The 288358-nt window shown below is 42.6% G+C and overlaps 3 protein-coding genes across 3 annotated transcripts in view; 2 read left to right on the top strand and 1 right to left on the bottom strand.

Moving 5' to 3' along the window:
• LOC146620904 (voltage-dependent N-type calcium channel subunit alpha-1B-like) overlaps positions 1-33113 on the top strand; it is a 149221-nt gene extending 116108 nt beyond the window's left edge. Inside the window, 11 exon segments of the mRNA XM_085367722.1 lie at positions 1053-1165; positions 1331-1443; positions 1523-1654; positions 4538-4610; positions 4693-4810; positions 4974-5041; positions 9768-9874; positions 13505-13570; positions 31367-31848; positions 31985-32107; positions 33031-33113. Of these exon segments, the coding sequence (XP_085223848.1) occupies positions 1053-1165; positions 1331-1443; positions 1523-1654; positions 4538-4610; positions 4693-4810; positions 4974-5041; positions 9768-9874; positions 13505-13570; positions 31367-31848; positions 31985-32107; positions 33031-33113 (1478 nt within the window).
• Positions 33114-37273: 4160 nt separating this feature from the next.
• On the bottom strand, positions 37274-39179 carry LOC146620903 (E3 SUMO-protein ligase ZBED1-like). The gene is made up of 2 exons (XM_085367127.1): positions 38113-39179; positions 37274-37949 (listed from the first exon to the last, which is right to left on the bottom strand). Exons 1-2 carry the CDS (start codon positions 39177-39179, stop codon positions 37274-37276), a joined length of 1743 nt encoding a protein of 580 aa, XP_085223253.1.
• Positions 39180-75099: 35920 nt separating this feature from the next.
• LOC146620902 (voltage-dependent N-type calcium channel subunit alpha-1B-like) lies at positions 75100-212667 on the top strand. The gene is made up of 23 exons (XM_085367122.1): positions 75100-75206; positions 75319-75456; positions 88349-88550; positions 99798-99962; positions 111327-111437; positions 111530-111613; positions 112179-112184; positions 114138-114254; positions 114430-114495; positions 114586-114677; positions 146498-146648; positions 147989-148116; positions 148378-148474; positions 155874-155979; positions 156221-156328; positions 157512-157621; positions 158391-158572; positions 160053-160188; positions 161244-161363; positions 188307-188345; positions 202577-202793; positions 208700-208917; positions 212119-212667. Exons 1-23 carry the CDS (start codon positions 75115-75117, stop codon positions 212665-212667), a joined length of 3234 nt encoding a protein of 1077 aa, XP_085223248.1. The 5' UTR covers positions 75100-75114.
• The last annotated feature ends 75691 nt before the right edge of the window (positions 212668-288358 follow it).

The raw sequence follows: 288358 nt of genomic DNA, 5'->3' as shown, positions 1-288358 counted from the left end.
TGGCAGGCTTTTGAGTGTCCTTGCAAAGAAAGGTGGCTATATTGGTCGCTGATTTGTTTTTGTTTTGTTTTTGAATGTCAGAAATGTATATTTGTGAATGTGGAGATGTTATATTGGTTTCACTGGTAAAAATAAATAATTGAAATGGGTATATATTTGTTTTTTGTTAAGTTGCCTAATAATTATGCACAGTAATAGTCACCTGCACACACAGATATCCCCCTAAAATAGCTAAAACTAAAAACAAACTAAAAACTACTTCCAAAAACATTCAGCTTTGATATTGAGTTTTTTGGGTTCATTGAGAACATGGTTGTTGTTCAGTAATAAAATTATTCCTCAAAAATACAACTTGCCTAATAATTCTGCACTCCCTGTATAGAGGGCAAAAAGCATGAGCAAATTTGAAGATTGCTGCATAACTAACAACACTAGGTCACTCTGCTGTTTCTTCTCAAAATGTGCCATTCTGTTACATTATGTTTTAGGCTATGTCATCTTGTTTTATGTAAAAGGAAAAGGGATGAAAATAATTTAATTCACCCTAACATTAAGCACTCCAAATGAAGTGCATAAAAAAATGAAGAAATATTTATTAAATTTTCAAATGTACAACTATATTTTGACTTTTTTCTTACATTTGTGTAGTTGACTTATAATGTTAATGTCCAAAAATAACATATTACAGCCAGCTGCAACTAAGATTGTTGGTGCCATATTTGGATGCTGGTGGAGGTTTGAGGCTTTAAAGATCATGTTGCTCATCATCCTTCCATTCACTTGAAGCATTCCATTAGAATTATAGTACCAGCTTTATTATGATCCTGGTGAGATCATCTTTCTTGCATACAAAATTGCCGTTGCCTGTATCTGCTTTTTTTTTTTTTTTTTTTTACTAGTACTCTAATTCCTGTAGTTCTGTGCTGCAGCAACACGTGTAAACACACATGACTCAAACAGCGTTTTGTAATACACAAATAGTCTCTTTCTGTGTCTTATTCACTGTTGGCATAGCTGCTATAGAATCAGCTATATCTATTTCTTCTGGACAGACCTTGCGGAGTTTGTATTTTTGGGCCTGTTCCTGGTGGAGATGTCCATGAAAATGTATGGTCTTGGACCCCAGAACTACTTTCACTCCTCTTTCAACTGTTTTGACTTCGGGGTGAGTTGCCCACTTCAGTTGACTGTTTCGTCAATTTGTTGTGCATTTTGAGAACATTTATAGGGAAACTAGCATGATTCAGAACTAGTTCTATAGAAAAGAAATGTAGCAAATTATTGAAGAAAGAAATTCAGACGGTTTTGATTTATCAAACTGTGTTCACAGGTGATCATTGGCAGTATTTTTGAGGTGGTCTGGGCAGCCATGAAGCCCGGGGCTTCATTTGGAATCAGTGTCCTGCGAGCACTGAGGCTGCTCCGGATCTTCAAAGTCACCAAGTGAGTAAATGGAAATGTTTGTCTGTGTTCTGTAAAACCGGATTACACAATGGATTCATACTGGTGTGTCTTTGTGTAGGTACTGGAACTCATTAAGGAACCTTGTGGTATCCCTACTCAACTCCATGAAGTCCATTATTAGCCTGCTGTTTCTGCTCTTCCTCTTCATCGTGGTCTTTGCTCTGCTGGGTATGCAGCTCTTTGGTGGCCAGTGAGTAGATTTTTTCTGCTGATTTATTATTTATTTATTGTGATGCAGCTAATGACAAGACTCTTGGCAGGATTTACTAAGCAGGAAAAATTAGCTGGAGCAGCATTTCGGTAAGGCAATGATGGAGCACATTACTGTACTAAATCCAGTAATTAGACCAGTGGTTCCCAAACTTTTTTTGCTAGGCAGGGGGGCCTAGCAAAAAAAGTTTGCGAACATTTTTCCTGTAAAACAAAGGGGGTTGTTTTACAAGAATAATGTTCGCGACCCCCCCCCCCCCCCTTGTTGCACGTACATGCACACATGCACAAACACATCCTCCAACCACACACACACCCATATTTTGCTCCATTGCGGTTTCTTTCACACCTCAAACATTTAGTAAACAATTCAACAAATACAAGTAATCTGCAACAAATGACAGGTAGTAATAAAATAAACTACTAACTCTTTTAGGATACTTCCACACCAACACGGATATTTTTGAAAACGCAGCTGTTTCGTCCACACGTAAACGGCGTTTCCTATCACCAAAAACTGAGATTTTTTTAAAACTCATTTTTTTCCGTTTACGTGTGGGTGAGGAATACAGAGTTCATCACGCAACGTCAAAGGTATGTGCCTTTTTTCACGTCACGCTGTGCGCCACGTTTACATGAGATGAATTGCAGAATGGGAGATAGAGACAAAATACTGTTACTGTTAATCTTACTGTCTTCAGGTTTTACACGCTTACATATACACACGCAGTTACTGTCCCTCCATTTAGAAAGTAGTGATGGGATTTCCAGCTCTTTTTAGAGAACCGGCTCTTTCGGCTCGGCTCACTAAAAAGAGCCAGCTCTTTCGGCTCCCAACCGCCTCTTCAGGTTGTTTTGTTGCTTTAATTAATTAATTATCAACAACAATATAAAATTATGCACAAAAGGAATTAGTAATGTAAAAAAACGTGGTTTTCTTTATGTATGCTTATATATAAATATTTATGGGGGTCCCTAGAGACGAAACACGTACAAACTTCAAAGCACTTAGAAATTCCAAAGCACGTACAAACTCCAAAACACATTTCTAGCGTTAACTGAACTTCCAAAACAGAGCTACCTAGATCACTTAAATTACACAATCGAATTCATACGTCTATTGTTTTTGTATTAATACACAAACACTCATATATATATATATATATATATATTCAAATTATTTAAAAAAAACTTCATTTACCTGTTACTACCACACACCCAATCCGATTGTTGGTACTTCCTGGCTTGTGTAGCCACTAGGTAACAAAATCTCAACACGGCCCCTAGCATCCTGGAGCATTTCCGTTGTGTTTTGGAGTTTGTACGTGTTTTGTCTCTGTAAATATACTTTTATTTATTCACGCCACATAAAATGTAATAAATAAATTATAAAATACAGAAACCAGCTATTTACATTTCATACATTTCAACTTTTAACTACTTAAATTTTCAGCTTTTTCCTTTTAAACAAATTCAAAGTGAAACAACACAAAACACTGCAAACCACAAAACAATAAAATATAAATTAAAATATGGGGAAAAAAAGAACGCCCAGATCTTTAATTAAGGGAAAGGTTGGCATTTAGAAATATTAATATCACACTCAACTGACTGCGTTTTATCTTCCCATTGCACTGATGGGTGGACAGTTCTTAGGTGCCTGTGCATGTTGTTTGTGGAGCTGGCTCTATATGATATCCTTTTCTTGTAGACTTTACACTCTGCCTTTTTTTTGTCAATAAGATTGACGTCTGGTTCCAGACTTTGCTTCTTTTCTTTGTGTCACTCATTTTCTTTACTGTACTTTTCCAATGTGACGGTGTTGTCTCTTGTTGCTCCCGGCTCTCTTTCTTTCCCTCTCCCTCCTGCTCTTGTTGTGTGCTACTGCTGTTGCGAGTGTAACTACCGCCCAGCCCCCTCAGCTCAGTGCTGTGCAGAGGGGGGAGGGGCGCAAACGCAAGGCTCTGTTTGCCGTCTCTGCTCAGCGCAAACACAAGGGTGACTTGCAGTGTGAAGCAAAGAAAAGTGAAAGAGAGGGCAGGAGAAAGAAAAAAACAAACAAACAAAAAAATCCACGGCTCCCAATAAGGAGCCGGTTCACATCGTTCACTTCAAAGATCCGGCTCTAAGAGCCATTTCGTTCGCGACCGACCCATCAATATTAGAAAGGCAGAGGCATATTTTCTAGTCTTTGGCTCAGAATGAAGTTGGTTTGGAAACATATTCAGCTATGCTTCATCTCCTGCTTTGCGTTTCTGTGAGCGCGACGTGCTATCAGTGTCCAAGCGTCTTGTTCCACCCCCCTTTTCATACCGCTACCACTACAATCAACTGATTTAGGTTGGTGTGCAGGTGGAGGACAATGGTGAAGCAATACAGAGATACAAGGATTGAGAAATGGAGATGTGAATATTACATATATTTTGGTTGCACAAAAGGATAACTGACAGCAAAGTGGAAACAATGATTAATTAAAAAAAACAAAACACGTTATACTGCTAACAGAACTTTGGCTCTTTGCAAGCCTCTGAACAAACAGCATGCTAACGCAATGCTAGCCAAGAACCCTGCATGATTATCTTTTGCCTACATTGGGTTTGAAGTAATTAAGTCCCAGTTGACAGACACCACTACAAGCCTCTTAAATTTGAGAAGGAAAAATAGTCAGTGATCAACCACGAGGTCCCACAGCCTCAGATGACTCAAATTTAATGATAAACATATATATTTGGAATAATTTACAGGAGTGTAATTGAGAGGACAATAAGTTGCTCAATACAGCAGGAGGTGGAGGATGAGTGAGAGGTATAGTGCTGAGGCTTTGTAGACTAATCACAGTCAGAGACTATTCATCTCCCTGCAGGTTTAATTTTGAAGACGAAACACCGACAACCAATTTTGACACATTCCCAGCAGCCATTCTCACCGTCTTCCAGGTAAAGATCAATTAAGTCATGTTATATTTTTTCATACTACCACTGAACTGGACCCCTAAAGCAGTCTCTGTCTCCCCTGCAGATCCTAACTGGAGAGGACTGGAACGCAGTCATGTACCATGGGATTGAATCCCAGGGGGGTGTGCATGGGGGAATGTTCTCTTCCATTTATTTCATCGTACTTACTCTCTTTGGAAATTGTATCCTGCCTCATATATCAAGATAGATTCTCTTTGTTGACACCAGGCAGCTTTATAGCCCTGCCAAAGTTTTTATTATTGATTTGAAGATTAGCTGGACCTGTAAATACTGATTCTGTGTTTATCAATCCTTTGGTGTTTTCCTGAGAACATAAATAACCAGACACCCTCCTCAATGTGTTCTTGGCCATTGCTGTTGATAATCTTGCAAATGCCCAGGAGCTCACTAAGGTACGATATATTGTTATATATTTCATTTAATTTTTCACCCTTAGTAAAATCTTCCATGGCCTTTTACTTCATTTTTTCTTAATCCTCTGAATCATCCTCAGTCTTAACTTTAACTAAAGGTAGTCAGATTTTTGATCTATTTTTATGCCTGTTTTCTCTAAATAAAGGGCCATGGTGTGATGACAGAGGGTTAAGACACAGCACTGACAAGATTATGATGTAATCATTATGATGTCATAATCTTGGATGAGTAGGTTGATGGACATCCTTAGATTAAGGATCGAGTTCTTTAGATAACTGGAAGGTGTAGAAGAACTCTTGCAATCTTCTTTACTTAGCCCTCAGGGACATTCCATGTCAACTGGCCAAATGCTTATAACGCTGACTATCTGGGATTTCTCAGAAAAAGTCCCCTGCTAATGCTATAACACCTGGTGTAATACAAAAGCCAATTTTTGTGTTATGCCATTATTAGTTCATAATAATGAACTATGTTCATTATTATGAACATAATAACAGGGGCTATGTTGTCTGGTAGGGTCTCCCATGGCAAATTGGCCCTGGGTGAGGGACCAGACAAAGAGCGATTCATAAGACCCTTATGAAAAGGACATCGAGGGAACAGTTTACCCTGCCCGGGATAGGGTTACCGGGGCCCCGCCCTGGAGCCAGGCCCGGGGAGGGTGCCCGAGGGCGAGCGTCTGGTGGCCGGGCCTTAGTCCATGGGGCCCGGCCGGGCAGAGCCCGAAGAGGAGACATGGGCCCATCGTCCCGCAGGCCCACCACCCGCACGAGGCGCCATAGGGGTCGGGTGCATTGTGTGCCGGGTGGCGGTCAGGAGCGGAGGCCCTGGTGGACTGACCCCCGGCTGCCAAGACTGGCAATTGGGACATGGAATGTCACCTCTCTGGTGGGGAAGGAGCCTGAGTTAGTGCGTGAGGTTGAGAGGTACCGGCTAGATATAGTCGGGCTCACCTCTACGCATGGCTTGGGCTCTGGAACCAGTCTCCTGGAGAGGGGCTGGACTCTGTCTCAGTCTGGAGTTGCCCCTGGTGAGAGGCGGCGGGCTGGGGTGGGTATCCTAATATCCCCTCGGCTTGCTGCCGGTACGTTGGGGTTCTTCCCGGTGGATGAGAGGGTTTATCCCTGCGCCTTAGGGTCGGGGAACGAGTCCTGACTGTCATCTGCACTTATGCGCCAAGTGGCAGTTCAGAGTACCCAGCCTTCTTAGAGTCCCTGGGGGGGGGGGGGGTGCTGGAGGGTGCTCCACCTGGAGACTCTGTTGTCCTACTGGGAGACTTCAATGCTCACGTGGGTAACGACAGCAAGACTTGGAGGGGCGTGACTGGGAGGAACGGCCTCCCTGATCTGAACCTGAGCAGTGTTTTGTTATTGGACTTCTGTGCAAATCACAGTTTGGCCATAACGAACACCTTGTTCGAACATAAGAGTGTCCATAAGTGCACGTGGCACCAGGACGCTCTAGGTCGCAGGTCGATGATCGATTTTGTAATTGTATCACCAGACCTGCGACCAGAAGTTCTGGACACTCAGACAAAGAGAAGGGCTGAGCTGTCAACTGATCACCACCTGGTGGTGAATTGGATCAGGTGGCGGGGTAGGACACCTGACAGACCCGGTGCACCTAAACGCGTAGTGAGGGTGTGCAGGGAATGCCAATTTCCGGGGGGCGAGGTCACTGAGGCAGTTAAACAACTCCTTGGTGGCAGAGCCCCTGGTGTGGATGAGGTCCGCCCCGGGTTCCTGAAGGCTCTGGACGTTGTAGGGCTGTCCTGGTTGACACGCCTCTACAATGTTGCGTGGAGATCAGTGGAAGTATCCCTGGACTGGCAGACCGGGGTGGTGGTCCCCAGCTTTAAGAAGGGGGACCGGAGGGTGTGTTCCAACTACAGGGGGATCACACTCCTCAGCCTCCCTGGGAAAGTCTATGCCAGGGTGCTGGAAAGGAGAGTTCGTCCGTTAGTCGAACCTCGGATACAGGAGGAACAATGTGGTTTTTGTCCTGGTCGCGGAACACTGGACCAGCTCTTTATCCTCTCCAGGATACTTGAGGGTGCATGGGAGTTTGCCCAACCAGTCTACATGTGTTTTGTGGACTTGGAGAAGGCATTCGACCGTGTCCCTCGGGGTGTCCTGTGGGGGGTGTTGCGGGAATATGGGGTGTCTGGCCCATTGCTACGGGCCATTCGATCCCTATACAACCGTTGCAAGAGCTTGGTTCGCATTGCCGGCAATAAGTCGGACTCGTTCCCGGTGGGTGATGGGCTCCGCCAGGGCTGCCCTTTGTCTCCGGTTCTGTTCATAATTTTTATGGACAGGATTTCTAGGCGCAGCCAAGTGGCGGAGGGCTTTCGCTTTGGTGGCCTCAGAATCTCATCTCTGATTTTTGCAGATGATGTGTTTCTGTTGGCTTCATCGGGTAAGGGCCTCCAGCTCGCACTGGAGCGGTTCGCAGCCGAGTGTGAAGCAGCGGGAATGAGGATCAGCACCTCCAAATCTGAGGCCATGGTTCTCAGCCGGAAAAGGGTGGAGTGCCCACTCCGGGTCGGGGATGAGTTCCTGCCCCAAGTGGAGGAGTTCAAGTATCTCGGGGTCTTGTTCGCGAGTGATGGGAGAAGGGAGCCGGAGATCGACAGACGGATTGGGGCTGCAGCTGCAGTAATGCGGACGCTGCACCGGTCCGTCGTGGTGAAGAGGGAGCTGAGTGTAAAAGCGAAGCTCTCAATTTACCGGTCGATCTACGTCCCTACCCTCACCTATGGCCACGAGCTGTGGGTAGTGACCGAAAGAACGAGATCGCGGATACAAGCGGCAGAAATTAGCTTCCTCCGAAGGGTGGCTGGCCTCTCCCTTAGAGATAGGGTGAGAAGTTCGGCCATCCGGGAGGGGCTCAGAGTAGAGCAGCTGCTGCTCCACATCGAAAGGAGCCAGCTGAGGTGGTTCGGGCATCTGACAAGGATGCCCCCTGGGCGCCTCCTGGGTGAGGTGTTCCAGGCATGTCCCACCGGGAGGAGGCCCCGGGGCAGACCCAGGACACGCTGGAGAGATTATATCTCTCGGCTGGCCTGGGAACGCCTTGGTATTCCCCCGGATAAGCTGGAGGAGGTGGCTGGGGAGAGGGAGGTCTGGGCCTCTTTGCTTAGGCTGCTGCCCCCGCGACCCGGCCCCGGACAAAGCGGATGAAAATGGATGGATGGATGGATAGTTCATAAAATATTTTTTATGAAGTTCTAGGCATTTTCAAGCCTTTTCTGAAGGAAAAGTGTATCACAAAAACAAAAGAATAAGAAATATTGCTAGATAGTGTAATCAGAGTAGAACCAAATTTGGCTGTTTCTGGATGGTACTCTAATTAATTAATTTAGTTAATGTGCATATTTTTTATTTTCATTTCAAATGATCATTTTTTGATAATCTTCACAGTTATCATTTTCTGTTAAACCATATTCACTATAATGTTATGATTCTAAGTTATCCTGTTAGATATATAATATACTAATGATACTTCTGAAAACTTAGCTTCATATATCAAATACTTTTCAACATATGTATTTAAACAAAGGTCGGTTGACCCACTTTCATTTTTTCATACATAATGTGAAATAGTTAATGTTATTGTTTTCTAGTTATAACTGAGAAAATAATTTTGTTAAATATATGCATATCTTGCTTCTAAATTTTAACCAGAGTTTTCAGAATCTTCCGGGGCTGCGCTTGTCAAAATGGTAGCCATTTAAAGCAGGTCTTGAAAATGAAACACATGCATATATTTAGCTAACTTGAGTAGTAATTGAGTAGAAATTTAGAATTTAGTTCTATTTGGGTTGCAATATTTACTTTTAGTTTTGTTTTGTGGTATAGCTTGTGATATTTTCTCATGAAATAAAGATTTTTTTTATGAAATATTAATTTTTTTGTCACAAAAATGAAAAAAAATTCTTTATTATTCTATATTATAAAATTATTCTGTTTTTATCATCATTCCTAAAGCTTTTGATGTAAAACAAACAAACAAACACAATTCTGATTTTAACTAAGGTCTAAACCTATGCTATATTTAGAAGAAAGGCAAGATAGATTTTTTTAATAATTAAAAGGGAAAGGTTTCAGTTTGAATTATCTATTTGTCCCTGATTGCCAGAACTTCACTATTTAATATGACAAAAAATGATATATTCTTATTGTTGGGGGTTAGAGTTAGAATTAGGGTGAAGGCTGGTGTCATCAATAGGTGGCTTAGACCTCAGAGGTTTAATTAAGGGTGTTTTCACACTGTTGGTGTTTAGTCCGTTTAGATCAAACTTGTCCTTTTATCTCTTTGTGCCATGTGTTCGATTTTTGTCTGTGTGAAAGAAAACCAGATTACATGTAAAAGGTGAGGAAAAGTGATTTGGAACAGACTAAAGATGCTATTGATGTCAAAATGCCCTAAGATGGCAAGCCCAGGTTTTGGCAAAAGAAAAAAGAACCTCGTAATCTTCAGTGATTTTACCCTTATAATATATCCATATTCTGAATGCTCCTGCTAGACTTAAATTTGCCTTGTTCTTTAATAGTGGACCTTCTATCAACAATGGTCACAGTAAAATAAATATATTATAAAGGACTTCTCAGTGTATTGAGTGACAACTTGTTATTTATTATAGTCCTGAAATAAACACAAGTTAAAATATGTGTCCATGTATGTTTTTTTCTATACCTATAGGATGAAGAGGAGCAAGAGGAGGCTATTAATAAGAAACTTGCCCTCCAGAAGGCCAAGGAGGTAAAGGAAGTCAGCCCCATGTCAGCTGCTAACATTTCCATCACAGCGTAAGTCTACTTCCTTTAATGTTTGTCCTGACTTGATAAACTGCATCGTAGTGACTCCCAAGAATTGTGGGTGGTTTTCCTTTAGCTACATTAAGGACCACTTTACAAGTATGCAGTCTAAATCCTTCCATCCTGTGTCAATATTCAACACACAGAATACATTTTTGCATTTTTGATGTTCATATTAAATCTTTGTCCACAAAATATCATTACAAATATAGAAAAAAAGCAGAAATATGTAACAGCTTAGCACAAAACAACTCAGCTAGAATGGTTCTCTGAGATTGCAGACCAAAGCCAATGCTCAACTCTTCTGTGATATAACAAACACCATCTTAACAAATATCAGAATAGTATTTCCAAAGCTATTAGATCTGTGCAGGTTGGATACTAGCATTCCCTAGTGTTCAGCTGTTGCGAAATCACTTTGATTGGCTGTGACACATGTTCAGAAAACATCATTTTGTGAGGCTTGATGAGACAATCATCCCTGCCTACTGATAAATACTGGGAAATACATTTGTGACTAAAAAAAAGTTAATGTTTGTCAAAACAAAAACGTCAAATCCAGTGTGGCAGAAAAATTTAAACTTTAAACTTTGCTTGATCCAACAAATCAAATCATGCATATGGTTCAGAATGTGTTAATTGTTTATTCATATTTATATGTAAACAGTTCATTACATGGTCATTATCTGGAACACAAAACATCCTTGACTACTGTTTGTTAATTCAAATTAGACTTTCTCAATATCTTTGTTATCTATGCTAGCGCTTACATCTTGTGGAGATTTACCCACTTGAGGAATGGTCATCTGAAATATATGTACGTGGATGTTTTATATCTAAAACTTTTAATCCGAAAATATTTTTCTTTGAGACATCGTTTTAGAAAGTATTAGTGTGGATTGCACGGGCAGCACGGTGGCACGGTGGTTAGCACTGTTGCCGCACAGCAAGAAGGTCCTGAGTTCAATTCCACCATCAGGCCGGGGTCTTTCTGTGTGGAGTTTGCATGTTCTCCCCGTGTTTGCGTGGGTTCTCTCCGGGTACTCCGGCTTCCTCCCACTGTCCAAAGACATGCAGCTTGTGGGGATAGGTTAATTGGATAATCCAAATTGCCACTAGGTGTGAATGTGCGAGTGAATGAGAGTGCGAATGGTTGTCTGTCCCTATGTGTTAGCCCTGCGACAGACTGGCGACCTGTCCAGGGTGTACCCTGCCTTTCGCCCCATGACAGCTGGGATAGGCTCCAGCGCCCCCCGCGACCCTGAAAAGGATAAGCGGAAGCGAATGAATGGATGGATGGATGGATAGTGTGGATTGACCATTGTCAAGGCTAATAGGATGGTAGACTTTAGCACAGCGCTCGGGAGATCACAGTTCAGTAAGACAAGAAAAGGGAAATAGTCCAGGAACAAAGCGAATCAACACATCCAAAATTTACAGTTCACACTCCCTTTCAACTGAGGATTAAGCGCACCACACCAGGGAAGGAAATCCAGGGGCCTGTGCACAGGAAACAGACAGTCAAAATCCGAGCAAAAACAGAGTAGCAGGAGCCAGGGTTTCAGCTAACCGATTAGCCCAATTACCAAACAAAGAGTTATCCTCATCCACTACCTTAAGTAGTGGATTCTTGATAAACATGTGGGTGATTAGAGCAGGTGTGCCTGGCCAGAGTTGGGAACCCGTAAAAAGAGGAGAGAGGGGAAACACAAGGGAGAGCTAGACAAAAAACAAAACCTTGATGTGCAAGCCAAGGAAGACTCACTGTGTAGAATATGAAAGTTGCCCTTCTTCCAGTCCCACGTAGTACAGGACAGTAGACCGGCACTGGGATTCTATTGCGATTGGTAAGACGTTTATTTTGCTCCATGGTCCTTAGCAGGATAGCATAGGTAGCCTTCCAGTGGCAGTGCCAACTGCATAGATTATGCCATACGACAAGCTCACCTTCTATGGCATGTCATGACATCATGGGCATACTCCACCAAGCAAATTTACTTACAGGTATAAATAAAGTAACCTTGAATCCTTGGTCATCCCTGGTTACGTAATCATTATGATTACGTAACCAGGGATGACCAAGGACCAGAGGAGTAAGAAGGGCTTCAAACACATAGAAGCTCACATCTTCAGTGTGGTTGCCAGAGAGAGTGAGTGAGACAGTCTGAGTCTTGTGTGATATCAGGGAGGTCCTTTTCCATCCAGGGCCATGACTTAAAATACTTTACAGAGGGACATTATTGGGACATTGTTAGTGCGGGGGAGAATAAGAGCCAGGAGCATTCTGGGAAAGTTAAATTTTCACCTGTGTTTGCGGACATGGTCATCAATTTTTACACATTGCAAATTTACTTGATGAGCAGCCAACATCAGGGTTAGACTCAAAAACATTCCGAAATTTAGGAATGAAATCTTCAAAAGAAAGAATGGGGCTTGCTTTTAGCACAGCCTGTGCCCATTTTAGCACCTGGTCTTAAAATATCTCCACAAAAAAAGCAATCTTGGAACAATCTGACTCATATGCCCTTTTTTGTTTGAATACTAGCAAACTCTATGTGTAAGAAATCCAGCACATTTGCTAAACTCACCCTTGAACACCTCGGGAGTGGAGAGACAGTCAGTTCTCTGATCTGAGGAGGTGAGGGGATAGAGGCTGAAAATGGTGGATTAACCATACCTTTTTACTACCTTTTACCTCTGCGATTTCTTCAGCGATCATGGTTCGCCAATAATGTGGCGGAGCATTTGCTCATGCCAGTCCACTTCCTTTGAAGTGAAAGCACAGCTCACAAGAGTCAGCTCAGTCCATTTTTGTGGTTGTATTGTTCTGTCAGAGATGATTGGCAGGTCCAATAAAAACAGAGCCTTAGCCTCAGCAAGATGTGATGAATCTCGCCAACAAATATAAACATAAAAAACAAGCACAGAGAAACAAGAAGGAGAAACATTAAATACTAAGAGAAAAACAGACAAAGAACAAAACCTGGAGTAGACAGCCAAGCAGGATGGAGGCACCATGGCAGTCACAGTCAGAATGTTCTTTAATTAGATATATTAACATAACATATATTAAATAACCAACAATTGCACCAGTTTCTTAAACTGTCATGTAAATAACAACCAGGATAAGGGATTGTAGAACCTTAATTAAAACCTAATTGATTCCCCTTCCTTGTTTGCACATTATCCTATATGTAGTTAGGAAATGTCAAGATGATCAAGAAAACCACCCATCTGAATAAAGTATAATTTTGCCAAACCTCCTCTAAGGGTTAGACTCTGTTAGTGTCAGTGGACCTCTGGCTTGAGAATTTGAATCTCAAGGTTGTCTCCAAAAGTTGATTCTGTTCATGTGGACGTAGCGTTTTCAGTGGGAGAAACATTTCGTCACTCATCGAAGTGACTTCTTCAGTCTCAGCTGACTGCAGGTTTCCCTAATCTTATAAACAGTACATTTGCATAATGACTGAAACCAGCCCAGTCCTCATTTCATTCTCATTTGATAGGATACTAATAGACAGAGTAGACAGATAATAATTGAATGTTGTCTGGCTGTTTCTCTGACTTCATGCTATATGTTTTCCCCACGTTCCCCTTTTTTTTTTTTTTGTGCATGTGCAGTTTTCTAACATGCAGTTGAAGTAACGTGCACTCTAGCAGCTCGTCCATCTGCAGCATTAGCTCACTGTGAGTTATTTTTACAACTTTGAAGTTCTGTCATTAACGTCCCCACATCCCTCTCCTGTTGACGTTAAACACTGTACTCTTATCAGGTAAACCTTTTTGTCATTCTGCCTTTGTGCCTAAAATGACATGGGGGCTCTTATCACTCATACCTTGTGACAGAGTTGTATGTGTCAGTAAAATTACGTGTGTATTTTTTACTGATTTTACTTGTAATCGACAAGTGTCGTGAGTGACTGTCAGCTCTTAACTCTTTATTATCATCACCTTTTGCTGATTTCTTTTCAGTGTCTGCCCTACCTCTTCTGTACAGTTTAGATTTCCTGCTTAAACCATGTATGTGGATGTATAACTGCAGGTTTGACTCATTTTCCAAGCTGGCTATTTTATTGTTCAGTGTATGTTGGGGCATAGTGTAAAATGTAAAGGTACAGTGGTTTAGAAATAATTTAAACCTGATATTTAGTTATTGAATTTAAATAGTAGAAAGATAATAACTGACACTTATGAACAATGATAGCTTTTAATCACAACTTAAAATATCAAATTATAATGTAGTGGTTTTTTGTTGTTTTTGTTATGAATATAATTCTGCAAGATTTAAGTGGGTGATTGCAGTCGAGATATTTAAGCACCTGAATTATTGTAATACAAAATTATTTGTGTTTTGTCTTGCTAAATGAAGGGAGTTCTTCACAAAAAGACATTGTATAGATTAGAGATGGACCGATCCGATATTACGTATCGGTATCGGTCCGATACTGACCTAAATTACTGGATCGGATATCGGAGAAAAATAAAAAATGTAATCCGATCCATTAAATATCACGAAAGCACCTCACAAAACTTGCAACACGCCGTAACTCACCTCAGAACGTTAGCACGTCGGAGCAGTATGCATCACGTGATAGAGCGGCTGTGGCATGCGGGACCTGTCGGTGGTCTGGATAGCATTTGGAGCTTCGCTAGCAACCCGGCATTTCATCTCCGACAAAGTTATCCCCGAGAGAAGTAAAGCAAGTGTGTAAGTCCATCTCTGAATGTTTGTAAAGCATTCCTGCATTAAGCTTAACGAGCGACTGCCTCTCGCTCTCCGGCTGCTACTTCAATCATGAAACTGCTTAATGATCAGCTGATCGGCTTTTCTGTCGCGAGTCCGTGTCTCTTGTTTGCTTTTGGCCCACTTTGCACCAGAAAGAGGAAACCAGCGGCTGAACAACAGCAGCACGTTTAAGCTTGATCAGCTGTTGTTAGAATGTATTTAATATTACTTTCTACTCCAGGATCTTTTTCTACGTAGCTGACGCTGGTAACTGTGCAGGGGCGGATCTAGCAAAGTTTAGCCAGGGGGGCCGATAGGGCATTAACAGGGAAAAGGGGACACAAAGACATACTTTTCTTTCTTATTCTCATTTAAAATGTCTCGCTTTTAATTATTTAATATTTATCTGAATCTTACACCCAAAGTTTTAATCTGATGTAAAATGTATAGAAGTCCATTACTGCATATAGTAACTATTAAGTCTAATATATATACCCTAGTAAGCTATAGTACTTTTTCCTTTGGGAAGGTACCATCTGTGCAGTCTGCAATTTTGTTGAAGAAAGATGTTGAATCTATTTAATATTTCTTGAAAAAGAATTGATTTCTGTGCATTTTTTTTCACACTCCATCAAATTAAGGTTGATTACGTCGATTAAGCATCATGAGGTGGAGCGTGAGGGGTGGTTCCCTATTTTTTATTTATTTATTTTTGTTGTTGCTGGGAGTTGGAACCCTATTAGTTAGGTTGCTTAATATTTATGCTAAGTACTCTTTAAAATACCAGAATAGGGAGGATGGTGTAGGTTTAAGTTTATTAGATTGATCAGTATTGCTGAACTATGAAATTTTTTTTTTTGCATACAGGTATAACAGAATAGCTTTAGTGTAGTTGTTGTTTTAAACTTGAGTATGAACTTATACAAAATGCAGCAAGATATTTAAAAAACAGTTTTGTTGATTAAAAAACACTATATCGGATTCATATCGGTATCGGCAGATATCTAAATTTATGATATCGGTATCGGTATCGGACATAAAAAAGTGGTATCGTGCCATCTCTAGTATAGATGGTTGCTTGTGTTACTCCAGCACCTGAATATGTTATTAATAGTACCTCTACAGATGTGCAAGTTACCCATGTCAGGTACACTGATGATGGGTACGCAAAGTTCAGACTTTTAAACAAAGTTGTAACAAGTTTATTTCAGTAATGACCAGCATTCTACCAAGAGCAGTGCAAATTAGAAATTCAAAACTGATCATAGTGGATAAAGGAGAAGAGTGACCAAAATAATGCAGTGTTAGTACAGGCTTCACACATTTGTTTTCTGGATTGGATTGGTTTTAATGCAGGCACAATAATCCACAATGAGTCAGAGTCATTATGATGCTTGCAAAGCAAATAGTTTCTTTATTTTATATGTAACCCCTTCATAAATCCAGTCGACTACAGCCCGTTCACCAATATAAGCAAACATATTAGACATACAAAAACACATAAAAACAACAACAACAAAAAAATCACTTTTCAACTGTTTTTCATGCAGATCTTCATAAGTTGTGGTTGCATTTCTTCGGCATTTAGGTAGAGAGTACAAAGGGAATAACATTTTTAGGTGGTGGGTAATTTAAATTAAAACATTTTGAAGATACAGCTGCTGTATTTCCCAGGGAGGGTGCAAGATATTGCCACTCAAAGATGGAGAAAGTTGTAAGAACGACAGGGCAGGAGAGGAAGGTCAGGACAGTAGGTCATATTTAAAATTAAGGACTGCTCAGTGCTATTCAGTGAAGTGGAAATTTAAAGCACATGTAATGTCCTTACTTGTTAAATCAGATATTTGATCTATATATGATGTGAAGGTTGTTACCTTTTTTTATTTTTTCGTATTGAAATGTTCTGCAAAACAAACTTAAGAATCAGAATCAGAATACTTTATTGATCCCTGGGGGAAATTATTTTTTGTTACAGTGCTCCATTATAAACCAACATTAAGACAAGACAGACAATACACTAACTAAGAATAGTACAATATATACATATATATACATACATACATACATACATACATAAGTCACTCATAAATAAATAGCTGAAAAAGAAACATGTGTAGTTATAGCAGCAAACAGTGTGTTAAGTGGATGCGTTGTACAGGGAGATGGCCACAGGCAGGAAAGATTTCCTGTGTCATTCAGTGGTGCTTTTCGGTCATCTCAGTCTCTCACTGAACGTGCTCCTGTGACTGACCAGCATGTCATGGAGTGGGTAGGAGGTGTTATCCAACATTGTCTTTATCTTGGACAGCATCCGCCTCTCCGACACCACCTTGAGGGAGTCCAGCTCCATCCCCACAACATTGCTGGCCTTACGGATTAGTTTATTGAGTCTGTTGGCATCTGCGACCCTCAGCCTGCTCCCCCAGCATGCAACAGCATAGAGGATCGCACTGGCCACAACAGACTCATAGAAAATCCTCAGCATTTTCCGGCATATGTTGAAGGACCTCAGTCGCCTCAAAAAATAGAGACGACTCTGGCCCTTCCTGTAAAGTGCTGTGGTGTTTTTAGCCCAGTCCAGTTTATTGTCAATGTGTACTCCAAGGTATTTATAGTCCTCCACAATGTCAACACTGACCCCCTGGATTGAAACAGAGGTCAAGTGTTTCCTGGTCTTCCTGAAGTCCACGATCAGTTCCTTGGTCTTTGCCACGTTGAGCTGCAGATGATTCTGCTCACACCACGTGACAAAGGAGTCGACCACAGCCCGGTACTCTGTCTCATCATCCCTGCTGATGCATCCAACCACCGCAGAGTCATCAGAAAACTTCTGAAGATGGCAGGTCTCTGTGCAGTGGCTGAAGTCTGTGGTGTAGAGGGTGAAGAGGAAGGGGGAGAGGACAGTCCCCTGTGGTGCCCCTGTGTTGCTGATCACCTTGTCAGACACACACTGTGGGAGACGTACATATTGTGGTCTTCCTGTCAGGTAATCAACAATCCAGGACACCAGAGAAGCATCCACCTGCATCGCTGCTAACTTATCACCCAGGAGGGTCGGCCTGATGGTGTTGAAAGCACTGGAAAAGTCAAAAAACATGACTCTCACAGTGCTCGCCGGCTGGTCCAGATGGGTGTAGACACGATTGAGCAGGTAGATGATGGCGTCCTCAGTTCCGAGACGAGGCTGATAAGCAAACTGAAGGGGATCCAGATGTGGTCTTACTATGGGTCGCAGCTGGTCCAGGATGAGCCTTTCCAGGGTCTTCATGATGTGAGAGGTCAGTGCCACGGGCCTGTAATCCTGGGGGCCACTGGGACGTGGCGTCTTTGGTACAGGGACGAGGCATGATGTCTTCCACATCACTGGGACCCTCTGCAGACTCAGACTCAGCATAAACAGTTTATGAAAGACTCCACACAGCTGAGGGGCACAGGTCTTGAGGACAAGGGGACTCACTCCGTCTGGTCCAGCAGACTTGCCTGAGTGAAGTCTCCTCATTTGCATCTCAACCTGGTATTGAGTGAAGGTGATGGGTGGGGGAGGGGTGTCAGGAATCTCACAGGAGGCAACAGCGCCATGTGAAGAGAGAGGCTGGCACAGTGGTGTGGCTCTGGATTCCAGGCTGACTACAGGTGAGGTTGTGGGGGTGGGAGCAGACACTGTGGTGTCAAATCTATTGAAAAACAGATTCAACTCGTTGGCTCTATTCTCACCTCCCTCAGCTCCCCTGCTGTTGGTTGGCCTGAATCCAGTGATGGTCTTCATGCCCCTCCACACCTCTCTCATGCTGTTCTGCTGGAGTTTCCACTCCAGCTTCCTCCTGTAATTGTCCTTAGCCTCTCTGATCTTGTCCTTTAGTAACACCTGGATCTTCCTCACCTCCTCTTTGTTGCCCCCTCTGAAAGCCCTCTTCTTGTTGTTGAGGAGGGCTTTGATGTCCTTAGTCACCCACGGCTTGTTATTTGGGTAACAATGAACAGTCTGAGCTGGAACAATGGAGTCGGTGCAGAAAGTTATGTAGTCTGTGATACACTAAGTAAGCCCATTGATGTCCTCGGCGTGAGGCTCACAGAGTGTTTCCCAGTCGGTCACCTCGAAACAGCCCTGTAGTTCCGCTATTGCCTCCTCTGACCACCTCCTAACAGTCCTGGTGGTCACAGGTTCCCTCCTCACAATTGGCACATAGCGGGGGGTGAGGTGAATCAGGTTATGATCTGACCTACCAAGTGGGGGGAGGGAGGAGGAGCTGTATGCATCCTTGACGTTAGCATACAGTAAGTCTAAAATTTCCTCTCCCCTGGTGGGACAGTCCACATATTGTTTGAATGTTGGTAGTGTATTGTCCAGTGATACATGGTTGAAGTCACCCGAGATCACAATAAAGGCATTCGGGTGCTGAGTCTGTAACCGAGCTATTGCAGAGTGGATAGTGTCACATGCAGCTGTGGGGTTAGCAGAGCGAGGAACATAAACAGCCACCAAGATGACGTGAGAGAATTCCCTGGGTAAATAATACGGCCTGAGTCCAACAGCACACAGTTCAGTGTCCGGGCAACAAATCCTTTCCTTGATTGTTATGTTGGCAGGGTTACACCACCGGTTGTTAACTAAAACAGCAAGCCCACCTCCTTTCCGCTTACCGCTAGCGATGCTGTCCCTGTCCACCCGAACAGTGTGGAAGCCTTCCACGGAAGCATTCTCGTCGGGAATGTCCTGGTGCAGCCATGATTCGGTGAAACACATCAGGCTACACTCTCGGTATTCCCTCTGACTCCGTACCAGTGCTGAGAGCTCGTCGATTTTAATTGCCAACGATCGCACATTTCCCATCACGATAGACGGCAGACACGGTTTATACCTCCTCCTCGCTTCGAGCCTCCGCTGTCTCACCGTCACCTTTTTTCTTCTTTTCTGTCCTTGACCTCTGCATCCCCGATGTGTTTTCCTCCAAATTTCAGCTGGTACTTCTGCGGGCCTGGCCAGCGAGCCGGCCGGCATCAGGGCGATCAGCTGATCTCTGGAGTAAACAGTCCGTGAGTGTAGGAGATGTGCCGCGGTTCCGTTCCTTGATAAAAGTAACAGTTCCACGGCCACCAGAAGAACAAAAACTCTCTCAATCCACATGATTGAGTAAGAGATAGAAAACGGATGAAAATACAAGTCAGAAAAAAAAAGAATACGTAAGAAAAAAGAGCTAAACTAAGAGAAAAGCAGGAGCGACTGTAACAGGCTGCACGCTGGTTGGCGCATGCGCACTATTAAAGTTAGTATACTAACTTTGTCATTCAAAAGTTGCATGAAAATCCCCCGCAGTTTAGTGTAGGTAAACAGGTTAGGTTGCCCTGCTGTGGTGAATTTATAGTAAAGTACTTGGATGGACTGGTGCCCAGTGGCTGTGGTGTTCATGGACTGATCTTAGGGTTCCCCACCTCCTTTAACCATTGAATATAGTATTATTTTTTTCTGTTTAGTTGTGGAGGCAAAGCCAAAAAAAGTTTGTGTCTCCATGATTGATCATGCTGTATAAGTTAACTTTGCAAAAGAACAGCTGGTATTGTCCTTCAAACTGCTACTTTTTACTTTCTGTCTTTGAGTGCATTTTTGTACTTTTTGTACCTCTACTATCAACGTTTTGTCAGCAATCAAGAGGACCTGTTATCCTGGCCTTATATTAACTTAGACAGAACTTAGAATGAAGATACTGTAAGTCTGAACAGCTGAAAGACACAAGTGTGTTCATTACCCATTCCCAGACTATGAAACCATGGCCATTATGGCAGAAATTGAAAGCAGATACTTGTGGCTGATAGTGATTTTTATCAGTAGTCAATAATTAGTTCTGACTAAACAGATATTCTGTTATTCCACACAGTTTGCTCAGCTGTGATTTGCACTCTGCTGCAATTACATTAAACTGTTTTGAGAATAGAAGCATGAATCAGAGCTGCTGTTTTATCTTCTAAATTATCTTAAGCATCTTTTCTGCATTGTTTTCATATTTGTTGCATAGTGGATAACATATAGTATGCCAGTGTTGCTCTGCTTAGCCAATATTGACTTACTGACACATTCTTGTTGAAAATAACAGTTTGGCCAATAATTGATATCTATACCCTTTTTTGTTTGTTTTGTTTTTCTCAATGGCCACTAACATCAATGGATATCATTTCCTTATTGGCAAGTGGCAGTAAACAAGGAAAATGTTGGCCGATGTCTGCCCAGTGAGCGGGCGCCTCCCTGCTTATAAGAGTGAAACAAGTTAGGTTTCTTTACAGTTACACTTTACAATTAGGTAAACGATTTATGATTAGTTACCAAGGAACAAATGAAAAATGAATGAGAAACTAACTGTTACAGTTATTGAGAAGACGTTAAAGAGAGAAGACGTTAAAGATATTTAACCAGCTTAAAAAACTAAAGGCAGATGTTGTTTTAGTACAAGCCAGCACGTGGATGAGGGAGATCGGAGGCAGGACGAGGAGAGACCCGAGGTGGCCGCCGGTCCGAGCGTCAGGTGAACTGAACTTCAGGTAAGAAGTTATGACCTGCAGTCTGTCTGGGTCAGATATAAACCAAGTTTAGGTGAAGTTTATTTTCATTGTGCTGACTTTTTACAGTCAGTTGCAATAACTCGTACTGCGTACTAGCTAGCATGACGGAGTTTCTATACAGCTGGGTGGGTGCTATGATGTTACTGATGTTGAACTTTATTTAATTCATAAGGTTAGTTAGTAGAGCTGCCAACCGTCCCGTAAAAAGACTGAATCGTCCCGCATTCAGAGAAATTATTACGCGTTTCGTGTTGAGCTGAGAGGGGACGCAGTTTGTCCCGGACTTCAGCTAGAATGAAAAAAGACACAAAGGTGGAGTTATTCTTTGTCTTTGCTGCACAGCTGCCTCTTCTTCTCTCATTCCCCCCCCCCCCCTGTTGCTAGTCAATCATGAAACTGATCAATGATCAGCTGATCGGCTTTTCTCTCTTGTTTGTTTATCGCCCACTTTGCGCCGAAAAGAGAAAACCGCCGGATGTCGCACTAAATAACAGCAGCATGTTTAAGCTTGATCAGCTGTTGTTAGAATTTATTTAATATTCATTTCTAGTATCAGCTGAGGTTTGCTGGAGCCACAGCTGGTCATGATATCGGTTTGGTTATCTGGTGAGAGGGAAACAAGAAGATGAAACCAGGAGATGTCCTTACTGAATCATCAGAGCTGAACAGGTGATGGAGAAACAGGTTTACCTTTTAGGTGACATGAATGAGTTGAAGGGAAGTTATGAACTGTTTCTGAGAGACAAAAAACACCAATGTCATTTTCTAAATAGCTGACAGCTGGTAACTGTGCAGGGGCGGGTCTAGCAAAGTTTTGCCAGGGGGCCAGGTGGGGCATTAACAGGGAAAGGGGGGCACAAAGAAATACTTTCTTATTTTCATTTAAAATGTCTGGCTGTTATTAAATAATTATCTGAATCTTACAACCAAAGTTTTTAGCTGGTGTAAAATGTATAGAAATCATACATATACCAACAAGACTGTACATCACTGTCACAATCGCGTTTGTTTTCACTCAAAGGCTTTATGGCTTTAATACCTGGTGGGCCGGTCTGTAGTCAAAATGCCCGGGCTGTTTTTTTGTCCCAGTTCAGCCCTGGGCACGACACGCAGTGAATTAATCTGAGAAGGTGCATCAAAAAATAAATGGCCGCGCCAGCGGTGCACATCGCAAATCAGCTCGCATAGACACATTAGTTGTGCCTCTTCTTAATGACGGTATCTTAACTAACAACCCCAAGTACCAGATTCAACTTGTAATTGGCTAAAAATAACTTAGCCTACTGGTAAGAGGGGCGTTGTTAGCTTTCCACATTCCGATACTTCAAAAGCTTCAGGAGCTGTCCGCTCAGCGCAGCATCAGCACCATGGAAATACACGGATACATCCGTAGACTCGAGACACAATGCATTTTTGGGACTTTCAGGTGTATGGACCAATGTTTTATTTTCTGATCAAACCAGAAATCTTTAATGAGCAGCTAGATTTGTCTCGCATTAACTGGCTGAGTTAACGCCAGTTAATGCAACATTGAAGCAGCTGGAATCCACAGCTGTGCGTGTTCATGGAGCTTGCATTTTCACCTGCTGGACATCACTACCTGAAGTTTAACTGTCTTCAGAACATTGCAGAGGCCTTGACAGTATTTGACTCTACATATCTGTGTGAGCAGATTTTCTCTCACATGAGTGTCCTCAGGTAGCCGTCTGAATGCTGGACACTTGGAGACCTGTGTCTCTGAGTGGGAGACCAGAGATCATATTAACATGTGTGTCTCTGTACTAACAGACATGCCATATTGGCTTAGTTTATTTCTCTTATCATTCTTGTGAGGAGACCATAAATAGCATTTGCGTTTTCTGTTGCACAGTCCTTTTGCTGTTATGGAGTTACATAACAGCAAATGGACAAGAACGCTCAGGCTACGTCCACACGTACACGGGTATTTTTGAAAGCGGAGATTTTCCATTTTCGTTTTAAAAAATAATCCCGTCCACAGGGAAAGGCAGAAATGAAGGAAAATGCTGCTAGGAACATACCAAAGCAACAGGTGGCGATATATTCCTAACCGTGCAGAAATGTTGGTCAATCAGAAGTCTAGAAGCCTCGGTGGGAAAAAGTAAACAAAGCTGGACATAGAAGCAGAACCGAGTCGTATGTGTGGAGGGACAGTAACTGTGTGTGTGTATATGTAAGCATTTAAACACTGCAGAGAGTACAAGTAACAGTATTGTAGAAATTTATTTCACCGAAACAATAACGTGGCGCACAGTGTTACGTCAAAAAATGCGCACACCTTTGACGCTGCGTTTTCTCCGTTTTCTCCGTTTTTCTCGTCCACACGTAAATGCAAAAATGGAGTTTTCAAAAATATCCACTCTGGACGGAGTTTTTAAAAATCTCAGTTTTCAGTGACCAAAAACGCTGTTTACGTGTGGACGAAAGGTGCAAACGCATAGAAAAATCTGCGTTTTCAAAAATACCCAGGTACGTGTGGACGTAACCTCAGGCTCTCTGTGAGCAATTTCTTAATCATTTTAGTGGAAAAGTTTTATTACTGAAGGCTTCACACTCTCACTCTCTTGTGCTTTAGGATGCATGTCCACCTTTTCTCACTTTGAGCTGTTATCACTCCTCACTCTTAAGGGAATAATTGAACAACTGAGAAACTCAAATTCTGTGCACGATATCCTTCCATCCCGAATTATCAAGGAAGGTTTTGAGGAAATTGGGCCTTGCATCTTATTCTTAATGAATTTATCATTGTTTGTGGGCTGTGTCCCGAGTGCCTTTAAACATGTGGCAGTGCACCCCATTCTTAAAAAAAGTAATTTCGATCAGAAAGACCCTGACAATTATAGGCCAATCTCGAAGCTTCCGTTTTTATCAAAAAATTTTAGAGAAAGCCTTCTTTCTCCAAATACAGGCTTACTTAGTTGCAAATAATATCACTGACAAATACCAGTCTGGCTTTAAGCCACACCATAGCACTGAAACGGCACTGCTAAGAGTCTATAATGATCTTCTTGTATTTGCTGACTCTGGTCACCTTGCCGTTTAAGTTTCATTGGATCTGTCTTCAGCCTTTGGCATGGTTGATCATAATATACTCTTGAGGAGGCTAGAGCATGTTGTAGGCATCAAGTGTTCTGCCCTTAACTGGTTTAATTCTTACCTCACAGATAGATCCTTCTCTGTTGTGATGGGAGGATACTCTTCCTCTGTTGCCCCTCTCTGCTGTGGTGTGCCCCAGGGGGTCTGTATTGGGCCCTTTATTATTCTCTTTGTATATGCTACCCTTGGGCTCCATATGTGAAAAATACAATATTTCTTATCACTGTTACGCTGATGACATTCAAATCTATTGTCAACTGGCTGATGATTTATCAGCATCACTGAACTCCTGTACGATTGCCTGAGAGAGGTTAAAGATTGGCTGTCAGAAAATTCTCTCATTTTAAATGAGAGAAAAACTGAAGTTATGGTGTTCGACCACCATATTCCTCGAGACCAGCTTGTTGCCCTGCTGGGGCCCCTAGCTAACTCTCTCTCTCTCTGATTCTATGCGTAACCTGGGTGTCTATTTGGATAGCTCCTTTAAGCTCGATAAGCAAGTATCATCTGGAGTTAAATCTGTTTTTTTTTCAACTGCGCCAGATTTCTAAAGCTAAGCATTATATACCACACAGGGACCTGGAAAAACTTATCCACGCTTTTGTGACCTCCGGGTGAGATTATTGTAATTCTACTGTGGTCTCCAAGCCTTCTCTCTTCGATGGCTGCAACTTGTTCAGAATGCTGCGGCTCGCCTTCTTACTGGAACTAGAAAATTTGACCCTATTACTCTGGCTCTTGTTGATCTACACTGGTTACCAATCAAATATTGCATTGAGTTTAAAATCTTGCTACTCACTTTTAAAATCCTGAATAACATTGCGCCCAGCTATCTCACTGACCTCCTCAATTTGTACACTCCTTGTCGTGCATTAAGATCATCAGGTCAATTACTCCTGGCCCAACCTAAGTTCAGACTGAAGACCAGAGGCGATCGTGCCTTTGCTTCAGCTGCACCCAACCTTTGGAATAGCCTCCCTGCTTCTATTCGAGCCTTGGACTCTATCCAATCCTTTAAATCAAGATTAAAAGCATATTTATTTGACTTTGCTTTCCTGACCAGTTAATACCCTTTTAAATCCTTTAAATTTTAAACTTTTAAATCTTTTATTAAATTTATTATTTTTTATTAATTTTACTGCTGTTTTTGTCTTCTTAGCAGATTTTGTATTTATCTAACTCTCCTGGTCTGTTAGTGCCTCTATCCTGTCTGTGCTAGTGCCCAATTTGTACCCTTTTATTGACTTATGTTGACTCTACATATTACTGTGAAGCACTTTGGTGTGCCTTCGGGTTTTTAAATGTGCTATATAAATAAAATTGTATTGTATAGTATTGTTATGGATAAAAAGTGTTGTTTTTTTTTGTTTCAAAATAGCTGATAACTATTTGCTGATAGCTGCAAACATCTGCGAACAAATATAATTCTATAAAGTGGTTCTATATAGTGTGTAACTGTTAATATAGAGTGTTATTAAATTTATTGCTAATGCAATCATATCACTCTCTGAACACCTAAATTGCTCACTTGTTCGCTTGCTCACTTTCAGGAAAACATTCTCCTTGTACAATTTAGTGTCTTTGATCTACATGTTCCTCCTCCTATGAGTTTCCCTAAAGCTAATTTGCCTTCTCTGTGCTTTTGCCTTTTCTGTCCATTTGAAATTCCTTCTCTCCCTCTGTGTATTTCAATGTTGCTCCCTTTATGTGTTTGTAGGAGTTATGTCTGCACCCCAGTCCATCACTACCTGAGGTAAAAACCCAGTTGTCTGTGAACAAGGTGGATGACAGTGCCAGTTACATGCATACATGATCATAGTGTCATCATTGACATTCTGAAAGCAAGAATGCTTAAGTAAAACAGCTGCCCTGCATTCTCATCATACATACTATGTTGCAGGCTTTCTGTTCATCCAACAAGTCCAGTTCCATGTTTTCCATCCACCTCTTAACATGAGTGTAGTGCAATGTGTTGAGCACAAGGAATACACTTGCAGGATGATGGCATTTTAAAAACCTGGGATAAAGTTTGTCCTTAACTGTGTTGTGATCAGATTGGCTTCCTGACATTAATGACACTGAAATATATAATTTCCCATTATTAAAATCTAAATGGTTCAGTGTAGGTCATACACTTTGAACAGTGTATGCTTCCAGCCATTTCAAAGCCGCGTATTAAACACAAATTGACAAAAAAATCATAGGATGTCAAAGCATGGTAATGTAGCCATGCTTGGCCAGTTGAGGCATATTCATGAATGAGCTGTCTCCACAGTATACTGTGATAAATTTAGCTTGTTGTTGAAAGCTCCATTGCACCTTCGTCATACAGTAAATTATTTTGCATGTAGGTACTCTGTCTGCCATGATGTAAACTAGAGTCAGTGTTGGGGAGTAACGGAATACATGTACCGGCATTACGTATTTAAAATACAAAATATGAGTAACTGTATGCCGTTACAGTTACTGTTTTAAATGGTGATATTCAGAATATAGTTACTATTCTGCCCTCACTAGGGTGTGAAGCTGGTTTCTAGCTTGGCAGAAGCTTGGCAGATAGCTAACAGGTCCACAATAAACATCCAGGAGTCAGCGGATAGGTTTTAGATGTTTACTGTAGAAGCACTGTAAAACTGGTACGGAAACAAAAATAAAATATTACATTTCTGCTGTAATTGCATTTTCTTTACAACATCAAACATCAAGCCATGAATTACAATGTATATAACACATAAACACGAGCATATCTAGACTTCACTGTTTATTAGGCCCACGCATTTAGCTATTAGCTTAATGCTAACATTACACAGGAAATCCCATAGACGGGCTAGCGTGTTAGCATCACGGCCGTTTTTCCTCACAAAAGAAAGTTTCTCACACAAAACTCTAAACTGCTACACAAAACTAACGCTGGAAAGCTTACAAAATAGATAGCAACTACTTACAGGCATGTGCTCTCTCAGGCTCAGCAAGAAAAAGCAAACGAACAGTGGAACAGACAACAGTTTGGCTAAAGGACTGTTTTTCCCTGGCAAGTCGGCTGGTACAAAAAACACACACCCAAATTATCATGCCTGCCTTAAAGGGGCAGCACACTCCCTGCCTGGTATAGAGTACTATACCACTATGTCCCTCTTAGTAACAACACAACTTCAGTGGTGGGTCTCGAATACACCCTGGGGGTGCTTCCTTGAACAACTCTACCCTCCACTTTCCAGACCCTGCTGTCTTGACCCGGAAAGGTATTTACCGCAAGTCCTGTGGGCCATTGATTTCGTTTAACCTCTTTCCTTTAGGAGCACAACATCTCCAACTTGCAGGCTGGCTTGTTCTGCTTGCCATTTCCTTCTCGGCTGGAGTGTCATCAGGTACTCTTGACGCCATCTTTTCCAGAAGGAATCCACAAGGCTTTGAACTTGCTTCCACTGACTTTGGTAGAGATCCTTGAGGTCAATGTCTTCCAAAGGAGCAGACACAGAGTCCACCTTTTGTGTTAAAAGCATAGCAGGGGTGAGTATGGTTGGGATGTCTGGATTGGAAGACACAGGGACTATTGGCCGGGCATTCATGATAGCTGCGACCTCTGCCATCAGCGTGGTGAGCACTTTGTGTGAAAGACTAGGGGAATGTATCTTGAGCAACATACTATCCAAAATGCGGCAAGTCATCCCTATCATTTTTTCTCAAACCAACTTGGGTGAAAGGAGGAGATTGGGTCAACCAATCAGTAGGTAAGTTGGACATTTTTTGTTTTCCCAGACTTCCTCTTGCTCGAGTGCCTTCAGTGAGTCTCTCCAAGACATCCACTGTGCCACTTTTTCAGCAGGTATTGGGGTGTCCCAATCACAATGCTCAGTGCATAGCTCTCTGACTATAGCCTCGCCCTGGACTATAATAGGAGCTGCAAACCCCAACGGGTCGAATATGTTGTTAACTGTGGAAGAAATACCTCTACGGGTAAACGGCTTCTCCTCCTGGGAGACAAGAAAGATAAAGCTGTCGGTTTGAAGGTGCCAGTTGAGACCTAAGCTTCTCTGCATAGGCAACGGATCCACACCTAGCTCTAGGTCTTTCAGCTCTTTAGCACGTTCCTCAGGTGGAAACGCCTCCACTACTACGTCGTGGTTGGAGGCTATCTTATATAGCCGTATGTTGGAATCAGCCAACATCTCCTTGGTTTCCTTCAGGTCTCGGATGGCGTTGTCATTGGTGGGGAAGGAAGCAAGACCACTGTCCACGTAGAAGTTATTTAGAACAAACTGTTTTGCCTCTGCACTGTGGTCTTCCTGTCCTTGCAGAGCTGCTCTTCTCAAGCTGTATATGCCAACAGCGGGAGAGGGGCTGTTGCCGAATACGTGCACGGTCATCCTATACTCCGTGATGCGCTTGGTGGGGTCATTGTCCTCGAACCAGAGGAAATGTAAGAAGTCTCTGTGATCATGGCAGACTTTGAAGCAATAGAACATCTGTTCTATGTCTGCTGCCACTGCTACAGGTTCCTTGCGGAAGCGGATGAGGACTCCTAAAAGTGAATTATTCAAGTCAGGGCCACTCAGCAGGATGTCATTCAGTGAGACACCATCATGCTTAGTGCTGGAGTCGAGCACTACCCGTACTTGACCTGGTTTGCACGGATGATAAACTCCGAAGATTGGCAAATACCAGCACTCTTGTTCACCAGTGGGTGGTGGTACTGGTTCAGCATGACCTGCCTCAAAGATCTTCTTTCATGTCTGGCTTCTTCTCCAGCATGTGCCGTAATGTCAAAAGACTCTTGACTGCTTGGGCTCGGTTGTTAGGGAGTTTGCGCCTTGGTTACCTGAAGGGTAGTGGTGCCACCCAACTATTCGAGTCGTCCATGAAGACCTCGTTGTCCATTATTTCCAGAAAGACTTTGTCTTCCACAGACATAGCAGGCTTGTTGTCGTGTGGCGTTTGCTGGAAGACCCCTTTACCAAGGCTGTCTTTCCCATCAAATAGGATTTCGGATGCGTTAGCTCCTGGAAACTGACGATGCTGCTCTGGAGTGTCAAGCTTCTCTTTGATAAGTAGACTGTTAGTGCAAGGGTCGAACAGAGATGTACGACCGTTACTCAGCACGTTGCACCGATAGACGTTTACAAACTCTTGTTTGTGGGCTTTTCCGAGACAAACCTCTCCCACAATCACCTATTCCAAGTCGAGATGCTGGGCGTAGGGGGCATCGTGGGGTCCATTGTATCACTCTTGTGTGCCTGTGGTACATCTCGACCGAGCAAGATCAGGATGCTTGCTGATGGATCTATAGCCGGGATTTTATCCACAACCCGCTTGAAATGTGGATAATGTCTGACGATCTCAGGTGTGGGGATTTCAGACTTATCATCAGGGAGCCTGTCACATTCGATTAAGGTGGGGAGTAGTCTTACCATCTAATGACTCCATGATGAAATTGTTGGCTCGGCGCCCTGTTGTTTCAATAACTCCTGAGCAGGTCTTCAAGGTGTATGCTGCCGTGCCCTCTGTAACTCCAAAGAGCTCAAAAAACTCTGTTCTTGCCAAGGACTTATTGCTCTGCTCGTCGAGAACAATGTACGCCTTAACAGCTTTCTCCCTCTGGCCAGCTGGATAAACTCTGACAAGACAGATTTTGGAGCACGACTTTGCTCTGACGGTAGTCCCACAAATGTCTGTGCATTTTGCTGTGACAGCTTGAGGTGCTTCTTCTCCTTGCTCCCCGCCTTGCTCTCTTGTGGTTACAGGAGTCTCTGATATCCAGGGGGCAGGCCCTGGGTGTAGCGCAGTAAGGTGGTTCTCACTCTTGCACTCTCTGCACTGAACATTTTTGTGGCAGTCTTTCGCTGGATGAGTGAATGAAGCGCAGCACTTAAAGCAAATATTGTTCTCTTTAAGATAAGCTTTCCTTTCATCCAAAGATTTACTCCTAAACCCACGACAGTTACTTTGTTGAAATAAATAGATTACAGGGCGTTTTTTTCCTGTTTCATATTTTAGGCCTCTCTATTTTTGGACCCAAGCAAAACACTCATTAAGAGACTGTGTGTCTCAATCATGTCACCTCTACTTGTGGCCCGCATAAATGACGTGAAGAAATATTTGTAAAAATTATTATTCAAAAAATTATTCAATACGAAGGCGATAGGCAGAGTGTTTGAGGCATAGCCCTAAAGAATGTGTAGCGTCATGGGCAGTGTAGTCCGTGCTGCAGGGAGAATGGACTGTCATACCCGTTATGTGTCTGTGAGCGAGGGAGGGAGAAAAAGGAGAGTCGAAAGTACAAGTTGTCACCGAACAGAAACGGGAGATGGAAGCATGTAAATATAATAAAAACTGCTGCAGCCAAAAAAGAGTGCCTGACAAGCCCAGTTTTAAGTAAGCAATTAAGACTCAACTGTACACTGTGTTCGTATTTTCTTCCAAAACAATAAGTTCCAGCTTTTCAGCGCCTCTCTCTATCTCTCGCTAGCAAAGTTGACCCAGACAACAAAGTAAAGCTAGTTTTCGGCTACGAGCCCGACATGAACCTGACGTATTAGCCAGAGGTCCCTTTACTACGGTTCAGAACCGCGGACCTGTTTTATATACGCGCAGAATAGTTTTATATTAACATTTAAAAATCTAGTTAGTATTGGTATGGCAAGTAACCTTCAGTAATAGTAAAAAATCACACAGCAATAGTACATTCATGTAGTTGTAAAAAAGCATGACAATATATTAAGCAATCCAAAGTATTCAGAATACTTTACTCTCATTGAGTAATGTAACGGAATACGTTATAAAATACATTTTGGTGCATGTATTCTGTAATCTGTAGTGTAATACATTTTAAAAGTAACCTTCCCAACACTGAATAGCGTATATAGCTAATTTTATGTGCTATGAATTATAAAATGCATACATACTGAATTTGTCACAATGGATACTCTACCTGTCCATTGGAATTGGTTTTGTCATTTGCTGAACTTACAGATTATTGTGACTATTGCATTGGTTTAAAAGTTGATGTTGATGATTCAGAATATATACACTATTTTAGGTTGTAAAATTAATGTTACAGTGGTTATAATTTGTCTTCTTTTTCCATTCTCTAGTAAGGAGCAGCAGAGGTCAGTGAAGACGATGTCGGTGTGGGAACAAAGGGCCAGCCAACTGAGAAAACAGAACCACGCAAGCTGTGAGGCGCTGTACAGTGAGCTAACTTCAGAAGAGCGACTGCACATAGCGTCAGCCCTACACATGCGGCCAGACATGAAGACTCACCTTGACCGGCCGTTGGTTGTTGAGCCCCACAGTGGCAGCAGCCAGCACCACCACAAGAAGACTTGCTTGTCAGAGGAGGCTGACACTGCCTCGGACCCACCTCCCCCTGTGCCTCACCAGCCCCGCCATCAGCACTACCACCGAGACAGAGAACGAAAACAGGAAACTAATGAAAACGGGAGACATCACATCCATCACAGCCGCTCCAAAAACCATGACAGCAGCCGGGACAAACGGGGGAAGAGTGAGAGGTCCCACAGCCGGGAGGGAGGCAGGAAGCACCGCCATCAGTGTTCAGTGGATGACAGTGGAGGTTGGGGGAACGTAGGCGAGAGAGATCACCACCATCATCATTCACACCGGCAGTCCCGAGGTGGCAACGGGACAGTGAGTAGTGGAGGGAGGGGAGAGCGAAGATCTCGCCACAAAGATGGACATTTGTCTAACAGGAATGGAGATAGGAATTCCAGAGGAGGCAGTGGTGCCAGTGGAGAGAGAAGAAGGCATCGCATTCACGGATCCAGGGGACACTCCACAGAATCTAATGACAGAGAGAAGACCCATAGTCAGAGGTAAAAACTATGGTTACATATGGTAATACTGTTGTTCTGTTCACTATTTGATTTCAACTACACAGTGACACTGACAGTGACACTATAAAAAGGCTGGAGCTTGGAATTTGAGCCCAAGGAGGTTACCTATAAGTGTTCAACGATAAATTTATAATATTTCATATCTACAATGAAAATGAGGGTAATTAACTCTGCTCCAAAAATTGGCTACCCTCTGCTACCCCTGGAGGCCATCACCGGATCTTCTTGTATCAAAAAAAAAAAAAAACAGGACCATTTGTTTAACCCGCTGCCCTCTGGTCGGCACAGGTCCCACACCTCCAGACTCACAACCTGCTTCTTCCCTGGGCAATTCGGCCTGATAACAAACACTATCCGCTCACACTCTGCCCCTGACCACTCATCTCACTCTGCCCCTGACAACTCACCTCACCAATATGAGCCATGGTTTGAGTAACCCTCATCACTCGAGCCACCCACACACAGACTCTAGTTAGACCAAGTTCTTTGCACTACTTCCAAGCACTTTGTTTTCCAATGTACGTCTCTCTTGTTTGAAATATATTCTACTAGTTTGTATATATTCCCTTTAATTTTATATATTTCTCCTGTTTATTATTAATTCCTGCTGTCTTACTATTTATATTTTATTGGCACAGTTGGCATGGAGCACACATAATTTAAAATAATTCAATAAAGAGGTGTTCTATTCTATTGTGGGAAAAAATAATAAAAAGGCGACACCCCCTTTTCTCAGTAATAAAGGTGAATTACATGGACACATTATGCCTAGTTATAGGCATAATGTGTGAACCAGAGTTTCCTTGAGTCTCAACCAGAACAAGGAACAATTCCTGCAGAAGTCACAACATTACACAGTACACAGTAGAGGAACTAAGATTATATCTCTTCTTTTGGCACAGGTTTGGCGATTCAGAGGGTGAGTCCTTGGCTATCACCCCCCAGCAAGGCTCTGGGGGCACTAGCTGGCCTCCTGACCATATAGAAGACTCAGATAACCAGAGGAATGTCAGACGAACTAGGCAAACCTCCATCCAGATTCCTCCTGTGACTATCACCTCCCCACCTGGAGAGACCACCCTAATACAAAGTCAGTACCTAACCTATTAACATATACAGTGGCTTGCAAAACTATTCGGCCCCCTTAAACTTTTCTATATTTTGTCACATTACAGCCACAAACATGAATCAGTTTTATTGGAATTCCACGTGAAAGACCAATACAAAGTGGTGTACACGTGAGAAGTGGAACGAAAATCATACATGATTCCAAACATTTTTTACAAATAAATAACTGAAAAGTGAGGTGTGCGTAATTATTCAGCCCCCTGAGTCTTTACTTTGTGGAACCACCTTTTGCTGCAATTACAGCTAGGGATGGGTATCGTTTAGGTTTTATCCGATACCGGTGCCAAATCGGTACTTTTGAAACGGTGCCGGTGCTCAAACGGTGCTCAAACCGGTGCTTAAAGAATGGAGAACACAAAATTGGTCCAAAAACCTCTCATGTTCAGCTGTTTTTTGTAAAAATATAACAATGTTAGCCTTTTCTGCAGCTATGGGGCATATATGGTATCACTCTTGGCTGGAAGCAGTGCTTAAACAATGGAAAAAACACAAACTTTGTCCTAAACCTCTCATGTTTAACTGTTTTCCACTTTTTCTTTGGTCATTTTAGCCTTTTTAGCCAGGGTGAAGGGAGTATCTGCCATCAAACAAGAAGACAGCCGCATGTAGCTATGATGATGTTTGCTAGTTCACCTTACATGCATTAATGTAATAACGTGGTTAGCCTACTCAACGTAAATGAGCTACTCACGCAGAGAAGAACGGCTGCTGCCACCATCATCCGTCATCATTTCTGCTACACTGGCAGGGCTAGGGGCCAGGACTCTCCTCTTCGTGTTTTTGGGGGATGTTGCATAACAGGCAACCCGCCCGCAGTAGATGCGCTCGGTGCGAGGTCTCGCAGCAAGCTATCAAATACGGCGCATTTCTGGGCTTTTAAAAAAAACGCTATGCGTTGCCAGGTGTTTCATCGGATTTGAGGTGTTACCTCCTTTGACAGTATCACAGTATCAGCTTAAAGCACTTGTTGCAGGCTGCTGAGTTTGCATATTTTGCTATGAAGTACAGCCAGACTTTTGACCGCTTCGCCTTGGACATTTTTAATCTGTAGCTCTGCTCTAACAGAACGTACGTACCTGGCCCCGCCTACTATCCTCGGAAACGTAAAATGATTGGCTAGAATCTAAAGTGTATCACAGCTCAGGAAAAAAAAGCACCGAAATAAAGCACCGAAATGTGCGCTGCTTTTCGGTCTGGTTACTACCGTTTATGTCAGAACCGGTGCCATCATGGCACCGGACACCTCCGCCCCAGTCTCAAGTCTGTTGCAGACTCCAAGAGGTTTTCTTCCAAGATTGCCCTGTATTTGGCTCCATCCATCTTCCCATCAACTCTGACCAGCTTCCCTGTCCCTGCTGAAGAGACGCACCCCCAGAGCATGATGCTGCCACCACCATATTTGACAGTGGGGATGGTGTGTTCAGAGTGATGTGCAATGTTAGTTTTCCACCACACATAACGTTTTGCATTGTGGCCAAAACGTTCCATTTTGGTCTCATCTGACCAGAGCATCTTCTTCCACATGTTTGCTGTGTCCCCCACATGACTTGTGGCAAACTGCAAACAGGACTTCTTATGGTTTTCTGTTAACAACGGCTTTCTTCTTGCCCCTCTTCCATAAAGGCCAACTTTGTGCAGTGCATGACTAATAGTTGTCCTATGGACAGATTCCCCCATCTGAGCTGTAGATCTCTGCAGCTCGTCCAGAGTCACCATGGGCCTCTTAGCTGCATTTTTGATCAGTGCTCTCCTTGTTCGTCCTGTGAGTTTAGGTGGACGGCCTTGTCTTGGTAGGCTTACAGTTGTGCCATACTCCTTCCATTTCTGAATGATCGCTTGAAAAGTGCTCCATGGGATGTTCAAGGCTTAGGAAATCTTTTTGTAGCCTAAGCCTGCTTTCAATTTCTCAATAATTTTATCCCTGACCTGTCTGGTGTGTTCTTTGGACTTCATGGTGTTGTTGCTCCCAATATTCTCTTAGACAACCTCTGAGGCTGTCACAGAGCAGCTGTCTATGGGCAACTGACTGCACTCAGACCAAAGGGGGCTGAATAATTACAAACACCTCACTTTTCAGTTATTTATTTGTAAAAAATGTTTGGAATCATGTATGATTTTCGTTCCACTTCTCATGTGTACACAGCTTTGTGTTGGTCTTTCACGTGGAATTCCAATAAAATTGATTCATGTTTGTGGCTGTAATGTGACAAAATGTGGAAAAGTTCAAGGGGGCCGAATACTTTTGCAAGCCACTGTATATGATTAAGTTTAGTTCAGTTGTTACCAATGCTAATTTTGTATGGTTCTTTGTGGGCTTTTAAATCTGATTTTAAAAATACCACAACATCCCCAGGAAACTAAACAAAAGTCCCTGTCAGATGTAGCTCTTCCAGGGGTTGTGTCTTTGAAATTAATATTAGCTCTGGCTCTTTATGGCTTGAAGCTCTCTTGGAAGTAGTTTTGTTGCACAGGAGGAGCCCACAATGAAATGGTTTAGTTTTCACAGTTGAAGGATATTAGCTACATATTCTTTCTTAACTCTTGTCACTGATTTTGAGTGTTAAAGAGACAAGAAATAAGCCAGAAAATGAAATGAAAAGAAATCTGAAATGTGAACAAATAAATTAACGTGGGTATTTAGCTGATTTCTTTTTGTTTTAGTGAAGAACTCTAAAATAGTGTGATACGCAGTACACTTGGTATCATACACGAGAAAAAGAAACTCAACTTTAAATTCAGTTTGCTTTTATTTATATAGAGCCAAATCACAACAAGTGTTACCTCAAGGAGTTTTATATTGTAGGGGGATAGATCCTACAATAACATACAGAAGCTGAGGGACATCTCAAGCCCTCCAAGGTATAGAGGCCTATCTTCCCCCACCACTCCCCCTGCCAGTGACAGACGCCCTCAGACATCGGTGCATTGGTGGTTCTTTGTGTCCGGGGATGGACGTCCAGGCACGCACCGGCTCACTCCTGGTGGCTGCTTGTTGGGGCCTGGAGCCTGGGGCTCGCTCAGGCCCCTTCGGGGGTGGGGTACCCTCAGCCTCTAGGCCTGGGGTTCGGCCACGCTGGCACAGCTGGCTGCCGGCGGAGCTCACGAGCCCGTCACTGCAACCCCCCCTGGCTTCTGCTCCGTGGCTGCTGAGTGACTCCTCATCTGGGGCTCTCCTCAGCTCTTTCCAGGAGAGTGGCATGGTTGCCCCTACATTGATCTTCCTCGGTCTCTTGTGCTCTGAGGGCCTCTGGATGTCTGGAGCCTGGATCTCCTCCATACCTGCTTCATGCCCTGGAGGATGGGGCTATGGCCCCCCACACCCTCTAGCAGATCATTACATGAAGGAACCTTTTAAATACAAGCGCGCTCATGCTCACAGGTGTACACACGGGTGCTCACAGACACAAACTACACCCTTTTTGGCCTCTACCTCAAAGCACACTGTGCGCTGTCAATCCTATGTGCTGCAATAATATTCAATATTTAGTATTTACTGTTATATTCACATAGATCATCGCGATGATGTTGTTTATTATATTGCTCTCTTTTTTTGCTTGTTTTCTCTTTTCTTTCTCAACAGGTGATCCAGGTGATGTATTTTTTAGTGCTGTCAATAGATTTAAAAAAATTAACTAACTAATCTCACAATTTTCTGTCATTAATTGCGATTAATCACAATTACTTGATTAATAGCCAGGCTCCAATTACATTTTTTTATTCTTTATATTTTAAGATTGTAACAGACATTTATGCAACACAATGAAGTAAATGCTGAATAAACACAAAGAATGTATGCTGAAATTCAAAGAGAATTTTAATAGTTTTCATCAATCTTTAACACAGTGAAAACTTACAAAAAACCTTTAAGGCCATCAACAGTGACCGAACCCAGGCCTACAGGTTAAAGTGAATATTATAACAATAAAGGGTCCACAAAACTCAGTATTTAAAACACAAAAAGACACGGCTGAAAACCCAGAATGTTGAACATTTTTCACTTCAAAGGAGCGATCTGGCTTAGTCCTTCTTTGCACTCAGCCAGTTACTGAGGCAGACTATTCTGTTTACATTGTCTGATGACAAAGAAGCACGCTTCTTTTGAATGATGTGACCTGAGAGTGAGAATAATCTCTCACAAGGCACTGTAGTTGCAGGGGTTGACAGGTACTTGCGTGCAATAGGTGCCAGCCTGGCATGTGCTCCTTCTCTCTTTAACCACCACTGTAGTGGACACTCTCCTATGTCAATTTTGGGCTCTGCTTTGTACAGATTCAGACAGCAGTCTATAGCATCATCCTCTTCCTCTGTATCTGAATTAGGAGAACCCAGCAAGCAGATGGACATCTTGCTCTTCTTTGGTGAGAGTTCCTCTGTTGTCTGAGCAGATGGTTGGTGTGCATCCGTCTCTGACATCAGAAGGTCATGTACTGATGCCCACACCTCTCTTCTTTCATCTTTGGAAAGGCATTTAAGGTCTTTAAACCTGGGATCAAGGGCAGTAGCGATCTTCAGCCATGTGAGATTGCTGCTGTCCCTCCGCTGAGCTAGGTCTGTGGTAAAAACCTTCTTAAACCTCAAAACGTAGACTGGGTCATCATCTGAGGGCTCCATAATCCTGAACAAATGACACAAGGCTGGCAACACCATGGAACAGGAGACATACCACTCTCCCCCCAGCAGTTCGGTAACACATCTGCAATAGAAAGATCAAGTCTGTATTTTTCTATTAATCACACAGAGACAAACATAAAAACCACATATGAAAATACACAGAGAGGTGGAGGTGGAGAACATACTTGAAAACAAAGCTAGAATGCAAAGATAGACACACAATCATGAGAAACAAAATGATTTACCTGCAAGGTTCCAGTAGTTCCTCCAGCTTTTGCAGTCTGTCAAGCTCCTGGTCAGTCAACATGGTCACCTTGCTGTTTTGTTGAGTCAGGATGGTGGTCAGCCCAGATTTGTTTCTCTGGATCCGCTTGATCATCTCTAGGGTGGAGTTCCATCTTGTTGGAACGTCCTGAACAAGCGGTTCTGTTTGATGTCCATGTGCAGCTTGCTGTGCCTTTAATTCCTGAGCATTTGCTGGACTATGCTTAAAATGTCCAACAATCTTGCAACATTTGGCCCGAGCCCTTTCAAATGCGCTGTCATTAAGAGAAACTGTGACCGTTCTTTGCAGAATGTGGGCCATGCAGGGCATGTGTTCAAATGGAAGTAGTCTGGTGGCTGCAACCATGTTACGAGCACTGTCGGTGCCAAGCGTGGTTACCTTGTCCTTGATTTTCCATTCGTTTGCAACATTCAGAAAATGGTCAGCACACGCCTCAGCATAGTGTCTCGCTTCAGTTTTACTCACTGTTAGTGCAAACGATTGCATAGTCCAGTCGTTATCAATAAAATGCGCCATGACCCCCAAGTAATTATCATTGTTCACCGAAGTCCAGTGGTCTCCGGTGAGAGCGACGTTCCTTACTTGCACAAGCTTGCTGCACTGCTGAGCCCTCTGGTCCCCATACAAAGTGTGCAGTCTCGACACAATGGTTCCTCTCGAGGGCAGATTGTAACACTCATCTCCTGATGCAGCGCGAATGACTTCTGTCAGTCCATCATCTTCTAATATGCTAACTGGTCGGCAGTTTTTAGCTATCCAAACAACCAAGGAATTGGTTAATTTTTCTCTCACATTTTTTGTTATTCGTCCACGAGCACCATACTCCTGAAGCGTAGACTGACGAGGTCCCGTAGAGGTGGATTCAGTTGGGTGTTTTGCTCTCAGGTGATACGCCAGTGATGAACTGCTTCTGTGGTACCTGAATTCAGCTTTGCAAATTGTGCATCTTACTCTCGTCTTGTCCAACAAGCCATCAGGCAACTTCTTAAAGAGAAACTTTCCACCCAAAAGTCCACCCCCGTCCATGCTTGCGTGTGTTAGCTAGTGTTAGCTAGATAGTAGCATGGTGTCACTTCTTCTTCTTCTTCTAATCATTTCTGTCAGGCCAAACGCCAGCATAGCACACTGTTGCCCCCTCCTCCAGAGGTGCTCATGAGTTTAAAGGTCTTAGGACTTCTCCTGACTCTTGGTGGCGCTGTCACTTGGTGTTTTCGCTCGCTCTGCGGTAGAGTATCACTTCCTGTTCCTGCTCAAACACAGTGGTGTTTCTGAGTAGCTTATTTGCTTAGCAATTTAATTAACAACTTTTAAATACATTCTTTTTCATAGTATAATCTTCACGTGCTTCATCCGAAGCACACTTTCTGTGTACTCACCACCTAATTTATAGCCAAAGTATTCACTCACTGTCTCTGTACTGTTTCGCTAGCTTAGCTTAGCTCGTAGCCGACTCGTTAGCACCATGGCTACTTCACCTGTCCCTCCTGCACTTTCTTGCTCATTGTGTCAGATGTTTAGTTACTCCTCGGCCTCCTTTAGCAATAATGATATCTGTAACAAATGTAGCATATTTGCAGCTCTGGAGGCCAGGATTACTGAATTGGAGACTCTGCTTCGCACCCTTCATTCACCCATAGCTAGCCAGGCCCCTGTAGCTGGTGCAGCCGAAGATAGCGTAGGCCCCGCTAGCTGTTCGCCGGCAGACCCCAAGCAGCTGGGGAAAGACGGCGGCTGGGTGACGGTGAGGAGGAAGCATAGTCCTAAACAGAAGCCCCAGGTACACCACCAACCCGTTCATGTGTCTAACCGTTTTTCCCCACTCGGCGACACACCCGCCGGGGGTCAAACTCTGGTAATTGGTGATTCTGTTCTCAGACATGTGAAGCTAGAGACACCGGCAACCATAGTCAATTGTCTTCCAGGGGCCAGAGCAGGCGACATTGAAGGAAATTTAAAACTGCTGGCTAAGGGTAAACGTAAATTCAGTAAGATCATAATTCACGTCGGCAGTAATGACACCCGGTTATGCCAATCGGAGGTCACTAAAATCAATATTGAATCGGTGTGCAACTTTGCCAAAACAATGTCGGACTCTGTAGTTTTCTCTGGTCCCCTCCCCAATCAGACCAGGAGTGACATGTTTAGCCGCATGTTCTCCTTAAATTGCTGGCTGTCTGAGTGGTGTCCCAGAAACGATGTGGGCTTCATAGATAATTGGCAAACCTTCTGGAGGAAACCTGGTTTTGTTAGGAGAGACGGCATCCATCCCACTTTGGATGGAGCAGCTCTCATTTCTAGAAATATGGACAAATTTATTAAACCCCCCAAAATATGACTATCCAGAGTTGGGACCAGGAAGCAGAGTTGCTGTCTTACACGCCTCTCTGCAGCTTCTCTCCTCCTGCTACCCCCCCAAAAACCCATCTCCATAGAGACTGTGTCAGCTTCCAAAAAGACAAAAAACAAACTAAAAACCAGCAACAAACAACTTAAACATAAACAATTACAAAGAAAGAACAATACAGTATCCACATCTGAACCAAAGAGTAAAACAGTGAAATGTGGATTATTAAATATTAGGTCTCTCTCCTCCAAGTCTCTGTTAGTACATGACTTAATAATTGATCAACAAATTGATTTACTCTGCCTTACAGAAACCTGGTTGCAGCAGGATGATTATGTTAGTTTAAATGAATCAACACCCCCGAGTCATTCTAACTACCAGAAATCTCGAAGCACAGGCCGAGGGGGCGGTGTGGCAGCAATTTTTCACACCAGCCTATTAATTAATGAAAGACCAAGACAGACTTTTAATTCATTTGAAAGCCTGATGCTTAACATTGTCCACCCCAGCTGTGAAACTCAGAAACCAGTCTTACTTGTTATCATCTATCGTCCACCTGGGCCTTACACAGAGTTTCTGTCTAATTTCTCAGACTTTATATCTAATTTAGTTCTGAGCTCAGATAAAATAATTATTGTGGGTGATTTTAACATCCATGTAGATGCTAAAAATGACAGCCTCAACATGGCATTTAATCTGTTATTAGACTCAATTGGTTTCTCTCAAAATGTAAAAGAACCCACCCACCACTTTAATCACACTCTAGATCTTGTTTTAACATATGGCATAGAAACTGAACATTTAACAGTGTTTTCTGAAAACCCTCTCCTGTCTGATCATTTCCTGATAACATTTACATTTACAATAATTGATTACACAGCGGTGGAGAGTAAACTTTATCAAAGTAGATGTCTTTCTGAAAGTGCTGTAACTAAGTTTAAGAATATAATCCACCCACTGCTATCATCTTCAATGCCCTGTACCAACACAGAGCAGAGCAGCTATCTGAACGCTACTCCAACAGAGGTCGATCATCTTGTTAATAATTTCACCTCCTCACTGCGTACGACTCTGGATACTGTAGCTCCAGTGAAAACTAAGGTCTCTAATCAGAAGTACCTGACTCCGTGGTATAATTCTCAAACACGTACCCTAAAGCAGATGACTGGAGAGGAAATGGCGTGTCACAAATTTAGAGGATCATCATTTAGCCTGGAGAAATAGTTTGCTGCTTTATAAGAAAGCCCTCCGCAAAGCCAGAACATCTTACTATTCGTCACTGATTGAAGAAAATAAGAACAACCCCAGGTTTCTCTTCAGCACTGTAGCCAGGCTGACAAAAAGTCAGAGCTCTTTTGAGCCAACAATCCCTTTAACGTTAACTAGTAATGACTTCATGAACTTCTTCACAAATAAAATTTTTATCATTAGAGAAAAAATTACCAACAATCATCCCGCAGATGTAATATTATCTACAGCTACTCTTAGTACCATTGATGTTAAGTTAGACTGTTTTTCTCTAATTGATCTTTCTGAGTTAACTTCAATAATTACTTCCTCCAAGCCATCAACGTGTCTTTTAGACCCCATTCCTACAAAACTGCTCAAAGAAGTCCTGCCATTAATTAATTCTTCGATCTTAAATATGATCAACCTATCTCTAATGATCGGCTATGTACCACAGGCCTTCAAGCTGGCTGTAGTTAAACCTTTACTCAAAAAGCCATCTCTAGACCCAGCAGTCTTAGCTAATTATAGGCCAATCTCCAACCTTCCTTTCATATCAAAAATCCTTGAAAGAGTAGTTGTCAAACAGCTAACAGATCATCTGCAGAGGAATGGTTTATTTGAAGAGTTTCAGTCAGGTTTCAGAGCTCATCACAGCACAGAAACAGCTTTAGTGAAGGTTACAAATGATCTTCTTATGGCCTCTGACAGTGGACTCGTCTCTGTGCTTGTCCTGCTAGACCTTAGTGCAGCATTCGATACTGTCGACCATAATATCCTATTAGAGCGATTAGAACATGCTGTAGGTATTACAGTAGTACACTGCAGTAGTTTGTATCATATCTATCTAATAGACTCCAATTTGTACATGTAAATGGAGAGTCCTCTTCACACACTGAAGTCAATTATGGAGTTCCACAGGGACCTAGGACCAATTCTGTTTACATTATACATGCTTCCCCTAGGCAGCATCATTAGAAGACATAGCATACATTTTCACTGCTATGCAGATGACACCCAGCTCTATCTGTCCATGAAGCCAGGTAACACACACCAATTAGTTAAACTGCAGGAATGTCTTAAAGACATAAAGACCTGGATGGCCGCTAACTTTCTGCTTCTTAATTCAGATAAAACTGAGGTTATTGTACTCGGCCCTGAAAATCTTAGAAATATGGTATCTAACCAGATTCTTACTCTGGATGGCATTACCTTGGCCTCCAGTAACGCTGTGAGGAACCTTGGAGTCATTTTTGACCAGGACATGTCCTTCAACGCACATATTAAACAAACATGTAAGACTGCGTTCTTCCATTTGCGCAACATCTCTAAAATTAGAAATGTCCTGTCTCAGAGTGACGCTGAAAAACTAGTTCATGCATTTATTACTTCCAGGCTGGACTACTGTAATTCATTATTATCAGGATGTCCAAAAAACTCACTGAAAAGCCTTCAGCTAATCCAAAATGCTGCAGCAAGAGTCCTGACAGGGACTAGAAAGAGAGAGCATATTTCTCCTGTTTTGGCTTCCCTTCATTGGCTTTCTGTTAAATCCAGAATTGAATTCAAAATCCTGCTCCTCACATACAAGGTCTTAAATAATCAGGCCCCATCTTATCTTAATGACCTTGTAGTACCATATCACCCTATTAGAGCACTTCGCTCTTGCTCTGCAGGCCTACTTGTTGTTCCTAGAGTATTTAAAAGTAGAATGGGAGGGAGAGCCTTCAGTTTTCAGGCCCCTCTTCTGGGGAACCAGCTTCCAGTTTGGATTTGGGAGACAGACACTATCTCTACTTTTAAGATTAGGCTTAAAACTTTCCTTTTTGCTAAAGCATATAGTTAGGGCTGGACCAGGTGACCCTGAATCCTCCCTTAGTTATGCTGCAATAGACATAGGCTGCCGGGGGATTCCCATGATGCATTGAGTTTTTCCTTTCCAGTCACCTTTCTCACTCACTATGTATTAACAGACCTCTCTGCATTGAATCATATCTGTTATTAACCTCTGTCTCTCTTCCACAGCATGTCTTTTATCCTGTCTTCCTTCTCTCACCCCAACCGGTCGCAGCAGATGGCCGCCCCTCCCTGAGCCTGGTTCTGCCGGAGGTTTCTTCCTGTTAAAAGGGAGTTTTTCCTTCCCACTGTTGCCAAAGTGGTTGCTCATAGGGGGTCATATGATTGTTGGGTTTTTCTCTGTATCTATGAAGCGCCTTGAGGCGACTTATGTTGTGATTTGGTGCTATATAAATAAAATAAAATTGAATTGAATTAGATTACAGGAAATTAATAAAAAAAATCAGCGTTACATTTTTTAACGGGTTAAACATTTCGCGTTGATCTTAACAATTAACGCGTTAATTTTGACAGCACTAATTTTTTTGTCTGTTTGTTTTGTTGGTTTTTGTTTTTTGCCCTTTATCACCGTTGCTCTTCCCCGCTGATTTTTTCCCCTCTTTCTTTCTCCCTTCTCTTTCCACCAGTCATGTCTGTCCCATGTGTAGCAAGTGAAAATAAAATAAAATAAACAATAAAAGCAAAGGTGAATCAAATAGACCAATACGGCAAGGCTGGGATGGTCCATTTGTTAAAGTAAATCCGTTGGGCATCTTTCACTAACCTTACAAAAAAACAGAACATACAGAAGCTCCAACATTCAATTGACCCCTATGAGCAAACACTTGGCAACAGAAAGAAAAACCTTTGCATAGGAAAAAAAACTCCAATAGAACTAGGCTCAGATAGGGACAGCCATCTGCCACAAATGGATGGGGAAGTGAGGGGAGGGAGACAGACAAAAGACACACAGTGGAGGGGAGCCAGAGAATAGTATAAACTAATGATTAAATGCAAAGTTGTGTATAAAAACAGTTCAAATGAAAAGAGGTAAATTAAGAAGAAATGCTCAGTGCATCGTGGAAAGTCCCCAGCAGTTTAGGCCTATTGTAGTACAGAGAGTGCAGAATTATTAGGCAAGTTGTATTTTTGAGGAATAATTTTATTATTGAACAACCATGTTCTCAATGAACCCAAAAAACTCATTAACATTAAAGCTGAATGTTTTTGGAAGTAGTTTTTAGTTTGTTTTTAGTTTTAGCTATTTTAGGGGGATATCTGTGTGTGCAGGTGACTATTACTGTGCATAATTATTAGGCAACTTAACAAAAAACAAATATATACCCATTTCAATTATTTATTTTTACCATCCATCCATCCATCCATCCATTTTCATCCGCTTTGTCCGGGGCCGGGTCGCGGGGGCAGCAGCCTAAGCAAAGAGGCCCAGACCTCCCTCTCCCCAGCCACCTCCTCCAGCTTATCCGGGGGAGTACCAAGGCGTTCCCAGGCCAGCCGAGAGATATAATCTCTCCAGCGTGTCCTGGGTCTGCCATTATTACCAGTGAAACCAATATAACATCTCCACATTCACAAATATACATTTCAAGGTCAAGGTCAAGGTTCTTTATTTGTCACATGCATAGTTATACAAGTATAACACACAGTGAAATGTAGCCTGACACGCTCCTCGACATGTGCAAAAAAATTGGGGGGGGGGGGGGGGGGGGGGGTGTAGAGGAAAAACATTATATATATATATATATATATATATATATATGTAGTATATACATTTCTGACATTCAAAAACAAAACAAAAACAAATCAGCGACCAATATAGCCACTTTTCTTTGTAAGGACACTCAAAAGCCTGCCATCCATGGATTCTGTCAGTGTTTTGATCTGTTCACCATCAACATTGCGTGCAGCAGCAACCACAGCCTCCCAGACACTGTTCAGAGAGGTGTACTATTTTCCCTCCTTGTAAATCTCACATTTGATGATGGACCACAGGTTCTCAATGGGGTTCAGATCAGGTGAACAAGGAGGCCATGTCATTAGTTTTTCTTCTTTTATACCCTTTCTTGCCAGCCACGCTGTGGAGTACTTGGACGCGTGTGATGGAGCATTGTCCTGCATGAAAATCATGTTTTTCTTGAAGGATGCAGACTTCTTCCTGTACCACTGCTTGAAGAAGGTGTCTTCCAGAAACTGGCAGTAGAACTGGGAGTTGAGCTTGACTCCATCCTCAAGCCGAAAAGGCCCCACAAGCTCATCTTTGATGATACCAGCCCAAACCAGTACTCCACCTCCACCTTGCTGGCGTCTGAGTCGGACTGGAGCTCTCTGCCCTTTACCAATCCAGCCACGGGCCCATCCATCTGGCCCATCAAGACTCACTCTCATTTCATCAGTCCATAAAACCTTAGAAAAATCAGTCTTGAGATATTTCTTGGCCCAGTCTTGACGTTTCAGCTTGTGTGTCTTGTTCAGTGGTGGTCGTCTTTCAGCCTTTCTTAACTTGGCCATGTCTCTGAGTATTGCACACCTTGTGCTTTTGGGCACTCCAGTGATGTTGCAGCTCTGAAATATGGCCAAACTGGTGGCAAGTGGCATCTTGGCAGCTGCACGCTTGACTTTTCTCAGTTCATGGGCAGTTATTTTGCGCCTTGGTTTTTCCACACGCTTCTTGCGAACCTGTTGACTATTTTGAATGAAACGCTTGATTGTTCGATGATCACGCTTCAGAAACTTTGCAATTTTGAGACTGCTGCATCCCTCTGCAAGATATCTCACTATTTTTTACTTTTCTGAGCCTGTCAAGTCCTTCTTTTGACCCATTTTGCCAAAGGAAAGGACGTTGCCTAATAATTATGCACACCTGATATAGGGTGTTGATGTCATTAGACCACACCCCTTCTCATTACAGAGATGCACATCACCTAATATGCTTTATTGGTAGTAGGCTTTCGAGCCTATACACCTTGGAGTAAGACAACATGCATGAAGAGGATGATGTGGACAAAATACTCATTTGCCTAATAATTCTGCACTCCCTGTATAACTAAGGGAGGGTTTAGGGTAATCTAATAACTACAAGCTTTTTCAAAAAGTAAAGTTTTAAGCCTAATCATCAAAGTAGAAAGAGTTTCTGTCACCCGAAGCCAAACTAGGAGCTGGTTCCAGAGAAGAGGGGCCTAAAAACTGAAGGCTTTGCCTTCCATTCTATCTTTAAATAACCTAAAAACCACATATAAGGCAGCAGGCCAAGAGTGGAGTGCTCTACGATTGATTTGACGCTATACAGGGCTCTAGAATGCGACCAATTTGGTCGGAAATACAACCTAATTTCTCAATGGTTCGACAAAAAAAAATCCTACGTTGTTGGAGCATTACGGCTACTGTAGTCAGGAGCGTCGCAGATTAATACGTACTGTGCTTCAACATAATATTACTATATTCTGTTTATTGTGCACCCCAAAAATGGCACCTGTTAAGAGACATGCTTACAAAGCGGATTTCAAACTCTTATCAGTCACTAAGTAGAACATGAGAATAAAGCAGCTGCGAGAGAATTCAACATTCATGAATCAATGGTATAGAAGTGGAGGAAGCAAGAAGAATGAGTTGACTAAAGTTCATAATCCGGTGTGTCTTATGGTCCAAAAAATACGGTAATTTATCTTCGTTGTAGAAATGTGCTCCAAATAAAGAACGTTGTGTTGACAAGACTGTTAGTTAATCATTTACAAATTAATATTGTCAGTATGGACAGCAATTTTAAAAAAAAATGAACATCTAAAGTTGCGTTGTTAAGTGATGTGGTTGAAAAATTTAGGTGCACCTAATTTTTGCGCTGGTGCACCTAAGACAGAAAGATAAAATTGCACAGCAGCAGTGTGTGTATATGCTTTCTAATGATACTCCCTAAGGGAAGCATGCATAATGTAAACCATATTGGTCCTGGCATGGAACCCTGAGTAACTCCAGAAATAAACTTAATGGTTGAAGAGGACTATATATTTAAATGAAAAATTCTGAGCCTGTTACATGTGACTGACACCACCGCAGCCTTTAATTTCTATGGTATGCTCTAATTTCTGTAACAAAATATTGTGGTCAACAGTATCGAATTCTGCACTGAGCAGTGGGACAAGCACAGAGACGTGCCACTGCCAGAGGCCATGAGAAGATCATTTATAACCCCTACTAATGCTTTTTTGTACTGTGATGAATTCTGAAACCTGAGTGAAACTCTTCAAATAAACAATTTCTCTAAAGATGATCAGTTAGCCGTTTTACAACTACTTAAAGATTTTTTGAGATTAAAAGGAAGGTTGGAAATTGGCCCCTAGCTGGATAAAGTGATGGCCTTTTAAGTAATGGTTGAGTTACTCCCAGCTTAAAGGCCTTTGGTACGTAGCCCATTAATAGATATAGGTTGATCATATTTAAAATTAAGATATATGTCGCAATGGCATGACATCTTTGAGTTGTAGGAAGCAATTACTGAAGATCAGCTGGAGAAAGACAGATAGAAATCAGATAGAATCAGATATGAACTCTGAGTGTGGACCAGGCGGACAATAGATAGACAACAACTAAAAACAGATTTTCGAGTTTTCCAGTCAGGATGCACGAGGCTAAGTGTCAGGCTTTAAAAATTAATTAAAACTCTGATGTATGGTTAAGGTGGAGTAGTGGAGATTGCTGTCACTCCCTCACCCCAGCCTGTGCTATCAGTTAGTATTAGTCAGGCATGTTAATTCATTTAAACTAACATAATCATCCTGCTGTAACCCAGTTTATGTAAAGCAGAGTAAATCAATATGTTGATGAATTATTAATTAATTTACTAACATGGACTTAGAAGAGAGATATCTGATGTTAATCCACAACAGTTTTTTTTTTCATTGCAGTTTTGAATAGTATATTGTTACTTTTTTGTGATTTTTTTTTTAATGTTTAAATCATTTATTTTTTGCTGATGTTTGGTTTGTTTTTGGTGGCCTGTGAGCAGATAGTGTCTATGGGGATGGAGTTGATAACATGGTTTGTTAAATGTGGTAACAAGAGGAGAGAAGCTGCAGAGAGGTGTGTGTAACTCTGCAACTCTGCTTCCGGGTCCCAACTCTGTACAGTCTTTTTTTTTTTTTGTTATGTGATATTTGTTATTTTTTGTTTTTTTGTTTTGTTGTTGTTGGTTTTTTTGGGGGGAGGGCAGGCTGCTACATCCAAAGTGAAATGGATGTAATCGTTCCTAAGACCAGTTTTTCCAGAGAAACTTTTCCAGTCATCAATAAAGCTCAAATTGGTTTTAGACAGTCAGCAATTTTGGGAGAACATGCCAAATATCTCACACATGGTCCAGTTTGGGTGGGGACCAGAAAAAACTGCAGAGTCCGGTAGGGCTGGGCCATACCGTTCACGGTAATACCGGGCAACAATGTCATAATGTCGGGCAACAATAAGAAAATGAAATATCGTGATAGAATATGGGTAAAACCCGCATGCGCAGTGCCTTTGTTTTCATACGCAAATGGCAGAAAAAGCGTGCCGGCAACAGAGAATGAGAAGGGCGAAAGCGGATCGGTGAATGAAACGGATGAAACAGAATTGGTTCTATGTTGCAACTTCAGTGGTGTCGCACTGGTTTAGCTTTCGTCCGTCAGATACACAACAAAGCACTATTTTTGGTAGCGCATGCTAGCGGGCCGTCGTTATTACCATGTTTTTTGGAAAATATGGCACACTTAAAATCAATCCTTTGAGTTTTCTGAAAATCGACAGTGCCCCTTATAATCCCATGTGCCTTATGTATGAATTCTGGTTGTGTTTACTGAATTCGAAACGATTATTTGTGGTACACGGTGCTGGAAAATGTTTTAATACGACTTTGCTAAGCTACGAACGGAGTGATACGCACTGTGCTTCAACATAATATTACCGTATTGTGTGTGTATAACCTCTTTTTAAATATATATATGGTTATGCTGAGGATATGTCGGCCAATTTCCACTGGAAATGCCTTTTGGTTAAACTGTCAGCAAGGATTTTGCATTTGCACTGTTAAATTTTTATATAACTTTAATGCACATAAAAAACAGCTGCTTTTTTAATTGATTTTTTTTTTTTTGCACGCATAAAGTTGTGGAGTTGTAAAGTATTTTGCCTAGTGTCAGTTATATCGTCACTTATATCGTTAATTATATTGTTATCGCAAATTTTCAAATGTATATCGTGATAAATATTTTTGGTAATATCGCCCTGCTCTAGAGTCCGGCATTGTTGTAGCAAAGTTGCACACTGATTCAATGTTAATTTTACTTGCCTGCAATTAACATTCTTGCCAACATGAATTATATATTTTTGCAGAATTTACATTTGTCGTTAGCCAGCATTTTCAGGGTTCCTTCAGTGCCGTGGAAGATAATTCCCTCGCTCGTGTTGGTGCTGAAAGACATTGTATTCATTTTTCAATGCTGCTCTGAGAAACACATTATATGACAGAAATAGTGATCTTGATGATGATGATATTCAGTGCCACTAATGAGCATTATCACGGTCTGATGATCTTTCTTTGCAGTGAACAGTATTGATTGTGAAACAGTGCCCATAAATGAGAAGACCCTGGAGGATCTAGGCCCAAGTGGGCCTAAACCCATCCTGCCTTACAGTTCAATGTTCATCTTTGGACAGACCAATCCGTGAGTTCTGAGCTCTGCTTCCTCCCTCCATATGGTTATAAGGTGCTACCACACTGAGCCATCACAACATCCTGTGAATGTTAGCCAGTGTAGCTCTTGGGTGGTATTTTATTTCATATCTGTAAAAAAGAACATATTGCATGTCTTACTAAAAGCCAATCTCATGGTACAGATGAGTGCTGACAGGCACCAGTTGTATATAGCATTTTAACACTGCTGGAGTGTGGGAAGGGACAAGAACAGTGAAGCAACAGCAAGTACTTACTTCTTTTTTCTTGGCCTCTTTTTCCTCAGGGTGAGGCGGTTGTGTCACTATATTGTGACTCTGCGTTATTTTGAGATGTCCATCCTGGTTGTCATTGCGATGAGCAGTATTGCTCTGGCAGCAGAGGACCCTGTCTGGACTAATGCACCCCGCAACAATGTGAGACACAGAGTACACAGTAATAAAACTACATACAATACCCACTGTACTCATACAGAACTGAGAGAAGTATATTTTCTTATCTTTTCTTCTGCCTGAGTCAGGTTTTTTATATACATTTATATATATTTTTTGTCTGTGTGTGGCGCCTAAAAATGGGGCCATACATCTATGATAGATTATTATATACTGGATTATTACGCAAGTAGAACTATTTCAGAATAGTATCTACAGTTTCTTTTCTACTTTGTTGTCTTTGTCAGTATTAATCGAGTCTTTTTACAGGTGCTCAAATATCTGGACTATGCCTTTACTGGTGTTTTCACTTTTGAAATGGTGATCAAGGTAAACACTAATACCATTTGAAATTCACTATTGTTCACTGTATTTAGTATGTGTTTTCATTATATTTTATCAGAAGCAAACTGGTGAGTCATTTCAGTTTTTACTTGCAGAAACCAAATAAGTAATACTATAATACGATACTGAGGCAGGAATGTACCTCACTGTGACCAGTGCAGTTCACTCAGTATATCTGCTGTGTTATGGTTCTTATATGTATAATCCACAGTATTTAAATCTGACAGTGTTCTGTCAGTGACAAATTTAACACCATATTTAATCGCATTTCAATATTCATTTAAATCTGCAGTTCATGACTTTTGTCTTACTCTTCTGCCAGCGAGAGTGATTACACTGCTGTCTCTAACATTTTTTTGTTATTTTTTTATTTTTTGTCATACACTATTACCATTGTAATAGTGGATACTCATTATCAGCAAAAGTATAAACAGAAGAAAGTCCTTATAACAGTTGATTTTAATAGGTAATTTTAAGTTAAACAAAATAAGCAAAAGAACATAAATTACCTGTTCTTGGTTTAGATGGTAGACCTGGGGCTATTGCTTCATCCTGGATCCTACTTCAGAGACCTGTGGAACATCCTGGACTTCATAGTGGTCAGTGGGGCACTGGTGGCATTTGCTTTTTCGTAAGTTCCACAGCTTCTGTCTTTCTGTGATAAAATGAGACATTTACAGATATTGTTAATCCTGAATCTGGTGTGTTATGTGCAATATACATCAAATACCACACTACACTGAGAGATGACATATAATTTAAATGATAGTGCGTACCTTTGGTTAGCCAAATATACAGTCATAGCTACAGTCAAGTTTTGATAGTGGCAAAAACTGTGTTTTATATACTGTACTGGTTCAGTTTTCATTTAATTATTTTTACATGTTTCTAAGTGAAGAACAATCATTTACATTTCATGTTTCGCTTGTTTACCTGTTTTTTTAAAGATTCTCTTAGGTATGGATCCAAAATGTTAGTTTGATGCTCTCTCAGCCACTTAGTTATCACTAAGTACAGATTCACATAATTTCAGCAAATTGTTTCTTATTCACTGGAAGTGGCTGGACAATCGAAAAGCTCACAAACTGATCAACTCTGAGCACTGATAAGGCAGGATTGAGTCACCTTTATTCAGGTTTTGGTCCAGAAGCTGATATTGAGCATGCCACAGCAAACTGGAGAAATTATAAAGAAGAGGTGTCATAACTATAAGTACTGTCTCTTTGCATGAATTTGATTGTTTGTTTGTTTTTTGCCAAGGAACTCTTTGAAGCTTATGAAATGATTGCGATTATTTTTCACTATATCATTGAAACAAATGGCAAAATGTATGAAACACAAAATTTGTTCCTGTGCCAAAACGTTTGCCTTGACCACAAACACTATACACATACACTAACCTTACAAAAGCAGATGACCTCTTTATGTATGTGTGAGAGGTGTGTATGAGAGTGTGTGTGTGTGTGTGTTATGATATTGTACAATGTGCTAATTTACATAATCCTCTCCCTGTTTCTGTCCTGTTATCGTTTTGAAGGAGCTTCATGGGGTAATGCCTCCTCTACCTCTCTCATCTTGCCTGTTTGTGTCATTATCAGTGTGTATGTATGTGAGAAAGAAAACATACATGGCTTACACTGCAAAAACAAGTAATTTCCTCACATACTCGGTCTTACTTCTTGACATCTAGGTCACAAAGTATAAAGAAATTAAAGTTAAAATTAAAGTCAAATAATCTAAATTTGTCTTTTTTAATACACCAACAACAATCTACCCTGTTTACTATATGGAAATGTATTTGGCCACAATTCTATGAGGGAAACCGGACAAACACAATTTTCAAACTGTATAGAAATTTAAGCCAATACATTTTTCAGCATCCTTTTGTGAGTAAGATTAAATTAACTGCTAACAAAAATATTTTTCTGTTAAAATTGCCCACTTGTTTTGAATCATGCCAGAAGCTAGGGCAAATCCATTTTACACAGAACACAGTTATATTAAAAAGATTGTAAAATAGTGATTGTTGAAGGAAACAATCAGCAATGTCAGAATGACAAATTACCACCCTTATCTGTTTTGTTTTATTTTCTTTTGTTTGTTTGTTTTTGTTTAAGCAGTAAGCAGTATATGTAGTGAAATTGCTTGTGAGAATGTATCTTTTTGGCAGTGTGTAATGTTTTGTTTGGGACACACGCATCTGGTCCACCAGCTATTCATGCGTCATGCAGATTGAGAACCTGGTTCCAGCAGTGTATCGTGTTGCTTGGCATCAGGTCCTTGCTCTATAGCCATTTGTGCTATTTGGGGACATGGCACGATAGTGCTCATATCTCGTATCTTCCCTGAGCCTTTGAGAGGTGTTTTTATCAGCACTGTGTTTTGCCACAGCTTTGGTTAGACTGGAATGATCACATTAATTTCATATTAATTGTTCAGCAGAGACTTGTTAACATTACAAGAAAACTGGTGCCAGTGGGCACGAGTAGTCGTCAGAGAATATTGAGCTCGTAGCATGCGGATTAGAGTGTGCATGCTAGTACCATGTGACTGTATGCGTGCTCGTAAATAGAGGTGTTAAATGACATTCCTGTGACTGTAGTGTCACATGATTTCCATCTACACCGAAATGATAGGCAGTACTTTGCAAAGGTCTTGAGCCTGCCTTATTTCTTCATATTTTAAACGTAGATAAAAATTGGTGCAATGTCTTATATTAAATCATGTGGACATATACATTGAAATACAGTATATAAGTACACAGTGGGATGCAAAGGTTTGGGCAACCTTGTTAATAGTCATTATTTCCCTGTATAAATCGTTGGTTGTTACAATAAAAAATGTCAGTTAAATATATCATATAGGAGACACACAGTGATATTTGAGGAGTGAGATAAAGTTTATTAGATTTACAGAAAGTGTGCGATAATTGTTTAAACAAAATCAGGCAGGTGCATAAATTTGGGCACTGTTGTCATTTTATTGATTCCAAAACCTTTAGAACTATTTATTGGAACTCAAATTGGCTTGGTAAGCTCAGTGACCCCTGACCTACATACACAGGTGAATCCAATAATGAGAAAGAGTATTTAAGGGGGTCAATTGTAAGTTTCCCTCCTCTTTTAATGTTCTCTGAAGAGTACACGCACACACACGCACACATCCTCCAACCACACACACCCATATTTTGCTCCATTGCGGTTTCTTTCACACCTCAAACATTTAGTAAACAATTAAGCAAATACAAGTAATCTGCGATAAATTGCAGGTAGTAAGAAAATAAACTAACTCTTTTACGCTACATCCGCACCTACACGAGTATTTTTGAAAACGCAGCTGTTTCGTCCACACGTAAACGACGTTGGGAATCACCGAAAACGGAGATTGAAGATGAATTGCAGAATGGCAGATAGAGACAAAATACTGTTAATCTTACTGTCTGCAGGTTTTACACGCTTACATACACACGCAGTTACTGTCCCTCCATTTACAAAGGCAGAGGCGTCACGGTGTGATTATTTTACGTGTAGTTGTTTTTTTTTCTCCTGTGTAATAATATTCAACATTGCTATCAATGCATTTTTCAAAAAATGCCTCTCTGTGCAAAATAGGTTTAAAAACATAAACAGCTGTGGGATACTGTTTGTCCGTGATTTGAACCGAGGGAACAAATCGTGGCAGGATCTGCCTGATATTATTTGTATCCCACTGTAACTTTACTGTATAAAGTATAGTATAGTATGTATATCTCCAAAATGTCAGGAGTAGTTAGTCAATACAAGAAGTGTTTGTGAACTAAAAATCAAGAATGTGAGATACTGTTTGACCGTGATTTAAACAGCCCAGCGCTGCTCCCGACGAAGGGAAAACCAATTCTGCAGGGGAGACCTACCTCGGCACTTGTGCAGGTGAAACCAAAGGGAAGATATGCTTCACCATATTTTCTAGTCTTTGGCTTAGAATGAAGTTGGTTTGGAAACATATTCAGCTATGCTTCATCTCCTGCTTTGCGTTTCTGTAGGCACCCCGTGCTCGCAGTGTCCAAGCGTTTTGTTTTTTTCCCCCCCTTGTCATCCCGCGCCCTCCCCCTGCCATGGCTCTGCGCGCCCCCTAGGGGGCGGGCGCCACACTTTGGGAAGGTCTGGTTTAGGGGAAGGATACAGAAAGCTTTCTCAGAGCTTTAAACTGTCTGTTTCCACAGTTAGGAACATATTGAGAAAATGGAAGACCAAAGGCTCAGTTCAAGTTAAGGCTCGAAGTGGCAGACCAAGAAAAATCTCAGATAGACAGAAGCGACGAATGGTGAGAACAGTCAGAGTTAACCCACAGATCAGCACCAAAGGCCTACAACATCATCTTGCAGGAGATGGGGTCACTGTGCATTGTTCAACCATTCGGCGCACTTTACACAAGGAGTTGCTGTATGCGAGAGTGGTGCAGAGGAAGCCTTTTCTCCACCCACAGCACAAACAGAGCCGCTTGAGGTATGCTAAACCAGCTTCATTCTGGCATAAGGTGCTGTGGACTGATGAAACTAAAATTGAGTTATTTGGGCATAACAAGGGGCGTTATGCATGGAGGAAAAAGAACACAGCATTCCAAAATAAAAACCACCTGCTACCTACAGTAAAATATGGTGGTGTGGCCAGTGCAGGGACTGGGAATCTTGTCAAAGTTGAGGGACACATGGATTCCACTCAGTATCAGCAGATTCTGGAGATCAATGTCCAGAAATCGGTGACAAAGCTGAAGCTGTGCCAGGGCTGGATCTTTCAATAAGACAACAACCTGAAACACTGCTCAAAATCCACTAAGGCATTCATGCAGAGGAACAAGTACAACGTTCTGGAATGGCCATCTCAGTCCCCAGACCTGAATATTTTTGAAAATCTGTGGTGTGAGTTAAAGAGAGCTGTCCATGCTCAGAAGCCATCAAACCTGAATGAACTAGAGATGTTTTGTAAAGAGGAATGGTCCAAAACACCTTCAACCACAATCCAGACTCTCATTGGAACCTACAGGAAGCGTTTAAAGGCTGTAATTTCTGCAAAAGGCAGATCTACTAAATATTGATTTTATTTTATTTATTTTTTTTGTGGTGCCCAAATTTATGCACCTGCCTGATTTTGTTTAAACAATTATTGCACACTTTCTGTAAATCCAATAAACTTCATTTTACTTCTCAAATAACACTGTGTGTGTCTCCTATATGATATATTTAACTGACATTTTTTATTGTAACAACCAAAGATTTATACCGGCAAGTAATGACTATTAACAAACTTTTGCATCCCACTTATCAGTATACTTATAAATATATAAATACGGTGTATAAGGCAAAAATGATGTTTGTACAAAAAGCCAATATTTTTGTATTAACATCTTTATTTATTGTCAAGTAGTGTAGTTTTCAGGAATAGTTCTACAGGCTTCCTAAAGGACATTTTAAAAAAAACCCTCCTCTTTGGATTTTGACTGCCTTTTGTTCCATTCTCTGTTCAGATGATCCCATGTTGCTTAAATAATGTTCAGATCAAGGCTAAGCTGTAGCTGATAATCCATTTAGTGTTTTTCTGTCAGGTATACTTTTACTGCGCTGGCAGTGTGGTTTGGATCATTATCATAATGAAAACTCTGGCTGAAATGCAGACTCAACTCACAACAGAGCCTCCAACATGTTTTACAGTTGGCTATAGACATGTGAATTCATCATTCCATAGGACATTCAGTCTAGTTCTTGTGTAATTTAGCATTTCCTTCCTTAGGAGTATTTGGTGAACTGTAAATGGATGAACTGAATGGCCAGCTGTATCTCTCAGGTCCTGTGTCCAGGTTGTTGCCAATGCTCTTTGGGAATCACCCTGTTGGTGAAAATATATAATAATATTTAGATAATATAATATTTATTTTTGCCTAACTGTGTCATTGTTGGTGTTTTTTTTCTGAAAATTGGAGAAAATGCAGCTAACTTTCCAAGAAAACAAAAAACTTAAAAAAAGACCTTCAGAAAATCTGGAAAACTATTGCTGAAGACCATTTTAAAAACATTACAAGAAAATCTGGATCCATGGAAGCAAAACATAAAGAAGTGAGGTGTGGTTCAAGACTTTTGCACAACAGTGTACATTATGTTCCTTGACAGACATCTGTCTAAATCATCATCATTGTGGATGATTTGTTCCAGACCTGTGCTCAGAAAGTAATACTAGTTAAATTAATGTTTAATGTTTTCAGTGACTAATGAGCATCACTGGCTTCAGTAGAAAATAAATTAAACTTTATGAAACTAGCTGTGGAAACAGCTACTTATTCTATTCTTTTCTGGGGGGGGGTTGTTTTTTTTTAAATATGAAGTAAAAATAATAGAAACAGTGAAATAGACGGGATAGGAGGACAGATAAGAAAAAACTTACACAAACTTGAGAAGAGAAGAGACCTCTCCCAGAATAGGTAATAGACAACCAAGATGGAGAGGACATATAAACTTTACCTTCTATCACAGTGAATTTAATTACTTTCGATAGCTCATAAACTGAAAGATAATTGAAAATCTGTTTTTTAATTAATTTTTACTATTTTTTACTTTTATAACTGGCTCATGTACTGCGTAGATGTGGATGCTACTACTAAGTTTATACTATATTAGATATATTTACTGGATTTGTGGAGAAAGAGAACTGAGATAATACCAGCTGATATCAACAAAAAATGCTAAATGTAGGTTTTTTAGATGAATATCAGCCAGTCCAAATTCAAAAGCTCTTTATTATGTAATGTGAAAGGATTCAGTAATTATAAAGTAAGCTCAGCATACAAATAAAATCACGTATAACCTAATCTGACTAGTTTCTCACACATGAGACTTACCTATACCTAGTTACCTATAGCTCTACACTGCAATACAAGAGCAATATTGTTTCCAATTTTGCAGATCACTACGACAGCTTTAAAAGAAATATTGTATCACGTTTGTTTACAAGCCTTTTGAATGATTTAAAGAAAAACACACTGCATAATTTTATGCTTGAAATACTTTAAAGTCAAATTGAGTCTATTTTATCAACATAAAGGAGCTAATGTGTGTTAATTTAATTAGTTTAATTAGATAATTACCAACAAGTAAAAAGCTCTCCATTTGATCAAATGCTGTTAATGCAGAAAGCCACCGTTTTAAGACAAGCAGGATGAATTTTAATTCCAGTTTTCTTATTTTATGGTCATATTTTCTTTTTTTTCTTGCATTTTATTTCATGTTTGATCCATTTACAGAATATCAAATACTTGATATCTCTGTAGATGTGATTCTAAATTGTCTTTATGAATTGAGTTCCTTTTGTTTCTGCAGCAGGTTTAGTCAAATCAAAACAAGTAATTTGCGGATGGTTTTTGCTCAGTCTTTGCCGTATTGTCGCTATCTTATACCAAGCCTTGTTTGACTGTCAGCTGTCATTCTCTCATCATGCATGAATCTTGAACTGCCTACCATTCATTTGATCAAGTGCTTGTCGCATGGACAACAAACCTGAATCCAAGGCCAAATCTTTGAATCTGTGACTTGACCTTCTTGAACTACTCAGACTGCATCATTAAACATGATGAAGCAAACTGCAATACTGGTTTGTAATGTTGGATTCAGATGCAAGTGATAACCCAGTTTTTAGGACTCATGTAACATTTCTTTAATTAGTTTTATTCTAAATGCCGTTATTATTATATAGACAATTTCCTAAAAGGCCATTGTTTTTCTTATTTGATCTCTTCATTTGATATTTTGGTTGAGACTCAGTAGTTGTTGTGTGTATATTACAGACAAGGACATAGCAGCTGCCTGTTTTAATACGACAGTTACTATTTGTGTATTACTTCAGTGAAAGGCTACCTCTAGAAATAGCACTTAGAACGCAATCATACCTACGATTTCACTCTTGTTTTCACTATGTGCTGTCAATGAAATAGTTTATCAACTGCTACCAAACAAAAAAATCTATTGTTACATTTTTTTTTCTTTCTTTCTTTCTGAAACTATGCTGTTGTCAGTTGATGCAAACATATGCCTTATTTTGTTTATGTATGTGAAGCATCCATAAATGTTTTGTACCCTGTTTTACCACTGTTCTCCCCCAAGTAGATTGCAACAAGGTGTGACCAGGTGGGGAACCCCCCATGCAACCCCAATCCACTTGCATCCTACTCCACCCCATTTTACCTTATACCTCATCCTAATACACCCTTTTAACCACCATTCTTTTTATGCTTAGATCAGCTTCATGTATAAATTATTAAACTCATGCTTCAGTGAAACAAATGTCTTTTTAAACATAACAGTAATGTGTCTGAGTGCCATCAACTAAAACCTGCCTGTACTTACCAAAACCCTTAACTACATTTCAATTAGCTGTACAGACATTTTTCATTGTTGTATTTTCTTGTATTTCAATCCCATAACATCAATTAAGTCCCAAATAACCCAACTAAGGTGCCTATAGATTGGAAATAATTTGTTTATCGCACATTGCTTTGAAGCTGATGGCTTGTTGTTTGCATACATTCCAGGCTCCAGGTGCTTAGTTATCCTGTGGAAGATATTACTACCTGGTCATATGTCAAACATTTATTTTTCACTCTTACTGGTTGACTCACCTGGAAGTTGAGAAACATTTATCTTGGGTCCCACACACTTCGCATTGCCAGCAGTTATTTCATCCATAGTCACTTGAAGTTGTAGATTTTCCTTTACTTTCCTGGTTGCCACGTCACTGTGAATCACTTCCAGTGTGTATGCAGTTGTAGGGATAACGTAATTTTATTTTAAAAAAAATCATGAATATAGAAAACATAGTTTAAGGCTCACGTGTTGATTTTTTTTCCCCATTTCAACCTGGGAACAAAATAGAAAACCTGTGAATGGTTTAGTTGTAAATGAATTGATAATGTTCTCACATTTGAATTTCATTTGGATAAAACTGTCAGTAGTGGATTCAAAGAAGCTAATTCAAAATGGACTTCTGCGCAGAGAAGGAATAGAAACAGTATGAAAATTTCAATTAAATTTTATTTACATAGCATGAAATCACAACTACAATTGCCTAAAGGCACTTTATATTGTAAGGCAAAGACCCTACAATGATAAAAAGAACATAGAGAAAATCCCAACAATCATATGACCCGGTATGAGCAAGTGCTTTGGCAACAGTAGAAAGGAAAACCTCCCTTTTAACATGAAGACACCTCCGGCAAGGCCAGGCTTAGGGAGGGACAGCCATCTGCCATGACCAATTGGGGGTGAGGGGAGGAAAACAGGACAAAGACACGCTGTGGTACAGAGCCAGAGATTAATAATAACTAATAATTAAATTGAGAACAGAGAATTGTATAAACACATAGTATAAGTGAAAAGGGTGACATTCAATGCATCATGGGAAAACACAAATAAGCCCACAGTCTGACAGCGAAGTTCTCTAATGAGGTGATATGGCACTAGAAGGTCACTTATAAGACCTGATTATTTAAGACTTTGTATGTGAAGAGCAGGATTTTAAATTCAGTTGCTGGATTTAACAGGGAGCCAATGAAGAAGCCAGTATGGGAGAAATACTCTTTCTCTTTCTAGTCCCTGTCAGTACTAGTCCCTGTCAGCCCAAAGCTGATAAACGCATAGACTGTTTTTTCAGCATCAGATGAGTATTTTGCTAAATGACCGTGACATATCTCCATGAAATGAAAGAATGCTACACATGTGTTTTGCCTTAGTGTCACCTCAAGTTGAATGCTTGCATAGATGCAGTTATCCCTTAGTTGATTCTTTGCCAGCTCCACTGCTAATACAGTAACTGCTAACATGAGTTAGCACGAGCTAACTCCTACATGCTCATATATATGTATATGGGAAAGCAGGTGGTAGAGAGCAGAAATAAGCACAGAGTGGGGATAAGTGACAAAACATGACTGATGATATTCAGTGAGTTACGCAAGTGTAGCAATTGTAGGGGGTACTGGGAATTCTGTAACAGCAACTGTATGCAGGCTACAGCAGCTCAAATGCCCAGTTTGAGATTTGACAATGAGATATGTAGAAGAAAATCAGTTAATTAATGAGCTGGGTAGTAGCAGTTTTAAACAGTGTGATCAGCTGATGTGCTGTGGTTAATTGACTGCTTTAATGTGCTTCACATTGGTCAGCTGACTTGGGTTAATGCATGCCTGGCAGACATTAACACAATGTTGTGTACACTGTTGGCTCTTTTAATAAGTCTATTTATTTTATTTTAGTTTATCGTAAGCCCGTGCATGCAGACCAGTACCTTTGACTCCCACCACACTCTGGAACACAAACATAGAGGAAATGTTTTCTGATGGTGTTGCAGAATCTTGATTACTCAAAGCCAGAAAGGAAAGAAAAGGAACACACATATGTAAAGAAAGCTCTTAAAAAATGCGGTTATCCCAACTGGGCTATCATCAGATCAATAACGATGCACAGTAACAATGGTCAGACATCAACATTGTCATCCTTTATGTCGCAGGTTTATCAGAGAAACTCAGGGAGAATCTTCTCCAAGCACGACATCCCAGTGCATGTCAAACCCAGCCACTACAAAAACTGGTTCATCCCAAGGACACAACTCCCAAACACAAACTAAACAACATAATAATAATAATAATAATAATAATACATTTTATTTAAATAGCGCCTTTCAAAGCACCCAAGGACACTGTACAACAGATAAAAACTGGAAATATACACAATGATAAGAATAGAAGATAAAAGTTAAAACATACAGAAATTTAAGAATAGGCAATTTTAAACAAATGAGTTTTAAGGGTGGACTTAAAAAGAGAGAATGAGCTAATATTTCTGAGGTCCGGGGGTAGGGAATTCCAAAGTCGAGGGGCAGAGCAACTAAAGGCCCTCCCTCCCATTGTGATCAGACGAGCAGAGGGAACAGAGAGAGAAAGAGAAGATGAAGATCTGAGGCAGCGGGATGGGAGCTTCATCTGTAATAAGTCAGAGAGGTACGGTGGAGAGAGAGAGTGAATAGCCTTGAACGTATACAGAATTATTTTAAAATGGATGCGAAATTTGACCGGGAGCCAGTGAAGTTGCTTCAGGATTGGGGAGATGTGGTGGGTAGAAGAAGTCCTAGTAATAATACGGGCAGCAGAGTTCTGGACACGTTGGAGCTTGTTGATAGATTTTTGTGTGAGGCCAAATAATAATGAGTTGCAGTAGTCAATTCTAGAGATAACAAGATTATGGATGAGAATGGCAGTGGCGTAAGGTGTGAGGAAGGGGCGGAGGCGATTAATGTTACGGAGTTGGAAATATGCTGCACGTGTAATATTATTGATATGCGAGTTAAAGGATAATGTGCTATCGAGAATGACACCCAAGCTTTTCACAGAAGGAGAGATAGGGACCAGTGAGTTATTGATGGTGAGAGAGAAATTGTTAATTCTGGATAGCAGTCGTTTGGTGCCAACCAGAAGAAGTTCCGATTTATTGCTGTTGAGTTTAAGAAAGTTGGAGGAGAACCAAGAATTGAGTTCAGCTAGACAGAGGATAAGGGAGGGTGGAGGAAGAGTAGAGTCAGGTTTGGTAGAGAGATAGAGCTGGGTGTCATCGGCGTAGCAGTGGAACTGAATATTATATTTACGAAAAATATATCCGAGTGGAAGAAGGTAGATGATGGAATTAAACCTCACAGGTGTGCCATAGTGCATGCTGTGCAGTGCAGCAGTGGCGGAGCGGGGGGGGTTGGCTTAAGCCCGGGTTGTTTTTTCAGAAGCCCGGGGTCTTTTGGAGTGTAATTTTTTCATAGTTAGATGCCTGGCTGACAACTGTATAAAACAAAAAACTACACACAATATTCGAAGCACATAGTGCACACTGTGGGAATTTACAACTGTGCGTAAATCCCCCCTAATATTGGTATGATCCGAGCTCAGGCACTAAGCGGGGCGGGGCAGCTGCAGCCTGCGAGTGCGCTGTTGGAGAAACAGAGCCAGACAGACAGAGGAGAAGTGAAGTTCGACCAGGTACCAAAGCAAATCATTCGTACTGTACAAATAATGTAAATATGACGGTGTATCATGAAAGATTGATATCAAACTGATCACTTGACCCATATTACATTACTTGCTCTTCAATTGAATTAACAAATAGCGAAATGAAAAGCCGAACAACAACAATGCTGTTTCTTTAGAGAGTCTTAGCTTACATGTGTGTCTATTTCATATTTTCAGTTGTTACCCTCCACGGCTAAATAAATCGGTTTCAGTAATGTACTGATACACAAGAATGGACGTAAGGGGCTTCTTTCAATGAGAAAAGAAAAAACAGAAGAACATTTTTTTACTGTACAACATCAATTTAGAGTAAACTTGTTTTGTTTTGGATAAATAAATATTGAAATATCTTTTGAATTAGTTAAATGTCAGAATAAAGAGAGACAGAGCTTTCTATTTTTTATCACTTTCATCAAATTTAGGAGTACATGTAAACTAAGTTTATTGTTAATTAATAAGAAAACTCCAGACGATTCCATTCTGAGCTGAAGAAGCTTCTGAGAGGTTAGTAGAGTCCATGTGAGTAAATTGGCGGCACACCTGTGGATGCATATAAGGCAAAACACAGAGCCTGTTTCTTTGAAATGGGAAAATCAAGAAATGTCAACCAAAACACCAGGAAACGAATTGTGGAGCACCATAAGTGTGGCTCAATTTTGAATACAATTTGGTGCCATTTGCAATTAAGAAATGCAGATAGTTTCTCTCTTTACTCTTAAAGTTAACAAATATGTTTTTTATATTTATTAATCTAAAAAAAAATAAACATTTAGTCTGATTTGATGTTACAATTAAAAAAGTGTTTGTGTTTTCATCTGAAGAGTACGTAAATATCTGGTTTCAACTGTATATTTGATGATTGTCAGCACAAAGAGGGAGAGAGAGGAACAGAGAGGGATAGAGAGGAGAATGAGGACAGAACAGAGATGGAACAAGAGCAGGTGAGACACACGTTAGTCAAATGGTTGTTTACAAAAGAATCACCGTATCATAGGTACTCTTTTATCCCGTACCTAGTGTTTCTTTTTAGGTTTGTTATTTTTCAAGTTATATATTTATTAAGTTATGCAGGCTTGTTTGCACAACAAGGCTAAATAATTATATGAACTTTTCTGAATCTGTACTTTGGTAGAAATAAAAAAAATAAGTGTAGTGCAGGTCTATGATGATTTTTAGTGCTACTATCATCTAGTTTTGATTCTGGTTCTGTCTTGGTTAAGTCCTAAGCAGTCCTGATTTTGAACTGTTGCAGTCCTGTTTTAATTCCGAATCAGTTCTGGGTCTGGTTGAATTGGGGTTTAGTCCTTGTGTCTTGATACAGCCCTGATTATGTTCTGCCTTGCTGCTTAATTAAAAGCACCCCCCCCCCCCCCCCCCCAAAAAAAAAAAAAAAAAAAAAATCCCACATGCATACTACCCTTTAGGGCTAAGCCCCGGGTGTTTCAAATGTCTGGCTCTGATTTGAGGAGTGTATAGTGGGCTTCCCTCTGTACTTATCCTACTAGAGCTTAGTAGAGCATTTGATACTGTTGAACATAATATTTTATTACAGCGATTGGAGTATGATGTAGGTATAATTTCTTATGGTCTTCTTCTGACAGTGGACTGAATTTATCTTTATCTATACATGAAGCTAGATAACACACCAATTACTGCAGGAAGCTCTTAAAGACAAAAAAAAACCTGGATGACTTATAATTTCCTGCTTCTAAATTCAGATAAAACAGGGGGTACTGTACTCAGCCCTAAAAATCTTAGAAACATGGTATCTAACCAGGTGCTTACTCTGTCTTGGCCAGTAACACTTTGAGGAATCTTGAAGTCATTTTGACATTGGTCTTTCAGTGAACAAATTAAACAAATGTGCTGGGCTGCTTTCTTGCATTTGTTCAATAGTTCTAAAATTAGGAACACCCTGTCTCAGAATGATACTGAAAAACTAGTTTATGCATTTATTACTTTTAGGATGGACTATTCTAATTTACAATCAGGTTGTTCGAAAATCATCCTGAAAGTTAATCCACTTAATCCAAAATCCTACAACAGAAGTACTGACAGGTACTAGAAAGAGAGAGTATATTTATTCCATATTAGCTGCTCTTCATTGGCTCTCTGTTAAACCTCTGAGTAGTTTATTTTACGTAATTTTATATATTTATACACACACACATGCACACACACACACACACACACACATATATATATATATATATATATACACTCAACAAAAATATAAACGCAACACTTTTGTTTTTGCTCCCATTCCCCATGGGATGGACTTAGAGACCTAAAATTCATTCCAGATACACAATATAACCATCCCTCCCAAACAGTGGTCACAAATCAGTCCAAATGTGTGGTAGTGGGCACATCTGCTATATTGAGATAATCCATCCCACCTCACAGGTGTGCCACATCAGGATGCTGATCTGACACCATGAGTAGTCCACAGGTGTCCCTCAGACTGCCCACAACAAAAGGCCACCCTGGAAGTTTACAGTTTTTTGTTCTATTGGGGGTCTGGGGACCCAGAACCGGTCAGTATCTGGTGTGACCACCATTTGCCTCATGCAGTGCAACACATCGTCGCATGGAGTCTATCAGATTGTCAATTGTGGCCTGTGGAATGTTGGTCCACTCCACTTCAATGGCTGTGCGAGGTTGTTGGATATTCGTGGGAACTGGTACACGCTGTCGTATACGCCGGTCAAGCACATCCCGAACATGTTCAATGGGTGACATGTCCGGTGAGTATGCTGGGCATGCAAGAACTGGGACATTCTCAGCTGCCATCTGCCCTGAACAATGTGAACCATGATTCATCCGTGAAGCGCACACCTCTCCAACGTGCCAGACGCCATCGAATGTGAGCATTTGCCCACACAAGTCTGTTACGGCGACGAGCTGGAGTCAGGTCAAGACCCCGATGAGGACGACGGGCATGCAGTTGAGCGTCCCTGAGACGGTTTCTGACAGTTTGTGCAGAAATTGTTTGGTTGTGCAAACCAATTGTTCCAGCAGCTGTCTGGGTGGCTGGTCTCAGACGATCTTGGAGGTGAACCTGCTGGATGTGGAGGTCCTGGGCTGGTGTGGTTACACGAGGTCTGCGGTTGTGAGGCCGGTTGGATGTGCTGCCATATTCTCTGAAACGCCTGTGGGAGACGGCTTATGGTTGAGAAATGAACATTCAATGCACGGGCGACAGATCTGGTTGACATTCCTGCTGTCAGCATGCCAATTGCACGCTCCCTCATTGCTTGTGGCATCTGTGGCATTTTGCTGTGAGACAAAACTGCACATTCCAGGGTGGCCTTTTGTTGTGGGCAGTCTGAGGTACACCTGTGGACTACTCATGGTGTCAGATCAGCATCCTGATGTGGCACACCTGTGAGGTGGGATGGATTATCTCAATATAGCAGATGTGCCCACTACCACACATTTGGACTGATTTGTGACCACTGTTTGGGAGGGATGGTTATATTGTGTATCTGGAATGAATTTTAGGTCTCTAAGTCCATCCCATGGGGAATGGGAGCAGTAACAAAAGTGTTGCGTTTATATTTTTGTTGAGTGTATATAAAAAAACACCCAGCACGCCCCTGCGGGCGGTTTATCCTTCAAGCTCGGGTCCTCTACCAGAGGCCTGGGAGCTTGAGGGTCCTGCGCAGTATCTTAGCTGTTCCCAGGACTGCGCTCTTCTGGACAGAGATCTCCGATGTTATTCCCGGGATCTGCTGGAGCCACTCGCCTAGCTTGGGAGTCACCGCACCTAGTGCTCCGATTACCACGGGGACTACCGTTACCTTCACCCTCCACATCCTCTCGAGCTCTTCTCTGAGCCCTTGGTATTTCTCCAGCTTCTCGTGTTCCTTCTTCCTGATATTGCTGTCATTCGGAACCGCTACATCGATCACTACGGCCGTCTTCTTCTGTTTGTCTACCACCACTATGTCCGGTTGGTTAGCCACGACCATTTTGTCCGTCTGTATCTGGAAGTCCCACAGGATCTTAGCTCGGTCATTCTCCACCACCCTTGGGGGCATCTCCCATTTTGACCTCGGGACTTCCAGGTTATACTCAGCACAGATGTTCCTGTACACTATGCCGGCCACTTGGTTATGGCGTTCCATGTATGCCTTGCCTGCTAGCATCTTGCACCCTGCTGTTATGTGCTGGATTGTCTCTGGGGCATCTTTACACAGCCTGCACCTGGGGTCTTGCCTGGTGTGATAGACGCCAGCCTCTATGGATCTTGTACTCAGAGCTTGTTCTTGTGCTGCCATGATTAGTGCCTCTGTGCTGTCTTTCAGTCCAGCTTTGTCCAGCCACTGGTAGGATTTCTGGATATCAGCCACCTCCTCTATCTGCCGGTGGTACATACCGTGCAGGGGCCTGTCCTTCCATGATGGTTCCTTGTCTCCCTCCTCTTTCTTGGGTTTCTGCTGCCTGAGGTATTCACTGAGCACTCGGTCAGTTGGGGCCATCTTCCCAATGTATTCTTGGATGTTCGTTGTCTCATCCTGGACTGTGGTGCTGACACTCACCAGTCCCCGGCCCCCTTCCTTCCGCTTAGCGTACAGCCTCAGGGTGCTGGACTTGGGGTGAAACCCTCCATGCATGGTAAGGAGCTTTCTTGTCTTTATGTCAGTGGCTTCTATCTCCTCCTTTGGCCAGCCTATTACCCCAGCAGGGTACCTGATCACGGGCAGGGCGTACGTGTTGATGGCCCGGATCTTGTTCTTACCATTCAGCTGACTCCTCAGGACTTGCCTGACCCTCTGCAGGTACTTGGTGGTTGCAGCCTTTCTAGCGGCCTCTTCATGGTTCCCATTTGCCTGCGGGATCCCCAGGTACTTGTAACTGTCCTCTATGTCTGCAATGTTGCCTTCTGGTAGTTCAATCCCCTCAGTTCTGACTACCTTCCCTCTCTTTGTTACCATCCGACTACACTTCTCCAGTCCGAACGACATTCCAATGTCATTGCTGTATAGCCTGGTAGTGTGGATCAGTGAATTGATGTCTCGTTCACTCTTGGCATACAGCTTGATGTCATCCATGTACAGGAGGTGGCTGACAACTGCTCCGTTCCGTAGTCGGTATCCGTAGCCAGTCTTGTTAATGATCTCACTGAGGGGGTTCAGGCCTATGCAGAACAGCAGTGGGGACAGAGCATCTCCTTGGTAGATCCCGCACTTGATGGTGACTTGTGCTATGGGCTTGGAGTTGGCCTCTAGTGTTGTACGCCACATCCCCATTGAGTTCCTGATGAAGGCTCTTAGGGTCCTGTTGATCTTGTACAATTCTAGGCATTCCAGTATCCAGCTGTGGGGCATTGAGTCATAGGCCTTCTTGTAATCAATCCAGGCAGTGCACAGGTTGGTCAGTCTGGTCTTGCAGTCTCGGCTGACTGTTCTGTCTACCAGTAGCTGGTGTTTTGCGCCTCTGGTATTCATGGGGGTATTCATATATATATATATATATATATATGTGTATATGTGTATATGTGTATATATGTATATGTGTATATATATATATATATATATATGTATGTATATATGTATATGTATATATATATGTATATGTATATGTATATGTATATGTATATATATATAAATATATATAAATATGTATATATATATAAATATGTATATATACATATTTGACATACTTATTCAGTAATGCGCATACATTCTTATATTTGTACATATATTTATTCTTATAATTCTCAGATTCCTATTCTTATATTTTGCTTTGTTCTTATGCTATTGTGTTTTGCACACCTCTGTTGCTTGTGAAGCTTGCACACAAGAATTATACTCGCATGTGCTGTACCAGTGTACGAGCACATGTGATGTGACAATAAAAGTGATTTGAATAAATTTAAAATTCTTCTTGTCATATGCAACGTCTTGAAAAATTCAATTCAATTTCATATCAGTTTTATTTATATAGTTCTAAATCACAACAACATTTGCCTCAAGGCCCCATCTCATCTTTAAGACGTCATAGTACCATATCATGAAATTTTGATTTTAATTGTGGTTTCTAAGGTGTTTAAAAATAGAATAGTAGGCAGTCTTCAGCTTTCAGGCCCCTCTTCTGTAGAGTAAATGGTAAATATTTGTATAGCGCTTTACTTGGTCCTAAGGACCCCAAAGCGCTTTACACTATACACAATCATCCACCCTTTCATACACTGGTGATGGCAAGTTACAGTGTAGCCACAGCCGCCCTGGGGCGCTCTGGACACTGGCGCCACCCTCTGGTAAATGGACTGGTTCTTATATAACGCTTTTCTACTCATCTGAGCACTCAAAGCGCTTTACACAACGTGTGCATTCACCCATTCACAAGCACATTTTTCTAATAGCTAACATTCACACACATTCATACTCCGATGGATGCATCGGAGAGCAATTTGGGGTTAGTATCTTGCCCAAGGATATTTGGCATGCAGACTAATCGAACCACCAACCTTCCGATCAGTAGATGACCTGCTCTACCACCTGAGCTACAGCCACCCCATCACCAGTAGGCAACGGGTGAAGTGTCTTGCCCAAGGACACAACAACCGAGACTGCCGGAGCCGGGCTCGAACCGACAACCTTCCGATTTCAAGACGAACACCTAACTCTTGAGCCACGATTGCCCCACTAGAGCTAGTCCCCAGTTTTGATTTGGGAGACAGACGATCTCTCTATCTTTAAGATTAAGCTTATGATGATGATGTACTGGCTGCATCTTTTTCACCTGTTTTTACTCTGTGTGTTTTCACACTTTGCATCAAATTTTGCATACACTTTTTGTCCTGTCTCTCTTGGCTGACCTTCCCTGAGCCTAGTTCTGCTGGAGGTTTCTTCCAGTTAATAGGGAGATTTTGCTTTCCAAGTGCTTGGTCATAGTGGGTTGTCTGATTGTTTGAGTATTCTCTCTATTTTTGTAGGGGTCTTTACCTTAAAATATAAAGAGCTGTTATGATTTAGTGCTATATAAATGACATTGAAGTAGCTAGTATTCAGCAGTCATTTTGCCTGTAGTCACTTAAAGTTGTCAAATGGCATTCACTTTTTATGGTCTCTGGTGACCACGTGACTTCCAGTGTGGTTGAAGCTTTTAAGATATGTCATGTTACTTTGCCAGGACAGTGGCTCTTTGTTTCTTCGATTAGACGCTCACCAACTTTCTTGGAATGTGTCCTGACTGCAGCACTGCATTTACAAGCATGGCACTGATATTCATCTTGTCATCAAGCACTGAATGTTCTCTGACTCTTGCAGTGAAAAAAAAATTATCCAGTGGTCTGTTAGAAGTCATACCTTCATGTATAAGCCCATGTCTCAGTATATAAGAATCAAAACTGTTCAGTTTCTTTTTTTATATATTAAAGGGTTAATATTGATTATTAAATTATGGAGTTTAAAGTTTTTTAAAAACTGTATAATCATAATAAGTTTGAGGGTAATATGCAGGGGGCTAGTTGCCAGATTTCCCTGGTTGTTAAGTTTCATCTCCTCCTGCTCCACAATCCCCTTCAGGCACTCTGATTTGCAGACAACTCTGAGTCTAATGTATGAGCATTCACCCTGTTATCACAGATGCCCACCCAGTACAACACCGCCACATAGTTTATGGTCTACGCTGATCTGTACTTCTTGACCATCATGCATCGAGCTTAATAAACTTTCATAAAAATATTTCAATGTTTTCTTCATATCCAGAAAGGCTATTGTTGCATCTCTCTGTCACCCAGCTGATCTAAACACACCTCATTCACATCCTACCACAATCAAACCCTGTTACAACATACGGTCTAATTTCAGATATGGCTTTTGTTAGTAATATTGACAAAGATTACATTAACTGCATATTGTTTGTGGATACATTTTTGTGTGGTCTAAACATATTTGCTGTTCATAGGGGAACCAAAGGCAAGGACATCAGCACTATCAAGTCATTGAGGGTTCTTCGAGTTCTCAGGCCTCTGAAGACCATCAAGCGCCTGCCAAAACTCAAGGTTTCACTTCATCACTTAAATCACTTTAAGCATATTTGCACTGCACAAGACACTAAATAATGTGGATTGCACAACACTGGTCACTATATTCTTCATTTCCAGTTAATACTTGTACAGCTGCTGTTATTGTATATATATATTTATATTTCTTCATACATTCTTATATAGTTCTATACTGTGTATTGTGTATTTTGTTGTACAGTTATTTTATTTTCAACTTTAATTTATATATTTTATCTTATTTTTTCCCAGTTAAATTTACCCTTCATTCTAATTTGTGTTGTACCGTTATTTCATTTTTAACCTTAATTTTTTATATTTTATTTTATTCCTTCCTAGTTAAATTTACCCTTTTTAATTTTTCATATTTATTTCCTATCTTATTCATAGCCTTTTCTTTTTTTTTTCTTTAGGTCACGAGCAGTTGTCTAAGCATTTCACTGCATATCGTACTGTGTATGACTGTGTACGTGACAAATAAAATTTGAATTTGAGGTTCAATTCTAGGACTTGAGTACACCCCCTTTAAAAAGTACAAATTTAATCAGTAGCTCAATGAACAAAAAAACACTTTCCCAAATTTTCACAAAGCTGAGTTTTAGTCAACACTCCATAACATGAAAATAAGGTTAATAATATAACTTAGATCACAAAATCTTCAGTTTTACTCAAATTGGTTGAAGCAAAAATGAATACACCCTGCAACAAAAACTACTACATCTGGTATTTTGTATTGCCACTGTGATTTTCAGGGACAGCACAAGTCTTCTAGGCATGGTATGAACAAGTTGGCAACATATTGCAACATCTATCTTTTTCCATTCTTCGAGAATAACCTCTTTTAGAGCCTGGATGCTGCACGGAGAGTGATGCTCAACTTGTCGCTTCAGAATACCCCACAGGTGTTCGATTGGGTTCAGATTAGGAGACATACTTGACCAGTCTATCACCTTCACCCTGTTCTTCTTCAGAAATGCAACAGTAGCTTTAGATGTGTGTTTTGGATCATTGTCGTGTTGGAAAGGTGCACAACAACCAAGTGCACGCAGTGATGGCAGCATCTTCTCCTTCATTATAAAGCAGTACACAACATTAAGTTCATGATACCATCAATGAAATGCAGCTCCCCAACACCAGTAGCACTCATGCAGCCCCACATAAGGACACTGCCACCTGTCGGTCACGAACGAAATGGCTCTTAGAGCCGGATCTTTGATGTGAACGAGCCGGATCTTTGATGTGAACAACGCGAGCCGGCTCCTTATCGTGAACTGTGGGGGGTTTTTTCTTTCTCTTTTTTCCGCTTCACTCCGCATGCGAGCCTTGTGCTTTACGCTGGGATGAGGGGGGAGGGGCGGTAGTTACACTCAGTAGCACAGGAACAGACCGGGAGGGAGAGAAAGAGAAAGAGCCAGGGACAACAACGTCACATTAGAAAGGTATAGTAATCATCCACAACTATTTTCAGTTGCAGATGATAAAGGATTCAGAAAGTTTATTCATGCAGGTCCATATGACAGAGAATATGCATGTTCTTTTTGTTTTCATATTTTAATTTATATTTAATTGTGTTGTGGTTTGCAGTGTTTTGTGTTGTTTCACTTTAAATTTGTAAAAGGAAAAAGCTGAAAATTTAAATTGTTAAAAGTTGAAATGTGAATAGTTGATTTTTGTATTATATGATTTATTTATTACATTTTCTGTGGAGTGAATAAATAAAAGTATATTTACGGTGGCCCCTACAGGCAAAGCATGTACAAACTTCAAAACAGGTATGAACTCTAAAGCACATACAAAAGACAACAGAAGTGCTCCAGGATGCTAGGTGCAATGTTGAGCTTTTGTTACCTAGTGGCTACACAAGCCAGGAAGTACCAACGACCGGATTTGGTGTGTGGTAATAACAGGTAAATGAACATTTTTTAAAATTATTTGAATATATATGAGTGCTTGTGTATAAATACACAAACAATACACACATGCTTTCAATTGTGTAATTTAAGTGATCTAGGTAGCTCTGTTTTGGAAGTTCAGTTCATGCTAGAAATGTGTTTTGGAGTTTGTACATGTTTCATCTCTAGGGGCCACCGCATATATTTATATATAAAAATATATAAATAAAACCACTTTTTTATTTTACATTAGTAATTCCTTTTGTGCATAATTTTATATTATTGTTAATAATTAATTAATTAAAGCAACAAAACAACCTGAAGAGCCGGTTCGGAGCCGAAAGAGCCAGCTCTTTTTAGTGAGCCGAACCGAAAGAGCCGGTTCTCTAAAAAGAGCCGGAAATCCCATCACTACTGCCACCACCATGTTTCACTATAGGCACCATGCATTTCTTTTTGAAATCCTCACCTTTACCACGCCATACAGTTTTGAAACCATTAGTTCCAAAAACAGTGATCTTTGTCTCATCACTCCAGATTATAGAGTCCTAGTAGTCTTCATCTTTTTCAGCATGGGCCATAGCAAATTCTAGGCGTGCTTTTTTGTGCATGGACTTTAGGAGAGGCTTTCTTCATGGACGATACCCATGCATGCCATTCCTCTGAAGTGTGCGCATCAGAAGACGCTCCTGTCAAGATGTTAACTTACGTGGAGAGCCTGGACGTCTCTGTACAATGGTTGCAATTCCATCTTTTTTAAATTTTTGGATCACTTTTGCTACAGTGCTTTGACTGATATGTAAAGCTTTTCTGATCTTATTGTAGCCCTCACCTTTTTTGTGTAAAGAAATTATTTCCTTTCTCAGATTTTGTGACATTTCTCTTCCATGTGGAGCCATTGCTGACAGCATGAAATGGGAAGTGTCACGGTCCTGGGTCTCCTGACCCAGCGTTTTTAGTTCTTTGTGATTTTTGTATTATTGTACTTGTGTGTGATTTATTCTATGGCTTCTAGTTTTGATCCCTTGCCCTTCATGTCTCTCTGTGTCCCCTCTGTTCTGTGTAATTGTGTGTCTTTGCATGTTTGAGTTTTCTTGTTTTCTGTCACTCTGCATTATGTTCTCATGGTTGGTCTTCTTAGACCTCTGCCTTATGGTTTGTCTCTGTGTTTCTTAGTTGCTGTCTCCACTGTGTCACGTTCGCGTCTCTGTGTGATACTTCCTGTTTTACTTTGATGGTCCGTGTCTTATGTGAATGCATCCTGCTTTGCTTGTCTCGTCAGTCCTGATTTCTCCCAACTGTGCCCTCCTTCTGTGTCTCATTCCCCTCGTTACTTCCCAGTGTATTTAAACCCTGTGTTTCTCTGAGTCAGTGTCGAGTTGTCCCTCATGACTGTGTGTTTCTACTTGTAGCTCCCTGTGTGTTTTGATAGAGTCTTCTCAGTTTAGATTTTGTAGAGTTTTTGTGTTCAGCAATACAAGCTGCCATTTTGAGTTCAGTCCTGTCTCCAGTGAGTTTGCGTTTGGGTCCAATTCCTGCCAGGAAGGGCTTTTCTTTGTTAATTAATGTCCTTTTATAGTCACCTGTCTGCTGGACATCTCTTAAATGAATCATTAGACTCACCTGTGCTTGAATGCCTGTTAATTCGAATTTTGAAGTCTTAAGCGTGGCTTTTCTCCTAATTGGGGTGTACTCATTTTTGCGACATGGGCTTGAATGAATTTGTTAGGAAAATCACTTTTTTGTGTGCACAAATAAACAAATCTTGTTTGCAATCAATGGCCCACATTTGTGGGAATATTTTGTAGTAGTATCTCATAGAAAGGAAACTAAAGGTTTTCTGACAAACGTAGTGGGGTGTACTCATTTATGCTGAGCACTGTAGCAGTTAATTAGTAGTCATTTTGTAGACAGCTCTAGTTAAGAAAGCAGCATAGTAACAAAACGACCAGCATTAAATCATATTTACAAATTTTGTGTAATCTTCTTCATTTAAAATTTAAAATCTGTTTGTGTCCTCAGGCGGTGTTTGACTGTGTGGTTAACTCTCTGAAGAATGTGCTGAACATCCTCATTGTTTACATCCTCTTCATGTTTATCTTTGCCGTCATCGCAGTTCAGCTCTTCAAGGGGAAATTCTTTTATTGCACTGATGAGTCCAAAGGCCTGGAGAAAGACTGCAAGTTGGTCTAAAAAAAATCCCCACAGCCTCACTTCATATTTCAGAGCTTAAGTAACTAAACTTTCAAATGCTACTTATTGTGTGCCTGTCTCCACTTGCTTTATTTCTTACAGAGGACAATTCCTAGATTATGACAAAGACGAGGTGGCCGCCATGCCCAGAGAGTGGAAAAAGTATGAGTTCCATTATGACAATGTGCTGTGGGCTTTTTTGACCCTCTTCACTGTCTCGACCGGGGAGGGCTGGCCAACGTAAGTACAGCTAGTCTGATTATTAAAATGTATTCAATGAAAAACAGGGCTTGTCCAGGAATGTAGTTCCTTGTTCATAAATGTAGCCTTACATGATTCCAATGAGAAAACTAACTATTTAAAAATGCAAATAAAACTGAAAATAAAAACTTACCAAGACAGAAGTTCATCCAAATATTCAGAAGGCTCTGGTATGATGTTCAAGCCAACAAGCAGAAAACCCAATACATTAATCAGAAAAGATCATAGCATCATAAAGTTCAATTTTATTTATACAGGACCAAATGACACTAACAAACCCTTCAAGGTTTATATTGTAAGGTAAAGATTATGGAAGCTCTTTTCCACCACACAAAAAAAGTATCCATAACTTGAAATTTTGAGTTATTTACTCGAAATTTCGACTTATTAACTCAAAATTTTGAGAAAAGTAATTAAAAAATTTGAGTTGGCTCTGCCAATTAGCAATCTACATGAACGACATTTTGTTGTTACCTGGAAGGATATGGCACAGAGGAATGCCTACTCAAAACCGGATCGCAACAAATTGGCACTTTCTAGAGTATGTTTGCCGATAGTAATGCCATGGGATTCGGCTAATAACACAAGGATTTCATTGTTACGTCCCAGGGGGTCCTTTTGTCCCTCTGTGGGGGGGATACTCCCACTAGGTTTATATCTGGGACTCTTCACCATTTGACCTTAGAACTGAAGAAGCTTCTCGGATGAGAGGTGAAACGTCTTCAAGCAACTTAAAGAAGTCCAGACGCTTTTCTTTGCAAGCTCCTTTGACTACGATGACCTGGATGACTGAGAACCTTCACAGACACATTGTTACGTCCCAGTCTAGGGGTACAGGAACGTAACATAAGAGTTAAAAAAGGAAGTGAACCAGCCCTGGGCCCCAAAACCATACACAGAAAACACAATTTCTTAGTGAACGGTGCTTTATTTTTCTACACTGAAAATGAAGCTCCGGGGTGAACAAAGGCCAAAATAACAAACAAAACAAGCTAAGTCAGGTGAGGAGGTGCTATCTAAAACCCTATGTGAAACAAAAACCAAACAAAAGACAAACGCTACACCTAACTCCCTAACTGAAATAAACAGGAGAAAATAGTACAAGGAAAATAATAAGGCAGCTCACCCCTTCTGTTTCAGTGCTATTTACAATGTGCTATTTACAAGTGAAAACTATTGTACATACTATGTACAAAGCTCAGTAAGTCACGAGAGTCACAAATATCACAAAGTTTGGAGGCCAGGGTCAGGTCTATGCTGCTGTCAGTTGCTGCCCCGAACAACTGCTGGTGAGGGATTTTTAAAGCAACCATGATCAGGGGACCAATCAGCAGCCGTCAGCTTATCCAATCAGGGACCTGCAGGGACTTAAAGACACAGACAGAACAAGAAACAGCCACCAAGAGACATTATGACCAGGGCCGTAATTCAAATTTTTGAGAAAAGTAGTTAAAAAATTCGAGTTAGCTCTGCCAATTAGCAATCTACATGAACGATGTCATTTTGTTGTTACCTGGAAGGATATGGCACAGAGGAATGCCCACTCAAAACCGGATCGCAACAAATTGGTGCTTTCGAGAGTATGTTTGCCGATAGTAATGCCATGTGATTCGGCTAATAACACAAGGATTTCAGCATTTCTGAAGCCACACTGAAAATACTCAGCAATTTGTGCATTAGTATTACAGTACTAAGCTACTGTAATACTAATACAGTAGCTTAGTATTACAGTAGCTAAGCTACTGTAATACTGGTAGCTTAGCCATGTCATTTGTAGCTGAGGGCTTCAGCTTCCGGGTAACAAGGAAATGACATCATTCACGTAGATTACCACGTAGATTACCGATTGGCAGCACTAACTCAAAATTCCGTGTTACTTATCTCAAAATTTCGAGAAAATAACTTGAAATTTCAGAACTAACTGGCACTAAATGGAAGGAGCATATAACCCCAGCCTCTTTACACTGGGTCACTGTTCCTTACAGGATCCAATTTAAACTCTTACTTTTTTGTTTTTAAGGCACTTACCAGCCAAGCCCCTTCTTACCTGTCTGAGCTCCTAATTATTTTTGCTCTAGAGAAAACCATGAGGTCCAGTTCAAAACTCATGTTGTCAATTCCACGGACTACTTCATTCTTGTGGCGACAGAGCCTTCTCTGTGGCAGGTCACAGACTTGTGTTGTGCATGGTGAACCAATACAGGAATTGAGCCATATATTCGGTGTGGGGGAGATTACCCTCTTTATGACCAAGGATGTTGTTAAAAACAGTTGTGAGCAGGAGGTCACACAAACGCACCCCCATGACACACACACACACACACATAGTGCCTTGTCTTTTGTAACCAAGGGGGGTAACCAATGCAACACAAGCACCTCGCACCTTTACGGTGGGAGGTGGTTATTTGTTTTTGTTTTTTTGTTTTTTGCCTGTCCCATTTGGTTCTTTAGCCGTCAGAATTGTTGTCTGAAGACCAACAAGGATACCCAATGGATTTATTTTTCCAAATGGATGATCAGGGCATTGCCGTATTGGTCCATTTGATCGACCTTTGTTTTTATTATTTATTTTATTTTATTTTCAATTGTTACAGAAGGGACAGACATGAGTGAGGGATAGGAAAGGGAGAAAGAAAGAGGAAGGAAAAGAAAAACAGAAGGGGAGAGGGACAGTGAGAAAGGGGAAAAAAATAAAAATAAAAATCTCCTGGATCACCTGTTGAGAGAAAAAGAATAGAAAACAAGCAAAAAAAACAAAACAAAGCAACATACTAAACACAACACCATTGCATTAATCTAGCTAAGTGTAAACAGCAGTAAATACTAAATATTGAATATTGTTGTGCAGTACGCAGGACAGACAGCGCACAATGTGCTTTGAAGTAGCAGCCAAGAAAGGTGTGATTTAAGTCTACGAACAGTGAGCATCCATGTGCACACCAGTGTGGATCAGCGCGCTTGTATTCAAATGGTTTCCCCATGTAATGGTCCACAAGAGGGTGTAGGGAGCCATAGCCCCATCCCCCAGGGCATGAAGCAGGCACGGAGGAGATCCAGGCCCCAGACATCCAGAGGCCCCAGAGTGCGAGAGCTCAAGGAGGACCACTGGAGGGGCATCCGTGCCACCCTCATGGGAAGGGCTGAGGATCCCCAGACGAGGGGTCACCCAGTAGCCACCGAGCAGAAGCTAGAGGGGCCTGCACCGGCCTGCCAGAGTGGACCGAGCCGCAGGCCCAGAGGCCGGAGGCCCGAGGGCCCCCCGCGCCACGGAAGAGGCCTGACCGAGCAACAGGCGCCAGGCCCCGCCAAGTAGCCACCGGGAGTGAGCTGGTACATACCTGAGCGCCCAGCCCCGGACACCAAGAACCACCAATGCACCGACCCCTGTGTTGTGTATTGTAAGAGGACCATCCTGTCCTGTAAAAAAAACTGTGGTGTAGAAGTGAACTTATAGTGAACCTTGCCAAAATGTGAGTGTGCTTAGGCCACAGTGACTTGAGTGAGATGGTTGGACAGGGGCAGATACGACTGGTAAAAGCCAGAGTAGAAATTATTGATCAGTTCCCTCCTCCTACTCCTGCTACTCATCAAATTATATGTCACCACTGATATACTGACCTGTTTTCACCTCTTGTAAATAAAATAGTTTATGCATACCATGAATGGGCTTCCTCTTTTGTTTCAAGCTACTTGTAAAATAATATAGAGAATATAAGAAGCTGCAAAATGGTGCCTAACTCAAAATGAGATGAACCAAACAAAAAACAGCTAAATTTAAAATATCTGACGTTTAAATAATAAATAAATAAAAAATATATCTTATTTGTATAGCACCTTTCTAGACAGAATCACAAAGTGCTGCACTTAAGATAACAAATAATCAAAGGGTAAACCAGACAATATAAAACAGGCAGAAATTTAACCAAAAACAGTTTTAAAAAGGTGAGTTTTGAGTTGTTTTTTAAAAACAACTACCGAGTCCATGGTTCTTAATGTATGAAGGAGAGTTCCACAGTCTCGGGGCCACAGTGGCAAAAGCTCTGTCACCCTTTGTTCTCATCTTAGTCTGTTTTATAGCAAGTAAGCCCTGATCAGATGACCTCAGGGACCTGCTAGGGACATAGGGCTGTAGCAGATCGGCGATGTAGGGTGGTGCCAGTCTAAGGCTCTAAATGTCAAGACTAGGATCTTAAAATGTACTCTAAAGTCAACAGGAAGCCAGTGTAGCTGAAATAGCAATGGTGTCACATGTGAATACTTGGAGGTTTTGTCAACAGCCTAGCTGCAGTGTTTTGCACAACCTGCAGACGATCCAGAAAACCTTTGCTTAGACACATAAACAAAGAGTTACAATAGAGATTGACAGACCACGTGACTTTCGCGCATTGCATTGTGAGTACGAGTGGCAGCAAAATCAAAACACTGCATCAAGCGCTAGCATTTCCAGCACCAGTAATCATTAATTCTGCGGTTTTAATCCCTACTTGCATTTTATTTGCCCCAAAAACAGTTATGTACAAAATGACGGAGAACACGGCAGGTCCGTACAAAGACAGACTTGACGAAAATGCAAAAAAAAAAAGTACGAGGAAAAATCAAAGGAGTGAAAGGGTTAAACCCATACGTGCATACAGAGTGGAGTAAGGACGTTAGCGTGCTGCCCAACTTTTATCACGCACATATTCATTATTAGATGGTCCTAAGTGTGAATGCATACACTCACAAAATGTTTAGCAACTTCAGATCCCTGCAACAAGCCCAGGTCCAGTTTACTTTGGTGATTTGGACTATTCCATTTCACAGCTGTTGTTAATTTTCTTTCCTTTATCTCATGTACAGGCCAACGCAATCTATTTGTCTTTTTAGGTTGTAGTATTACACAACATTTTCAGATCTAATAGAAATAAAATAAGTGTTTCGTAATTCATTCAATTTATTGTCTTTATTTATAACTGGCGATATTGTTTCATTCTATTATAGAATCTTACAAGAAAGAGGCAAAATTGTATTCCATTATGCTTTATTAGCAAATCAATAATGCAAAAAACACCAAAAAACATTGCAAAATAACATACTGGAAAACAGTTATTCATCACTTGATTGCTTCAATACAACCCTTGGACACATACTGTATATACGGGACTTTTTGTGGCTGTTTTGATATCGCTCTCTCTCTCTTAACCAATCAAATCTCGCTGTGGTAGCAGCTTTAAACTTAGTATGACCCAGGTTGATAGAGGGTTCCCAGTCTGGATCGCATTCCAGCATTTAGGCTGGTTTTCCTACAAAACACTACAAATATTAGCACGCAAAGCCACAGTGAACAAAGCAGCATAGCGAAACCAATTCAATTCAAATCAATATAAGGCTTAATTGTAACCTACATCAACAATTATGTTATGATAAATTACGTAATAACTACAACAGAAGACTCTGTGGAAATGCTTGGAGCAGACTTAAATGTGAGCTGGAGTGTTCTGGAATGTTATATTTGGTCTTCGAATAGCTGCAATCCAGGCCATCTGTCTGCTCTTTGTTACATTGGAAACATGGCTTGAACAGTTTCTCTTTCATGACGTAATCTGATAAAAAATCTCTTTACCCGTCAGCTTCCCGTGGCTGTCTTGCGACTGGCTATTGCAGTTAATAATACAACAGCTTCTTGCCATTCTTTGTGTTTCTTTTTATTGCTGTGTGACTGTTTTCATGTGAAAGCCTGCATGCGCTAGTACCGCTTGCCACTCGTACCTACAATCCTTTGCGGTTTTACCCCGGAAATGACGTCACATTTTCAATCTCTATAGTGAGGAAATAAATGCATGTATAGCTATCTCCAGTTTCGAGTGAGATAAAATAGGGCTTAACACATTTCTTAAATGATAAAAACAAGACCAAACCAGAGATTTCACATGCCCATCCAATGTGAGAGTCGAGTCAAAAGTGACACCTAAATTCCTGATAGAGGATTTAACATACCGTATTTTCACGACCATAAGGCGCACTGTGCTAAAAGGCGCAGTCTCAGTTATGTGTGCCCTTACTGTATTTAACACACACATAAGGCGCACTGGACCATAGGGCGCATACAAGTACCGTATGCGTATTTAAAAATAAAGCGGGAGCAAACCTGAATTCGGTACCTTACTCACATTTCTATTGCCGGTAATCGTCATCATCAACAACACACAAGCATACAAGTGTGCATATTTAAAAATAAAGCAGGAGCAAAACTGAGTTTGGTACTCACATTTTTATTACCAATAATCGTCATCATCAACAACACACAAGCATACAAGTGTGCGTATTTAAAAATAAAGCAGGAGCAAAACAAAGTTTGGTACTCACATTTTTATCATCAATCAAACCCATCGAAGTCCTCATCCTCTGTGTCTGAATTGAACAGCTGCGCTAAATCTCCATCAAACATGCCAGGTTCACTGTCTTCACTGTCAGAGTCACTTTCTGTGCCGTGCGGCTCCTCGGAAACGATGCCGGCTTTTGCGAAAGCTCGAACAACAGTGCCAGCAGACATGTTAGCCCAAGCATCTACAATCCATTGGCAAATTGTGGCGTAACTCGCCCGGCGCTGCCTTCCACTCTTAGTGAAACTGCGTGGAAAAAACCACCTGGTCTCCTTTCATACACCTCCCTCAGCCAGTCTTTCATCATTTCCTCATCCATCCACCCCTTTTCATTTGCCTTAATGATGATTTCTGCTGGAAACTTCTCTTTAGGCAAAGTCTTTCGCTTAAAAATCACCATAGGCGGCAGTTTCTGTCCATTAGCATGGCAGCCAAGCACAACAGTAAAAGAAGACTTTTCATACCCCGTTGTGCATATCGCTACCGTGCTGGTCCCCTTCTTCTCCACAGTGTGACTCACCGGGATGTCAAAAGTGAGCGGGACCTCGTCCATGTTTGTGATGTGGCTGGGCTGGATGTTTTTGTCGCCGATGTGTTTGCTGCAGTAGGAGCGGAAGATGGCCAGCTTTTCCTTATAATCCGCTGGAAGTTGCTGCGCTACCGTAGTCCTGGTCCGGATGGAAAAATGGCACCGTTTCATAAAACGAAAGCACCAAGACGGACCTCCTTGGAAATGTTCAATGTTCATCTCTTCAGCTAGTGAAACTGCTTTTAGCCGAATGGTGACTGTCGAAACGCTTCTCCCGCTCGCTCTTTGCTCGATGATCCACCGCTCGAGTCTTTCCTCCAACTCGGGCCACCTCGCCTTATGTCCGCGGAAACTCAGCTGCGTTTTCTTGACCTGCCGGAGCTTGTTTTCCAGCTTCCTCCATTTGCGAACCATCGATTCGTTAATCTTAAATTCTCTCGCCGCTGCTCGATTTCCATGTTCCTCCGCGTAGCTGATGGCCTTCAGTTTAAACTGTGCTTCGTAAGCGTGTCTCTTTGCCATTTTCAGGGTTGTTAAAACAACGATGTCCTGCATAATGCACATACCTGTTCTTTTATACAGGTATGTGCGATTGTCCCGGTATATACGATCAACGCCCACACTTCACCCTTTAACGTTCTCATGGTGTTCTCTACTACGTCCTCCTTACAACACATAGGGCGCACCGCGCTATAGGGCGCGCCGCACTTTTTGAAGAAAATCTAAGACTTTTAAGTGCGCCTTATGGTCGTGAAAATACGGTACACAGAAAGAGGACCAAGGGCTTTCATTATCTGGGATACAAATCTGTCCAGAGCACATATTAGTTTTCCCCTCGTTGAGTTGGAGGAAATTTACAGCCATCCAACGTTTGATGGAATCTAAGCAGTGATTTAAAAGCTGAAGGTTAGATAAATCCTGGGGCTTAAAAGAGATGTACAACTGAATATCATCAGCATAACAGTGATAAGAAATGTCCTCAAAAGAGCCCATTATATGCTGGAGCGGGAGAAGATATATTAAGAACAATAAAGGCCCCAAAACCGAACCCTGAGGGACACCATAAGTAAGGGAGGCAGAGGATAACCTAAAATCAGAGACCACCACAGAAAAAGATCGGTTATGTAGATATGAGGAGAACCACTCCAAGGCAGTATCCGATACACCAACCCAATATTTAAGCCTTTCGAGGAGGATGTGGTGGTCAACAGTGTCAAAAGCCGATATGAGTTCCAACATAAGTGGGACCGAGCATTTTCCTGCATCATTATTCATCAAAATGTCACTTGAGACCCTAAGAAGGGCTGTTTCTGTGGAGTGAGCTCTGCGAAAGCCGGATTGAAACTTATCGCAAATGCTATGTTTGTCCAGAGTTGGTATAAGTTGCTTAGCCACAACCTTTTCTAGAAGCTTAGCAATTAAGGGTAATTTAGAGATAGGTCTGTAGCTGCTCCAAAGAGATGGGTCTAGCTGAGGTTTTGTTTTTTTTAAGTGGGAGAATAGCAGCACTTTTAAAATAAACCGGAACTATACCAGACGCCAGTGAAGAGTTGATTAGCGTGAGCACAGATGGACCAATAATTAGTGACCTGACACTTAAGGGGAATGCTTACATAAGTAATATGCTAAAATAATATAGCAAGTCAATAAGACTTTACAAACCAGGATTAACTTTTGTAAATATTTTCCTAGAAATAATTTTTTTATACATTTCCCAGTGTTATAACACTGTTACATCACAGTCTTTCAACACCAACTGTCTGCCAGTTTTGAGAACCCTTCCCAGGTGCCTTAATGCCCACTCACATCTTCTATCAGGTGATCTCAATAGGTCACATGATAGGGTGAGGCAACGTCTCACAATGGTTTACCTGAAATCTCTGCTAATAATGACCCACACCCTTTTTCACACCTTGGCTCATGTGATGAGCCGTCTGATCAATAGTGGGTCAACAACCCTCTTTAAGGGATAACTCTCACTAGTGTTTAAATACCTGGAACTCTCTACCCTTTTTTAATGAATGGTGGAAATGAAAGTTTCAGAAGTTTCACAGATGAGAGATGAAATGTCTTCAACAAATTTAAAGAACTCCAGTGCTTTTTATTTCATAGATAGTTCTGTGAGTAATTTTCTGTAAAACGATATATAACGCTTGGCCAGGACTTCTTCTCAAAGTCCATTACAGTGGGTAAAATAAGTATTGAACATGCCACTAATTTTATATTATATATATTTCGAAATGTGCTATTGACATGAAATTCTCAAAAGATGTCAGTAACAATCAGAGGTGGAAAGTAGCGAATTACATTTACTTGCGTTACTGTAATTGAGTAGTTTTTTTGTGTATTTGTACTTTTTAAAGTCATTTTTCAAGGCTGTAATTTTACTTTTACTTAAGCGTATTTTTTTTAAAGTATTGTAGTTCGCTACGTTTTCAATCACACCCGTTACTGAGTAAATTAAAAAAACAAAGCAAAAAAACATTGCGCTTCGGAAATACTGCAGGGAATGATGGGTAGTAGAACAACTTGGCACTAAGGTCACATTAAAGATGGAGTCTGACGTCGGTGTCACGGATCTAGTGAAAAAAGAAGCCCCGTCGAATTCTGCTGACCCTGAACTCGAAGAAACGGATGTGAACCCCTGGCCGTATTTAAGGGACCATTTCGGCTTCAAGTGCAAGAAAGGCAACAGCTTTATTATGCAGTGTAAGCTGTGTTTGCCCAGAGAGACCGAGTTAGCAGCTTTTAAAAATTCCACATCAAACCTGCGCAAGCATGTAGAGGTAAGTTAAATACAACTCGTACCATTATGGTAGCAAAAAGGCTGTGTTCAAATTAATCACATTAAGTTAAGACATCTGTGAAGAACACAGATAACGTTGGTTGGTACAGCAACTTGCTGTAATCGGGCACGTTGTTGTCCACGCAACTTACATTTTTTTTACTGGGTTGGTAAATTGCCAAAAGAAAATGTGTTTACCTACGTTTTTCCTGTTTGTTAATAATAATTATTTATTTTAAAAAATAGTTAAATTAAAGACAGAAGCGGCTACTTTCTTACTTAACCCACATATGTTCACACTGCAGGCAAAAGAATAACAGAGTGCTCACTTACCTTAGATTAGTCAAAGACAGCTGACTTCTGTTACTTGTAAATTAGCACTTGCAACCTCCCGTTAACTAGCCTGTTACTGTCCAATAAAAAAAAAAACACGAGGTATATTGGTATATTTTACCAGCGGTAGCTATGTAATGCATTGATGTCTTATTAGGGACGTCAAAAAACTTTCTCTCAAACTTAACACTGGCCTGCCTGCCTCAGCTGCCTTCGAGCATCTCTTTAGCTGTGCTGGACTACTGTTCACTGCAAAGTGAGCAAGGATGAACTCTACTAACTTTGAAAATCAACTGCTCCTCAAAATTAACAGGAAGTTCAGAGAGTAACACTCTAGGATGGATACAAAGGAACTTTAATCTAGAGGTACAGTAGGGCAGGTGCCAAGTTTAAAAAATTAAAAAAACATTTTTAAAGCAGCTGCCGTTCAGTTCAGTACTTGTTCTCTTATTTGACAGTTTAGAACACATTCTCATGTGAAAGAATGATATGGTTTTGTATTGAAAACACTGTGATACCTGACAGTTTGGTTGATTGGTTTGGTGACCATTATCCATTTTCATGTATAGACTTGCAGTTTAACTGCCACGGCACTTTAATTTGTAAAGTTTTTCTTTTCACTAAAAAAAGAACTACTTTGAGATTTATATCCCACTGTCTTTTTTTGCACTACTCAGAAGCGGTTGTCCTCCTGCTGACAGAAAAGTAACTATGTAACTTTTACTCTGAGTACATTTTAAATGAGCTACTTTTTACTTTTACTTGAGTACATTTTTAGACAGGTAATTTTACTTGTACTTGAGTAAAATTTCAGCAAAGTAATGGTACTTTTACTTGAGTAAAATATTTTAGTACTCTTTCTACCTCTGCACGCGTATATAAAACAGGTCCGCGGCTCCGAACCGTAGTAAAGGGACCTCTGGCTAATATGTCGGGTTCCGCGTCGGTCTCATAGCCGAAAACTAGCTTTACTTTATGTCTCGGTCAACTTTGCTAGCGAGAGACAGAGAGAGGCGTTGAAAGGCTGCTCCAATGGAACTTATTTTTTTCGGAGGAAAACACGAAAAAAGTGTACAGCCGAGTCTTAATAGCTTACTTATAACTGGGCTCGTCAGGCACTCTTTTTGGCTGCAGTGGTTATTATTATATTTGCATGCTTCCAGCTCCCGTTTCTGCTCGGTGACAGCTCCCTCCCTCGCTCACAGACACATAACTGGTACGGCAGTCCATTCTCCCTGCAGAAGGGACTACACTGTCCATGAAGCTACATTCTTTATGGCTGTGCCTGTAACACTCTGCCTATTGCCTTCATATTAAATCATTTTTGTGAATAATTTTTAAAAATATTTCTTCACGTCATTATGTGGGCCGCAAGTAGAGGTGACATGGGCTGCGAGATTGAGACACAGGCCTCTTAATGCGTGTTTTGTTTGGGGTGTGGAAACCAAAAATAGAGAGGGCATAGCCGAACATATGAAACAGAAAAATACCGCCGTGTAATCACTTTATTTCAGTAACTGTATTCTAAGTACCACCTTTTTAAACGGTAACTAACGGAATACAGTTACTCATATTTTGTATTTTAAATACGTAACGGCAGTACATTAATTCCGTTACTCCCCAACACTGGCCACAACCAGGTGTTCCCTGCAAGATTTCAAAAAGAGGAGTGAAAAAAAAATATCAGAAAAGTTGTCCAAGAACCATGGACCACTAGTGGAGAGCTAAAGAATGACCTGAAATCAGCAAGTATAATTGTTTTAAAAGAAAAAAAATGCCCTCAACTGCCAAGGCCTGTATGCATGCTCACCAAGCATCACTACATTGCTAAAGAAAACGCATGTTGAAACACAATTAAACTTAGTTGAGCAACATTTAGAAAAGCCTGTGAAAAACTGGGAGCATATATTCTGGTCAGATAAGAACAAAATTGAACTCTTTTGATGCCATAATACACACCATATTTTGAGGTTAAAAGGGAAAGCTTATCACCTCAAACATACAACCCCAAGAGTGAAGTTTAGAAGAAGGAACATCATGGTGTGAGGCCTGTTTTTCATCATAATGCACTGGCACCACTTATTTTAATTGAAGGAAGGATCAATGGAAAAATGTATCAGTGTATCAAGACATTGTTAATAAAAAATCTGCTGCCATCTAACAGGATGACGGGGATGAAATGAGGGTGGATGTTTCAGGAAGGCAATGATCCCAAACACACACTCAAAGAAACTCTCAACTGGTTTCAGAGAAAGAAAATAAAACTGATAGAATCCTGCAGTCAATTACCTAACCTGAATCCAATCTCATCTATGGAAAAGAAAAAGAACCTTAAGGATTTGAAGCCAATGCGTACAACTTGTGCAAAAAGTAGCGGCTTATAGCCCGACAATTACGGTAACTTAATTTAGGGATATCAGTGCCTGATTTCTTTGCATGTGTGAACTGGATAGGTTGTTACCAACTTCTGGTAGTAATTCATGTCAACATCTCATGTCAACAGCAACTTTAGAAATATATATACAGAAGACTGGTGACGTGTTCAGTATTTGTTTTACCCACTGTATATACAGCTTATTTCTCGTAACCTTTTGTTTTCTTTTTGTTTGTTTTTTAGTTTTTTGCAATTTGCCTTTATTGGATAGTGAAAGTGAGGAGAGGGGGAAGACACACAACAATCCCCACTATCCTGCAGTCTGCTCTAGCTAATAGCAAATTTTACTTTGCTTTAACTAAAGAATTGTTTCACTTTGTTCTCTTGGGAAACACACACAGCAACGTTTCCTAGCCTGAGTTATATAGTTTATAATGCTTAGCTTAAAGTGATTGCATGGATATGTTCCTGTACCTTCCTTGCTGCAGTGTTCTGAAGCACTCCGTGGATGCCACCTTTGAAGACCAGGGTCCCAGTCCAGGCTATCGGATAGAAATGTCAATCTTCTACGTGGTCTACTTTGTCGTTTTCCCCTTCTTCTTTGTCAACATCTTTGTTGCTCTAATCATCATCACCTTCCAGGAACAAGGAGACAAGGCCTTGTCTGAGTGCAGCCTAGAAAAAAATGAGGTAAAGAGCTCAGAAGTATTTAGTATTACAATATGTTTATTCATTCATTTATTTGTTCATTTCAGGCACAACAAAATAAATATATAGAACATAAAGTGCACAAAACAAAAAACAAAAATTACCTGAAAAGGAGTGGGACGAAGAAAACTTATTAAATCCCACCCCTATACTCACTCATCAACAAAAAACAATAAGCTTCCCACAGCTACGCCCATCGTTACAACCAAACAAACCATCAACAGCCCCGGGCACATGCAAGCATCTCAACGGCAGCTCGCAAACAACAATCAGAACCATCATAACTAAATACAGAATATATAATAATTATAAATTGCGTTACCACAGGTAACAGGCAATAATAATTACATAGTGACAAATATACATACATACATACATTTATTAAATCTACACACACATGTACATATATGTACATACATACACACACTTTTTTTTTTTTTTTTTGGAATCATACCAGCAATGGTAAGAGAACAGACATTACAGAGCACACTAAAACCATCATTGAGTATACTGTGACCAGACCAACTGTTTGTAGAGGAATTTAAATCTATGAATATTTTTGCATTGTTTCAGTAGTAAACTCAGACTGTTCCAGATATTCACACCACATAGAGACACACAAAAACCTTTACGGGTTGTTCAATTTCTGGGTAGTTTGAATTCCCTGAAGCCTCTCACATTATAAACCCTTTCTCGAATTTCAAATATAATTTGTAAATTTGTAGGTAGAAGTTTATTAAAGGCTTTGTATAAGATTATAGATGTATTGTAATTAACCAGATCCTGGAATTTAAGTAACTTTGCCTGAAGAAAGAGTTTGTGAGTATGATCTAGATAACCAGCCTTGTGAATAATACGCAGTGCTCGTTTCTGTACTGTGACTAATGGATTAGTTGTATTTTTATGTGTTTCCCCACACTTCCACACAATATGTAAGATATGGAAGAACCAGGGTACAGTACAGAGTACGAAGTGCATCTTTATCAAGGTATGGTTTCACTTTGTTCAAAACTGCGAGGCTTCTGGAAATTTTGGGTTTTATGTGTCTGACGTGTGGTTTCCATGAAATTTTGTTATCAATTATGACTCCCATAAATTTGTTTTCACTCACATTATCAATGGGTACACCTTCAATGATAATTGGTAATTCAATATTATATTTTAAATTACCGAAATCATTGCTTTAGCTTTATTTATATTTAATGATAATTTATTTATATCCATCCATTTTTTAAATTAATTTTAGCTCCCTGTTTACGGTCATTATAAGATCAGTGTAATCATCGCTACTGAAAAATATGTTGGTGTCATCTGCGAACAGTATGAGTTTAAGTACTTGAGAAACATCAAAAATATCATTTATGTATACATTGAAAAGTTTTGGTCCCAACACTGACCCTTGGGGAACACCACATGTAATACCAAGTTTCTCTGAGTGGTAATGCTATAATTCAGAAGATATTTTTGTTATTTAAGTGATTTTTTTGTTTTGAAGACTTGGGTCTTGCCATCTGAAATCAGCACAAAAACCAAACTAACCAAAGTTTGGGTATGTATTGATCATTTTAGCCTCAATTTTTTATGCATTTTTTTTTTAAAAAGGATTCCACCCACTTTCATGCTTTTTTTGTTGTTGTTGCTGTTTTTTAAACAAAAGACAATGTTAGAACATGATCATCTCAAAAACTATTAAAAAGGTTGAAATTTTCACTGATCTTTATTTCCATCAAAATGAATCAGTATTTGTGATAGAGGCATCAAAAACTGTCTGAACATTTAAAATATAAAAAAAAAATCAAGCAATCCCGTAAAATCCCCATGTGTGATAACACATAAATAATAAAACTACACGTTGTGAAGGAGAACTAATGATAACTTCTGGATGTTATCTAATATCATTTAAAAATAAATTTAAAAAATGTGTCAAGTTTATTTCTATAACATATTTAAAAACAACAGCTGGGCCCTGTTTCAGGAAGCCGGTTTGGAAAACTCAGAGTGAAAAACGACACTCACGGTTGAGTAACCCCGAACTGTCCAACTCGGAATATTCCGTTTCAGAAAGGCTGATAACAATTAGTTCAGTCAACGCGGAGTTGCTTTAACCCCAAGTGAAGCGCGCGGACGAGGATACATAAAGCCCTGATAAGCGGAGCACAGATTAAGCGAGTCACCATGGAGACGGAGGGAAAGAAGGTATGTATTTCACAGCGCTTGAGGCCGAAATTCTGATGGCAGCATATGCCGATAACATGCAAATTCCGCGGAAAAAAGTAACACAGCCACAGCTGCAAAAGCATGCATGGCAAAACATAGCCGACAGAGTCAATGCGTGAGTGTTAATTTAAACATTGATCGAGGGATTTCCACCCATTTAACACGTTATTTTATCATATGTTATTTTATTTGTTATTTTATACATTTTATTTTGTGACGTGATGTGATGTGAGCGCAGGTGCAACCCAACAGGCCCCAAACGTGCCTGGCAGCAAGTAAAAATGAAATATAAAAATATAGTCCAAACAGGTAAGGTGTAATTGTATTATGAGCCATAGTGCTTGGTCTGTTTGTCCCATGTAAATCAATTGCAGTTAGAGGCTACATTAATTTTCTTTCTGTAAGCACTTATTGAAATTATCTGAGCACATTACAAGTACATATTTGCTTACTCTGTATGCTCAAATGTGGCCCGTTATAGCCAACAGAAAAAAGCGGAGGCCCGAAAAACAGGTGGGGGTCCTCCACCACCACCACTCACAGAGGCTGAGCAGTTGGCCCTCAGCCAAAACAGTGGGCGCCCTGTGGCTGAAGGCATCTCTGCGGGGACATCCTCTGAGTCAATAACCCCGCAAGACACAAGTGCCTACATAAGGGGTAAATTCAAAATAATACATGATGTGCATACATCCTTTCTTCACAGTCACCTTTGCAGTGCTACTCATTCATTTGATAAACTCTTTACCATAATGGATTATTTTGTAGTGAAGTTATTTTCCGACTGATTTTGCCTTCCCTCAGCCTTGGTTGTCTTTGAGAGCATAATGACAATGAAGTGTAAGGTGCTTGGTATGTTTGTTAATTGCCATTTGGTCCCTTGTAAGTTATAAGTGACCTGTATAAACCTCATATTCTATCAGTTGATGGTGGTGGTGTACTGCATCTGGTGCAGCCTCCTGTTGAGCCAGACCAACATGCAGTTGTGAGTAATACTCCACAGATTATATGAGTTTACAGTAGAACAGCAATGTTGTCTATTTCTTTACTACAGGAAAATAATGAAGAAACATTGACAGCTGTTACAGAGGAGGAAGCAACAGAGACACTTTATGAGGTTTACATCTTTTAATACTTTGTGTACAGGAAATACAGGCGACCAATAAAGCCAGTTGAACAAAAAATCTGTTTATTCTTCTTTCAACATGTTGAGGTGATGGGTCAAAAGAAATGATTGTGACATATGGTGTCTCTGACTGCTCTTCCATCTTGTATGTCCGTGGGAGGGTCAGGATGTTCATGGTTTGGATCACTGCTGATGTTTGGTTCAGAAGGACAGTGTTCTCCTCTAATTGTGGCAATGTTGTGAAGAATCACACATGCCACAATAATGTCACATGCCCTTTCTGGGGTGACCCTGAGTCTTTGCAGGCACTGGAACCGGGCCTTAAGCATTCCGATAGTCATTTCAATTCTGGCTCTTGTCCTGCAATTAGCCAGATTATATCGCTGCTGTGGGCCCGGTTCAGGGTCAGGGTAAGGGGTAAGCAAATAGGGTAAACATGGATACCCCCTATCACCAAGCAAGTAGCCAGTGAACTCTCCTAAGACAGAAGGATACACTTCAGTTCAAATGTCCCTGAAGCAATTGGTCTTTATATATTTTAAAGTATTCTCAACTCACCATGTCCAAATTTTGTGCTCAGTGTACATTCACGGAATATTTGTGAGTCATGGACAGAGCCTGGCCACTTGGCTTCCACATTTGTGATAATGTTGGCAGCATCACATATGATCTTCACAGTGCAGAGAACACAAATTAGCATCCATTACTATAATGAAATAATTTGTTAGTTTGACATGCTACAGGGAACTATGTACCTGTACATTAATGCTGTGGAAAGACTTCCTGTTCACATAGTCTCCTTCATTTACTGAAGGAGCAATGATTGGAATGTGAGTGCCATCTGTACAGCCAATCACGCCTGGGAACCCTGAAAATAAATGTGCAATTTAAGTAGTAGTCCAAGTATCACCACATCATACATTAAGTTTTGGTCATCCTGATACCTGCAATTTTGTGGCATCCCTCTTTGATAAATCTTGTGGGTCTGTGACCGGGGAACACCACAGACGAGTACAGGAGACGTTTCAGTGCAACTGTAACATTCCTGACTGCCCGACAGACGGTAGCCTTGGAAACGTGCTCAGCGTCACCAATATTATACAGAAAGCTCCCGTTTGCAAGAAACCGAAGTGCAATACAAATAATATGCAATGAACTGAGAGCATGTCCGCGATGTGTCACATGCGTACTATATGGCCTGAGGATGTTATCCAAATAAATTATAGATTGTGCTGAGAAACGGTAACGTTCGCACAGAAAATCATCAGGAAATGATAAAATGTCCAAACGCGCTCTGATCACTCTCTCCCGGCGGAGAGCTCTGCGGAGAATTTGGGCTTCACGATCTACTGGCTCTTCAAGGAAGTGGCACGCCATGTCCGACTGGGCCCTGTTTCAGGAAGCCGGTTTAGTGGAAAAACTGACTAAGTATACCCTGAGTTAACAAAAACTCTGGGTTTTCGGTTTCACAAAGCGAGTTCAGATGAAGCCTCAGTGAGTCACTATGACGACACACTCCGTGAAGCTAACCTGCCCCCTAGCAGGTTTACTACAACTAACCCTGACTGTCTCCGCCCCTTTGTCGGAAACCTGACAGTAGGAAGTGTCGGACATGGCGTGCCACTTCCTTGAAGAGCCAGTAGATCGTGAAGCCCAAATTCTCCGCAGAGCTCACCGCCGGGAGAGAGTGATCAGAGCGCGTTTGGACATTTTGTCATTTCCTGATGATTTTCTGTGCGAACGTTACCGTTTCTCAGCACAATCTCTAAGTTATTTGGATAACATCCTCAGGCCATATATTACGCATGTGACACATCGCGGACATGCTCTCAGTTCATTACATATTATTTGTATTGCACTTCGGTTTTTTGCAAACGGGAGCTTTCTGTATAATATTGGTGACGCTGAGCACGTTTCCAAGGCTACCGTCAGGAATGTTACAGTTGCACTGAAACGTCTCCTGTACTCGTCTGTGGTGTTCCCCGGTCATAGACCCACAAGATTTATCAAAGAGGGATGCCACAAAATTGCAGGTATCAGGATGACCAAAACTTAATTCATGATGTGGTGATACTTGGACTACTACTTAAATTGTACATTTATTTTCACGGTTCCCAGGCGTGATTGGCTGTACAGATGGCACTCACATTCCAATCATTGCTCCTTCAGTAAATGAAGGAGACTATGTGAACAGGAAGTCTTTCCACAGCATTAATGTACAGGTACATAGTTCCCTGTAGCATGTCAAACTAACAAATTATTTCATTATAGTAATGGATGCTAATTTGTGTTCTCTGCACTGTGAAGATCATATATGATGCTGCCAACATTATCACAAATGTGGAAGCCAAGTGGCCAGGCTCTGTCCATGACTCACAAATATTCCGTGAATGTACACTGAGCACAAAATTTGGACATGGTGAGTTGAGAATACTTTAAAATATATAAAGACCAATTGCTTCAGGGACATTTGAACTGAAGTGTATCCTTCTGTCTTAGGAGAGTTCACTGGCTACTTGCTTGGTGATAGGGGGTATCCATGTTTACCCTATTTGCTTACCCCTTACCCTGACCCTGAACCGGGCCCACAGCAGCGATATAATCTGGCTAATTGCAGGACAAGAGCCAGAATTGAAATGACTATCGGAATGCTTAAGGCCCGGTTCCAGTGCCTGCAAAGACTCAGGGTCACCCCAGAAAGGGCATGTGACATTATTGTGGCATGTGTGATTCTTCACAACATTGCCACAATTAGAGGAGAACACTGTCCTTCTGAACCAAACATCAGCAGTGATCCAAACCATGAACATCCTGACCCTCCCACGGACATACAAGATGGAAGCGCAGTCAGAGACACCATATGTCACAATCATTTCTTTTGACCCATCACCTCAACATGTTGAAAGAAGAATAAACAGATTTTTTGTTCAACTGGCTTTATTGGTCGCCTGTATTTCCTGTACACAAAGTATTAAAAGATGTAAACCTCATAAAGTGTCTCTGTTGCTTCCTCCTCTGTAACAGCTGTCAATGTTTCTTCATTATTTTCCTGTAGTAAAGAAATAAACAACATTGCTGTTCTACTGTAAACTCATATAATCTGTGGAGTATTACTCACAACTGCATGTTGGTCTGGCTCAACAGGAGGCTGCACCAGATGCAGTACACCACCACCATCAACTGATAGAATATGAGGTTTATACAGGTCACTTATAACTTACAAGGGACCAAATGGCAATTAACAAACATACCAAGCACCTTACACTTCATTGTCATTATGCTCTCAAAGACAACCAAGACTGAGGGAAGGCAAAATCAGTCGGAAAATAACTTCACTACAAAATAATTCATTATGGTAAAGAGTTTATCAAATGAATGAGTAGCACTGCAAAGGTGACTGTGAAGACAGGATGTATGCACATCATGTATTATTTTGAATTTACCCCTTATGTAGGCACTTGTGTCTTGCGAGGTTATTGACTCAGAGGATGTCCCCGCAGAGATGCCTTCGGCCACAGGGCGCCCACTGTTTTGGCTGAGGGCCAACTGCTCAGCCTCTGTGAGTGGTGGTGGTGGAGGACCCCCACCTGTTTTTCGGGCCTCCGCTTTTTTTCTGTTGGCTATAACGGGCCACATTTGAGCATACAGAGTAAGCAAATATGTACTTGTAATGTGCTCAGATAATTTCAATAAGTGCTTACAGAAAGAAAATTAATGTAGCCTCTAACTGCAATTGATTTACATGGGACAAACAGACCAAGCACTATGGCTCATAATACAATTACACCTTACCTGTTTGGACTATATTTTTATATTTCATTTTTACTTGCTGCCAGGCACGTTTGGGGCCTGTTGGGTTGCACCTGCGCTCACATCACGTCACAAAATAAAATGTATAAAATAACAAATAAAATAACATATGATAAAATAACGTGTTAAATGGGTGGAAATCCCTAGATCAATGTTTATATTAACACTCACGCATTGACTCTGTCGGCTATGTTTTGCCATGCATGCTCCCTTTCTTTTGCAGCTGTGGCTGTGTTACTTTTTTCCGCGGAATTTGCATGTTATCGGCATATGCTGCCATCAGAATTTCGGCCTCAAGCGCTGTGAAATACATTGACCGCGCCTTCTTTCCCTCCGTCTCCATGGTGACTCGCTTAATCTGTGCTCCGCTTATCAGGGCTTTATGTATCCTCGTCCGCGCGCTTCACTTGGGGTTAAAGCAACTCCGCGTTGACTGAACTAATTGTTATCAGCCTTTCTGAAACCGAATATTCCGAGTTGGACAGTTCGGGGTTACTCAACCCTGCGTATCGTTTTTCACTCTGAGTTTTCTAAACCGGCTTCCTGAAACAGGGCCCTGGTGACCAAAGTGCTGTGTGTCAAACATAATCAAATAACAAGGCATAGGACAGAGTGCCCAATGTGACAGATAGTTAGGGATGGGAATATGGGGGTTATACGGTCTTGCTCGTGTGTACCAGTCAATAAGCAGTGGAGCATATAAATTAAAAAAAAAAGACTGGGGGACCCCCATGCGTGGTTTTTTTGTATTGTTTTTGTTTTGTTTTTTTCAGGAAAATGTATCCCCAGCCTAACCGGAAAACAAATCTCACTACTATACTAAAAAAGTAAAAAATATCAGTAGATAGTCTAACCCGCAGAGAACAACATTTTGGAGTTTACAGATGGTACATCTGTTATAAGTGAGAAAACAATGTTCTTAAATATATGCATATTTTTCATTTTTAAAACCTACTCTATCCACCTACCATTTTCACACCTACTGCCACGGAGGAGTCTGATAATTCAGATTAAGGTTAAAATATACAAAGATGTATTACAAATACAATCAGCATACTGATCCCCTCTTGCCAGTTGTGGAATTAGGGTTAAAGTTGGGTCACGAGGTCAGGGCGTTAGGGATTCTGTTTAGGAGTTAGGGACAGCATCTTATCTCACTCCTGATCATGCCATTGTCATGCATTGTGCTGTGGCAGGCAGAATGTGGACCCAAATGCAGGTTTCAACACACACAGGGATAACTCAAAGAGGCAGCTTTATTTGCTGTGAACATCCATGCAAAGAAAACACAAAACATAACCTAAACAGGAAACTAAAACTAGGGAGCTAGAAAAACAAGAAACTGGGGCGGGGAGTTACCTAGGACCACTCAGGAAAGACCACAGGAGAGACACACAGTTAAATGACGATACCAACGCGACAACGGACAGAGAAAAACACAGGCAGAGAAAAACACAGGGCTAAATACACAAGGGAGTAACGAGAAAAGTAGAAACACAGGAGGAATACAGCTGGGAAAGATCCAATGTAACAAGATGGGGAGGAAGCAAAACTTAATACACTAACATAGGACATAAGACTATCAAAGTAAAACAGGAAACAGGAGACAGGCACAGAAGGATGGACTTGTAAATGAACAACATAGCTATATTGAAAAAATAACTTTCTGTGTTATATCTAGAATGATTAATATATGTATAAATTTGGCTTGTGTTGGTTGACTGACCTAAATAATAAACTTCTGGCTACTAACCTTATTTAAATATGAAATATTTTTAAAAATATTTCATATTTAAATAAGGTGCCGGTGCTTAAACAGTGCTCGAACCGGTGCTTAAAGAATGGAGAACACAACATTGGTCCAAAAACCTCTCATGTTCAGCTGTTTTTTTGTAAAAATATAACAATGTTAGCCTTTTCTGCAGCTATGGGGCATATATGGCATCACTCTTGACTGGAAGCAGCGCTTAAACAATGGAAAAAACACAAACTTTGTCCAAAAACCTCTCATGTTTAGCTGTTTTTCTCTTATTCTTTGGTCATTTTAGCCTTTTTGTCCAGGGTGAAGGGAGTATCGTTTGCTAGTTCACCTTACATGCATTAATTTAATAACGTGGTTAGCCTACTCAACGTAAATTACACACGAACAACATTAAGCTACTCACACAGAGAAGAACGGCTGCTGCTGCCATCATCATCCGTCATCATTTCTGCTACACTGGCAGGGCTAGGGGCCAGGACTCTCCTCTTCGGGTTTTTGGGGGATGTTGCTAACTTCGGCTCCGATAACAGGCAACCCACCCGCAGTAGATGTGCACGGTGTGAGGTCTCGCAGCAAGCTATCAAATACGGCGCATTTCTCGGCTTTTAAAAAAAACGCTATGCATTGCCAGGTGTTTCATCAGATTTGAGGTGTTACCTCCTTTGACAGTATCACAGTATCAGCTTAAAGCACTTATTGCAGGCTGCTGAGTTTGCATATTTTGCTGTGAAGTACAGCCAGACTTTTGACAGCTTCGCCTTGGGCATTTTTAATCTGTAGCTCTGCTCTAAAAGAACGTACCTGGGCCCGCCTACTATCCTCGGAAACGTAAAATGATTGGCTAGAAGTGTATCACAGCTCAAGAAAAAAAAGCACCAAAATGTGCGCTGCTTTTCGGTCTGGTTGCTACCGTTTATGTCAGAACCGGTGACACCGGTACCCATCCCTAGTGGGAACATGTCTTTAAGTGGTGAAGACAGCCGCACAAAAGTTAGGATTTTCGTTTGAAAACGCATGGTTTTCTCTCTGTTTTGACCTTCCATCCACACTTAGACAGTGTTTTCGCTCATGGAAAACACAGCATTTTCAAAACGCTCTCGAAAACGCATACATTTGAAAACGGTGCTTTCGCGTCACAGTGTGGACAGTGAAAATGGAGACTTTCTAAACAGTGACGCATGTCAGTCATATGATGCAGCTATGTGACCAATTAAACAAAGACAACTGAGGGCATTATACAGCAGTTGTTTTGTTTGCTCTCAATTTTGACAGCCCTCTTAAAGATTAATATCAGTCTGTACATGCTCCAGATAGCTTTTCTTCAAATTCTTTAATTTTCACTTGCTTTTGCAACTTTGTACTTTTGTGTTACTCGCAGCAACAACTTCACCTCATTGTTAATCCATTTTAAAAACTCTGTGGTTTTCCTCAACATTTTGCCGGGACGTTTCAAAGAGCCAGAAAGTAAATAAACGGCAGACAGAAATGAGGCAGGTCGCATGCGCAGTACTGGAACGTAAGCATTTTCAATGTGGAAGCGCAACTCTGTGAAAACAACTGACAACGCTAGTGTGGGTGCGGAGCGTTTTCAGACAAAAACGCTGTTTTCAAATCTATATGGGCTAGTGTGGACGTAGATAGAGAAACAGACAACCATTTTCACTCACATGGGCAATTTATCCCCAGTTAACCTAACTCCACTAACTGCCTGTCTTTGGACTGTAAGAGGAAAATGGAGCCCATGAAGACCACTGTGCTGTCCTATATTTGATTTTGTAAAGCTAATAACTAAGCTGAGACATTTTTAAGGCAAATTGGAAATGGTTTAACAGAAATGTTCTAAAATTTTGATGATTTCAGATGGAATGACCAAGGTCTTAAATATAATCTGCTGCTAAGAGCCATAAGACACTTTCAAAATCTTAAGAGGTCCATGCGTTGATTGGTCAAATTGTCTTGGTAACATTTGGTAAACATTATTAAGGGTATGGCCACTGACCACTATGTATTTGTTGGTTCAGTATTTTCTCCTTATCTGGCTTCTGTGACTAAATATGCATATTTTTGTAATACATTATTTGTAATATATACCTGTTCTTGGTTAATTTTACTTAACAATGATCCAGTTTTAGCATCTGGGACCTAAATAAACTGTTACCCAAAGTTACAAAATGAAAAAAATGTGGTGTTTGTGCCTAAATAAAATATTTAATTATTTCTAGCAAAGTCAGGCTTTTATCCATACAAAACAGAGTACTGAAGTTCCATTCAAATGATAAAAACAGTAAAGCAGATATGTATTTTTATTTTGTTGCAGAGGGCATGTATTGACTTTGCCATAAACGCCAAACCACTAACACGTTACATGCCTGAGAACACACAGTCCTTCCAGTACAGGATGTGGAAGTTTGTGGTATCAGCTCCGTTTGAGTACTCCATCATGATCATGATTGCTCTCAACACCGTGGTACTCATGATGAAGGTAAGAAAGCATATGAATAATAAAATACACATACAGGTGGTTTAGCTTTAGGTCACGTGTTCATGAATCATGAATTCATGAACATGTGTTTATAGACTTTTATGTCTTTAGTGTTATATATGAAGTTACTGGTAGCAATCATTAGCAGGGACAGTTGGATGCTCTGGCCAAAAGTAATAAAATCCTCCAGCTGCTAACTTTAATCTCGCTGATTCACTTAGGTCATGTCTTTTATAAAATTCTTCTCTTTTTACTAAATAAACAAAAATAACAAACAACAAATAAAAAAGCGTAGGCAATTGTTAGTCAAAAAGTAAATTAAGTTAGCCAACTAGTTGCTGCACCTTCTTAGATGACCCTCTTAAGTTGTCACTGGTGGAAAGCTAATTTTGACTCTAGGCAATCACAATTAATTTTTTAAAATTGAATTATTCTCCCATGTCTTGTAAATCGCAGAACAAAGGAAATAATTAGTCTTACCACAACACTGATCACGAGTTGGTCAGACTGGTGAAACTCCCATTTCTGTTAGTGTAAAGCTGTTTATCTACATTTAATCCCAGTTAATAGAAAAATGAGTGTGGTTCCAACAGTACATCACAGTCTGCCCACATGATATAAAAATGCTGCTGTAGTGAATGAAAGAAATGTCAGCACAACTGTTTGAACTTGAATTGTAATGAATAAATGTGTAAAATTACAGGCGGAAGTTGTATTTAACAAAGTTCTATGAAATCACAGAAGATGGCCCTTTTCTGTGGACCCATTGTATTAAAAAAACAAACAACCAAAACAAATTTATATAGCCAATAGTAATACAATTGTTTTTAAAAAAAAAAAACAGGAAACTTTTTGTTATTTGGTTACTTTCCTGCAGTAGTGAACAAGTCTTTATCAGCAGAAAAAGGTGTAAAACGTACATGCATGGTACCTGCACAAGCGTATTGTGTTGTATATATTTACTCATTATTGACCATAGGCTCCAGAAGCCGTTCCTAAGGCTTCTGATCAAGTTAATTAATAATAGCCCAATATTGAGCCTAATACCTTGTGTGTATTAACTCATTGGTGCTTCATCAGTGTTACAATTGCACAAATTGCAAATGATACTGCATAAAGGAAGTGTGTATAATGCTGGGCATACACTGTGCGATTTTTGGCCAATTTTGAGCCGATTTTCCAGTTGTGGTGATCAGTGGCGGAGCGGGGGGGGGGGGGGGTGGCTTACTGGGCTTAAGCCCGGGTTGTTTTTTCAAAAGTCCGGGGTCTTTTGGAGTGTAATTTTTTCATAGTTAGATGCCTGGCTGACAACTGTATAAAACAAAAAACTACACACAATATTCGAAGCACATAGTGCACCCTGTGGGAATTTACAACTGTGCGTAAATCCCCCCTAATATTGGTATGATCCGAGCTCAGGCACTAAGCGGGGCGGGGCAGCTGCTGCCTGCCAGTGAGCTGTTGGAGAAACGGAGCCAGGCAGACAGAGAGGAGAACTGAAGTTTGACCAGGTACCAAAGCAAATCATTTGTACTGTACAAATAATGTAAATATGACGGTGTATCACAAAAGATTGATATCAAACTGATCACTGACCCATATTACATTACTCGCTCTTCAAGTGAATCAACAAATGGCGAAATGAAAAGCCGAACAACAACAATGCTGTTTCTTTAGAGAGTCTTAGCTTACATGTATGTTTATTTCATATTTTCAGTTGTTACAGTCCACGGCTAAATAAATCGGTTTCAGTAATGTACTGATATACAAGAATGGACATAAGGGGCTTCTTTCAAAGAAAAAACTCTGGTAGTATTTTATATATTATGCTTTGTATGTTATTCAGTATATTTCTATGCAAAACAAGAGGTATTTCAATACACAGCAGTATATTCACAGTTTAAACCAGATATTTACATACACTTTATGGTTTCAACTGTATATTTGATGATTGTCAGCACAAAGAGGGAGAGAGAGGAACAGAGAGGGATAGAGAGGAGAATGAGGACAGAACAGAGATGGAACAAGAGCAGGTGAGACACACGTTAGTCAAATGGTTGTTTACCAAAAGTATCACCGTATCATAGGTACTCATGTATCTTGTACCTAGTGTTTCTTTTTAGGTTTGTTATTTTTCAAGTTATATATTTATTAAGTTATGCAGGCTTGTTTGCACAACAAGGCTAAATAATTATATAAACTTTTCTGAATCTGTACTTTGGTAGAAATAAAAAAATAAGTGTAGTGCAGGTCTATGATGATTTTCAGTGCTACTATCATCTAGTTTTGATTCTGGTTCTGTCTTGGTTAAGTCCTAAGCAGTCCTGATTTTGAACTGTTGTAGTCCTGTTTAAATTCCGGATCAGTTCTGGGTCTGGTTGAATTGGGGTTTAGTCCTCGTGTCTTGATACAGCCCTGATTTTGTTCTGCCTTGCTGCTTAATTAAAAGCACCCCCCCCCCCCCCCAAAAAAAAACAAAAAAAAACAAACAAAAAACCCCCCCACATGCATGCTACCCTTTAGGGCTAAGCCCCGGGTGTTTCAAATGTCTGGCTCTGCCTCTGGTGGTGATCGGCCCAAGTTTCGCCTTCATCATGTGTCGTGCATTTATCGTGTAGTATACATGGGGTAACGAGTAGAGCTGGGTGATAGAACGATAACGATATGTATCGCGATATAACTTTTTCTCGATAGAAAAATTAAACTATTGTGATAGACCTCGCCGCTCTTGTCCTCTTAAAAAAAAAAACAACAAAAAAAAAGAACAGCCAAAAAGAACAGCCAATCCAAATTAAGTAGTGCAGAGCCGAACCAATCACAGCCGCAGCGTCACGTCACGTGACTTGTTACGTACAGCCAACATGTGTATTTGTTTGGGAAGCAGCCAGCCACCATACCGCCCGGGTAATGGAGGAAATGAGTGTGCCGACTAGAAAAATCAACCGAGCGTGACCGAAGGTTACCGAAGAGAAAACAGATGATGGTTCCAATGAGAAGCGATTGTCGAACGGAAGAGCCATAGAAGTTCCGTAGTGTGAAGGTATTTCGGCTATTTCAAGTCTGACAAAAAACAGAGTAGCGTGCACTGTAAATTGTGCCGAAAGCAAGTCTGGAAATACAATAAACTGGTGCACACGTACCCGGGTATTTTTGAAAACGCAGATTTTTCTATGTGTTTGCACCTTTCGTCCACACGTAAACGGCGTTTTTGGTCACTGAAAACGAAGATTTTTAAAAACTCCGGCCAGGGTGGATATTTTTGAAAAGTCTGTTTTTGGATTTACGTGTGGACTAGAAAAACGGAGAAAACGCAGCGTCAAAGGTGTGCGCATTTTTTGACGTCACACTGTGCGCCACGTTATTGTTTCGGTGAAATGAATTTCTACAATTCTGATGCTGTTAATTCTACTCTCTGCAGTGTTTAAATGCTTACATATACACACAGTTACTGTCCCTCCACACATACGACTCGGTTCTGCTTCTATGCCCCAGCTTTGTTTACTTTTTCCCACCGAGGCTTCTAGACTTCTGATTGGCCAACATTTCTGCACGGTTAGGAATCTAGCTCCACCTGCTGCTTTGGCATGTTCATAGCAGCGTTTTCCTTCATTTCTGCCTTTATGTGTGGACGGGATTATTTTTTAAAACGAAAAACGGAAAATCTCCGTTTTCAAAAATACCCGTGTACGTGTGGACGTAGCCTCAGTCTCTGACTGGAAGCGCTAATTCGTCATTCGGCTATTGTCAGACTAAAGTAACTGTTAAAACTGTTTGAAAAGCTAAGCTATACAACAAGGAGAGATTGAGAATTTCCTTTTAGTTCTCAGTTTATTTGATATTGACAAAAGTTAATCAGTTTTGTCTGTTCTTCTGTAAAACAAACTAAGATTTATTTTTAGAATTAATATTTTATTTCTAAGTGGAATTGACAATTTAGTAGTCTGTTTCGTTTGTTCTATTTTGAAACTTAAACGCTTTAGCGGCTGCCTTTTGTGTAGTTTGCATTATTTGCCTTTATTTATCTGAAAAAGTCTCATGTTCCTTAAGTACATCTACCCTGTTGAACTTATTATGGGAAATAAATATTTAAATAAAAACAAGCTACTGATTATTTCACATTTTACTTGTGAGCAACGGCACATTTAAATCTTACAAATTTAAATTTGTTATTTGGCTTATATCGTGATAGATATCGTTATCGCCTGAAATGAAAAAAACATATCGTGATATGAAAAAATCTTATATCGCCCAGCTCTAGTAACGAGAAACTATTAACACCTCACAACCAGCTCCCGATCATCAATTGTTTGGTCGCAAGAAAATCAAACCTGTTCGAAATCCTGTCGGCCGTCGTGAGGGTGTCACCACAGCCTCCCACACTGTGCACATGCAAACACAGAAATGAAAGTGAAAAGACAGAGCAGCACTGCAGTGCAGTGTGTAATCTGGACACAAGCGATGAAAGCACAACTTGTAGAACTTTCTCATCATCTGAGCCTTTTCGATGTGGCCTTACAAAATTATCACGACCACAACAACTGTGAAAATAGTTGGATGGACATTGCTGCTCAATCACAGCTGCCTCATCAATATTTAGTGTATTGTTATTCAAATCTTTACTATTACTATTCCATCTTCCGTACGTTTTTTGTACTCCTACTACTTCAATTTAGAAAAACCATTCAGTCACTATAGCAACCAGGCCAGGGCCGTGCAGAGAGGTTTAAAGGGGCGGGTGCTCAAAGTTAAAAAGGGGCACATTAAACCAGGCTGAATAACAACAACACACATTCATCAAGAATCTAATATGGGAAGGGCAGGGCTGTGTTGATCTGAGACTGTAGACATTAAAAAGTCCATAGGAGAGATGGTAGCTGATTAAACAAGTGTCATGAGATAATAACAAAATGCAAAGATTGGTGACAGCGCTTGGAACCATAAGGCGACAAAAAACTGTGAGAAATAATTTAGGCTCTGCCTGTGAATCACTCTTTGCTTCTCTTCTTCCTTCCATCATTTCATATATCACTCTCCACTTGCTATGTGAGAACAAGGCACAACTTGCTATTGCAATAAACTATAATCTAATTATCCACACCTAACAACTCTTGCACTTAATCTATAATATAATTATGACAGAAAAATGTTATAGCACTGCCTTTAGTAGCCTCACACAGCTCCTGCTGTTTCCTCCTCATGTCCTTACCAGGCATGTCTGGACAATGTTATATCATGAGCAGAGATGGGCAGTAACGCGTTACTTGTAACGCGTTACTGTAATCTGATTACTTTTTTCAAGTAACGAGTAAAGTAAGGGATTACTATTGCAAAATCGGTAATTAGATTACCGTTACTTTCCCGTAGGAACGCTGCGTTACTGCGTTACTAAAACCGTGATTTTTTTTGCGAGAATGTCTCATGACAGTGACGTAAGCAAGTGCGACGTTGGTGACAGCAGCTGTGTGCAGATCAACAATGGATAATATATCGAGTGCGGGAGAGAGTATGAGCGTGCAGCGTTTAAAGTGTGGAAGTACTGACCTTACTTTGAGTTTGATTCCATAAAAAGTGACAAAAACATTAGCGTCCATCGTGCGTGGGAAGAAAACTTCTTTTTACAGCGAAAAAAACCCCTAAACTTCCGAGCAAGCACCGAGTAGCTACGACGTGATGGGAAACTCACAGAGACACTCGCGCGGATTCTTCAACTGACCGCAGCACACCTGCACCAGGGTAACCCTCCGCCTACCCTGCTCCTGCTTTACAGGTGAAAATAGAGCAAAAGGACCGCTGAGTCTTTGACTTTATTTATTTTCTGCTGTGTTTTACTTGCATCTGTTTGAAAGAGTGAGTGAAAACACAAAAAATATTTTATTTTATGTGCTGGAATGTGTAGAAAATAGGTTTAAATGTTAAACTAATTTATTCAAGTCAGAGAATGTTGCATATAATTAAATGTTTTGCTTGATGCATAAAGTTAAAAGATTAAAACTGATAAAACAAGTTAAAAAAAGAGACTTTTCCATTTGATTACATTTTGTATGATGGATTATGTAGAAAAAGTAGAATTGGGCTGAAAGATCTATCACTTTATCACCTCTTCAGGTTGTAAATCGTGTTTTTAAAAAGTAACTAAGTAACTAAGTAATTAATTACTTTTGAAAATAAGTAATCAGTAAAGTAACGGGATTACTTTTTTGGGGGAGTAATCAGTAATTAGTTACTGATTACTTTTTTCAAGTAACTTGACCAACACTGATCATGAGTAATATTTTTTTTAAAAATCCATCTAAATAAAACACACACATGCACGCACACACAGTGACATTTTAGACCTTCTTCAGAATACTGTATATACTATGGGCATCATGGTGCTGATCCAGAATCCTTACATTATTATTTATTACTAGAGCTAAAATAATAAAGCAATGAGGAGGGGGAAGTAATAAATATGAAATAATGTATTTATGATGATTCCATTTGTTTCACTATCCACTCTGTGCAGGGAGAAAGCTTATTACATTTTTAAACTGTAGAGATACAATAATTTTACTGCTGTAAATTCCAAATTTTGTCTTATTTAAAATAGAAATCTAATATAATCTGCTTCTTAATGTATGTTCTTTAAAATACAGCTTGTGTTTTTTAATATATTATAATTATAATAATTATTATGTGGACATGCATATTAGATCGTTTTTTAGTGAAATATAATCCCTCCAGAATGGCAGGAAAAGCCCGGAAAATTACTTTAAAACTAAATATGTTTCTAAATACTTTAAAACTAAATATGTTCCCTAAAACGGTGGACAGAGCTACAGACCCATGACAGCCTTACCCAGTTAGCCAGCAGCTATGACCAGCACTACTTGTGCAGTTAATAAAAGGACACACACAGCACGCTCGTTTGTTTCAGTTCGTCAGTTGCCACAAGACAGCTTACCAACGTGTACGTAATAAGCTAATACTCCTGGGTGCTATACACTACAGTTTACGCTGTACACCTACTTACTGGTTTTGTCGCATCAGTCTGTGTCTCTGAGTTAACTTGTGTTTCTCCTACAGCTCCGGACCGCTAAAAATGCGCGTGCTCTTTGTGAGCTCGTTCCCGGCTCGTAACCAGCGCGTTCTGCCGTCAAGGGCGATCATTGGTTAAATGTGATCATGTGACTGATGCAAGCCAGATCCTTTTATTTAGCAAAACTGTGATTAATAGTTAAATATTATTGTTGAGGGGCACAGACAGGACTCCGCACGCACGCACACACACATAAAAAAAAATATATATATATATTTTTTTAAAAAGTTGCCTCAACAAAAGGGCACTTTGGGCACCCATCAGGAAAGGGGCGGGTGCTCAAGCCCCTCTGTCCCTGCTTGGGACTTATCTTTGGTGCTGGAGGCCCTTTGTTTGAACCCATTGAGTCTGTGGATATTAAATTTCTTTCATATAAGACTGCATTACTTCTCGCTTTGGCTTCGGCAAGGCGAGTGGGTGACCTTCATGCGCTGTCTGTGCATCCCTCCTGCACACAGTTCTCTCCTGATGGCCACAAGGTCGTATTGCGTTCAAATGCTACCTATTTTCCCAAGATCATGCCTGCATCTTATAGCTCTTAGTTTGAGTTGCTGAGCTTTTGCTCCCCTCCTTTTGCATCTGAGAAGCAGAAGAGGATGCATTCTCTTTGTCCAGTGCGTGTGCTACGCACCTACATTGAGCGCACTCAGAATGTGGCCAGCTGTTTGTCTGCTTCGCTAATCCAAATAGAGGTAGAGGTCTGTCTAAACAGAGGCTGTCCCACTGGATTATAGAAGCTATCTCACTGGCATATGGCACCAGAGGTCTTGCTTTGCCCCAGGGGGTGAGAGCTCATTCCACTTCTGGATGACAACCTCATGGGCTCTTTTTAAAGAGGTGCCTGTAGCTGATATTTGTGCGGCAGCTAGTTGGGCATCACCGCACACTTTTGTGCGGTTTTATCGGTTGGACGTTACAGCCCCTTCGGTGGCTCATACTGTTCTTTCTGCTGGGTCTACCGCTCACTAAGGATGTCTTGGTCTGATTCCGGTTCGGTGGCTGCTCTGTGGGGCGTGTATATATGTCCCATACTTATGTGTTGTACCGAGTGAATCGACTGAAAGGGACGAATAGTTATGTCTATAATTTCTGTTCCCTGAAGGAGAGGAACGAGGTACAACACAAGGTGGCCCCACTGAGCAGTTTGGCTCAGTGAAGAGCGGCTATTGAACTGAGGGATGACTGTGATGACAGCGGCTATATGTGCAGGTGGGGCCGTGCGCGTCATCTGCCTTAAAGGTGTGAATAAAGATTTCTTCAGCCAGGACATGCAAGGGCGTGATATCCCATACTTATGTGTTGTACCTTGTTCCTCTCCTTCAGGGAACAGAAGTTATAGACATAACTATTAGTTGTGTAGAACAGGTCCTCGGGATATTCACCTTTTGAAAATGATTTTGATGGGAGTTAGGGTCTTGGATTTAGAAGCAATTGTTCAACAGGTGCACCGAGGCAGATTTGACAGGGTTTTGCCACAGAGTAGTTGTATATCAGTAGTTAGTCCTGGACAACTGGATCAAGCATTCTGATTGGCCCATGAAATTCAGGCTTCTGTTTGATTGGTGGATTTGTTTTTAGCAGATAGGGGGTTCAAACCTGGGCATTTGGAGTCAGTTGATGACTTTAAGAATCATCCTTTCTGACTGGATCATTAAAACTTACAGCATTGATCTTTCTGTAGTGAGTTCTCCCACATTTCAGTGATTTGGTGATTAAAAGAATATGAACTTTTAATATTCATTCAGATGCTTTGTGACTCAAAACTGCTTTCAAACTTCTTCTGTGTTAACATCAGCCTTTAGCAGTTCTGCACTTTTGTTTTCAGGTGAATAATTCTGTATTTTTCATCTCATTAAACATTTTTTTACTTAAATTCAGCATTTATTTCATTTCAGCTCAAAACATTCAGCTATCAGCAATCACACTGCAGTTTCTTCAGAAAATGGATTTTCTAGTTTTCATTAGCAATTTAGCAACATTGATGGTGGTGGTGGATGTGTCTATGTGTGAGTGAAAGGGAGAGCGAGAGACAGATTTTGTGTTATAACTTTCGTGTTAGACACACGCAAGTGTGAGCACTCGGGCCGTATAGTGTGAGACCCTGCATTGTTCTCTATGAACTTCTAACCCCTGAGAGTCAATCATACAGTTTGAGCAGGAGCTGAATAACGCGATTGAAAAAATCGCACAGTGTATGCCCAGCTTAAGGTAAAAAGAACTGATCCTAGCACTGAACCCTGTTGAACACCATAATTAACCTTAGTGTGTGAAGAGGACTCTCCATTTACAAAAAATAGGACTGTTAAATAACACAGACCACTGTCCACTGTCTGAGGCCATAAGAAGATTGTAACCTTGACTAATGCTTTTTCTGGACTGTACAGTACTGTTTCTGTACAGAAGAGAATGTTTAACAATCTAGTGTTTTACTCTTTGCTGCAGTTGTACATTCTATTCTGTCTTTTAATTTTTGTTTAAAACTTTTTTTGCTAATTTGTGCTTTGTTTTGGTGGTCTGGGAGGTGACACAGGCTACTTCCACACTAATGCGTTTTTGTTTGAAAACGCATAGTTTTCTCTCCGTTTTGGCCTCCCGTCCACACTGAGACAACGTTTTCACTCATGGAAAGTGCTCTATAAAATGCATACATTTGAAAACGTTGCTTTCGTGTCGCAGTGTGGACGCAGACTTTATAAAACGATGACGCATGTCAGTCATATGATGCAGTCATGTGTCCAATTAAACAGAGAAAGCGGAGGGCATTATACAGCAGTTGTTTTGTTTGCTCTCAATTTTGACAGCCCTATTAAAGATTGATATCAGTCTGTACATGCTCCAGATAGCTTTTCTTAAAATTCTTTAATTCTCACTCGCTTTTGCAACTTTGTACTTTTGTGTTACTCGCAGCAACAACTCCTCCTCATTGTTAGTCCATTTAAAAAACTCGGTGGTTTTCCTGTGGGACTGTGTTCCTTGTTCCTGTGTTTCTTGTTCCTTGCGACTGTGGACGTAGCCACAGTCCCAAGGGGATGGGGTTTTGGAGGGATAATAGTCCCATAATAGTCAAACACAAAGGGGCCCGGAGGTAATCCCTGATGAAACCCTACCCCCACCTTGAATCTTTCATTTCTACGTGTGAATTTCAAATTTTTTCTAATTTATACCATTGAGACCTGCTCTTAAAAACTAACATAGATGTAGCACTGTTTTTGTAGATGTTTTAAGAAATATGTGCGCAAAGTTTTTAGAACATGTTTAATTTAGTGGCATCTTGTACAGAACGTGATTTCGCCAAGATGCGATTAGTAGAATCAGTTAGCTGACTGAATTAGTTTCTGTTAGCTAACTAGCATCAGACCCAGTTCTTCATTGTCTGACTAGCTACACTGACATGGGAAAATCCACCTGTTAGCCTTAAGGTTCAGGTTTGTAAAAAACGTTTTGAATAAGGACAATGTGGAAGACAGCCCGTTTGATTCAGGTGACAGGTGGTTTACCGGGCCAACAAGCTAGAGTCAAAAACTCTTATTTTCCTCATCTAGCAGGGTGTTCAAAGCAGCACAATCAGGTGATGCGATAAGTGGTATTTTATGGAATAAAACAATCTTTCTTTTCCCAAGCAGATCCAAACAGTTTACACTAGTGATTAATACATTCACATCACATCACAAACATAACTGTTTTTTTTTTTTACTGAAGCAAAATCAGGAAATACATCAGCATATCTGCAGGAAAAATTGGTTAATATGTGTGGTAGGCGGAATTTCTGTTTCACTGCAACTAGCCAGACAACAGAGAGCCACTGAATGCTTAACAGTCAGAGAAAAGTGAATAGTGTATCCTTAGTTTTAACTTAAAATTCATGGTTGCAGCAAAGGGCAGCACAAAAGTGATCCACTTAAACTGATTTTTAGTTTTAGTGTCCTTTATTTACCCTGAGTTATTGTTTTTGTTAGTAGTTAGCTAACACAAACAGTGTCAGTCTATTACTAGCAACTAACCAACCCGGTGATGTCACATGTTTTAAAACCTTTAAGCACGTATTTCTTGAGTCCAGAGTTATAGTTATGTCAGTTTTTGAGAACAGGATATGTTATAAATTAGCCTTTCTACATGTATTGTCCACTTTCCTTCCATCTGTATCAAGATTTTCATATTTTAAGCACTATGGGGTATAGTCTCCATATAATGGACATAGAAGGAATGCATTAGCCTGACACACTAAGCTAATCGTTATTCGTCACCTTAAAATGTGCCTTAACGTCTCATTTGCCCTTCTCTTGTAGTTCTATGGAGCTCCAGAGTTCTATGAAGTAATGCTAAAGAACCTCAACATAGTGTTCACCACTCTCTTCTCTCTGGAATGTATTCTCAAGATCATTGCTTTTGGGCCATTGGTGGGTAGTCATTATAAAGCAACTCTAAATACTCTTAAAGGTAAAGCACAGCTCCTGATTTTATTTTTTGTTTTTTTGCTTTTTTTCTTCAGAACTACCTAAAGGATGCTTGGAACGTGTTTGACTTTGTGACAGTGTTGGGAAGCATTACTGACATCCTGGTGACGGAAATCAATGTAAGAGCACTTTTTCCCACCCACCTCACTCTCACTTAAATATTTCATGGGATACATAAAAACACTGCAGTTTAGAAAATTAACTGGGGCTTAGCAAGCAAGCTAACTAGCCAGTGGTCAGTCACATGGCAGAGTCGTGACAGAGGCTATATAGCTGGGGAAAAGGAAAGGATTTGAGGTAGTAATGTTTTGATACGATGCAATAATTACAGGACAGGTGTTTTTCTGAATCCACATTAGAGAGTAACCTTCAATGTGTGATATTTGGCTGAGTTATATTTTACAGTGTTTTTGCATATTTTGTGGGTAGTTTCTTTATTTATTCCAGACTTTTCAGTCTACTATAAGTATATCTTTATTATACTATACTATAAGTATATCTCTGTACACATGTGTGTATATGTATCTGCATACGATTATTTGCTGATTGTTATCAGTTTATGCTGTACAATATGACTGTTTGTGTTCTCTTGCCTCTCTTTCCCAACTCTTTCTGTCATTCTACACATTTGTTGTTGATTGTCGTCAATGGTGTTGGCATGCCATGGTCCAAAAACATCACTAGACTACGGTGAGTGGGTTTCTGTAAATAAAACTGTCCTATGATAAAAACATTTTCATGCTGGTGATGTAGGGAAAAGAAACCCTATAAACCTGCAGTTTACATCTTGCTAGCAGTCTAATGAACTTCTAGCAAGATTTAAACTGCATCTTAAGTCAGTAAACTTTATTTTACCCACAATATTTTTTGGATTGTCTTTAGACTTCACAAAAACATATTAGGGGACATCAGTACTTGATAGCCATGGTATCCAGGCTAAGAACATGTAACATACTTTAAATAAATAGTTTTAAATAAATAAACACTGTAAAATTCAAGTTTTTGCAATATGTGTATATATATCCACACACACACACACACACACACACACACACACACACACACACATATCCATTGAATGTCTCCCTAATTCTGAGTTCTCAAGGTTGGCAAGTATGGGGAATCACCCCATACTTGCTTAATTGGCACAATTAAATTAACTTTAATGCACATGTAAAAAAAACAAAAACAAAACCAAAAAACACAGAAATCAATTATTTTTATACAATAATTTAATAGATTCAACATCTTTCTTCAACAGAATTGCAGACTGCACAGATGGTACCCTACCAAAGGAAAAAGTACTATAGCTTACTAGGGTATATATTAGACTTACATTAGCTACATAGAAAAGGATCCTGTTGTAGAAAGTAATATTAAATAAATTCTAACAATTCTAACAACAGCTTATCAAGCTTAAACGTGCTGCTGTTGTTCAGCCCCTGGTTTCCTCTTTCTGGTGCAAAGTGGGCCAAAAACAAACAAGAGAGACGGGAGTCGCGAAAGAAAAACTGATCAGCTGATCATTGATCAGTTTCATGATTGAAGTAGCAACAGGAGAGGGAGGGAGAGAGAAGAGGCGCATACTGCTCCCTAAGGTTATGAGCTGAGTTATGCCATGTCTCTCATTTTGTGAGGTGCTTTTGTGATATTTAATGGATGTGATTACATTTTTTTAATTCTCTCCGATATCCAATTCAGGAATTTAGGTCAGTATCGGACCGATACGTAATATCGGATCGGTCCATCCCTAGTCGTTGATGGTCATGATAATTGCGTATTAATGATCAAGAAACTGATCCCATGAGAAAAAATATTTTCTGCTTCAAATTGATGTCATTTAGGTATCTAAAAATCTTAGACAGGTTTGAATCTCAGTGAAAATGTCGTGAATGTGATAAATAAAAAGGACGTTACCTCGGATTTTTGAATTGATAACATCGGTGGATCTACTAAATACCTTGGACAAGTTTGACTCTGGGTGGCTGTAGCTCCGGTGGTAGAGGAGGTCACCTACAAACTGGAAAATTTGCGGTTCAATCCCAGTCTGCATGCCAAATGTCGTTGGTCAAGATACTAACCCCATGTTGCTCTCCAATGCATCCATTGGAGTATGAATGCCTGTGAATGTTAGATAGTAAGCAATAAGAACCAGCTTAGAAAAAAGTGCTTGGGTGAATGTACAAGTTGTATAAAGTACTTTGAGTGCTCAGAGTAGAAAAGCGCTAAATAAGAACCAGTCAATTTACCATTCACTCCCGGTGACCTTAACCTCAAGATCAGAGAAAGTTTTCTGAAAATCTTGTGAATGTAATAACTTGAGAACAAGGTCACATAAGATTTCAAAATTGGTACCATAGGTGTGTTTACTAGGAGGCTTCCTTTGCTCCTTTGTCAACCAGTCTGTGCACTGTTGTCTAAGGTTATGAGTAAATGGAGCCATCTGGAAAACCTTTGTGCCCCCTTTTAGTGATAATTCTTAAAGCACTGTGATGAACAGCATTTAGCGAAATTGAATGTATTGACCTTGTATGCTTTTGCCACATGTGATTGTTTGTAACCAGCTGACTTCCATAAGTGTGTTTAACATTGAGCAATGATATTTGGTGGGTAAGTGCTCCCTATCTTATCTGTGTCTAACAGGACAGGCTGCTCAACCTGAGCTTTCTGAGGCTCTTTAGAGCTGCTCGACTCATAAAGCTGCTGAGGCAGGGATACACCATCCGCATTTTGCTGTGGACCTTTGTTCAGTCTTTTAAGGTGCTCATAAACAGTACAATGCTTACACATTCTTGACTAGCCCTGATATTCACATTTTCTGTACACTTCCAAAGCCACATACAGCAATTTCCTGCACACACTTCTACACTGCCTAGAAGAACTCAGAGTGGGTATTTAAAATGAAATACGTTTTGTTTCCTGTTGTTGCCTTTAGGCCCTGCCTTATGTTTGTCTACTGATTGCCATGCTGTTCTTTATCTACGCCATCATTGGAATGCAGGTGTGTGATGCTACTCGGTCAGAGAATGTGATATTCATGCAGTAATTTACCATTACAATATTGTGGCCTGAATCCATGTTTCTGCTCTAGGTGTTTGGCAACATTGAGCTGAATGAGGATACAGCTATAAATCACCACAACAACTTCCGCACATTCCTTCAGGCTCTCATGCTACTGTTCAGGTATACATAACTTAAATATATACATTGGTCCATGAGCACATTAAGCAAAGAGTTTTATCACTCAGTTGTAAATGCTGATCGGGTTTGCTGTCATCTCACCAGGCAGTTTGTCAATGTGATAGTGCCTGAAGATGGCTGTTCAATGATTGTCATTCACAGTGGACATAGATGGCCTATTTTACTTGTTTTCAAACCATCTGTCCTCTGGGTCCAAAGTATGAACATTGGTAGTGTCCTTTATCCTTTAGCTCCAGATGTACAGCTGAGTCTTGTTGTGTCGAGGGGGCTCTTATATGTTGACGCCATCCATTTATGGAGTGGCTATTTGGTTGCTCCAACGTAGAGGTCCAAGCGCTCCTCGCTGCACTGCACATAATAAATTGCAAGCTCACAAAAAAGTTTTGTCTCACTCCTATTTCTTCTTATGCATGTTGAAGCTCTACTTGGAACCTTGTTAAAGTCCAACCATCCGGGCACTTGGTTATGGCGTTCCATCTTGCATCCTGCTGTTATGTGCAGGATTGTCTCAGGGGCATCTTTACACAGCCTTCACCTGGGGTCTTGCCTGGTATGGTAGACGTGAGCACGTGGTTTGTTGGGGCCATCTTCCTAATATTTGTTGTCTCATCCTGGACCGTGGTGCTAACACTCACCAGTTCCCGGCCTCCTTCCTTCCATTTAGCATACAGCTTCAGGGTGCTGGACTTGGACTGAAACCCTCCATGAATGATCAGGAGCTTCCTTGTCTTGATGTCAGTGGCCTTCTATGTCCTCCTTTCCCCAGCTTATTGTCCCAGCAGGGTTAATCATGGGCAGGGCGTAAGTGTTGATACCCCAGATCTTGTTCTTACCGTTCAGCTGACTCATCAGGACTTGCCTGACCCTCTGCAGGTACTTGGTGGTTGCAGCTTTGCCAGCAGCCTCGTCATGGTTTCCATTTTCCTGTGGGATCCCCAGGTATTTGTAGTGGTCCTTTATGTCTGCATTGTTGCCTAGTTCGATCCCCCTTACTTCTGACTACCTTCCCTCTCTTTGTTATTGTTGGGTCTGTGTTTCCACAAGCCCCGCTAGTTTAGAGACTTATTCATCATGAAGAACACAAGACAATCAATTTACTTGCAAGGGAGGCCTCGTCAGTATCTCAGGAACGCACTTCGTATCCTACCACAAAATGACCCCAAATCCGGCCTCCACTTGCTGCCTTTTATTGGGAAAACAGTTCAAACAATACACACCACAGCAAAAGCACCTCCCACCGTAAACCCCCCCAATGGTTCTAAGACAAGGCACTATGTGTGTGTATGTGTAAACATCTATATGCATGTGCAAGAACGTGTGTATGTGTATGTGAGAATGTGTGTATGTGTGTGTGTGTATGCATGTGAGAGTGTGTGTGTGTGTGTGTGTGTGTTTGAGTGAATGTGTGAGAATGTGTCTCTCTGTGTGCGTGACTTCTGTCGCGGTTCAAATTTTGAGGAAGAGACATACGACTGAAAGTCCATAGTGGGTCAACACAAATTATTTTATTAAAACACCTATATGTGGTGAAGATAGGCTCTGTAAGGTTCTTTTGATTTGGAAGGAAAAACAAGTGCAGACAGAGTCCTCGGAGGTGTCTAAAAAGTGATTTATTAAACACACACAGTTTACACAGTGTGGGAAGCACTACGGTTTTCGCCTCTCTGCTCGTTACAGAAAGCTTTATAGCCATTATGACGTCAAGACAATTCCTGGACCTCCTCTTCTCAGAACAACAACACTTTCCCAGGCTTGAAACCAGATGTTTCCAATCATCGGTATTTGGCAGCATAAACAATTGTATACACGAGTGTGCAGTTTTGTGAGAGTGTAGGTCCAGGCCAACGAAAGTTCGGTGTCCTTATCTGACTTGGGCTGCCTGGACCTACAGCTATGCTGGTGCTATGCATGATAGAGTATTATATCTAGAATGTGTTTTATTCTGCGTGCTCTGGAATACAAGGAATACAAGATCACTCAGCAAACACCGTTAGCAGATTTACTAAATGATAAATGATACATGATAATATTGATGATAAACTGATGATAAGTGATGCAGACTAATGAAGTAATGATGAAATAATGACCGTACATGTGAATAATAACACAGTGACAGTAAAATAACATTCCTTGACCTGACAACTCCTCCTCTTGGGCTCGCTTGCGAGGCCAAAACAAATAAACACGTTATAACACTTATCAACCCCAACACCCCCGTTATTTTCCAATTTTCCCACAGTTTCATGATCACTGTTCCCAGGCTCTTTTTACCTTTACTTTAAACTTCGTGATAAGAGTATAAGGTTATGAGTATAAAAGTATGCGATTAACGTACAAAACTATTACGATTCCTTTAATCTCTTAATTATTTTAGACTAGAGCCCTAGCCTATCAGGAGCCTGGAATGAATTGATGCTTGGCGCGTGACGCTCCTCTTCTTTCTTCGTCTCCCCAGGTAGACTGCTGGGGAGAACCGCTGCACAGGGGGAGAGGATTATTCTGCCTCTATGTTCCCCCCCGTGTTACTTTGGGTGGAGCTTATTTCGAGTAAGCTCTCGTCCGCCACTGCACATTGAGACCAATGGAACCAGGTCTCACCCTTTCCCTTCAACCGAACCGCGCTGGTGGTACGAGCCGTCACCTCGAATGGCCCCGTCCACCTCGGATCTCTCCACTTTCGCTTAATGACCTTCAGCCACACAGCCTTGGCGTCGGGGACGGACCTGTCCACCGCATTCACCCCCACTCCAACCTGTTGTGTGAAACTAGACACAAGAGCTTTTAATTCTTTCCAACATTCCGCATGCTTTCTGTTACTTTTTATACTCTCTTCCGCCAGGACTGTTGTCCAAGGACCTGGAAACTGTCGTCCTGTCAACAGCTCATATGGTGTGAAACCTGTGGATTGATTAACACAGCATCTTATTATCATCAATGCAATTGGCAGGGCTGCAACCCAATTTAGCCCCGTCTGAGCAGAAATATTAGCTATTTTGTTTTTCAGGTTTAGATTCATTCTTTCCACCTTCCCCTGGGACTGAGGATGATACAACGTCCCAAATCGGTGCTGCAACCCCAGCTTCTGTTCTACTTCTGCCAAATCTTTATTTTTAAAATGAGTTCCATTGTCTGACCTAATTCTTTTGGGAAAACCATGCCGGGGGATGTAATGATTGATTAAATACTTAATCACACTTTTTGCATCCTCCCTCTTTGTTGGCCACGCTTCGGGCCACCCCGTCAGAGCATCCACACTTACCAGCAAATACCGGACTCCTCCCGGTCCCACGTCGATCATGTCAGTGAAATCAATGACAATCTCTTCCCCTGGTCTTTCTGGAATGGGGAACTTACCTGCCTCTGGTTTAATCACTGGCTTTGGATCGTGCCTCCCACAGATCAGGCACGTCCTAGCTTTTTCCTTAATCATATCCCTCAAAAAGGGATGCCACCAATGGCACAGATGTCTCTCCATCTGGGCCACACCCACATGGCCAAGCCCATTTGCTTCTGCAATCTTCTGTTCCGCTAGGTTGGCAGTCAACACCGGTCGTCCGTCAGGTCCTCGCCAGAGATCTCCTTCTTCCCATGCTCCTCGACTCTTCCAGACCCCCTTCTCTTCCGGGGCCGCCTCCTCTTGGGCCTTCCTGGCCTCCTCCAACATGTTGACTCCTACTTCTTCCTCCACACTTATTTGTACCATCTGCCGTAGTGCTTTATAGCCTGCTGCCTCTTTCGCAGCTCGATCGGCTTCCTGATTTCCTCTGGCCACCATGCCAGTCCCCGAGGAGTGACCTTTACACTTTATGATACTCACCTCCTCTGGGTCTCCCCACTGAGACCTATACAAGAACGTTACACATTCTCTCTAAAACAATCTCCTGCCAACCTGTAAGCTTGTGTAAAAACATCAGTCAGCAGTTACATGTTAAGCTCATTTAACTCCCAGCTCCACCTGGAACCTGTATCCTGGAAAACAAATCTGTTAAATCAAACATCTTATTTACAACCAACTATAGATCATGAAAGTGATAAAGTATTCAGCACAACAGACAAGTATCATGTTCAGGATTTCCCAAATCATTACATCACTATTATTGCCGCAATTTATTTTATCCCGAATTTAATCAGTGACTTCCCTTAAGCAATGTCACTCCACTTGTTTTATCCCTATAAGCGCCATATTAAACTGTTCCATAGAAACTGCATCTCTTATTTGTTTTCTCATGTCACTTGTCTGTTTTCTACTGAATCCTCCGCATGCACTCTCAACCAAAGCAAAACAAACATTAGCAAACCACATTTGACCATCTCGGGTTAGGCGTCAGCCATCCACATTCCAGAGGTCCTGTAAAAACATTTCCTGTAAAAAGAATCACACTGTTTTCAAGACCGGATGTGTCTCCCCACAGTTTAATAGCATCACCCACTCATAACCTATAAACACAGTTTCCTCACACATAAGCCCAGAAATCCTGTAGTAGGAAAACATTATTAGAAAACATTAACCACTTGTCCAGTTATAAACCACATATTCAAAGCACATCAAGCACTGTCATGCTGTAGAGAAGAAAATGCAAATGTTAACGCTGCGCAGGTGTGTACACACTTTCTCACAGTTATCTCTGTGAGCAACCCAACACAAACCCCTGAACAACCACCCTAGTAGATTCACAAACACAGAAAGTAGCATTAAAAGTTAAATCGTCATGCAACCTCAGATGTCGCTGTCATCTTTCTGCTCCTGTAAAAAGAAACACACATAAATTCATCCACCCTTTTGTCCTATCTAGGTGGAGGTTAACCTTGAGTCGTGGTCAAGTCTTGTCAGCTTTTACCAGTCAGTCCGTTTGTTTTATTTCCAGTCTTTCATCCATTCATTCATTCATTCATCCATTCTTTCTTTGCTGATAGTGGAAACCATCGTCGCATTTAGATTTCCGCCCTCAGCAAAATGAGCTCATTCATTTTTTATTTTCCATAGGAAAATAGTTCCTTATGTTTTGGACTGGATTGAATCGCTACAATCCTTTTAGACAGGGACTTACGACCTGATCAGATCCCCACAGGTAGCTTTCTCCTCAGCCAGTTGTAATCTGGAAAGCCCACCTTATATTTGCTCTTCCCGAGAATTTGTCAGCGCTGTTATTCACTGTTGCAGGCCTGCTTAGAACAAAAATGAGAAAAAAGAGAGCTGATTATTAGCTCATGAAAACACAAAACAAAATCACCTGACAGGTTTTCTCTAAGTGCACTGTTACAAAAATAATGGGCCCCTCTCAGACATGTCCATGTTTCCTAAAACTCCCTCTATTAAAAACAAAAACAACAACAACCCGAACCTCACTGACAGAATCAACCCATCACCACAACCTCAACAACCTTAAACACACAAATATTGGCACCGCAGTCCTGACACTCCCAGGTCAACTCACATAATTTCACCTCCTCAATACACCGAAAGTCTTGTTAAAACCACACAATTTGCACACAACAATCACCCCCTTTGTGCACTTTAACATACCTAGGTTCAACATAAGACATAACCCCCTTACGACAACATATAATCACTAAACTATAAATTTCCTATCCAAATCTGCACTCCTCTTCTGTCTGCTATGCTTAAAACTACTTTAATCACTTTTCTTTGTTCATAACTCACTCCCTTTGTCATATAGCTTCTTTGAGTTATTCCTCAACTTCAAACCCAAATGTATTTTATTAAACATTCACACCATTCTATCACTCATACAAACAGCAAGCTGTTCTTCATTGCGTATGTTTGTGTTCTTAGCCAGGTTTAATCAATGTCTATGCATTAATCATTATGAGCTTGTCCTTGTAAGGTTAATGCATTTTCTGCTTCTGTATGTGAATTTGCATATGTTGCTTTTGCAGTGTTTCAGACTCCTGCACATTTCTCCACTTAAGCCGTCAGTTTTCTTTCCCAAATTTGCTAACCCAAATTTTAAGTTCCCACCTTATTAACAGCATTCCTGGTCCTCAGCCAGAAGTTAGGGCCCACTTGTCAGGTTTATGGAGACATGGCGCTGTGAACAATTCAACCAGAAACTTGCCTTAACATACAGTGGGGCAAAAAAGTATTTAGTCAGCCACTGATTGTGCAAGTTCCCCCACTTAAAATGATGACAGAGGTCAGTAATTTGCACCAGAGGTACACTTCAACTGTGAGAGACAGAATGTGGAAAAAAAAAAATCCATGAATCCACATGGTAGGATTTGTAAAGAATTTATTCATAAATCAGGGTGGAAAATAAGTATTTGGTCAATAACAAAAATACAACTCAATACTTTGTAACATAACCTTTGTTGGCAATAACAGAGGTCAAACGTTTACTATAGGTCTTTACCAGGTTTGCACACACAGTAGCTGGTATTTTGGCCCATTCCTCCATGCAGATCTTCTCGAGAGCAGTGATGTTTTGGGGCTGTCGCCGAGCAACACGGACTTTCAACTCCCTCCACAGATTTTCTATGGGGTTGAGGTCTGGAGACTGGCTAGGCCACTCCAGGACTTTCAAATGCTTCTTACGGAGCCACTCCTTTGTTGCCCGGGCGGTGTGTTTTGGATCATTGTCATGTTGGAAGACCCAGCCTCGTTTCATCTTCAAAGTTCTCACTGATGGAAGGAGGTTTTGGCTCAAAATCTCACGATACATGGCCCCATTCATTCTGTCCTTAACACGGATCAGTCGTCCTGTCCCCTTGGCAGAAAAACAGCCCCATAGCATGATGTTTCCACCCCCATGCTTCACAGTAGGTATGGTGTTCTTGGGATGCAACTCAGTATTCTTCTTCCTCCAAACACGACGAGTTGAGTTTATACCAAAAAGTTCTACTTTGGTTTCATCTGACCACATGACATTCTCCCAATCCTCTGCTGTATCATCCATGTGCTCTCTGGCAAACTTCAGACGGGCCTGGACATGCACTGGCTTCAGCAGCGGAACACGTCTGGCACTGCGGGATTTGATTCCCTGCCGTTGTAGTGTGTTACTGATGGTGACCTTTGTTACTTTGGTCCCAGCTCTCTGCAGGTCATTCACCAGGTCCCCCCGTGTGGTTCTGGGATCTTTGCTCACCGTTCTCATGATCATTTTGACCCCACGGGATGAGATCTTGCGTGGAGCCCCAGATCGAAGGAGATTATCAGTGGTCTTGTATGTCTTCCATTTTCTGATGATTGCTCCCACAGTTGATTTTTTCACACCAAGCTGCTTGCCTATTGTAGATTCACTCTTCCCAGTCTGGTGCAGGTCTACAATACTTTTCCTGGTGTCCTTCGAAAGCTCTTTGGTCTTGGCCATGGTGGAGTTTGGAGTCTGACTGTTTGAGGCTGTGGACAGGTGTCTTTTATACAGATGATGAGTTCAAACAGGTGCCATTCATACAGGTAACGAGTGGGGGACAGAAAAGCTTCGTACAGAAGACGTTACAGGTCTGTGAGAGCCAGAGATTTTCCTTGTTTGAGGTGACCAAATACTTATTTTCCACCCTGATTTACGAATAAATTCTTTACAAATCCTACCATGTGAATTCATGGATTTTTTTTTCACATTCTGTCTCTCACAGTTGAAGTGTACCTCTGGTGCAAATTACTGACCTCTGTCATCATTTTAAGTGGGGGAACTTGCACAATCGGTGGCTGACTAAATACTTTTTTGCCCCACTGTATCCAGTCATGTTGACCTATAACTTTCTTCCGACCGCTGCACGTGGAGAATTGATCCAGGTCTGCTTTGCACCTGAAGAAACACAACTGAGACATTTTATTATCATGAGTACTTAAACTACCCGTTTCCCTCTCTCTGGTCAGAAATACCAGCTTATGTCATGTGTATAAGTGTAAGCAGGTCTTCATTGCTTTTTCTATATATTTTGTTAATGTTCAGTGAGTGTAAGCTGCTTTCTTCATTGCCTCTGTATGTTATAATCAGGTTTAATTCATGCATCGTTTCACTGATTTCTTAATTCAAAACTATCTCACTTCTGATTCTTTCCAGAAATAATTTCACATGTAACACTTTGTGTATGTGTGTTTTCCATTCATTCACGTAATTGTCAGTTATTTTCTCTCTTCATTTTACCTTCTTTTTGTTTACCTCTTTAGTTTTCTGGTGGAGATCTCTAAACACCATCATGAGTTCAGGCTTTCGTTTCAATCCAATTATACCCTGTATTCTCACAGTCGAACTCGTCCGGCTTCACCTCTCACTGGTCCCTGTCCTCTTCTCTCAGTGTCCTTTTGTTGTCTTGAATTCTCCAGCCAACACAGTCCATTTCTTCTCTGTTTCTCTTCAGTATTTTCCTTTTGGATTAAGTCCCAGCCTGAGTTTTTTCTTTGAAAGAAGCCTCTAATGTCCATTCTTATATTTCAGTACATAACTGAAACCGATTTAGTCGAGGAGGGTAAGAACAGCCTGCACTTTCGCCGTCCATGTTTCATCACGTGGTTTCTTCTTTTCTGTTGATCCTTTCAGTCGTCTCTTTCAAGATTACTCCAAGCATGGCAAATCTGACAATCAGTGTCCAGTGCTTTCCCACCGTTCAACTGCCTAGCCTGTAATTCACAGTGCATGTTTCCATCTCGTAGTTCCTTCCATGCTGCTGGTCCCGTCAGTTTGGTTTCAGTGTTAACGGTTCAGTTGCACTGTCTTTTGCCTGCTATTAATTCTTCTCAAATCCACGATGTTCTGTTGGTCTTCATCAGGAGATTAACTGTCCTTTGAGCTTCTTCTCAGGATGGGGACAAGTGGGAGGTCCAGCTGTAAAATTTTAAGCCAAAATCTGGCCTGTTTTCTCCCAATTATGCTACTCTACTGGTTTTGGCGCCGTACTCAAAATCCCAGGTTGAGAGAAGTCCACCTTTATTTATCTGTAACCTGTATTGACACACTAAAACATACGATTAATATCCTTTTCATTTCTTTTCTTAAAACCTCCATTCGCTTCATCTGCCTAGAGTTTAACTCATCTGTCCTTCTATGGGCATGCAACTTCCTGTCACACACACACACTCACAGCCCCCACCTTTTCTTTCTCTCAGGAACACAGAGCGCGTGACCGCGGCTCTCATGCACTTCACAACTTCTCAAACTGCGCCACAGACTGCAGTTTCTCATCCTTTTTAAAAATATACAACCAAACACACTTGTTATTCAATCGTCACACACTCAGCTTCTGTATTAAATCATTTTCACAGCACATGCAGTTATAATGAATGTAAGCGCTTTACACAGCCGATTCACACTTTATTTATATACTCAGGCCTGTATCACATGACAAAAGACACCAGATGCCAAGACAAGTTATTCAACGGTTCCTTATCACTTCAACAGAACCTCTGTACCGGTACTCCTAAGTTTTTGACTAATTTAAAAGCTCTAAGCCCAGGCCGCGCCTTGCTGGTCAATACACCCGCTTCGGGAACGCCGTCGCCGAGAGCGGTCAGATTTCTAGGCCCTACTTAATTTATAACCGCTTCCCGCAGCTGACAGGGAGCTCCATCTCCAGCGCCACACGCTTTCAGCTATACTTAAAGCTCACCAGTCCCCTACGTTGAGTAGTCGCGGTCGGGTCTCACCCTCCACCCAAACAATGCAGTATAAAAGGTAATCACTTGTAGATTGCCTAGCCTGTTAACGGGAGTTCGAAACCCCGCGGAAGGCCACTCCGGGCTAAAAAATAACCACACGTCCGCGGCTATTGGTCGGTGCCAAACGCTGAACAAAACTGCACTCCTCAGAGCCGCGCTCCGGTTCTAAATCAGTTTGTTTACATGTTTTAAAAGCATCACTGTGGGCTCTCAGCCCTCCAGTTATTACTTGATGCCCGAACCGCGTTCTGCTGGTCAATCTGACCAAATACCCTAAACTAAAACTTGCCTGACTGACGTCACAGTCAACAAATATAACACATCAATTTAAGCACATAACATATTCACTTAAACACATAACCTATTAACTTAAAATTCACCCCAGAATTAACAACAATAAATTTTATCAGTCAAATACTGTATTCCCCAAACTTTTATCACTAATTACCCCAAAGTGACCACGGACACAGATCAGAAGCTCTACTGAGTGAACATTTAATTTACCTTAATTTCCAATTCAGCACCTTTGGACATCAATCAACAGGCGGTGCTTACCTCCTATTTCGGGGCCCATCACTCAGTCGACCTCCTGGCTGTCCGTCTGTTTGACACCACTACACCTCAGCCAAACCCCATTAGTCCCTCCTCAAACCGGTTTCGGCACCAAAACTGTCGCGGTTCGAATTTTGAGGAAGAGACATACGACTGAAAGTCCATAGTGGGTCAACACCTATATGTGGTGAAGATAGGCTCTGTAAGGTTCTTTTGATTTGGAAGGAAAAACAAGTGCAGACAGAGTCCTCGGAGGTGTCTAAAAAGTGATTTATTAAACACACACAGTTTACACAGTGTGGGAAGCACTACGGTCTTCGCCTCTCTGCTCGTTACAGAAAGCTTTATAGCCATTATGACGTCAAGACAATTCCTGGACCTCCTCTTCTCAGAACAACAACACTTTCCCAGGCTTGAAACCAGATGTTTCCAATCATCGGTATTTGGCAGCATAAACAATTGTGTACACGAGTGTGCAGTTTTGTGAGAGTGTAGGTCCAGGCCAACGAAAGTTCGGTGTCCTTATCTGACTTGGGCTGCCTGGACCTACAGCTATGCTGGTGCTATGCATGATAGAGTATTATATCTAGAATGTGTTTTATTCTGCGTGCTCTGGAATACAAGGAATACAAGATCACTCAGCAAACACCGTTAGCAGATTTACTAAATGATAAATGATACATGATAATATTGATGATAAACTGATGATAAGTGATGCAGACTAATGAAGTAATGATGAAATAATGACCGTACATGTGAATAATAACACAGTGGCAGTAAAATAACATTCCTTGACCTGACACTTCCAACTGTTTCTAACAACATTCTTAGTCATAAAATGGTAATCTCCCCCACACCCAATATATGGTTCCATTTCTGTATTGGTTCACCATGAAGAACACAGTGAAGCCACAAAAGGGCAGGAAGCTTACCACACAAGAATCAGATATTTCAGATAGGATGTATCTGCAATAAAACCTCACCCAGCACAGAGTGGCTGGAGAGGTGGTCAGAGACAAAGGAATGGCTTTGATCCTACTGCTTGAACTAAGACTTTACAAATTTAGGAACCACAATGACACATTCAACAATTTGACTTAACATTCCCCCCTTTTTGTCATTGTATACTTAAATTTCAACTTATGCACCCTTGTTTTTGGCAGTGTCAGTGTAGATTTCATTCATACACAGCTCCTCACGTCTCAGTTCACAGTTAATTTCATGTAAGCAGTTAACCTGCTTCTAATTGATCTCATACACAGTAACCTACATCCTGCAAGTAAACAAATGAGTGTCAACAGTCAAACAAAAAGAATCAACATTCTCAAAAATCAAATGTCACTACAATCCAAACGTATACAGACATAGGCATTCAAACACATCAGTTGATTTTATTGTTTGTCCATGTGACTTTCAGCTAACTTCAAAGCTGTAGCCTGGTCAAAACCCTTCTTTATGACTCCTATCAACCACCCAAAATCTTCTCACTGTAGGCATCCTGTGGGGGTTAGAGTCAACTGGTGAATTATCTGCATTTACAACTCTTATCCTGACCTGTTGTCACCGCAGAAAAAGATTTTTAAAAGGAAATTGGATCAAGTTGTTTATGATCTTCTCCCCCCTTTTTGAGTCATGTCCATCCATGGGTCAAAACTTCAAACAGCTTAGGGAAGTTGACATGATGCAAATGTAGACAAAAGTCTCGTCTGTTTACATCTCTCCCTCGCATAAAGCTTCTCTGCAGTGCATCAAATCTGCATGGCAAAATGACACACTTTAGGTAATCTTTTCCCACCCTTGGGAAAAGTGGTGTCAGCCATTTCCCAGTCCCCTAGCATCTGTGCTTTACACAGAACCACAATTCCATCGTTGGACTTCCTCTGCACTGTCACTTTTGGAGCTTGGCACGCTCCCTTCATCCTCCAGGTCCTCATGTTCCAACGCTGCGGACGATTTAAGGCAGAGCACGTCGTACACCGTAGTTGTCTTCCTCAACATCAACGTCGAATCTCTTTCATTTTATTTAAGATTTTGCTGTGAAAACTCTCCGCATGACAATCTCCTGGAAGCCTAATAGCACAGGTCTCTGCGCGATGTCTGCTGTGCTGAAGGTGATCTCTGATCCCCCTGAAGCCTCTCTCCTGGCCTCAGCTTCCATCTTGTGGACGATCTTCCTTACTCGCTTCTTCTCATGCTACCTCACGACACCTGCAAATTAAAAAATGACACTCCTCTTGTGCCACACGGCTCTCGCCATGTGTCAACTCCCCAATGAGACATGCACAAGAATGTTGCACATTCTCTCTAAAACAATCTCCATGGTTTCCCACTTGGAGGAGCCATACTCCAACCTGTAACCCTGTGTAAAAACATTAGTCAGCAGTTACATGTTTAGCTTGTTTAACTCCCAGCTCCACCCGGAGCCTGTATCCTAGAAGATAAAGTCTTTAAGTTAAAACCACTCACATTTGCAACCAACTGCAACTCATAAGTGTAATAAAGTATTCAGCATCACAGAGACAAGGATCATTGCAGGTTTATTCTAACCTCATTAAACCCCTACTTTTTTCCATAATTTGCTCCAAATCATTAAACATCTCATCGTCATTCCACATTGTAATCAGTGACTTTCCTTAATTATGTCACTCACCATGAGCCCCAATAGTGGTGACTATTCTGTAACTACTGCACATCTGTTCAATTGTCACTTGTCCGTCTGTGCTGAATCCTTTACAAGCAGTCTTAAAGGAAACACAAACATTAGCCAAATACACGGATCATCCTGGTGGTCAGGCGTCAATCATCCAGATTCCAGAGGTGCTGTAAAAGGTCATAAAGTTAATACTCCGCTGTAAAAAGAAGTAACACTGGTGTCAAACACAGTATCACACTGTTTTCACTTTTCCCCTGTAACATTCACATTTTCTCCAACAACACAGTGTAATTTCATCACCAACATATAGCCTGTAACCACAGTTTTCTTCACACAAAAACTCAGTAATCCTGTTGTAGAAAAACATCAAGTTGTGTGTCAATACTGTAAATCACATGATCAAATCACATGATTAACCCTCTGCTGTAGAAAAGAAATGTAAATGTTAGCGCTGCACAGGTGTATACACACTTTCTCACAGTGACTTTTGTGAGCAACACAAGCCCATGAATAACACACCACTGGTAAATTCACAGACACAGAAAGTGGCATTTAAAGGTTAAATCGGCACAGCCCAAAGCTCATGCAACCTAGGATGTTGCCGTCATCTTTCTGCTCCTGTAAAAAGAAACACACATAGATTCATCCACCCTTTGTCCTGTCTAGGTGGAGGTTAACCTTAAGTAGTGGTCAAGTCAGTCAAGTCTTGTCAGCTTTCACCAGTCCAGTCAGTTTCCCTTTTTTTTCCACTCATTCATTCACTCAGTTATTCTTTCTTTTACTGATAGAGGAAATTATCATCGCATTTCGTTTCTACCCTCAGCAAAACCGACGACATTTCAAAAAGAAAAAGAAGAATTTTAGATCGGATTGCCTTGCTGAATCCTTTTGGACAGGGACTTGTTTCCTTAATTGTCCCAGATAAGCGACTTTCTCCTGAGCCCATTTTAATTTTGGAGAAACTCACTTTGCAACCGTTCGCAACAACATGTTGTGTAGTTCTTCCTATTCAAACGTTCAGATCTGCTTAGATGACAGAAAAATTATCAAACAAAACTTTCAGTGCACTGTGAAAGTAACAAAATAAAAAGAATAAAAGAAAGGAAAGGAAAGGAAGGAAAGGCCTTGTTAAATCATGACATGTGTTCTTCATCTCAGGGAGGAAATCATACCAAACCTAATTGGCAGACTCAACTTAGTAACAAAAGACAAATCATCAGCCAGTTTAAACTCAAACATTTATCCATTCAGCCACACGCAACATACAGCATAACCCTGTTGTCTCATCACATAATAAGTTTCTTCTCATGTAACCAAATGTGTGCCATGTTAAAACTTCTTCACACACCAGAAACTCAACAATCAGCTCACACAGCTCATTCATGCAAAACCCCTCATCAGCATTCTGTTTTCTCCCTATATGATGCAACCATCTGTCCTACTAACAATATTCAGTCCACTAGTCTATGTACCACTTTCATCTTACTAGTGACTTGGACAAGATGACAAACAGAATCTCATGCTTAAGATGATGCCTGGTCTTCATGAGTTTCATTGTATGTGTATATGCATGTAGGGTTAGTATGGTTAATGCATTTTCTGTTTGTGTGTGTTTTATGTACCTCTCTCATCACGTTTTCATTATTCTCATCACTGCTTAAACAACACACATATCTCTCTCTCTCTGTGTGTTTTTTTTTTTTTTGTGAACCCTCCTTTCTTCAAAACAGAAAGTGGGATTACAGTTGTTTCAGGATGAGAAACACCAAACACTCTTCATGTTATCATTCATATTTCATCCACACAACAATTTTTTTCTTTTGTGTCCATGGGGCAGGTGACCTGCAGCATCATGTCTGCCCCAGCTGGGTACCTTTTCACACACACCATGACGTCAGACACATTCACATTCACTTCTGCTTTGCGCACAATTTCACTTAATTCTTCAACGATCTACACACTACGTGCTGCCCAATAAATACTTTGCAGTGTATTTCATCCCCTTTCAAGGCAGACTTACTCAGTTTATTCTCCATTACAAGACAACAATCAGCCACACTCAAACAGACCACGTCTGGTCTGCACACGCACACACACAAAATAGGCCTATCGCTTGCATCTGCACGCACAGCTCTCATGGACCTGCGTCCTGAACGCACAGTCCAACACACTCCCATGCTCGCGTGAAACTGCGCAGCTACGGAACCGTTTCTTTTCTTTAGTAGCCTGCGACCGTCCCGCATGGCTGGCGCACTCCCGTACCTGCGAGAAACCGCACGGTCACGTAGCCGCTCTCTATTGTTTTAGGTTCACAGGAAACCGCGCAACTAGCGCTCCCCTGGACTCGCGTCTGCACGCGCAGTCTCGGTGACGCATAAGGCCTTTTCTACTCACTGTTTGTGTTGATTTCGTTCATCAGAAAAGTCTCTGGATCCCGTCAATCGCCATCCAACCCGAGGGGAGTTCAGACACAAACTGTCTGGCCTGGCGACAAATTTAAGCACCAGGGCTTTCGTCGGGCGTTCCAGACGCTGGCTGCTAGCAGACTGGGGCGGCATCATCTCCCTCTCCTCGTTGGATGCGATGTGTTGGGTTCTGGCTCAGAAGGACCAAATAATAATAATAATAATAATAATAATGCATTTTATTTGAGGGTGCCTTTCAGAAACCCAAGGTCACCTTACAAAAAACAAAATTAATAAAAGGAACAGTAGTCATAAAATACATAAAATAAGTTAAAATGACAAAACAGAGCTTGACAACAGATAAAATCAGCATTAAAGCGAATAAGCCAGCTTAAACAGATGTGCAGCATGGGGAGTAAGGAAGGGATGGAGTCGGTTAATATTACGTAAATGGAAGTAAGCAGACCGGATTATGTAATTAATGTGAGACTGGAATGAAAGAGTATTATCAAGTATGACACCGAAACTCTTAACTTGAGGGGAGGGAAGGGTAAGATAATTTTCAATGTTAATGGAAAAACTGTGGGATTTGGTTAAGATAGATCAGGGGTGTCAAACTCAAATACACAGTGGGCCAAAATTCAAAACTGGAACAAAGTCGCGGACTAACGTTAATATTTATTGAAATATATTTATTCCTCCAGATATAAGAATGAATCTTTTCTTATGGACTCAAACACGTTTTGCTGAAAAATTGAATATGGAACAAGCAAAGCTTAATACTAAACAATATATATATTAGCTGTATAACACCAGTAGGCCAGCTCTGATAGTAATTTGGTATGGCTTCGCGGGCCAAATGTGTCAAACTCTGGCCCGCCAGAGTTTGACACCTATGAGATAGATGGTGTACCAGCTAGTGATGAGATTTCCGGCTCTTTTTAGAGATCCGGCTCTTTTGGTTCGGCTCACTAAAAAGAGCCGGTTCCGAACCGGCTCTTCAGGTTGTTTTGTTGCTTTAATTAATTTATTATTAACAATAATATAAAATTATGCACAAAAGGAATTACTAACGTAAAAAAAAGTGGTTTCATTTATATATGTTTATATATAAATATATGCGGTGGCCCCTAGAGACAAAACACGTACAAACTCCAAAACATACAGTGGGGCAAAAAAGTATTTAGTCAGCCACCGATTGTGCAAGTTCCCCCACCTAAAATGATGACAGAGGTCAGTAATTTGCACCAGAGGTACACTTCAACTGTGAGAGACAGAATGTGAAAAAAAAATCCATGAATCCACATGGTAGGATTTGTAAAGAATTTATTCGTAAATCAGGGTGGAAAATAAGTATTTGGTCAATAACAAAAATACAACTCAATACTTTGTAACATAACCTTTGTTGGCAATAACAGAGGTCAAACGTTTACTATAGGTCTTTACCAGGTTTGCACACACAGTAGCTGGTATTTTGGCCCATTCCTCCATGCAGATCTTCTCGAGAGCAGTGATGTTTTGGGGCTGTCGCCGAGCAACACGGACTTTCAACTCCCGCCACAGATTTTCTATGGGGTTGAGGTCTGGAGACTGGCTAGGCCACTCCAGGACTTTCAAATGCTTCTTACGGAGCCACTCCTTTGTTGCCCGGGCGGTGTGTTTTGGATCATTGTCATGTTGGAAGACCCAGCCTCGTTTCATCTTCAAAGTTCTCACTGATGGAAGGAGGTTTTGGCTCAAAATCTCACGATACATGGCCCCATTCATTCTGTCCTTAACACGGATCAGTCGTCCTGTCCCCTTGGCAGAAAAACAGCCCCATAGCATGATGTTTCCACCCCCATGCTTCACAGTAGGTATGGTGTTCTTGGGATGCAACTCAGTATTCTTCTTCCTCCAAACACGACGAGTTGAGTTTATACCAAAAAGTTCTACTTTGGTTTCATCTGACCACATGACATTATCCCAATCCTCTGCTGTATCATCCATGTGCTCTCTGGCAAACTTCAGACGGGCCTGGACATGCACTGGCTTCAGCAGCGGAACACGTCTGGCACTGCGGGATTTGATTCCCTGCCGTTGTAGTGTGTTACTGATGGTGACCTTTGTTACTTTGGTCCCAGCTCTCTGCAGGTCATTCACCAGGTCCCCCCGTGTGGTTCTGGGATCTTTGCTCACCGTTCTCATGATCATTTTGACCCCACGGGATGAGATCTTGCGTGGAGCCCCAGATCGAGGGAGATTATCAGTGGTCTTGTATGTCTTCCATTTTCTGATGATTGCTCCCACAGTTGATTTTTTCACACCAAGCTGCTTGCCTATTGTAGATTCATTCTTCCCAGTCTGGTGCAGGTCTACAATACTTTTCCTCGTGTCCTTCGAAAGCTCTTTGGTCTTGGCCATGGCGGAGTTTGGAGTCTGACTGTTTGAGGCTGTGGACAGGTGTCTTTTATACAGATGATGAGTTCAAACAGGTGCCATTCATACAGGTAACGAGTGGGGGACAGAAAAGCTTCTTACAGAAGACGTTACAGGTCTGTGAGAGCCAGAGATTTTCCTTGTTTGAGGTGACCAAATACTTATTTTCCACCCTAATTTACGAATAAATTCTTTACAAATCCTACCATGTGGATTCATGGATTTTTATTTTCACATTCTGTCTCTCACAGTTGAAGTGTACCTCTGGTGCAAATTACTGACCTCTGTCATCATTTTAGGTGGGGGAACTTGCACAATCGGTGGCTGACTAAATACTTTTTTGCCCCACTGTAAATAATGAATAAAAGAGGCCCTAATACTGAACCCTGAGGCACACCAGCAGAAACAGGATAGAGAGTTGAAGAATTATTTAACTCCCAGCTCCACCTGGAGCCTGTATCCTGGAAGACAAATCTGTTAAATCAAACTTCACATTTGCAACCAACTGTAGCCCATAAGAGTAATAAAGTATAGTATAGTATAGTGTATATATATATATATATATACACACACACACACACACACACACACACACACACACATACATATACATATATATATATATATATATATATATATATATATATATATATATATATATAGTATAAATAAACACCCAGCACGCCCCTGCGGGCGGTTTATCCCGCAAGCTCGGGTCCTCTACCAGAGGCCTGGGAGCTTGAGGGTCCTGCGCAGTATCTTAGCTGTTCCCAGGACTGCGCTCTTCTGGACAGAGATCTCCGATGTTGTTCCCGGGATGATGTGGATCAGTGAATCGATGTCTCGTTCACTCTTGGCATACAGCTTGATGTCATCCATGTACAGGAGGTGGCTGACAACTGCTCCGTTCCGTAGTCGGTATCCGTAGCCAGTCTTGTTAATGATCTCACTGAGGGGGTTCAGGCCTATGCAGAACAGCAGTGGGGACAGAGCATCTCCTTGGTAGATCCCGCACTTGATGGTGACTTGTGCTATGGGCTTGGAGTTGGCCTCTAGTGTTGTACACCACATCCCCATTGAGTTCCTGATGAAGGCTCTTAGGGTCCCATTGATCTTGTACAATTCTAGGCATTCCAGTATCCAGCTGTGGGGCATTGAGTCATAGGCCTTCTTGTAATCAATCCAGGCAGTGCACAGGTTGGTCAGTCTGGTCTTGCAGTCTCGGCTGATTGTTCTGTCTGCCAGTAGCTGGTGTTTTGCACCTCTGGTATTCTTGCCAATTCCTTTCTGTGTCCCGCTCATGTATTGACCCATGTGCCTGTTCATCTTAGCCGATATAAGATAACCTTTATTAGTCCCACATGTGGGAAATTTGTTATGGTTGCAGAGTCTAATTACTGATACGTTCGTTATAAAAAATTACGAGAAGAAAAGATAAGAAAGAAAGAAACTCAGAATGAGCAGAGCTGCTGTAACAGGCTGCCGCACACGGGGGGCGCCGGAAGTGACAATATGATGCCTGACAGGAGCTTCCATGTAGTACTGAGGCAGGTTATTGGTCGGTAGTTGGAGGGGACCGGTCCCTTCTTGGGGTCCTTGGGGATCAGGACCGTCCGGCCTTCAGTTAGCCATTCCGGGTGTCTCTCGTTAACTAGCAGCTGGTTCATTTGTGCTGCCAGACGCTCGTGGAGTGCAGTCAGGTTCTTCAGCCAGTAGGCGTGAACCATGTCGGGCCCTGGTGCTGTCCAACTCTTCATACTGGAGACCCTTTCTTGGTTACTTGATGGTTACTGAACCCTGTTCAGGGAGGTCGCTGTGGTCTGCCCTCAGATCCTCTAGCCACTGAGCATTGCCGTTATGGGTTGCATCCTTCTCCCATATGCTCTTCCAGTATTGCTCCGTCTCCAGCCTTGGTGGTGCTGTTCTATTATTATTCCCTTGCTACTGAGAGTACACCTTTGCTGGTTCTGTGGAGAACAGCTGGTTTATTCTCCTGCCTTCTATCTCTCTGGTGTACCTCCTCAAGTGGCTGGCCAAGGCTGTGAGTCTTTGCTTGGCAGTTTCCAAGGCCTCAGGTATGGACAGCTTGCTGTATTTCTTAGGCACCTTATTTGTCGCACCTTTCTTCAACTCCGTTAGTTGGCTAACCTCCCTCCGTGCTACTTTGATCTTGCCCTCTAGCCTCCTTCTCCATGGAGGGTACTGCCCCTTGTCGCTGTTCAACTTGTAGCCAAGCATCTCACTGATCACTGCTGCCGTATTGTAGATCAGCTTGTTAGTGTCGGTAATCGTGGTTGTAGGTATTGCCCGTAGTGCTGCATTAACATAATCTAGCAGACCTTCTGAGGGTACTTCACGTAATCTTGGTAACCGGCTACGGGGGATCCAGGTTTCAAGCTTGGCCATGATCCTATTTTTCAGGTCAGTTCCTCTCGCACTCAACGATCCTTCTCCTATCGCACTTGGGGTTATGTACCCAATCTCGGGTGGGGGTGATGATATCGCCCCCCTGACCTGGCGTCCTGACTCCTCCTTGCCGTAGCATTTGTGTTGTACCTCGTCAATCTCTAGCTGTGAGAGCAGTCCCTTCTTTCGAATGTTGGAACACTGAGCTACTAGTTGTTTCGCCGTCATTGTGGATGTTGGGTATCGAAGAATCCATAGGTCCCTCATCCTATTCATGTAGTCCCTTCCGCCGGGGTTACTTGCGTAGTAGCATTCCAACAACGCCCTGTTTTCGTCTCTTGCCCACCGATGCCTTCTTGTTCCAGTAGCCAGGGTGCCCTGGTTCCTCAACACCTGACGCGGACCTTGTTGATCCGGGCGACGTCCAAGCCGGCATGCCTTCATATTTATCTGTCTTGCTCATGTCTGCAGTAGGCTTGCTTAGCATAGGGGGTCTAGCCTTAGGACCCTTAGGACTTAGGACGCCCCCAGGCAGGAATCGAACTTGCGATCACTACGCTATCCAGCTGCTCAATATATATATATTAGGGGTGCAACGATATTCGTATCGATATTGAACCGTTCGATACAGTGCTTTCGGTTCGGTACGCATATGTATCGAACAATACAACATTTGTAATTTATTTTATCAACTTTCCTTCTGACGATGCTGTCTGTGTTGAGCGCTCAGTGAATCTGCGTTCGACTACTCCGCCTAGGCTGCACTGTCGAGCGCAGATCCACTGAGCGCTCAACACAGACAGCATAGTCAGGAGGAAGAGCGCAGGGCAAGCTAGCGAGACAGAAGTTAAGCTCTCCTTGCAAGATGGACCTCCCCCACCCTCATTCAGATCTGGCGTTTGGAATTATTTTGGTTTTCATGTGACGTATGACCCTGAAGGTAAGCGAGTCATGGACTAAAGTAAAACAGTATGTTGGATGTGCCATGCAATGCTTAATTAACTAGTGTGTTAGCGCAGTTAGCTCGTTAACGTGTTGGCCGTCTAGCCCCATGCACGGGGCGATCGGCGGTAGCTCGTTAACGGAGATTTGCCATGTTGTGGCGTTAAGGTCATTTCAACGAGATTAACCTGAAAGCACTAGTGGGAACACAACGAATATGACTGCACATTTACGCCGACATCATCCTAGTGCAAAGACAAAAACAACAAGCATGCTACTAACTTTAGCCGAGTCATTTAGACAGCTGTTAGCACGTGATTCTCCTTATGCTGCTGAGAATATAGCCCAGAAGAAGCGGATAGTATAGCTTTTATTTTGGAAAGAGACATTTCTCTGTAATAAACTCTCTTTTCCAAAGATGAGTGATTCCTCAATCAGATACAGGGCTTGCAAAATCGCTAGCCCGACGTCCCGGAGCTAGCGATCTTTCCAGTCGGGCTACAAAAATCTCTCTGCCCTGCCCGTCGGGCTATTGTAGGAAAAATATATGTCAATGCTTTTGCATTCTTTCAGAAATGTAGCTGGGTAATTATGTCATTGGCATCGGTGAGCCACTGTCAATATGTGACATATTGAAATCGCGTTTGAATTTGCGCTTGTTTTTTTGCTTTCACTTTGCAATGACAGCACTGATCTGTGAGTGATGATAATTTGTGCACCAATTCCTCTGACATCGTCTTATTAATCGTTAGCTTACTATGCAAACATGACAAGTGAAATCTCCCGCAGCAAGCTTAAACATGTGAGAGGTTGATCGCGCAGAGAATCGCTGAGCTTATGTGAGTCCGTGTGTAAAAGTAGCAGTATATATATTTTAGTTCTGCTGAGCCAAATAAGACAGGTCGGGGTGAAGAAGTGACAGCCAAAGAAAAGCTTACCACAAAACGGAGAAGTTATGACAAATGAGACTATAAGGCAAAAAGAAAGTGCAGCTTTATGGTTTCATGGACAAAAGAATTTCTGTGGCTGCAATATGACGAGCTAAATAACCAGGGGTGCACATAAGTGGTCCGCAGGTGCGCATTCGCTGTCAAAATAAAAAACGCGCACAAGGGTTAGGGTTAAATTTAAAAACTGTACTTTTGAGTTAAAATATATATTTATAATTTTAATAAATGACAAATTAAAAAGGCATGAACATTTTTTTGTATCGAAAAAATATCGAACCGTGACACCAAAGTAGAGATGGCACGATACCACTTTTTTATGTCCGATACCGATACCGATATCATAAATTTGGATATCTGCCGATACCGATATGAATCCGATATAGTGTTTTTTAATCAACAAAACTGTTTTTTAAATATCTTGCTGCATTTTGTATAAGTTCATACTCAAGTTTAAAACAACAACTACACTAAAGCTATTCTGTTATACCTGTATGCAAAAGAGAATATTTCATAGTTCAGCAATACTGATCAGTCTAATAAACTTAAACCTACACCATCCTCCCTATTCTGGTATTTTAAAGAGTACTTAGCATAAATATTAAGCAACCTAACTAATAGGGTTCCAACTCCCAGCAACAACAAAAATAAATAAATAAAAAATAGGGAACCACCCCTCACGCGCCACCTCATGATGCTTAATCGACGTAATCAACCTTAATTTGATGCAGTGTGAAAAAAAAAATGCACAGAAATCAATTATTTTTCAAGAAATATTAAATAGATTCAACAGCTTTCTTCAACAAAATTGCAGACTGCACAGATGGTACCTTCCCAAAGGAAAAAGTACTATAGCTTACTAGGGTATATTAGACTTAATAGTTACTATATACAGTAATTGACTTCTATTCATTTTACATCAAATTAAAACTTTGGGTGTCAGATAATTAATTATTAAAAACAAGACATTTTAAATGAGAATAAGAAAGAAAAGTATGTCTTTGTGCCCCCTTTTCCCTGTTAATGCCCTATCGGCCCCCCTGGCTAAACTTTGCTAGATCCGCCCCTGCACAGCTACCAGCGTCAGCTACGTAGAAAAAGATCCTCGAGTAGAAAGTAATATTAAATAAATTCTAACAACAGCTGATCAAGCTTAAACGTGCTGCTGTTGTTCAGCCGCTGGTTTCCTCTTTCTGGTGCAAAGTGGGCCAAAAGCAAACAAGAGACACGGACTCGCGACAGAAAAGCCGATCAGCTGATCATTGATCAGTTTCATGATTGAAGTAGCAGCAAGAAGAGGCAGTCGCTCCATATATCGCTTGTTAAGCTTAACGCAGGAATGCTTTACAAACATTCAGAGATGGACTTACACACTTGCTTTACTTCTCTCGGGGATAACTTTGTCGGAGATGAAATGCCGGGTAGCTAGCGAAGCTCCACATGCTATCCAGACCACCGACAGGTCCCGCATGCCACAGCCGCTCTATCACGTGATGCATACTGCTCCGACGTGCTAACGTTCTGAGGTGAGTTACGGCGTGTTGCAAGTTTTGTGAGGTGCTTTCGTGATATTTAATGGATCGGATTACATTTTTTATTTTTCTCCGATATCCGATCCAGTAATTTAGGTCAGTATCGGACCGATACCGATACGTAATATCGGATCGGTCCATCTCTACACCAAAGTATCGAACCGAACCGAACCGTGAATTTTGTGTATCGTTGCACCCCTACTAACCACCTTGCCACCGTGCTGCCTAGTTTTATTTATTTATTTTAGTTCACTTTCTCCTATTTGATCACTTTGATTTCTTGACTATTATTATTTCACAGAAAATCAACTAATGTACTTTTCCTCCCTTTTTGTCATCAAGGAATTCACACACACACTCACAGGCTGGTCACTCGCCCCCACCTTTCTCTCTCTCTCTCTCACACACACACACACACCTTTTACTCCTCCTTTGTTCCACCTGTGAACCCGCCCCTCGAGGCTGGCTCACACACACCTCATGCTTCTCGCAGTCCCATTCAAACTTTTTGCGTTCCTCTGCTGATTCAGGACAACGCCCTGATCAGCACGCAGAGCAGATGCCGTCCACTCACACTTCACAAAACTAGGACAATTAGGCTCACAATCTTCGGATCGCACCACATTTGCCTCACAAATTATTCAAACTGCGCCACGGACTTGATAATGCGGTTTCTCTTCCCCAGAAAAAAATAAAACCAAATTCAACTCCCCTATCCGGTTGTTCAGTCTGATGTCACTAGCCGTGTCTGGGTCTAAACTCCGCTGCAGGTCCATATATCAAACGATCACTGTGGCATTACTGAGAGTTGAAAAACTGTCTAAAGTCTTTCATCTTTAATAAAATGATCAGCGTTCTGCTCTACCAGGTGTAACAATTGAGTTTAACATCCAGGCATCCATGAAAACGGAATTTATGACATTTAACGGAGTTAGAAGTTAGCAGGGAGTTAGCTCGCTAGCTTCTATCTAAATACAATATAGCATGGCCTGACTGCGGGGTTTTGGAAACAAATTAAAACGTACAGCTTTCTTATCACTTCCAGCATAAATGAAGACAGAAAACTAAACAGCAGTGACGTTTGTAGGGTTACTGAAGTTGGGCTAGCTGGTATATAATGATGTGCTACGTGACCGCTAGCGACATAGCTATGTTAGCATAATATAAACAAGCTAACTTTTTTTTCCACTCGATAAAAGTTAACGTGAGTTTTCTCGGTGGTCAGAAACAAATGTAATCGCATGGCAGGATGGTGTAAAAGGACCAAACTTCAGCCAGGAGAACAACTGAGATAATCCATCCACAATACGAGGTTAGTCATTCATATACTGCTGCATGGGCTGGGCTGTAGTTACATCCTAAGGTTTTAAAAACTGAGCTTAAATAAATGATTAGCGGTAATAAAAGCCGAGGGAGGTCAACAGGGATCACTGACTGTTTTAGGAGCTTTTTGAGATCAAATAGAAGAAAATACATAACATTAAACATGTTAACAACACAAAAGCCATATTAAACGCAGACTACTTTAGACCCGGAAGTAGGATTCGTCGCGTCATCACTGAACAACCGGATTGAATTCACAGTTTGCAACAATTCGTGACACGATCTCCTGCCACGATTTCTACACACCACAAATTATTTTTGTTACTTTAATTGACTCCCGTACTTCGGACAAGACACAGACTCTAACTGCGCTATCACACACACTACACAGTCTACACAGTCTACAGCCCATCAGTGGGCTGAGCCAAGCAGTTGTACTCTCACTAACGAAGCAACTTGCCCCCACTCTCATGCAGGTTATCAACCGCGACTAGGATCCAACACCTAGCTTTAGTTATTTAAGGCATCCCCGGTGCCTAGGTAACCACCCTGGATCTCCTGCCCTCACAGGTCCTACCCCCGTGTCCGAGAATAGGGGGAGCAACCAAGCCCGGAACACACGTGTCCCTCAGCCGGCATCGAGGCCTTAAACCCCGCTTTCTAACTAATAGTAACACACGTTTCCTGCTATAACGCACGGGGACGGGTCACAACACCGCCACTTTTTTCTAATGACTAAGACAGATCACACACCGCCGTGGATGAAACACTGATTCTACTAATCCGTAACAAACGTCTCCTGCTTTAACGCACTGAGATTTTCTTACGACGCGCTAAACATCAACCTGAAGTTCTTAGCAAAAGTCTCTTGCTTTAGTCGTGCTGGGACGGACCCTAGCCGCCTCTTTATTCTACTGAGTGAATTTACACTGCGATACGTTCAACTTAGCGAACAGATAATTTAGGCTTTAAACAATATGCACGGTTCGTAAATAAATGGGTTGTGCTTACCTTTTAATCATGTGAGCTAGCTCTCTGTTTGCCTCGTTTCACGATCTCAGCTCTGCCAATTCATCCTCTCTGGGCCTCGAGCGAATCCCCAGGTTTCACAGCACTAAAACTGTTGCGAAATCAGTTTCACCCCAGTGCTTTTTATTCCTCGGGCATCCAGAGATGGCAGCGGAACTCAGTAGTCATTTCACAAAACCCTTATTCATCTTTATTCATCTTCATTTAAGCATGCATCTTCTAGAAGGGGAGATGTACAAGGCCGGTGTCCCTCTGCAGATCTTCACTGCTTTGTCTGTGAAACACAGTTTTGTAGAAGTGACCCCATCATAAAACTCCCATGGTGTGCTGCAAACTCTGTGTCTGTGTGTATGCACGAGCATGTGAGTGCCTGTGTGTGCGTGTACTAGGGCTGCCACGATTAGTCGACTAGTCACGATTACGTCGACTATCAAAATCGCCGACGACTGATTTAATAGTCGACACGTCGTTTGAAGCTTTGTAAGATCCCAAAAGACGCAGGAATAAGTAGCAGGATTTAAGAATGTAATAACGGACTGAAACAGAAGATGGCAGCACTGCATGTACAAGGATGCCAGCTGCCGTTAAACCCCGAAGAAGAAGCTGTGTCCCAGAATTCATAGCGCGGCCCAGCTCAGTTTCCAACAACAGCTAGTTAGTTTTAATATTACTCTTATTATTCTTTCTGGGTCACAAAATAAACGTTTAACATATTTTCAGACGAGAATGTAGCTGTGTAAACCTCAAATATCTGCTCAGTTTATCAAGACACCACATATTTTCAAAAGCGCTCCGACGTTTTCGGAGACATCTGTTACCCACTAGCTCGATAGCTAGCCGGGGGCTAGGCTCACTAGCGCCGTGAGAACACCGCACTCCCGGCTTCAAACCCACCGCCGTCTTTCGCTACTCAGGTTAAACATGATATATGAGTCACTTAGATAACTTAAAATGTTATTGTTTGGCTTTTTTCAATATTTTATTTGTTCCTGAGTAAATCGGTTTGGCTGAGATTAAAGTTTTTACACAGCTGAATAAACGTCAAGCAGACAGCTGATTATCAGAAGTATGAGATGCTCGAGAATTTACTCCGGTGTCCTGTTATATTTTAGATAGCAAGGAGTTTATTAAACTTCACCAAAACAATCTGCAAACTTCATTAAAATTTAACAAACTATCATCTTGTCTTTATTTTTAGTTAGCACATACCTTAAACACTTAAAGCTGTAAGCTAATGATAGTTATATAAGAGCAGATGCTGCTGGTGCAATAAGCTGTACGTTTTATGTCCAGTGGATGATGATCTGATTAGTCGACTAATCGCAAAAATAATCGGTGACTAGTCGACTATCAAAATAATCGTTTGTGGCAGCCCTACGTGTACCCGTGAGTGAGTGTGCGAGTGTAACAGTTTAAGCACTGTGTGTGTGTGTTTCTGCGTACGTGACTTCCTGCTGGACATAAAAGTAATCTCCTAAGCTACAAGCTTCATTCTGTATCAAGCTTCATTCCGTAGTCGGTATTCGTAGCCAGCCTCGTTAATGATCTCCCTGAGGGGATTCAGGCCTATGCATAACAGCAGTGGGGTAGATACGGGACTTGATGGCGACTTGTGCTATCAGCTTGAAGTTGGCCTCTATTGTTTTTTGCCACACCCCCATGAGTCCCTGATGAAGGCTCTTCAGGTCCTGTTGATCTTGTACAGTTCTAGGCATTCCAGGATCCAGGTGTGGGATATTGAATCATAGGCCTTCTTGTAGTCAATCCAGGTGCACAGGTTGGTCAGTCTAGTCTTGCAGTCTATGATGTCTGACAGGAGCTTCCATGTGGTACTGTTATTCAAGATTCAAGATTTTTATTTGCCATTTGCACACAGGACCAACAGTCCATACACATTGGAATTCTTGTGCATAGCTCTCCAGGTCAAATTATTCTTTACAAAGTAAAAACAAAGCAACTAAAAAAGAGAATAGAAATAAAGAAAAGAATGGAGCAATCATTGTATTTACTATATACAAAACACACTGTACAGAGAGGGTGGTAATACACTTCTTAGCACTGAACATATAATATTGCACATTTTCACAAATCTGTTTCACAGATCTGTTTCAGTGAGTATATTGCACATTAATCAGTGATTTATCCCATTGTATATTGAAATGAGGTGAGGTAGTGCTGTGTTATTTTAAGTGTTCAGTGTTTTTTTATGTTATGCCATCAGTCTGACTGTTGTATGTTGAGTGTTATGTTGAATATTCAGTGTTTGTGTTTTGCCATCAGTCTGACAGTTGCGGGGAAAAAGCTGTTGAAAAACCTTGTTCTGTGTGTGATGATGCTCTCAGCTCTGTTGTGTCTAAGGATGTATATACACTTTTTGTGTCTGAGCAGAGGGTGAACTAGATGGTGTGGGTCCCTGGTAATTCTCTCTGCTCTTTTTCAGCAGCGTTGTGTGTACAGAGAGTCCATGGAAGGAAGTTTTGTTCCTATGATCCTCTCCGCAGACTTTATGACTCTTTACTGTTATAGGACTTTTCCCTTCTGGGGGTCCTTGGGGATCAGGACTGTCTGGCCTTCATTTAGCCATTCTGGATGTCTCTCATCAACTAGCAGCTGGTTCATTTGTACTGCCAGATGCTCGTGAAGTGCAGTCAGCTTCTTCAGCCAGTAGGCATGAACCATCCCAGGGCCTGGTGCTGTCCAACTCTTCATACTGGAGATCCTTTCTTGGATATCTGCCACTGTGCTGGTTACTGAACCCTGTTCAGGGAGGTCTCTGTGGTCTGCTCTTTGATCCACTATCCGCTGAGTATTGCTGTTATGGATGGCGTCCTTCTCCCATATGTCCTTCCAGTATTGCTCGGTTTCCAGCCTTGGTGGTGCTGTTCTTATATTATTCCCTTGCCACTGAGAGTACACCCTGGCTGGTTCTGTGGAGAAAAGCTGGTTTATTCTCCTGCCTTCAATCTATTTGGTGTACATCTTCAAGCGGCTGGCCAAGGCTGTGAGTCGTTTCTTGGCAGTTTCCAAGGCCTCAGGTATGGACAGCTTGCTGTACTTCTTAGGCACCTTCATTGCACATTTCTGCACCTCTGATAGTTGGCTAACCTCCCTCCATGCTATCTTGATCTTGGTCTCTAGTCTCCTTCTCCATGGTCTGCACTGCTTCTTGTAGCTGTTCAGCTTGTAGCCAAGCATCTAACTGATCACCGTTGCCGTGGTGTAGATCAGTTGGTTAGCCTTGGTAGTTGAGGTAGGTAAGCACTTGAGGTAGGTAAGGTTGAGGTAGGCTGTATTCACAACATCTAGTAGATCTAGGTTACTTCACGTAGGGTACCTCACGTAGTCTTGGTAACCGGCTACGGAGGATCCAGGTTTCAAACTTCACCATGATTCTAGTCGTGTCCAAATTCATGGGCTGCATCCTCCTGAGGACCCCGCCTTTGCGGTCTACGTGGGCCAGGTCCTCAGTAGGTTGGGTAGACCGGAAGTAAACGACTGTGAAATTGGACGGTCTTGCCTTCTGATGCTGTCTCGATGGAGTTTAATAAACTCGGCCGTCTGCTCCTTGCTATCTAAAATATAACAGGGCACTGGCGTAAATTCTCGACCGTCTCACACTTCTGTTTAATCAGTTTTCTGTTTGATGTTTTTTCAGCTGTGTGAAAACCACCCAGGGCATTTATAAACACACCCGAAACTCTGGCTGATTGGGTCCCACACCCAATTTCACACCTTGGCTCAGGCGATTAGAGGATCATCAGGGGGTCCTTTTGTCCCTCTGTGGGGGGTCACTCCCACTAGGTTTATATCTGGGACTCTCCACCATTTGACCTTAGAACTGAAGAAGCTTCTCGGATGAGAGGTGAAACGTCTTCAAGCAACTTAAAGAAGTCCAGACGCTTTTCTTTGCAAGCCCCTTTGACCCTGAAAACCATACATTTCACACCTGAGCCTCAACTCTCGCGGCCCAGTACCAAACGACTCACGGACTGGTACCGGTCCAAGGCCCGGGGTTTGGGGACCCCTGCTCTTAATTGTTGTGACGCGTGTTCGAAATGCAGAGAGGTGCGCTGGATTTGCCACACGGAGCAGTGCGAGAGTAAAGCATGAGGGAGGGGCTAATAATCGGCTCAGTCATTTTTAATGATCGTTGAAAGCCCAGATCGTAATCGTGATTAAAATTCAATTAATTGAGCAGCCCTACTTTGTCGCGTCGCTGTGACGTAATCGGTCTACAAATGCGTCCTCAGGAGGATGCAGCCCATGAATTTGGACACGACCTCTATCTCTCAGGTCAGTTCCTCTCGTACACCATGGGCCTCTTAGCTGCATTTTTGATCAGCGCTCTCCTTGCTCGTCCTGTGAGTTTAGGTGGACGGCCTTATCTTGGTAGGTTTACAGTTGTGCCATGCCATACTCCTTCCGCTTCCGAATGATCGGTTGAACAGTGCTCCGTGAGATGTTCAAGGCTTGGGAAATGATTTTGTAGCCAAAGCCTGCTTTAAATTTCTCAATAACTTTATACCTGACCTGTCTGGTGTGTTCTTTGGACTTCATGGTGTTGTTGCTCCCAATTTTCTCTTAGACAACTTCTGAGGCCGTCACAGAGCAGCTATATTTGTACTGACATTAGATTACACATAGGTAGACTCTATTTAGTCATTAGCACTCATCAGGCAATGTCTATGGGCAACTGACTACACTCAGACCAAAGGGGGCTGAATAATTACGCACACCCCACTTTGCAGTTATTTATTTGTAAAAAATGTTTGGAATCATGTGATAGGTTTGTAGCTTGAACCCATCCGCTGGAACGTTGAAGACAATATAATTACACTGCTAAGCAAGACACAAATAGGCAAAGTTCTTCATGTTACTCGTGCACGGGAGAGACCGGACAGAGCGCCGTCCCTTCGCTTGACCCCAGTTGCTCTCGTCCGTCCTCCCGTAACACTGTCCTTTTATTGAGGTTACATGAATATGCATAGGTTCATTAACATACGACGTCTACATACAAACAAAGAGTACCTTGCCTGTGTGTGTGTGTGTGTGTGTGTGTGTGTGTGTGTGTGTGTGTGTTGCTGATCAAAGGGTCAAACATCCTTGGTCAGGAAGAGGGTAGACTAGACCCCCCCCCGGTGAGGAAGTCCAGCAGTTCATCTAAACAGAAAAGCACTTAGACTAGAACAGACGTAGCTACGTTAATCCTACCATAAAACAATTAAAACAAGATGCGACCTCTTCCCGTGCTCCCAGGATGTAGGTGTGCATTCTAGTGTGGAATGCACACCAAGCCTCTGTAGCCTGTTAAAGATCACACAACTTATCACTACACAATTGATTATACACCTCTAAGCATCTATGGTTAAATATTTCTAAGCATAAATAACAATCAACAATACAAACTCTAACATCATGTATGATTTTCGTTCCACTTCTCACGTGTACACCACTTTGTATTGGTCTTTCACGTGGAATTCCAATAAAATTGATTCATGTTTGTGGCTGTAATGTGACAAAATGTGGGAAAGTTCAAGGGGGCCGAATACTTTTGCAAGCCACTGTGTGTGTGTGTGTGTGTGTGTGTGTGTGTGTGTGTGTGTGTGTGTGTGTGTATATATATATATATATATATATATATATATATATATATATATATATATATATATATATATATATATATCTCGATATATCGCGCTTTAATAAGAAACACACTGTTCTTTTTTCTGCAAGACATATTAGCATCAGACTGATCTTCCTTCACCGAAAATAGTCAAAAATCAACCATGTTATTTTAAGTCAAGTCAAGTTAAAATTTGTTTTTCAATAGCACATGTAAAAGATTAGTATACATCAAAGTGCTTCACAATAATTTTAAGTTTGTTGAAGCTGAATTGGGGTGATGCACAGTGTTGTCAATGACTTTATTCTAACCATTTCTGTTTCTCTCTTTCCTCTTCTCTCTCTATAATGAATCAGGAGTGCAACTGGAGAGGCTTGGCATGAGATCATGTTATCATGCTTGAGTCACCGTACATGTGATGAGCGATCAGGGACCCACGGAAAAGAGTGTGGCAGCGATTTTGCCTATTTCTACTTTGTCTCTTTCATTTTTCTCTGCTCTTTCCTGGTCAGTACTGAAGCCTAAATGTCGCCATTGCAGCTGACACATTTGATTGTTTAACTATTGGCCAAAGAGTTTAACTGACTCTTACTTCTGCTTTTTTATAATATTTACGTCTAAATTGCTGATCACAACACAGAGTAAATATAAAACTTACTGTAAAACCTCGCAGCTGCCCATCTTTAAGCCACCTAGTCAGAAATACACATGTGCTAGTTAGTCATCACACATATATTTGGGACAGAGTAATGATCATTACTGGTCATTTCCTCAAATTTTTAATGAATGAATAAATCAACACTTGTTAATGAGTTTTTGTTAGTACAGGATTTTTGCTCCCTGAGAAGATACACATCCAGTATTCCAGCTGTTTAATTTTTTACATACATGCCAGATCCAGTATGTGTAATCAATACATGATACTTAAAAATGTGTTTTCGAGCCACTTAAAAATACAAAATACAGCATATCTTTTTTAAAGTAGCAACAGTTATATTGCTAAAATATAATATTGACCCTCCTAGGACCTGGCGTCCTCATATGTGGACATCACATTTAGGGTTATTTAGACCAACATATACTCAATTTTGCTCTACAAGGGCCTGATATCTACTTACGAGAACATTATACTGCTACTGTTATACTGAAATTTTAAACGAATATCCTCATATGTGGCTCTCATTTTTCTTAGAAAAAAAACTGGTAAAAAAAAAAAATCTGGTAATTCTTTGTTTTTACATTAATTGGGTCCTAATCAACCCAAATATCAAAGAGAAATTAAAAATACATGCTGTGGAAGAGTTCAGGTCTTAGGAGGTTAAGATGTATGTCCTCTGTGTTTTTGGCATTATAAACTTCATTATAAACTGCTGTTCCATTTGTAATAAAACATTAAGACAGCATAAAAACAATGAAAGTGAAAAGTCATAATCAAAATATAAGAAAAGGTTCTTAAAAAATGGAAACAAGAATAAATCAGAATCCACAGAATGCATAGAGGTGGCATTAAAGTTATTGAATTAAAAACAGTCGAAACAACGGTATTAAGCTTTTTTTGAAGCAGTTTTTAAATGTAGATAGATATATTCTAAAGGGAACTGTGGGCATGTTTGCACATGTTTGCAATTACAATTAAGTGTTTTTGTTTGCTTAACATCGATAATACTGTGAAGAACTATTTCAACATGTTTACATCAGTATCTTGTCTAGTTAGATAACATTTCATCTGTGAAATCCTAGAATTTAGTGTTAGCTTTTATTAGAATATCATAAAACATAAAAATACATGTCTGTTATTTTTAATATTTCAAAACAACAGGTCTAACTACCTTATGTCTGTCTTCTAGATGCTGAACCTGTTTGTGGCAGTCATAATGGATAACTTTGAGTATCTGACCAGAGACTCGTCCATCCTGGGGCCTCATCACCTCGATGAGTTTATCCGGGTTTGGGCTGAGTACGACCCAGCTGCGTGGTATGTTCAAGCCTTCATCTGGCCCCAGAGAACAGAATGCACAGTAAAGTGAAGGAAAAACCTCTCTAGCCTTACTCCTCTCTCCCCTGTTTGTGACTACGGTGACTGAACAAGGCCTCATTCCTGTACCTTGTTGTTTGCAGTCAGCCCTCTGATAATTATTGGGATTTTGTTTTTTTGTTTATTGTTTTGTTTTGTTTTGTTTTATTTTGGAAGCTGTCCTGAACGGTTGTTTATTTATGTGCTTGTTCTTTTCCGCAGCGGACGGATTTCCTATAAGGATATGTACAATTTGTTACGCATTATCTCACCCCCCCTTGGCTTAGGGAAGAACTGCCCTAATAGGGTAGCATACAAGGTTTGCAAATACCAGACATTTCCGTCACTAGGGTGCTTTGTGTACCTCTATGCCAAGAGAATTTTAACTGAATGGCTGTGCACCAATGAAATCGCCTTTACACTAGCACTTGCCCCTTCAAACTGTCTGGCTTTGATGATCCTGGAGTGGAAACAAAGTTTTCAAAGCCGCGGCACTGTCCCAACATGCTGCCTGCCATAAGACTTTCTTCTGTCTGTAATGTTTTAACTGCAGACTGCAATTTACTCTACAAACTGAGCCTTCAAAAGTCTTAAATTCAATTCAGTTATGGCAAATCAAAATCAGCAAGAACAATGTGATCTTTTTTGTACATGTCTGCCTCGTGAAAGTTAGGCTATGAGCAACCACAGCAGATTTCAGGCTGGCATTGAAACCTTTGTCTCCGTACACCCTGGTTGTAGTACCAGTGAGATGTCTGCAAGCATGCTGTGGCAGACATCCCCATTATACTGCTCTCATCTCTCTTCCCTTTCATCAGCATCCTGTGTGGGTCTGAACATTGTCCCATTTTTCTCCCCTCCTCCCCTGACTCACTCTTTACCATTCCATGTTTCCTCTCAGGAATCCTGAGCTCCATGGCGATGCATCCATCCCTGCGCCCTGACACAGTGGCCGAGGATGGCATATACCTTCCATCTCACTCAAGGAAATCTATTAACAACAGATTTCTGTTTTTCCTTTCCATTATTCTGCTGTTTTGTTGATTTCTTTTTATTTATTTTCCCCTTCTCTAACTTCCCATCCATCTCTGTTTGCATTCTATTTATGTTTTGATTTCCTACCCTGTGAAGTGGCCGTATCAAGTACCTCGATATGTATCAGATGCTGCTCCACATGTCCCCACCCTTAGGTTTGGGAAAGAAATGTCCGCCAAGAGTCGCCTACAAGGTAGACCCTCCTCTTCCGCCACTTTCTTCCCCCTTCTCAACAATCTTTTTTCCATTGGCGTGAACTCAAGCCAATGTCTTTGCTCTGCACTATTCCCACATTTCTTTGTTTTGCTAGTGCTCTGATATTTTGAGTGTAAGTCACTCATCTTTTCTGTCTTACGGTTTTGCTAATAGTATCTGCTGCTTTGGGTTAATACCCATCCCTAATTATAAGAACATAGCCCTTAATAAAGAATGCTTGATTAAGATATATAATGTATATGGAGGGAAATTGCTCCGTTGCATCACTATTTCCTTTCAGTGGTATACCCTAGTTTGGTTTTTATTTTGTGGAGCAGTGAGTTTTGCGTGCATGCGTGCGTGCGTGTGCGTATGTGTGTGCAATTATGTATGTCCAGGTGTGTGTGTGTGTGTGTGTGGGTATGTCTAGCTTCTGCTGCTTTTCTGTGGAAGAAATGTTTTGTATATGTGCTTTTGACTCTGTGGTTCTGTCTGTACTGCTACTACTTTTTTTTCTCTCATTTTTCTGTCATATCATCTCAGTCTGTTCACTGTGTGGAAATATCTGTTGTGTGCATGTGTCTGTGTGTGTTTGTTTCTTTCTTTTTGTGTTAGAATATTAGAGGTGCTAAACCTTGATTTAACCTCTACACTATTTCTAGCTGATCACATTATCTTTATCCGGATAGCCAATCTAAATAATGAAATTTGCATGTTAACACAGGGGCAAATGCAAACAGTGTAGTCATATACAGTGACTAAGTTACATTTGAGGAAATCTTTACACTGTGGTCAACTTGTTTATAAGGTTTAAAGACATTGAACAGGAATTTCCAGCAGGATTTCTGTATTGATTACTCAATTACTCAAACATTTTCATCTTCACCAATGTGTAACACTGATGTGCGTGTTTCGAATACTCCCAGATCAAAAAAGGATTTGGCACCAAAGAGCTCAATGATTTGGACCAGTAGGTTCGGCTACGTACAGGAGAGGCGAACTGAATGAGACTCAGACAACCGCGAGTTTTGAAAAATAACCGGAATTGTATTTTTCTTCTCAATTAGAAACAACAGGACATTATGACAAACATACAAAACATTTACAAATGAAATTATCCCCTTTCGGTACCAGTACTCTCTTAATAATACCTTTTGGCAAAATCACAGTAATCACTCGATGAGAAAGAAATCTTACCTGGGTGCACCCTTTCTAGAAGTACAGTTCACATCCAACAATGAACCACAATTTCAATCATCAGCATGTAAATGTTAACACTTATTTGCATTTTCACAGACTTCGTTTACAAATAGCAACAGTTAATCAGCTGGAGGGTTATTTCCGACAGCTCACACTCACTTTTGTTCACATTCATGGAATGTACAGAGTCCATAAAACGAGTCCTTAAAACCACCCGCCCGTGAGTCCAGGGGGATGTGTGTGAAGAAGGGGGACTACGAGTACAAAATGGCGTGGTGTGTTTCTGTTTTGTTGCATCTGGCCTACCACACTCTGATGTGCAGGACAGAACAAAGTCATTTGGTCCTTCAACGGGGTTGGCTCGCCATCAATTTCAGGATCCGTTGGAATGCACCAGGAAGATACAAACCAAAGAAACAAAAAAAAAAAACAAAACCAAACAAAAAAAACCCTGACCTGTCAACGACAGTGTCATGGGACATATTAAGTTCCTCATAAAATCACAATTCACACATTCGCTTCAACTACTGGGTTTCAGTAAATTGAACAAAGTTTCCTACAGAACATTCCTAAACAATTATCATTAAACACTGGAACATTTTACTTGCAAGGCATTCATGAAACACAGATAAATAATGAACAAGTAAAACACTTTGCTCACCGATCTCAGAATTAGAAAGACGGAGCAGCGCGAGATGGCGCACGACCGATGAAATGGCGTCGTCTCTAACTCCCGACCTTTCTCGACTAAGCAATGTAAAAAGAACCAGCTAATTACTCGTCTTAGCAATATACATACAGTAAAACAATCTTTCATAAACGGCGAGTGCTAGCTCTCCGTCTATATTACTCTTTTTCACACCTCGTCTTAGTAAATCGCCGTGTCTCGTTTCCTCACTAGCTTGCTCATGGAAGGTTCGCGAGCGAGAGAGAGAAGAGAAAAATCTGTGTCCTCCTAGGCAGGGGCGGCAGGCGGAGCCTGTACCACGTTTCAGCAGCTCATTGGCCTAGAGTAACACGTGTCTAAACCAGAACAGTTAACTCCTTAACTGCTGCACCTATGGTTTATTCATTACAAATGAAGTGTGCTGCTTAGATTAATGATTCTTTTCTTATTCTGGTATATTCTAGTTAAGCCATACTCAAATATGGGTTACAAATGTCACAATTATTACCAAAGACAGTCTGAGTAAACTAATAACAGAAAAGGCACATAACAGAGTGGGACTCATGTTGGAGCAAAATGACCATAAAAAAATTCTGAGATTTTTTTTTTTTTTTACACATTTCAATAATTTTTTCCTGTATTTGTTAGTAAATTGGCGATCCTCGCCCCACCTTTACTCCTAAAGGACCTTTCTTGGATGCTGCTTTTGTACCAAATCATAATTACAATCACCCGTTGATATCACCTGTTTCAAATCACATCATTATTTAGCCAATTTACCTGATTACTAGCCCTAAATTGCTCCTGTCCCAACCTTTTTTGGAATGTGTTGCAGGTCTGAGTGACAGGTAAGGATGTATATTTACAAATGAAATTAAACTGACCAACCAAAACGTAAAATATTTTGTGTTCATATTGTCTGCAATGAAATACAAGTCAAAGTCAATTTAGAAATCACTACTTTCTTTTTTTATTTTCTGTTTTCCTATTTTATTCCAGTTAAAACTCACCTCAGGTAGATATGCAAAAATGGACAAAATGTAGTGTGCCATTTACAAATGTTACATTACATTCATAATGGTTGTACAGTACTAGGCAAAGGTTGTAGGCACTTTAAAGAGTCTGGAATCTTTTATGCTCTACAATAACTCTAAAAGGTTACAGTTTGTATTTGTCAGAATACTGAGTCAGGTAGCCAGCACAGTTGAATTCAGTGAAGCTTTGTTAGTTACTTCTCGCTCCAATTATAAGAGCGTGCAAATGCATAACCATGTAAACAAAAAATGAAATTAACATCTCTCACCACTTACCTTGTTGTGTGAATGCCTCACCGGCATTCACACTATTAAGATCCTGTTTCTCTTTATTCTTCCTTTTTCTTTTTCTATTTGCTTCCGTACATTTTTTGCCGCTTAACTAGTCCCTCAGTTTTTATGCCATTATCACCATTCAAATTTTTACAGTTTCTATCAATTCTGCTCTTTCCAGCTCCCATTGAAGTGAATGGCACACATCCCATAAAACGCTCTAAGTGGCATGTTTTTGAACCTTAAGTACTTCCACATACTTTCACCTAGAACCACCATTCCACCTTTAAACCATTCTCCTGTTCTTCTGCTACTGCTGTCTAATTCAGCTTTTCCATAAGTTCTACCATTTCCCTTGAATTAATTTTTAACTTTTGTATGAATTATGAGGATTTGCATGGGTTGCTATCGTTGATATGGACTGAGAGTTAGAGTGCGTGCACTCTAAGCTCTGAAACCCTTCTTCATGTACGAACAAACTCCTGTTGCTTACTCAACTTTTGCTGAACCCACACGAATTATACATCAAAACGTAGGTATTTTTGTTGGCTTTAAGACAGTGTCACTATCATTATCGTGCGAGTTACGTTTTTTTCACAATTTGCCTCGAAGTGACACAAGGTCTGAAAACTTCCCATTCAAAGTCTATGGGGAGGTTGTGAAACTTAGAGCTGAAATTCTGTAACTGGAGGCATTTTCGAATCGTCATATCTCCTTAACAAAGCAAAGTTAAGACATGAGGCTTGTGCCAATATATCTTCAGACACTTTGAGTGTTCTAAACAGTTTTTACAATTATCTTATCGTTGAGCGATGAATTACGTTTGTTTGAGGGGCGGAAATCTGTCCTCTCAGTTTTCAAACTCTGGAAATGAAGCCGTGTGGTCATATCTCCGCGATGGAGGTACAAAGACCTATGTACCTCCGTCACAGTGAAAGTTCACCAAAGTCTGCTGATTCACCCAGTACAAAAATTATGCTTCTATCCCACCTACTTTTTGAGTTGCACAACATTTTGTAACACCAAAAAACGGCATTTTTCGCCTCTCACCGCAATCTAATTCTGACTCCTCATCACTCTGTTTTCTGAGCCCCCCCGCCCCTGTTCCAGGTGGCACAATTGGTTATGACACGGGTCTGCAGCCCAAACGTCTTGGGTTCAATTCCACCTTGTTCCACAGGTTTTTTTTTTTTAACTACAAATTAATACACTATCACAGTCCTGCAATTTATATTGCTAATTTATTACAATTCTGCTACGTTTTATGATTTTGGCAGCATTTCTAATATGGACCTCAGATTCTTGTTAATGCTCCATGGCAGAAATACATACAAGTACACAGCCTGATGAAGCAGACAGAAGTAGTACCTCTGATTGGTGGACTAAAATTTAGCAGAACCAGGTTGTTCTGCCTCTTTTCAGCAGAAGGTTCAGCGTTTTCACCTCTTATCAGCACAAATCTCAGCCTCTTCTGCTTTTTTTTTTTTTTTTGTCAGAATTTTCAGCTTTTTCACCTTTTTTAGTTACGTGAGAACCAGTTTGGCTCAATGAGTAGCTGAAAAAATTTCAGCCTCTTCTGCTCTTTCAGAAGAATTTCAGCCTTTTCACCTTTTTCTAGCATACAGTTCTGCTTCTTCACCTCTTTTCACAACAATTCAGCTTCTTCAGCCCCCTGCACATTTTTTCTCTCATCATATCTCTCGTTGACACAAGAACTGCTATGGTTCAGTGAGATGAACAGCTGCTGTGAGATCTGTTGGTGCAGGTTTGAATCCTACTTGTGGCTGTTAGCACACTTCTGCTCTGCTTGCATGCACTCTGCTTTAGTGACACTGTTCAGTGTACCCTTTTTAAATAAACCAGTTTTCAGCAAACAGTTCAGCTTCTACACAGTTTTCAACAGATAGTTCTCCTTATTCTGCTGTTTTCAGATTCCACTACAAGGCATTCACACAGCATTTTCGCAGGAAATGCAACTTTTTCTAGTTTTTAACTGTTTGCCACTTTTCTGGATGGATGGACCTTTTGCGCATTAATATACCGTTTCTTTAATGATACACTGGAATGCTTTTTTTTTTTCAAGATTCTTCAAAACTTGAAAATGCTCTGCCTTTAGATTTAGGTTTATGCTTTTTTTTAGCTTGTAAGCTTTGCCTTTGAGACAGCTCTGCAATAAAAAGGGGACGCGGAGATAGTGAAACAATTTTAACACTCCCTGGATTGTACTTATACCTCAAAAAGTTTGTTATGCCTAAAAATAAATGTAAAAAAAACCTCATGTTATAATTAGCCATAAAAAAATTACAGCTCTATTAACTGCTAAATGCAAGAAGGGTTGAACATGACCTAATGTGCTGAAAAGCATTGGAGCGGCTCTGCTGAACAAATACCATTTTCAAATGGTTATTTTTCTGCAAAAAATATTTATTTCATTGCATAAAAGACAAAACATATGTTGCTACAGGTAAATCTTTAATAGGTCAATGACTTCTGTTATTGTTAGTGGTTTGAGTTAAGGATTTTTTCTTTCCAGCTGATTGTGCAGCCTATGATTGTGTGTGTACATTTGCTAAAGTGAGTGTGTGGCCATGTGTAAAAAGGCCTGAGTGTGTGTATATGTTTGGCCCTCAGTTCTCCATCCCCGTTTCATTCTGACTCTGGTCTTCTTATTCTCTGCACTGCCACTGATAGCACATGTAGGTGAATGCTTTTTGTGTTCAGGGGAGCTCAACTCTTACAGCAACAATCCCATAGCATCCTTTATGCAAATAGTGGTTCCATTAATGCTGTATGAACCAAGTCTTCCTGCTAAGTCTGATCAAGCTTGGTGGAATTAACTCTTTGATGCTAGTATCCACTGTACATGTAGAGCATACTCAGCTTCTCAACTCCAAACTGATGATTGCTGCGATGGCAACCACAGAGTCGAGCTCCTGCGACTGTTGAAGCACCTTCATGGTTATGTGTTACATGCCTTCTCTCGCCTTTTTTTCGGTCAATGTCAGTCTTGCACCAGTGCCCTTTGACTTGCAACATAGTGCATACTGTAGCTAGTAGCAGTGTATGTCAATGTCTAGTTTGTCTCCTGTATATTCTTGTAGAGAAGGCTTTTTGTGTGCTGAAATATATCTCTGGAGCATTTCATCAATCTAGAGAAACTTGCACATAATAAACCAAATTTAGCAAAGAACCTGAATCATTTGAGGGGATAGGATCACTTCAGCACACAGACTGATTTCTCTGGGTGAAATTTATGTTTTTATTAAACAGTTTGTTATGATCAGTGACCTAATGTCTCTTTGTCTAACCCTCAGCGCCTCGTCAAAATGAATATGCCTATTGCTGATGACAACACAGTTCACTTTACCTCCACTCTGATGGCACTGATTCGCACAGCACTGGAGATCAAGTTGGCGTCAGGTTAGAGGCACATAATTATACACTGATAACACTGTGTAGACCCAAAATGGTCTAAGTAATCTTCAATGTTAACCCTAATCCTAACCTTATCTTTGGAGCAAAGCAAAAAGGACAGTTGTGGGGGGAAAAATAAATAGTTTTTGATGTGTGTCAGTTAGAATTATTACGTTATGGTTAAGGTTATCACTATTATGACAAGAGGTTGAGTCTCTTTTAATCTCTCTTGATTTTGTACTTGTAGGAATGGTAGCCCAGCGATTATGTGATGCAGAGTTAAAAAAGGAATTGTCCACAGTGTGGCCCAACCTTTCCCAAAAGACCATGGACCTGTTGGTCACGCCACATAAACGTAAGCAAATTATCAGAATTTTAATTTTCTATTCATCTATAGATGACATACATAAAAAAGTAGTCTTTTTCTTTTTTTTAAATTGTGGCACTTAGAGTTGATGCTAAAGAGAAAATTAATTAATAATTAATTGACTTTTAATTGAACATTATAGTACCATTCCCAGACTCTGGTGTCCTTTCATAATACTATATTCATATTATATTCATAATACTCTTTAGTACACTATAGTATTAATACTCTGACTAGCAATTTTATATGATGGATCATGCAGAAAAAATAGAATTGGGCTGAAAGGTCTATTACATTGTTAAGTATTCAGGTTGTGTGTCGTGTTTTTAAAAAGTAACTAAGTAATAAAGTAACTAATTACTTTTGAAAATAAGTAATTAGTGAATTAACAACATTTATTTGTTGGTGAAGTAATCAGTAATTAGTAATTTTTTTTCAAGCAATTTGACCAACACTGGTCATCATGACTTTAAAAATTTCTGACCCAAGGTGCAGACAGTGACTACAATCAAGTATAGGTTTAATTAAAAAAGGCAACGGGCAAACAAGGCTTAGGAGTAGGTACCAATTAGCAGGTGGAGATCTGTGGTGAGTGGCAGGTTTTCAGTGGAGAGTGGGCAGGTAGGCAATTAGCAGTTAAGTCAATAAATCCATAGGAAGTGGTGGGCTATGAGAGTGACAAAGGCTTATAACCAGCTGTGAACTACTGACTCCTCAAGGGAAGAGAGGATGGCTTTCCAAGGGATGGAGGACAGACTTCAGCTGGTCCACAGCTGGTCCTTAAATATACTGCCATAAAAAGTAGATGCACAGCAGCTTTTTCACCCAAAAAGTATCCCTAAACCACCCTATAGTGTGAGTTACTGTGTGCATGTGGCCATCCAAGACTTAACTTTACAGTTGATTTTGTTGCCACCTTTGCCAAGATGTGATCACCAGATACTGCAACTACAAAAAGGCATTTTGACTCAGAGGTGATTGTTCTGCTTTTCTTTTTTTTAGTTACTTACTATAAATTAACAAACTTGTTCACCATAAGAATTCCCTTTTCTTTAAACCATTAGGGAGACATGCAGTGCACAGAGATGCATTGAAATAAGAAGAAATGAGTCAGTTACTACTTCTTTTTATGTCTTGTCATTTCTTAAATAATTTCTTCTCACCTCCTCAGCCAATGAGCTCACAGTAGGGAAGGTTTATGCAGCCTTGATGATCTTTGACTACTATAAGCAGAATCGAGCTAGGAGACTGCAGCAGCAACAGAGCGCTTTGGGCTCCCAGGTACAACACCCTCATTACATATGCAGACATGCAAGGAAGTACACACACAATGAATGGAGTTCAAATCTAGATGCATGGGTGCACATACATGCTTGCAAACTTACACACTTTGAATGTATGCTGCATGTAAACACACATGCACAGAAGATACTTTGTGTTCACTAGTAATTCACTGGTAATTTGCAAAAGCTATCATCTGTTTTCCCAATTTATATAGAAGTACCAGGAGAGTTGTTACTTGCTGTTGTTGTATTAATCTTTTAACAGTTACAAGGCTAACATCAACCTATCTGCGGCCAGGGTCGAGTAAATTCTCATACATTTTGGCATTAATTTATCCATAAAAACCTTCTGAACCTTCTGAGTGTGCCAAGTGGGCAGAAATTCTATAGAAAAGGGACAGACATGTTCTAAGTAGGGGAAATGGTAACCTTAACCCTAACTTTTGAGGGGTCACCAGTAACCTAGTGGATGTTAAATACTTAATGACACTCTTGTCAGTTTCAGTCAGACATGAATTGGTGGAATTTGGCTGCTGACAGATGTTTATCAGCAACTTTGCACGCCTACTCTACTCGTGCATGTTTCCACACTCCCACATGCACATAGATATATTGCAAACAAGCATGACTACAAGCAAAGAATATTCTGGCCTAAGTCTCCACATCCAACTAGCCCTGAGCGCCTGTTGTCAGACCTGGGTCCAGCAATATTCTGCCTGCTGCCTCTGGATTTCTTCAGCATGTTGCCATCCATCTCTCCTCCACAGTGCAAGGTCGGGGCTCTATTTAAGCCATTGCTGCCTCTGACTCACATACAGGAGAAAGACCTCCCTAAGATGTTAAACAGTGTGGAGCCTCCCAGCATGCTTAGGTACCAGTCTAAATCCCATGCCAAGTCTCAGCCACAGACCAGACCTAGCTCCAACTCCCTCAACAATGGAGGCACTCTGTAAGTTCAATACTTCAGGAAAAACGCATAACAGATTCTTTTTTATATTCTGCTTGTGGTGTGTTGTGATCCTGTATTGAATAAACAGATAGATGGATGAATGATAGATGGAGTTGTGCTGCTTAACCCTATAATGCCCTTTGTTTCATATTTGATACATGAGTTTCTGAGACTTCTATCTAATCAACATGATCAATACTTGCCATAATTTCAATGCTATAATGTAATGGAAAAAAAAAAAAAATTGTGTGAAATTAACATTGTTGTTAACATAACATTGCCAAAAATGCCCAGTGTCACAAATGCGATACAAAAATATATCATAACTATATCATCAAATTATATAGTAAACAACAAGATATAGCAAAAAATGTAGGTTTTGTTATAAAGGTTATTAAACATCTCAGTTCCAAAAAATTTGAATTTTCTGGCTATTTTTGATGGGTTGGGTCTTAAACTTAGATAAAAGATCTGATTACTTCTTTCATAACTGCATGCATTTATGTTGCAGTGGCCCTGCAGAGTTTATTCTGCTATGCCAGTCTTCTATAAAATTGTGTAAAGGTCATAGTGGAGAGAAAATCAAAACTGAAATAAATGTAATACTTTTATATGCACATTCTTTTTACTCCAGTACCTTCTTTGCCTCTAGGAGGTATTTGCCAGTAAAATTAATGGCTGCATTGACAATAGCTACTTATTTTAAGTAGCTATTGTCTAATAGCTATAGCTACTTATCTAAATAAACTAATGTACTGTCTTAGTCTACTGACAAATGCAAGAAGACATTTTACTGATGAGCAAAGGGCTGTTTGTTGTGTTTTAGCATTCGTTTAGCATCATACTACAGCATCATACTCAGCTCTGTAACCCATTGTGAAGCCGGAGCTGTTAACCCACCATACAAATTTTGATGTAACCTTATGTGTATTCCTCAGCTTTTTAAACTTCTGCCACGTTTGTTATGAGCATCCCCTAGTGTAATAAGAAAAAGCATTATAGGTTTTCAGATCACCAAAATCACATTGATATATTATTAGAAGTAAGTAAATCCGGTTTACCTGTGAGTGTGTGTCAGTTCTTCAAAGTACAAATGGTGCATTGCAGACCAACTTTCTTATTTGAGACCTGGTTCTTGCAAAAAAATTAAATCTTAAAGTTAGATGTAAAGGAAGTTTTTGGATGTGAGATCTGTGATCTCATCTTCGGAAAATCTTCTAAAAATCTGATTGCTTTTACCACTTAAAGAATATGAAATGACCCAGTTGACTAAAAGGCCTGAAAGACAATGGGAAATTATAGTGGAGTTATAGCTGTTGTATAATATAGCTGTTTAATTACCAAGAAATAATGCTAATTGATCAATGTGTCAGATATCCTACAATAGTTTTACAGCTAGTTTTGAATACTTGAGACTTCAATGACAACAGGAACTGCTGACCTTGTAAAAGTTAAACTGAACTGTGATTATTACACACAGGCCAAGTCAAGATCACACCATCAAGCCATCATCTTCCTGGGTGATTGATAAACCCAAAGAAGTGCCATGGGCTAAGAATAAGAGAACGATGTCCCGGGGCCCATCTGAGGACACTTCAGACACTGCCATCAATCAGGTAAAACATACGGATGCATGTTCAACATGAGCTGTGAAAATATTTCAGTGTTTACAATATATTCCAAACATTGTGGCACAAGTGGCAGAAATAAGCTTCTTTTGGATGCTGGCTGTCCTCTTAAAGACAGGCTGAGGAGCTTGATCAGGAGTAGAGCCACTTTTTCTCCACATTGAAAGGAACCAATTTGACGTGGTTCAGACATCTGACTGGAACTCAACTGACTAGTTGAGTAATTTTAGGAAAGCCCTAGGCAGTCTCCTGGACAGGACTTGCTCGAGTTATGTCTCTCAGCTAGCTTGGGCACAACTCAGTATCCCCCCAAGATGAGGTGGCCGTGGTAAGGGAAGTCTGGGCTTCTCTGCTCAGACCCAAACCCAGATAAACAGTAGAAAAAGCATGGCCATATAGAATAATGTTTGCTATAAAATGATTACATCAATTTGATTAAATATGGTAATTCATGTCAAAGCAAGACTTCACATAGTATCCTTACTATTTGACTATTTTTATTAATACTACAGATGTGCTCATGTCCTATTCACTAGGTTCTGCTCTTCTTACTTTAACTTATAATCTTGTAATCCGTGTATAGATGATTGTTTTCATTCACAAATAATTCACTTTTGCTTTACTCTCAGTGAGAACAGCATAGTGGTTAGAATTATATTACAAATAGTACAAGTCTAGCCTATCTTTAAACCATTGAGTCATGGTGTCTGTTATCTCAATACTGAATTAAAGGAGCAGTGTGCAACCTCAGACAACAATCGTTGTTTGTTGTTGATTGTTGTTAATGACACAGTGGGTATAATTAAGCTACAGAGTAGTAGCGGGTAGAGTCTGTGTTCTGCTAGTAACATCAATTGTTGATGTCAGTGATTAGTGGACTCTGTTGCTAAGAGACCATTAGCTAATTGTGGTGTTATAGAGACACAGCGGGTCCAGAGAGTTCCAGTAGTCTTCTCAAATTGAGTCCAAATTGCTTAATGCACCTCCAAATGTCATCATTGCATGCTGATGAGGCAGGGTTTTGTTTGTATTTGTATGCTCAGGAGTCGGTAGAGATGAAGAAGATGGAGACCAGTGTGAGCAGTAGAATTCCATTCACTGGCTCCGGTCTGGAAAACCAGGGCCGAGCTGCTTCGATGCCTAGACTCAATACTGAGCTGCAGGTAACAGCTCATCTTCACCAAACTTACTTACTTACTTAATTTACTTATTGATTTCATTTCTTATCGATTCTCTTATTGATGCTTCCACTGATTTTCATTTGGTTAGAGGTATTTCCTCTCTTTTTTGTGATCAGTGTTGCGGTTGTTACTTAAGTATTTTATTACACAGAAAACCTTTCTTTAAAGTAATGCAGTACATTACATTAGCATTTCGCCAGTCTCTTATAATTACTATTTAACAATATAAAGCTATAGGTGTTGTTAATATAAACCTATACCAACGCAAATCGGTGTCCTAATGTGTAGACACAAATAGATTCTTCCTCTTAGTATCTAGGTATTGACCACAAAGGCAATGGCAACAGGTTGTTGCCATGGTGGGTCACTGCAAAAAAAACAAAATAGTATTATTTTACTATTTCAATTTCATTGTGGATTCAGTGTTTGAGTTAAGAGTGCACATGTTCGCAAATGCAGTGATCTGATTGATCAGATTTGTTTGTTTGGATTTCAGATTTGTCTAATTTCCAAAAAATTTGAAAAATCGATCTTGGTTCAAAGCAAAAATAAAATAAATGCCGCATGTTAGTACAGTCAAATTATTCGATGGGTGTGAATGGCTGCATTAAGAATACGTGAGTCTAAAAAATATGTTTAATGGACAAGGTGTGGCATATCTGTAATTAATTGATTTTTTTTTCCATCTATAGGCCACACGGGTACACAGCCCATCAATGGGGGCCAAAATTCTGGCTGGGTTGTAGTGGATTCAATACTCCTTTCACTCAGTGACATGCAAATCAATTTATAACTTTTACGTGATGTGTTTTTTCTGGAATTTTGGTTGATATCCTGTCTTAATCAGAGCTCAGTTTCGCTCAGAAATAACATTACTGTTATTTTTCTTAAAATTAATGCAGAACGTGACTTTCCGGGTTAAGTAATAGATTAGAGTATTTGTTACATTACTTTCACATTATATCTGTCTATTTTCTCAGTCATCCAGGTCATGGTAGTATTGAGAGCTTGAAAGACGGCAGTTAGACTTCTCCAGGTTTGAGAAAATGTTTTACATCTTATCCAAGAGACTTTGTTCTAATGACAAATGGTGGAGAGTCCCCCCTCTGGGGCTTGTCTCATTTGGATGTGAACCTCAGGGTTGTTGACAAACTATTAATTATATGAGTCATCACCTGAGCCCAGCTGTGAATAAATGTTTGCTGCATGACCATAGCCAGGCTTAAGGGTGAAACCCACCCCATAATGTGATTTATTGAGGACACCTGAGACAAGATGTACATGGGGTTGAGGTGCCTGGGACAAAATCTCAAAATTTCTCCGCCTCGCACCTATGTCTGTTTCAATATCTTACCCCACCCCTCCCTCTAACAGACGGGGATGAGTGCGCTAACATACCTGCAGTTGCTGTTTTAATGAGTGTTTGATGGAAAACGACAATGGCGGAGTTTGCGGTCTCCAGTCGCATGATAGCAGGGCCCAGGTAAATAATTTTCCAGCACGTGTACGTTACACATGCTATTTAAAAAAAAAATAATTATGATTATTACTTTGCTAGCTATCAAACTCGCTGAAGAAATGATTGAAATGCACTGAGTGTGATGCAATACGGCAGCGCTATTATTTTTTTTATTTTTTGGAGTAAATTCTAGCTTTATGAAACCAGCTTGGTTTTTACAATACTGCGTCAGAACACTTTAACTATGGAACGCCAGGACTGCCATAATGAATTAATTAAATACACCATTAAATAATTAATTAAATGTGTCAATAATTAATTAAAATTGGAATTAATTAATTAAATAAATAGTTATGACACATGTAATTAATTAATTAAATAAATAGTTATGACACATGTAATTAATTAATTAAATAAATAGTTATGACACATGTAATTAATTAATTATTGACACATTTAATTAATTATTTATGTATTTCACATTTTAATTAATTATTGACACATTTAATTAATTAATTATTGACACATTTAATTAATTATTTATGTATTTCACATTTTAATTAATTATTGACACATTTAATTAATTATTTAATGATATATTTATTTATTTCATTTTGGCAGTCCTGGCGCCTGGCTCTCATCATGAAATAATTTTATCTGTCAGCCTCACCCATCAAACTCAGGGGGCGGGGTTAACGCTGATCGAGTCAAAACCATTGCTTTGGCCTGGTAGCCATTGTTTCTAGCACACAACAACCGGCACGTGGAAGCTAACAGAACTGAGCTTTGAAAAACCCTGTTTGTGTGTCACCAAATACCGTTTTAATATTTTTTTAGCCGAGAATGTAGTGGTTTAATCTTCATGTGTCTGGTCGGTTTGTCAAGATACAGCCTCTTTGCAAAAGTGCTTCGATGATTTCGGAGATGTCTGCCCAGTCTCACGGCAAAGCGTGGGATAGACCCGCTCGCCTCGCAAGCAATCCCACCGACAAAGCGCAGGCCCCGGTACACAGCTGTAGTAACCCCCACTGACTTCTTTTACTGAGGTTATATTTATTGGTGTTTTATTTCCTGATGTTCTTATGTGTCCTACGTGTTTCAGTCGCCAATTCTGAATTATAACTAACATTAAAAAATGTTTAAGGAGGAGAGAGAGCAAATAAATCTGTTTAACATCTGATCTTTGGGTTTTTGTTCAGTAATCAGCGTGACCTGTGTATAAACGCATAAAAGAGATAACGTTGGTGTTTCTGTCATGTAGTAACTGCTGGTGTGCCGATAGTGTTAGGGCAGCTGTCCCTTTAAGAGTTCTGATACCTGGTGACATCACAGGAAGCAGGAAGTAATAATAATAATAATAATAATAATGGATACTTTATTGATCCCCATGGGGAAATTACTTGTTTTTCTCTGCATTTGACCCATTCACTCAGTGAAGCAGTGGGCAGCCCACTAAGCAGGCGCCCGGGGAGCAGTGTGTAGGGACGGTACCTTGCTCAGGGGTACCTCAGGGTAGCCGTTAAGTGGATTCGAACCGCCGACCTTCCGATCATGGGGCGACCACTTTACCTACTGAGCTATCCCTGCCCCTTAGTAGTAAGTAGTAAGGTTTAGTGAAGTTTGCACATGGCCAAGGAGACTGCCATGAATCCACATGCATCTGCCTTCAATCCTTCGTCTTTTGGAGCATCGTCTGTATGTATATTGTTTATTTGATGCTTATCTGTAGTTCTGTGGTTGTATTTTGTGACATGAGGGAAGTTTAATGTGTAACTTTGATACGTTGTTGAAACCACATGTTTAGAGCACGGCTAATGCTTATTCTTGCAGCTAAAGTGCTACGCTACGTTGATTTAGATTATTGTAGACTTGTAGGTACAGTGTATATGTAAGATTTAAAGAATATACTGTAATTGTAATTGTGTTATGTTTGTTTCAGTTTCACACTTTCTACATCATTAAACCTGTGGACAAAGAGTAATGGTCTTCAGAGTCTTGATGGAAGAAAAGTGTTGAACCTTGCTGCCGGTTCCTCTTCTGTGCAGTGTGAAGAGGGAAAGACAGTACAGTGAAAAGACGTTGAGTTACAGACAAGGTAACACAGTGCATGTGACAACAGCTACTGCTACCACGCTACATAGCCTCTACTCGCCTACATTATGGATTCAAAGCCATCGTCAGTGAAGACACGGTCTTATGCTTCTATGTCAACCACACGTTCTCATGGATCGGCTACCAGCACTGCAGCTGCAAGAGCTAGGGCTAATGCTGAAGCAGCAAAGGCACGTTTAGCGTTTGCAGAGCAAGAAATGAAGTTAAAAATGGAAAAGGCTCGTCTGGAAGCTTCTATAGAAATGCTGACCACAGAAAAGGAAACTGCTGCAGCTGTAGCAAAGGCAGAAGCTTTAGAAGCAGCGGTTGGCGTTAGTGAAGGAAAACACAGTTGTAAACTTCCTCTCATTGCAACATCAGTCGACTCTGTTGAGCGTACAAAAGAGTATGTGGAGAAACAAGCTGAAGTATCAAGAGACATCCAGATGGCATCACAGGAGGATTTACCCTTGCAGGATGAGACACAGCAGCCGCTTCCTGAGGAACCTTTGCATAATACGGTGTGCATGCCCCGTCTCAATTCGCTGAGTGATGGTCCCCCCAACGCTGCTATTACTGTCTTTGATACTCCACTGCCTCCTCCATGTAAACAAAATAGCCTTAATCCCTTTGTCAAATCAGATGTGAATCGCAACTCAGCTCAACAGACAGAGCACCACTACTACGGAGTACTCAAAGAAAATGATTATGAAGATTTTCTAAGGCCTTCATGCAGTGTAACTGCACATCAGCCACCCTGGAAGACCAACAGCGCCATGGAAGCTCTTCCCCATCACCCATCTCAGCGGCCTAGTTACTCCACTGATCCACATGTGACAGACTTTGTCAGATTTCTAGCACGACGTGAGCTCGTTACAAGTGGTCTACTACAATTTAACGATAGACCTGAAAACTACAGGGCCTGGCGACGTTCATTCCAGAATGCGGTGAGAGACTTGAATCTAACAAGTGATGAAGAAATGGATCTTCTTGTCAAATGGCTGGGAAGTGAATCAGCTGAGCATGCAAAGCGTATTAGGTCCATCCACATAAATCAACCAGCTAAAGGGCTGAGCATGATCTGGAACCGACTAGATGCTTCTTACGGTTCATCTGAAGCTATTGAGAAAGCTTTGTTCCAAAAACTGGATAGTTTCCCCAAAATTGGCAATAAAGACTACTCCAAGCTCCGGGACCTCAGTGATTTACTGATGGAACTAGATGCCGCCAAGGCCAAGGGAGATCTGCCTGGTCTTTTGTATCTTGATACCCCCAGAGGTGTAAATGCAATAGCCCAACAATTACCATATGGTATACAAGAAAAATGGCTTTCTCATGGATCCAGTTACAAACAATCACATTGTGTAACATTCCCCCCATTCTCAGTGTTCGTTTCTTTCATCTACCAGCAAGCACAGATGAGGAATGATCCAAGTTTCAACTTTGTTTCTCAAACCGAGATGGTTAAAATGGAAAAACCTCCTTGGAAAAACAGTAGACAAAGGGAGATTTTAGTCAACAAAACAGAAGTGTCACCTGCTGCTCGCTCAGACAACAGAAACAAAAAGAACGTGGAGGATCCAGATAGGAGATGTCCTATACATAAGAAACCTCACACATTACAAAAGTGTCGTGCCTTTCGAGAGAAACACTTCGAAGAAAGAATGAACTTTCTCAGGGAGAATGGCATCTGTTTTAAGTGTTGCAACTCCTCAACGCACACCGCGAGGGAATGCCAAAGTATCATTAAGTGCACTGAATGCAACAGTGATAGACACTCATCTGCCCTACACCCAGGTCAGGCACCGTGGATAAAGAACATAAGCATGCCTTTGGAGCATGGCGGGGAGCCAGAACCCACACAAACTTCAGAAGTTACTGCTCAGTGTACCGAGATCTGTGGAGAGGACCGCACTGTTAAGAACTGCTCCAAGATCTGCCTGGCCAGAGTCTATCCTAAAGGAGAACGTGAAAAGGCCATAAAGGCCTATGTTATTATAGATGAGCAGAGTAATAGATCTTTGGCTCACTCAGATTTCTTTGAGAAGTTTGACTTGCAATGCCCTACTGCATCTTACACACTGAAGACATGCTCTGGTGTGACTGAGAACATGGGGAGGATAGCTTCAGGCTTCTGTATAGAGTCAATGGATTGTAAAACAGTTCAGCTACTACCAGGCCTGTTGGAGTGTAGTGAGATACCAGACAACAGAGCAGAGATTCCATCACCAAGTGCTGCTCTCCTCCATGATCATCTAAAACCAGTTGCTCACCTTATTCCAGAGTTTGAACCTGATGTTCCCATTATGCTCTTACTTGGACGTGACGTCATTAGACTTCATAAGGTTCACAAATACATCAATGGCCCCCCTGATGCCCCCTATGCTCAGAAACTTGAGTTGGGATGGGTGATTGTGGGCAATGTCTGTTTGGGACGTGTTCATAAGCCACGCAGTGTGAACACGTACTTCACCAATGCTCTTGAACAGTCTCGTCCTACTATTTTTGAACCATGTCCGAGTGTTCTCCAGGTTAAAGAGAGATATGGTCCCGAACATTCAAAGTGTGCCTATGATGTAGAAGATGGTGGGCTAGGCTGCACAGTGTTCCAGCTTACTCGAGAGGATAATAAACCAGCACCATCGTTTGAAGATCTTGCCTTTATGGCAATAATGAAACGAGAGCTCAAGAAGGATGCCAGTAACAGCTGGGTAGCTCCTTTGCCATTTAGGCAGCCAAGACAACACCTCCCTGATAACAGACAGCAAGCTCTTAACCGCTTCAGCTCCCTCAAACGCAACTTAGCAAGGAAACCTGAGATGTCCCAACATTTCTTCTCATTCATGGGGAAAATATTCGAAAATGGTCATGCTGAAGTTGCTCCTCCTCTCACTCCAAACCAGGAACGATGGTATTTACCCATTTTTGGAGTGTACCACCCAAAGAAGCCTGGCAACATCCGTGTTGTTTTTGACTCAAGTGCACAGCATGAGGGAGTGTCTCTGAATGATGTTCTCTTGAAAGGACCTGACCTCAACAACCTACTTCTGGGAGTTCTGATGAGGTTTCGCAAGGATGCCATTGCAGTAACTGCAGACATCAAGCAGATGTTTCATTCCTTTCTTGTGAGAGAAGAAGATCGTAACTTCCTACGGTTCTTCTGGTTCAGAGACAACAGTCCTACACAGGATGTCATTGAGTACCGCATGACAGTACATGTGTTCGGTAATAGTCCTAGTCCAGCGGTTGCCATTTACTGCCTCAGGCAGTCCACGATGGATGGAGGACCACATCATGACCCCGAGGTGAAACAGTTTGTTTGCCATGACTTTTATGTCGATGATGCACTTAAATCTTTTTCAAGTGTAAAAAGTGCTGTCTGTCTGTTGAAGAAAACTCAGGATGTTCTGGCAAAGTCCAACCTGAGGCTCCACAAAATCGCCTCTAACAGCAAAGAGGTCATGGAGGCTTTCCCACCTGAAGATCGCGCAAATGACTTGAAGGATTTGGATCTGAGCTCAGATATTCTACCTGTACAGCGCAGCTTGGGACTAAATTGGAACTTGGAGTGCGACATGTTTGTTTTTAAAGTCAACAAAGAAGAGAAGCCTTTCACACGCCGAGGCATCCTATCAGTGGTAAATAGCATGTATGACCCCTTGGGATTTGTGGCTCCCGTGACCATTCAAGGGAAGCACATTCTAAGAGAGCTCACACAACAAAGATGTGACTGGGATTCTCAGCTCCCTGAAGGGATGCAGGAACAATGGAAGTCTTGGCGGGATTCACTAAAAGACCTAAGTGGCGTGATGATCCCAAGAGCCTATACCAAAGCCTTTCTTTCAACAACAAAGACGAGAGAACTGTTTGTCTTTTCTGATGCGTCAACAATGGCTATTGCAGCAGTTGCCTATCTCAGGGTGGTGGACGAAGCAGGGAATACTCATACTGGCTTTGTTATGGGTAAGGCGAAGCTGGCACCCAGACCTGAACACACAATCCCCAGACTTGAGCTTTGTGCAGCTGTACTTGCCGTGGAGTTAGCAGATTTCATATCATCAGAGCTTGACATGCGCATCGATGCTATCACCTTCTACACTGATAGCAAAGTAGTGCTCGGATACATAAATAACGAGACAAGACGCTTTTATGTGTATGTCAGCAATCGTATTGTCCGCATCAGAAGGTCCTCTCATCCTAAGCAGTGGAAGTACGTGTCTACAGGGGAAAATCCAGCAGACTGTGCGACAAGGTCTGTACCGGCTGCCTTTCTCTCAGATACCTCTTGGCTCACTGGACCTCCTTTTCTGACTGAGCCTATGCAAGATTCTCTAGAACCAGAATCCTTTGAGCTTGTGGATGCAAACATGGACGCTGAGATCCGCCCGCAAATCTCTACTTTGCAAACACAGGCTTCTCGCACACTACTTGGGTCCCACCGTTTCTCCAAATTTTCTTCCTGGCAAGCTTTGAAACGTGCCATTGCTAATCTCCTTCACATTGTGAACAGCTTTCACACACGTAAGGTCAAAGGGACCATGCAATGCAAGGGGTGGCATTTCTGTCAGAAAGCAGGTACACCTGATCAACTCAGTTTATCAGAGCACGTCATTATTCAAACTGTGCAGGAAGAGGCATATGCTGAAGAGTTGGCCTGTCTCAAAAAGAATAAGGTGATCCCTCAGGGGAGTCCTCTTAGGACCCTGGATCCCTTCATTGACGCACACAACGTCCTCAGAGTTGGTGGTCGGATAAGACATGGAGAGGTTCCTCATGAAGAAAAGAACCCTAAGATCATTCCTTGTAAGTACCATATTGCAACATTGCTGGTCAGACATTTCCATGAACAAACCCTGCACCAGGGACGCCACTTCACAGAGGGTGCCATCCGTGCAGCAGGCTACTGGATAATAGGTATGAAGCGATTGGTGAGCACTGTCATCCACCATTGTGTCACATGTCGAAAGCTTCGCGGCCTCCCTGAACAACAAAAGATGGCTGACCTGCCATCAGATCGCCTCTCTATGGAACCTCCATTTACCTACGTTGGACTGGACGTGTTTGGCCCATGGAGTGTTGTTGCACGGCGTACAAGAGGTGGTCTCGCCCATAGTAAGAGATGGGCAGTTATATTCACTTGTATGGCCGTTAGAGCAGTCCACATAGAGGTCATAGAATCTCTGGACACCTCATGCTTCATCAATGCCCTCAGGAGGTTTCTAGCTATTCGAGGTCCTGTGAAACAAATACGTTCGGACAGAGGCACAAACTTCGTGGGTGCATCAACTGAACTAAAGATTCCATCCAATATTGATTCCACGTCTGTTGAGAAGTACCTAGCTGGAAAAGGTTGTGCATGGGTCTTTAATCCTCCACATGCGTCTCACATGGGTGGCGCATGGGAGAGGATGATAGGAATAGCCAAAAGAATCCTCGATTTAATGTTCCTGCATCTTGAGACATCAAACTTGACGCATGAGGTCCTTACTACGCTGATGGCAGAAGTGGTGGCAATTATCAATGCCAGGCCTCTCATACCAGTATCTACTGATCCAAGTGACCCAGTTCTACTAACCCCAGCCACTCTCTTAACTCAGAAGATGGGCACTCCATCAGCTCCACCTGAAGACTCCAATGTCAAAGATATGTGTAAACAACAATGGCGTCAGGTGCAGCATCTGGCCCAGACTTTCTGGAGCAAATGGAGACGACAGTATCTTTCTTCACTGCAGCCAAGAAGAAAGTGGCAGGACAGTCACCCCAATCTGGAGCCTGGGAGCATTGTACTTCTCAGAGATCAGCAGCTCAAGAGAAATGAATGGCCTCTTGGAGTAATCACCCAAGTCTTCCCTAGCCAGGACAATAAGGTCCGCACAGCGGAGGTGAAGGTATCCAGGCAAGATGGGACAAAAGTATTTTTGAGACCTGTGTCGGAGCTCATTCTTCTGTTACATCCAGACAAAGACTGAACTGTTACTCTATATCTATATACATATATAACCATGTATAACCGTTCTGTATTGTGTGTTAGTTGTGGCATTCTAACATGCCAGGCGGGGAGTGTGCCGATAGTGTTAGGGCAGCTGTCCCTTTAAGAGTTCTGATACCTGGTGACATCACAGGAAGCAGGAAGTAGTAAGGTTTAGTGAAGTTTGCACATGGCCAAGGAGACTGCCATGAATCCACATGCATCTGCCTTCAATCCTTCGTCTTTTGGAGCATCGTCTGTATGTATATTGTTTATTTGATGCTTATCTGTAGTTCTGTGGTTGTATTTTGTGACATGAGGGAAGTTTAATGTGTAACTTTGATACGTTGTTGAAACCACATGTTTAGAGCACGGCTAATGCTTATTCTTGCAGCTAAAGTGCTACGCTACGTTGATTTAGATTATTGTAGACTTGTAGGTACAGTGTATATGTAAGATTTAAAGAATATACTGTAATTGTAATTGTGTTATGTTTGTTTCAGTTTCACACTTTCTACATCATTAAACCTGTGGACAAAGAGTAATGGTCTTCAGAGTCTTGATGGAAGAAAAGTGTTGAACCTTGCTGCCGGTTCCTCTTCTGTGCAGTGTGAATAGGGAAAGACAGTACAGCTGGCTTTAACTGTACAAAGGTTGTTCGACACTATGAAACACATATAGACTTAATGATGTTCGGCTAATATTTTTATAGTGAATATTAATCATGAGGGTAAACGGCCCTGTACACCACGGAGCGAGGTCAGCATATCCACGATATCCTCAGCTCCATGAGTTAACACAAAGTTTCCCAGCTGACTATCTAACTGCCAACTATTCCAGAGACATGAAAATATACAGCATAAAGAAAAGTGTAAGAGACTCAGCAGCAGATTAGAATAACAGTTATAGATTTAATAAATCACCAAATGAATCCAAGAAACGAGCAAACCTGTTCCGACAATTTGAGTTTGTATTCCCTCAGCTGCAGACTCGCTGCTGTTTAAATGTTTGAGAGGAAGATTAGATATAAACAAACGTCAAACATAGACTCAGTCTGCCTTCACATTTGATATGAGGCCAGCACGTATAGTGGCTGTGTCCTGTTTTAAGATCATACATGTAAAATTGTTGTCTGACCTCCGTCGATCCAGCGTTCAGAGTCCGTGGTTACCATGGTTACTGCATAAGCAGCTATAATGTTAACAGCTGGCACTGAGGAAACCTCCCGGCAGCATGGGTGTTTATGTTTTTCATTGCAAAAGAACTGTCTGAATGGTTAACTGAAGTTAACTTGGATAAATTATAGTTAAGGAGTATCACAGATAACGCCTACGTGAGCTGTGCGACTGTTCACTACACTGAAATCAGCAGGCTATTACTGAAATACACGTGCTATATCATAAACTATGATATAAATAGGGAGGTCCTATTAACATGTTTAGTTTTAAAGGACACCTTCCTGCCTTTAGTCTCCTTCATGAGCAGTATTAGTTTTCTTCTAACATCCAGAAGTCTGCACGATGTGTTTCATAGTTTGTAACAAGCCTTTGACAGGTAAACATAACATGACCGAAAAAGCCAAAAAAAAAAAAAAAAAAGAGAGAGAGAGAGAGAGTGTGTTGACATAAGAAGAGAAAATGCTCTCAATTATGGAGACAGGCAAATGGTTCATTTATGTTTGATGTGTGTTTATTCCTCCCTAAATATCGTCGGTGAAGTTTGCCATGCACGTCAGATTTTCCTGCGCATTTTTATACCTCTGCCAACAGAGAGAGAAAAAAAATCACATTCTAACAGACAGCTGGTGCTTAGAATACAGTTGAATAACTATTAAAAAACAGATGATATTTAGATGATAGTTCAGTCTAACACATGTGCCAGTGAACCATTAAACGTCTGTGAAACTATGCAGTTATGAAACGTAACTTTAACCTCAGCCAAACCGATTTGCTCAGTTGTAAATAAAACAGCGAAGTAAACGTGACCCGACAGACAGAACCTGAGTGAATGAAGTCCAGCGTTTAACCACTGAGAGCTAAAACTCAGCTGAGGTTTCAAAGCTGTGTGCCGGTGATTGGACATCAGCCGCTGATGAAGCTGGTTCGCCTATAAAGTGCTCTGTAAGGAAACAAGCTCCAGCAGCTCTGCGCTCGGGAAAAACACTATATTTACTTATCTTGTGCAGAAAAATGCGCTGACATTGCTTTATATCGAGCACCGGCTGCCCAGTTAAACTGTGACTATCACCAGGTAACGTAGGCGTGTTTCTTGAATTAGCAGCAGGTGTTAAACAGCTGACAGATGAGGAGGAGGATGCATGCAGGTAAACGGAGGGTCTGTTGAGCTGATCGCTGGTTTCGTGAGAAAAATGTCAGCTCGTTCTTTATGTTACAGAAGCACAGAGACACAAGACCAGGCGGAAAGAGACGATCGTTGGTGAAAATGAGAATCTGCGAATGCAACATGTGGAACACGGAGAGTGGAATATGTAAACAAACCGGTTAACGTAACCCCCTCGGTGCACTCTGCATGCTAATTGTTAGCAGAGCTAGTGAAATCTCTGAAAACATCTGAGCACTTTTGCAAACATGTTCTATGTTGACAACCTGACCAGACATACGGCGCGACATTCGTGGCTAAAACACTGTTAAAAGTGTAGCTGGTGACAGAAAAACGGGGTATTTTAAAACTACACCACCATCATTGCTGCCTGTGATTTGATCTGCATTCTGGGATACCTGGCTGCCCCAAGTCTACACAAGCAATCGATTATCTAGGATCGACCTGTTTTGACTTACTTTGCACGGCAACCAATCAAATGTTAGAGAAGCTGCATGGGCAGCGTTAACCCCGCCCCCTGAGTTTGATGGGTGAGGCTGACAGATAAAATTATTTCATGATGAGAGCCAGGCGCCAGGACTGCCAAAATGAAATAAATAAATATATCATTAAATAATTAATTAAATGTGTCAATAATTAATTAAATGTGTCAATAATTAATTAAAATGTGAAATACATAAATAATTAATTAAATGTGTCAATAATTAATTAATTACATGTGTCATAACTATTTATTTAATTAATTAATTCCAATTTTAATTAATTATTGACACATTTAATTATTTAATGGTGTATTTAATTAATTCATTATGGCAGTCCTGGCGTTCCATATTTAACTTCCTTTATTCAATTTTAAGGGCTGAAACTTGTATTGAACTTTTCTGCTCTAACCTTTTTTTTTCATTCTTTTATTTTTCAATGCCAAACTGTCATAAAACACATAGGTACATATAGAAGTAATAATCTTTTCCTTTTTCTTTTTTATAGCATACAAAAAACCCATAGATGAGATGAGTACCTGAATACCCCCCACTCGCTCCCAATAATGTAAAAATGAATATGTTACAGAGAAAATGAATTGACTCATACAAAAAATACAAAACCCATACCAAAAAAAAAAAAAAAAAAAAAAATCAACAATAAGATAATAGTGCGTATCCTTATAGTTTAATATTAACATTAACATCTGCTAGCCTCAAAAAACAAGGTCTTAACATTAATCAATATTGATATAAATCTTAACCAACAACAGTAACAATATTAATATTAATATTAATGGTTACTTGCTCCTCGGTCTAAACTAATTAATAATGCTGGAATATCTTTAAATAGAGTATTCTTATAAGGTAGAACAGCCACTGCCGGGAATAGCAGAAAATTTGTACAATATTGTCATATGGTGGACTACAGAGAGATTTCTCGTGCTGGTAACTTTTCTAAATATTTAAGTAATGGTTTCCAGTGAGTAAAAAGTCTATCCAATGAGCCTCTGATGGAGAATTTTCTCTTCTCCAATTTTAAGAGTCCTAAGATATCCTGTAGCCAGACTTTCATTAATGGTGGCTGAGATGGTTTCCACAACAACAAAATTATTTTTCTAGCTATGAGAGAAGCAAAGGCAATAAGGTTATTTTGAATAGCTGTAGTATGAAGGTTAATTGGTGGTTTGCCAAATATAGCGATATGTGGAGTTGGAGTCAATTTTATACCCAATATATCCAAAGTTATTTTGAAGAATTGATGCCAAAATTCAGACAACCTAGGGCACGCCCAGAACATATGAGTAAGATTGCAAGGTATCTGTGAGCATCTGTCACATTTATTATCAAATTTATCTGGATACTGTAGTGTAATCTGTGGAAAACTTTAAATTGTATTAATGAAAGTCTGGCAAAACTACAAGACGAATTAATGGCCCTTACCGCTCACTCCCAGAACAACTCAGAAAAACTCATATGGAGTTCTGACTCCCATTTCATCTTGGTCCTGTATAAAAGAGATTCACTAGGCGGAGAAGCTACTTTATAAATAAAGGTAAGAAATATGACCCTTTACCAAAGTTTTGGCTCTGAGAACCAAATCTATTCCACTGGAAGCTGGGATTTGTGGGAATAAAGTTGAACATTTCTTTGCAAAGTTTTGCAACTGGCAGTACCACAAAAAAAATTCAGATTTATTGAAATTAAAGTGAGTAACTAGTTCGTTAAAATTTGCAAAAACATCATTTACGTATTCAAAGGAGCTTGCAAAGAAAAGCGTCTGGACTTCTTTAAGTTACTTGATGACGTTTCACCTCTCATCCGAGAAGCTTCTTCAGTTCTAAGGTCAAATGGTGGGGAGTCCCAGATTTAAACCTAGTGGGAGTATCCCCCCACAGACGGACAAAAGGACCCCCTGCTGATCCTCTAATCGCCTGAGCCAAGGTGTGAAACTGGGTGCGGGTCCCAATCAGCCAGAGTTTCGAGTGAGCTTATTGTGAAACCTGGCCCCACCTTATCATGCGAATTCCTGAGGTCAGATGGCCCAGGATGTGAGTGGGCGTTAAGGCCCCACTCATATGCTATTTGTACAGACAGAGGCACAAGGAGAGGAGTAGAGTAATTTGACCCATGAAACAAAATTATTATTAAAGATAAATTTTCTTAAAGAAAAGAAAAGATAGGCCCATTCCACTCTATCAAAGGCTTTCTAGGCGTCAAGAGATGTTATAGCTTCTGGAACGTTAGAGGATGATGGAGAAAGAATGACACCAAGAAGTCTTCTTATGTTAGAGTATGAACGTCTTCCTTTTATGTCAAAGGAGCTTGCAAAGAAAAGCGTCTGGTCTTCTTTAAGTTGCTTGAAGACGTTTCACCTCTCATCCGAGAAGCTTCTTCAGTTCTAAGGTCAAATGGTGGAGTGTCCCAGATATAAACCTAGTGGGAGTAAACCCCCACAGAGGGACAAAAGGACCCCCTGATGATCCTCTAATCGCCTGAGCCAAGGTGTGAAACTGGGCGTGGGTCCCAATCAGCCAGAGTTTCGGGTGAGCTCATTGTGAAACCTGGCCCCACCTTATCATGCGAATTCCTGAGGTCAGATGGCCCAGGATGTGAGTGGGCCTTAAGGCGTCTGGGAAGGGATCTCAAAACTGGATTATAGATGGCAGAGAGGTGGTGTCGTAAACCCCCGCCTCTGTTCAAAGATGGTCGCTCACAGTGGACATAGATGGCTTCTTTCACTCCTCTTTCAAACCATCTGTCCTCTCTGTCCAAAATGTGAACATTGGCATCCTCGAAAGAGTGTCCTTTATCCTTAAGATGCAGATGGACTGCTGAGTCTTGTCCTGTGGAGGTGGCTCTTCTGTGTTGTGCCATGCGCTTGTGAAGTGGCTGTTTGGTCTCTCCAATGTAGAGGTCTGGGCATTCCTCGCTGCACTGTACAGCATACACCACATTGTTAAGTTTGTGTTTTGGCGTTTTGTCTTTCGGGTGAACCAGTTTCTGTCTGAGCGTGTTGCTGGGTTGTCTTCCTTTTATGAATCTCGTCTGGTCCTCTGAGATAATTGAGGGCATAATCGATTCTAGTCGCCGGGCTAGGATTTTTGCAAGAATTTTAACGTCTACCGGGAGGAGTGATATTGGCCGATAGGATGTGCAGCTCAGTGGGTCTCTGCCTTTTTTAAAAATGAGAGAAATAGTGGCTTGCATGAGTGTAGGTGGCAGAGTTTCTTTGCTCAAACGAATAATTAAACATTTGCAGTAGAAGTGGAGCTAGCTGATCTGAAAAAACTTTATAAAACTCAACCAGGTAGCCATCTGGACCTGGTGATTTACCGCTATTCATTGATTGTATTGATTCTTTAATTTCTAAAATTGTAATAGGGGCGTCTAATTTTAAATTAATTTCAATTTAGGTAGATCCAATTTTTCAAATAAACTATATAATTGGCTTTCATCTATGAAAGATTCTGAGGTATAAAGTTGAGTAAAGAAAGATCTGAAAGTGTCATTAATTTTATCTGGATCTGAGGTTATTAAGCCTGAATCATCGGTTATCTGTATAATTTGATTTGATGCTGTTTTAGTCTTCAGTTGCTGTACCAGGAGACAGCCAGCTTTATCACCATGTTCATATACTAACCCTCGAGAGCGGAGGAGAACTTGTGCAGCTTCTGAAGTTTGAAGTCTTATTCTTTCTTTATAAAGATCAGGTGTATTTGTAAGAGAGATAGACAATTCTATCTCTTTTATGGCCTTCTCCAAATCTTTCTGCTGGGATCTACGTAGTTTATTAGAATAAGACGTAAAATAGATAATTTTACCTCTAATATAGGCTTTTAGAATAACCCATAGGATAGATGGGGAAGTTTCATTATTTTTATTAGTTTCACAAAAAAAAGTAATCGACTCAGAAATATATTTACAAAAGTTGGTCTTCGCCACCAAGAGAGGATTTAGCTTCCAATATTTAAATCTCTTTGGCTTCATTGTAAACTGAAGATCTAATACTACTGTGGCATGATCTGATACCGTTATCAGTAGATACTGAGTAGAAACAATCTCAGGAATAAACTTTTTTTATCTATCAGAAAATAATCTATTCGCGAAAATGTACGATGCACATGAGAAAAAAAGAATATTGTTTTGCAGTAGGATGAGCAAAACGCATTAAGTATGCATTAAGTCCATAGTGACTACAATAATTGCAAAAACGTGCAATAAACTACAAAAAAATTGAAAATCGTTTTTGTTTTTTTTTTAATATATATTTCTACTTGGAGAAATTTAAGAGGTTTATCCCTCAAAACTTTAAATGCAAAAAAGTTGCAAAAAATAGTTTACAACAACAGGAAATTTATTTTGAGTGTCTTCATAGTTTTATTTTTGAGATACACCAATTTTTATATACTGCAGGAAAAACAAAAAAACAATCCTATGATGCAAATTTGCAAAGAAAACAGCATGTGCATCAAAATAAACTATTTCCAGCAGTGCAATTCGAGTTCTAAGCATCCCAGAAACTATTCAGAAAAGTCAAACATGACTTATAAAAACACCAGTATAGGCTTTTAAGGCCTACAAGTAAAAAACTACATTTTCCGCGAGAATGACGCCACTTCCGGTTTCGGGCAGGAAATGGCGGACATGCGATAGTTCGCGCTGACGTCTGTTTCACTGTGGGAAGTGTTACAAACAGCTGATCGGATAGGCAAAGCGTGTTTCTGGAATATTATGTTTTTGTTCCTGCAAGCGCTTTTTATGCAATTTTTGCAAAGCTTTATGTGGAAGGAAACCGTGACCTAGGACAAGCTGATGGCATAAGATGTAAGTACAACTCCTCTGGTTTCATATGCAAAAAAAATATTGCACTAGCTTACACGGTTCAGGTTCTACAGGGATTTAAAAATAGTTACACAAAACGGAGCGTGCTGCTCTGACCGGCTTTAAAGGGTTAACAATAACAATGTATTGAATAATGACTTTAAAAAAATAATATAAAATAGTGTGCAACACCACTGAAGTTTTTTTTTTTTTATCTCTCTTTTCAACCAACGGCAGTCACTCTCCTCTCCAAATAACTTCTGCTTAGCTTTCCGAGCTTCCCTCGGGTCCTCTTAATCAGCGGTCTCCAACCTTTTTTGCGCCACGGACAATATTTTCACGGACCGGCCTTTAAGGTGTCGCGGATAAATGCAACAAAATAAAACTAGTACCGGTACTGAAAAACAGACCATTTATTCATAACACACATGAAAAGACCCAGGAAAACAGAGTTAACAATCAAAACGATAACAAAATAACGCTGAAAACTGATAAAAACCCTGAAAACCATACATTTCACACCTGAGCCTCAACTCTCGCGGCCCGGTACCAAACGACTCACGGAGGCCCGGGGTTTGGGGACCGCTGCTCTTAATTGTTGTGACGCGTGTTCGAAATGCAGAGAGGTGCGCTGGATTTGCCACACGGAGCAGTGCGAGAGTAAAGCATGAGGGAGGGGCTAATAATTGGCTCAGTCATTTTTAATGATCGTTGAAAGCCCAGATCGTAATCGTGATTAAAATTCGATTAATTGAGCAGCCCTAGGGAACAGTATGTCTATCCTCTCCATCTGTCAGCTGCTACTGGCTCTTCCTCCTCCTCTTCCTCACACACACACACACACACACCAGTTTGTCCTGGTGGATCATCAGGGGTGGGTCCCTCAGTCTGTCCTCACTCTGGACACTTGTAGTTGTCACACATGGAAATCAAATGTGTGATAAGCTGCAGGATTCAAACACAAATGTAACTTATAAATACATGTTCATATGTTCATACTTTTATTACACAATCAGAGAGAAAGAAAAAGAGAGAGTGCAGGACAGAGAGACAGGTAACAATCTCAGATGTATACACTTCTACAAAACAGCACAAGAGAACGAGGATTTAGTGTAGGGCTGGGCGATATGGCCTAAAAGCCATATCACGGTATAATTTGAAGCATGTGCTGTAACTATATATATCACGATATACTGTATTCCTTTCTTCTGTATAAGATATTTTACACACTATAAGGCACACTTAAAATCCTTTAATTTTCTCAAAAATCGACACTGCGCCTTATGTGTGAATTCTGGTTGTGCTTACTGACCTTGCACCGATTTTATGTGGTACGTGCAGAAATCTTTCAAAAATGTTTTAGTACAACTTTGGTAAGCTCTGAAGGCGCACCGCTTGATGGATTGCCGGAGCATTACGACTGCCGTAGTCAGGAGCCTCACGGAGCAATTCGGGTCCAAAACTCCGTCCTCTTCAGGTCCCAAAGTCAAACGAGCACTGTGTCATGGTCTGCAGAGACAGGCCGTGCGGTGGTGTGTGTAATGGACCCAGGTGCGTACAGAACAGGAAACCAAAAACAGCTGACAGAAAACACTGGAGCACCTGACAGTAGACCAAACATAGTTCAGCGGGTCGGCCAGGAGGGCGGCAACACAACAGCCCACAGTTCATGAGGTCAGGGGGCCGACCCGGAGGTCGAGGGCACCACAGGTCACAGTTTATCAGTTCAGGGGGCCGACCCGGAGGTCGAGGGCACCACAGGTCACAGTTTATCCGTTCAGGGGGCCGACCCGCTAGGTTGGCAACACAACAGGCCACGCCATCGCCCATCAGGAGGCCGCCCACGCGGGAGGCAGTGGTGGTGCAGGTCAGGAGGCCGCCCCTGACGGCAATGTCCAGCCAACGGCCCGGAAAGTGGCCGGCGATCCCGGGCGTAGCAGAGGCAGAAGCCGATGGTGGCTGGGCGGGCTCCTCGGGCCCTCCAGCTGATGTGGCGTGTGGCTGGACGGGCTCCTCGGGCCCTCCAGCTGACGTGTCATGTGGCTGGTGTGGTTCTCCTGAACCTCCAGCTGACGTGGCGTGTGGCTGGTGTGGTTCTCCTGAACCACCAGCTGACGAAGAAGGCTGCTGGACGGGCTCCTCGGGCCCTCCAGCTGACGAAGAAGGCTGCTGGACGGGCTCCTTGGGCCCTCCAGCTGACGAAGAAGGCTGCTGAACGGGCTCCTCGGGCCCTCCAGCTGACGACGAGGCGTGTGGCTGGACGGGCTCCTCGGGCCCTCCAGCTGACGAAGAAGGCTGCTGGACGGGCTCCTCGGGCCCTCCAGCTGACGAAGAAGGCTGCTGGACGGGCTCCTCGGGCCCTCCAGCTGACGACGAGGCGTGTGGCTGGACGGGCTCCTCGGGCCCTCCAGCTGACGACGAGTGAGGCTGGACGGGCTCCTCGGGCCCTCCAGCTGACGACGAGTGAGGCTGGACGGGCTCCTCGGGCCCTCCAGCTGACGTGACGTGAGGCTGGACGGGCTCCCCGGGCCCTCCAGCTGGCGTGGCATGAGGCTGGTGTAGAAAACAGTCTAAGGCGGAGAGAAAGCTCACGCAGCCCTTGGCACTGAAACTTAGATGTTTCACAACCATTCCCAGCAGGCTCAGAAGCAGACTGTACAGTCGACGTGTGAACCTCTTTCACTGTCACATGAACCTTGGCTTCATGTGGTGCGGCTATGGGAGCAACACTAGAAGAAGTCCTGAATTCTACAGAGTCAAGAACATGGTTTGTGATTTCATTGTGCGCTTTATCAAAACTGTTACACACAGTCCTCTCATTATCACAACACGACTCTGACTGGCCCTCAGTCTTAACCAGAGTTAGGTCGGCCACAGCATGGATGTCTATGAAATCATGATTAATGTTAGAGCAGTCTTTGGCACCAGTTTCTTTGTAGCTGGGCCCACAAAAGGGCAACCCAGTACACTCCACTATGACAGACTCATGAGATGAAAAAGCACAGTCACTCACCTCCGTTATAAGAGGAGTCTGGGACAGAACTAGGACGGGTGCTGACTGGACAGCTGCTGCCCCCACCCCTTCAGAGACTTCAGCGCAGTACAAACAGTCTTTAGTTGCTCCCTGAGGAAAGCTAGGCAGTCTCTCTTCAGACTTGGTAAATTGTTCACGCAAAGTTTCAAACCTGGCATGAGGTGGCTTGGTAATTGTTAAATTGTCTGAGGTAACAGGAGTTACTTCTTGATCACCCACACAACTAGGACTGCTCGCTGATGATTTCAACACATCAAATCGAAAGTCACATGACACAGAATACAGAACACAAAATGATGTTCGCTGCAACGACTGACCGGGAAAACATGGAGGTCAGAACACAGACGACGCGACCCAGACTGTATGAAACACAGAGACTAAATACACATGAGGGATGATCAGGGGAAGTGGCCACACATGGGAGCACAGCTGACACACATGAACCTAACGACAGGACAGGAGGAGTGAAACTGAATACACTGACAGCACTGCTACGTCCTGTCTCGCCCTCCATGGAGCATCACGAGGACGCTGTGGGGGTCCTGGATGTCGATCTCGAGGAGCAGCAGCACGCCGCAGGCTGATCATGACAGTGTATTGACAGACTTTCAAAGTAAAACAGGAAACATGGAGATTAGACATGACACATGAACCGGGGAGACTTAGTACAGGGGGAGATGACATAAACAACTAAGGAACAAAACTAAACTGCAGTCTAGAAATTAACTAGGTGAACTAAGCTAGGTGCAAATGAATACAGAAGATACATGGAACTCAAATACTGGGTCGCTTGACCCAGGACCATGACACACTGCAGGATCACTGAGAGTTAAAAACTGTCTAAATTCTTTCATCTTTAATAAAACCAGGTGTAACCATTAAGTTTAACATCCAGGCATCCATGAAAACAGAATTTATTAAATTCAACGGAGTTAGAAGCTAGCAGGAATTGAATTCACTAGTTTCCACCTAAACATGATATGCCATGTTCTGACTGAGAAATTTCTGAAAAAATTTAAGTACAGCTCTGCTATCACTTCCACCATAAATGAAAACTAAAAACTAACAGCCACGTTAGCATAACATTAGCACAGTGAAGCTGAAGGATGGCCGCTAACATTTTTCCACTCGATAAAAGTTAACGTGAGGGTTTCTTGTGGTTAGGGACAAATGCAATTGCATGGCAGGATGCTATAAATGGACCAAACAGTCAGGAGAACAACTGAGATAATCCATCCACAATATGAGGTTAGTCAGTAATATACTGCAACAACATGGGAATAGAGCAGCTGCGAGAGAATTCAGCATTAATGAATCAATGGTAGGGAAGTGGAGGAAGCACAGTTTTTGGCTTTCCCCATCTTCCAAAAGTGCTTCGTCTAATTGCTATTACTGTTGCCCGGCATAATTTGCAGATGATGTTGTTTGCAGCTGCTGCAATACCAAAATAGGCGCAGCTTGATGACACCATCAACATGCGCTGTCGCGGTAGAGCGGTATAGTCAAAATCTCTACCGTTGGCCAAATTTATATCGTTTCTACCGTGTACCGTTTATACCGCCCACCCCTAATTTAGTGTTTGTGTTATTAGGAGTGCTAAACAAGAAGAGTTCCCAGATGGTACAGTGGACACATGTGTGACTCCTGTGATTAAAGCAGCTTTCTTTCAGCTTAATAGTGAACCGTCAGCTCGTTCAAACAAACGTTAAAGTCCGAACAGAACACCACCAGAGGCAGCAGTATAACATAGCTAACATTAACAGTATAGTGAATCCTGCTTGTGCTGTGATATTCAGGACTGCAAACCGAGCAGCATTCACTAATTTTCAACTTGTTGTTTTTTTTTAAATATATCACTGACTTTAATTATCCATTAAAATTATCACATTCTCTGTAAGATTAAGGTCAACTACTGAACGGCATATATTTTAAAGTAAAGGCTTTAAAATCAAGCTGACGCTGAAAGTACTAACATCACTAATGCCACATAACTTTGCCGACATGTGGCCAACAGTAATGTTTTAATGTTCTTCATTATTAAACATTTGCACATAAATAAGTGACATCATATTCAGTACTGTTGAAAGTTTAGTCTTCGGCTGCCCCACTTCAGCCGTCTGTAGTGATGTGCGGATCGATACTGAAATATCGATTGCTGCGATACCAGTCATTTATGTTCTAGAATCGATTCTCATATTAAAATATCGATATTTTAGTAATTTAGGGTAAATTTGTAGTTTATCTTTAACAGGAACAGAGTGGAAAGAAACTATATTATTCGGATTGTCTACATTGGAAGGAACTACTTCCTATTCCACTTTTAATAGTCATGTGCGAAATAGGGCTTTATAAATTTGTGGCAGCCCTTTGGCATGCGAGACAGACGTCTCTCGCGGAGTCCTTTAGTGCTGCAGTCAGGCAACATGCTCAAATGGCACACAACTTCAGTTTTTTTTATTTCTATATGACAATTCTGCATTATTATTATTATTAAGTGATAAGAACAAGTAACCTGACGTCTTGTAATCATGATGAAGCTATAATTTGAGATACAATGAAAGATATCAGATCAGTATCGCCGATACCACTCTGAATTTTACTTGGTATTGGATCGGAAAGGAAATCAGTGGTATCGCACATCACCAGCCGTCTGCCGTATTTTTCGGCAAAATCCACCACACCCACCGCTGCGCTATGAATTGTGGGATATATGGGACCACGAAGTCTACACCAGACCACACTTCAAATTTGGGGAAATCGACGGCGCATTTGTCGACCACAAACTAAAAGCAAACTTTTCTTTTAGTTTGTGTAAACTAAAAGCAAAGTTGTCACCAAGTACTGTTTATATTTGTGTGTATTGCTGCAGCTTTTTTAAGTATTAACTTGGTGCCTTTGGGTGAAATAATGGTAATATGAGGGACTGATCCAAACGGTCACAAAGAATAGCCACTTGTTTCTGTGCTACCAAAGTTACCCGGCTTTCATTCAAAATGTGTTTATCGTCAGCACCTACAAATTAAACTACTTAAACATTATAAATGGCTTCAAGCTCACACTGAGACTTGTGGACCACTATCAGCCACTGAGACAGTAGACACATTTATGTGTTGTTGTTTTTTTATATGAATATTTCATACTTTAAGGCTGCCTGTTTATTTAAAGGAGATGAACAAAATACATTAGAATTGTACATAATGATATCATAGATGATAGATTAAATAAATAGATTTTAAGTAGATGCTTGTGCATTCTTGAAGTCTTATATGTTGAATTGAATTATGTGCTTACCTTGAGACTACTGTGTGTGTGCGTCTATTGGAGCGTGCTTCGGCATCCTCCGTGGACGATGTATTTCTCCCTTCTTGGTCCCCTGGTAGCCCCGGTTTTCCCCTGGTATCCCTTAGCTTGGTTCCCCCTAGCTGGCCCTTGCTTCCCCTTGGTTGGTCCCCCTTCCCTGGCATGTCGCCGCGAAAAAAAACAGGCTTATGCGCTGGTCGGACCATGCTGTGCAGCTGCCGGCTAGCGAGTAGCTCGGCTACAGTGAGGAAACACAGCAGGGACACGGCTTCAACATTCAAACATACCCTGTCGCTTGGCACTGTGCGGCTCGGCTGCTATGTGTGTTAACACTGCTACTGCTGCAGCTGCAGGCTGTGTTTCCCTGGCGTATTGCCAGCGCTTCGCCGGTTTACGCACCAGCTGGACCTCGCTGTGTCTGATGCTCAGCCAGCGAGTGAATTAAAATCCCAAGATTAACAATTTTCTACCATATTAATCTGTCTTATTTGCAACAGAGTTGTGTTTTACTGCTATATTTTTTCTGGTCTTTATGAAATTGTAGACGACATTCTGTCATCATTATGATCAGATAATGTCTCTGACCACTGTTAAGGTTCAAAATTGAGGAAGGAGAGTACAAACCACCCATGGTCCAGAAGCTCTTGGTCAAACAATGATTTTAATGAATACACACGTGTGGGAAGAACACTCTGTACGCCGACAGCAAGTGATCTCCGACTTAATCAAAGCATAAACAGATATTTTATAGCATCAGGGTTTGATTTACTGACGCCCCTTCATGCGTCACAGATACATTTTATACATAGATCAGATCAACACCACAATGACTTTTAACCCAGAAGATCATCTTCTATTTTCATGGCTGGTACTTTCCGTTCTTGTCTTAAAGTGAATTGTTCCTCTTTCTTGCCGAGACACGACTAATCTCTCCTCTAAATAAATCTAACTCATGTGTGTGTGTCACGACCTCACATGCTCTTTCTCAATTCACCTGTTGCACTTCTGACCTTTCACCAGACCAGAGGCTCACTGAGACTATATGTATGTCTTCTACTAAATAAATGTTTTAACCAAGAACCTCTACTTAAACCTTAATATGAAATGACCTGATATATAAGTGTTTTGTAAGCATGTATTGCAATTCCTTCTATGGCTCCAAGTCACTTGCACAATAGATTGTCCGGACATCGCGCCGAACAAAGCTTCCAACCCCCAATTAATTGACCGAGCTCCAACTCTTTAATAAGCACAGATATGCATTGTGTATAAAATAGTCATAACTGCACCTGAAATACAAAATTAACATCATCACTGTATGCATAACATCTTAAGGCCTTCTTAAAGCTATCTGTTACATTGTTAAAGCCTCGTCTTAGCCTGCTGCTCAAAATAACTTTCACTTCTGCAAAACTCTCCAAGCCTGTTTCCTGTCCTGTTACTTTTAGCCTTTCTGAAAGACACACACTGTTCAACCCCTGAATGCAATATAAACTCCAGATTATATTATTAATGCAATGGTAATAATGATGATTATTTAACAATAGCAGTAAAATAATTTCCCTGCTCCACACCACATCATTTTGGGCAAAACCCCACTCTTTGAATGCAAGGGCCAGTCAGCAACCAACTGCTGTTCACTTAACCTAATCCTAACAGGTTACATCCAGTTAAGCATGCCAATCCAAGTTGTTCCTGTGGTGTGGCCAATGTGCATGTTGCAGCTTGTGGAGGCCCACAAGGTTTCATTATTGATCCATTCAAAGCTGAAAATCTCTAAATGAGTCTTTCACAAGAGCCTAAGAAATATTAGAAGCATCTCATTTCCTGCGTGATCTTAATCGATTCATGCATTCAAAGTGCCCTGTTCACCCACAGGGTGGGAAGAGCTGCTGTTGATTCTTCTCACAGGAGAGGTGAAGTCTAACGTAATCTGATTAGACCCTGGCTCACTGCCTGCTGTTTGTACGGTATTGTTTTTCTTCTGCTGCCAACTGAAACTTTGATAGCTCTTCCAAATAGCTTTGGATCCCAAATTTACAGAAAGAGGAATATGGTAATTGCATTACTGTGAAGAATAAAAAATTTGAAATGGAGGATTAATGGCCTTTTAGAAAGTGCCTGCTGCACATGTAGGATTACTCTTGTACCTCTGATTCTCAGTAGTATCACTTGATCTTGGTTGGAAAAGTATGTGCAGATCTGCTTTAATTTTCAGGGTATTCCCTTGCCAGCCCGACTTGACAGACAACAACAGAAGGAACAGTGGGTGGCATGTTCTTTGATATATCTGTGACAATCACAGAATGCAGGATATACTGAAGGGAGCAGACGCAATGCTGGATAGAAACACAAAAAAATATTACTGAATTCTGCTGAACGTCACTTTTTTTTAAAGTTTGTTTTAAATAGGTGTGTAATAAACAGTGATGCTTAGTGATCTTTAGTAAAAAGAAAGACATCAGAGAACATGTCCTAGCTTTTGAGTTTTGTGCATTTAGTTTTAATTATTTGAATATTAAATGATAAGGACCAGTGAGTGCAAGCTTTCTTTTATAAGTGACCAAGGGGCCTCCGTACTGTAGGGGTCGTAGCCATTTTTGTTTTGCGGTTGAGGAAATAATGGATAGGTTGACTGTGATTTTATTCCTAACATGAGCTAGCCTCAGTGTGGTTTGTATGTACAGCACCCGGCCTCTCTCTAGTTGCTTGCTTTCACCTCGCCCTTGTGATTAGATCTGTTAGTAGACATATTGTTGCCCTTTGCACCAATTTTCATTCCCCATTCCCTGTTTTTTTGCCTCTTTAGTGGATCCCTTGTTGGAGGCTCTGAGCCTACACATTTCCCCTGCTGGGCTACAGTGGACCAGCAAGGGAAACTGGATCTGTTGGGTGGGATTGCAGGGGGGGAGGTTGAGTGGGTGGTTGTTGGCCCTGCTGTTGCTCCTGGGTATCTAACCTGGTGGGATTGAACTTTACCTGTATTGCTTCTTACAATTTTTTGTAATGTATAGCAAAAGCCTAGCCGATTCAAACATAAGATTCATAATGACTGTATTTATGCAAAGGAAATTAGGGCTTCCTATAGGTTTTGGGGGTTATTTGGGATGGTGGTGGGAAGTCATATCTTATGGCATGTGGAGGGTAGTGATGAGTTGATTCTCCCCTGCCCCACCTGCCTTCCAATCTAATGTAACTCAGTGATCCCTTTGCACACTTAGGTGGGGCTCACACAAAGAAATAAAAATTTGTCAACTAGAATAATATACGTAATTAGCTATAATAATTTATAGATGTTCCCCAATCGAGAAATTGGTGGACATACCTGGATAAATATTTTGTCCTCATCTGTATATCATTTCTATCTTTCTCAATATTCCTAATATTCATCTCTCCTTTCTTTTCTTTCTGTTTCTCCCTTGCATTACAGCGGAGCCATTCACGCCACTCTCCAGGGATTCATCTAGCTGTATGTACATTCTGCCAAACAGTATTCTTCTTTACTGCTATTGACAGTATGGTTAATTTATAGGCTCAGGCTTGATGGACTCTTAAAATCAGTGCTATAGGAACAAATCCAGAAACTCTGATGTTACCATCAAGACTTACACTGACACACGTGTAGGTCAGTGTAAGTCCTGTGGAATTAGGTCATTGGAATTATCATGTGAAACACGATACATTAACCTGATATATATTAAGTACTGCTTTAAATTTGTCTCAGCAGAGTCTTAGCCAAAATGTGTTTCACTCATTAGGTAGTTCTGATTGAAACTACTCAGTTTATTTTACTTTGCATAGGTTAGGGTAGAAAAACACAATTATCCCATGAAACATACTTATGGTTAAGTATACAGAAATTGTCTGAAAACATGCTTCAGTTTTCCTGGTCAAACTTGGAAGGAGATATGTTTAGTTTCAAATAATAAAACTATTACAAAGAAAAGAAATCCCTATTGTTAGCCCCTCCATGAATCGCTATCTTATCGTGGTGGAGGGGTTTGTGTGACCCATGTTCTCGGGGGTTTCTGTAGGGGTTGGATGTATTATGTGTTAAATGGTGGACCGATTCCTCCGTACTGAGACTACCTTTTGGGACATGGGATGTCACCTCTCTGGTGGGGAAAGAGCCTGAGTAAGTGCATGAGGTCAAGAGGTATCAGTTAGATATACAGGGAGTGCAGAATTATTAGGCAAGTTGTATTTTTGAGGAATAATTTTATTATTGAACAACAACCATGTTCTCAATGAACCCAAAAAACTCATTAACATCAAAGCTGAATGTTTTTGGAAGTAGTTTTTAGTTTGTTTTTAGTTTTAGCTATTTTAGGGAGATATCTGTGTGTGCAGGTGACTATTACTGTGCATAATTATTAGGCAACTTAACAAAAAACAAATATATACCCATTTCAATTATTTATTTTTACCAGTGAAACCAATATAACATCTCCACATTCACAAATATACATTTCTGACATTCAAAAACAAAACAAAAACAAATCAGCGACCAATATAGCCACCTTTCTTTGCAAGGACACTCAAAAGCCTGCCATCCATGGATTCTGTCAGTGTTTTGATCTGTTCACCATCGACATTGCGTGCAGCAGCAACCACAGCCTCCCAGACACTGTTCAGAGAGGTGTACTGTTTTCCCTCCTCGTAAATCTCACATTTGATGATGGACCACAGGTTCTCAATGGGGTCCAGATCAGGTGAACAAGGTGGGTGTTGTAAAGGCTCACCTTTCAGCACATTCACTTCACCAGATGCACCTTGTTTCTTTTCCTCACCTTTGATTGGGTGTGGTGCTTGGCCTTAATTGCACTCACCTGTCACTCGTTATATAAGGACTGCACTCACCTACCCCTCACTCACTCCCACATGGGGCGGCAGCTGAGGTGAGTTTCTCTTTGAGTCTCCTGAGTTCATGTATCATTTTGAGTTACTTAAATCATACTTTATGTCCTTTTTAGAGAGAGCAGTCCATGTGTGTCTTTCTTTCCTTTACCTGTTATACAATAAAACGACAAAACCTGCAAATGACGACTGCTTATTCTCATTCTAATCCGATGAGCCCATGATGATGACTACTGAAACCCTGAACCTTCCTTCCTCCAAAACATGGTCCTCCGAGCCGGAGTGGTATTAGCGTCATGGATTCAAAGCAGCCATTGACTGAAGGTTTGAGAAGATCCAGTCGTGATAGTCGACCTCCTGCCTACCTGCAGCAGTATGATGTTCAGTATCCTGGAGCTAGAAGAGCTACATGTGAGACAGAGAGTCAAACAGAATGCCAGCATAGTGACACAGACACACATGGGCTGCAAGATCCTGTCGGAGAGTCAGAAAGACAACCAGAGACATCCCCTGCTCCTTTACCCACCAACCAAGATGAGGTCATGAGGGAACTCCTGATGACAATGAGGGAGATTAGGCAATTCATGATTCAGTTATCTCCTCCCCATTCTCGCAGTTCCTCCAGATCTTCAATTCACACTGTCTCTGATGAAAGCAAATCCTCTGTTTGCGGTTTACAAGCCATTCCCCAAACACATCAGCAACATGAGCAGTTCCCAGTGATTGATCCAGCAACATGTCAGTCACCCTCTCAGCCCCCCCAGGTTAGCCGTCACTCTGGTGCAGTTCTGGCTGTTAGCCCTCCTTTCCCTAATTCAACAATATTAGATGCTGCAGTTCCTTCAAGTGGTTTGCCTAGACCAGTTTTTCCTACACCAGATGAGACTCCTTTTAATTTCCTGGCCACACCACTGCAAGGTCCCCACCAGATTTCATGTGTTCAACCTGCTGTTCATCTAGATGAAGACCCCGCTCAACCTCTTGTCTGCATTCCGGAACCAAGGCAGCACCCTCCTGTAAAGCAGCAACCAGCTACATCTGATGGTTTGCATGCACAAAACCCTTCAGTACCCATTACTGCTAGTTCTAGTCACCCTGTTAGCACTAGAACACATGTGTATAAGCTTGAGGGTCCTTCTTTCCCAGACCTTACCAGAGAAGATGAAATCCAGTATAGGCTGTTACGAATGGCCCTTACTAACCTGCTTGACCCTCATGAGACAGAGCATTTCAAATATCATGTCCTTCTCGATCATCTGAAAGTAGACCAAGCTAAACGGTTAGCTATTTCCTTTTCCTATGCTCCTGACCCATACACTCAAGCCACCAAAGCTCTTGATGAGCGTTATGGGCAACCAAGACAGCTGGCATTGAAAGAGCTAAAGAATATACTGGAACTGCCTCCTATCAGAGCAGGTGATGGTCAGAGTCTTGATAATTTTGCTCTTCGTGTACAAGCTTTAGTTGGTTTGCTTAGCACTATGGGTGATCAAGGACGGACAGAACTAAATTGTGGCTCCCATGTCGATCGCCTACTTGAAAAGTTGCCCGCAGAGCATTCCAGTCGCTTCAAACGGCACATTTACAGGGAACAAGGAGATATGATGTATGACTTACCTTTGTTCTCATCCTGGTTGCAAATGGAATGCAAGTGTCAACCAAGAAAGGACAGTCCTGTTTCATCCTCTAACCAGCCACGACCTGCCCATAAGTACACCTCTCCACTCACAACAATATTACATGGGACAAATGCATCCGATCCTGTACAGGCAGCACAACCCATCATAATGACTAAGGCAAGATGTGCATATTGCCGCTCACCTGAACACCACATTAGTAAGTGTCCCGAGTTTATTCAGAAGACAAAGGATGAGAAAATAAACTGGATAAAGACAAACAAACGGTGTTGGCGTTGTGCTAGAACTCATCAGGCTGCGAAGTGTGATCTGAGGAAAGCATGTGCCACCTGCATGGAAAGACATCTACAGATCCTATGTGAGGTGAATCAGAGACCTAGAACTGAAACTAATCCTGTAGTGAGGACACTGTACTTTGATAGACCTAGCGATCGCCCTAGTGTCCTTTTAAAGGTTGTGAAAGTGCTCCTGCGTAATGGCAAAAGAACCCTGGAAACATATGCAATACTTGACGATGGCTCCCAACGTACCATGCTTCTGACATCTGCAGCTAAGCATCTCCACCTAACTGGGAAAGCTGAAAAATTATCACTCAGAACTGTCCATCAAGAAGTTGAAACCATTCAAGGTTCTTGTGTAAGTTTCCAGATTTCTCCCATCGCACATCCAGAGAAAACTTACACAATTAATAATGCCTTCGCTACAAGTCACTTAGCACTTTCAGACCACACCTACCCCGTATCCTCTCTTCAACGGAGATACAAGCATCTTCAAGGTATCCCATTAACCTTTACTAACAAAGCAGCTCCACTACTGCTCATAGGCTCTGATCATACCCACCTTATTACGCCTATTGCACCAGTTAGACATGGACCATTTGGATCTCCTGCAGCAGTCAAAACCCGCTTAGGATGGACACTCCAAGGTCCAATCACAGACTTCCAACCCCAGAGCAGTTCCACGCATGCCCAAGGTTTATTCACATCTTCCAGTTCAGGTTCAGGAGAACCGCTCCAGCACATCCTTGTGTCCGCTGATGGCTCTGAATTCATTCAGCCACTTCATACTCTACCAGCAGCAGTACCTATGTCATCACCGGCAGTGCCACTATCACCAGTTCCACCGCCTGTGGCTGCCATTCCGCCAGTGGTCAGGGCGCTGCCTGCTCCTGCACCACCTGGTCCTGCCTCTGCCAAGCCCCGTACATTGCCCCCAGCACCTGCAAAACTGCCCAATGGTCTGCAGGTCTGGGCCTGCTGCTGCATCCCACGTGGTTGGCATTTGGACCTGCTTTGCCGCCACCACTGGCTACATGGTCGGCCCCCTGAACTGTCTGGCCTGCATTGTCGACCTCTAGGTTGACCCCCTGAACCTATAGTAGACCTGTAGCATGTCTGATTCCTCTGCCCCCGCTTTGTGAAAAAGAGCATCTTTAATCCTTTGAACATATTTCTCAGTAGAAATATGGGGGCGGCTGTTGAAAAGGCTCACCTTTCAGCACATTCACTTCACCAGATGCACCTTGTTTCTTTTCCTCACCTTTGATTGGGTGTGGTGCTTGGCCTTAATTGCACTCACCTGTCACTCGTTATATAAGGACTGCACTCACCTACCCCTCACTCTTTCTTCACTCCCACATGGGGCAGCAGCTGAGGTGAGTTTCTCTTTGAGTCTCCTGAGTTCATGTATCATTTTGAGTTACTTAAATCATACTTTATGTCCTTTTTAGAGAGAGCAGTCCATGTGTGTCTTTCTTTCCTTTACCTGTTATACAATAAAACGACAAAACCTGCAAATGACGACTGCTTATTCTCATTCTAATCCGATGAGCCCATGATGATGACTACTGAAACCCTGAACCTTCCTTCCTCCAAAACAGTGGCCATGTCATTAGTTTTTCTTCTTTTATACCCTTTCTTGCCAGCCACGCTGTGGAGTACTTGGACGCGTGTGATGGAGCATTGTCCTGCATGAAAATCATGTTTTTCTTGAAGGATGCAGACTTCTTCCTGTACCACTGCTTGAAGAAGGTGTCTTCCAGAAACTGGCAGTAGGACTGGGAGTTGAGCTTGACTCCATCCTCAAGCCGAAAAGGCCCCACAAGCTCATCTTTGATGATACCAGCCCAAACCAGTACTCCACCTCCACCTTGCTGGCGTCTGAGTCGGACTGGAGCTCTCTGCCCTTTACCAATCCAGCCACGGGCCCATCCATCTGGCCCATCAAGACTCACTCTCATTTCATCAGTCCATAAAACCTTAGAAAAATCAGTCTTGAGATATTTCTTGGCCTAGTCTTGACATTTCAGCTTGTGTGTCTTGTTCAGTGGTGGTCGTCTTTCAGCCTTTCTTACCTTGGCCATGTCTCTGAGTATTGCACACCTTGTGCTTTTGGGCACTCCTGTGATGTTGCAGCTCTGAAATATGGCCAAACTGGTGGCAAGTGGCATCTTGGCAGCTGCACGCTTGACTTTTCTCAGTTCATGGGCAGTTATTTTGCGCCTTGGTTTTTCCACACGCTTCTTACGACCCTGTTGACTATTTTGAATGAAACGCTTGATTGTTCGATGATCACGCTTCAGAAACTTTACAATTTTGAGACTGCTGCATCCTTCTGCAAGATATCTCACTATTTTTGACTTTTCTGAGCCTGTCAAGTCATTCTTAAAATATTATAATTCTTATAATTCTGATCACTTATCAGTACATATCCATATTTTTATATCTATAAAAAGGAAAGCTGACACTTGCTAGAATTTTTCAAAGGTGTAAGTATCACAGCAGATGCCTTTGTGTCAAAGTATCTGAGGCAAAAACACAGAAAAACATGAAGATTTTCCTGACATGGGATTTTATAGCAGATGACCTTAAAAATATTCTGCAGTAGATCAAAAACAAAAGAAAACCATTAATCAATATATGAACATTACCTGATGCTGCTGAAGTGAAGCAAAGCAAAGTTACAGAGGTTTTATTAGAGACATAGCTAAGTGTTTTGGAATTTTGCATAATTTTAAAAAGTTCAAATTTGTTTAGTAGCCTATTCAACAGCAGAAATTAGGCTTTCTTTTCCTAAGTAAGTAAAAGAAAAAAAAACACAGCGTCCGACAGCGCTGTAAACAACGCTAGACTTGTGCGTAGTAAGCAAGAAAATAATGCAGAAAACAGAGATTTTTGATGGGAAACTGTTCTCGAAGTACACTGAAAGAGAGAGATAGAGAGAGAGCTGTACATGAAGTGTGATTTTTATCATGGTGGAAGCAAAACAGCAAAAGTAAGAGGGAATTCATGACGATGTTATGTGAAGCATAGTTTGGATCTTCTTTTGCTGCTGGTTCAGTCAATATTGTTTGGAGAGAGATAAAAGCTACAGCTTCCGAATCTAGCGCAAAATGGACCTAAACACAAAGCGCCAATGCATCAGAATCGGTGAGCTGTCGGCTTTCAGCCCCGACCGTGTCCGTGCAACATCACACTGATTCTGATCCGTCAGCGGGTCCATGCTTTGTGTTTACATCTTTGTGCAGAATCTGTTTACCTGCTCTCATTTATTGTTTTAGCTGTTTGGTGGTTGTTGAAATTTTGCTAGGTTTAACCTTAGATTCTGGTGTTTCAGGCAAAATAAATTTATATATGAAAAAATCAATTCAGGATTTTAATGAATCGATATCACATTATCCAAGCTAGAATCGATAGTCAAAACCCACCCCTACACACAACATTGTAAAGGTGTGTCAACCAAGACAGCCCTACAACATCCAGAGCTTTCAGGAACTCAGGACGAACCTCATCCACCCCACGATCTACCTGTGATCTACCTGCACGATACACGGTGCAGTCACGAGCAGTGGGTAGAATGAAACTGCATATACAGTATTCTGAGTTTCTTGATGTATTTGTTATTCCTTTTCAGTCTAGTTTCATTTCAGTTTATCTAGTTACATTCTGCCATGCCTGGGTTACAGTTTTAATTCATGATTTATCAAGCTCCCCATTTGTCTCATCCCTGTGTTAAGTCTTCGTGTGTTTGTCTGTAATGTTTCATGTCCAAGTTTTCTTTGTTTGTCTAGTTCGAGTCATGTCTGGGTCTCGTTATGTTTCCCGTTTTATTTTGAAGGATCCTTGTGTTTATTGTATTTAGCTTCACGTCCCCTGTCCTGTCATTATGTTAATTGTTATCAGCTGCTTTCCCCATGTGATTCTGCTTTCCCTGATCAGTCAAGTCAAGTAGTCAAGTATTTATTTATTGTCATTGTCGAAGAACAATGAAATTGCGTTTGGGGCTTCCGTACAACCCGTAAAAAAAACAAACAAATACCCCTTAAAACCCAAGTGTAAATATTTAACCCAGTGTGACTTCAGTGCAATGAGACAATCCTTAGCAACAACATGAGAACAAGACAGGTAATGTTCATAGGACATTCAGACAAAGACCTGAGAAACATGACAAAATGCAACAATGCAACCCGTTCAATATTATTGTACTGTGAGATATGATGGTTGTCTATTTAAGAAAGAGGGGGGGGGGGGGGGGGGGGGAAGAGAGAATAAAGATTTAATGCACCAATGCAAACCAGTTCAGTGCTATTAAGAAGTTGGATATGGTTATTGTCCGTGAGAGGGGGGCAGAGAGGGGAGGGGGGCAGAATTCAGGACCCTCACAGCCTGTGGATACAGGCTGTTGGCCAGTCTGGATGTTCTGGCCTGTATAGACCTGTACCTTCTCCCTGAGGGCAGCAGGTGGAAAAGGTGGCGCGCAGGGTGATGTTGGTCCCGCAGGATACTGTGCACCCTCCTCAGACAGCGAGTGGGGAAGATATTACTAATCTCTGGCAGAATTGTTCCAATAATTCTGCCAGCTTCTTTCACCACCCGCTGGAGTGCTTGCTGGTCGGCCTTGGTGCAGCTGGGGAACCACACTAGAAATCCATGCGTCAGGACGCTGCTGATGGCACAGTTATAGAAGTTCAACATCAGAGGTCTGGGAATGTGTGCGCTCCGTAGTCTCCTCAGGTAGTAGAGGCGCTGTTGGGCCTTCCGTGCAACTAAGGTGATATGGTTGCCCCAGGACAGGTCCTCGGTCACAGTTACCCCCAAGAATTTAAAACTGCTCACCCTCTCCACCGCCTCACTGCCAATGAAGAGAGGCAGATGGTTGTTATGACCCTTCCTCCGGAAATCTACAATGATCTCCTTGGTCTTTTTGGTGTTTAAGACCAAGTTATTGTCGTGGCACCATGACTCTAGTTGTTGCACCTCTGTCCTGTAGTTTGTCTCATCGTTGTTGGATATAAGTCCGAGCACTGTGGTGTCATTGGCAAACTTAACAATGAGATTGGACGCGCAGGAGGAAATACAGTCATGGGTGAAGAGAGTGTATAGCAGAGGGCTCAGAACACACCCCTGAGGGGCGCCGGTGTTGACCACAAGGGTGGAAGAGGTGTTCTTACCCACTCTGACACTCTGTCTGCGGTTAGTGAGGAAGTCCACAATCCAGTTGCACAGAGAGGAGTTGAGTCCCAGTTGGTGGAGTTTGGGACGGAGTTTATATGGCCGGATGGTATTAAAAGCCGAGCTGTAGTCTACAAAGAGGAGCCGTGCATAGGTGTTCCTGTGTTCCAAGTGCTTCAATAATGTGTGCAGCACTATGGCGATCGCATCCTCAGTTGACCGGTTCTCCCTGTATGCAAACTGGTGCGGGTCCAGAGATGGTGGAAAAGCAGCTCTGATGTGTTTAATGACCAGTCTCTCCAGGCATTTGGCGGGAATGGGGGTGAGTGCCACAGGTCTGAAATCGTTCAGACATGTGACATTTGACTGTTTTGGGATGGGAACGATGGTTGCTGCTTTGAAACAGGATGGTACCAGTGAACAGGACAGCGAGGTGTTATATATAGAGGTGAAGACGTCCGCCAGGTCCGCAGCACAGTCTTTTAGCACCCGGCCCAGCACTCCATCCGGCCCGGCCGCCTTCCTGGTGTTAATGCTCCGGAACACACGCCTCAGCTCATGAGTGCTCAGGACCGGAGCAGGGTCGGTTGAGGGGAGAGGGGACAGGACAGGGTCGGTGTTCTCCCTATCAAAGCGGGCATAAAAGAGGTTTAGGTCCTCAGCCAGAGTAGGACTATCGGCTGAGGGTGATGGTGTTCTCCTTTTGTAGTCCGTGATAGCCCTGATGCCTTCCCAGACCTGCTTTGGGTTTGTGATGTTCTCAAACCTGGCCTCGATACGCCTCCTGTGCTGCTGCTTGGCAGTCTTGATGCCTCTTCTCAGGTTAGCCCTGGCAGCACTGTATGCCTCCTGGTCCCCGGAGTTGAAAGCGTTGTTCCTCGTTCGAATAAGTTGTTGAACTCTGTGTGTCATCCAGGGTGGATTATTAGGGAACACACGGAGTCGTTTCCAAGTTGTTACATTGTCCACACAGAAACGGATGTAGTCCAAGACAGTGGAGGTGTAACTGTCCAATGCGACACGATTGTCAGTGTCCTGCACCTTGAATACCTCCCAGTCTGTGCAGTGGAAACAGTCCTGAAGCATCGGAATAGCATCCTGCGGCCAGTGCTCTTGATCTTTTGTGTGTATATTGGGTGTAGCAGAAGGGAGAGATGGTCTGACAGACCCAGGTGGGGATAGGCCTGGGCTCTGTATGCGTTCGCCATGTTGGTGTACACCTGGTCCAAAGTTCTATCTCCTCTGGTAGCACACTTCACATTTCGGTGGAAATTGTGAAGTACAGATTTCAGGTCCGCGTGATTAAAATCCCCAGCCGCAATAAAGACACTGTCCGGGTGTGCTACCAGGCTGTTATTGATGCTGCTGCTCAGTTGTGCTAACGCTAGCTTAGCATTAGCATCTGGTGGAATGTAAACAGCGCAGATGTAAACGGCAGAAAATTCCCGAGGGAGATAGAATGGACGGCACTTTAACACCAACAGTTCTACCTCTGTACTGCACAGTCTTTCCGTTACCGTGACGTTCGTGCACCAGAAGTTGTTAATATAGATGCACAGCCCCCCGCCGGTCTTCTTACCCGAGTCCGCTGACCTGTCGGCTCGATAGGCGGTGCGGCCTGCTAGATCAATAGCCACATCGGGAATGGCGCTGTCCAGCCAGGTTTCAGTAAAAATCATGCACGAACAGTTGTTGAAAGTCCGTCGAGTGGCGATCTGCAGTCGTATTTCATCCAGTTTGTAACGGATTGAACGGGCATTGGAGAGGAATATGGTCGGGAGTGGTGGTTTAAACGGACTAGCCTTTAGCCGTGCCCACAGGCCTCCCCGCCTGCCTCTCTTCTGCCTCCGCTCGCAGCGTCTCCTCCTGCGGCTTGCTGTTGCGGGTAGCCCCGGGGGTTGCTTGACGATCTCCGGGGGGATGAGATACTCGGATGTTAATTGAAGATCTCCACGGCTTAGTTGTAGTAGATCATCTCTATTATATTGAAGTAACCCCAGACTGTGTGAAATTATACACAGCACCACAGTACCACCAAAAGTGCAAAAGTGTAGGAGCTCCGGGCCGCTGCGTCTGTGCGCGCCGCCATCACTACAATATACATGTTTTACAACAAAAGGAGTGTGTAAAACATGTATATTGTAGTGATGGCAGTATACTGTGTATATTTATACTGCCAGTATGGAAAATGATTATTTGGAAATGCTTAAAATGGAAATGATAATTTACTGTGAGGTGAGGTGTGGTTGGGGTGTGGACAGTAGTTGTGCTTTTGTAACGACGAGGGGGGAAAGAAGGGGGGAAAGAAAGAGGGAAAGAAAAACAGCTGAGAAGAGGGACGGGGGAGAAGGGCAAAAAAACAAAAACCAACAGAATAAGCAAAAAAAAATAAATACATATATCGATCACCTGGATCACCTGTTGAGAAAGAAAAAAGAAAACAAGCAGAAGAAAACGAGAGTAATAGAATAAACAACATCACAATGATATATAGGAACATGACAGTAAATACTAAATATTAAACATTATTGTGCAGCACGTAAGATCGACAGCGCACAGTGTGCTTTGAGGTAGGAGCCAAAAAGGGTGTAGTTTGTGAGTGTGAGCTCCCGTGTGTACACCTGTGAACATGGACGCGCTTGTTTTTAAAAGGTTCCTTCATGTAATGATCTGCTAGAGCAGGGGTGTCAAACTCAAATACACAGTGGGCCAAAATTCAAAACTGGAACAAAGTCGTGGGCTAACATTAATATTTATTGAAAAAAAAACTTCCTCCAGATATAAGAATGAATCTTTTCTTATGGACTCAAATAAGTTTTGCTGGAAAACTGAATATGGAACAAGCAAAGCTTAATACTAAACAATATATATATTAGCTGTATAATACCAGTAGGCCAGCTCTAATAGTAATTTGGTATGGCTTCGCGGGCCAAATGTAATTAGGCTGCGGGCCAAATTTGGCCCGTGGGCCAGAGTTTGACACCTGTGTGCTAGAGGGTGTGGGGAGCCACTGCCCCGTCCTCCAGGGCATGAAGCAGGTATGGAGGAGATCAAAACTCCAGACATCCAGAGGCCCCCAGAACACAAGAGACCAAGGAAGACCAACAGAGGGGCAGCCGTCCCACTGTCCCAGAAAGAGCTGAGGAGAGTCCCAGATGAGGGGTCACTCAGCAGCCGCGGAGCAGAAGCCAGGGGGGTTGCAGTGATGCGCCCGTGAGCTCCGCCAGCAGCCAGCTGTGCCTGAGTGACCAAGCCCCAGGCCGAGAGGCCGCGGGCACCCCACCTCCGAAGTGGCCCGATGTGTACCTGGGCGCCCATCCCCGGACACAAAGAACCACCAACGCACCGATGTCTGAGGGAGTCCGCCACCGGCAGGGGAAGTGGTGGGGGGAGATAGGCCTCCAAACCTTGGAGGGCCTGATATGTCCCCAGAGAGGTGACGTCTGATACCCAACCTGACGTATAGACACAGAAATACAGGCACACACAGATACAAACATCCATTCCCACCCTCATGCTCTCATATGCACTTACTCCACACTCAACCAACGTGGAGACAGACATAAAGCGTACTCTACGAACCGGGTCTAGGTACATTGCCCCTGGAGGGGGGAACTGCACCCAGACCCAGGTGGTGTTACCCTTTTCCCTGCGGTGGGGAGAAGCAGACCGACCCGACTCCACAGCAGGGAGGCCCTACATTTCAGACCCCAGTCGGAGGGCCAACTCCTCCTCCTAGCCCCCCGCTCCAGCAGGCCGCAGAGAACGGGGTGAGAGAAGACTCCAAACCTCCCTCCACCCGCTTATTGTAGTGTTGATGCATGTGTGTTCTAAGGTGCATTTAAAACCCAGGAGGGCATGGAGCTACCTGTCAGAGAGCAGCAGGTAAGCGCATAGCCCCTCCTGCTAGCCCTCAATGTCTACGTGTATTTAAAATTGAGAGGTGGGCAACGACGCCAGGGGTGAGGTGTACACCCTGATGGTAATTTGGATTCCGTGTAGCGTGTCCACCCCCAAGATCCTATATGCATGTGTAATGAGAGTGTGAGTAATGTGAATGTCTAAGTTGTGGGATAAAATTGAGGCAGAGGCAGCCAGAAGGGGACAGAGGGGGGGTTGCCTCCTCCCCACCTGATCATTCCTTATGTGTACTTAATCCGTGTGTTTCTGCTCAGTCAGTGTCAGATTGTCTGTTATCCTCACCTCATCTTTTCATAGTTTCCGTTATTGTGTCACTGTTTCATAGCCTGCCTAGTTACTCTGTGTTCATAGTTTTTTCATAGTTCTTCCACAGAGTGTCAGTCTTTTTAGTTTACACAGTGTTCTCAGTCTCCTTAGTTTCTCCTTAGTGTTCTCTAGTGTTTTTGTCATGCCATCAGCCACAATAAAGGCTCGCTTTATTTTTGGAAACCTAGTTCTGTCTCCACCATGTCTGCATCTGGGTCTACCTCTTCTTCTGCACCCCGCCGTGACAATATAAGCCTTACATTTCTAGTTTATCAAATACCAGTGAGCAGTCCTTACCTTTAAATATAGTATAACCTCTCTTCTTCCTCACCTCTCCTGTCTTTCGTATCTTTCTCCATCTCTGACTGAACTTAGCTCCATCTCTTCATTTAAAAAACAGTGTTAGCTAAAGCTAGCTACACATTGTGAGACAAACTGCACACAAAGAGTTTCTGTGTTTGCTGATATTTGTTGAGCTGATAGAAACGTTGCCTTTGAAATTACCTGAAGCAAAAAAACAAACAAAAAAAAAACAAACAAAACACTGACACCTCTGACTTTGGCACATGTCATCTCTTTTAATGCAACATCCCCTGTTAATTAATAAATGAACAGGACTGCAATTCATTTGTTACTGTTTAGGTTCAAATTAGTTTGATGTTTGAAGACTTGCAGTGACAAAATGATAATACCCCTCAAATGTGTTAAAACAAAATTAATGAGCCTGGTTTTAAAATGTAAGGAGTAGAAAGTAAAGATATTTGTTTAAAAATGTAGGGAGTAAAAGCAAAAAAGTAGTCAAAAAAATAAATACTTAAGTAGAAATTTTAGATATCTGTACTTTACACATTAGTGTACTTTGTTATTTCTGACCTCTGAAAATCAGTTTGTTTGTTTTTTTAGCTATTGCTAAATACAGAGGGGTTTTTTTTCTGGAACTAGAAGATGTCTCTTAAAAAGTCTTATTCACCCTTCACTATTAATTTTGACTTTTTTTTTAATAAATTTTCTGTTACAGATCATTCCAGTTGGGTGTTCCATATATGTGAAAAGTCTACAGAATGTTATAAAACCTGAAACTAATTCTATCTTAAAATAGGTTAATCAGCTGAATGAATTAGCTCCTACTGGTATGAGTGAAACACTTGGTCCTTTGCCTTTAATTTCCTCGTCGTGGGATCAATAAAGTCTTATCTTATCTTATCTCATCTTGATACTTACTTACTATTTACTAAGACAGACTTGTATGGGCAGATTGGCCCTGTGCTCCTAATACTGATGCATTCTTTAGCTAAATGTAAAATGTTTTCACTCCCTTTGTTGTGTCATGTGGGACAACAGTCAATTATTCTAAAACACAACACAAATGATTACATTTGTGCTGTAATGTATTTTCTTCATCAGATTAAGCAGTGGGCAATTACTGTGTGGATTAAATAATTAGATGCAGTTGTTACATGAAGCTGTGGGGAAAAACAACTCTAAAATGTATTGCTGACTGGCTTTCTCTATCCGTCTTTCTCCTTCAGTCTGTCCCTGATGCCAGCCCTATGAAGCGCTCAGCCTCAACTGTGACCCCACAGCGGCCCCAAGAGGTCAATTTAAGAGACTACACCCTGGAAAAACCAAGCCAGGAGAGAACCCACCACCATCACCGTCGCTGCCACCACCGTAGAGACCGAGACAGAGAGAACAGACAGAGGTTTTTAGATGCACCTTTGGCAGGTCAACCTCCCGGTTCTGCTGGTAAAGTCAGTCAGAATTTATTCACAAGCACTATCAAAATCACAGTGTACAAAGACATTCAGTATCATCTAGTCCCACTTCAGTATCATCTAGTCCCACTTAGTATTGGACTGTCCCATCATGCTATCCTATAATTTTATGTGATTGTTTTTAGTTCAGTTGCAATTCATTTATATGGTGCCAACTCACAACAATAGTTTCCTTTAAGGGGCTTTATATTATAGGACGCGTGATCTGCAATATTAGCAAGAGCCCCAGCTACTCACTAAGAACAAGGACTTGGGTGACGATGGGGTTGAAGAAGTCCCTTTTAACCAGAAAAAAACTCTAGAGCAGTAGGAGAATAAAAAAGCGGTGAAACAAAGGATCTGGAGGAGCAGTGCACAGTGGATTGTGATCCCCAGCAATCTTAGTGTCCAAGATGAAGACTCTGCTTCCCATTCTACTTTGGAATGCTCTGTGAACTACAGGTATACCTGCAGTCTGAGAGCAAAAGGATTTGGGGAGATTTATTAGGATTTATTTACGATAAATGATAACGACTTAAAATAGAGAGCCAATAAAGTGAAGCTTAAAAGGAAGACATATAGCCTCCCTCACATCCTAGTTTTTCGGCATTACTAAAATGTGTTCCTTATTTTGATAGTATTGCACAGATGAAATAAGGCAGTCTTGTTTCTTTAACATGCAAGTTAAAGGAGACAGACATTTGGGTCAAAAATAAAACTTAGAAGCAGAAAATGACACGTATTCCAGATATCCAGACTTTCATAGTCTAATCTGCATGTCAGTGGAATCACAATGTTTTCTGTTAACATCACCTAAGTAAGCTCATTGGGTGAGCATCACTTTGGTGAAGGTCAATAGGTTCACTCAACCTACTGAGTTCCTTTTTCTTTAATCTTTGACACTTAACTACTCCCACAGTTTTTGTGCTATTTTCACCATTCAAATTTTAAACTGTTCTGCTATTTCTGCTAATGCCAGCTACAGGGCTCTAGAGTGTGACCAATTTGGTCGCTTATGCGACTTAATTTCTCAATGGTGTGACTAAAAAAAATCCTAGGTCGCACTGGTGCAACCAGCTGTTTAGTACAAAAAAAGGTCTCCGCAACTCTGGAAGTCTCTGCGTGGTCAACAGCAGACACACATTATGCCCATAACATGGTTTAAACCAATCAGAGATAGTCAGTGTGTACTTTTGAAAGTGCAGGCGGATAGAGAGAGGTGAGCAGCTTGAATAAAGTGATATCGATTCATTGAATCCTGAATCAACTTTTAAATATAAATGTATTTTACCAGAAAGGCCAGAATCTCAGTTTAAACCTCACAAAACTATTTCAACAACCACCAACAAGCTAACAGTAAATGAGAACAGCTAAACGGATTCCACTCAAAGACGTAAACACAGAATGCGGCCCCGACACATCAGTGAAATGTCAGCATTATCACCTGACGACATGTACATGGACGCGTTGATGCTGAAAGCTGACAGCTTACTGATTCTGATGCGTCGGGTCCATGCTTTGTGTTTACGTCTTTTTTTGCGCTAGATTATGATGCTGCAGGTTTTGTCACTCTCCAACCAAAATTGACTGCAGCAGCAAAAGAAGATCAAAACTTGTCTTCACATTTGATAAACATCATCATGAATTCCCTCTTACTTTTGCTGTTTTGCTTCCGCCACAATAAAATCACACTTGCTGCACAGTGCTTTTTCTCTCTCAGTGTACTTCTAGAACAGTTTTCTTTCTCAAATCTCTGTTTTCTGCATTATTCATTCGATTATTAAGCACAAGTCATGTACAGTGCTGTCGGCTGCTGTTTTGTTTTTCTCCAAAAATGACCTCCAACAAGAAAGCCAAATTTCTGCTGTTTAATAGCGAAGAAATGTAAACTTTTTTAAAATGATGCCAAATTGCAAAACAAGTGTCCCCTCTCCCCACTCCCTTTCAGCGGCAGGCAGCAGCAAACAGATCATCAGAGGCCGAGATGATGATTAAGTTTAACATTGTCTACAATGTCTACTACTGCCAAAGACCGCCAAAGCACTTTAAGAACAAGGACTTTCAGTAACTTATCTTTCTTGTAGAATGGTGCTCCAAATAAAGAACTTTGTGTTGACAAGACTGTTAGTTAATAATTTAAACATCGATATTGCCTATATCGATATTGCCTGTATTATTTTATTTTTTTTAAAGTGCACATGTAAAACTACAGTGTTAAGCGATGTTGTTGAAAAATTTGTGTGCACCTAAACTTTTGTGAAACCTTTGATTCAGAATATGAATGACTATCTGCATCTAACAAAAAAGTTAGGCGCACCAGTGTAACCATGGAAAAAGTTAGTCTAGAGCCCTGCAGCTCTATCTTTTGGTGCTCATAACTTTTATGCATTTTTAAATATTAAGCTTTTTAACTTTTCAACTCGTCATATCTTCTAAACCGGGGACTCCAGAGACATGAGCCTTGTGCCAATATCTTCAGACACTCCTGACGGTCACGGTAAAATAATTTTTTTTCATACCGTTTACCGTTTTCCCATGAATTACGTTTGTTTCAGGATAGGAAATCTGTCTTTGCCTCACTGAGATGAGCAGGTGCCCTGAGAGTGGGCAGCACAGGTTTGAATCCTACTTGTGGTTGTTGCCGCATTTCTTTCCCGCTCTCGCTCCTTCTGCTTTTTTTTTCTTTCTCGCTCCTCTTCAGTGTACCCTTTGAAATAAAGCAGATAGTTCCGCTTCTTCAGCTGTTTTTGGCACATGATTTCCACTACATGGCATTCACCCAGTATTTTTGCAGGAAATGCAACTTTTACTAGTTAACAAAGCAATTTGCAGTTCGGGAAAACGATAGATAAATGAATAAATAAACAATCAAGAAATCCTCCGATTTTCTTCGATGCCACCATCAGGTTAGCGTTTCCACTTTGCCATAAGTTTTTTGCTGCTTAGTGGCAGTTGGTTTGCACTGACTAAAGGCTCACCAAAGTAGTTCAGACTCTTGTCATCTGTCTTACAGTAGATTGCATTGCAACATAGTCACTGAAATATCTCTTCTTGACAGATATTTACCTGTTCAAATGTAAAAAGATACTCATTCATATTCTGAATCAAAGGTTTCAGATTCTGACACCTTTTGACAAGAAGGGCAGCTCTCTAGCACAGGGGTCCCCAATCCCAGTCCACGAGGGCCGGTGTCCCTGCAGGTTTTAGATGTGTGCTTGATCCATCACAGCTGATTTAAATGGCTAAATGACCTCCTCAACATGTCTTGAAGTTCTCCAGAGGCCTGGTAATGAACTAATCATGTGATTCAGATGTGTTGACCCAGGGTGAGATCTAAAACTTGTAGGGACAGCGGCCCTCATGGACTGGGATTGGGGACCCCTGCTCTAGCATCTTACCCGCTTCTTACATACTACTTCAAATATAACATGTACTGTCAGTTTAATATAGTTAAATACAAGGGGAAAACAATAAAACACATTATTGGAAAGAATATTAGGGACTTAACTTAAGTCACCTATAAAAACCTCTGATTTTAACGAAACATTTGACAAAAAATGCTTCTTGATTTTAATGTACAGTGGGGGGAAATAATTGCTAGCTCTCTGGCATGGAGGGGGACACACTGCTGAGGAGATCAGGAGGATTTTGATCTCAATAACCCCTCAATAAAAACCAACACACTATAAATAAAGCATAAAATCTAAACATATAAGTGTGAGGAGTTTCAAAAGAACAAGCACAGAAAATTAGTAAAGTCAAAAAAAAAGGACAAAACAAGAGCAACATCCATCAAACGGTTAGTTACCACTTTGTCCGAGTTTTGTTGAAGTCCTGAATTCTGCGACTTTTCAGGAGCTCAGCTTCCCTTCTTTCCTAACCATGAGCCCTCCACTGAGCAGTAGTACTTCTCTGACTGTAGCAGATCACTCCTGTTATTGCTTCCAAGGTTGCTCTGTTAGAAGCTAAGGGTTAAAACAATTAAATTTGCACAATTAAATCCAGATACTTAGATTAAAGTGGATACTTATGTAAGTATCCACTTTCAAAGCAGTACTGCCACAACCTTGGTTGGCCAAGTAAATCATGTTAGCATCATAAAGCACTGTTTTAAACCATATTTATTTACAATTTGGAAAAAGAAATTTGGTGAATTAATTAGCAGTTATTCTGCTGTATTTGCTGTATAGCAGTAGAAATACTAAAAAAGGACACTGGAATCTTAAAGAACAGAAGAGTTCTAAAGCAACTTCTGAAACCTCTGTACTACTGTCCCATTAGTCCTGTTATATATTATCATATACCTTTTATCAATATTATCATATACCTTTTCTGAATAATTGAAAAAAACAAAAACAAAAAACGGTAGCCCCTTCTATTACTAGAACACGTTGCAAAGTTGCCTTCTGGTAGTTCAATCTCCTGACTACCTTCCCTCTCTTCGTTACCATCCGACTACACTTCTCTTCTATATATACTTCTACATGCACAGGAGTCTGATTATAATGCAGATATTGCACGTACAGTTAAGAAATGCACATTTCTGAGGTTGTGTTGTGGAAACATCCAGGTTTCAAGCTTCACTGTGATCCTCATGCACTCAAAGATCCTTTTTCCGGTGCACTTGGTACCCAATCTCGGGTGGGGGTGATGATACCTGTCGTCCTGCCTCCCCCTTGCTGTTGCAATCTCTAGCCATGAGAGTAGGTCCTTCTTCTGAATGTTGGAACACCAGTTGTTTCGCCGTCAATGCTGGATGCTGGATATCAAAGATTCCATAAGCCCCTCATCCTGTTCAAACTGCTGGGGTTACTTATGTAGTAGCATTGCAACAGCACCCTGTTTTTTATTTCTTTATTTCTTGCCCACTTACAGTAACGAATTAAAAGTAATCCCGTTACTTTACTGATTACTTATTTTCAAAAGTAATTAATTACTTAGTTACTTAGTTACTTTTTAAAAACACGATTTACAACCTGAATAGGTTATAAAGCGATAGATTTTTCAGCCCAATTCTACTTTTTCTGCATAATCCATCATACAAAATGTAATCAAATGGAAAGGTCCCTTTTTTAAAACAGGTTTACCCTGGTGCAGTGTGCCGCAGCAGTCAGTGGAAGAATCCACGAGTTTCTCTGTGAATTTTCCATTACGTCGTAGCGCACTCGGTGTTTGCTTGGAAGTTTAGGGGTTTTTTTCGCTCTAAAAAGAAGTTTTCTTCCCACGCACAGCGGACACTAATGTTTTTGTCACTTTTTATGGAATCAAACTCAAAATAAGGTCAGTACTTCCACGCTTTAAATGCTGCACGCTCATACTCTCTCCCGCACTCGATATATGATCCACTGTTGATCTGCACACAGCTGTTGTCACGAACGTCGCACTCGCTTACATCACTGTCATGAGACATTCTCGCAAAAAAATCACAGTTTTAGTAACGCAGCGTTCCTACGGGAAAGTAACGGTAATCTAATTACCGTTTTTGCAATAGTAATCCCTTACTTTACGCGTTACTTGAAAAAGTAATGGATTACAGTTACAAGTAACGCGTTACTACCCATCTCTGCCCACTTATGCCTCCTTGTTCCAGTAGCCCACTACGCTATCCAGCAACTATCTGCCTCTTGGTAGAATGGTGCAGAAATGGTTGTCCTTCTGGAAGACTGTTTTCACTCAACAGAGCAACTCTGGAGCTCTGTCAGAGTCATCTCTCTGATTAAGGCCTTTCCATTCCAAACTAATTCTAACCTATTAAATGCTTAATCGTTAATTAGATTAGAAATGACCTATGCTGTTTCTGTCATGACTGTTAGAATCTTTACCCCTACTGAAACACTGGGGAGTAAGAAAATCTTAGGACTTGTCAGAAACACCCAGCAATATTTTCTTCCTTCACAGCTGCAGTGGGTGAGCCAGCATCGGAAACAACAGCCTCCAGAGAGCGAGCCCACGACCGTGGACGCTCCCATGAAAGGAAACACCATCATTCCTCTGCAGACAAACAGCGCTACTACTCCTGTGACCGCTATTGCAGCCGGGGACAGTGCCACTCGAAATCTTCCACCGCCAGCTGTGCTGGCTCTCCAAGTGAAGGGCTGGAAACCAGCAACAAGCAGGTGGGCAAGCATGTTCTTTTTGACTAAGGTCATCTTTGAGCTTTCATTTTTTAATGTCATTCTTGTTAGTTTAGCTTAAGGCGTCTTCTTTTTTTGCAAATCCCCCCATTTTCCACCATTTCTCCTCCTACTCATCATTCAAATCGACTTGGGCTTTCCATAATGACGATTCAGGTATTTGTTGCTTTAGGGGGGCCAACACGTAGGATAATATATTTTTCTATTTTTATTCAAATCAGGCTCTTTTATCCCCATTTTTACTTTCTTTTGAAAGAATTTATAAATGCAACTATACGGTTTGGATTGTTTTATACCTATGATTTGGCCCCTGTCTTCAATGATAAGTATGGCTTGGGCAACTCACTTCTTTTAGCCATGGACATATGTCACACTCTAGAGTATTACACAGTCCAGCTTCTCGTAACATATACTCACAAGTACAGTCAATGTTACCACAGGAATATTTGACTGTAGGATCAACTTTCAGAAGACAGCCATACAGCATTTATACAACATGCCTTATCCAGCTTGGTGTTAATGTTAAATAATCTAATTTGATAACTCAGGAGGAAAAGTGTGCTATCATCCTGGGTCCATCTGCCTGTCTGTCCATCCATCTATTTTCTTCCACTTATCCGGGACTGGGTTGTGGGGACAGGAGTCTAAGCACAGATGCCCAGGTATTCCTCTCCCCAGGCACCTTCTCCAGCTTATTCTGGGGAACACCAAGATGTTTTTAGGCCAGCTAAGAGATGGAATCTCTCAAGCATATCCTGGTTCTGCCTCCAGTGGAACATGCCCGAAGAAACTCACAGAGAAGGTGCCCAGGAGGCATTCTTGACAGATGCCCAAACCACCTCAACTGGGTCATTTTGATGTGGAAGAGTAGCAGCTCTAGTCTGGGCCTCTCTCAGATGGCTGAACTCCTCACTCTATTTCTAAGGGAGAGGCCAGCTACCTTTCAGAGAAAGCTGTTTGTACCCGTGATCTCATTCTTTCGATCATAGTGCCATTCCTGGTCTTGTTGTCATTTGCCACATGAGTGTTGCAGTCTCCCAGTAGGATGACATTCACCAGATAGAGCACCATTGAGCACCCCACCTAGTGAATCCAAGAAGTCTGGATACTCTGAACAGTTGCATAAGTGCAAACGACAGTCTAGACCTGTTCCTGAGTCAATGGCACAAGGAAACAGCTCTGTAATCCACCGTTAAAACCCTATGTACCAGTAGCTAGCCAAGTGGAAATGATAATACCCACCTCAGCCTGCTGTCACTCATCAAGGGAAACTTCAGACTGGAATCGAGCCTAGTCCCTCTCCAGGAGACTGGTTCCAGAACCTGAGCAGTGCGTTGAGGTGACCCCAAATATATTTAAGTATCTCTCAACCTCTAGCACTAGTTCAGGCTCCTTCCCCACCAGAAAGGTGACATTTTGTGTTCCAATATCCAGCCTTGATAGCCAGGGACAAGCAGGGCCCCCAACCTTGACTGCTGTGTGACAGACATTGAACCCAACCCCTAGTGCGCCTCATGCAGGTAATGGACTTACAGGAAGAAACTAAAATAAGTAAACTGCAGAGTTTTTTTTTTTTAGCTAAAATATGTGAAGGTACATTTATAGATTGTTTCAAGTGAAGTAAAAATGTGATTAAAAGAGCCTGATATGAAAGACGTGCTGTCTAGTACGTCTGTATTGCTCCCTTAAAAGCAAGAGAGGCACAAGCTGATCTGATTTAGTAGGACATGAAATGGTGGAATTTAGAGCAATTTGAAAATAAATTAGTTGACTTAATCTGAAAAATAAAGGTTTACATTGAAAAAGTCTCTTACCACAACTTCCACTGGTAAGAAGGATGAATGAAAGAGTGCAGAACACAGTGAGAATCAATGAGGTAACAGATAAGTGAGATTAAGAAAAGCGAGAAAAAAAAACAATGCAAACTGGAAACTTTAAAGAATAGCAAAGCATAACACTATTTATCCACATAGTGTTATCTGACAGTTTTTACATCATATACACTTAACCTGTGCATGTATTTTAGATAACTGGGAACCTTTTCCATTTCAGCTGGGTGTTACAAGTCAATTAGTGCCGGTGAAAAATATTAACTTATCAATATCAGCATTTAATATAAATACAATATATAGTAAAAGTCTTGAGCCACCCTTCATTTCTTTATATTTTGCAAGAAAATTTTAAATAAGAGTAGTAATTTATTGAAACATACAAAGATGGAAATACAGTATATATGGCAAAATAGTGTTTGTACAGTTAAAACAAGCTTAGAACTCAGTATTTTGTACTAATGTCTAAATGTTCCCTACAAAACTTGATTCTTTTCATTTCTTAAGTATTCTTCAGGAATAGTTCTCCAGCTTTCTTGACCTGGTTTTTTTTTCAGTTATTTCCAAGATGATCAAACTTCACTTCAGTATTGTTGAAGTCCAGGCTCTGTGGAGGCATGGAGTCCTGCTTTGCTTTTACTGCATTGGCAGTATATCTGGGACCATTTTCATGCTAAAAGATGACGCTCTTGCCATTCAGAAGATTTTAAGATTTTGTTGCAAATTGCATCAAAATCTGGCTCTGCTTTTCTGCTCTCATAATTCCATCAGTTTTAACAAGATCTCCAACACCATTAGCTAAAATGCAACCCCAAACCATGACCATACTTTACAGATGCCTGTAGACACTTACTCTTGCAGTGAATATGTGTTCCACTGTAAACTTTGCATTACTTAAGTCAAGTTGAATTGACTCGATATATTTGAATAAAAGCAGAATAAAAGACTGCTTTTTGTCACATTACCATATATATTACAGAGCATCAGCAAATGTGTGATATAGACAAGCAGAAATTAAATGCAGACTGTTGTGATTGCTCTGCATGTTTTTAGTGCTTTCTTCTCTGTCTGCTTTCAGTATAGCCTCTCATGACCTTTCGCTTTTCTTCCCACTTTGTCTTTTTCATCATGTCCCTCTGTGATTATCTATCCATTTGTGCGTCTTTATTTTTGTCTTCTCTGTCCCTCTTATGTTTGCTGTTATCTTACCATGTACATGTATTTTGGTGTCTTTCTTTTCTTTTCTTCCCTTGGGTGGCTCTGTACTTATACATATTCTTCCCATTTTCCTTTCTTCTCTGGCATATTTTCTTTTTCCTCATCATTTCAAATTGCTTGTCCAATTTTCATCTAGGGCAGTGGTTGGGTTAAAGGCAGCCCAGTGGCACTGAGCTCCAATACTAGCACGTCAAGCCGTGGACGTCGGCAGCTCCCCAAGATCCCCCACACCCCGCGACCCGGGGTGGCTTACAAGACTGCCAATTCCTCTCCTGTGCATTTTGTGTCCAGCCAGACCTCTCTGAGTCCCAGCCGGCTAAGCCGTGGCCTCTCAGAGCACAATGGCCTCCGTTACAGCGGCTCTCACCACTTCCCCTGCCCCGTCACTCGTATCAGCTCAGAGCCCTTCCTGGGCCAGGGCAAGGCTCTGGGTAGCCTTTATGGCAGCCTCCGGGACCAGCTGCAAGTCTTCCAGGATATGGCGGCGCTGTCTCCCAGCCCCTGTGCTGGACACTCCTCTTGGAACGCACTGCCTCACATGATGGGAGCCTTGTCTCCTGCTCAACAACAGAACATTGGTATGCCCAATGGGTACCACATCAGCTTTGGGGGTAGCACCAGCCCAGGCTCTGGCATCAGGCCACCCAGGTGTTACCAGGAGGCAGTAAAGGATGAATGGTGCTAGCATGGCTTTAAACAAACCTTTTTAATGCATTTTTGAGGAATTGTGATGAGTTTTATCATCTTCTTTGAAGGCTTTAGTTTACAGCATCACTGTGTGTGTTTTAATGCTTTATTGCAATCCTAACTTGGAGATCTTAAGTTATGGAGAACATCTGAGGAGAATGCTTTAAGGGGGTAATATTTGAATGTGAATAGAAAAGTATCCTCTTTATCAAAGCGCTTGTAGCAGAAAGGCAGACTTTTTGTCAATATCAAATGTCTTACAGTGTCTGTTTTTGATTTGCTACTGACACCACCATACTGATCCTGAAGCAACTTTCCATACAATATATATATATTATATGGAAAGTATATATATATATATATATATATATTAGGGGTGCAACGATACACAAAATTCACGGTTCGGTTCGGTTCGATACTTTGGTGTCACGGTTCGATATTTTTTCGATACAAAAAAAAATGTTCATGCCTTTTTAATTTGTCATTTATTAAAATTATAAATATATATTTTAACACAAAAGTACAGTTTTTAAATTTAACCCTAACCCTTGTGCGTGTTGTTTTTTAGCTCGTCATATTGCAGCCACAGAAATTCTTTTGTCCATGAAACCATAAAGCTGCACTTTCTTTTTGCCTTATAGTCTGATTTGTCATAACTTCTCCGTTTTGTGGTAAGCTTTTCTTTGGCTGTCACTTCTTCACCCTGACCTGTCTTATTTGGCTCAGCAGAACTAAAATATATATGTCTGTGAAGGTTCTCAATCATCCAGGTCATCGTAGTGAAATATATATCCTGCCGCACTCACATAAGCTCAGCGATTCTCTGCGCGATCAACCTCTCACATGTTTAAGCTGCGGGAGATTTCACTTGTCATGTTTGCATAGTAAGCTAACAATTAATAAGACGATGTCAGAGGAATTGGTGCACAAATTATCATCACTCACAGATCAGTGCTGTCGCTCTCTATACACAGTTCGCGCGATTGCAAAGTGAAAGCAAAAAAACAAGCGCAAATTCAAACACGATTTTAATATGTCACATATTGACAGTGGCTCACCCAATGACATAATTACCCAGCTACATTTCTGAAAGAATGCAAAAGCATTGACATATATTTTTCCTTCCTACAATAGCCCGACAGGCAGGGGAGAGATAGCCCCGGGACGTCGGGCTAGCGATATTGCGAGCCCTGTATCTGATTGAGGAATCACTCATCTTTGGAAAAGAGAGTTTATTACAGAGAAATGTCTCTTTCCAAAATAAAAGCTATACTATCCGCTTCTTCTGGGCTATATTCTCAGCAGCATATTAAACATATCAGGTCTCCATAAGGAGAATCCTGTGCTAACAGCTGTCTAAATGACTCGGCTAAAGTTTGTAGCATGCATGCTTGTTGTTTTTGTCTTTGCACTAGGATGATGTCGGTGTAAATGTGCAGTCATATTCGTTGTGTTCCCACTAGTGCTTTCAGGTTAATCTCGTTGAAATAACCTTAACGCCACAACACGGCAAATCTCCGTTAACGAGCTACCCTATACAGAGGGGCTAGACGGCCAACACGTTAACGAGCTAACTGCGCTAACACACTAGCTCCCACCCATGTAATTGAGCATTGCATGGCACATCCCAACATACTGTTTTACTTTAGTCCATGACTCGCTTACCTTCAGGGTCATACGTCACATGAAAACCAAAATAATTCCAAACGCCAGATCTGAATGAGGGTGGTCCACTTCTGTCTCGCTAGCTTGCCCTGCGCTCTTCCTTCTGACCATCCTGTCTGTGTTGAGTGCTCAGTGAATCTGCGTTCGACTACTCCGCCTAGGCTGCACTCTCGAGCCTAGGCGGAGTAGTCAAATGCAGATTCACTGAGCGCTCAACACAGACAGCATCGTCAGAAGGAAAGTTGATAAAATAAATTACAAATTTTGTATTGTTCTTTTTTTTTTTCTCCCCTTTGGTTTTCTTTCTTTCTCTCCCCCTCTTTCTTTCATTCTTTCCCCCTGTCCTATCCCACAGTCATGTCTGTCCCGTTTGCAACTGAAAATAAAATAAATTCATAATTATAATAAAGGTCAATCAAATGGACCAATATGATGATCCACTTAAAATAAATCCTCTTGGCATCTTTCTTGGCCTCAAGACAACAATTCTGATGGCTATAGATCCAAACGGGACACAAAAAAAAAAAAAAAATTGAAAAAAAAAAATTTGAAAAAAATTGTATTGTTCGATACATATGCGTACCGAACCGAAAGCACTGTATCGAACGGTTCAATATCGATACGAATATCGTTGCACCCCTAATATATATGTATATATATATGTATATATATATTGAGGTAATAACTTGGTGTACTTGGAAATGGTAAATGACCTGGTTCTTCTCAAATAGCGCTTTTCTACTCTTCCCGAGCATTTAAAGCATATATAGTAGTTATGCAACTTACCGCATTCACCCATTCATACTTCTACTTTTTTCCCATGCTTTTTGTATGCAAGTGCTTTCTATCTAACATTCCCTCCAATAGATCCATGGGAGAGCAACTTAGTGCTAGTATTGTGCCCAAAGATATTTGGCATGCAGATTGGAACAGCCACAGATCAAAATGCAAACCGTCTGCTTTACAGATGACCCGCTCTGCCTCTTGAGCTATAGCACCCTCTTAGTAATGAATACTAATTTATTCTGCTGCTTCGTTTCTTGTTGTTTGTGATTGCTGATCTGTTATCCTAGACAAGATTCAGTTTATTTTTGTTGTTGTTGTTTCTTTTTTTAAATGCTCCACTAATTTATTATCTAGTCTGTAGTTGTGCCTGCTGCCAAACAGGTAGTGCTCAATGAGTTTAACAGATAACTGCTTAATGCACTTGTCAATGAGAGCCATGAGACCCAATGCTTAACTGTAGTGTATACTACACCTATACATATCCTTCCCATTTGATGGACAGGCTTTGATGGACACATTATTCACATTATTATTTAATGTGAATAATAATAATACTAATCATTTGTTGTGGTTATTTTATACAGTTTCACAAAATATCAGCCACATGTTCAGAATTCGAATTAATAACAACAAGCAATTCAGCTGAACTTAAAGAACACAAAGGATGAACTTAAAGGCCTAAGCAAATACACATTTGCACATGCATCAACGTCACAAAAATATAGGAAATTGGAATTGGCCAAGAAAATTGTAATTAACATATCTCTTTATTTAGTCAAACAATTAACCAAAAAACTCCAACTTTCAACTCTGCATTATAACAAGATATTTTATAATATGTCATATGCATTGTAAATCATTTGTGATATTACAATATTCTCTGGAGACCCAACCTATTCATTTATGTCCTTTGTAATGGACATTTGATTTAACCTATTTGAGCTACCCTACTAAGTTCTCAAGAGAGGACATCCTGGCCACTCCAATTTAGCTCCAAAGAGGCAGGGAATCACACAAAAATAAGTTAAACTGAAAGAGGTTCTCAGGAGGCTATGACCATTACTTGCTGTCAGTTGTTGCATTTCAGAGTCAGATGGTGGTGTCAACACTGTAAGTCACAGGATCAGGACAAAAATCAAGTCAGTAGTTTAATGAAATGGTATTTGAAAACCTCAGACATGACACTGTACAGATAGCTGTGCTGTCTTTAGCTTTGGACTTTACCATTCCATGATGATGCCTAATCCTTTTCAACATTCCCTCAGTGGAAAAGATGGAATTCATACCGCTGCAGAATTTAGGAATGAGATAGCGCGTGGTAGTGGAAATAGTTTTGTTTGTTTGTTTGATTGTTGTTGGGATTTTTTTTACCTCAAATTTTCCTTTCCTTTCCTTGATGTTCTTTCTCCATTGTGCACATTTTATACAATATGAGGAAAAACAAAGGAGTGTTTTATGTGAACTGCTTACAGTTTGCCATTGTTTCAGGTCTAATGTTTCTTACAGACTTCTTTGCGATGTTTTAAGACTAAGTGCCTCTCCTTTTAGATAGAAAAAGATGCAATGTCACTGTTTTCTGATGCAGCCACATGAAAATAGATGTTGGATTCATTATATATATCTAGCTCTGCAGGAAAATGTGTTGTATAGAAAGCCTTATCTGCAAGCAGAGTCAATATCTACACTTAAAAGACAGGAGTGAAAAATTAAGTTCTGTTTTTTTTTCTATGTGGTTGTTTTTGATACCATGTAGTCATGTGGGTGGGAACTTAAGGATCAGCATTGTGGAAACGCTATGCTGGGATTTAATTATGAAAACGATAAATATATCATTCAATTTAAATTAAAGTCAGAAACTTAATTTGCATGCTAAAATGTTAGAACTGGTTAGCTACCTGATATAACCTCTTTGTATATTTTTGGTAACGATGTCACAGTGAGAGTCACAGTGCAAGTATCTTATTCAGGTGGTAGAGTGTGAGTTGGGTCAGCTGCAGTGGATGGGTGTAGTTGGTTGTGGCTGTTTACTACCCAAAGTAGCAAGGATTGCTACTTTTTTTTTTTAATTCATTTTTTGTCCATTTAAATGGACACAAGCTATGTCTGTGACTGTATGTCTGTGTGTGTCTGAGTGTGCGCGTATCAGTTGTTGTTGAGATACTTGACATTTCTGGGTCATTTTTTTCACCTTTTCACATGTATCAAAAAAATTATATTGTAACATCATGCCCAGTAACTACTGTATAATGCAGTTTTACAGCAGTGATCCAATTTCTTTAGAATAATCATTAGAAAAAAGGGCAGTACGGTGGCATGGTGGTTAGCACTGTTGCCGCACAGCAAGAAGGTCCTGAGTTCAATTCCACCATCATGAATGAATGTGAGTGCGAATGGTTGTCTGTCCCTGTGTGTTGGCCCTGCGACAGACTGGCGACCTGTCCAGGGTGTACCCCGCCTCTCGCCCTATGACAGCTGGGATAGGCTCCAGCGCCCCCCGCGACCCTGAAAAGGATAAGCGAAAGTGAATGGATGGATGGATGGATTAGAAAAAAGGTCTTATACCAGCCCCTATCTTCACAGAGTAAAGAAAATAAAAGAGGCAGAGTGAATTACTTTTTCTTTGTTTCTTTTCACCGAATTTCATGTCTGTGCCTTGAGCACTTGAGCATCAACTGTTGGATTGAATATGGAGAAAGATATCAGTATATATCTTTTCTGGTCAGAAGGATAAACACCACTTTTAACCCTTAATAATGTATCCAATGTTTTTCATACTAAGCCCCACAAATGCTATATGGACATTGTGGTGAGTCAGAATTAACACTGGCTGGTAAACAGTGTGACTTTTCATATGATCACCAAAACAATTTAATTAATAATTAATTGTGAATAATTCTGACCCCATACAGTGTTCTGACAGTTGTTTATAATTTTTATTTATGCTACACACAGAAGCACTCAGCTTTGGCACCAGCGTCCCAGCTTTTCACCTGACCTCACACACACCTCTCTCCTTCTGGTGTCTGACATCACTATAAAGAAGGAAAGACCTCATTAGATGAATAACCTTCACCTGTGCCTCCAACCTCCCTGGTTGAGCTCACTGCACCACACCTTCCCTGCAGCCTCCGCCACAGCCTATTAATGTGGCGGAGGATCAGACCTCCGCCACATTAATACTCAACAGTGTATGATTACAGTGTATACCATTTTGGCCTGACAAACATTCTGCACGAGCTTGTTTGCTTTCTAGTTAAGTGCAAAAGTTGCACTAAAATGATCAGCATTTCCACAGTCAAACAATTAAATTGTTTGCTTTTCAAGGCAAATTACCTTTAGGTAATTTATAGGAAAAATCTAATTTTCAAAAGAAAATCCCACATGGATGGTTTAAGGAAACATTATATCAAGGATATAGTGTCATTTGTAAAAGGGCATTGATGTTTGGAGCTCTGAAGTAAGTGTGTGTGTTTTGTTTTTGCCTTTGCTTTTTGTTTTTTAGGGGGGTGGTTGTCTACATTGTTAGATATAAAATGTATATATATTTGTCTTGTCACATTTCAACTTCACAAAGTATTTAAATTTTGCAAATACCCCTTTCTTCTGCATACAACAGACAAGGATAAACAATAAAACTTAGCTGACCTGCTCTGCATAGCCAAGAAAAATATACTGGCTTTCACTCAATATTTTAACATAGATGCAACAATAATTAAACCTCTTAAACTGCAAATATCAGGCAGTTTAACTTTTCATTTTTTCATTTTTTTCATTTTTCACGTTTCATTTTGAAACCATTAAAACATATGCCATTTTTGCAACTATGACTCCTCCTAAGACATCACTTAAGACCAGAGTTGGGCGCGTTACTGTAATCTGATTACTTTTTTCAAGTAACGAGTAAAGTAAGGGATTACTATTGCAAAAACGGTGATTAGATTACCGTTACTTTCCCGTAGTAATGCTGCGTTACTAAAACCGTGATTTTTTGCGAGAATGTCTCATGACAGTGACGTAAGCAAGTGCGCCGTTAGTGACAACAGCTGTGTGCAGATCAACAATGGATCACATATCGATTGTGGGAGAGAGTATGAGCGTGCAGCGTTTAAAGCGTGGAAGTACTGACCTTACTTTGAGTTTGATTCCATAAAAAGTGACAAAAACATTAGCGTCCATCGTGCGTGGGAAGAAAACTTCTTTTTACAGCGAAAAACTTCCAAGCAAGCACCGAGTGCCCTACGACGTAATGGGAAACTCACAGAGAAACTCGCGGATTCTTCCACTGACCGCGGCACACCTGCACCAGGGTAAACCTCCGCCTACCGCAGTCCTGCTTTACAGGTGAAAATAGAGCAACAGGACCGCTGAGTCTTTGACTTTATTTATTTTCTGCTGTGTTTTACTTGCATCTATTTGAAAGAGTGAGTGTAAACACAAAAAATACTTTATTTTATGTGCTGGAATGTGTAGAAAATAGGTTTAAATGTTAAACTAATTTATTCAAGTCAGAGAATGTTGCGTATAATTAAATCTTTGCTTGATGCATAAAGTTAAGATTAAAATTGATAAAACAAGTTAAAAAAAAGAGACTTTTCCATTTGATTACATTTTGTATGATGGATTATTTAGAAAAAGTAGAATTGGGCTGAAAGATCTATCGCTTTATCACCTCTTCAGGTTGTAAATTGTGTTTTTAAAAAGTAACTAAGTAACTAAGTAATTAATTACTTTTGAAAATAAGTAATCAGTAAAGTAACGGGATTACTTTTTGGGGAAGTAATCAGTAATTAGATACGGATTACTTTTTTCAAGTAACTTGACCAACACTGCTCAATATTTTTGTCTAGCCCAAAAGTCAAATTTGCACAGCATACAACATAGTCAAGTACCCTTTTGCAGCAAATGTGAAGTTATTGCTTAATGATAAGCAATAACTTATCATTAAGTTATTGCTTAATGATAAGTTATCGCTTTCTCGTTTCTCACCGCCATGCTTTCTCGTTTGTCTCGTTTTGCACTGTCCGGCATCTGTCTTTTGTCAGTGACGTAAAAGATGGATTTAATGTGACATGCCCATTCAAACAGCAGTCGCTTTCTAAAACATCAGATATGTATCGGATTCAGTACCACATATGAAAGTGGACTAGGTCGGATTTGAAAATATCGGATTTGTGCTGTTTAAACTGTCATACCATGATCGGATATGGGTCGCATAGGGTCAAAAAAGTCGCATTTGATGCTCTTTCACCTGCAGTGTGAACGTAGCCTTTGTTGCAGCATCCCCAGTACCTCTACTTCCTATGGCCTTGCTTTTAATCACAATCTTAAAAAGGCTAGTGTTGCTATATTGATGCATATGCAAAAGTCTGGTGACTTCCAAATCATTCATAATCTTTGAAAGTATGCTGCTTACACATATAAATCTTGTATTTCATTTCAGGGTTGTACCCAGAGCTTGCAGATTGTTGACTAGTTGGCTTGTACAAAACACAGTGAGAGGATTGTAACCAGGCAACAGATCCACCTGACCACTGAATAATACTATCATAACCCAAAAATGCCAGATTCAAAAGAACACTTATTTTGAAATATTCAAGTAGAATCTGTATCAAACTAACAATACTTCCACATTGATAGTAACATATTAGTGTGCAATTAACCTCCTAAGACCCAAACTCTTTCATGGCATGCATTTTTAATTTAACTTTGCTATTTGGGGTGATTGGGACCTGATGCAAAACAAAGAATTATCTTTTTGCCTGACTTTTTTCTCTCTCGCAGAGCTGGATATCCACATATGAGGACATTTGTTTTAAATTTTGACAGAACAGTGGCAGTATAATATCCTTGTAAGAGTTCAGGCCCTTGTGGAGCAAAATTTAGTTTTGTGGTCTAGACAACCCAAAATGTAATGTCCACATATGTGGACACCAGGCCCTACGAGGTTAAACATAGTTTATTTCCAAACCCCATGCGTGAGATATTTTGTCCTCTGCATTTAACCAATTCATTTAATAGGAAGAAAGCTCCAGCAGACCCGGGCTCAGGGACAGGTTCAGTAACATCCCCAGCCAGTCACCACAGATGGTACACTGCACTGCACTTTGCTCTGAATTTCATATGCAGGCTGACTTACACACAAGCAATCTCTGTTTTATGCAACTTGGTGGATTGTCTCTGATGAAATGCCTATTGATGTGCTTTTACATGAAGGACAAGATGTTAAACTCTGAAGCACCTGACTGACTAGTAGAGGAAGAGAGACTTTGTCCCTTCAGCTGTTAGGAGGGAACAGCCAGGGGGTTTGTTTAACCACAGCAACACACACTACAGGGGCCTGACACAAGCTAAAGACAGTTGAGTAGGGCTATGCAACAAGAAAAACTGGTTTCTCCATCCATCCTGTAGCATTACACGCTGGTCTCTTCAGATTTAGGCTTCAGCATGATTGTGACCAAATATTTTATAAAAAATGCTATGAAAAAAAGTGAAACACAAACAAAAAAGATTTAAAATGCATAAAGGCACAAAGACTAAACAAGAATATTTAAAATTGTAGCAACTTTGTATGAATATTTGCATGCATAACATTTACCTTTACACTTTAACTGTGTCAAATGTAGATCCCATAGTTCCAAGAGGGATGAGGTGTGTCCTGTTAGGTCACCATAACAGGTTTTCGTAAATAAACACTGTCAAAGTCATTCTTTTAGTGTAAGACATATGCTTTTGCAGATACAATCATTATTTTAACAGTTTCAACATATAATGCCAAAAAGAAAAAAACATCTCAAAATACCTGTATTGTGTCTGTATTACATTAAAGAAAAATATACCTTTGACCAAGTCTGGACCAGTCAGCCTCCACACATTAGAAGCAGTCCAACAGCTTTATTCCTGAATAACACTGACGGTGTAAATGTGGGTTTTCTTCTTGAAAAAAATACAGACGTATGCATGTTCTAACAGTGTATGTGCATGTAATATACTTACTTACTTTTAGATATCATGTGTCCTTTTGTTGTTACTTTTTAATATTTGATATAAACTGTGGGGTTTGTTGAAAAGACAAATTTCTATTGGAAAAAACAGTATTGAACATTACTGGTAGTTCCACTCCTTGCAGAAGACGAGGAACATTCCTTTCTTTGGGTCTTGGGATTCAGTGAAATGTTTGTTTGTGTGAATTTATGTTTGTTGACCAGACTTTGAATTCTGTTGTTGTTTCTACATTATACATTTTGTATGAAACAAAGCTCCTTGAAATAAAAAAGATGAAATCTAAACCATGTGTTGTTATATTTGATCTGCTGGATAAACAATATAGATGCCATCAGCTGTCTTGTTCATGCCATTCAAAGATGTGCTCAAAAAGAGAAAACTTCCTTTTAACGCAGTGTAAGATATTCAACTATCCCAGTCCCCAAGAAACCCTTAATCACTGTTTATAAAGACTACAGATCAGTCTGTAGTGCTATCAGATCAGCACTACAGACAGTGCGTTTCTCACTGTTACATGCGCCGATATCATGCACATGATTGTATTGTTAGATGAGGCCATCCACATTATAACAGGGCCTGTGCTACTGGCTGAGGGCAACTACAATTCACCAGTGCTTGTCATGCCTTCTGAGGACATCTACATTTCACCAGAGCCTGCTTTGCCTGCTGATACCATCCACATTATACCAGGGCCTGTGCTACTGGCTGAGGCCAGCTAAATTTTACCAGGGCGTATGTTGCTGGCTGAGGCCATCTACATTTCACCAGGGCCTGTGTTGCTAGCTGTGGCCATCCACAATACACAAGGGAGTGTGTTGCTGGCTGTTGCTATCCACAATGAACAAGGGCCTCTGCTAGTTGCTGATGCCATCCACATTTCACCACGGCCGGTGCTCCCTGTGAGGCCAACTACATTTCACCAGGGCCTGTGCTACTCGTTGATACCATCCACATTTCACCAGGGCTTGTGTTGCTGGCTGATGCGATCCACAATACACAAGGGCCTGTGCTACTGGCTGAGAACATTGACATTACACCAGGGCCTTTGGTGCTTGCCAATACCATCCACATTTCACCAAGGTCACTGTTGTTGGCTGAGGCCATACACATTACACCAGGGCCTGTGATCCCGGCTTCTACCATCCACATTACATCACGGCCAGTGCTTCCTGTGAGGCCATCATCACCACACCAGAGCCTGTGGTGCTGGCTGAGGCCATCCACATTGCACGAGGGCCTGTGATGCTGGCACATACCATCCACATTACACCAGAGCCTGTGATGCTGGATTATACCATCCACATTAAACCAGGGCCATTGCTTCCTGGGAGTCCATCTTCACCACACCAGGGCTTTTGCTGCTCGTAGATGCCATCCACATTACACAAGGTTGTGTGGTGCTGACCAATACCATCCATATTTCACCAGGGCCAGTGTTATTAGATGAGGCTCTTCACATTACAACAGGGCCGGTGCTACTGGCTGAGGCCAACTACGTTTCACCAGGGTGTATGTTGCCAGCTGAGGCCATCTACATTTCCCCAGGGCCTGTGTTCATGGCTGAGGCCACCAACATTTCACCAGGGCGTGTGTTGCTGGCTGATCCCGTCCACAATACACAAAGGCCCCTGCTACTGGCTGATGCCATCCACACTACACCAGGGCTGGTGGTGCTGTCTGAAACCATCCACATTTCACCAAGGCTTCTGTTGCTGGCTGATGACATCCACAATACACAAGGGCCAGTGTTGTTGGCTGACGGAATCCACATTACACCACTGACAGTGCTTCCTGTGAGGCCATCATCACCACACCGGGGCCTGTGGTGCTGGCTGAGGCCATTCACATTACACCAGGGCCTGTGACACTGGCTGATGCCATCCACATTACACCAGGGCCTGTGTTGCTTGCTGATGACATCCATAATACACCAGGGCCTGTGATGCTTGCCGATACCATCCACATTTCACCAGGGCCAGTGTTGTTGGCTGAGGTGATCCACATTACACCACTGCCAGTACTTCCTGTGAGGCCATCATCACCACACCAGGGCCTGTGCCACTGGCTGAGACCAACTACCTTTAATCAGGGTGTATGTTGCCAGGTGAGGTCATCTACATTTCACCAGGGACTGTGTTCATGGCTGAGGCCGCCAACATTTCACCAGGGCGTGTGTTTCTGTCAGGATCCCGTCCACAATACACAAAGGCCTGTGCTACTGGCTGATGCACCAAGGCCGGTGGTGCTGTCTGAAACCATCCACATTTCACCAGGGCCTGTGATACTGGCTGATGCAATCCACATTACACCAGGGCCAGTGGTGTTGGCTGGGGACATGCACATTATGCCAGGGCATTTCGTGCTGGCCAATACCATCCACATTTCACCAGGAAAAGTGTTGTTGGCTTAGGCCATCCACATTACACCAGGGACAGTGCTCCCTGTGAGGCCATATTGACTACACCAGGGCCTGTGCTGCTGGGTGATACATCCTCATTTCACCAGGGCCTGCGTTGCTGGCTGAGGCTATCCACATTTCACCAGAACTACGTTGCTGGCCCATGCCATCCACTTTACATCAGGGCCTGTGCTACACGTTGATGGCATCCACATTACACCCGGGCCTGTGGTGCTTTCTGAAACCATCCACATTTCACCAGGAATTGTGTTGCTGGCTCATGACATCCACAAAACACAAGGGCCTGTGATACTGGCTGATGCCATTCACATTACACCAGGGCCAGTGGTGTTGGCTGAGGACATTCACATTACACCAGGTGTTGTGTTTACATACACTGCTAAGATGGTGAAGGGTTGCTTACAAGGGGGACTGAATATGAACATATACTCAGTTACCAGTAGGGGGCTCTGTGACTAAGAATGATGGAAGGAGAGAAGAAGTGAAGTGTATGGTGAGATGTAAAATGGCGAACTACTGCTGAATATATACGTTCCATTACAAACCAAGCCGTCTCCGTTCTTCTGTCGAAACACCACAAATTGGCGACGAGGATGAGTGCATCAGTTCCGAGTCCACCATCTTTTCTTCCACATGTGGGCGAGCCGCCGATTCCATTTACTACATGGCGGAAAATATTCGACAATTACATGCTAGTAATCAATGCCACGGGAGACGCATGGCCGGATGCTAGGAAACGCGCTGTTTTGCTACACTGCTTGGGCCCGGAGGGACAGCGGTTATTCTACACGTTACCGGAGCAAGGTGATACATATGCTGACGCCATGAGCGCACTGGAGAAGCACTTTGTGCCGAAAGTGAATGTCGTGGCGTGCCGTCATACATTCAGACAGCGTATTCAACGAGCGGATGAGACTGTTTCTCAGTATGTGGTGGCTCTGAGAGCATTAGCTTCATCTTGTAACTTTGGACAAATGGAAAGTGAAATGATAAGAGATCAGTTGATCTCCAATGCTCATGTCAGCGTTGTGAAAGACAAACTGTTACTGGAGGATGAACTCACACTGGATAAGGCTCTAACTATTGCGAGCCAGGTAGAAGCAGCAGTCAAAAACGCTACTCTACTCTCCACACCCGGCTCGTGTCCGACCGCGCCTGTTCAGACGGTCGACGCGGCAAATTCCCACTCTCACCAGAGGAGAGGACCTCGCCCCGCTAATGGCTGCACTCCAGACCAACGCAAACGGGGAGGTTCAAAGCAGCAGCAGCGGAAGTGCTTCAGGTGTGGTTCTCACAAGCACTTAGCTAATGATAAAAACTGCCCAGCTGCTTCTTCAAAATGCAATAACTGCGGGAAAAAGGGACATTTTGCCAAGGTATGTAAGTCGTCAGTCAGTGAAGTGAGAGAAGTAGTGGTTCCAGAATTGGCAGTACTGTGCGTGCAAGATGCTAAAATGATGGCAGCTATTCAAGATAAGCTTACCTGCACTGTCGACATTGAAACTGTACAAGGTGGCTCTAAGACAGTAGAGCTGATAGTAGACACTGGAGCTTCTGTGTCTATTCTGCCAGAAACTATCTACAGACAATATTTTGCAGACTGTTCACTGGTGCGACCTAAAGTCAAACTAGTTACTTATGCTAAAGATGAGTTGGCTGTGATGGGTTGTCTGCCTGCATCAGTTGCACTGCATGCACAGAATGAAAAAGTTCCTGCTTCCTTCTACATTGTCAAAGCTGGTTCCCCGCTATTAGGCCTCGACCTCATTAGAGCACTGAACGTCTGCATCGTCGGAGGCAAAGTGGACCGCATTCAGGATGAAACTGCAGATGATCCGGATTCGTCTAACCAGAAGTCTGCTGTGTACAATGTTGATCCTATTCCACCAGCTCAACTTGGATGTGTTAAAGGGTTCATCCATAAAGTACAGGTAAACAACAATGTGCGGCCTGTACGCCAAAAGCTGAGACGCCTGCCATTAAGTGTACGTACAGAGGTGTCAGCAGAACTCTCTCGCTTACTCAAAGCTGGCATAATTGAAAGGATCGATGCAGCTGAGTGGGTGAGTCCTTTGGTCGTGGCCAGAAAGCGAAAAAAGGAGTTGAGACTGTGTGTTGACCTTCGTGAACCCAATAAGAGCATTATTGCTGACTGCCATCCTCTTCCTCATATGGAGGATCTGTTTTCTGACTTGGCAGGTGCCACTCACTACAGCCAGATTGACCTCAGCTCAGCATACCACCAATTACCTTTGCATCCGGAGAGCCGCAAGCTGACTGCTTTCATCACTCATGAGGGACTGTTCCAGTTCACACGTGTCCCATTTGGCCTAGCATCAGCACCTTCGGCGTTCCAGAAAATGATGCAAACGGTCCTGAAAGATCTGCCTGGTGTTCGCAACTACTTGGATGACATCATCGTCTACGGAACATCAAAGGAGGTGCATGATACACGCCTGCAAGCTGTTCTCCAACGTCTCAGAGATGTCGGCCTGCAGATTAATGTTGGGAAAAGTTCCTTCTGCCAGTCACACATCACATTCCTGGGCCATGTAATCTCAAAGGAAGGCCTACGTCCAAGCCAACATCACCAACATTGCCGAGGCTCCTGCTCCAAAGGATATGGCTGCATTGCGCTCGTTCCTGGGTTTGTCATCCTGGTTCAGTAAATTTATTCCAGATTATGCTACACTGGTGGAACCACTGCGACAGTTGCTGAAAACAGACATGAAAGTTGAACTCCAGTGGAACGAGGCAGCACATGAGAGCTTCAGTAACCTGAAAAAACTCCTTCTGGAAAGTCCCGCACTTGCCGTCTATGACCCTGACTTACCTGCTTTTATCACCACAGACGCATCAGACTATGGGCTAGGCGCTGTGTTGACACAGTTACACCCAGATCAAGTGGAGCGGGTTGTGGCGTTCGCCTCCCGAACACTGTCTCCTGCTGAAAGAAAGTACTCCACCACAGAAAAGGAGGCGTTAGCCTGTGTTTGGGCGGTGGAAAGGTGGCGTACATATGTATGGGGCCGCAGATTCACGCTTCGTACTGACCACCAAGCTCTTACTACCCTTCTCAGCACCAAAGGTATGAACAGAGCGGGCATGAGAATCGCACGATGGTCTGCAAGGCTGATGTGTTTTCAGTATGATGTGCAGTACCGTCCTGGTGTTCAGAATGTCATCGCAGACTGCCTCTCACGGGTTCCCCTGATGTACTCCAGCACTGACATTGATGCTGAAAAAGACCTTCTCTTGGAGATAGCTGAAGTTTCTCCTCTCTTGACAGCGACACCGTTGACGGATTTTAAAGCTGAATGTGAGGACTGCCCTGACCTTTCTCTGCTGCAACAGGTTATCCGCTCAGGCTGGCCTAAGGTGAAAAGGTCTCTCCCACCTGAGATACAGCCGTATTTCCTGGTGCGACATGAACTTGCTGTGGAATCACCGTTGGTTTTCCGGGGGACACGTCTGGTGGTCCCAAGGTCCCTGCGGGAAAAGGTGATATGTCTCGCACACGAAGGTCACCAGGGCATAGTTCGCACAAAGCAGCGGCTCAGAGAGCTTTACTGGTGGCCATGCATGGATACTCAAGTCCATGCGATTCTGTCATCGTGCTCAGTCTGTCAATTGTGTGACAAAACGGCCAAAACTGCTCCTACTCCCTTACAGCCGGTTCAGTTTCCAGATGGTCCCTTTCAGCATGTGACCGTTGACATTGTTGGACCTTTTGACCGCGGGTCGCAGGACTGCAGGTTTGCCATCACACTGGTCGATTACTTCAGCAAATGGCCAGAAGTAGCCTTTACTTCACCAGCTACTACAGACACTGTGATTAGGTTCTTGTCTTCAGTTTTTGCACGGGAGGGAAACCCTTGTGAGCTTACCACAGATAATGGACCACAATTCACTTCATCTGCCTTTGCTGATTTCCTGACGGAAAGGGGCATCAAGCACATCAGAACAAGTGTGTATCACCCTCAAGCGAACGGGTGTGTTGAAAGATTCAACAGAGTGCTGAAGGACTGTGTTCAGGCTGCACAGGTGTCCCAGAAGCTGTGGAAGCCTGCCGTGACAGAGATGCTACAGAATTACCGTGCTACAGCTCATGCAACGACTGGAGCAGCTCCGTTCCAGCTTCTCAGAGGGAGACCCATGAGAACAAAGCTAAATGTCCTGCCGTTTCCCAAAGACACAGGACAGTATGACCAATGCAGGGCCAGAGTCTCTCACCAGCAACGTAAGAGTAAACGCTACACTGATGCAAAGAGGGGGGCAAAACCTCCCCAGCTTGTGGTCGGTGACAGGGTGCGGATACGTAAACCTTTCCGAGTGGGGAAGGGAGAGAGACAGTTCACTGATCCACTGTCAGTGCAGCAACAGACTGGACTGAGCACCTTCATCTTGAGTGATGGAAAGAGATGGAATGCAGCCCGTCTCTCACTCTGCCGCGCAGAGAATGCTGAGCCGTTGCAGGCTGGTGACGAGGTTGAAAATAACACAAGAGAAACTCCTAAAAGACCTTCTGTTCCTAACAGACCGAGACAGTTACCAGCTTGGACCAAGGATTATGTTATGAAATGAGTTAAAAAAAAAAAAAAAAATGAAAAGAAAAAAAAGTGAAAAAAACTGTTGGGTGCTAATGTTAAGTTCCATACTGCTAGTTCTGAGGTCCAAGTATAATAGAGGATTGATTTACTGTGATTTATTTGTGAGTTTTGTGACTTAAGGTTGTTAAGTTACTACAGTAACCTTAACGGTACAAGTATTCATTATAAAGGACGATTTAGGCACCATAACAAGATTGTATGTTAAGATCACGGGTATAGTTCAAACACCCAGTAATGTTATAAGTGAAATAGGTATTGAAAATGCTGTCTGGTTGCAAAGTTTACTACTGATAATGTTCTGTGCAAATAGTAATGTTGCCATGCTAAGTAAGTAATACTGAGGTAGTAGAATTCTGTGAGAATGAGGAGAGATGTTGTGTTTACATACACTGCTAAGATGGTGAAGGGTTGCTTACAAGGGGGACTGAATATGAACATATACTCAGTTACCAGTAGGGGGCTCTGTGACTAAGAATGATGGAAGGAGAGAAGAAGTGAAGTGTATGGTGAGATGTAAAATGGCGAACTACTGCTGAATATATACGTTCCATTACAAACCAAGCCGTCTCCGTTCTTCTGTCGAAACACCACACCAGGGCCTGTGCTGCTGGCCAATACCATCCACATTTCACCAGTGCAAGTGTTGTTGCCTAAGGCCATTCACATTACACCAGGGTTTGTGGTGCTGACCAATACCATCCATATTTCACCAGGGACAGTGTTGTTAGATGAGGCAATCCACATTACAACAGGGCCTGTCCTACTGGCTGAGGACATTTACATTTCACGAGGGCCTCTGGTCATGGCTGAGGCCAACTACATTTCACCAGCGCCTTCGGTCATGGCTGATGCCATCCACATTACATCAGGGCCAGTGGTGTTGGCTGAGGACATTCACATTACACCAGGGACAGTGCTTCCTTTGAGGCCATCTTCACCACACCAGGGCCTGTGCTTTTGGCTGAGGCCATGCACATTACATCACGGCCTGTGACGCCGACTTCTACCATCCACATTACACCAGGGTCAGTGCTTCCTGTGAGGCCATCTTCACCCCACCAGGGCCTCTGCTGCTCATTAATGCCATCCACATTACACCTGGCCTGTGCTACTGGCTGAGGACATCTACATTTCACCAGGGCCTGTGTTGGTGGCTGATCCCATCCACAATATACAAAGGCCTGCGTTGCTGGCTGATACCATCCTGATTTCACCAGGGCCTGAGTTGCTGGCTCATGCCATCCACATTTCACCAGGGCTTGTATTGCTGGCTGATGACATCCACAATACGCAAGGGCCAGTGCTACTGGCTTAGGACATTCACATTACACCAGGGCCAGTGGTGCTGCCCAATATCAACCACATTTCACCAGGGCCACTGTTGTTCTCTGAGGCCATCCACATTGCATCACGGTCTTTGATGCCGGCTTCTACCATTCACATTACACCAGGGACAGTGCTTCCTGTGAGGCCATCTTCACCCCACCAGGGCCTTTGATGCTCGTTGATGCCATCCACATTACACCTGGGCCTGGGGTGCTGACAGATATCATGCACATTTCACCAGGGTCAGTGGTGTTGGCTAAGGCCATTCACATTACACAAAGGTGTGTGGTGCTGACAAATACCATCCATATTTCACCAGGGACAGTGTTGTTAGATGAGGCCATCCACATTACACCAGGGCCTGTGCTACTGGCTGAGGACATTTACATTTCACCAGGGCCTGTGGTGCTGGCCAATACCATCCACATTTCACCAGGGCCAGTGGTGTTGGCTGGGGACATGCACATTACAACAGGGACTGTGCTTCCTGTTAGGCCATCATCACTGTTGTGCTGGCTGAGGCCATCCACATTACACCAGGGCCTGTGCTACTCGTTGATACCAACCACATTTCACCAGGGCTTGTGTTGCTGGATGATGCGATCCACAATACACAAGGGCCTGTGCTTCTGGCTGAGGACATTCACATTACACCCGGGCCTGTGGTGCTGGCCAATACCATCCACATTACACCAGGGCCAATGGTGCTGGCTGAGGACATTCACATTACACCAGGGCCTGTGGTCATGTCTGAGGCCAACTACATTTCATCAGGGCCTGTGGTCATGGCTGAGGACATTCACATTACACCAGGGCCTGTGGTGCTGGCCAATACCATCCACATTACACCAGGGCCAATGGTGCTGGCTGAGGACATTCACATTACACCAGGGCCTGTGGTGCTGGCCAATACCATCCACATTTCACCAGGGCCAGTGTTGTTGGATGAGGCCAATCACAATACACCAGTGCCACTGTTGTTGGCTGAGGCCATACACTTTACATCAGGGACAGTGCTTCTTGTGAGGCCATCTTCACCACACCAGGGCCTGTACTTTTGGCTGAGGCCATCCACATTACACCAGGGCATTTCGTGCTGGCCAATACCATCCACATTTCACCAGGCCCTTTGGTGCTGTCCGAAACCATCCACATTTCACCAGGGCTTGTGTTGCTGGCTGATGACATCCACAACACAGAAGGGCCTGTGATACTGGCTGATAACATACACATTACACCAGGGCCAGTGGTGTTGGCTGAGGCCATCCACATTACACAACGGCCTGTGGTGCTGGCCAATACCATCCATATTTCACCAGGGCCAGTGTTGTTGGATGAGGCCATCCGCATTAGATCAGGGACAGTGCTTCCTGTCTGGCCATCATCACCAAAGCAGAGCCTGTGGTGCTGGCCAATACCATCCCCATTACAACAGGGCCTGTGCTACTGGCTGAGGCCATCCATATTATACCACGGCATGTGCTCCCTGTGAGGCTATCGTCACCACACCAGGGCCTGTATTGCTGGCTTAGGCCATCCACATTGCACCTGGGCTATTCCTCCCTCTGAGGCCAACTTCACGACAGCAGGGCCTGTGCTGATGTTTGAGGTCATCTACATTTCACCAGAGCCTGTGTTGCTGGCTGATGTGATCCACATTACACAAGGGCCTGTGCTACTCGTTGAGGCCATCCACATTAAACCAGGGCCTGTGGTGCAGGCCGAAACCATCCACATTTCACCAGGGCTTGTGTTGCTGGCTTATGCGATCCACAATACACAAGAGCCTGCGCTCCTGGCTGATGCCATCCCCATTACACCAGGGCCAGTGGTGTTGGATGAGGACATTCACATTACGCCAGGGCCTGTGGTGTTGGCCAATACCATCCACATTTAAAGACGGCCAATTTTGTTGGCTTAGGAAATACACATTACACCAGGGACGGTGCTTCCTGTGAGGCCATCTTCACCACACCAGGGCCTATGGTCATGGTTGAGGACAACTACATCTCATCAGGGCCTGTGGTCATGGCTGAGGACATTCACATTACACCAGGGACTGTGGTGCTGGCCAATACCATCCACATTTCACCTGGGCCAGTGTTGTTGGATGAGGCCATTCACAATTCAACAGGGCCAGTGTTGTTGGATGAGGCCATTCACAATACAACAGGGCCACTGTTGTTGGCTGAGGCCATACACTTTACATCAGGGACAGTGCTTCTTGTGAGGCCATCTTCACCACACCAGGGCCTGTACTTTTGGCTGAGGCCCTCCACATTACACCAGGGCATTTCGTGCTGGTCAATACCATCCACATTTCACCAGGGCTTGTGTTGCTGGCTGATGACATCCACAACACAGAAGGGCCTGTGATACTGGCTGATGCCATACACATTACACCAGGGCCAGTGGTGTTGGCTGAGGCCATCCACATTACACAACGGCCTGTGGTTCTGGCCAATATCATCCACATTTCACCAGGGCCAGTGTTGTTGGATGAGGCCATCCGCATTACACCAGGGACAGTGCTTCCTGTCTGGCCATCATCACCAAAGCAGAGCCTGTGGTGCTGGCCAATACCATCCCCATTACAACAGGGCCTGTGCTACTGGCTGAGGCCATCCATACTATACCACGGCATGTGCTCCCTGTGAGGCTATCGTCACCACACCAGGGCCTGTATTGCTGGCTTAGGCCATTCACATTGCACCTGGGTTAGTGCTCCCTCTGAGGCCAACTTCACGACAGCAGGGCCTGTGCTGCCTTCTGAGGTCATCTACATTTCACCAGAGCCTGTGTTGCTGGCTGATGTGATCCACATTACACAAGGGCCTGTGCTACTCGTTGATGCCATCGACATTAAACCAGGGCCTGTGGTGCAGGCCGAAACCATCCACATTTCACCAGGGCCAGTGTTGTTGGATGAGGCCATCCACATTACACCAGGGCCAATGGTGTTGGCTGAGGACATTCACGTTACACCAGGGCCTGTGCTGCTAGCCAATACCATCCACATTTCACCTGGGCCAGTGTTGTTGGATGAGGCCAATCACAATACACCAGTGCCACTGTTGTTGGCTGAGGCCATACACTTTACATCAGGGACAGTGCTTCTTGTGAGGCCATCTTCACCACACCAGGGCCTGTACTTTTGGCTGAGGCCATCCACATTACACCAGGGCATTTAGTGCTGGCCAATACCCTCCACATTTCACCAGGCCCTTTGGTGCTGTCCGAAACCATCCACATTTCACCAGGGCTTGTGTTGCTGGCTGATGACATCCACATTACACAAGGGCCTGTGCTACTCGTTGAGGCCATCCACATTAAACCAGGGCCTGTGGTGCAGGCCGAAACCATCCACATTTCACCAGGGCTTGTGTTGCTGGCTGATGCGATCCACTATACACAAGAGCCTGTGCTCCTGGCTGATGCCATCCCCATTACACCAGGGCCAGTGGTGTTGGATGAGGACATTCACATTACGCCAGGGCCTGTGGTGTTGGCCAATACCATCCACATTTAAAGACGGCCAATTTTGTTGGCTTAGGAAATACACATTACACCAGGGACGGTGCTTCCTGTGAGGCCATCTTCACCACACCAGGGCCTATGGTCATGGTTGAGGACAACTACATTTCATCAGGGCCTGTGGTTATGGCTGAGGACATTCACATTACACCAGGGACTGTGGCGCTGGCCAATACCATCCACATTTCACCTGGGCCAGTGTTGTTGGATGAGGCCATTCACAATACAACAGGGCCACTGTTGTTGGCTGAGGCCATACACTTTACATCAGGGACAGTGCTTCTTGTGAGGCCATCTTCACCACACCAGGGCCTGTACTTTTGGCTGAGGCCATCCACATTACACCAGGGCCTTTGGTGCTGGCCAATACCATCCACATTTCACCAGGCCCTTTGGTGCTGTCCGAAACCATCCACATTTCACCAGGGCTTGTGTTGCTGGCTGATGACATCCACAACACAGAAGGGCCTGTGATACTGGCTGATGCCATACACATTACACCAGGGCCAGTGGTGTTGGCTGAGGCCATCCACATTACACCAGGGCCTGTGGTGCTGGCCAATACCATCCACATTTCACCAGGGCCAGTGTTGTTGGATGAGGCCATCCGCATTACACCAGGTACAGTGCTTCCTGTCTGGCCATCATCACCAAATCAGAGCCTGTGGTGCTGGCCAATACCATCCCCATTACAACAGGGCCTGTGCTACTGGCTGAGGCCATCCATATTATACCACGGCATGTGCTCCCTGTGAGGCTATCGTCACCACACCAGGGCCTGTATTGCTGGCTTAGGCCATCCACATTGCACCTGGGTTAGTGCTCCCTCTGAGGCCAACTTCACGACAGCAGGGCCTGTGCTGCTGTCTGAGGTCATCTACATTTCACCAGAGCCTGTGTTGCTGGCTGATGTGATCCACATTACACAAGGGCCTGTGCTACTCGTTGATGCCATCGACATTAAACCAGGGCCTGTGGTGCAGGCCGAAACCATCCACATTTCACCAGGGCTTGTGTTTCTGGCTGATGCGATCCACAATACACAAGAGCCTGTGCTCCTGATTGATGCCATCCCCATTACACCAGGGCCAGTGGTGTTGGATGAGGACATTCACATTACGCCAGGGCCTGTGGTGTTGGCCAATACCATCCACATTTAAAGACGGCCAGTGTTGTTGGCTGAGGAAATACACATTACACCAGGGCCAGTGCTTCCTGTGAGGCCATCTTCACCACAACAGGGCCTGTGCTACTGGCTGAGGCAGACTACATTTCACCAGAGCGTATGTTGCTGGCTGAAGCCATCTACATTTCACCAGGGCCTAGTTTCTGTCTGAGGCCATCCACATTACACCATTGCCTGTGCTGCTAGCCAATACCATCCACATTTCACCAGGGCCAGTGTTGTTGGATGAGGCCATCCAAACTACACCAGGGACAGTGCTTCCTGTGAGGCCATCATCACCACACCAGGGCCTGTGGTGCTGGCTGATACCATCCACCTTACACAAGGGCCTGTGCTGCTAGCCTTCCACATTACCCAAGGGCCTGTGTTGCTGGCTGATGCCATTCACAATACTCAAGGGCCTGTGCTACTGGCTGATGCCATCTACATTAAACCAGGGCCTGTACTGTTGGATGAGGCCATCCACATTACACTAGGTAGAGGTCTTCCTAGGTGGCAATCATCACCAAATCATGGCCTGTGGTGCTGGATGAGGTCATCCACATTTCACCAGGGATTGTGTTGCTGGCTGATGCGTTCCACAAAACACAAGGGCCTTTACTACTGGCTGAGGATATTCACATTCCACCAGGGCCACTGTTGTTGGCTGAGGCCATACACATTACACAAGGGACAGTGCCTCCTGTGAGGCCATCTTCACCACACCAGGGCCTCTGCTGCTCGTTGATGCCATTCACATTACACCTGGGCCTGTGGTGCTGACCGATATCATGCACATTTCACCTGGTTGTGTGGTGCTGACCAATACCATCCATATTTCACCAGCGACAGAGTTGTTAGATGAGGACATCCACATTACAACAGGGCCTGTGCTACTGGCTGAGGACATTTACATTTCATCAGGGCCTGTGGTCATGGCTGAGGACCTTCACATTACACCAGGGACTGTGGTGCTGGCCAATACCATCCACATTTCACCTGGGCCAGTGTTGTTGGATGAGGCCAATCACAATACACCAGTGCCACTGTTGTTGGCTGAGGCCATACACTCTACATCAGGGACAGTGCTTCTTGTGAGGCCATCTTCACCACACCAGGGCCTGTACTTTTGGCTGAGGCCATCCACATTACACCAGGGCATTTCGTGCTGGCCAATACCCTCCACATTTCACCAGGCCCTTTGGTGCTGTCCGAAACCATCCACATTTCACCAGGGCTTGTGTTGCTGGCTGATGCGATCCACTATACACAAGAGCCTGTGCTCCCTGCTGATGCCATCCCCATTACACCAGGGCCAGTGGTGTTGGATGAAGACATTCACATTTTACGCCAGGGCCTGTGGTGTTGGCCAATACCATCCACATTTAAAGACGGCCAATTTTGTTGGCTTAGGAAATACACATTACACCAGGGACGGTGCTTCCTGTGAGGCCATCTTCACCACACCAGGGCCTATGGTCATGGTTGAGGACAACTATATTTCATCAGGGCCTGTGGTCATGGCTGAGGACATTCACATTACACCAGGGACTGTGGTGCTGGCCAATACCATCCACATTTCACCTGGGCCAGTGTTGTTGGATGAGGCCATTCACAATACAACAGGGCCACTGTTGTTGGCTGAGGCCATACACTTTACATCAGGGACAGTGCGGTCATGTCCGGTTAGGGGCTCTGTTGGCTCTCCGGTGACTGTTTCCTCGCGGCTGCGTGCAGCGGGGCTAGGGGAGGGTCTGTGCTGACGGACGTGGGTTACTGACCTGGTAGCCTGGCTGGCTCTGGGTGGGTCCGGGATGGGCGTGAGGTTCTGGGGGCGCTCCGTCTCTGGGCTGGGACCCGGACTGGGCCTCGGGGGCTTGGGTCCTGGTTGGTGTGTTGCCGGGGTTGTGGGCGGGTGGGTGCATGGGGGCCCAGCCCTGGAGCAGGGTGCCACCGGTGCGTCGAGCCACCTGGGGGGCTCTTCAACTGGTGTGGGCACCTAGACCCGGTTTGTAGAGTACGCTTGGGGAGTGTGATCGTGTGTACAACGTCTCTTTATGTCTGTCTCCACGTTGGTTGAGTGTGGAGTAAGTGCATATGAGAGCATGAGGGTGGGAATGGATGTTTGTATCTGTGTGTGCCTGTATGTCTGTGTCTATATGTCAGGTTGGGTGTCAGGCGCCACCTCTCTGGGGACATCTCAGGCCCTCCAAGGTTTGGAGGCCTATCTCCCCCTACCACCACTTCCCCTGCCAGTGGCGGACCCCCTCAGACATCGGTGCGTTGGTGGTTCTTTGTGTCCGGGGATGGGCGTCCAGGTACACACCGGCTCACTCCTTGGCGGCCGCTTATCGGGGCCTGGAGCCTGGGGCTCGCTCGGGCCACTTCGGAGGTGGGGTGCCCCCGGCCTCTCGGCCTGGGGCTCGGTCACTCAGGCGCAGCTGGCTGCCGGCGGAGCTCACGGGCGCATCACTGCAACTCCCCCTGGCTTCTGCTCCGCGGCTGCTGAGTGAGCCCTCATCTGGGACTCTCCTCAGCTCTTTCCGGGACAGTGGCGCAGCTGCCCCTCTGTTGGTCTTCCTTGGTCTCTTGTGTTCTGGGGGCCTCTGGATGTCTGGAGTTTTGATCTCCTCCACACCCGCTTCAAGCCCTGGAGGACGGGGCTGTGGCCCCCCCACACCCTCTAGCAGATTATTACATGAAGGAACCTTTTAAAAAAACAAAAAACAAGCGCGTCCATGCTCACAGGTGTACACACGGGTGATCACACCCACAAACTACACCCTTTTTGGCTCCTACCTGAAAGCACACTGTGTTCTGTTGATCTTATGTGCTGCACAATAATGTTTAACATTTAGTATTTACTGTCATATTCCCATATATCATTGTGATGTTGTTTATTCTATTACTCTTGTTCTCTTCTGCTTGCTTTCTTTTTTCTTTCTCAGCAGGTGATCCAGGTGATTGATATATGCATTTTTTTTTCTCTGCCCGTTCTGTTGGTTTTTGTCTTTTGCCCTTCTCCCCCGTCCCTCTTCTCAGCTGTTTCTCTTTCCCTCTTTCTTTCTCCCCTTCTTTCCCCCAGTCAAGTCTGTCCCGTATTCAGTAAGTGAAAATAAAATAAACAATAAAAGGTGAATCAAATGGACCATTACGGCAAGGCTGGGATGGTCAGTTTGGTAAAGTAAATCCGTTGGGCATCTTTCTTTGCCTTTAGACAACAATTCTGAGGGCAAAAGAGCCAAACGGGACAGGCCAAAAAAAAAAAAAAAAAAAAAAAAAAAAAAAGGGACAGTGCTTCTTGTGAGGCCATCTTCACCACACCAGGGCCTGTACTTTTGGCTGAGGCCATCCACATTACAGCAGGGCCTGTGGTGCTGGCCAATACCATCGACATTTCACCAAGGCCAGTGTTGTTCGCTGAGGCCATCCACATTACACCAGAGACTGTGCTGCTGGCTGAGGCCATCTTTATCCCACCAGGGCCTTTGATGCTCGTTGATGCCATCCACATTAGGGCCTGTGATGCTGGCCGATATCGTGCACATTACACCAGGGCCTGTGGTGTAAGTTAAGGCCATCCACATTACACCAGGGTGTGTGGTGGTTACCAATACCATCCATATTTCACAAGGGCCAGTGTTGTTAGATTATGACATCCACATTACACCAAGTCCTGTGCTGCTGGCTGAGGCCATCCACATTGCACCAGGGCCATGGGGTTGGATGAGGACATTAACATTACACCAGGGACTGTTTTGCTGGCTGAGGCCATTCACATTGCAGTAGGGCCTGTGCTGCTGGCTGAGGCCACCTATATTTCACGAGGGCCTGTGTAGATGGCCGATGCCATCCACAATACGTCAGGGCCAGTGATTTCTGTGAGGCCATCTTCAAAAGACCAGAGCCTGTGCTCTTTGCTGATGCCATTGAAAATACACCAGGGCCAGTGATTCCTGTGAGGCCACCTTCACCAGACCAGGGCCTGTGCTGCTAGCCATCCAAATTACCCAAGGGCCTGTGTTGCTGGCCGAAAACAACCACATTTCAACAGGGCCTGTGGTATGGGTGGATGAGGCCATCCACAGTACACCAGGGCCTGTGCTACTCGTTGATACCATCCACATTTCACCAGGGCTTGTGTTGCTGGCTGATGTGATCCACAGTACACAAGGGCCTGTGCTACTGGCTGAGGACATTCACATTACACCGGGCCTGTTGTGCTGGCCAATACCATCCACATTTCACCAGGGCCAGTGTTGTTGGCTGAGGCAATACACTTTACATCAGGGACAGTGCTTCCTGTGAAGCCATCTTCACCACACCAGGGCCTGTACTTTTGGCTGAGGCCATCCACATTACACCAGGGCATTTCGTGCTGGCCAATACCATCCACATTTCACCAGGCCCTTTGGTGCTGTCCGAAACCATCCACATTTCACCAGGGCTTGTGTTGCTGGCTGATGACATCCACAACACAGAAGGGCCTGTGATACTGGCTGATGGCATACACATTACACCAGGGCCAGTGGTGTTGGCTGAGGCCATCCACATTACACAACGGCCTGTGGTGCTGGCCAATACCATCCACATTTCACCAGGGCCAGTGTTGTTGGATGAGGCCATCCGCATTAAATCAGGGACAGTGCTTCCTGTCTGGCCATCATCACCAAACCAGAGCCTGTGGTGCTGGCCAATACCATCCCCATTACAACAGGGCCTGTGCTACTGGCTGAGGCCATCCATATTATACCACGGAATGTGCTTCCTGTGAGGCTATCGTCACCACACCAGGGCCTGTATTGCTGGCTTAGGCCATCCACATTGCACCTGGGCTAGTGCTCCCTCTGAGGCCAACTTCACGACAGCAGGGCCTGTGCTGCTGTCTGAGGTCATCTACATTTCACCAGAGCCTGTGTTGCTGGCTGATGTGATCCACATTACACAAGGGCCTGTGCTACTGGCTGAGGACATTCACATTACAACATGGCCTGTTGTGCTGGCCAATACCATCCACATTTCACCAGGGCCAGTGTTGTTGGCTGAGGACATCCACATTACAACAGGGCCTGTGCTACTGGCTGAGGACATTTACATTTAACCAGGGCCTGTAGTCATGGCTGAGGTCAACTACATTTCATCAGGGCCTGTGGTCATGGCTGAGGACATTCACATTACACCAGGGCCTGTGGTGCTGGCCAATACCATCCACATTTCACCAGGGCCAGTGTTGTTGGATGAGGCCGTCCAAATTACACCAGGGACAGTACTTCCTGTGAGGCCATCATCACCACACCAGGGCCTGTGTTGCTGGCTGATGCCATCTACATTACAGCAGGGCCTGTGGTGCTGGCCAATACCATCGACATTTCACCAAGGCCAGTGTTGTTTTCTGAGGCCATCCACATTACACCAGAGACTGTGCTTCCTGTGAGGCCATCTTTACCCCACCAGGGCCTTTGATGCTCGTTGATGCCATCCACATTAGGGTCTGTGATGCTGGCCGATATCGTGCACATTACACCAGGGCCAGTGGTGTAAGTTAAGGCCATGCATATTACACCAGGTCCTGTGCTGCTGGCTGAGGCCATCCACATTAAACAACGGCCTGTGGTGCTGGCCAATACCATCCACATTTCACCAGGGCCAGTGTTGTTGGATGAGGCCATCCGCATTACACCACGGACAGTGCTTCCTGTCTGGCCATCATCACCAAAGCAGAGCCTGTGGTGCTGGCCAATACCATCCCCATTACAACAGGGCCTGTGTTGCTGGCTGATGTGATCCACATTACACAAGGGCCTGTGCTACTCGTTGATGCCATCGACATTAAACCAGGGCCTGTGGTGCAGGCCGAAACCATCCACATTTCACCAGAGCTTGTGTTGCTGGCTGATGCGATCCACAATACACAAGAGCCTGTGCTCCTGGCTGATGCCATCCCCATTACACCAGGGCCAGCGGTGTTGGATGAGGACATTTACATTTAACCAGGGCCTGTAGTCATGGCTGAGGCCAACTACATTTCATCAGGGCATGTGGTCATGGCTGAGGACATTCACATTACACCAGGGCCTGTGGTGCTGGCCAATACCATCCACATTTCACCAGGTCCAGTGTTGTTGGATGAGGACATCCACATTACAACAGGGCCTGTGCTACTGGCTGAGGACATTTACATTTAACCAGGGCCTGTAGTCATGGCTGAGGCCAACTACATTTCATCAGGGCCTGTGGTCATGGCTGAGGACGTTCACATTACACCAGGGCCTGTGGTGCTGGCCAACACATTTCACCAGGGCCAGTGTTGTTGGATGAGGCCATTCACGTTACACCAGTGTGTGTCCTGTGCAAACAGGTTTTGCAGCTGTGTGAGCTAAGATGTTAAAGTTATTCACATAATGAAAACCTATACTTTGTTTCGTGCGAGTTCCCCATTCAAATGCATGTAATCGTCAGAAACGCACTGTCTTGGCGAAAGAAAGCGTTTTTGTACAACTTCATATTGATAGGTGTAACTTTTGATACAGGGCCGGCCCGTGGCATAGGCCGTATAGGCAAATGCTAAGGGCGCCGTCCATCAGGGGGCGCCACGCCAGTGCCACAAATGTTTGGGGGAAAAAAAAAGAAAAAAAAGTTGGTACTATTATTTCTAAATACAAAAAATAATCCCACGTTAATTAAAATGCAAAGTAAAGCTTATTTAATAGAAATATTATTTGTTACAACATTACGCCCCCCCCCCCCCCCCCCCCCCCCCTACCCGCACGGTGCGCCCCCTCCCTTCCCGTATCATGGTTCCTTTGGGACGTCACCACATCAAAAAAAATCAACACAAGATGTCAAAACAGCCAAAACTGTCAGGTGCCCAGGGAAGAAAAAAGAGAGAAGAGGAGGAGGAGAAACGAGAAAAAGACAGAGGTAGGTAACGTTAGCCTACATGAAATTATTTGTCTGAATGTGATAGTAACCTAAATTTTTAGCATTAAGCTAATGTTACATGATTCGCTAATTGCTAATCAATAAATAGCTAGTTAACTGTTTTAACGTCAGTTAATATTGTGGAGGGGGCTAAATTGTTATGGAAAATAATAATATAACGTTAGGTAATTACAGTACTCCCACCTTTCCCACCATTCCTCATTTGTATTCATCTTTTAAGCAGGTGTTTTTCGTTTACATTGTTATTGCCTTCTGGTTAGCTAACGTTTACCCTGCAGGTAATAGTCACTTTTCCACCCCTGTATATATTATAGTTGTAAGCCTAGTTGTTAAAGTGCACATCATTAATGTTAATTAAGCAATATCACATGAGAGGGAATGCTGTTTTTTAATATGAGCACTGCTGTGATTCGGTCAAAAATAATCATAACATAACATTCTCATATGATATTATACTGTTACTTTGCATTCTGCTATTCAGCATTTCACTGTAATGATGACAATAAATTGAATCTAATCTAATTTGCATATCAGTTAAGATCATACATATATATCTTTGGTTTTTCATTTATATTATATCATTTCATTTTGTTCCTGGAATCATATGTTTTTATTATTAGACTTTAATACTCAGTGGTGTCACATACTCCTCTCTTCAGATGCACTGTTGAAGTTTCTAAATCCCACCCCTGGGCCATCTACCACATCTACCGCTGCTGCCTCCACTTCAGCAGCACAACCCACCAGTGATGCAGCATCAGCAGCACAACCCAGCCATGATGCAGCAGCATCAAGCGGTCTTCCTGTTGCCTCCACCTCAGCAGCACAACCCACCAGTTTTGCAGCAGCATCAAGCGTTGTTCCTGTTGCCTTATTTATATTGTATTTTTAATTTATTTTATCCAACTTGTTGACACGTTTTATTGTGTTTATGTATGTAAAATTTATTGTATTTCATATAATCATTTTTTATTTTTTGTATTCATTTATTTATTCATATATTTTTTTTATCTTGTTAATTATTCTGATTGTGAATTTGCTTTCTTTAAGTAAAAAAAAAAGGTCAAAGACAAAGCTATTCGGTTTCTTGTGAGTACATACACTACACTGCCGATGTAGGGGGGCGCCACCTAAAATCTTGCCTAGGGCGCCAGATTGGTTAGGGCCGGGCCTGGCTCAGACACACATATTTATGACTTTATCTTATAGAATTCAATTTTCCCGTGCTGGGCAAACAGGTTTTGCAGCTGTGTGAGCTAAGATTTTAAAGTTATTCACATAATGAATACCTATACTTTGTTTCGTTCGAATTCCCCATTCAAATGCATGTAATCGTCAGAAACGCACTGTCTTGACGAAATAAAGCCTTTTTGTACAACTTCATGAAGACAGCTGTAATTTTTGATAGAAGTTTCAGACACACATATTTATGGCTTTATCTTATAGAATTCAATATCCCCGTGCTGGGCAAACGGGTTTTGCAGCTGTTTGAGCTAAGATTTTCATGTTATTCACATAATGAATACCTATACTTTGTGTCGGGCGAGTTCCCCATTCAAATGCATGTAATCGTCAGAAACGGACTGTTTTGGCGAAAGAAAGCGTTTTTGAACAAATTCATATAAATCGGTGTAACTTTTGATAGACGACTAAGACACACATGTTTATGGCTTCATCTTATAGAATTCAATTTCCCCGTGCTGGGCAAACAGGTTTTGCAGCTGTTTGAGCTAAGATTTTCAAGTTATTCACATAATGAATACCTATACTTTCTTTCAGGTGAGTTCCCCATTCAAATGCATGTAATCCTGAGAAATGCAGTGTCTTGGTGAAATAAAGCCTTTTTGTACAACTTCATGAAGACAGCTGTAGTTTTTGATAGAAGGCTCAGACACACATATTTATGACTTTATCTTATAGAATTCAATTTCCCCGTGCTGGCAAACAGGTTTTGCAGCTGTGTGAGCTAAGATTTTCAAGTTATTCACATAATGAAAACCTATACTTTGTTTCGTTCGAATTCCCCATTCAAATGCATGTAATCGTCAGAAACGCACTGTCTTGGCGAAATAAAGCGTTTTTGTACAACTTCATGAAGACAGCTGTAATTTTTGATAGAAGTTTCAGACACACATATTTATGGCTTTATCTTATAGAATTCAATATCCCCGTGCTGGGCAAACGGGTTTTGCAGCTGTTTGAGCTAAGATTTTCAAGTTATTCACATAATGAATACCTATACTGTGTTTCGTGCGAGTTCCCAATTCAAATGCATGTAATCGTCAGAAACGCACTGTCTTGGCGAAAGAAAGCGTTTTTGTACAACTTCATGAAGACAGCTGTAGTTTTGATAGAAGGCTCAGACACACATATTTATGTGTGTCTGAGTCTCTGGAAAATGTCCTCACCATTCCTGGAAGATCCCTCTGACCTTTGTTACCACATGCAGATAGCAAAGAGTCTATTTGAATTCTTATAGAATTCAAGGCACCCGTGCTGGGCAAACAGGTTTTGCAGCTGTGTGAGCTAAGATTTTAAAGTTATTCACATAATGAAAACTTATACTTTGTTTCGTGCGAGTTCCCCATTCAAATGCATGTAATCGTCAGAAACGTACTGTCTTGGCGAAATAAAGCGTTTTTGTACAACTTCATATAAATAGCTGTAACTTTTGATAGAAGGCTCAGACACACATTTTTATGGCTTCATCTTATAGAATTCAATTTCCCCGTGCTGGGCAAATAAGTTTTGCAGCTGTGTGAGCTAAGATGTTAAAGTTATTCACATAATGAAAACCTATACTTTCTTTCAGGCGAGTTCCCCATTCAAATGCATGTAATCCTGAGAAACGCAGTGTCTTGGTGAAATAAAGCCTTTTTGTACAACTTCATGAAGACAGCTGTAGTTTTTGATAGAAGGCTCAGACACACATATTTATGACTTTATCTTATAGAATTCAATTTCCCCGTGCTGGGCAAATAAGTTTTGCAGCTGTGTGAGCTAAGATGTTAAAGTTATTCACATAATGAAAACCTATACTTTGTTTCGGTCGAGTTCCGCATTCAAATGCATGTAACAGTGAGAAACGCACTGTCTTGACAAAAGAAAGCGTTTTTGTCCAACTTCATATAAATAGCTGTAACTTTTGATAGAAGACTCAGACAAACATATTTATGGCTTTATCTTATAGAATTCAATATCCCCGTGCTGGGCAAACGGGTTTTGCAGCTGTTTGAGCTAAGATTTTCATGTTATTCACATAATGAATACCTATACTGTGTTTCGTGCGAGTTCCTCATTCAAATGCATGTAATCGTCAGAAACGAACTGTTTTGGCGAAAGAAAGTGTTTTTGTACAACTTCATATAAATAGCTGTAACTTTTGATAGAAGATTCAGATATACGTATTCATGGCTTTATCTTATAGAATTCAATATCCCCGTGCTGGGCAAACAGGTTTTGCAGCTGTTTGAGCTAAGATTTTCAAGTTATTCACATAATGAAAACCTATACTTTGTGTCGTGCGAGTTCCTCATTCAAATGTATGTAATCGTCAGAAACGCACTGTCTTGACGAAAGAAAGCGTTTTTGTACAACTTCATATAAATAGTTGTAACTTTTGATAGAAGACTCAGACAAACATGTTTATGGCTTTATCTTATAGAACTCAAGGTCCCCGTGCTGGGCAAACAGGTTTTGCAGCTGTGTGAGCTAAGATTTTCAAGTTATTCACAAAATGAAAACCTATACTTTGTGTCGGGCGAGGACTCCATTCAAATGCATGTAATAGCGAGAAACGCACTAACGTGGTGAAATATAGTGTTTTTCATGGTCTTCATAAAGACAGCTGTAACTTTTGATAGAAGACTCAGAAATACATATTTATGGCTTTATCTTATAGAATTCAATATCCCCGTGCTGGGCAAACAGGTTTTGCAGCTGTTTGATCTAAGATTTTCAAGTTATTCACAAAATGAAAACCTATACTTTGTTTTGGGCGAGTTCCCCATTCAAATGCATGTAATCGTCAGAAAAGCACTGTCTTGGTGAAAGAAAGCGTTTTTGTACAACTTCATATATATAGCTGTAACTTTTGATAGAAGGCTCAGACACACATTTTTATGGCTTCATCTTATAGAATTCAATATCCCCGTGCTGGGCAAACAGGTTTTGCAGCTGTGTGAGCTAAGATTTTCAAGTTATTCACATAATGAATACCTATACTTTCTTTCAGGCAAGTTCCCCATTCAAATGCATGTAATCCTGAGAAACGCAGTGTCTTGGTGAAATAAAGCCTTTTTGTACAACTTCATGAAGACAGCTGTAGTTTTTGATAGAAGGCTCAGACAAACATGTTTATGGCTTTATCTTATAGAACTCAAGGTCCCCGTGCTGGGCAAACAGGTTTTGCAGCTGTTTGAGCTAAGATTTCCAAGTTATTCACATAATGAAAACCTATACTTTGTTTCGGTCGAGTTCCCCATTCAAATGCATGTAACAGTGAGAAATGCACTAACGTGGTGAAATAAAGCGTTTTTGCACAACTTCATATAAATAGCTGTAACTTTTGATAGAAAATTCAGATATACATATTTATGGCTTTATCTTATAGAATTCAATATCCCCGTACCGAGAAAACAGGTTTTGCAGCTGTTTGAGCTAAGATTTCCAAGTTATTCACATAATGAAAACCTATACTTTGTTTCGGTCGAGTTCCCCATTCAAATGCATGCAACAGTGAGAAACGCACTGTCTTGGCGAAAGAAAGCGTTTTTGTACAACTTCATATAAATAGCTGTAACTTTTGATAGAAGACTCAGACAAACATGTTTATGGCTTTATCTTATAGAACTCAAGGTCCCCGTGCTGGGCAAACAGGTTTTGCAGCTGTTTGAGCTAAGATTTCCAAGTTATTCACATAATGAAAACCTATACTTTGTTTCGGTCGAGTTCCCCATTCAAATGCATGCAACAGTGAGAAACGCACTGTCTTGGCGAAAGAAAGCATTTTTGTACAACTTCATATAAATAGCTGTTATTTTTGATAGAAGACTCAGATATACATATTTATGGCTTTATCTTATAGAACTCAAGGCACCCGTGCTGGGCAAACAGGTTTTGCAGCTGTTTGAGCTAAGATTTCCAAGTTATTCACATAATGAAAACCTATACTTTGTTTCGGTCGAGTTCCCCATTCAAATGCATGTAACAGTCAGAAACGCACTAACGTGGTGAAATAAAGCGTTTTTGTACAACTTCATATAAATAGCTGTAACTTTTGATAGAAAATTCAGATATACATATTTATGGCTTTATCTTATAGAATTCAATATCCCCGTGCTGGGCAAACAGGTTTTGCAGCTGTTTGAGCTAAGATTTCTAAATTATTCACATAATGAAAACCTATACTTTGTTTCGGTCGAGTTCCCCATTCAAATGCATGTAACAGTGAGAAACGCACTAACGTGGTGAAATAAAGCGTTTTTGTACAACTTCATATAAATAGCTGTAACTTTTGATAGAAAATTCAGATATACATATTTATGGCTTTATCTTATAGAATTCAATATCCCCGTACCGAGAAAACAGGTTTTGCAGCTGTTTGAGCTAAGATTTCCAAGTTATTCACATAATGAAAACCTATACTTTGTTTCGGTCGAGTTCCCCATTCAAATGCATGCAACAGTGAGAAACGCACTGTCTTGGCGAAAGAAAGCATTTTTGTACAACTTCATATAAATAGCTGTTATTTTTGATAGAAGACTCAGATATACATATTTATGGCTTTATCTTATAGAACTCAAGGCACCCGTGCTGGGCAAACAGGTTTTGCAGCTGTTTGAGCTAAGATTTCCAAGTTATTCACATAATGAAAACCTATACTTTGTTTCGGTCGAGTTCCCCATTCAAATGCATGTAACAGTGAGAAACGCACTAACGTGGTGAAATAAAGCGTTTTTGTACAACTTCATATAAATAGCTGTAACTTTTGATAGAAAATTCAGATATACATATTTATGGATTTATCTTATAGAATTCAATAATCCCGTACCGAGAAAACAGGTTTTGCAGCTGTTTGAGCTAAGATTTCCAAGTTATTCACATAATGAAAACCTATACTTTGTTTCGGTCGAGTTCCCCATTCAAATGCATGCAACAGTGAGAAACGCACTGTCTTGGCGAAAGAAAGCATTTTTGTACAACTTCATATAAATAGCTGTTATTTTTGATAGAAGACTCAGATATACATATTTATGGCTTTATCTTATAGAACTCAAGGCACCCGTGCTGGGCAAACAGGTTTTGCAGCTGTTTGAGCTAAGATTTCCAAGTTATTCACATAATGAAAACCTATACTTTGTTTCGGTCGAGTTCCCCATTCAAATGCATGTAACAGTCAGAAACGCACTAACGTGGTGAAATAAAGCGTTTTTGTACAACTTCATATAAATAGCTGTAACTTTTGATAGAAAATTCAGATATACATATTTATGGCTTTATCTTATAGAATTCAATATCCCAGTGCTGGGCAGACAGGTTTTGCAGCTGTTTGAACTAAGATTTTCAAGTTATTCACATAATGAAAACCTATACTTTGTTTCGGGCGAGTTCCCCATTCAAATGCATGTAACAGTGAGAAACGCACTAACGTGGTGAAATAAAGCGTTTTTGTACAACTTCATATAAATAGCTGTAACTTTTGATAGAAAATTCAGATATACATATTTATGGCTTTATCTTATAGAATTCAATATCCCCGTGCTGGGCAGACAGGTTTTGCAGCTGTTTGAGCTAAGATTTCCAAGTTATTCACATAATGAAAACCTATACTTTGTTTCGGTCGAGTTCCCCATTCAAATGCATGCAACAGTCAGAAACGCACTAACGTGGTGAAATAAAGCGTTTTTGTACAACTTCATATAAATAGCTGTAACTTTTGATAGAAAATTCAGATATACATATTTATGGCTTTATCTTATAGAATTCAATATCCCCGTGCTGGGCAGACAGGTTTTGTAGCTGTTTGAGCTAAGATTTCCAAGTTATTCACATAATGAAAACCTATACTTTGTTTCGGTCGAGTTCCCCATTCAAATGCATGCAACAGTGAGAAACGCACTGTCTTGGCGAAAGAAAGCATTTTTGTACAACTTCATATAAATAGCTGTAACTTTTGATAGAAGACTCAGAAATACATATTCATGGCTTTATCTTATAGAATTCAATATCCCCGTGCTGGGCAAACAGGTTTTAAAGATGTTTGAGCTAAGATTTTCAAGTTATTCACATAATGGAAACCTAAAATTTTCTTCGGGCGAGTTCCCCTTTCAAATGCATGTAACAGTGAGAAACGCACTGTCTTGGCGAAAGAAAGCATTCCTTTACAACTTCATATAAATAGATGCAACTTTTGATAGATGACGCAGAGTCACATATTTATGGCTTTATCTTAAAGACTTCAATATCCCCGTGCTGGACAAACAGGTTTTGCAGCTGCTTGAGCTAAGATTTTCAAGTTATACACATAATGAAAACCTATACTTTGTTTCGGGCGAAACAGTATATATACGTGGATGGATCAGCCAGCAACAAAGGCCCTGGTGAAATGTAGTTGGCATAAATCATGAAACACAGGCCCTGGTGTATTGTGGATCGCTTAAGCCAGCAAAACAAGCCCTGGTGTAATGTGGATGGCCTCATTCAGCACCACAGGCCCTGCTATGGTGTTGATGGCCTCACAGGAAGCACTGGCAGTGGTGCAATGTGGATGGCCTCAGCCAACAACACTGGCCCTGGTGAAATGTGGATGGTATTGGCCAGCACCACAGGCCCTGGTGTAATTTGGATGCCCTCATCCAGCACCACAGGCCATGGTGTGGTGAAGATGGCCTCACAGGGAGCACTGGCCCTGGTGTAATGTGGACGGCATCAGCCAGTAGCACAGGCCCTTGTTTATTGTGGATGGCATCAGCCAGTAGCAGAGGCCCTGGTGTAATGTGGATGGCATCAACAAGCAGCAGAGGCCCTGGTGTGGTGAAGATGGCCTCAGAGGAAGCACTGTCCCTGGTGTAAAGTGTATGGCCTCAGCCAACAACAGTTGCCCTGGTGAAATGTGGATGGTATTGGCCAGCACCAAAGTGCCTGGAGTAATGTGGATGGCCTCAGCCAACAGTACAGGCCCTGTTGTGTTGAAGATGGCCTCACATGGAAGCACTGTCCGTGATGTAAAGTGTATGTCCTCAGCCATCAACAGTGGTCCTGGTGAAATGTGGATGGTATTGGCCAGCACCACAGGCCCTGGTCTAATGTGAATGTCTTCAGCCAGTAGCACAGGCCTTTGTGTATTGTGGATCGCATCAGACAGCAACACAAACTGTGGTGAAATGTGGATGGTATTGGTCAGCACCACACACCCTGGTGTAATGTGAATAGCCTTAGCCAACACCACTGGCCCTGGTGAAATGTGCATGATATTGGTCAGCACCACGGGCCCAGGTGTAATGTGGATGGCATCAACAAGCAGCAGAGGCCCTGGTGTGGTGAAGATGGTGTCAAGTGAAGCACTGTCCCTGGTGTAATGTGTATGGCCTCAGCTAAGAACAGTTGCCCTGGTGAAATGTGGATGGTATTGGCCAGCACCACAGGCCCTGGTGTAATGTGAATGTCCTCAGCCATGACCACAGGCCCTGGTGAAATGTAAATGTCCTCAGCCAGTAGCACAGGCCCTGGTGTAATGTGGATGGCCTCATCCAGCAACACCACAAGCCCTGGTGAAATGTGGTGGTTTTCGGCCAGCAACACAGACCCTTGGGTAATTTGGATTGCTAGCAGCACAGGCCCTGGTCTGGTGAAGATGGCCTCACAGGAATCACTGGCCCTGGTGTATTTTCGATGGCATCAGCAAGCAGCACAGACCCTGGTCTAGTGAAGATGGCCTCACAGAAATCACTGGCCCTGGTGTATTGTGGATGGCATCAGCAATCAACACAGGCCCTGGTGAAATATAGGTGGCCTCAGCCAGCAGCACAGGCCCTACTGCAATGTGAATGGCCTCAGCCAGCAACACAGTCCCTGGTGTAATGTTAATGTCCTCATCCAACCCCATGGCCCCGGTGCAATGTGGATGTCCTCAGCCAGCAGCACAGGACCTGGTGTAATGTGGATGGCATAATCTAACAACACTGGCCTTTGTGAAACATGGATGGTATTGGTAAGCACCACACACCCTGGTGTAATGTGGATGGTATTGGCCAGCACCACAGGCCCTGGTCTAATGTGAATGTCTTCAGCCAGTAGCACAGGCCTTTGTGTATTGTGGATCGCATCAGACAGCAACACAAACTGTGGTGAAATGTGGATGGTATTGGTCAGCACCACACACCCTGGTGTAATGTGAATAGCCTTAGCCAACACCACTGGCCCTGGTGAAATGTGCATGATATTGGTCAGCACCACGGGCCCAGGTGTAATGTGGATGGCATCAACAAGCAGCAGAGGCCCTGGTGTGGTGAAGATGGTGTCAAGTGAAGCACTGTCCCTGGTGTAATGTGTATGGCCTCAGCTAAGAACAGTTGCCCTGGTGAAATGTGGATGGTATTGGCCAGCACCACAGGCCCTGGTGTAATGTGAATGTCCTCAGCCATGACCACAGGCCCTGGTGAAATGTAAATGTCCTCAGCCAGTAGCACAGGCCCTGGTGTAATGTGGATGGCCTCATCCAGCAACACCACAAGCCCTGGTGAAATGTGGTGGTTTTCGGCCAGCAACACAGACCCTTGGGTAATTTGGATTGCTAGCAGCACAGGCCCTGGTCTGGTGAAGATGGCCTCACAGGAATCACTGGCCCTGGTGTATTTTCGATGGCATCAGCAAGCAGCACAGACCCTGGTCTAGTGAAGATGGCCTCACAGAAATCACTGGCCCTGGTGTATTGTGGATGGCATCAGCAATCAACACAGGCCCTGGTGAAATATAGGTGGCCTCAGCCAGCAGCACAGGCCCTACTGCAATGTGAATGGCCTCAGCCAGCAACACAGTCCCTGGTGTAATGTTAATGTCCTCATCCAACCCCATGGCCCCGGTGCAATGTGGATGTCCTCAGCCAGCAGCACAGGACCTGGTGTAATGTGGATGGCATAATCTAACAACACTGGCCTTTGTGAAACATGGATGGTATTGGTAAGCACCACACACCCTGGTGTAATGTGGATGGCCTTAGCTTACACCACTGGCCCTGGTGTAATGTGCATGATATCGGCCAGCATCACAGGCACTAATGTGGATGGCATCAACGAGCATCAAAGGCCCTGGTGGGGTAACGATGGCCTCACAGGAAGCACAGGCCTTGGTGTAATGTGGATGGTAGAAGCCGACATCACAATCTCTTGTGTAATGTGGATGGCCTAAGCCATCAACAGTGGCCCTGGTGAAATGTGGATGGTATTGGCCAGCACCACAGGCCCTGGTGTGGTGATGAATGATCAAAGGAAGCACTGGCAGAGGTGTAATGTGGATGGCCTCAGCCAACAACACTGGCCCTGGTGAAATGTGGATGGTATTGGCCAGCACCACAGGCCCTGGTGTAGTGATGATGGCCTCACAGGAAGCACTGGTGGTGGTGTAATGTGGATGGCATCCGCCATTATCACAGGCCCCTGTGTTTTGTGGATGTAATCAGGCAGAAACACAAGCCCTGCTGAAATGTGGATGGTTTCGGACAACACTACAGGCCCTGGTGTAATGTGGACGGCCTCTGCCAGTAACACAGGCAGTGGTGTGGTAAAGATGGACTCACAGGAAGCTCTGTCCCTGGTGTAATGTGTGTGGCCTCAGCCAACAACAGCGGCCCTGGTGAAATGTGGATGGTATTGGCCACCACCACAGGCCCTGGTGTAATGTGGATGGCATCAACGAGTAACACAGGCCCTGGTGTGGTGATGATGGCCTCAGCCAAAAGCACTGTCCCTGGTGTTATGTGTATGGCCTCAGCCAACAACAGTGGCCCTGGTGAAATATGGATCGTATTGGTCAGACCACACACCCTGGTGTAATTTGAATGGCCATAGCCAACACCACTTGATCTGGTGAAATGTGCATGATATCGTTCAGCACCAGAGGCCCAGGTGTAATGTGAATGTCCTCAGCCAACACCACTGGCCCTGGTGTAATTGGGATGGCATCAGCCAGTAGCAGAGGCCCTGGTGTAATGTGGATGGCCTCACATGGAAGCACTGTCCGTGATGTAAAGTGTATGTCCTCAGCCATCAACAGTGGTCCTGGTGAAATGTGGATGGTATTGGCCAGCACTACAGGCCCTGGTGTAATGTGAATGTCTTCAGCCAGTAGCACAGGCCTTTGTGTATTGTGGATCGCATCAGACAGCAACACAAACCGTGGTGAAATGTGGATGGTATTGGTCAGCACCACACACCCTGGTGTAATGTGAATAGCCTTAGCCAACAACACTGGCCCTGGTGAAATGTGCATGATATTGGTCAGCACCACGGGCCCAGGTGTAATGTGGATGGCATCAACAAGCAGCAGAGGCCCTGGTGTGGTGAAGATGGTGTCAAGTGAAGCACTGTCCCTGGTGTAATGTGTATGGCCTCAGCTAAGAACAGTGGCCCTGGTGAAATGTGGATGGTATTGGCCAGCACCACAGGCCCTGGTGTAATGTGAATGTCCTCAGCCATGACCACAGGCCCTGGTGAAATGTAAATGTCCTCAGCCAGTAGCACATGCCCTGGTGTAATGTGGATGGCCTCATCCAGCAACACCACAAGCCCTGGTGAAATGTGGTGGTTTTCGGCCAGCAACACAGACCCTTGGGTAATTTGGATTGCTAGCAGCACAGGCCCTGGTCTGGTGAAGATGGCCTCACAGGAATCACTGGCCCTGGTGTATTTTCGATGGCATCAGCAAGCAGCACAGACCCTGGTCTAGTGAAGATGGCCTCACAGAAATCACTGGCCCTGGTGTATTGTGGATGGCATCAGCAATCAACACAGGCCCTGGTGAAATATAGGTGGCCTCAGCCAGCAGCACAGGCTCTACTGCAATGTTAATGGCCTCAGCCAGCAACACAGTCCCTGGTGTAATGTTAATGTCCTCATCCAACCCCATGGCCCCGGTGCAATGTGGATGTCCTCAGCCAGCAGCACAGGACCTTTGTGAAACATGGATGGTATTGGTAAGCACCACACACCCTGGTGTAATGTGGATGGCTTTAGCTTACACCACTGGCCCTGGTGTAATGTGCATGATATCGGCCAGCATCACAGGCACTAATGTGGATGGCATCAACGAGCATCAAAGGCCCTGGTGGGGTAACGATGGCCTCACAGGAAGCACAGGCCTTGGTGTAATGTGGATGGTAGAAGCCGACATCACAGTCTCTTGTGTAATGTGGATGGCCTAAGCCAACAACAGTGGCCCTGGTGAAATGTGGATGGTATTGGCCGACACCACAGGCCCTGGTGTGGTGATGAATGATCAAAGGAAGCACTGGCAGAGGTGTAATGTGGATGGCCTCAGCCAACAACACTGGCCCTGGTGAAATGTGGATGGTATTGGCCAGCACCACAGGCCCTGGTGTAGTGATGATGGCCTCACAGGAAGCACTGGTAGTGGTGTAATGTGGATGGCATCCGCCAGTATCACAGGCCCCTGTGTTTTGTGGATGTAATCAGGCAGAAACACAAGCCCTGCTGAAATGTGGATGGTATCGGACAACACTACAGGCCCTGGTGTAATGTGGACGGCCTCTGCCAGTAACACAGGCAGTGGTGTGGTAAAGATGGACTCACAGGAAGCTCTGTCCCTGGTGTAACGTGTGTGGCGTCAGCCAACAACAGCGGCCCTGGTGAAATGTGGATGTCCTCAGCCAAAACCACTGGCCCTAGTGTAATGTGGATGGCATCAGCCAAAAGCACAAGCCCTTGTGTATTGTGGATGGCACCAGCCATTAGCACAGGCCCTGCTGTAATGTGGATGGCATCAACGAGTAGCAAAGGCACTGGTAAAATGTGGATGGTATCAGCCAGCAACACAGGCCCTGGTGTAATGTGGATGGCCTCAGCCAAAAACAGTGGCCCTGGTGAAATGTGGATAGTATTGGCCAGAACCACAGGCCCTGGTGTAATGTGAATATCTTCACCCAGTAGCACAGGCCCTTGTGTGTTGTGGATCGCATCAGCCAGCAACACAACCCCTGGTGAAATGTGGATTGTATCAACGAGTAGCACAGGCCCTGGTGAAATGTGGATGGTATTGGCCAGCACCACAGGCCCTGGTGTGGTGATGAATGAATCAAAGGAAGCACTGGCAGTGGTGTAATGTGGATGGCCTCAGCCAACAACACTGGCCCTGGATAAATGTGGATGGTATTGGCCAGCACCAAAGGACCTGGTGTAATGTGGATGGCCTCATCCAGCACCACAGGCCCTGGTGTGGTGATGATGGCCTCACAGGAAGCACTGGTAGTGGTGTAATGTGGATGGCATCAGCCAGTATCACAGGCCCCTGTGTTTTGTGGATGTCATCAGGCAGAAACACAAGCCCTGGTGAAATGTGGATGGTTTCGGACAACAACACAGGCCCAGGTGTAATGTCGATCGCCTCTGCCAGTAACACAGGCAGTGGTGTGGTGAAGATGGCCTCACATGAAGCACTGTCCCTGGTGTAATGTGTATGGCCTCAGCCAACAACAGTGGCCCTGGTGAAATATGGATGGTATTGGTCAGCACCACACACCCTGGTGTAATGTGGATGGCATCAACGAGCAGCACAGGCCCTGGTCGGGTGAAGATGGCCTCACAGGAAACACTGTCCATGGTGTAATGTGGATGGTAGAAGCCAACAACAGTTGCCCTGGTGAGATGTGGATGGCATTGGCAAGCACCAAAGGCCCTGGTGTAATGTGGATGGCCTCAGCCAACAGTACAGGCCCTGGTGTGGTGAAGATGGCCTCACAGGAAGCACTGTCCCTGATGTAAAGTGTATGGCCTATGCCAACAACAGTGGCCCTGGTAAAATGCTGATGGTATTGGCCAGCACCACAGGCCCTGGTGTGGTGATGATGGAATCACAGGAAGCACTGTCCCTGGTGTAATGTGGATGGCCTCAGCCACCAACAGTGGCCCTGGTGAAATGTGGATGGTATTGGCCATCACCACAGGCCCTGGTGTGGTGATGATGGAATCACAGGAAGCACTGTCCCTGGTGTAATGTGGATGGCCTCAGCCACCAACACTGGCCCTGGTGAAATGTGAATGGTATTGGTCAGCACCAACACTGGCCCTGGTGTAATGTGAATAGCCTTAGCCAACACCACTGGCCCTGGTGAATTGTGCATGGTATTGGCCAGCACCACAGGCCCTGCTGTAATGTGGATGGCCTCATCCAGCACCACACGCCTTGGTGTGGTGATGATGGCCTCAGCCAAAAGCATTGTCCCTGGTGTAATGTGAATAGCCTTAGCCAACACCACTGGCCCTGGTGAATTGTGCATGATATTGGTCAGCACAAAATGCCCAGGTGGCCTGTGGATGGGATCAGCAAGTTGCACAGGCCCTGGTGTGGTGATGATGGCCTCACAGCAAGAACTGTCCCTGGTGTAATGTGGATGTCCTCATCCAACAGTACAGGCCCTGGTGTGGTGAAGTTTTCCTCACAGGAAGCACTGTCCCTGGTGTAAAGCGTATTGCCTCAGCCAACAACAGTGGCCCTGGTGAAATGTGGATGGTATTGGCCAGCACCACAGGCCCTGGTTTAATGTGGATGGCATCAGATGAAACACTGTCCGTTGTGTAATGTGGATTGTAGAAGCCAACAACAGTTGCCCTGGTGAGATGTGGATGGTATTGGCCACCACCAAAGGCCCTGGTGTAATGTGTTTGGCCTCAGTCAACAACAGTGGCCCTTGTGAAATGTGGATGATATATGGCCAGCACCACAGGCCCTTGTGTAATGTGGATGGCATCAACGAGCAGCACAGGCACTGGTGAAATGTAGTTGGCCTCAGCCAGTAGCACAGGCCCTGGTAAAATGTGGATGGTATCAGCCAGCAGCACAGGCCCTGGTGTGGTGAATATGGCCTCACAGGGAGCATTGGCCCTGGTGTAATGTGGATGGCCTCAGCCAACAACACTGGCCCTGATGAAATGTGGATCGCATCAGCCAGCAACACAAACCCTGATGAAATGTGGATTGTATCAACGAGTAGTACACACCTCAGCCAACAACACTGGCCCTGGTGAAATGTGGATCGCATCAGCCAGCAACACAAACCCTGATGAAATGTGGATTGTATCAACGAGTAGCACACACCCTTGGCTATGGTAATGTGAATGGCCATAGCCAACACCACTTGATCTGGTGAAATGTGGATGATATCGATCCGCACCACAGGCCCAGATGTAATGTGAATGTCCTCAGCCAAAACCACAGGCCCTGGTGTAATGTGGATGGCCTCAGCCAACAACAGTTGCCCTGGTGAAATGTCGATGGTATTGGCCAGCACCACAGGCCCTGGTGTAATGTGGATGGCATCAACGAGTAACACAGGCCCTGGTGTAATGTGGATGGCCTCATCCAGCACCACACGCCCTGGTGTGGTGATGATGGCCTCAGCCAAAAGCATTGTCCCTGGTGTAAAATGTATGGCCTTAGCCAACACCACTTGATCTGGTGAAATGTGCATGAAATGGTTCATCACCACAGGCCCAGGTGTAATGTGAATGTCCTCAACCAACACCACTGGCCCTGGTGTAATGTGAATGGCCATAGCCAACACCACTTGATCTGTTGAAATGTGGATGATATCTTTCAGCACCACAGGCCCAGGTGTAATGTGAATGTCCTCAGCCAAAACCACTGGCCCTAGTGTAATGTGGATGGCATCAGCCAAAAGCACAGGCCCTTGTGTATTGTGGATGGCATCAGCCAGTAGCACAGGCCCTGCTGTAATGTGGATGGCATCAACGAGTAGCACAGGCACTGGTAAAATGTGGATGGTATCAGCCAGCAACACAGGCAGTGGTGTGGTGAAGATGGCTTCACAGGGATCACTGGCCCTGGTGTAATGTTGATGGCATCAGCCAGTAGCACAGGCACTGGTAAAATGTGGATGGGATCAGTCATGACCACAGGCCCTGGTGAAATGTAAATATCCTCAGCCAGTAGCACAGCCCCTTATGTATTGTGGATGGCATCATTCAGGAGCACAGGCCCAGGTGTAATGTGCATGTCATCAACGAGCAGCAGAGGCCCTGGTCGGGTGAAGATGGCCTCACAGGAAGCACTGTCCCTTGTGTAATTTGGATAGTAGAAGCCAACAACAGTTGCCCTGGTGAAATGTGGATGGTATTGGCCAGCACCACACGCCCTGGTGTGGTGATGATGGCCTCAGCCAAAAGCATTGTCCCTGGTGTAAAATGTATGGCCTTAGCCAACACCACTGGCCCTGGTGAAATGTGCATGATATTGGTCAGCACCACAGGCCCAGGTGTAATGTGGATGGCATCAACGAGCAGCAGAGGCCCTGGTTGGGTGAAGATGGCGTCAAGGGAAGCTCTTTCCCTGGTGTAATGTGTATGGCATCAGCTAAGAACAGTGGCCCTGGTGAAATGTGGATGGTATTGGTCAGCACCACACACCCTGGTGTAATGTGAATAGCCTTAGCCAACACCACTGGCCCTGGTGAATTGTGCATGATATTGGTCAGCACCCCAGGCACAGGTGTAATGTGGATGGTATCAGCAAGTAGCACAGGCCCTGGTGTGGTGATGATGGCCTCAAAGGAAGAACTGTCCCTGGTGTAATGTGGATGTCCTCATCCAAAAATACAGGCCCTGGTGTGGTGAAGATGGCCTCACAGGAAGCACTGTCCCTGGTGTAAAGTGTATGGCCTCAGCCAACAACAGTGGCCCTGGTGAAATGTGGATGGTATCAGCCACCAACACAGGCCCTGGTGTAATGTGAATAGCCTTAGCCAACACCACTGGCCCTGGTGAATTGTGCATGGTATTGGCCAGCACCATAGGAAGCACTGGTAGTGGTGTAATGTGGATCTCATCAGCCAGTATCACAGGCCCCTGTGTTTTGTGGATGTCATCAGGGAGAAACACAAGCCCTGGTGAAATGTGGATGGTTTCGGACAACACCACAGGCCCGGGTGTAATGTGGATGGCCTCTGCCAGTAACACAGGCAGTGGTGTGGTGAAGATGGCCTCACATGAAGCACTGTCCCTGGTGTAATGTGTATGGCCTAAGCCAAAAACAGTGGCCCTGGTGAAATATGGATGGTATTGGTCAGCACCACACACCCTGGTTTAATGTGAATGGCCTTAGCCAGTAGCACAGGCCCTTGTGAATTGTGGATCACATCAGCCAGCATAGCAGGCCCTGGTGTGGTGAAGATGGCCTCACAGGGAGCACTGGCCCTGGTGTAATGTGGATGGCATCAGCCAGTAGCAAAGGCCTTTGTATATTGTGGATGGGATCAGCCACCAACACAGGCCCTGGTGAAATGTAGTTGGCCTCAGCCATGACCACAGGCCCTGGTGAAATGTAAATGTCCTCAGCCAGTATCACAGGCGTGTAATGTGGATGGCATCAACGAGCAGCAGAGGCCCTTGTCTGGTGAAGATGGCCTCACAGGAAACACTGTCCCTGGTGTAATGTGGATGGTAGAAGCCAACAACAGTGTCCCTGGTGAAATGTGGATGGTATTGGCCAGCACCAAAGGCCCTGATGTAATGTGGATGGCCTTAGCCAACAGTACAGGCCCTGGTGTGGTGAAGATGGCCTCACAGGAAGCACTGTCCCTGATGTAAAGTGTATGGCCTCAGCCAACAACACTGGTCCTGATTAAATGTGGATGGTATTGGCCAGCACCACAGGCCCTGGTGTAATGTGAATATCTTCACCCAGTAGCACAGGCCCTTGTGTGTTGTGGATCGCATCAGCCAGCAACACAACCCCTGGTGAAATGTGGATGGTATCAACGAGTAGCAAAGGTCCTGGTGAAATGTGGATGGTATTGGCCAGCACCACAGGCCCTGGTGTGGTGATGAATGAATCAAAGGAAGCACTGGCAGTGGTGTAATGTGGATGGCCTCAGCCAACAACACTGGCCCTGGAGAAATGTGGATGGTATTGGCCAGCACCACAGGCCCTGGTGTAATGTGGATGGCCTCATCCAGCACCACAGGCCCTAGTGTGGTGATGATGGCCTCACAGGAAGCACTGGTAGTGGTGTAATGTGGATGTCATCAGCCAGTATCACAGGCCCCTGTGTTTTGTGGATGTCATCAGGCAGAAACAAAAGCCCTGGTGAAATGTGGATGGTTTCGGACAACACCACAGGCCCGGGTCTAATGTCGATGGCCTCTGCCAGTAACACAGGCAGTGGTGTGGTGAAGATGGCCTCACATGAAGCACTGTCCCAGGTGTAATGTGTATGGCCTCAGCCAACAACAGTGGCCCTGGTGAAATATGGATGGTATTGGCCAGCACCACAGGCCTTGGTGTAATGTGGATGGCATCAACGAGTAGCACAGGCCGTAGTGTAATGTGGATGGCCTCATCCAGCACCACACGCCCTGGTGTGGTGATGATGGCCTCAGCCAAAAGCACTGTCCCTGGTGTTATGTGTTAGGCCTCAGCCAACAACAGTGTCCCTGGTGAAATTTGGATGGTATTGTCCAGCACCAAAGGCCCTGGTGTAATGTTGATGGCCTCAGCCAACAGTACAGGCCCTGGTGTGTTGAAGATGGCCTCACAGGAAGCACTGTCCCTGGTGTAATGTGTTTGGCCTCAGCCAACAACAGTGGCCTTTGTGAAATGTGGATGATATATGGCCAGCACCACAGGCCCTGGTGTAATGTGGATGGCATCAGCGACTAGCACAGGCCCTGGTGAAATGTAGTTGGCTTCAGCCAACAACAGTGGTCCTGTTGAAATGTGGATGGTATTGGCCAGCACCACAGGCCCTGGTGTAATGTGAATGTCTTCAACCAGTAGCACAGGCCTTTGTGTATTGTAGATCGCATCAGACAGCAGCACAAACCCCGGTGAAATGTGGATGGTATTGGTCAGCACCACACACCCTGGTGTAATGTGGATGTCCTCAGCCAACACCACTGGCCCTGGTGAAATGTAGTTGGCCTCAGCCAGTAGCACAGGCCCTGGTGTAATGTGGATGGCATGACCCAGCAACGCAGGCCCAGGTGTAATGTGGATGGCCTCATCCAGCACCACATACCCTGGTCTGGTGATGATGATCTCACAGGAAGCACTGGTAGTGGTGTAATGTATATGGTCTCAGCCATCAACAGTGGCCCTGGTGAAATGTGGATGGTATTGGCCAGCACCACAGGCCCTGGTGTGGTGATGATGGAATCACAGGAAGCAATGTCCCTGGTGTAATGTGGATGGCCTCAGCCAACAACAGTGGCCCTGGTGAAATGTGGATGGTATTGGCCAGCACCACAGGCCCTGGTGTGGTGATGATGGAATCACAGGAAGCAATGTCCCTGGTGTAATGTGGATGGCCTCAGCCAACAACAGTGGCCCTGGTGAAATGTGGATGGTATTGGCCAGCACCACAGGCCCTGGTGTGGTGATGATGGAATCACAGGAAGCACTGTCCCTGGTGTAATGTGGATGTCCTCAGCCAACAACACTGGCCCTGGTGAAATGTGGATGGTATTGGTCAGCACCACTGGCCCAGGTGTATTGTGAATAGCCTTAGCCAACACCACTGGCCCTGGTGAATTGTTCATGATATTGGTCAGCACCACGCTCCCTGGTGTAATGTGGATATCCTCAGCCAACACCACTGGCCCTGGTGAAATGTAGTTGGCCTCAGCCAGTAGCACAGGCCCTGGTGTAATGTGGATGGCATGACCCAGCAACGCAGGCCCAGGTGTAATGTGGATGGCCTCAGCCAACAACAGTGGCCCTGGTGAAATGTGGATGGTATTGGCCAGCACCACAGGCCCTGGTGTGGTGATGATGGAACCACAGGAAGCACTGTCCCTGGTGTAATGTGGATGGCCTCAGCCAACAACAGTGGCCCTGGTGAAATGTGGATGGTATTGGCCAGCACCAAAGGCCCTGGTGTGGTGATGATGGAATCACAGGAAGCACTGTCCCTGGTGTAATGTGGATGGCCTCAGCTAACAACACTGGCCCTGGTGAAATGTCGATGGTATTGGTCAGCACCACATGCCCAGGTGTAATGTGAATAGCCTTAGCCAACACCACTGGCCCTGGTGAATTGTGCATGATATTGGTCAGCACCACAGGCCCAGGTGTAATGTGGATGGCATCAGCAAGTAGCACAGGCCCTGGTCTGGTGATGATGGCCTCACAGGAAGAACTTTCCCTGGTGTAATGTGGATGTCCTCATCCAACAGTACAGGCCCTGGTGTGGTGAAGATGGCCTCACAGGAAGCACTGTCGCTGGTATAAAGTGTATGGCCTCAGCCAACAACAGTGGCCCTGGTGTAATGTGGATGGCCTCAGCCAGCACCACAGGCCCTGGTGTAATGTGGATAGCATCATCCAGCACCACAGGCCTTGGTGTGGTGATGATGGCCTCACAGAAAGCACTGGTAGTGGTGTAATGTGGATGGCCTCTGCCACTAACACAGGCAGTGGTGTGGTGAAGATGGCCTCACAGGAAGCACTGTCCATGGTGTAATGTGTATGGCCTCAGCCAACAACAGTGGCCCTGGTGAAATGTGGATGGTGTTGGCCAGCACCACAGGCCCTGGTGTAATGTGGATGGCAACTACGAGTAGCACTGTCCCTGGTGTAATGTGGATGGCCTCATCCAGCACCACACGCCCTGGTGTGGTTATGATGGCCTCAACCAAAAGCACTGTCCCTGGTGTTATGTGTATGGCCTCAGCCAACAACAGTGGCCCTGGTGAAATGTGGATGGTATTGGCCAGCACCACAGGCCCTGGTGTAATGTGGATGTCCTCAGCCAACACGACTGGCCCTGGTGAAATGTGCATGATATTGGTCAGCACCACAGGCCCTTGTGTATTGTGGATGGCATCAACGAGCAGCAGAGGCCCTGGTTGGGTGAAGATGTCCTCAAGGGAAGCACTGTCCCTGGTGTAATGTGGATGGCCTCAGCTAAGAACAGTGGCCCTGGTGAGATGTGGATGGTATTGGCCAGCACCACAGGCCCTGGTGTAATGTGTATTGCCTCATCCAAAAGCACACTCCCTGGTGTGGTGAAGATGGCCTCTGTCATGTGGCTGAACTGAGGGTGACACTGGTGACTCTGGAGACTGAGCTGAGAGTGGCTACGGGTCTAAATACACTGGGAAGTAACGAGGAGAATGAGAGGATCCATTTGATGGTTGCGTCGTTCTGTCATGGTTGGCTGTGTGGCAGGCGGGCAAGCAGGAGTGGTGGATCCAAAATGCAGGACTCAGACACAGAAGTTCAACTTAAAGCGCAGCTTTATTGCTGGAAACCCTCTTACTAACTAAAGGCATCAAAAGACAAACAAAAACGCTGGTGGACTAAAACACTGAAGCAGAAGACACTGAACTGGAAACAAAACATTGAACTGGAACTGGAAACAAAACACTGGCAACACGGAGGCAAAACACACACAGCTTGTTGAGGGTACGACGCAACACCGACTCAGAGAAACACAGGGTCTAAATACACTGGGAAGTAACGAGGAGAATGAGACACAGAAGGAGAGCACAGCTGGGGGAAATTAGAACAGACGAGACAAGCAAAGCAGGACACATTCACATAAGTCACGGACCGTCAAAGTAAAACAGGAAGGATCACACAGAGACGCGAACTTGACACCGTGGAGACAGCAACTAAGAAACACAGAGACATAAACCATAAGGCAGAGGACTCTAAGAACCGATAGACACGGAGGGGAACTCAAACATGCAGACACAGACTTACAGAACAGAGGGGACACAGAGAAACGAGAAGGGCAAGGGATCGAAACTAGAAACTATAGAATAACTCACACCAAATACAAAAATCACAAAGAACTAAAACGCTGGGTCAGGAGACCCAGGACCCTGACAGCCACACAGGAAGCACTGTCCCTGGTGTAATGTGTATGGCCTTGTGATGTAGCATAACTTAAGCAGCAAGGAAGGTGATAAGTAAATAGCATTAGCAGACAATTTAAGTTCTTTTTAAGCATACTTTATTGCTAGCATCTCCCTTTTACCATAAAACAATCAATCAGGCATGCAAAAATCCCACTGGCTTTATACAAGACTTTGCCCACACCTGACCTCGTTAGTCCCTACCATTGAACAAAATAGGTCAAACCAAATAATACAATTCTAAACAAAGAACAGGAATAAAGTCATGCATGAAACTGACAAACTCATTTACTCAACTAAATAGTTTGTAAAGTAAAACACTGCATACAATATAACTCAAAAGGCTACTTTAAAGAAAACAAACAATACTATACAAAATGAAAAACCCCCCATTTGGTTACACCCAGTGATCCAATCATTGACCTCATGACCCTATATAAACAGAAAGTAGTGGGCGGCCCGCCCCATACACCTGTCTCACATATAGGACCTGCAAGCACAACATGGACACCATGGTAAGTATAACCAAAGCAACATAAAGAAACATAATTTACTAGACATGTGCCTGTAAACAGAAGAGAATTCAGATGATCTGATGGTTAGTAGTGTTTGCTTTAAAACACATGCATGGATGTAAAGAGTGTAACTACTGCTACCACAAACAAAACCCGGGATATTGTGTGTTAAGAGAAGTTACACCAGCAATGTCTAAATGAAAGCATTATGGCTGACTGTAAAATAACAGAACACAGAATAACAATATACGCAAGTGACAAATGGCAAATGAATTCTGACCTAGCCACTTTGTCACATTCTCCCCCCCCCCCCCCCCCCTCAAGTCCGTTACTCTTCATAGGAACGGGAAAGAAAGTCTGCCAAGACATTCTTTTTCCCTGCTCTATACAGAATCTTAAAACAATATGGCTGCAGTGAAAGATACCACCTCGTGATTCTTGCGTTGGTGTCTCTCATTCTGCTCATCCACTGTAAAGCTCGATGATCGGTTTCAAGCACAAATTCACCTCCCAGTAGATAGTATCTCAGAGTGTCCAAAGCCCATTTTATTGCCAAAGCTTCTTTTTCAATTGTGGAATACTTCATTTCTCTGGGGAAGAGCTTACGGCACAGGTCTTTGGTCCTCTCCATCACCTTGCAGCAACACAGCTCCCAGCCCAACTCCTGAAGCATCAGTCTGTACAATAAACGGGCACGTAAAGTCTGGACACTGTAACACAGGCTCATTACACAAACAGTTTTTCAAATCCATGAATGCAGCCTCACACTCTGGAATCCATTTAATTTTGTTGGGGCATGATTTACGAGTTAAATCACTAAGAATAGCTGATCTGGTAGAGAAATTAGGGATGAAACGACGATACCAGCCAGCTAAACCCAGGAAGGATCTCAACTTTTTCTTTGTAGTTGGAGGAGGACAAGAGGCAAGGTTCTCGACCTTACTCACCTGAGGGCGGATGACCCCACCCCCAATGACGTAACCCAGGTACTCCACCTCGGTCTGTGCAATGTGGCACTTCCCAGGGTTGATGACTAGTCCAGCTGTTCTGATGCGTTGCAGGATATCAGCCAGATGTTTCACATGGTCCTCCCATGTCTCGCTGAACACCACAATGTCGTCAATATACGCTGCTGCATAGCCATCAGCTCCTTTCAGAACCAAGTCCACCAGCCTCTGGAACGTGGCTGGAGCTCCATGTAGTCCGAAAGGCATAGTTCTGAAACGATAAAGTCCGCTGGGAACCCTGAATGTAGTTAAATCCCTTGAGGACTCTGTTAGGGGGACTTGCCAATAACCTTTACAAAGGTCGAGTGTTGTGAGGTACTTGGCATTACCCAAGCACTCAATCAATTCATCCACTCTTGGCATAGGATATGCATCAAAAACAGAGACAGCATTAAGTTTTGAGAAGTCAACACAAAATCTCTGTCTTGCATCATTTTTCTTGGGGACGAGTACCACAGGGCTACACCACTCACCTCTAGATGGCTCTATAATCCCTGTTGCAAGCATTTCTTCCACCTCCTGTTTCAATGCTGGCATTAGCTTTGCTGGAACTCTGGAGGTGGTATCCCTGATGGGTGGTTGATTCGAACAACGCAGGTGTATGTCATGCTGAATAAGATGGGTGTAGCCTGGCTTTGTGCTGAAAAGCTCCTGTGGCATTATGGCCGCGAGCTCCTCCTGCTGTTCTGGTGATAGATGGCTCAAATCCGGAAATAGCTTTTCTTCAGCACTGGTGGGAAAGAATTGCTCTTGAGGCTCTTCTTCCTGCAGTACAACATGAGCTCACAACTGAAGTGATTGCTCTGGCTTCTCAATCCACTCCCTCAACATGTTGACATGAAACACCTGTTGCTTTTTCCGACGATTCAGCATGTTCAGCTCATAAGTGACAGGACCTGCTTTCCTGTTTATCACAAATGGCCCCTGCCATTTGGCTAAGAGACTGCTTTCAGTGGTTGGCAAAAGGAGCAACACTTTTTGTCCTTCTTTAAAGGTCCTCCTGCGAGCTGTCTTATCATAGTTCTGTTTTTGACGTCGCTGGGCACTTACTAGGTGACAATGAGCCAGTTCCTGAAACTGTTCAAGCTTGTCCCTCATTTTCAACACATAAGAGAGGGAAGAGCACTGTTTTTCAGGGCTAGCTTCCTCCCAAGCTTCCCGAAGTACATCCAGTGGACCTCTGACATTATGGCCGTACAAGAGCTGAAACGGAGAAAATCCAGTTGATGCTTGTGGTACCTCTCTATAGGCGAAAAGCAAAAATGGAAGCCATTGGTCCCAGTCTTTTCCCGATTCTCTTACGAACCTCCTCAGCATTGATTTCAGGGTTTTATTAAACCTCTCAACAAGTCCATCAGTTTGTGGATGATAAGGGCTCGTTTTGATTCCGGTAATTCCCAGAAGTTTGTAGACTTCTTTCAACAGGTTGGAAGTGAAGTTTGAGCCTTGGTCTGTCAAGATTTCTTTGGGAATACCCACCCTTGAAAACATCTGTATCAGACAATTAGCTATTTGGCGGGCTTTGACCCTTCTCAATGGGAAAGCTTCAGGATACCTTGTTGCATAGTCACAAATCACTAGAATGTACCTATGCCCTGAACCACTTCTCTCCAATGGGCCGACAATATCCATGGCAACACGAGAAAAGGAGACGTCTATTACAGGCATAGGAATGAGTGGGGCTCTGTCTCCTTTCCTACTTGGGGCTGTCAACTGACACTGTGGACATGATTTGCAAAACTGGGCAGTGTCTGAAAATTGCTGTGGCCAAAACTACCGAGTTACCATTCTGGAAAAGGTTTTAAGATGTCCTAAGTGGCCTGCCCAAGGAACTGAATGAGCCAACTGCAAGACTACAGGCCTTAAGCTTTTGGGAACAACCAACTGGTCACCAACTTTGCTACGACGATATAGTCGTTCATTCTTAACAATGAATACTTCCCGTACTCTGTCTGTAATCTGTGCTGATTCTTGGGTGCTCTTAGCAAACAGGGGTGCTAAAGAGGGGTCCTCCCTTTGGAGTTGGACAATATTGCTCGGGACAACGAGGAGCTCATCGATCTCTGGTTCAGGAAGTGACTCAGCAATTTCTGTCCCCCTCACTTTTTCCTGTCTTCTCTGCATTTTACTTTTCTTTATATGCGGCCTACTTGGTCTGTCAATATCTGGAATTTCACTGTCTGCATAGGGCAACTCACTCAAACCTGGCTCTGACTGAGAAGCTTTATTACCAGACCTAGTGACTACTAGCAGACCTTCACATGCAACATGCAGATTCTTCTCTTCTCTGTCCTTCTCTGTCTTTGCTAATAACTCCCCAAGAATTGGCATGTCCCGGCCCAACACAATCTGGTAGGGAAGTTTATCCATTACTCCAACTGTAAGTACGTACTCCTTTTCATTAACTTGCAGGCAAACATTGGCAATAGGATAATCAACATTATCACCATGAACACACCAGACTTTAACTTTACCACAAAATGTGGTGTCGCTAGGGAGGCAATCTTGCCTGACAAGTGTGCGGCTACTGCCTGAATCCAAGAGGGCAACACACGGTTTTCCCTCAATGAAAACACAGATGGTGTGCTCCTGATCACTGGAGGGTACTAGAGACTCTGTTTCTTCCTCTAGCAAGTCAAAACACTGTGGTGAAAGACACATGTAAGTCTTACTGACTTGCTGACCTGGGCAATCTGCCTTAAAGTGACCTGCTTGACCACAGGCATGACACACCAACGAGCCTCTCTGCTTTAATTCTCTAGCGCGGCTACTGCTAGTGATTGGGGAACTTTGTTTAGGGCTTTTAGCTTTGTACCCATTCCCACCCCCTGACCTACCCACAAAAACATTGGCTGAACTGGGTTTTCCTACCATGTACCCTTTTTGTGGGCGTCGGGCTGCAAGAAAAGCCGCTGCCATCTCTGCAGCTTCTTTTGAAGTGGTGGGGTTGCGCTCTTTCACCCAGGTCCTCAGCTCTGGGTTAAGAACTCTGAGAAACTGTTCCATCACTATGACATCTCCTATTTGGTCCTTTGTCTTCTCCTTTGGAAGCATCCACTTTTCATATAGGTCTTTAAGGTGGGTTCGCAGCTCTTTGGGTGTCTCATCGTCCTTCACCGTCATGTTGCGGAATCTGGTTCGGTAAGTCTCAGCACTTATTTCAAATTTTTCAAGAACGGCGGTTTTTACCTTATCATAGTCCATTGTTTCTTCAGTGTCCATAGCAACATATGCCGCACGTGCTTTACCACTAAGAAGTGGAGCCAGATGCAGTGCCCATTCTTCTTGTGGCCACTGACATCCTGTTGCAATCCTCTCAAAAGTGATTAAATAATGTTCAATATCTTCATCCTCACCATAGGGCTGCATCTTCGGGCCTTTCCAAACGCTTACTCTGCCCAGATTGGATGAATGTGGTGCTGTGGAAGATTCAGGGGGGTTTCCTCGCTGTTGAACAGGTTGCTGCACCTTTTGCCGCACTGAGGAACTCAGAGGCACTCCGGAATCAGCTACTGCACCTTCCCACAGCATCTGATGCTCCCGGCGCTCCGACTGGACCTCCTGCTGCAGTTGGCTGAACTGGTGTTGCATTCTATGCCACCGTTCATCCTGGCGTTGTCTGTCCTGCTCCCATTTTGCCTCACGGTCAGCATGCTGTTGCATCAGGCCTTTTAATAAAGTTGAGAGCTCTGAGAGACTTTGTGCTTCCGTGCTGTGCTCACCCGTAGCTTCTGGCAGGTTGCCATCATCTTGGGCCTCCTCTGGGGGAAATTCTGTTGGCCCTTGAGGTTTCCTTGACTTGGCTGATTTCTGCATTGCTATAACCTATTGGCCTGGAGCCACTGCTGCCACCATTTGTGATGTAGCATAGCTTAAGCAGCAAGGAAGGTGATAATGTAACCCTGGTTAACATAGCTAACAACAAATAAAAGCCTGTTAGTAAAAACAGTCATAAGAAATATATTACAGGTGATAAATAGTCAATAAATAGATCATAATGGTTAGAAAATTCATTAAAAACATCAGCAATGATATAATTCATGGTATAGGATTTCATTTGTGTTTAAAAACATGTTAAAAGGGTACAGAACTTGCTAATTCATGGTGTTTTATGTTAATTCAGGTAAAATGGCTAAAATATGTGTTGAGACTCTTATTGTGAAAGGGCACGCTGCAGCGTGACTCCTGTGATTAGCCACACCCAATCGGGTTGTTCCTTCTTTTTGATGCTCGAGAGGGAGAAATGCAGACAGTCCTTGCAGAGCTGCTGCTTAAATGAGTGAAAAAATAGTAAAAATAAGCCAAAAATCTACTTAAAGCCATTTTTGTACTCTGGAGAATGTATTTTTGTTTTTCCGACCTGTCCTTGCCTTGGTGACGTTGTGAACATAACCGAACGGGACTTGGTGAGTTCAGAAATTGTCTTTTATTTCATGCAAGAAATTTTTGTTGTATTATATTGCTCATTTCATGCAAATGGAGAGCCAAGGTAGCAGATTTATGTTGTTTTATGTTAAAAACGGTGGATTCGTGCTTAAACGACACACAGGCTGCAGTTCAAAGGCCTTTGAAGGTGTTTCAGCGCGCCATATTGGCGTCACCTCATTTACGGCTAAATAAGCTGGAAAAAACTGACTTTTACTGTTATTTAAGGGCTACCCGTGTGTTATTTTCGAATGTTTATGCACTTTATTTTGTTGTTATGGTAGGCCATTAAGGTTTGGATCGGGAAATGCTGAGCTAGAATCGGAGTTTGATCCGCTGAGCGAGAAACAAGATGGCGAGCCACCCACGGACCCATTGAACTGTACCGAGCAGGAAAAAGGAAAACGCCCCCTGCTGGACGTTGAGCTCTTTCGCTGATAAAACTGGTAGGATTAATCCATACACCTCTGCAAAAGAACAGCGGACTTTTCAAAGCACTGGATAATCATTCGGAGCAATTCCAGGATTAATAGTTAAAGGACACAAAGAAAACTTTCTTTTGTTTGTTTAAGGGATTTATTCAGCCTTTTGCTGAATTGTTTTCAGTTTTACATTTATTTATTTATTTTTGTAATTTATTTTGGTCAACCTTACATTTTAATGCTGTAATGGTGTTAATGGAAGTGTAAATAATTTTGTTGGGTTAAAACAAAATAAGAACTGGTTGAGAATTTAAAGGTGAACCCTAGACCAAGATTAAATTAAATCTTGGGCCTAAAGAACTGAACTTGATTTAAAATAACACAGTGTTAATGCAAATAGATCAAAGGATAAACTTGAACTTAGAACTTGAAATAAATAAAACAATAACCTAGGTTGAGAATAACATCCTTCTAAAGCCAAATAAAAGGTTTTGAGATAAATAGGATGAACTAACAGAACATACTGAACTAAGAAGGGGAAAGAAAACATCTTGTTTTCCTTAAATGTGTGATGTTGAATGTTTTATGTAATGTGTCTATAACTGTCTATTCTCTGTCTTCACAAAATAATAAGCCGGCAATTTAAACGTATTTACTGGTCTGTGGTCTTTATTACATGCTACGCTCATTACTGCTCTAGTAGTCGAACCTAACTGGTCCTAGTATACTGTAACGACTCCAGAAGTGTTACAGAAGTGGCGAGCCAGCCAGGGGTAGTAATTGATCCCTCAAGTTTTTTTTCTGACCCAGACCTCAAAAATAGGCCAAGTCCGGCAAAATGGAAATAGTTGACAGAGAAAATGTTAAAATCCCAAACTCAGTTATTGTTAGTGGGATTACAGGCACAGACGCTGATGAAGCTTTAAAAGACTTTTTAAGCAGATATGGTCGAACAGCAAGAACCCTTAAGATAGATGACCCTAAGTCTTCTTACCACAAAAATGCTATTGTAGAGTATGAGAGTGGATCTGCTCTGTCGACACTTGAACCCTTACTACCCTACACACTTGAATGTCCGAATGAAGTCACTTATCAGATACGAGCCCTGTCACCTGAGTACATCGCAGCTGTTACCAACGTCGCCACCAACAGTTTTTTCAATGAACTGCAAAACATTGCTAGACTTAGTGGCAAATCTTTTGAAGCTGTTCTGCATGAACACCTTTCCCAATGTGCTCAGTCAGTCACACACAGCACAGAAGCTCCTACCCCAGATGCACAAAGTGAACTAACAACCCAAGTACAAGCAAATGACCAACCTATCCAAAGTGAAACTGCAGAACTGATCAAAGCTAACATATGCATCAGCGATTCTGAGTCAGTCAACCAGACACAACCAGATCTACAAACTACCATTCCACAGAGCTTTATAACACACCCTGATGTGCAAAAGGTTGTAGTAGAGCACATAGTGCGAAGTGAAGCTCTTGTCTCACCAGTGAGCGCCTCCTTCCGCCTCAGAAATTTTTCAGGCAAACTGCCCTGTCCTAGTCATGAGGTGGACCTTGATACATGGCGCCACAGTGTAGAGCTCATACTTCAAGATCCCAATCTGTCTGACTTGCACCGCTCGCGGAAAATCGTAGACAGTCTTGTACCGCCTGCTGCCAACGTGGTGAAACCTCTGGGCCCTGAAGCCTTGCCCTCAGCTTATCTTGAACTACTCCATTCAGCTTTTGGCACTGTGGAGGATGGCGACGAGCTTTTCGCCAAATTCCTCAACACATTACAAGATGCAGGTGAAAAGCCTTCACACTACCTCCATCGCTTGCAAACAGCTCTCTCAAAAGCTCTGAAAAGAGGCGGTGTCGTAGCTAGTGAAGCAGACCGACACCTTCTGCGTCAATTCTGTCGGGGGTGTTGGGATAATGCCTTGTTAACAGATCTTCAGCTCGAAAAGAAAAAAGATAAACCCCCCTCATTCACCGAGCTGCTGCTACAGTTGAGAGTGGAAGAGGACAAGCATACTGCAAAAGAAAGCCGAATGAAAAAACATTTTGCTGCCACCAGGCCAAAAGTAGCCTCTCACTCTATTGCTGCAAATGCTGACTTTCCTGCGCTCACCATGCAAGACGATCTCACTGAAATGCGAACACAAATAACTGCGCTGCAGAGTGAACTGACAAGATTGAAACCCCAGAAAGTAGACCCACCAGTAGATGCTCAAAAGGATCTGGTCACAGAATTAAAGGCACAAATCAGTCAGCTTCAAAGCCATCTCGCAACATTAACCCCGAACCCTCCTAGGAAAAAGTCTAACCCTCCAAAAGCTACTGCTAAGACCAACTCTCAAGTACCCGAACGAACCCTTTTGACATCCCAAGCTGCGAAGAGTAGGCCCAGGCCTGGTTACTGCTTCCAGTGCGGCGAAGACAGCCATATTGCCTCTGTGTGCCCAAATGACCCAAACCCGTCTTTAGTCACTGACAAAAGGAAACAGTTGAAAGAAAAACAGTTGCTGTGGGATAGACAAAACAAGCAAACACAGCCTTTAAACTAAAGGGAGCCCTCATTGCGGGACAAATGGGTGCTACGGACAAAACTAGTCCCACCGAACCTTCACATAAACCCAAAAAACGATTCTCAAACAATAAATCAGCCACTGTGAAACTACCCAAGGGTCTAATTGGAGCTAAGTACACTGCTCAAGTGAAAATCAATGATCAAGCTTGCAACTGCCTTCTTGATACCGGATCGCAAGTGACCACAGTGTCCCGATCGTTCTATGAAAACAATCTTGCAGACCTTGAAATCCATCCAATACAGGACCTGCTAGAAGTCGAAGCTGCAAATGGTCAGAATGTTCCATATTCAGGCTATATTTGTGTCGACATTACCTTTCCAAAGAACTGTTTTGGTACTGAACTTACTGTGTCTTCTCTTGCATTAATTGTTCCAGACACACGCTCTAGTGTTCAGTCTTCTCTCTTAATTGGCACTAACACTCTTGACCTTGTCTTTGAAAGCCTCTCCTTGGCTAATACAGACCTCAGTATCCTGCCTTATGGTTATAGAGTAGTGCTGAGCGTGTTACAACAAAGACACAAGCAAAAAGAGGACGACAGCCTTGGTCTTGTCACTTTGTCAGGGAAAGAGCCTGAAGTCATTCCTGCAGGCCAAAGTCGAGTCTTAGAGGGTTTAGTCCACGCAAAAACTGAACACTCAGGCGGGTGGGTAGTAGTCGAGACCCCCTCTACATCCTCCTTGCCAGGTGGAGTCTTGGTCACCAACTGTCTACTTACCCTTGCTGAGAAACCCTCACAAAAGCTTCCAGTGGTCCTGCGAAATGAAAGTAAGCATGACATAGTTATCCCTGCGAAAAGTGTCATTGCTGAAATGCATGCTATTCAAGAGATCATACCAAACAGTCAGATCACAGAGCAGTCCAAACAGACTCCCAGCTCAAACCCTGCTGAGCTTAATCTTAACTTTGCTGATTCTCCAGTCCCTGCTGAATGGAAAGAACGAATCACACAAAAGTTAAGTGCTATGTCGGAGGTTTTTGCACTACACGATACAGACTTTGGTTGCACTAACAAAGTAAAACACCAAATCAAACTGAGCGATGAAACCCCTTTTAAGCACAGACCCCGTCCCGTACGACCACAAGATCTTGACGCCGTACGGAGGCATTTGCAGGAGCTAAGCGATGCAGGTGTCATTCGCGAATCCGAGTCGCCATTTTCCTCACCGATAGTGGTGGTAAGGAAGAAGAATGGAGACGTAAGACTCTGTGTAGATTACCGTAAGTTGAATCTGAACACCATCAAAGACGCCTACGCGCTTCCTAACTTGGAAGAAGCGTTCTCCGCCTTGACAGGATCGAAGTGGTTCTCGGTCCTTGACCTCAAAAGTGGGTACTACCAGATTGAGGTCGATGAGGCAGATAAGCACAAAACAGCCTTCGTATGTCCGATGGGGTTCTTTGAGTTCAACCGGATGCCTCAAGGCATAACAAACGCTCCCAGCACATTTCAAAGGCTGATGGAGAAATGTATGGGCGACATCCACCTTAAGGAAGTCCTGGTCTATCTAGACGACCTTATAGTTTACTCCGAAACCCTCGAACAACACGAGACCCGCCTTCTCCATGTGCTTAATCGTCTCAAAGAATACGGTCTGAAGCTATCGCCTGAAAAATGTATGTTTTTTCAGACGTCAGTTCGGTACTTGGGGCACATTGTCTCCCAAAACGGTGTAGAAACAGACCCCGAGAAAGTAGCAGCGTTAAAAACATGGCCAAGTCCCAAGAACTTGAAAGAACTCCGCTCCTTCTTAGGGTTTGCGGGGTATTATAGGCGGTTTATTAAGGACTTTTCTAAGATCGTAAAACCCCTTACCAACCTAACTGCTGGATACCCCCCACTGCGAAAAAACAATAGCTCTAAGTCCAACTACGTCCAATACTTTCAGCCAAAAGCTCCTTTCGGGGAGAGATGGACAGAGAGTTGTCAGAAAGCGTTTGAGACTATTATAGACAAACTGACTTCTGCCCCAATTCTAGGCTTTGCCGATCCCAAGTTGCCTTATGTATTACATACAGATGCAAGCACAATCGGGTTAGGGGCAGCTCTTTATCAAGAGCAGGAGGGAGAGTTGCGAGTAATTGCATACGCAAGCAGAGGACTATCAAAAAGCGAAAGCCGTTATCCTGCTCATAAGCTTGAGTTTCTTGCCCTCAAATGGGCTGTAACGGAAAAGTTTTGTGATTACTTATATGGCAGTCCTTTCACAGTAATAACTGACAGTAACCCTCTAACTTACATTTTGACCACCGCTAAGTTAGACGCGATGAGCTATCGCTGGTTGTCCGCCCTGTCCTCTTTCGAGTTCCAGCTTAGGTACAGAGCAGGCAAACAAAACATGGACGCAGATGGCCTATCTCGTCGTCCGCATCTCGAGCCATTAAATGACCTTGTCTCCCTGAAGGAACAGGAGCGGATCCGTCAGTTTGTGCAACACCACTTGCCTGGCACCGATCCTTTCACTCACGTTCCCACTCAAGCTGTCAGTGCAATATGTGAGAAACATCTAGTCCAGTCTCTTGACACAGACCATGCTCTCGCCTGCCCACTCGTAACTTCACTGTCTACGTCCGTTGATGCTGTTCCCGACAGTTTCGACCAGTGTGATGCTTTTCCTGTCATTCCAAGCTTGTCAGAAGAAGAGATAAGACAAAGTCAAACAAACGATCCTGCTATCAGTGAAATCATACACCAGCTTGAAACAGGTGAAACATCTCCTCCTACTGTACGCAACGAGATCCCACAACTTAGCATCCTTCTGCGTGAGTTAAACAAACTTGAGTTGCAGAACGGGATTTTGTACAGAAAAAGACAAGTAGGTGAAGAGACACAGTACCAGCTGGTTCTTCCTGAAAGTCTAAGATCTATGGTTTTCAAAAGCCTTCACGATGACATGAGTCATTTTGGTCTTGACCGGACCCTTGATTTAACCAGAACCAGATTTTTCTGGCCAAAAATGGCCTCAGACATAGAGCAAAAGATCAAAAGCTGTAGCAGGTGTGTTTGCAGAAAGACCCTGCCAGAGAGGGCGGCGCCCCTAGTAAACATTCAAGTCACCAGACCTCTAGAGTTGGTGTGTATTGATTTCTTGACAATTGAACCAGATCGCAGCAACACTAAAGATGTCTTAGTTATTACAGATTTCTTTACGAAGTATGCTGTAGCAATGACAACTCCCAACCAAAAGGCTAAAACTGTAGCCAAGGCCCTGTGGGAAAACTTTATAATCCACTACGGTTTTCCCGAGAAGTTGCATAGCGATCAGGGAGCAGACTTTGAGTCAAAAACTATCAAAGAGTTATGCGACCTAGCTGGGATTCAGAAGGTCAGAACTTCACCCTACCATCCCAGGGGAAACCCTGTGGAGAGGTTTAATAGAACCCTGCTAAACATGTTGGGTACACTCAAAGACAAAGACAAGAAACATTGGCGTGACTTTGTTAAGCCACTCGTTCACGCGTATAACTGCACCAAACATGAAAGTACAGGGTTTACGCCGTACGAGTTAATGTTTGGCAGACAGCCTAGGTTACCCATTGATCTTGCCTTCAATGTCCCCCTGAACCATCGCCAGCAGCAATCTCACTCACAGTATGTTAAAGCCCTCAAATCTCACCTTCAGGAGAGCTACCAACTGGCTACCAAAAATGTAAGCAAAGTTGCTGAACGTAACAAAACTAGATATGACAAACATGTAACCGAATCTGTCTTAGGTGTCGGAGATCGCGTGCTTGTAAGGAATGTTCGGATTAGGGGAAAAAACAAATTGGCTGATAAGTGGGAGTCCGTCGTCCACGTGGTTGTAAGCCAAAAAGACAACCTCCCAGTATACACAGTCAAACCCGAGCATCACCAAGGTTCCACTAGAACTCTCCACAGAGACCTTTTGTTACCTTGTGGGTTTTTGCCAACTGCCCCTGAAAATCCTCCAGCAGTCCAAGTAAAGCCTCATCGGCCAAGCACACGTCAACACCCAACAACTGATCCTGATGAACCTGAACTTGAATACCACTCTGAGGAGGATAACTACCCTCTGTATTACCCTCCACTTCCTCCCAAGGAGATCTCAAGGTCGATTGAGGAATACGAGGTAGTTTTTCCTCCCAAGGCTAAGTCAAACCATGCTAATGAGCAACCCAAATCAGACAATTCTCAAGTCTCAGAAGATGTGACAGTGCCTGATATTGCTCAAGAGCACATGGACATGACGGAAACTGTAAATTTACCTGATTGTGGAAACCTACCGGATATGGAAAACTTACCTGAAAATGACAAAATACCTGAAATGGAGAAACCACCTGAAATGGAAAACTTGCCTGAACCTGCAAAGGAAGGAGCTCAGATAACTCAACAAAATGAAAAGGACAATGCATCGGATTCAACGAAAACTAATGATGAGGAAGCAACTCAAACTCACGTGAATGAAACTGAACCTGTAAACAATGAAACTGAAAGAAATGACCCCGAAGCAGAGCAATCAGTCAGAAGATCATCCCGAGAGAGAACAAAGCCCAAGCACTTAACATACCCTCAATTAGGCAACCCTCTTGTTGGCATAGTACAGTCTTTGTTCCAAAGCTTAAGTGAAGCTGTCACAGGCTCTATTGAAATCCATGATATCCAGGTAGTCTGAGTATGCATTATGCAAAGGGGCTTGCATACATTTAAGAGGGGAGGGTGTAACTCTGGTTAACATAGCTAACAACAAATAAAAGCCTGTTAGTAAAAACAGTCATAAGAAATATATTACAGGTGATAAATAGTCAATAAATAGATCATAATGGTTAGAAAATTCATTAAAAACATCAGCAATGATATAATTCATGGTATAGGATTTCATTTGTGTTTAAAAACATGTTAAAAGGGTACAGAACTTGCTAATTCATGGTGTTTTATGTTAATTCAGGTAAAATGGCTAAAATATGTGTTGAGACTCTTATTGTGAAAGGGCACGCTGCAGCGTGACTCCTGTGATTAGCCACACCCAATCGGGTTGTTCCTTCTTTTTGATGCTCGAGAGGGAGAAATGCAGACAGTCCTTGCAGAGCTGCTGCTTAAATGAGTGAAAAAATAGTAAAAATAAGCCAAAAATCTACTTAAAGCCATTTTTGTACTCTGGAGAATGTATTTTTGTTTTTCCGACCTGTCCTTGCCTTGGTGACGTTGTGAACATAACCGAACGGGACTTGGTGAGTTCAGAAATTGTCTTTTATTTCATGCAAGAAATTTTTGTTGTATTATATTGCTCATTTCATGCAAATGGAGAGCCAAGGTAGCAGATTTATGTTGTTTTATGTTAAAAACGGTGGATTCGTGCTTAAACGACACACAGGCTGCAGTTCAAAGGCCTTTGAAGGTGTTTCAGCGCGCCATATTGGCGTCACCTCATTTACGGCTAAATAAGCTGGAAAAAACGGACTTTTACTGTTATTTAAGTGCTACCCGTGTGTTATTTTCGAATGTTTATGCACTTTATTTTGTTGTTATGGTAGGCCATTAAGGTTTGGATCGGGAAATGCTGAGCTAGAATCGGAGTTTGATCCGCTGAGCGAGAAACAAGATGGCGAGCCACCCACGGACCCATTGAACTGTACCGAGCAGGAAAAAGGAAAACGCCCCCTGCTGGACGTTGAGCTCTTTCGCTGATAAAACTGGTAGGATTAATCCATACACCTCTGCAAAAGAACAGCGGACTTTTCAAAGCACTGGATAATCATTCGGAGCAATTCCAGGATTAATAGTTAAAGGACACAAAGAAAACTTTCTTTTGTTTGTTTAAGGGATTTATTCAGCCTTTTGCTGAATTGTTTTCAGTTTTACATTTATTTATTTATTTTTGTAATTTATTTTGGTCAACCTTACATTTTAATGCTGTAATGGTGTTAATGGAAGTGTAAATAATTTTGTTGGGTTAAAACAAAATAAGAACTGGTTGAGAATTTAAAGGTGAACCCTAGACCAAGATTAAATTAAATCTTGGGCCTAAAGAACTGAACTTGATTTAAAATAACACAGTGTTAATGCAAATAGATCAAAGGATAAACTTGAACTTAGAACTTGAAATAAATAAAACAATAACCTAGGTTGAGAATAACATCCTTCTAAAGCCAAATAAAAGGTTTTGAGATAAATAGGATGAACTAACAGAACATACTGAACTAAGAAGGGGAAAGAAAACATCTTGTTTTCCTTAAATGTGTGATGTTGAATGTTTTATGTAATGTGTCTATAACTGTCTATTCTCTGTCTTCACAAAATAATAAGCCGGCAATTTAAACGTATTTACTGGTCTGTGGTCTTTATTACATGCTACGCTCATTACTGCTCTAGTAGTCGAACCTAACTGGTCCTAGTATACTGTAACGACTCCAGAAGTGTTACAATAAGTAAATAGTAGTGATGGGACGTTCTGTATCGAGGCTTCGGAGCGTGTGTCGAGTAATGGAGGGGGCGTTTCCGCGAAGCGCGTATCGAGGCTTGCTTCATTTATGGGAGGAGCTGAAAATGATGACGTCCGAAGCCTCGCTGCCCGGCTGTACCACGTGACTGGTTCATGAAGTGGTTCGAACTTTGCCGCGAGATATGACAGCGATATAAACCCCTCAGACTTCATTCACAATGTGGGTGTTTGATGGAGAGTTGCGGTTAGTGAGAGTTTGGAGACCGTTTGGAGGTTTATGAGAGTGAGGAGAGAAAGTCAGGAGAGAATGGAGCCAGCTAAGAAGAGGAGGATGTCCTCCCCTGTGTGGGAACATTTTGATCTTATTCCTCCCAACAAGGTATGTAAATTTCTACAGAAGATGTATTTTCATGATACTGATGGTGCAATACAATTTATGTTGAGCTGTCTTGACTTTTGTACAAGGTGAAGTGTTTGCTATGTGCCAGGGAGCTGGGATATAACAACAACACTTAGGCACTACAGAGCTTTGCATGAGAATAAGGGGAACACCGATTGTGGAGCAAGACCAGGTGAGCCATCAAATGTCATGATAATATAGCATGCAGTAATGTTACTAAATGATATAACAATATTATACAGCTGTTATAAGTTACGTGTGTGATATTTATATTTGTGCTTTATCTTTATTGTCTTTCCTCAGGAGAACAATCTCAAATAGATGAAGACCTGGTCAGCATGGTGATTGAGGACTCACAGCCATTTAGCATTGTGGAGGACAAAGGATTCAAAAGATTTGTTAAAATCATTAAATCCTAGCTATGTTCTCCCCACTAAAAAGGTCGTAAAAGCAGTGAAAATTTAGTTTTTACAGAATAAAATGTGAACAGGCAGGACTGAGGCTCAAAGCCTCAGTGTGTAGCTGTCCATACCTCAACGTTACAAAAGCACAACCACTGTCCACACCCCAACCACACCTCACCTCACAGTAAATGATCATTTCCATTTTAAGCATTTCCAAATGATCATTTTCCATACTGCCAGTATAAATATACACAGTATACTGCATCACTACAATATACATGTTTTACACACTCCTTTTGTTGTTGAAATTTACAGGCTGTGTGCAAAATGCCACACTCTTCAAATTCATGCCAGCTATTATTTCTACGTCCAGTAGGTGTCCTGCTAGAGCAAATGAAGCTTCATGAAGCTTCGCGTTGGGGTGAACCAATTGGATGAAAAGCTTCAGTGCTTCATGGGGCTTCATCTGCCCATCACTAGTAAATAGCATTAGCAGACAATTTAAGTTCTTTTTAAGCATACTTTATTGCTAGCATCTCCCTTTTACCATAAAACAATCAATCAGGCATGCAAAAATCCCACTGGCTTTATACAAGACTTTGCCCACACCTGACCTCGTTAGTCCCTACCATTGAACAAAATAGGTCAAACCAAATAATACAATTCTAAACAAAGAACAGGAATAAAGTCATGCATGAAACTGACAAACTCATTTACGCAACTAAATAGTTTGTAAAGTAAAACACTGGATACAATATAACTCAAAAGGCTACTTTAAAGAAAACAAACAATACTATACAAAATGAAAAACCCTCCATTTGGTTACACCCAGTGATCCAATCATTGACCTCATGACCCTATATAAACAGGAAGTAGTGGGCGGCCCGTCCCATACACCTGTCTCACATATAGGACCTGCAAGCACAACATGGACACCATGGTAAGTATAACCAAAGCAACATAAAGAAACATAATTTACTAGACATGTGCCTGTAAACAGAAGAGAATTCAGATGATCTGATGGTTAGTAGTGTTTGCTTTAAAACACATGCATGGATGTAAAGAATGTAACTACTGCTACCACAAACAAAACCCGGGATATTGTGTGTTAAGAGAAGTTACACCAGCAATGTCTAAATGAAAGCATTATGGCTGACTGTAGTGATGGCCAAATGAAGCTTTCCGAAGCACTGAAGCTTGTATTTAAAAACGGTTCATTACTCGAAGCTTTTCAACACAGTCCTCTCCGGTGACATCTGGTGGTGAAAATTTTGAAGAGCAGCTTGAATCTGCAAAATAAAACGGACTGCTCAATCATCACTGCTCACTCAAGAGTGGAGTTCTCTCCGATATTGGGCCACCGTTCCGTTGCTTTGAACATGTAATTGGTTTAGTTTTCCCGATTGGGGGGCTGAAAAAAATGTAATGCGTATTTGCGTAATACATTTTGATCAATAAACTTTCCCTATTTAAACATGCACTATGGTGTGGCCTTTCTTTGCTCATAACTCCTTGATTTTGGTAAATACAATAAGTGAGCAATATATATAATATACATATGAGACTGCACAGCACATTATGGAGTATGCCCCTGCTGTGGAGTCCTGCCTCCATCTACTTGTCATTTAATCACTGGACAGCTGGACAGGTTCATACAAAATATTAGATTAGGCCAATTGTCCTATACATATTTTTGACCTAGGATTGATTGTGAACTGGAAAGGGAAAATGCTTAGGAAGCTGAGTACGGCTGCATCGTCACTGATTTGTAGAATCATTTTGATTCGATACAGGATCCGATTCAATTTGATTGGAATCTGGAAAGTTTTGCCTCAGTCAGAAATATTACAATTCTGGTCATGTATCAGTATATATCCATAATTTCGTATCTATTAAAAGAAAGCTGACACATGTGAGACTTAATTAGAGATGTAAACAGAGAGTTCTGCAGCTGCAGCTGCAGAAGCCAGTGAAGAAAAAAGAGGCAAACACAGCGCGGACCCGCCGACACATCAAAATCTGACTCTGACGCGTCGGGTCCGTGCTCTGTGTTCACGTTTGTATGCAGAATCCGTAAACCTGCTCCCAGTTACTGTTTTAGCTGTTCGGTGTTTGACGACATGTTGTGAGGTTTAACCTGAGATGCTGGCGTTTCAGGCATAATAACGTTAATTTACAAATCGACACAGGATTGTAATGAATCAATATCACTATATTCAATTTAGCATGGATTGTAATCAGAAAAGCGATAATCAAAACCCACCCCTAATCAAGAACTTGCAAAGTAAAAACATGATCTATGTAAGGTAGCCCTTTTGTTATTTACATTTAAAAAGAGGATTAGTGTTACTGTGCGCTGGCTGAGTCTGTTTCTTTTCTTAGAAATAGTTTCTCCTGCCTTGGAGAAAATCCACTTGCATGGAACAGAAGAGGCTGTGGAGTGCAGGAACCACACTGCAAGCTGGTAGATATGCAGGTATTCCTGGGTCCTGCAGATTATCACCTAAAAACAATAAACAAAATGATTTTCTAAACTGTGTAGCAATGTAGGCAAGGCAAGGCAAGTTTATTTGTATAGCACAATTCAACAACAAGGTGATTCAAAGTGCTTTACAGAGACATTAGAAACAAGAACAAATAAAAAGCGTGATTTAAAATTGATTAAAACAAGCAAATAAACTAACTAACTAATTAACAAACAAACAAACAAACAAACAAACAAACAAACAAACAAACAAACAAACAAACAAAACAGTATATAAAATCAAAACAGATAAAATCAGAACAGTAGATAAAATCAGTAGTTAAAAATGTAACTACTGATAAAATCAGTTGTAATGTACGTATAGTGTCAAATACATTTTTGTAGTCTTCATTAGCTTTAATTCACATGGAAGTGTTCCTAAAGTCATATGCTGTAATGGCATTTACATTATGAAAACATGATTTTGGACATTTCAGGTTTTTCACTTCGGCAGATAAAATGAATTGAGCAAAATCAACTCAAAATATTTTCACACGCCATAACGTCCTCCCTTCCTCGCTGGCTCCATATCTGTCAGTGGAATGATCACCTCTTCACTCTCTGTCACCATCAACACACTCCACGAATCCCGTGGATGATTCACTTCCTTATATCCGTTTGAATCAGGTACCGAAGCAGTTACGTGCGTAATGAAGCTTCAGACGTCACTGGTCACGTGACTTTTGCCAAACGAAGCAAGCCTCGACACAGTGCTTCTGAACCAGTGTGTTGTTTTTTTCGACACACGCTCCGGAGTGTCAGCTTCAAGCGGGCCATCACTAGCTGACTGTAAAATAACAGAACACAGAATAACAATATACGCAAGTGACAAATGGCAAATGAATTCTGTCCTAGCCACTTTGTCACAGGCCTGAGCTAAAAACAGTGGCCCTGGGGAAATGTGGATGGTATTGGCCAGCACCACAGGCCCTGGTGTGGTGATGATGGAATCACAGGAAGCACTGTCCCTGGTGTAATGTGGATGGCCCCAGCCAACAACACTGGCCCTGGTGAAATGTGGATGGTATTGGTCAGCACCACACACCCTGGTGTAATGTGAATAGCCTTAGCCAACACCACTGGCCCTGGTGAATTGTGCATGATATTGGTCAGCACCACAGGCCCAGGTGTATTGTGGATGGCATCAGCAAATAGCACAGGCCCTGTTGTGGTGATGATGGCCGCACAAGAAGAACTGTCCCTGGTGTAATGTGGATGTCCTCATCCAACAGTACAGGCCCTGGTGTGGTGAAGATGGCCTCACAGGAAGCACTGTGCCTGGTGTAAAGTGTATGGCCTCAGCCAACAACAGTGGCCCTGGTGAAATGTGGATGGTATTGGCCAGCACCACAGGCCCAGGTGTGGTGATGAATGAATCAAAGGAAGCACTGGCAGTGGTGTAATGTGGATGGCCTCAGCCAACAACACTGGCCCTGGAGAAATGTGGATGGTATTGGCCAGCACCACAGGCCCTGGTGTAATGTGAATGGCATCAGCCAAAAGCACAGGCCCTGGTAAAATGTGGATGGTATCAGCCAGCAGCACAGGCCCTGGTGTGGTGAATATGGCCTCGCAGGGAGCATTGGCCCTGTTGTAATGTGGATGACCTCAGCCAACAACACTGGCCCTGGTGAAATGTGGATCGCATCATCCAGTAACACAAACCCTGGTGAAATGTCGTTGTTTTCGGCCAACAACACAGTCCCTTGGGTAATTTGGATGGCTAGCAGCACAGGCCCTGGTCTGGTGAAGATGGCCTCACAGGAATCACTGGCCCTGGTGTATTTTCGATGGCATCAGCAAGAAGCACAGACCCTGGTCTAGTGAAGATGGCCTCATGGAAATCACAGGCCCTACTGCAATGTGAATGGCCTCAGCCAGTAACACAGTCCCTGGTGTAATGTGGATGGCATAATCTAACAACACTGGCCCTTGTGAAATGTGGATGGTATTGGTAAAGCACCACACACCCTGGTGTATTGTGGATGGCCTTAGCTTACACCACTGGCCCTGGTGTAATGTGCATGATATCGGCCAGCATCACAGGCCCTAATGTGGATGGCATCAACGAGCATCAAAGGCCCTGGTGGGGTAAAGATGGCCTCACAGGAAGCACAGGCCCTGGTGTAATGTGGATGGTAGAAGCCGGCATCACAGTCTCTGGTGTAATGTTGATGGCCTAAGCCAACAACAGTGGCCCTGGTGAAATGTGGATGGTGTTGGCCAGCACCAGAGGCCCTGGTGTAATTTGAATGGCTTAGGCCACCAGCACAGGCCCTCGTGTGGTGAAGATGGCCTCGCAGGAAGCACTGTCCCTGATGTCCCGTATTTTCACGACCATAAGGCGCACTTAAAAGTCTTAGATTTTCTTCAAAAAGTGCGGCGCGCCCTATAGCGCAGTGCGCCCTATGTGTTGTAAGGAGGACGTAGTAGAGAACACCATGAGAACGTTAAAGGGTGAAGTGTGGGCGTTGATCGTATATACCGGGACAATCGCACATACCTGTATAAAAGAACAGGTATGTGCATTATGCAGGACATCGTTGTTTTAACAACCCTGAAAATGGCAAAGAGACACGCTTACGAAGCACAGTTTAAACTGAAGGCCATCAGCTATGCGGAGGAACATGGAAATCGAGCAGCGGCGAGAGAATTTAAGATTAACGAATCGATGGTTCGCAAATGGAGGAAGCTGGAAAACAAGCTCCGGCAGGTCAAGAAAACGCAGCTGAGTTTCCGCGGACATAAGGCGAGGTGGCCCGAGTTGGAGGAAAGACTCGAGCGGTGGATCATCGAGCAAAGAGCGAGCGGGAGAAGCGTTTCGACGGTCACCATTCGGCTAAAAGCAGTTTCACTAGCTGAAGAGATGAACATTGAACATTTCCAAGGAGGTCCGTCTTGGTGCTTTCGTTTTATGAAACGGTGCCATTTTTCCATCCGGACCAGGACTACGGTAGCGCAGCAACTTCCAGCGGATTATAAGGAAAAGCTGGCCATCTTCCGCTCCTACTACAGCAAACACATCGGCGACAAAAACATCCAGCCCAGCCACATCACAAACATGGACGACGTCCCGCTCACTTTTGACATCCCGGTGAGTCACACTGTGGAGAAGAAGGGGACCAGCACGGTAGCGATACGCACAACGGGGTATGAAAAGTCTTCTTTTACTGTTGTGCTTGGCTGCCATGCTAATGGACAGAAACTGCCGCCTATGGTGATTTTTAAGCGAAAGACTTTGCCTAAAGAGAAGTTTCCAGCAGAAATCATCATTAAGGCAAATGAAAAGGGCTGGATGGATGAGGAAATGATGAAAGAGTGGCTGAGGGAGGTGTATGTAAGGAGACCAGGTGGTTTTTTCCACGCATCACCATCGCTGTTGATCTGTGACTCTATGCGTGCCCATCTCACAGCCGATGTGAAAAAACTTGTGAAGCAAATGAACTGTGAGCTTGCTGTCATTCCGGGAGGCCTGACAAAGGAACTCCAACCGCTGGGCATCGGTGTGAACCGCCCGTTCAAAGTAAGGCTGCGAGCGGCCTGGGAGCGATGGATGACCGGTGGAGACCACAGTTTCACTAAGAGTGGAAGGATGCGCCGGGCGAGTTACGCCACAATTTGCCAATGGATTGTAGATGCTTGGGCTAACATGTCTGCTGGCACTGTTGTTCGAGCTTTCGCAAAAGCCGGCATCGTTTCCGAGGAGCCGCACGGCACGGAAAGTGACTCTGACGGTGAAGACAGTGAACCTGGCATGTTTGATGGAGATTTAGCGCAGCTGTTCAATTCAGACACAGAGGATGAGGACTTCGATGGGTTTGATTGATGATAAAAATGTGAGTACCAAACTTTGTTTTGCTCCTGCTTTATTTTTAAATACGCACACTTGTATGCTTGTGTGTTGTTGATGATGACAATTATTGGTAATAAAAATGACAGTACCAAACTCAGTTTTGCTCCTGCTTTATTTTTAAATATGCACACTTGTATGCTTGTGTGTTGTTGATGATGACGATTACCGGCAATAGAAATGTGAGTAAGGTACCGAATTCAGGTTTGCTCCCGCTTTATTTTTAAATACGCATACGGTACTTGTATGCGCCCTATGGTCCAGTGTGCCTTATGTGTGTGTTACATACAGTAAGGGCACACATAACTGAGACTGCGCCTTTTAGCACAGTGCGCCTTATGGTCGTGAAAATACGGTAATGTGGATGGCCTCAGCAAACAACACTGGCCTTGGTAAAATGTCGATGGTATTTGCCAGCACCACAGGCCCTGCTGTAATGTAGATGGCATCAGCCAGTAAAACAGGCCCTTGGGTAATATGGAAGGCTAGCAGCACAGGCCCTTGTGTAATGCGGATGGTATTGGCTAGCACCACAGGCCCTGGTGTAATGTGAATGTCCTCAGCCATGACCACAGGCCCTGGTGAAATGTAAATGTCCTCAGCCAGTAGCACAGGCCCTGTTGTAATGTGGATGGCCTCATCTAACAACTCTGTCGCTGGTGAAATATGGATGGGATTGGTCAGCACCACACATCCTGGTGAAATGTGCATGATATCGGTCAGCACCACAGGCCCAGGTGTAATCTGGATGGCATCAACGAGCAGCAGAGGCCCTGGTGTGGTGAAGATGGCCTCACAGGAAGCACTGTCCCTTGTGTAATGTGCATGGCCTTTGCCAAAAACAGTGGCCCTGGTGAAATGTGGATTATATTGGCCAGCACCACAGGCCCTGGTGTAATGTGAATATCCTCAGCCAGTAGTAAAGGCCCTTGTGTTTTGTGGAACGCATCAGCCAGCAACACATTCCCTGGTGAAATGTGGATGGCCTCATCCAGCACCACAGGCCCTGGTTTGGTGATGATTGCCACACAGGAAGAACTGTACCTGGTGTAATGTGATTGGCCTCATCCAGCACCACAGGCCCTGGTGTGGTGAAGATGGCCTCACAGGAAGCACAGGCCTTGGTGTAATGTGAATGGCCTGAGACAGCAGCCAGGCCCTGGTGAAATGTAGATGGCCTGAGCCGGCAACATGCGCTCTGGTGAAAGGTAGTCTGCCTCAGCCACTAGCACAGGCCCTGTTGTGGTGAAGATGGCCTCACAGGAAAGCACAGGCCCTGGCGTAATGTGAATATCCTCAGTAAACACCACTGGCCCTGGTGTAATGGGGATGGCATCAGCCAGTAGCACAGGCCCTTGTGTATTTTGGATCGCATCAGCCAGCAACATAAGCCCTGGTGAAATGTGGATGGTTTGGGCCTGCACCACAGGCCCTGGTTTAATGTGGATGGAATCAACGGGCCTGTGGTGCTGGCCAATACCATCCACATTACACCAGAGCCAGTGTTGTTGGATGAGGCCATTCACGTTACACAAGGGCCTGTGGTGCTAGCCAATACCATCCACATTACACATTACGCTGAGGCCATACACTTTACATCAG

This window comes from Diplotaxodon limnothrissa, linkage group LG12 (assembly GCF_057381915.1).
Source record: "Diplotaxodon limnothrissa isolate DT_005_m linkage group LG12, D_limnothrissa_male_GT1.1, whole genome shotgun sequence".
Classification (NCBI taxonomy): Eukaryota; Metazoa; Chordata; class Actinopteri; order Cichliformes; family Cichlidae; genus Diplotaxodon; species Diplotaxodon limnothrissa.
This window is presented reverse-complemented; position numbering and strand designations above follow the sequence as displayed.

Bases quoted from the DNA above. Each gene is read 5' to 3' on its own strand.
- LOC146620903 (XM_085367127.1), bottom strand. From the start codon at position 39,179: ATGGACGGGGGTGGACTTTTGGGTGGAAAGTTTCTCTTTAAGAAGTTG. The intron at 37,950-38,112 runs GTAAATCATTTT...TTTCTATTGCAG, and splicing joins GAACTACTGGAACCTTGCAG to ATGTGTTACCGAACTGCTGG.
- LOC146620902 (XM_085367122.1), top strand. From the start codon at position 75,115: ATGTTTATCTTTGCCGTCATCGCAGTTCAGCTCTTCAAGGGGAAATTC. The intron at 146,649-147,988 runs GTCAGTACTGAA...TCTGTCTTCTAG, and splicing joins TTTTTCTCTGCTCTTTCCTG to ATGCTGAACCTGTTTGTGGC. The intron at 157,622-158,390 runs GTACAACACCCT...TCTCCTCCACAG, and splicing joins AGAGCGCTTTGGGCTCCCAG to TGCAAGGTCGGGGCTCTATT.